The sequence below is a fragment of the Pseudonaja textilis genome, chromosome Z (genome assembly GCF_049901715.1).
Source record: "Pseudonaja textilis isolate UNSWEBS1 chromosome Z, rPseTex1.2, whole genome shotgun sequence".
Classification (NCBI taxonomy): Eukaryota; Metazoa; Chordata; class Lepidosauria; order Squamata; family Elapidae; genus Pseudonaja; species Pseudonaja textilis.
Genome location: NC_142008.1, coordinates 72352354 through 72640711, shown reverse-complemented (window position 1 = coordinate 72640711; position 288358 = coordinate 72352354). Strand labels below are relative to the sequence as shown.

Below are 288358 nucleotides of genomic sequence, written 5' to 3'. Positions count from 1 at the left end.
TACAGTTGTTCAGCTTTTACATTCAACCTAAACCACTGCAAATTACTTGCTGATGATAGATATATTTCCAATAAGAAGTTATTTGGGGGAGAGATGTAATTTCCATTTCAAGGTTAGCAAATAGGTTGAGCTTTAGCAACAACTTAAATAATTTGGCTATAACTGATTGTTTCAGTGACAAATAGTAGAACATAACTTGGAAGTATATTTGATGTTATTTAAATATAAGAATGAATTAAAGATGCATTCAATCTAAATGTATTCAATCTTACAAAGACAAAAGGAAAATAGGAATATAAAAACAAAAAAAATGGCTAGTATAATTCTTGGTCAGAAAGCTCAAGTAGATTAAAACAGAATGTCTTTTCCTTATTTGGTAAAAAAAACAAAGCTCCTCAGCTATTCCATCCCTTTCAAGAAAATGTCAGGCAGATCATGCTGCACAAACATCAACAGAACCAGTTTATTATGCTAGTTTCTCCTACCTCCTCCTGTTTTGTAGCTAAACATATATATATGTATGTATGTATGTATGTATGTATGTATGTATATATGTATGTATGTTTGTTTGTTTTCTTAAGTTTTTGCAGGTACTTACATGTACGGTATTCAGCTTTGCTCGGGTATTTTCCCACGTCATTGTAGTTGTGCTTTTAAAGTTGTAGCAACGCTTCGGCAGAATCTCATCTGCCATCAACAGGCTTCTGTATTGTGTTCGTCTGTGAGTCAGACTTTTACAGTTGTTTCAGTTTTAAATTTGGGGCTAGCCTACTGCTGTGCCAGAATGGTTTTTTCTTCATCCTGATTGGTTGGGAGTCTTGGTCTGTGTTTATTGGTCTTGGAGTTTGCTGTGTTCTGCTTGATTGGTGTTTCTAATATCTTCTGTCTGTTTTGTGGCTTTTTTTTTTTGATTGGCTGGCAACATTGTGTTCCTATATTGGAGGCTTTTAGTGCAGCTTGGCTCCGAGTAAATGGACGGCTATCATTTGTTAGGAAGCTAGGTTTCATCTGGGTGCCTGGTTGGGGTGTGTCTGAACTGCAGGTATCGGGAGGGGGGGTCTGTTTGTGCCCAGGTGTTTGCCTGGCTTGTGGTGTGGAGATTTGTTTGTTTGTGAGTGCAGGCTTCCAAATAATTGACAGTCTGGTGGAATCATCTCTTCTATTCATGCTTTCAGGTCTTTTTTCAATCTCTATGGCTTCTCTGATAATTCTGTAGCTGGGGTTTTCTATAGTGGCTAGGGTTTTGGTGCCATTGAAGTCGATGCTATGACCTGTGGCTTTCATGTGTTGGACTAGTGAGGAAGTGTGTTCCAGCTTTTTGACTGCATTTTTGTGTTCATCCAGGCGGGTACTAATTCTTCTATAGGTCTGTCCAATGTATGTGGCCAGGCATGATGCACAGGGGACTTCGTATATGCCTTGATTTTCCAGGTCAGTTTTATCTTTGGGGTTTCTAAGGATGGCTGCTATTTTTCTGTCCGTTTTGAAGGCAGTCTTGATGTGATGCCTGTGTAGTATCTTACTGATTTTGTCTGTAGTACCTCTTATATAGGGCAGGACAGCAGAACTAAAAGCAATGGATAGGAAGACCAGAAAAATAATGACAATGAATCATGCCCTTCATTTTCACAGTAACATTGACAGATTCTACCTACCAAGGCAAATAGGTGGGCTAGAATGTTGCAAGTACATCAGATGGTTGAAGAGGAAAAAAGGGGCTTTGGATAATATCTGAAGGACAATAAAGAAGATGCAATGAAGTTAGTATACCAGGAAGCCTTAGTGACTACTGGAGAGACCAAACTAGTCTACAAGAAAGATCAAATGAAGAACAGAATGGAGGCATGGGAAGACAAAGTACTACAAAGCCAGTACATTTAAAAAAAAATAGTAGGGAAAGCAGATAACAAGAAAACCTGGCAATGGCTAAGAGCAGGAAAGTTAAAGAAAGATAGAAAGATATCAGGGACTAATTCTGGCTGTGCAAGACCAAGCCTTAAGGACAAATGCAAATCAAGCCAGAATTGAGAAAACAGAATTGAGAAAAGACAGTAAGACAGTAAGTACTGTCTATGCAAAGAAGCTAAAGAAACAGTAATTATAACTGAAGAGCTACAGTGTATTGAAGAACTATATTGAATTCTACTGTATAGTAATACTAATGCAGTATCAGGGGTTTTCAATTCAAATGTATGTTTTTCGAATGTTTTTCGAATGTGTGTTTTTGTTTTATTTTTATAGTTTTCTTATGTATGATGTACACTGAAGATGGCATTTAATTTCATTGTACAAAGTGCAATGACAATAAAGTAAAGTAAACTAAACAGTGGATCACCTAGTAAGCTGCTGCAAGAAGATCACAAAAATTGACTATAAGCAGCAGAACAACAAAGTAGCAACAATGGTGCATTGGCAGACCTGCAAGAATTATCATTTGCCTGCAAGAACTGGTGGGACCATAAAATAGAGAAAGTCATAGGAAACAAAGAAGTAAAATTGCCTAGGGACTTCAGAATTCAGACACAGGAACATTATCGATAAGAAAGACAAAAAGTCTGGATAGTGGATGTGGTGATGCCTGGAAACACCAGAATAGAAGAGAAAGAACTGGAGAAAATTTACAAAATACAAAGACCTGCAAATAGAAATAGAACGACTGTGGCAAATGCAAGCAAAGGCAGTACTAATACTAATAGGTGTCTGGGGTACAATCCAACTGGAGCACCATTTGAAGACCGTTGGCATCAGTCAATTGCAAAAGGAGACGTTGCTGGAAAAAAATTCCATCCTGCAATGATATCTATAACACTGTCAATCATCCAGATCTGCCTATTCCAGATCCTTGGTAAGGACTTGATAAATAGACAAAAATGCCAAATCAAGTATGAACATCTGGCTGACTGTGTGATTAATAATAATAATAATTACAACAACAACAATAATAATAATAACAACAACAAAGTCTGGAGAGTGGATGTGGCAGTAACTGGAGACAGTTGAAGAGAAGACAAAAAACTGTAGAAGATAACAAAATACAAAGACCTACAGATAAAAATAGAATGACTATGGTAAAGGCAAACAAGGGTATTACCAATAGTAATAGGCGCCTTGGGTGCTGTCCCAAAACACAGCTTTACTTGGAACATCTTCCATCCTGCAGCGATATCTGTAACACCATCAAACATCCAGATTTGCCTATCCCGGGTCCTTGGTAAGGGCTCGATAGGTAGGCAGAAATGCCGAACCCAGTCTGAACATCTGGCTGATTATGCTATTACTACTACTACTACTACTACTACTACTACTATTATTATTATACACAAAAATGACAGCATACACAGCAAACAAGATAACTATGCTGGGTTTCGTATCATAAATCACTAGTCGAACACTTCCCAAGTGTTTAGGACTGCGTGATGTGTCGGCAGATTATGTGAGCAGATCCCAGTGAGGTGGCCTTCTGCAGCTGACCAATGGTCATCTTATCAGCACCAATTGTTTTAAAGTGCTTACCTAGGTCTTTAGGCACAGCACCCAGTATGCTGAGTACCACTGGAACCACCTGCACTGGTTTATGCCAGAATCTCTGCAGTTCGATTCTCAAGTCCTGATATCTGGTGACTTTTTCAAGTTGTTTCTGCTGTCACCAGGTATGGCAATGTCGATGATCCACATATTATTATTATTATTATTATTATTATTATTATTATTATTATTATTATTATTATTATTATTATTAAATTGGTTAGGGCTTGAGCTGGACTGGAAAACATGTAAACTATTGAATAAGTACCATGCTTTACACCCATGAAGTTACATTGACAGAGTATACCTGCCAAGAAGAATAGGGGACAGAGGGCTATTGCAAATCCATCAAACTGTAGAAGAAGAAGGAAATTTGAATGACTATGTGAACTAAAGCACAGAAAAACAGCTGCAGGCTCTGAAAACAGAGAACATTATAAAGACAACAGAAACAAAGGCAGAATATAAGGAAAAACAGCTGGATGACAGATTAAATGGATGGAAAACAAAGCCTTACATGGACAGCATTTGAAAAACATTGAAGGAAAATGTGATAACAACTTGACATGGGCATGGATAAGATAGGAACCATCAAGAAAGAAATGGAAAGTTCAAAAATACTTGTTGCTCAAGAACAACCACTATAAATTAATGCCATGAAAGCGAAGATACAAAAGTTAACTGACAAATTGCCAACTTTGCAATTAAAAAGTCATAACACAAGAGCAAACAATAGATACAAACTCAAGGTTAATTGCACAAAACTTGATCGCAGGAAATACGACTTCAGCAACAGAGTGGTCAATATCTGGAATACTCTACCTGACTCTGTGATTTCTTCCCCAAACCCCAAAAACTTTAACCTTAGACTGTCTACTATTGACCTCACTCCCTTCCTAAGAGATCTGTAGGGGGCATGCATAAGCGCACCAATCATGCCTACCATCCCTGTCCTATTGTTTCTTTTATTTTTCTTATATATTCAAAACTATGTTTTTACTTATACCTATTATCTTGTAAGTAATTGACAAACCAAATAAAATAAATAAAAATAACAGGATTTAGTTGCTCTGGTCCTTCTCACCTGTCATTCCTTGCTCCCAAATTCCTATCATGTACACACAAAGCTTTACTGCCCTTTCATCTTTCCCCCCTTCTTCACCCTTTCAACCTGCCCCTTCTTTTTATGGCAAGATGCCATAAAAAGGATGCCTTGTGAGGCCCCCATACCAAGCCAGGCAGATTTGGCTGTTCTTCCCAAGAATGTTTATTTCAGCAGTCAAACTCTCCCTTTTAAAGCAGCAAGATGTTTATATCATACAACAATCTGAGAAATCTGACCAGCATTAACTTTAGTACACTGCAGTGCAATTCCCACAGCAGGGTCAATACAAAAAAATATCATATGACCTGAGTCTGTGCCCTTGTGGTCAAGGGGCTATTGAAATTATAGCTCACATCCTGTTATACTGCATTTTCTGTTAGGACTCATGGATTCAATTTGTAACACCTTATCTAACAAAATATCTAGATATCTCTTGGCCAAGCCTTTGTTTCAGTACTCTTGAACATGAATCTGTGAGTGGTATAGAGAGAAATATGGCTTGATATATTATATTTGGAATATCAATAATATCAATCTGAAATATATCTTTGTCTTCAAATATAAGCATTGATATTAAAAGTCATTCCATCCCACTTCCTAATTAGGTTACCCATTCAAATATGCTATTATATATGGAAAAGAAATTAAATGCAGCATTTTAATTCTGCAACTGGACTATAATTCTAACTCTACCTATGTTAATTTTAATGAAGGCCACAGTTTAGTTTCACTGGAAATTGCTATAGTATTTTTTATTTTGTTCCTTGAAAGAAAAAAACTTTTGAGTATATTGGAAAAGTACAATACCTAAACCTTTTAACATCTGTTTGGACTGAGCAACTTTGGCTTATAGACCACAATAAGAGCATTTCAAGTAAATTAAAACACTATGCACATTATTTTACTTTATCCTCAGTAGATACTGTTGAAACTTACTGTAAGTTCTCACAGAGATACATTGTTAGACTGACTGGAACATTCTGAGCTTGCAACATTATGAATTCAAAACACAGTGCATACCTCTAGTATGTTCTGAAAAAGAAGAAAGGAACAAAAGTGAGGAACATTTTCAGGGAAGCTTTGAGGGATTAGCAAATGGTATTTTGTTGAATATATTCAGGTTATGTTCCCCTCGCTGACATTTGATGAATGAATAAGACCTCCGTACCTATTTTACCATAGACCTACAGTAAATTTTCAAAATTTCTGAAGTGTTCTTTGATTGAAAAAAGGTTAAGGAAGCCTTTGGCAAAAATAAAAAATGCTATTGTTTGTAACGGACTATCATCAGGGATGGAATTCCACGGGTATAAATACTGGTTCAGTGATTTTGCTCTTTGCACATGCATGCAACACTCTGCTCCCGCTCCACATTTTAAAAAGCTCTAATACTTACCTTCTACTGCAATCCCTGTGAATAAAACAGCTGAGGCATGGCAAACTGCTCTGCCACGTGAATCAACTGTGCTCTAAACAAAGGAAATAAAGCACAGGAAAGAGCAGGGGCGGGTGGGCTCACATGCTCGTCGCAGCGAACAGGTTTGCTACCAGCTGATCTTAGGGGCAAGAGGTTCACCCAAACTGGTCCAAATCAGTAGAATCTTACCCCTGACTATCATTCATCATCTTCATTGTTATTGTTTTAAATAGGAAAAGTGTGCTTAGTTTTCTTTGGTGGGTTTTTTCATACTTGTTTTTCATCTTTTTGTTCATTATAGGTGAAGGATCTCCATTAATTTCCTCTGGTTTTAAGAGACAAAGAACACTTTAGGAACAAAACCAAAATAAATGACATAGGAAATACATGTTACATAAACAGATGTTGCAGGAAATAGGGAACATGTATCTTTAGAGTATTGCAATAATATTTTTATATGCTATTTCATGGTTATGAAAGATGCAAATTAAAAGGGTTCAAGACCACAGAAGGTTTTAAGAGCTGGAATCTGGTAGCAGAAGCAAATTTGGAAAGCCCATATAAGGATTTAAGAAAATGTCTGACTTCCGGTTGCAGCTTCGGTGACAGCAGGGATTCGCCTTCTCTGTGATCCCTGCTGTGCTGCTCGCCGCCTGGTGCCTCCGATCCTGGACGGATTTGGAGGCTAAGGCTGCCCTGTTGGGGCAGCTGAAGATAGAGGGGATCCGAACGGGGGTGAGGGGTGTCGCAACCCCCCAGCCGGCAATAACCCCCTTCTCTCAAGACGGTGCAGCGGTGGTCTTTTATGGCCACCATAAAGAAGCCGGCAATTGGATAAAGAATGTGCAGGAGGGAGAAGGAGTTTTCTTTTTTTTTAAAGAAAGTTTTTTCTTGGTCGAACTGGGACCTTAAGGATATATTTAACACCTGGGAAAGTAATGACTTGGAAGCTATAATGTTCCCGATTGGTGTTTTCAGCTGCGAAGAAAAGTGACGAAAAGGGGAAGTTACTCTCCCTCCCTTATGGAATTAACAAATGGACAAGGGAACCTAAACTCCTTTGTTATAAGTGGGAAGGGAGAGGCTTGGGAAAACAAATTTTTACTCTAAGACTTTGCTGGAGGAGATGCCTTGAAGATAAAGAGAATAGAAATTAATTATAAGAAAGACTTAAAGCACAGATTGGATGTTTTTTCTTTCCCTAATTTGACTTCACCCCTAGAAGAGAAATTGTAAAAAGAAGCTTGTACTCTGCCTGGACTGTTTGATGACTGTGGGACTTTGGGACTTTTGGGAACTGTTTTAAGTTTGGAAATAACTGGTTTAAGAAGAGGATACAGAAAGAGAAGAAGAAACAGTTTAAAATGGCTCTATCTCTTGATGAACTAAAAAAACAATATTTAAAAATAAAGAAAGAAGGCAAAGATGTTATGGGAGAAGCCCTTTGTTTCCTAGATATGGCGCTTGTCATGTGTCAGCAAATTAAACAACAGCTGAAAGAAGCCGAGGAAGAAGAAGCCATTTTTAATGAACTAAACAGTGTGACTAAGAAAGAAAGGAGAAAGAGAGGAGCGAAAAGGAAGGACTTAAGAAATAAAAAAATGTTTATGAAAGACAAAAAGAAGATGCAAAAACAACAGAATGCTAGAAAGCAAAAGGAAAGAGGAATGCAACAGAAAGGGGAAACCAAGAAGACAGAGGTTTGGAGAGGAGGGGGTAAAAAGTTTAGGCGGGCTAAGAAGGAAAGGGAAAAGGGAAAAAAAGTTACAAAAGATATAAGACAAGATGGAGATAAGGAAACATTTTCAGGGATAATGGGTAATATATGGGTTTTTTAAAAAAAAGGGGGGATTCTGCAAAGTACACATGAGTATTGTAATAGTGGTATTTGTATTATAAGTAGATAATCAGAACTTTTAAAGATCTAATAAAAGACTAAAATATCAAGGTATAACTTTAAAAGGTTTAATAATGAATGATAATAAGTTTTAATAAAATACTAAAGGGAATGTTTAAAATATTAGTTTGAATATAGAGTTTAATGGATTAATGTGTTGATTGTTATGGATTTATTAATGTAGTATTGGTTTTTGAAATAGTAGAATGTACTAAGCAGAATCTGATTGGGATTTAGGTGTTATTTTAAATTTTAACTTAGGGGAATGATAGAAAGGCATCATACTCGATTAGTGATTCAGGGAAACTATTCTTTCTTAAATTGGAAATGAGACAGATGTATATGGAGAAATGGACAAAAGATATAAAAATATTTTTTTAAAAAGCAAGATTAAATATATAAAACAGAATTAAGATGAGGTAAAAGTGGAGAGGAGTTATATAATAGATATAGAATGGTAAATAAGATGGGTAATGGTATATAAGAAGAGCGTGAATACAATTGAGTCCATACAAAAAGAGGTAATCTGGGGCCAAGTTACTTTCTAGAAGAAAGTTTTATGTTTTTATGTCTATGTTTTATGTGTGTGTGTTTAATTAAGAATTAAATAATAAAATCTCGGAGGAAGACTAGATGAGAATAATTATAAACAAGCCAGAGGAAAATATAAAGTTGATGACTGGATAGCAGATAAATCAGAAAGGAAATATGATTGAATAATGATTAAAGAGAAACAATGTGGAATTTGGTAAAGGGAATTTACGTGTTTATATGGAAATGGGATAAATTATAAGTACGTGATATAAAGCAATATGTTATCTGCCTTGTAAGGATCTACAATGGAAAGAAGTTTTATGTTTTTAATGTTTAATGATGTTGTGTTTTGTTTGTTTGTTTGTAAAATCAATAAAACTTGTTTAAAAAGAAAGAAAGAAAATGTCCTGCATGATTGTTATAGGGTACAAACAATCCTGATAAAACTGGAGAAAAAATATTTTGAAGATATTAACAAAATAGTACTGAAGTATATATGGCAAGGGAAGAAAGCAAGAATTAATATTAAAATGGTACAGGATGCGAGAACTAGAGAAGGGTTAGAATTATCTAATTGGGAAATATACGGTATTAACCTGGATGAAAAAATGGATTACATTAAGAAATAGAAGGTTGTTGACGTTGGAGGGGCGTGATTTGCAACTGGGCATGCATTTCTATACTTTCAGAGACATATGGTTAGGAATGCTTTGCTATTAGCATGGGGAAAAAAACTAGAGAACAACATTATATGAAAATCCCAGTCTGTTTATCGACAATGGAAGCATTTATACATCCAAATATTTGTAAAATGGGAACTACGGCTAGATATAAAGATATATTGGATGAAAAGGGTGAACTCAAAACAAAACAAGAAATGAATGAACAAGGAGTTGAAATGCATTGGTATTCATATATGCAAATACAATCAAGATATGAAAAAGATATTAAAGCTGAAGGTATTTATAAGGAGTTGACAAAATTGGATAAAACATTAAAAGGAACAGAAGATAAGTTGATCAAAAAATTGTATCGCTATTTACTAGGTGTTAAATTAGAAGAAGAGCAAGTAAAGGAAATGATGAAAGATGGGCAAAAAACTTTGCAAATACCATAGAATTAGATAAATGACAGAGGTTATTGGAAAGGAATTATAAATTAACAATATTGACAGCATATAAAGAAAACTTGAATAAGATATTTTATAGATGGCACTATGCACCAGCAAAATTGCCAAAGATGTTCAAAGATAAATCAGCCAAATGTAGGAAGTGCCACCAGACACCTGGAACATATTACCATATGTGGTGGTCTTGTACAGAAGCTAAAAGATATTGGACAAAAATACACACATGGTTGGAAAAAATGATAAAGCAACATATAGATCTGACACCTGAAATATTTTTATTAGGGATGGTACCTGAAGGTTACAGTAAAGAAGAAACATATTTAATTATTCATGTATTAACAGCAGCTAGAATTATATTTGCTCAAAATTGGAAAAGAAATAAGATACTGGCAGAAGGAAAAGTAATTGAGAAAATATTTGAATGTGCAGAGATGAACAGATTAACACTGGCATTTATTTATTTAATTTATATTGCTGCCTATTCACCCATGTGACTTGAGGCAGCTTACACAATGTAAAACCATATTTAAAACAAAAAACAAAAATAAAAAACAATAAAACTAACAAAAAGAATCAAATAAATTAATAAAGTACAATTGAACAAAATCTGGAAAAAATGAAAAAATAAAAAATCACCCCCCAACTCCCACCCCCTGCCTGGCAAAACCAGGTCTTCAGTGCCTTCCAAAAGAGTGCTAGAGTTGGGGGGGCATTCTAATCTCTGGGGGAATGATATTCCAGAGAGAGCCACCGCAGAGAAGGGCCTTCTTCTGGGTCCCACCAGGTGTATCTCCACCAGGGATGGAACCCACAACATTCCTGCCTCCCTGCTCTAATGAGTCAGGTAGATGTGACCAGCAAGAGACATTCCCTCAGATAACCCGATCCCAAGCCATGAAGGGCTTTAAAAGTGACAACCAGCACCTTGAATTGCACCCGGAAGCAAATCGGCAACCAATGCAGCTCCCGCAGGAGAGGTGACACATGTGCATACCAAAGTCTGCACAAAACCATGTGGGCTGCTGCATTTTGTATCAACTGGAGCTTCCAGATGCTCTTCAAGAGAGCCCCATATAGAGTGCATTGCAATAATCAAGATGGGAAGTGACTAGGGCATGAGTGACTCTGAATAGAAATTAAAGAAAAAGAAGTAATGGAGTATTACATGGTATGGGATTTATTTTATCAATGGTTGGAAAATAAAACAAGTTAAAATGGAATAGATGAATATTGTTAAAAATAATAGATATAAGAAATAATGGTTATAAAGAAAATGTGATTATTGTTATATAGGTAAGAAAAGTATTAATTATAATTGTTAGCACAAGACATATGTACCCAGTCTACACACTGTTGAAATGAAAGATGGAATTACTGTAAATATAAAATGAAAATAATAAACCCAACAAGTTGTAGGGTGCATGCAGAAGATAGAATATTGGTACTTTAAAGCATTTTTGTGAACATTTGGTTATTTTACAGACAATATTACAGCAAAGTAAAGCTACAGGGGAAAAAATTACAAGAATTGAAAAGTGGTCTTAATAGCATTTACTTGGCCAGAGTTAGATTTCATGTTGGAATAGGAACATATTTAACTTTTTAGGCCTCCACTATTGTTAAACAATATTGCATCCAAGAAGCTGAGATATACTACTCCAACACAGTCTTCTGCATGTAATGTTTATATATGTGCTTGAATTGTATCCCTCAGGTTTGAAGCTACTTAAATGATTGAGTAATTGAAGTTATTTCATCCATCGATTACCTTTAAAACTATGGCATATATTTCATTGCTTTCATTCATCCTTGTTTATATAGCATAATGCTACAAAGTTTTTTAATCTTTAGGATTGCTATATGAATCTTTATCATTTGTTTTGATTTATGTATTTTGATTTATGTATTTATTTTATTTAGAATATTTATATGTCTGTCTACTTGCTTCCACCAACATTAGGCAAACATGGCTATATTTTGAAGTAAAGCCACAACAATATCACCTGTATCAAAAAAGCTGTTGAATAGTAAAAGTATAGAAGGTGTCACAAGATAAATGGGATGTGGGTGCCTCTGTACATCTACATGAAAAGTCCTTCTACCTGATGTCTGTAGGAATCCAGTTGTGTTCATTTCTGTACATGAGTAGAAAGCAGATTTCAATTTTGGAGAAAGAAAAGAATTTGTCTAAAAAGTCCATTAGTCCCTTTAGTTTAATAAAATAAAAAGTATTTCATTTTATGAGCCACCTAGAATCATTTGGGAGTTGGGTGGTGCCTAAATCTTTAAAAATGATAAAATAAAATACTGAAATACTGAAATACTGTATATGATTATCATTTACAACATTTCCATGCTTTCTCTTTTCCCATCTATGTTTTGTTTCTAATTAAGCATGAATAATATACTATACTAATAATATATCAATTATATCCTAAAAACAGATAAAAAGTGGTATTGGACTTTAAATGGATTGGTTTTTTTTCATGGGGAAAAAGAAATTACTAAGGCCTGAAAAGATTGCACCCCAGCAGTGAATACTCTAGTAATGTATTGACATTCCACAGTTTCTGCCATCTATCCTCCTGATGCTAGGAAAGGAAAAGTGTTTTGTATCAATATCTTTAATTAAGAGTTTATTGTACCCAATATGTTTTGCTTGCATGGTTCAATCTATCACCTCCTTATAAAAAGAATTGTGGAAATATGGGCTGAGAAAGTGATTTTGTTTGACATCTTGGAGATTTCTGTCAGCTAGAGAGGATTGTGACAAGCCACATATCACCGGCATTCTCAATCAGTTTTATATAAAATATAATTTATATAATTCCATTGTGGCTACTGGAAAAAACACATTTCTCTATATAGAAGTAGTTGCCAGAATGAACTAATAAAATATTTGCTGTTAAGTGTACTTCCAAAATAAACAACTGGACCTTCCTCTGCCCTTATAATTTTTAAAAAATGCGATTAGAACTCTGTTGCTCTATTCTTGATGCAGCAGCAGAAAACAGGACATCTGAACACCCCGGTTAAGGACATCAAGCAAACAAGACATAAGTGACATGGTCCAAACTTCTAGTGTTGGACATAAGTCAAAACAGATGTTTTCATTCCTTTTCTTCTGAGTACATTGACATGTTTCCAGGAAATGCGCCTACGTCTATGAACATCTGTGTTTGCATTTAAACACAGGTTAAAAGAAAGTACTTTGTTTACAATCTAACAGTTTATACCTAGTGCCTCAGACCAAGTAAATAATACACCAGGGACAATTTGTGCTCATTTGTCATTTCTTGGAAGTCTGGATTTAAGCTAATCTCCAAAATTTAAGTTTACTCTATGAAAGAGATGAGGAACAGGACTGCACTACAAATGAAGAGAAAGTGTGAAAATTTAATTTGAATAGCAAGAGGACAATAATGCCTTATGATTTCAATACAATATATTGTTGCGTAAGTTTCTGACCTACAACCACTAGTTAATTCCACTCAACCAAGTGATAGTGGAAGCTTTCAAAATACCATGTGGCCAGGTACCAATAGTGAATAACCCAACTAGTCAAATGGTAATATACCACTGCTGAAAAAAAAGAAGGGAAATAAACAGAGGTTGTGGAGATATAAAAAGTAACAAGAGGAGAAGCAAACAGAGAAGCATGAGAAATGATATCTAGTTTGGAAAGTGTATGCTTCCTAACAGAAATGGTATTAGTGTGAATCCTAATGCTTCAATCTATTTTTCCCCCATGACTATGTTTTACTATGTTCCAGGCTAAGTATTGGAATATATTTTGTCATTGCTATTTGCTTTTTTTCTCAAGGCTCAGTGCCAGTATAGGAATAACCATACCAGCAATGCTACAATACAGACAGGCATCTCCTCTGGGCAAGGAGTCATATTGTAATAGACAATGATACAAAGTGAACAGCACTGTGTTATGTATGGCAAGGAAAGAATTTAAAAATAACTTTCTGAGGTGAATAAGGTTTTTGGAAGCTAGATACAATTTATGCAAGAGTTTTCTTTTAGTTTTTATGTAATTCTACTTAAAAATGGCAGGAAAGACAGTTGTTCATTTTCAGCAGAAGTGATGAAGGGTTCACGGAGGGCATCAAGATAACATGAGAAACTTTTCAAAGTGCATGTCTACTTCTTCCAGACAGTGATGAACCTATTGGAGTCTTGTTTAATCTTAACCTTGAATTGGTGCTGTTTATGAGATATATCATTTCAGAGTACTGAAATGACCTCAAAGGTTTAATAATAATAATAATAGTTTGGATTTGAGTATAGTAACAACTATTGGGAACATTAGGTTGAGAAGGTTCTGGAGAATGAAAAAGTCAAGATCTTGTGGGACTTCAGAATTCAGATGGACAGGCACTTGGCCCACAACACACCTGACATAACAATAGTTGAAAAGAAAAAGGGTTGGTTCATTGACATTGCAATACCTGGTGATGCATGAATTGTAGACACACAAGAAAAAAATCACAAAGTATCGGGCCTTACAAATTGAAGTTGAGCGACTTTGGAAAAAGAAATCATGTGTTATCCCAATTGTAACTGGAGCCCTTGGAGCAATACCTAAAGGGCTGCCTCGCTATTTGGAAAATCTGAATTTATCAGACTTAAATACCAACTCGAAGCATTTGCAGGAGAAAAAACTGAAGGACAGCAAGATCAAGAAACATCTGATAAAAAATATGGGCTCAGCATAAGAAAAATTGACAAAGCATTGGAAATTGTGAAACAGCAGATAACAGCAACAGCAAGAAAAACTGAAAGATACCAAGCCAGAGTCATCCAGTACAAACAAAATCAGTTGTTCCAATCAGACCAAAGATGGTTCTATCAGAGTCTGAATCAGATGGGGGATACGAAAATTGAAAAACCTGAGAAAATGGCAATGACTCAGTTTTGGAAAGACCTGTGTAAGACTGAGAAATGTTACAACAAAAATGCTGGGTGGACCAGAGACTTTGAGATAAAATTCTCCAGGAACAAAATGGACCAACTGGAAATAACTACTGAAATGATAAGCAACAGAGTGAAAAAGTCAAGAACTGGACATCACCTGGCAATGATCAACTGCATAGCTTTTGGCTCAAATACCTGACCAGCCTGCATGGAAAAATGGCCGAACAATTCAATGAAATGCTGTAGACAGGAAACATCAGTGAATGATTAACAGCTAGGAACCCTACTTGATACAGAAGAATCCAGCAAAAGGAGCAACACCTGCAAATTACAGGCCAATAACGTGTCTGCCAACTATGTTCAAACTGCTGACCAGCATCATAGCTGACAGGATCCAGGACTACCTAGAAGCAAATAACATCTTGCCAGTAGAGCAGAAAGGAAACAAACAAGGAAGCAGAGGCACAAAAGATCAGCTCCTGATTGACAAAATGATTCTAGAGAACTGCAAAAGCTGAAAAACAAATCTGCATACAACTTGGATTGACTACAAGAAAACATTTGATTCACTATCTCACAGCTGGATCATCAAGTGCCTGGATGTCATCGGAATATGCAAATACATTGGCACTTTCACTGCAAATGCGATGAAGCACTGGAAAACAGAACTGTTTACTAGAAGTGAAAGCTACAGACTGGTCAACATCAAAAGAGGGATTTTCCAGGATGATTCTTTGTCACCTCTGCTGTTCATCATCACCATGATCTCCCTGTCAATAATTTTACAGAAAACAAACCTGGGTTATCAGACTACTAAAAATTCACAGAAAATTTCTCACCTGCTATACATGGATGATCAGAAGTTATATGGAAAATCAGAAATCGAAATCCAGTCACTACAGTTTGAATTTTCAGCACTGACATCAGCATGGAGTTCGGCCTTGACAAATGTGCGACAGTGGCACTAAGGAAAGGAAAAATCATAGACGGTGATAGAAACGAAATGCCCAATGGACAAACCATCAAGTGCCACCAACCTGAAGCCTACAAATACTTGGGCATACTGCAGCTGGACAATGTCAAGCATGGGCAAGTGAAAAATGTGGCCAACAAAGAATACAGGGTCAGAAAACTTCTAAAAAGCAAACTGGCTATAAATACCTGGGCCATACCCATAATCAGATATACTGCTGGGATTGTAAACTGGACACAGGCAGTGCTGGACAGCCTAGATAGGAAAAAAAGAAAACTGATGACCATACACTATGTGCTGCACCCGTGTAGTTACCCAGAAAACTACCTGTGTAGTTATCCAGAAAACTACCCGTGTAGTTTGCCCAGAAAAGTAGATGGCAGATGACTTTTGCAAGTGAATCAGACACTCGAAGAAGAGAAGCATGGTCTGCCAGATTATGTGAAAGACAATGCTGAATCAGCTTTGATGGAGGTCAACAATAGAAAGTATTTGTATAAGATGTTTTACAGGTGGCACCTACCCCCGACGAGAATTGCAAGAATGTTTAAGAACAAATCGGATAAATGTTGGACATGTCATCAGATACCTGGTTCATATTACCACATGTGGTGGACATGCTCGGATGCAAAAAGATATTGGACTAAAATCCACACATGGTTGAAAAAAATGATAAAACAACACATAGAATTTAAACCAGAGATCTTTTTATTGGGAATTATACTGGAAATATACAATAAAGAGCTGAAATATTTGATTGTTAATTCTTAACAGCAGCTAGAATGAAAAAATACCTTTGCAGGAGGAAGTTAAGAAAATTATGGACTGTGCTGAAATGAGTAAATTGACATTTGAAATTAGAGAGCAAGAAGATAATCAATTTTATATGATATGGGATTTGTTTTATAAATGGTTGGACAAAAAGATATGGTAATGTAATAGATTAGATATTTTTGTAATAGAAGTTCAATAGATTGATATAAAACACAATATAGATATATATAACCATTGGATGAAAGTACAATATAAATTTTAAAATAAAATTTGAAATATCTCGTATAAAATGATGGAATAAATAGTTCAGTCATGGATGATTAAGAACTGATAAATATATAAGCATATGTTACTTTGACAAGGTGAAAAATTATATAAATTGAGTAATGACTATGAAAGGATAGCACAAAAAATTTGTAACCACCTGACACACAGTATGTATATAAAATGGAAGATGGTTCTATGTTTTTATGTTTTGTTTGTATATGTTTGTCTTAAAAAACAAAAACTTTTATTTAAAAAAAAAGAAAAAAACACAAAAAATAGGAAGTATTAGTCCTCATTGGAAACTGTAGAAACTCTGCTAATAAACGTTATTCACGTTTTTTTGTGGAAAGACTTGTTTATTATAATTCATTTCCTCCAACTAGGCAACAATAGCAATCCCAAGTTAAGCCAGTGCTGAAAGCAACTGCCTTTCAGCGCCATTTATTAACCAGTCCCTCCCTTTTCATCTAAGCTAACATCCACCCTCCTTATTAACCCCTCATGCCTCCACCCCGCAGTGCTAATCGCAACTACTTCTAACAGTTGTTCACACTCACAAACCACCCTTGCCCACCGCTGGTTGCTCTCCCCACCTGTCCTCCTGGCGTGTGCCCTAATTGCAGGAAATCAGCAGCAGCCTCAAGGCGGAGCCTCCGAACAGCCAAATAACCCAAACCTCCCTGAGCCTCTCTACACCTCGCTCCGCACATCATGTGACTGCATGATTATGGATCACTGCAACAAAGCCATGGTCCAGAACAGTTCTCCGTTGCACTGGGCAACTGATGCCATGTTGGGAATGGATGACAGGTCAGGAACAGCAGGAGTGAGAAAACAGCAGGAGCAATAACCCCCCCAACCAAGTCCCTGTCGGGCGGTTGACTTGGTTTGCAATGTGTTGGGCTTCACACCATGTGACAAACAGGCAAGATAGTTGAAGTCCAACAGGTGGCCCCCTCTACCATGGTTCTGTCTGTAACAGAGAGAATATGATTACCATTATGTATAAATCCCACTTCATCCCTCCCACCCACTTCTGTGGGGTGTTTTATATGGAACTGTCACCATAAGCGAGGAGCGGATACATCACTATGCAGTATCCATGATGCGTCTGTTATTGGATAGCCTTTCCAGCAACGAAATATTGTAGTATTCCACGTCTACAACTGGAATCCAATATTTCATCAATCTCATAATTGTCATCATGAACCAGACCTGGAGTTTTTAACCTAGGTTCTTGTCTGTTCATATCAGCAGGTTTAAGAAGACTGATGTGAAACACAGGATGAACTCTCTTAAAACAGGAATGTTGTCGAAGACTGACAATGACAGGATTTATTACTCATACCACTATAAATGGCCCAATATATTTCGGTCCCAGTTTTTTACTAGTTAGACCTAAGTGTATGTGTGTCTCCCACATTATGTTGAATTTGTGCAGATCTTTTTTTTAATGAGCTTGGATTTTATATTCTGCTTTTCAATGCAAGTTGGACCACTTCCCATTGTTTCTGTGTATTATCTGCCCATGTGGTAGCAGTACCTAACTCTTGTTTCTTATGAGGCCATTCAGGTATTGGTACGAATTCCATACCACTAACTATATGAAATGAGAAATACTCGGTATTGCTATGCACCATATTGTTATTTCAGCATACAGGAGCAGGTCTACCCAGTTACTCTGTTGATAATTAATGTAACATTGCAAGTACTGCTCAATGGAGGCTTTAGCCTTTTTAGCCACCCTGTTAGTACATGGATGATAGGCTGTACTCAGCCCTTGTGTTGACCCAATCAGATGTACAAATTCTCACCAGTATTTTGCAGTGAACTGTACTCCCCTATCTGATATGATTCTGCAAGGCATGCCATGTAATCTGTATATATGTTTTATAAACAAATCTGCTAATTTTCTAGCCAAAGGTAATCCTTTACAGGGAATGAAATGTGCCTGCTTGGAAAACAAATCAATCACAGTCCATATAACAGTGTACCCATGATTATCCAGTAATTCAACTATGAAATCCATACCAATGTCTTGCCAGGGTTTCATTGGCTCAGATATGGTTTGCAGTAAACCTGCCAGTTTTCCAATTTTTGTTTTAATTACTATACAAGTGGGACATGATTTCACATAACTCTCTATATTTGTTCTCATACCTGGCCACCAAAATTGTTGCTTCACTAAATGTAAGGTTTTTAAAAACCCATAATGCCCTGCTTGTTTAACTTCATGACAACATTTTAACACTATCGATCTCAGATGGTCAGGCACATATATCTTATCTCCTCACCACGTGATACCATTTCTCATATCTATCTGGCTCTTATTGTTGAACAACCACTGATCTTCTGCCAATATTGTAGGCAAATCAGTTGCAAGTATAGTGGTTCATAACGAGTCAGCCCGATCAGCACATGGTATGAGTGATTGAACTATATTATCTCACTGACTCTTATACTGAGGAACTCATGATAAGGCATCTGCCATAAAGTTCTTTCCCAACAGAACGTATTTTAATATGAAATAAAACTGTTTGAAATATAACGCCCATTGAACCTGCTTTGGTGACAACTGGTGTGGATTCTGAAGTTTTTATGATCAGTCCATACGTCAAAGGGCTGTGGACCCCCCCCCCCACCTCCAGTAGATGTCTCCAGGTAAGTAAAGACCAGCAAATGGCAAAAGCTTCTTTCTTCCAAATTGCCCAATTACATTCAGCTGGACTAAATTTTCAAGAGGTATAAGCACACGGTTGTAACACTCCCTCCACATTCTTTTGTAACAAAACAGCTCCCATCGCTACATCACTGGCATCTGCTTGACTGACAAATGGTAGATTTGAATCTGGGTGTTTCAATACTGGCTCTTGAGCAAACAGACTCTTTAAATTATCAAAAGCTATTTGACATTTTGCTGTCCATGGTAAAATAGTATCCAGTTTTGGTTTTTCAATACCAGTAGATTTGATCCACAGTAGATCAGTCAATGGCAGAGCAATATCAGCAAAGCGTGGTATAAATTGTCTATAAAAGTTTGCAAACCCCAAGAAACTTTGCAATTGTTTCCTGGTAGTCGGAGCCTGCCATTTTAACACAGCTTCCACCTTCTTGGGGTTCATTTCAATGCCCTGTTCAGAGATAAGATAACCAAGATAGTCCAGCTGTTGAGTATGAAATTCACATTTTGATAATTTTACAAAGAGCTGGGCATCTAATAATTTCTTGAGCACCTGCCTTACTAATTGAATATGCTCTTGTAATTCTTTTGCCCAGTTTAGCTCATTGCAGAGATAAAATCACTTGGGGATCCTTCATCACTGTCAATGGTGATACAGGACATTCCATAGCCCAATGTCCAGGTCTATCACACCAAAAACACCTAAATGTCTCTCTGCCACTTTATCTCAGGGTCAGTCTGGTCATGGGCTTTGTAACCAAACACATAGTCCTACATGGTGGTGTAAGTCCTTCAAGCCTCAGATTCAAGCGACACAATCCATCATCTAATTCAATAGCCACCTGATATCAATCTGTTAATGTTGTATGCAAACCTCGATATAAGCAAGCCTGGTTCAATTTAGGATCTAATCCTTCTTTAAATAAATGGATCCACAAACTCTCTGGTAAGGAAGGAGTTTACTAACCACTCGCCAGAATTCATTTACATACTCTCGGGTTGTACGACCCTTTCGTTTGACAACCAACAGGTCCTGCTCCATTTGTTTATCTGCTGTCTTGTCTTTGAAATGGGTTCTCAATGCAGCCAGAAACTGGCCAATATCCCCAAATTCATCTGCCCTATGGCGATACAAATCAGCTCCCCACTCAGGAGCTTCTCCTACCAATATCCCTGTAATGACAACTACCATAGGCCAATGTGAGGGATAACATTGGCCATATAAGTCAAAATGATTTAGTATTTAACCCCAAAATATAGCAACTTTATTTGCAGTACCATCAAAAGTTGCAGTTAAGGGACGGCCCCCCCACCTCCCTTATGTTGGCCCTTCCCAATGAGCTCCATAACCCATATCCTGTCACTCTAATGAACGGGGTCTTGTTAAATATTGTTTTTCCTCACTACCCTGCATGTCATCCAATCTTCTAGAAGGTAAATCTGACCAGTCCAATCTTCTCCCAACCTTGAACTCTTGGAGCCCCAATGGACTGGACATAAATAAAGGGTCTCTCCTGGAATGTAATGCTTGCTTCCATTCTGAAGTACCCCTGTCAGTTGTCTCTTTTAAAGTCACCTCTCCAAACTGAGCCCTTAACATCTCTAGCGTCTCAGTTCCTGGTACTGCCCACTGGCTTTCCTCAGATCCAGGCCAATGCTTAACCCTCCAGTCCAGCATTCATTCCTGTTGCTGATGTTTCTTTTCCTTGTTCTCCTTTTGAATGTGGCTGGGTTCACTTAACTGCACTTCTCTTTGTTCCTTCTCTCCAGCAGCCTGCAGCTCCTGTCCATTCTTCCCACTTCCTCAGCCACCTCAGTGCCTTCCTCCACCATCCATTCTGGATCAGTACCTTCAGCCATAACCATCAAATGAACCCTATTGCACTGTCTTAGACTTCTACTCCAAAAGGAAAAATATGGAGCAGCACTGGCTTTCTGTTAGTCCTCGTTGGAAACTGTTGCAAGACAATTGCTCAGACTGACTACAAACAACATCACAACATAGTCGCTCAGATGGTCCACTGGAACTTGTCTGCCTGTAGCAAAGAACTGGTGGGATCATAAGCCTGAGAAAGTGGTCGGAAATGAGCATGCAAAACTACTGTGGGACTTCTGAATACAGACTGAAAAGTTTTGGAACACAATACCCCATTTCAACTAAAATGATACTCCTTTGGTCTTTTTAGTTGCCAGAAAAAGGGAGTGGGGGAAAAAAAGGCATTCTTGAAATGCCTAGATAATCACTACGGCAGCCCAAAGTTGTTGGAGCATAAGAAGGTTATTGGCGAGCATAATGGATGACTCTTGGAGGTGGTTGTGTCCCATTGGAGAAGTCACATCCAGGGGGTGGGGGAAAGATCAGAGTCAAGGTGGAAATGTATGATGTGATTTAGTAACGGCTGCACCTAGCCATGCACCAACACGGCAAATTCTAATAAACCAATTTACTTTTCTCTGAGATGCGGCTAGAGACTTTTGATTTGAATGAGGGTGGATTTGTGGAGAAAGTGTGGATCATCAACATTGCCATACCTGGTGACAGCAGAATCAACAAGAAACAACTTGAAAAAATCACCAGATATCAGGATTTGAAAATCGAACTGCAGAGACTCCGGCATAAACCAGTGCAGGTGGTTCCAGCGGTACTTGGCACACTGGGTGCTCTGCCTAAAGACCTAGGCAAGCACTTAAAAACAATTGGTGCTGATAAGATCACCATTGGTCAGCTGCAGAAGGCCACCTTATTGGGATCTGCCCGCATAATCTGCTGCTACATCACCTAAATGCTTGGGAAGTGTTCAATTAGTGATTTGTGATACGAAACCCAGTATAGTTATTCATTTTCTGTGTACGTTGTTATTTTTTGTGTATTATAATAATAATTACATCAGCAGCAGCAGCAGCAATACATTGAAAAATTGAGAAATCATCAAATATTACTACCAGGCAAAAGCAAGAATCAGGGGATTTCAAAAAAGAATGATGCAACTGTGAAAGGAAAAACATCCAGAAAGTGACATAACTGAACAAAGATTAATAAATCAAATGTGTTTCATCATCTGTAATAAAGTTTTCACAGATGTGGAAATGAAACATCTAGAAATATTGGCTAAAAAAACAACAAATAATGATGAACAAGCTGAAGAAACTACTCCAACACCTGAACAAACTGACTAGCCAGTGGAAGAAACCAACATACAGGATGAAGATCATCTTGTGCAATAACTCAAAAGTGTAGAGCTAAGTGATCTAGCAAAAATGCTGAAAAAAAAGATTGAAAACCACATCAAAGAAAACATACAAAAAAAAGACTACCTACCATTTGCAAAGTGCACAGCAAAAGAGTGAAAGATCTGTTAACTGCCATGTACAACATTTTAACTTCCATCCCATCCAGGATGCTATATGAAACCAACCAACTAATATAGAGCACAGCTACCATTATACCTGCAGGACTGGGTTATAAAATGCCAAAAAAGAACCCACTGGAACAACAAAATGGAAAATTCAACTTGAAAATAAAACTACGAGGGGATATCAGCAATTTGAAGTACTTGAAAGAAGGAAACTAAAGAACAAAAAGCTGAAAAATAGTTTATACAAAAAATACAACCTGGAGGAAAAAACAATATGGAAATCATGGAAGAACTAAAATAATGTGTAATAGCAACAGCAAAGAAAATTGAAATATACAAAGGACAAATAAAACAATATTGTGAAAATATCCAGTTCAGAAGAAACCAACATCTCTTCTACCAGTCCCTTGATGATAATCGGGTCCAAACTAATGTTCACCAATGTAAAGAAAAAACTTTGAACTTTTGAAAAAAAAACTGTGAGAAAACCCAGTGGAATACAACAAAATTGAACCCTGGATCAAATATATTCAACAACAAACAACACAAAACAAAATGGAAAATATTGTAATAACAACTGACATGGTTGCAAAACAAGCACAGAAGGTTGAGTACTGGAGTGCACCTGGCCTGGACGAACTGCATGGTTAAAACACTTGACCAGCCTCCATCATCGCATGGCCACTCAATTTGATGAAATGCTTCAAAATGCAACAAGCAAAGAATAGTTAACAACTGGCCGAACATACTTGATAATGAAAGATCCAGAAAAGGGCACAGAACCAAACAACTATCGTCCAATTACTTGTCTGCAAACAATGTTCAAACTTTTTACAATAATACTAGCAAATTCAGTATACAATGATCTGATAGAAAACAGTTTGTATCTGTTAGAACAAAATGGAAAATATAAAAAATCGAGAGGAACAAAAGAACAACTGCTCATTGACAAAATGGTACTAAAAAAATGCAAGATGAAGAAAAACAAATTTGAATATGGCATGGATCGATTTGTCAAGAGGGCATTTGACATGGTTGCAAAACAAGCACAGAAGGTCGAGTACTGGAGTGCACCTGGCCTGGACGAACTGCATGGTTAAAACACTTGACCAGCCTCCATCATCGCATGGCCACTCAATTTGATGAAATGCTTCAAAATGCAACAAGCAAAGAATAGTTAACAACTGGCCGAACATACTTGATAATGAAAGATCCAGAAAAGGGCACAGAACCAAACAACTATCGTCCAATTACTTGTCTGCAAACAATGTTCAAACTTTTTACAATAATACTAGCAAATTCAGTATACAATGATCTGATAGAAAACAGTTTGTATCTGTTAGAACAAAATGGAAAATATAAAAAATCGAGAGGAACAAAAGATCAACTGCTCATTGACAAAATGGTACTAAAAATGCAAGATGAAGAAAAACAAATTTGAATATGGCATGGATCGATTACAAGAGGGCATTTGTCTCAGTACCCCACAGTGGATTAACACCTGTCTGGAAAACTTTGGAATCAGCAAAAATATTTATACATTTTTGAAAGCAAACATGCAAAAATGGAAAACAATTGTAACAGCAAATAGGGAGAACATTGGTGAAATCAACATCAGACGAGAAATCTTCCAAGGGGACTCACTTTCGCCACTACTGTACAACATTGCATTAATTCCACTGCCAATAATCCTATGAAACACAAAACTGGGATACCAAATCTCAAGCCAACATTGCAAGATAAACCATCTATTATACATGGATGACTTAAAACTGTATGTGAAACATCCCACAGAACTTGAGCCAATACTCAACAAACACAGTCCAACTGCACAGTGAGGAAAAATAGAAAAAAATAGAAGGAATAGAACTGGGAAATGGAAGCATTGTGAAAGCATTCGCAAAGGATAGTTACAAATTCCTATTAGTATTTTAAGAAAATACTTGGTTGATACCTAGGATGCTAACAGCAATCCGTTTCAACCATCAGTGCCAGTTAATAATATTTGTGATACATTTTTAAATGTTCAGTTGACTGAGTCTCATGTTTAACGAACAAAAGAGATAATAATAATACAATTTTAATTTTTAAATGTTTTAGTAGACATCTGTAGCCTGCTAATTGCTCAATCCTAGTATATAATGTGCATGGCCAATCCAGCACAATGAAATATTACATATGAATCCAATTAGTTGATTAATAACTAATTCTTTTTTTTTTTTTTTAAATTTAAAACTTGTTTTACTCTATTCGCGATAATTGAGGTAAATAATTTATAATCGGCATTTAATAACTAATTCAAGTGTAAGAAGAGTTTTCCAAGTTTTCTGCACGAAGTAGTGAAGCAACCTTTTCCTGGTAAATGAATAGTAAGAAAAAATATCACCACCTTCTTTCCTTTAATTCATTGGTCTTGACTCCTAACCTCAAAACAGCCCACAGAATTAATTAATCTCTACTATTCTCAGAATTCCAAAGCCAGTGTTCTAAATGAATTTGAAGAAATGAATGTGTGTTGTTTAGTGAGCATGCAAGGACATTTTGGCTTATTTTATTGATTTGATTTTCCTTGGTATTTAATGTTTGGTTCAATTTCAGTTATTTTTTGACCAATATATTAATGCATACTTGGTAAACTATGATACATATTTCAGGTTTTTTAATCAATATATTAATGCATAGTTTACCAAGTATGCATTAATATATTGGTCAAAAATAACTGAAATATGTATCATCTATCTTAAAGAACTTCACTAGTGCAGGCTTTTCCTTCTTTGTGGTTCCTAGTCTTTCTCAAGGTTTCACATATTTTAAATATAGCAAAGAGCCAAATCTGGTTTTCCTTTGAGAGAAAAAAAATGTGTATTGAACTTAGAATCCCTTGGGTTTTTTCCCCCATCCTGAAAGTAAGGAGGAGGGGAAAAGGATGACACATTCCTATCTCACCATTTGCTAACATTTAAAGGGAGATAGCAATACTTAGATAATGAATGACTTTTTTTTGCAGAGGAAAGTAGTACCAAAACATTTCTATACAGTAATACAGCCAGAAAACCTGCATGAATACATCTATAAAGTCATCCAGAAATCTTTTCATTGTGTATCATTCTCATAATATTTGCAGAATGCTGCTCAGTGACTGAAATAAAGTCATGGTGTCCTTTTTCAAATACAATCTTCCGTTTGTCTTTCTGGTGTAACAATCAAATATTAGTAGACATGTTGTGAAAAAAGGAAGCAGGAACATGGTATTTCAAAATGTTGGGGATATTGTCTCTGTTATTTGCTTGTGTGCTGCCAATTCTAAGAGCAAAGATGTACCTGCCAACAGTGGTGTCCCTCAAGGCAGTGTTTTAGGACCAACTCTCTTCATACTCTGCATAAATGACCTCTGTGATCATATTAAGAGCAACTGTGTTCTCTTCGCTGATGATGTAAAGCTATTCAACACTACAGACATTACTGTTACCCTTCAAAAAGACCTCGACTATGTATCAGAATGGTCAAACAAATGGCAACTTCAAATCTCAACAAATAAATGCTCTGTCTTACATATTGGCAAAAAAATCAGAAAATAAAATACAAGCTGAATAGTCAAGACCTTGTTGAGGATCCAAACTCTGTCAAGGATCTTGGAGTATCCCTAATGATCTAAGTGCTAGAGCCCACTGTAACTACATAGCCAAAAAGGCATTAAGAGTTGTTAACCTAATCCTACGTAGCTTTTTCTCCGGTAATATCACACAACTAACTAGAGCATACAAAACATTTGCTAGACCAATACTCAAATACAGCTCATCAGTCTGGCAACCACATTACGTAATATTAACACAGTTGATAAAGTCCAGAAATATTTCACAAGAGTTCTCCACCCCTCTACTCGCTGCAGAATACCTTATGCCACCAGACTTGAAATTCTAGACCTAGAAAACCTAGAACTATGCTGCCTTAGGTCTGATCTAAGTATAGTATATAAAATCATACATTGCAATGTCCTACCTGTCAACAAATACTTCAGCTTCAACCATAACAATACAAGAGCATACAATAGATACAAACCCAAGATTAACCACTCCAAACTTGATTGCAGAAACTATGACTTCAGCAACACAGTGGTCAATGTTTGGAATACTCTACCTGAATCTGTGGTTTCTTCCCCAAACCCCAAAAACTTTAACCTTAGACTGTCTACTATTGACCTCACCCCCTTCCTAAGAGGCCTGTAGGGGCATGCATAAGCCCACCAATCGTACCTACTGTCCCTGTCCTATTGTTTCTTTTTATTTTTCTTATACGTATCCATCTCATGTATTCAAAACAATGTTTATACTTATACCTGTTATCTTGTAAGCAATTGACAAATCAAATAAATAAATAAAGATATTTGACTAAGTTAATAGCTGATTTGGTCATTACAACAGACCTTATTGAACTTTAAAAAAGAATACTTTGTTTAAAAATCTAATTTTATTAAAATCACTGAGGGGCCATTTGTGTAATTATTATGAGAAGTTATAAGATAAAAAGCACTGATGTTATTCTAAAATTAATAGAAGTAAATGATATCATTTAACACTGGAATTGCAGTAAATAATAAATACAACTCTAAACGTTAAATCTAATTGACTTATAGGATTATTTAAAATTATATAAAAATAATCATGTTTTATTATTTATTTGTAGGATTGTAAAATTTCTTTGTGAAAAAATAAAATGCTTATGTAGTAAATGCCAAGCAAGCATGGGCATATATGTATATAGATTTTATTTAGGCCAGTGACTGATAAAATACAACAGAGAGCTAAAATAAACATAAAAGACAAATTTTGAAATGAATGTCATATTAATAGTTTCCTAAAAGTTAATGAAGTAGTTTTTTTGTAGAAAGCAATAGCAGTTGAAAGAAATTAGCAAATTCTCCTAGAAATGTTAGGGCTTCCGTCCAATAGTAAGGTGCAAATGAAATTATTATCTATCTCATATCTGGGGAGACTACTGTTAGTAGGCAAAATTTATGGTCTGAGTGCAAGTTGCTAAAGAAATAACATTTAAGAAATATATAGCTTGAGTTTCAGGTTCCTCCAAATCTCTGGAGCAAGTTCTCTTCATGCTGTTCTATATTCCCTCCAAAATTTAAAAACAGAGAATTTAAAGTGGGCTAAAGAAATGGCCTGCCGTGTATTGAGCAAATAATATTGGATAATAATTGACTGGTTTAAATTATCAGTTTTATAAATGTTACTGTTAGCAGCCTAATTCTCCCTGCTTTACTGAAACAGTGCTGTACCAAAAGCCCTGTTGTTGTATCACAGTTGTAAGTAATTTCAAGAAGGCTGCACTTGAAAAGCCACACTGGTACAAACTCACTGTAACTTTTTGCTTTCCAGAAAGAGGAAAATGGATCAAGAAAGAAAACTGATGAGGCAGAGACTTGTTAATAAAGTGGAGTTTAAGCCAAAAGTAAAACCAACATATGTGATCCCTCAATTCCAGTAAAATCATTTCCATTTCTAAACAAAGTGCTGAATTCAAGAAGAAGCAAAGTAGAAATAGCACACTTAGGAATTTGGACTTAATTATATGTAAGGGTGGTATGTGATATATGCACACACCTTAGAAGTCATGTAACATCTGGGAAATATATTTAATTTAAAGAGATGCGTGACTCCATATATGTTCTTGATTTCTTTTATATAACTTGAGTGTAGAAGTTAAAGCTCTAATGCCTCAGCCATTAAAGTGAACTGGCTTTGAGCTAGTTACTGTTTCTCAACCCAATCCACCTCATAGAGTAGTTGTGAAGAAAAACAAGAGGAGGAAAGTCTGTTGTATATGTTTGCCAGCTTGAATTATTGTATAAATAATAAAGGCAGGATACAAATAAATAAGTAAATAATAAAGCCCAATATCACCTTAGCATTGTTGTTAGCGTTATTGAAAATAGATTTCATTTGTTCATGACAGGTTTCAAAGAATTAAATATAAAATATTGGAAGAATGGAATCTGGTTTGAGAGATTATTTTTAACTCTAGCATCTCAATTTGTTTGGGAAGATCTTCTTTTAAAAACATTTTATTTTGAAAGGCTGAAACACTGTGGGATACAAATAAAAAACAGCTTCGATCTTGAAAATAATGGAATATTAAATTCAAAGATTTTCTTAATCTTTGACATCTATTAATTGTAATTAACATTCATTATTTTGTTTACCAGAGATTACAAAAGCTAAAGTAAAACTAGTACAAGTAGTCTTTGACTAAGTGAACAATTCATTTGGTGACTTTTCAAAGTTACAACAGCACTGAAAAAGTGACTTATGACCATTATTCCCCCTTTCGACTGTTGTTGCATCCCTGTGGTCATGTGATCAAAATTCAGATACTTGGCAACTAACTCATATTTATGACTGTTGCACTGTCACGTGATCACCTTTTCCCACCTTCTGACAAGCAAAATCAATGGGGAAACCAGATTCACTCAACAACCTTGTTACTAACTTAACAATTCCAGTAATCCACTTATCAACTATAGCAAGAAAGGTCATAAAATGAGGAAAAATTCATTAAACAAATGTTTTGCTTAGCAACAAAAATTGGGGGCCCAACTGAGGTCAAGACTGCATGTAAAAAGAAATGAAAATACATTAAACATTTGATTTGATGTCCTTGTGATAAAAATAGAATGAAATTATAATGGCAGCAATTCACCAAACTGCAATAGAGTCAGACCATGTTTCTATAACTGTAGGAATCTGAATTGATAAGATTCCTTAAAAACACCTAGTCTTGTATATTAATTCATTCACATTTCCATCATCAGATTCATCTGATTTGCCATTGGTGAGGGAACTGCATATATTTCAATATTCTTCAATCAGAATTAGGGTAATTTAAGTATCAATAGATTATACCAAATATATACATCTCTCAATTTACTAGGAATTCAGCAAGTAAAATAAATGAACTTGAACCCATATGCTACTAATATTTCCTTTGTGTTTGTAAAGAGACACGACAGAGCAACAATTTTGAACCAAATCTCATTTTATTTTTTATTTTATTTATTTATTTTTGTCAATTGTTTACAAGATAATAGGTATAAGTAAAAACATAGTTATGAATACATGGATACATACAAGAAAAAAAGAAAAGAAAAGAAATGATAGGACAGGGATGGTAGGCACGTTGGTGCGCTTATGCATGCCCTCTACAGATCTCTTAGGAAAGGGGTGAGATCAATAGTAGACAGTCTAAGGTTAAAATTTTTGGGGTTTGGAGAAGAAATCACAGAGTCAGGTAGAGTATTCCAGACATTGACCACTCTGTTGCTCAAGTCGTATTTCCTGCAATCAAGTTTGGTGCGATTAACCTTGAGTTTGTATCTATTGTTTGCTTTTGTGTTGTTATGGTTGAAGCTGAAGTATTCATTGACAGGTAGGACATTGCAATGTATGATTTTATATACTATACTTAGATTAGACCGAAGACGGCATAGTTCTAGATTTTCTAGGTCTAGAATTTCAAGTCTGGTGGCATAAGGTATTCTCCAATGAGTAGAGGAGTGCAGAACTCTACTTGTGAAATATTTCTGGACTTTCTCAATCGTGTTAATATCAGATACGTAAGTGGGTTCCAGACTGATGAGCTGTATTTGAGTATTGGTCTAGCAAATGTTTTGTATGCTCTAGTTATTACTGTAATATTACCAGAATAATATTATCATTATTCCAGTGTAACTGAAATTGCAAGGATCTTCACATATATGCAAAGTTGTGCCCATTGAGAGTCGCCACAATTAGCTCAGATCACTAGATCACGATTTCCAATCCCACTTCCCAGAAACCCATAGATTGTATGGTACAAGGAAAGATGGAAGGGCCTCACCCACTTCCTGCCTCCTTCTGGAGGGGAAACAGCACCAACTTATATTATTTGTAGAAGGAAGGATGAAAGTCATGGGTTATCTAATGAATAATTAGAATTGCTCTGAACCAGAATTTTAGAAGAGCAACTTACTTACTTTTATTTTGAACTTTTAAATAAAACAGCCTCCACAACTGTCAAAATATTTCAAATTGGCTCTTCTGATGGAAGGAATTCAGCATGTCTTCAATAGTCTGGAACATTTAGAATATTCTGGCCAACAATAGAAACTTAGAATTCATTTCTGTTCCCTTTCTTCACTTCTAAACCACAAGCGTGGGTGGAATAGTAAGCCATGCTGAGTGTTATCTACCATTGAAACTATTAAAAATTGGCCAAATTAATTATTTCTAAAACATTTTTGAAAAACAAATTTAATGAATTCCTACAGGAAACAGGAGGAATATAATTCTATTTTCACACTGCATGGGAAAAGAAATTAGAATCTATTGCTGAAAAATTTCTCTCACACATAGGCACCTCTTTCTAAACAGAGAAAACAAAGGCATTTTCTATTTTTTTTACATGAACTCTCTGAATAGTTCAATCCACACAGTACAGGAAAAAATAGCTGTTTTTTATTAATTTATTGAATTTATATCCCACATTTATTTTGTGCAATTTTAGGTAACTGCTTCTATTTTCCCGACAAAACAACTCTATCAGGCATGTTAGAATCAGAGAATGTGTGGTCCAAAGTCACACAGTCAGCTTCTTAAGGGAGGACTAGTATTCATGGTCTCCCAAATTCGACTCAAACACCTTAACCACTACACCAAACTGTCTCGGTAGTTTCCCATTATTTTGTAAGGAGACTCTGCACAGAGCATACATATCAAACCTCAACAATTCCAGTGAAACCACAAAGGAAGCCTGAAGCTCAACATCCACAGATCACTACAGCATACACAGAATTCACAGACACAAAAACTTAAGAGACACTGTATTTATATTTTCTACTAGAAAATATAATACCAGAGGTGGGATTCAGCCAGTTTGGAATATAAATTTAACTTTAAATAAACTCATCTCTTTTTCCCATTACAACTAGCCTTGGAAAAGCCCGCCCTCACAATTGCATGTCTGCAGCCAGAGCTGGGCTTACAGCATCAGCAACAGTTTGGAGCTTGTTAAGGAGGACCACTCCTCTTCCCAACCATGCATTTTCCAGCATGGGCTGCTTGGAGTGAAAAGCATACAATATGCTGCTGCTAAGCTCACTGGGTTCCTCATATGAGTGCTAAAAGGGAGTCCAATTGTGAGGGCAGGCAAGGCTAGTCGTAGAGAAACAGTGAGTGTGCTTTGTCTCCATGCAGCTCTATTTCTTTAACATTTTGGGTGATTGCACACATAGGGTGCTGGGGGAATCGGTGCCTGCAGTGAGAAAGGAGTGCAGGCTGACTGGGTGGGGAAGGAGTACAAGACTTCCAGCACTTGTGCAGGAAACACAGACTTGGAGTGAAAAGCATTCAATATGCTGACTGTCCCTGGGTTCCTCTCATGAGCACTGAAAGAAAATTGGCTGATGGTGTTCTGTATTAACATACTCGAAAAGGTAAATTCTGATTGGTCCGCACGGACTGCACTCTGATTGGCCAACTCAACAACTGTGATTGGTTTGCCTAGAATCAACTGTGATTGGCTGAGATGATCGCGGCAGATTCAAAGCACTGTCATAGGCTGGCAAGCCGCGAGCAATCCCTATATGAAGGGCTGCTGCGGCTCCAAGATCCTGAACGGGTCTATACATCTAAATAAAGAGCTTTGAAGTACACTGGTCTCGCATCTCTTAATGGAACTGATCTACCTGATCTAACAGATGGTCTGCTGCAGCCAGAGCTGGACTTGGAGCAGCAGCAGCTGGACTTCAGGACACATAAATCTACTCCTCAAGCTCCCAATGCCCAAACTGGCGAGCTAGAAGAGAGATTCTCCATTGTGCTGGTGAGTACATAGGGATCAGGTGGGCTTTTTGCTCCCCCCCACCTTCCCATCCCAATCCCAATCCAGCATGGTGCAGACAGCCCATTGGAGGAGGAAATTGGGATGATTCCATCGGTCCTTCTTTTTTTTTTCTCCCTAGCCTCCTTTTGCCAGCATGCGGCAGGCAGTTGTGATCTTTAGATGGACTTTTATTTTTTCAGTCCAAGGGGGAGGGAAGGGGCTCTCTGCAGCATGGGTTTGCCTGCACCGCCCTAACTTGCCGTGAGTGACATCACTCAGTCCCATGACACCGCCCAAGCCACACCCACCCAATCAGTCACTAGGAGAACCAGTTGTTAAATTACTTGAATCCCACCACTGACTAATATCTGGTATATATGAAGCACCATAATGCTATTATGGATACACAACTATGCCTTACCTACCTATAAATTTATGCTACCAGATAAAGACTGAATGCACCAATTATCACATTAAACAGGAGGAAAACCTTCTATGCAGCAATTCCACCTGTGCTTTCTACAATTTTGTAAACAACAAACTAAAAGACTCAAGGTCCATCCCACCCCTGAAAGGACCTAATGGTAAAGACTGCAACAATGACACCATTAAAGCCAACACATTCTTTGGCTCAGTATTTGTAAACAGCAATGGATCATGCCCAGTATTTCCTAGTTGAACCACAGACAACTACAATGATCTCATACATATCAATTTTACAGAAGACAATGTTGAAAAAGCACTACGCAATCTAAAACCATCTCTATCTATTGGACCGGACGGAATACGTGCCTATTTCTTAAAAAAGCTATCCACTGCCATAGCCAAACCTGTAAGAATAATCTTTGAAAAATCTTTCAGGACCAGCTCCTTGCCAAAACTATGGTCACAAGCCACAGTCATCCCCATCTTCAAAAAGGGAGACCCCAGCCTAGTTGAAAATTACAGACCAATCTCTTTATGCTGCATCACCTGTAAAGTCATGGAATCAATTATTAACCAATCCATTATCCTCCACTTAGAGACAAACAATCTACTCTCTAATAAATAATTTGGTTTCAGAAAAAAACTACCCTGTAATCTTCAACTCTTACACTGCAAAAACATATGGACTACACAACTCAATCAGGACAAAGAAATAGACGTAGTCTACACAGACTTCTGTAAAGCCTTTGATTCAGTGGTACACGACAAACTACTACTAAAACTAAAATCTTATGGTATCTCTGGACACTTGCATAACTGGATAGAAGTATTCCTGTCAAACCGACAGCAAATGGTCAAAATTGGGAGCGTCCTATCAAATCCTGTACCTGTCAACAGTGGTGTCCCCCAAGGCAGTGTTCTAGGACCAACTCTCTTCATACTCTACATAAATGATCTCTGTGGTCATATTAAGAGCAACTGTGTTCTCTTCACTGATGACGTAAAGCTATTCAACACCACAGACAATACTGCTACCCTTCAAAAAGACCATGACTATGTATCAGAATGGTCAATGAAATAGCAACTTCAAATCTCAACAAATAAATGCTCTGTTTTACATATTGGCAAAAAAAATCAGAAAATAAAATACAAGCTGAATAGTCAAGACCTTGTTGAGGATCCAAACTCTGTCAAGGATCTTGGAGTACTCATCTCAAATGATCTAAGTGCTAGAGCCCACTGTAACTACATAGCCAAAAAGTCATTAAGAGTTGTTAACCTAATCCTACGTAGCTTTTTTTCTGGTAATATCATACAACTAACTAGAGCATACAAAACATTTGCTAGACCAATACTCAAATACAGCTCATCAGTCTGGAACCCGCATTACATATCTGATATTAACACATTAGAGAAAGTCCAGAAATATTTACAAGAATAGTTCTCCACCCTCTATTCATTGCAGAATACCTTATGCCACCAGACTTGAAATTCTAGACCTAAAAACCTAGAACTACACTGCCTTCGGTCTCATCTAAGTATAGTATATAAAATCATACATTGCAATCTCCTGTCAATGAATACTTCAGCTTCAGCCATAACAACACAAGAGCGAACAATAGATACAAACTCAAGGTCAACTGCACCAAACTTGATTGCAGAAAATACGACTTCAGTAACAGAGTGGTCAATGTCTGGAATACTCTACCTGACTCTGTGGTTTCTTCCCCAAACCCCAAAAACTTTAACCGTAGACTGTCTACTATTGACCTCACCCCTTTCCTAAGAGGTCTGTAGGGGTGTACATAAGCGCACCAACGTGCCTACTGTCCCTGTCCTATTGTTTCTTTTTATTTTTCTTATGTGTATCCATTTCATGTATTCATAACTATGTTTATACTTATAATTATTATCTTGTAAGTGATTGACAGATCAAATAAATAAATAAAAATAAAATAATTCAGAGCAAACACTCATGCAATCTTGAATTTCCAGAAGCAATTTCAAAGAAAATTAGGAGGGGAACTCTAAGCTATCTTCTTTTCTCTGACCATATGCTTCACTTCTTCTTTGTCCTCAACACTATACTTATACATCACCCAAACCATCTACAGCAACAGCAGGTGGGCATGACTAATTTCTTCTGCTGTTTTGGGTTGACTAGAAAAAAATATTTCTACAAAGTCACAAAATAGCAGCCCTATCACCCTATACTTGGAATACTTGGAGCAACCCAGCCAGAAACCACCCAGTTTGTGTTGCAGGTGCAAAGCTCTCAAAAACAGCTGTTTGAAATGTCAGTTTTTGTACTTTCTACCCTAGGTTTGCTTGGAAATATCTTTGCCTGATTCATCATTTCAAATATAACAAAATCTTACTTCTAAAGAGCCGCCATTTCTCTACAAAGCAAAAAGCCACACTTCTGACCATTTGTTACACTTTTCTAAATTATGTTGGTAACGCTAATGATTTTGTAACAGCTCTACTGTTACAAACTATTGACTGGCTGAACTCAATTTGCAGCACTATCTCCCTTGTACAAAGAGCCTCTGAAATCTGTAAAGAAATATTGCTAGAAAGACAGCAGACCCATCTAGCCTAAGTGATCTTCCAAGCCTTTGTTATTCTATAGATCCAACATCATAAGGGAGATAAATCATTTACAAGTGCATATTTTACTTTTCATTTATACATTCCTGATGCAGGTAATGACTTTGGTTCATGCAAAAAATAGTGAAGGGAAGGGTTTTTTCTCCTTGTTCCAAACATGTGTAGTCATGCATGAATGAATATATTCTTCTTAGCCAAAAGCACTTAACTGAATAATAAGAGCAGTGACTTCATGGGAAAATTACAGGAGTGTACTAAATTCTTAGGTGGTTGAACAGTGTGGATTTATGGCTCTGAATAAAAGCATTGTTAATGGCATCTCCAGATGTTTCAATCCTGCACAAAATTCTATTTGTTCTTTGTGGAACAATAATAAAAACAATTAAGCTAATATGGGATGTGGTCTCTTTTTTTATTTGAGTGTAGGAGATGACCTGACATGAGATCACATATACAAAATCCTCCTTTTAGAGTTTTTTTTTATTAAATGTATACACACATGTAGTGAATATGGCACTGAAAAAGTGAATGCTCCAATCCCAAAATAAATATCAGAAATAAATGTCCACAGCATTACTTTTCATCACAAACATAAGATAATAATTTATTTGTTTGTTATAATAACTCATATTCTATCTTTAAAAGTAGATGTCCCATTTTGGTTTATAAACAAATGATTAAAGTTGCAAAAATTATAAATTTCTTCTGTGAATTATTCAGTAACAACATATAATATAACAGAATCTTAACATAAGAGTTATAAAAGATTTACATTAATTAGAAGCTATATTCCATAACTTTCAGTGAAACTTATAGTCCATTTTATGCATAGCCAGAATATGTTCCATTGCATTACATAATCCTTTCTATTAAATAAGCGTGGAAAGATTTTTTGGGCAAGCATTTCTAGCAGAAAATTGTTCATGCAACATATTGAAGTAATTCAGACAGAATTGCAAAATAATCTTTTGGATTTTTTTTCCTGAACTAAAAACCCATGCAGAAATGAATGGTAAAATATCTGCTGGGACCATTTTCTGTTTTCTTGGAATTAACATCTTTGCTTTCACTGAACAAATCACTATATTGGCAGTATTGATAAATAATAGGTTTTCTTAAATAAGAATGATGAACTCTCAGAACGTGTTTGGAGCGTATCTACCTGCCAAGAACAATTAAAGTCAAGCTGAAGTAGTGGGGGACACCTAGAAATCTACTAAGTTTGGCAAATGACTTTCCCAAATACTGGATTTTAAAGGTTGTTGAAAGAAATCATATTGTCCACTCATGGCATTCCACCTAAAAGTCTGTTTTTCAATTGCATTCTTATGAAAGAGCAATACTTTCTTAGCAAGCAGATGTCCTATTTGAGTAATTCAAATGCAGTAAAACACTTTTATTATTTGTTTGTCCATCATAGTTCTCATTTCCCATTACAGGTAGTCGTTGACTTACAACAGTTCATTTGGTGACTGTTCAAAGTTACAACATCACTTAAAATAGTGACTTATCACCATTTTTCACACTTATGACCATTGCAGCATCTCTATTGGTCATGGGATCAAAATTCAGACACTTGTCAACTGGTTCATATTTATGACAGTTGCAGTGTCCTGGGTCATGTTATTACTTTTTGCAATCTTTTGACAAGGAAAGTCAATGGGGAAGCCAGAGTCACTTAACAACCATGTTACTAATTTAACAACTGCAATGATTCATTTAACAAGTGGCAGGAAAGGTTTTAAAATGGGGCAAAATTGTCTTGCTTAACAACAACAAAAATTGGGCTCAGTTATGATCATAAATTGAGGACTACCTATATTTCTGTCTGGATTACTAAATTGTTTATGAGGTAATCTTCATTTAACAACCCCTTGTTCAATGACCGTTGTAATTTGTGTTGATTCTTTACAAGTGACAGCAATGACAAGTCCTCAAAGGCCCAGCAAGTGCAACACACCACAGTTACGTAATTTACTTTCTGAGTGTTCAGTAATTGACCTGGATATCCTAGCATTGTGGTGTGTGTTAGGAATATGTCACCTAACAGGTATTTGGGTTAGAAATATATAAACCAGGATAGACATTTTAATACTGTCTCTTTAAGAAAATGTAAAACTGTAATTAGGTGTGGTTTCTCAAATGGCCATAAGATGGAGCCAGAAACCTGGGTTGTTTAGTCTGAGTCTCAGAAGAGAGTGTGAGTGCATCTCTGTTTTCCTTCTGTTGGAAAGTATTGCCGTTGCTCCATTTTTCCTAATTGACTGATATTCCTGGATTTGATGTAAGTCTGATACTGAACTGTTTTTTTGACACTGGAATTTGTTATTGGATTATCCCTGGCTTGAAAAACTGACTGATTTAACTGTGAACAACTTTGGACTGCCTATTTTGAACTTTGCTTAAACCTTTCTGGAAGTAAAAACCTACATTTACTGTACAGTTTATCTGTGTTCTGTATGTGTATTATTCAAACACTACTCTCAAATACATCTCCCTGTATGCGCTCATTCTCCTAATGGGGAATTACTTCAACAGTGTCCCACAGTCACATAATTACAATTTGCAATTCTGAATTTCCACAAGTAAAGTCAATGGAGAAACTGAAAAATTTGTGATTATATGAGGTTCTTGCTTAATGACTGTGTAGCTCTCCCTTAACCATGGTAACCAGATGCTGGAATTGTTGCTAAGCAGCACAGTCATGTGACTTCATGTTTTATGACATTGCTTAGCAATGGAAATGCTTGGTCAGGGAAATATCACGACTGTAATACTGTCATTAATGAAATTATTTTGGAAATCTGAGCACATTAGTCTAAGTTTAGAAGTTAAACCTTTCATCATCAGAGAAAATTTAATAAAATTTTCTGGCAGAGAAAATTTAATAAAATTTCAATTTTAATATATTTTTTACATCTTTGAAACATGAACTCACATTCTACATATTTCAAGTTTTATCAAGACACGTAAAGATCTATCCTCTTAACTTCATTCCTGTGACAAACTGGAGAAAGGTATATTCAATTTTTACTAACAGATAAGAAGTAAAAAATGTTTTTGCAGATGGTAAAACTCATATCTTGCAGATGGTTGAATAATGCAAACGATTGTATATTTTTAATCTTGTATGTCTTATTTTATTTTGTATATTCTGTTTTGTAGTTCTACTCTGTAGTCTTTATTAAGTTTTAATTAAACTGGATTTCTGACCTGTAAATAAGCATTTGAAATATTGACTTTCGGAAACAGATATGTAGCCACAAACATCAAAATCTTACACAGCTAATAAATTTTTTTCCATTTATGGGATTTGAGAATGGGGAAGAAGGAAATAAAATAGACAAGATATAAAAAAAGTGGAGAAGATTAGAAATTATGTGAAAAGAGAAAAAAGCAGGGGAAAATTAATGAAAACAAGTTAAACTTTAGAATTTTATTTGTTTGGCTAATTCAGAAATAATATAATTATTCTACTGCTACAATGGGCAGGTAAGTGTCTGAATCAACTTCATGAAACAATTTTACAATTTTACATCTAGAATGTTCTATTTTTTGTATTAAAATTGTCTATGTATATATTTTAAAAGACACCTTGAGTAATGCAGTGGTCCAATTGTGTGTCTGCCTTTGGATGGATCATCTTTCATATGGGTTGCCTGCAGTGGCTTCTGTAAGAAATTGTGCCAATGACAAAATGGCAACACATATATTATTGTTGTTGTTATGTTATTATTATAAACTTTTATTCATTAAACTTGAAACTCGGTCAACTGAACATTTAAAAGTGTATCACAAATATCATTGAGTGGCTCTGATGGTTGATAGGGGTTGCTGCCAGCATCCTAGGTATCAACCAAGTATTTTCTTAAAATGTATGCTGTTCTGAATAGCACTTTTAAAATTATTTATTTTATTTTATATTTCTTTTTTTGAAAATTTTATTTGGGTTTTCACAAAAACAAAATACAAATAAAACATCATTTTTTGGAAATAGCATGGACCCAGGTTATCACTTCTTCATACAGAGACAAACTCAATTTCATGCTCATTTTTATGTTCTATTCCATATCTTATTACTGTTTTATATTTTCTACATAGTTTTTCCCCTCTTTTAATTTTCTCAACTTTATTTTAACTATCTCATCTCAATTCAAATCATTATACTTATACTTTTGTCTGTCCTGTTGCAATTTCATATTATCTTTTCTCATTAAACAAATTTTCCCCTGTAGTTAATAATTGGAGTATGACACCTTTATATCTTTTAATTTTATCCATTCAAACTCTTATTCAATATAATACATAACTTCCAATCAAATTCTGCTTGGTACATTCTTAAAATACACACTATATTCTTAAAAAGAAAAGATTATATATATATGTAAATAAATCACACATTCTATTCTAATTCAATTCTATCATTAATATTCATTAAAATCTTAACATTTTTAACATTTCTTTTCAATTAAATATCATACTTCCTTGGGAACACTTATAAACTTTCCATAATTAATTCTCTTTTTTCCCATATTTCTCACTTATATTTTTATAAATCATTAATAATAATTAAAATGTTCCCATGCTTTTCTAATTTAATTATCTCATTCACTTTAATTCATTTATTTATTAACAAACATTCCACTACATTACAGTTAATATTTTATCCATCATTTTAGTCATATTTCCTAAAATTATTTCTATTTGTAATATAACAATGCTATCTTATGTACCTTTGCAGAATCCCTTTTACAATTAAATTTTCACCCATTATCTCTAAACAGGCTTATGGTTTCAATCCTTATATCTTTTCTCTGTTTCTCTATATCTTATTTCTGTCTTTTACAACTTCTTTTCCTTGCCTTCTTCCCCCTCTTCTTCTCCCTCCCCTTTTTACCCCCTCGTCTCTCTACTTCTAACTCTCTCATCTACAATCCCCTCTTCTGTTCCTTTCTAATATTATACTTTTCTTTCAAACTCTTCTTCTTTTTGGTTGTTTTTTCTAGTCTTAAACCTTTCAATCTCTTTCCCCCCTTTCCTTCCCCCCCCCATTTAAAATTATTTGATCATTAAAGATGGCTTCTTCTTTGTCCTGATCTTCTTGTTCTGCAAGCATTTCTTCTTGTTTCTCATAGTTCCAGATCTCCATATCTAAGAATTGAAATACGAAGCCAAAAGAACCTCTCCCTTCTTGTGCATCTTCTTTCCATTTTTTAAATTCCATTTTCAGTTCTTCTAAGAGTGATATCATTTTAAACACCTTTAAACAACCACCTGATTAGTTTTAGTCATTTAGATGCAAAAACCAAAAATCACCAAGTAATCCAAATAATCCAAAGCTGTTTCTTCTTGCTTCTTTTTTCCACTTTTTATTCCTGGGGTTCTATTATTTTGTTGCCAAGTTTCAGTTAGGATATATCTTTGGGGAATCTTGTTAAAGTTTCATTGGAAGTTCCTTTTATTTACAGTTCCATTCCTTAGTTCCAGGCAGTCTCCTCCATTTTTCCAGATCCTACCCTTTTATTCTATTTTTTTCCTCCTTTCCTGCTTTTAAAAACTTTTAAATATCCAGAAACCTTTGACTTTTATTTTCAGCTTAAGTGCCTATTAATGTCAAAGTGGATTTTTTTTAAAATTTCTTGCTTAAGTCTCTTAGCTGTCAGTATATGAAAGGAAAGAAAAAAACCCTAATCCTTTCCCTTTTTTCTCTCCTTTGCTGCTTCAAAATCTTCTTTGGGAACAATGGTATTTAGTTTAAATTCCAGGGTATCTTACGTTATTGCTTTTTCAGTTTAACCCGGTCAACCAAAACTTTCTCTTCTTATCTTCCTCCTGCACATTCTTTTCTGGACAAGTTCTTCTTTGAGGTGGCAATTTCTGATCACCGCTGCAACCACCTTCAGGAAAGGGAGTAATGGCCAGCTGAGGAGGAAAGATGCGGCTCTCCTCAACCCTGCTGGCAGTCACCCCACTCTTCACCACCTCTACAGGGTGGCTTAGCCCCAAAACCAGCCTGCTCAGGGCGTCCGGTGGTGAGCACAGATCGAAACTGCACACAATCACGGATTTACGTCTGTTGTCAAAGAGACTGAAACCGGAAGCCTTTTTATTATTTAGTTTGATGATGATGATGATGATGATGATGATGATGATGTGGGTGATGATGATTATGATGTTATTGTGCACAAAACCTTCATGAAATAAAAGTATGTTAGTTGTGTGAATATGCACATCTCATTACTTGTCCCCCTGGGGATGCCTATTGTTGCTTGCTATCTAGACAGTGAGGAACCTATTGGAGTCTTATTTAATCTTAATATTGAATTGGTGCTATTTATGAAATATATCATTTCAGGGTACTGAAATGACCTCAAAGGATTTTTAACAACAACAACAACAACAACAACTGGACTGGACTGAACTGAATAACTGAATAATTGAAGCTAAACTGGAAAACTTGGACCGGAAAACACATAAACTATTGACTATGTACCATGCTTTACACTCCCAAGTTTAATGTAAAGGCCATTCAAGTGCCTAGAAATGATAGGAGTCAATAGAAACATCAGAAGTTTTGTGCAAAGATCGATGACATAATAGAAGACACTGCTGCAGGTCAATGGTGAGAGACTGGTGAAAGAGGAATATTTCAAGGAGATTCACTATCACTACTACTGTTTGTCATTGCACTATTTCCTTTGTCAATAATACTGAATAACTCAGGCCATTGTACCAAACACCAAAAACATTTGCCAGACCATCCCACCTCCTTTACATGGATAATCTGAAGCTTTATGGAAAAACACCCTCTAAAATAGAATTATTGCTCAACACTGTTTATATAGCCAAGATATTGCAATGGAGTTTGGATGGACAAATGTGCCACACTCACTATCAAACAAGGAAAAATAGTGAAAACTGAAGGAGTCAAGATGCCCCATGAAAATAACATTAAGAATCTGGATGAAGATGATTACTACAAATACCTGGGAAATATGGGGAAAATCTATATAAAATGTTTTATAGATGGCATCTTCCTCCTACTCGACTAGCAAAAATGTTCAACCTAAGCCCAGGCTGTTGGAAATGTAAAAAGGAAAAAGATACACATTTTCATATGTAGTGGACCTGCCCAGAGGTCAAGAAATATTGGAATATAATTCAGTTATGGATAGAAGAAATAACAAAACAGAAAATTGATTCCAAATCAGAACTATTTCTATTTTGCATAATAACAGAAAAATATAATAAAAAAGATAAATACATTATACTACATACCTTAACAGCTGCTAGGATTTCCTATGCACAATTTGGGAAGCAGGAAAATGTACCATCAGATGTTGTTATAAAAAAAATTTTTAGACTGTGTAGAGATGGACAATGATTAACAATGAAATTAAGAGACAAAGAAGAATCAATATATTATAATGTCTGGGAGGCCTGGTATGAATGGTTTAAGAATAAAAAGAAATCAAAATGACAGTTAGGTAAAGAATAAGAAACTATATAAATACTTAGATCTATATTCATATCTATATATATTTATTTATATATTAAGTTGAAATAGTACAATGAAAGAAATGTGTATATAGGAAGATGATAAGAAAATGTAAAAGATGTCTTGATGTTGATTAAGAACATTTAGTATATGGATTAAAAGGAATTAACATAATATTGTATATAAATAGGATAGGAATAGTGAGAAAAAGCTTGGTTGAGAGGCAGATAGGTATGTTTGGTGATGGTAGGGATATAGTGAATTGGAAAGGTTTAAATATTTAAAATAAGGAAAACTTGACAAGTTGGAGTAGGTTCTAAAGTAGAAATAAGTAGGAAGGAAAAAAAAGGGATCAATCAAAATAAAACCTTAAAATAGAACATAAAGTGGATGCTATGTCGGCAGAAATAAATAGAAGTTTCAAAAACATGACAAGTGCCATAACATCAACCTTGAAAACGACAAAGAAGACAACACCTAGCCCAGTATTGACAGTCTCATCCCTTGCTGGCCAGGGACGATCGAGGGAATGTTGGGAGCCAAAAAGCAAAGTGCAACGTCTAATAAGCAAACAATACAAGCATCATTGTTGGTAATCCAAGATACCATGATGAAGATGCAGGAGCAGCAGATGAAGATGCAGAAAAATATATCAAGGAACCATGTGGAAATGAAGGGGAACATCAACAAGCTAGAAGATAAAGTAGGCACGATACAACAAACTATTGAGAAGAATGAACAAAAATTACAAAAACAAAAATTACTTGAAGTTCCAGAACATTATGGAGAGCAAAGAGAAGATCTGAGCACTATCATGGCAGAACCAGCTTTACAGAGAGAAAGTCGAGAAATCCTGTTAGAGATTGAGGAAGCCTATAGAATTCAAACCAGCTAAGCAAGACACAATAGACTACCACGAGAAATCCACATTAGGTTTGCTAGGAAGAAAGTACGGGACATAATATATAAAATAATGAGGGATGAACTGTTAATATACAAAGATAAAGAGATACAAACAAATCATGAAGAAAGTACACGAGCACAGAAGAGATTATAAAGTTCTGGCAATGCAACTGATTAAAAGAAATATAGCATTTCAGTGGCTTATCCCAGAAAGGATGTTAGTATCATGGCAGGAAAAGAGGTTGAAAACAGACATTTTGGATAAAGCACAGGATCTGTACAACCAAATAGTAGGAGCGGAAGAAGAAAGTAGCAGCAGGGATGAGCTGAAGACAGGGAGCCAAAAAGACCAATGGAACTAGGAACAGAAATCAGGAGAAATGGAACGAGAAGGAGGAAGTAAAAAGGAAATTGAGCAAGGAGAAAAGGAAGAAATGAGACTAAGAACACACCCACAAAGAGAATTAATAGAAGGAAGATATTAACCCATAGGTAGGATGATGGAAGAGGAAACCAGGCTAATATTATTAAACATTAATGGATTGAACTCACCCATTAAAAGAAAACAAGTACTAGCGAGATTGGCTGAACAAAAAGTAGAAATAATATACAGTATCTGCAAGAAGTACACATTAAAGAACAGTTTCGGAAATGCTTAGAATACCCAAAACTAGGAAGATTATTTACAAATCTGGCGCATCAGAAACAGAGAGGGATAGTTGTATATATCAAACGAGGAATAAAGGCAGTAGAAAAATATGTAGACCTCAATGGAAGAGTGTTGATACTTGAATTAGAGATATGTCAGAAGCAAATATTATTAGTTGTAATTTATGGCCTGAATGAAAACCAAAGTCAATTTTATAGTAATTTACATGATAAAATTTTAGAAATTGGACAAAGAAATATGTGTATAGTGGGTGGCAGACATAAGAAAGGACTAGTACAAAAAAGAAAAAGAAAACCCTGCCAACATCCTTCTTTGAGATGATACAGGAATTGAATTTGGTGGACCAATGGAGGAGATTAAATTCAGGGGGAAAAGAATATACTTTCTACTCCAATCCACCCAAGTCATGGTTGGGATGAGATATGGCATGGATGAATGTAGAATTAGGAAATGAATTGGAATCAGTAGAGGTTATGACAAATGTATGGGCAGACCACAATCCTTTAAAAATAATTTGGAAGGGGGGAAAATTGGGAAGATGGACATTAAACCCCCAGATCATAAAAGAGAAAGAATATGTGTCAAAAATTAAAACAGAAATTGAGTTATTTTTTAAGGAGAATACTGTCCAACAAACATCAATACAGATATTATGGGACACAGCAAAAGCATATCTGAGAGGAATAATAGCCTGCATGGCTAAAAGAAATAAAGAAAGGTGGGGAAAACAAAACAGGTTACAGGAGGAGATTAAAGAGTTAGAAAGCAGACTACAAAAAACACCACAAGATGAGAAAATGAGAAGGGAGATGATTTTAGTTAAGCATAAGTTAAATATTATGAACTAGGAAGAGAAAGTAAAGGAGGTTAAAAGAGCGAAGCAGAATTTTTTTGAGCATGCTAATAAGCCTGGAGGGTGGTTAGCCCATAAGTTAAAAATAGAAAGGGACCAAAGGCTGATGCAGGAGTTGGGAGATGAAAATATCGAATGGCAGACAATATTGAATGGCAGAGAAGAAAAAAATAATGCAAAAATATTTTGAACAATTATATATGGAGGATAAGATGAACAAAGATAATATAGAACAATATTTGAAAGAGAAAGGTCTACCAGAAATAAGAGAAGAACAGAGAGACATACTAAATAAAGAAATAACATCCATAGAATTAGATATGGCAGTTAAAAAACAGAAAAATAATAAGATTCCAGGGCCGGATGGTCTCTTGGAAGAAATTTATAAATGTCTGTATGAGTGTTTTGAACCAGTGATGTTAGATCTGTATAATGATGTATTGGGGCACACCAAGCTACCTAAATCATGGACAGAAGCATATATTTCGTTAATCCCCCAAAAAGACACTGATCACAGCCAAATATTAAAACTATAGGCCAATTTCGTTATTGAATGCAGACTATAAGGTATTTGTAACAACAATGTCTGAAAGGCTGAAAGGTTGAAAGTACTAAATGAACTTATACATCCAGATCAGAACGATTTTCCATCTTCCAGACAATTAAGAAATGACATGAGAATAATGCTTAATGTATTAGAATACTATGAGGCCCACCCAGAAAAGCAGGCACCATTGATTTTCTTGGATGCTCAGAAAGCACTTGATAATCTCTATTGGCAGTTCCTAATTCAACAGGTAGAGAAAATGGGATTTGGAATCAAATTTAGAAAAATGATAAGTACAGTATACTCAAACTAAAAAGCTAAGGTGATTATAAATGGAGAAACTACAGCAAGTTTTAAAATAAGGAAGAGTGTATGGCAGGGATGTCCAATGCCACCTCTACTTTTCATCTTGACTCTGGAAGTGCTATTAACCCAGATCAGACAAAATACGGAAATAAGTGGATTGAGGATTAAAGGAGAAAAATATAAGGCACAGGCATTTGCAGATGACCTGGTGTATTTTTTTATTGAAGAACCAATGGAGACAGGGATAAATTTGTTACAAGAATTGGAGAAATATGGGGCAGTAGCAGGATTAAAAATTAATAAGGAAAAAACCAAAATATTAGCTAAAAATTTGACAGAAAGAGAGAAAAAAATTAGAAGAAAAAATGGGATTGCAGATTGTAAAAAAAACCTAAATATTTGGGAATTTGGTTATCAGGGAGATGTTCCTCTATAAAGGAGGACAATTATAAGAAATTACTCCAACAGATAAAGAACGACCTGACAAATTGGGGAAACTACAATTATCTTTATTATGGAGGATAGTAGCTATTCTGCCTGTCCTGTACAAATACTGTACAAATACTGTATAAAGGCAGATAGATAAACTCCACAAAGCATCCATACAAGGTCTCTTTTATTGGTTCATCAGGCATCCCCATCAATTCACAGTTATGATGAGGTTCTTCTTAATGTCCAATCCTTTGCATAGCTGTCTTTATAGGTAAAAAAGATGGTTATCTCTTTCATCCCATATCGTAGAGGCAGGGAGTAGCTGCTACCACGAGGCTGTGCATTCAGGCAAGAGAGAAGAAACCTCCCCCGACTCAACAAGGGTCAATTCAGTGACCAATCAGAGTTACAGATGTGGCCACATGACATGTACTACATTTCCCAGGATACCTTAACTACATTTACCATGATGCATTCCCTTAAGGGGACAGTTCTCAAATCCTAACTAACTATCCAAATCCCATTAACTCTAAACTGTCTGGACAGCACAGTAGCAATAAAAATGAATATTCTACTGAAATTACTATACTATTTTCAGACAATCCCTATAAAACTGGATAAGAGATTCTTTCAGGAGCTAAACAAGACAGTTATGAAATCCATATGGTTGGGTAAAAAATCATGAATAAGCCTAAAAACGCTATAAGATAGTAGAAGTAGAGGCGGCCTTGGACTCCCAAAATAGGAACTGTATTACTAAGCAGCAGTACTATTATGGGTGAAGGAGTGGATAAATTTGAAAAATAAAAGAATTTAGGCAATTGAGGGCCACGACATTCAAGCAGGTTGGCATGCCTTCTTATGGGACAAAAAAACAAGACTCATTCATACTTCCATAGACATTTGATAAGGGAATCACTACTGCAAAAATGGGTCTCACCAATGGAAGCGATACTATATCCAAATACTAGGGATACAAGAAAAATGGTCAGATATGAAAAAATATTAGATAATCAGGGGAATTTAAAACCGATTGATAAATTAAAAGAACAAGATATAATTATAGATTGATGGTCATACTTACAGATTCAGACAAAACTTAGAAAAGATTTAGAAGAACAAGGGATAGAAAAGGAGTTGCAACAACTGGATCAAATTTTTCCTTTCTCCCACCCGCACCGCCTCGCAGGCCAGGGAATACCTGGGAAGTGCACCAATGCTGTGATCTCCCACGCATATCAGTCCATCCACCACCAGTATCATCCATTGCCCCACCTCCCTGCCAGCCATCTGGTCTTCAGCACAAGGCTCATCGGCCTCCAGACATTAGATTCTTACCACCCAGCACCAGTTCAGAGGTTCCTTTTCCCCCATCCCCACCCCCAGGGACAAAGAAGGGGGAGAGAAAGAGAGAGAAAAAGGAAGAAAGAGGGAGAAAAGGAGAAAGAGGGAGGAGGGAAAGAGAGAGAGATGAGAGATCCCAGTGGTTTGTTTTTTTGTGGGAAACTGACTCTGAGTATTTAAGGTTGCAGAAACAGGTAGCCAAGCTAAGTGCCTGAAGGACCCCATCCCATCAATGGGAGTCCAGGCGCTTCAGCGAGTGGCATGCTGGATACATATTAGTGGTCTGCGGGATTTAAAATTATGAGTTTGGTGGTCCCTGAGGTCCAAAAGGTTGGTGACCCCTATTCCAGAGGAATTACATATTCACAAGAATAAACATACCAATACACATATACACACTTCCCCAAGTGTCACCCTAGATCAGTGATGGCTAACCTTTTTGTTGTCACGTGCCAAAAGTGCGTGCATGTGCATGCGTGCCTGCATCCATAATGCAATGAATGTACAACCCCCCTGCCCCCCTGCGCATGTGCATGTGACCCCCTGTGCTCCCCCTGCCCCCTGTGCATCTGGGCATGGCTCCCCACACTCCCCCACCCCCCTGTGCATGTGTGTACATCTCCCAGATGCACACCACCCCCACACATGCATGGCAGATACCCAAAAATCAGCTGGCTGGTGTGAGGCACGTGCGCGCATGTGCAGTGGAACTGAGCTGAGGCAACGGCTCACATGCTGGCAGAGATGGCTCTGCATGCCACTTCTGGTACGCGTGCTATAGGTCACGGCCCTAGATTAAGCACGTAGACACTTTATCCTGGATAAGCTCCCTCTATAAAAATCTGATGCTGTACTCCATTCATCTGCAGCTTGCTCCTACAGGCAAACTGTTTTGCTTTGAAGAATAAATATTTCTTCTTTCCTCACAGCTATCTGGATCTCATTTTAATTTAATTTTGCACAGCTCCAGCTCAAGTTAGAATTTCAAATTATTCCCATGACAATATGGTGAACTAGATGGGACTCCAGACTAACCTGGCCAGTGGACCTAGCCTGGGTAAATTCATCCAGGTAGCAACAAACAATTTTTGTCTGTGGATATTACTTTTGGGTTCTGCTCGCTTGGCTCTGGTAGTAAAGGGGCTTTGAATTTGAACCAGACAGTTGCTTGAAAAGAAGAATCTTGTAAGTACCTCCAAATTTCTGTTTTTTGTACCCAAGGAGTGATGGACTGAATTGTGTGTGCTAGGTGTGGGGTTTTCTTTTCTTTCCTTTCCATTACTGTTTGATTTTATGCTCTGTGCCTTTTCTAACTACCTCCCCAAACTTTTGTGAGTTTCACATGGCTGTGACCAAGGGACTTTAGATAGCAAGCGGAATTGACATTCCAAGAGGTTGTGAATCACAATAGGTTGCATGTTTGAAAAATAGAGTTTTATCAGGGTAATTGCTAGTGTCGTTTCATATCGAAGCCACATATATAAGATAGGGGAGCTACGTACTTCACTTAGGAGGTCTCCTGGCATACATCCCAAACAATACGGACAGAAATGTCAGATAGGGACAAGGAAAAGAAAACATTGGCTTTGCATGTTTCCCCAACCTCTTCATTAGGATGTTAGATGCCTGGATTTAGGTGGATGGACGCCTGGTTTAAACAGGAATGAAAACACCAAAATGCTCAGGATTTATGTTTAAAATAATAGATTAAAATATGGAATGAGACTAATAATTTAATTAAATTTGGCAAAACAAATATACTTTCAACTGTAATTTTAAAAAAGCCTAATTATTTTCTTGAAATAGTTGTTATTGAATATATGAATGTTTCTATAAGTTTGTTATTGTATATGTATGCATATTGTAATTTTATATTTAAAGAAAGTTTAAAAGGTGGGTTAATTATGCTGTTTTGATAATCTATGAAAATCCACAAAAAGCAATATATTTCTTTGTGTTTCTTCTCTTTACCAGCCTCCAAGTAAAGCCTCCTTTTTGCAACTGCTAAACATTTCTCCCTCTTAATCTCTTTATGAAAACTAAGCTATGAGGAATAATCTTTCCATCCTGGTTTGCAAGGCCAGCAAGGCAATGTGGAGGGAAATCTTTTTCTCCTTTTCTTTCCTTTTCCTATCCCTTCCCCCAAGAAATGGGACAAGAATTCTTGTGCTTGTGTCTTGCTCAAATATAGTTTCCTGTCTGTAATTTGTTTGTCAATGCTGCAAGGACAGTCTGGTAGATAATTTAATCACTCCTAAATTTAGACAGATGATTTATTCTATTAAATCCTGGTTAACTTACAGTTTTTCTTATTTGATACAATAATTAAGAGAAAGAAATTGCAAACCCACAACAAAAGCTTGTTTCCAAAACTCCATTACAAAGTATATGCTAGCCTCATTCTGTCTTTGTAGTTGTAAACTGTACTTAAGAAATGAGTGAAATGTATGGATAAGCAATATAAGCATAGCTGCCATGTTTACAGCTTTGATTTTCAAAAATGTACATGCTTTGCTTGTAAGAAAGTTAATCATTTATAACTGTATGTGGAAAGGAGAGTTTGAGAAAGGAATGTCATGTTTTACAAGAGTAGTCGATAGGATTTTGAAGACTATGAGAAATTTTATATCCAAATATATTTTATTCTTTTATATTGTTTCCCTTAAAATATTAACAGAATCCACAATTATCTGAGAATCAGCGTCTCCACTAGATAATTGACAGTCAAGCTGAACTAAGTTAATCAACTAAAATTAGTAAATAAGGTCTGCAAACACAGAGTTAATTAAATTAGGTCTCCCAGGGGAATTACTTATTTAGGTCTTTTTAAATAGCTAAAACACAGGTACAAGGGGGGGAAATCACATATCTTTAGATTTTTTTCTTACTGGCCCACATGGAATTAACAATGCTGAAATATTCCTGTGATGGGATTATTGAGAGAGGCTGAAGTGCAAATTTGTCTTGGAGGCAGCACAGCAGATTAGGTAACAGTACAGAGATTAGGCAATAACAGTTGGGAAAGCAAAATATGTGTCCTTTTTGCTATGACTAAGACATAATAATTTGCCCAAAGTCATTCAGTCCTGGCTAAAGTAGTACTTGAGCCCACATTCTTTACTTTCTAGGTTGGTGCCTTAAACCAAACAGGCTCTCATCACAAATTTGTTTATCTTCTTTTCCTCGGCTTTGAGAGAAAAGAAAACAAGTTTATCACACATTTAGCAACAACTACTCTCCTCTTTATAATTCCAAATGCATTATTTAGGACACATCAATTAAAATGCAAAAATCGCTTAAATTTTGCTACACAATATATGCTAGTTTTATATTTCCTGAATCTCATTTTTTTAAACTTTCTTATTACTGACCATATTGCTACACAATATATGCTAGTTTTATATTTCCTGAATCTCATTTTTTTCAAACTTTCTTATTACTGACCATATAAAGTATAAATCTTTTCTCCTGCTTCTTCTTCAAAATCCTATCGACTACTCTTGTAAAACATGGCATTCCCTTCTCAAACTCTCCTTTCCACATAGAGTTATAAATGATTAATAGATCACCTAGAACTATAAACAGGAATTATGCCTTCTTAGTTTTTAGATTCCCTGACATTCTTTCCATAACACTGCATATACCTACCTACCGGGGTGGGATTCAAATTTTTTAACAACTGGTTCTGTGGGTGTGGCTTAGTTGGTGGGCATGGCTTGGTGGTCAAGTGACTGGCTGGGTGTGGCCAATTCAACATCACTCACATCGAGGCACGCATCTCCTCGCCTGGCTTCTCAAGACTGTGGGGATGCTGCAACAGTTGTAAGGGTGAAAAATGGTTATAAATCACTTTTTTCAATGCCATTGTAACTTTGAATGGTCACTCCACACAAGCAAAGTACCAGCAAAGGAAGGGAAGAAAACTCCAGAGACGTTCCTGAGACAGGAAGTCTAGTCCTGCCAAGAATGTAATAAGGGTTAATGGAGAGGCAGTTTCTGTAAGCAACACCAGAATGTTTCCTTCCTGCCTTCCTTACAGGATTAGGCCAGTCATTTCTTCTAACAACTGGTTCTCCGAACTGCTTAGAACGTTAACAACCGGTTCTAGCGAATAGGTGCAAACCTATAGAATCCCACCCCTGCTACCTACTTGCTTTTGGCTGTTTCAATTTTTTAAAAATGGATGCGTTTCTACATGTTGTCCAAATTTGATCCGAATTTCTAAGTCTTCATGATATTCTAATAGTTATGTATGATTTTTAATGAGTTTCTTTTTTACCTATTTTCTTAATTTCTACACAGGCTCACTAGAAAACCTGGATATGAATGTTTCAAATATATGTATGAATGTTGCTGAAGGAAATAAAAACAAATCTTTAAATCATGTCTGGTATATTTCCTCTCAGATAATGATAATTAAAACATTATCAGCTTCAAACTGAACTTTGTTCATTGCCCTTTGATTCATAAGAAAGTAGATGCTGCCAGGAGGTTGTAATATTGAATGATCTTACAGTTATAAACCTATCTGTGTAAGATAGTATAACTTTCATAATAAGTTAAAGCCTTGATGGATTAGACCATCTCTCTCATTTGGCATGACTATATCTATCACTACTGCTGCATTTAGGTCCTTGTCTAATACCAGTGTTTGGTTGATTAGCATTTAGGATTCTAGTTCCCACAAAATTCAACCAAGTACTTCTAGAAAGTCCACAAACAGGGCAGAAAATTTAAAAACTCACTTAGTAGTATAATTTTTTTTGCATAAATGTAAAGGCATTTAAGTTAAACTAGTTAGTTAAAGCTATTCAATAATGGCCTTCACCAATATCAATATGAGATTCTCATGATATCTGTTTCATTATGTAACAATTATATTAAATACCTAATACTGCTTAATGTGGGCAAGTGACTTTAAGATTAACTGTTTCGCCAGTTCATGCTATGAACAGTTCATGTATTTAAATATTTTGCACAGTGATACTTTGTGATACTTTTCACTAAACTCTTCTGGTCATTAGACCAAGAGCTCTGATGTTGTTCCTGAGATATGTTAGAGCCACCCTTCCAGTTTAGGACCACCATTGGATTTTGGTGGTAGGGGCTTTGAGTGCCCCTACCACCAATGGCACCACTTTGACCTTTACTTTATTCCTCTCTGGTTTCTCCTTCAGGCCCTGGTATTTCTCTAGTTTCTCATCTTCTTCCTGATATTTCTGTCATTTGGCACAACTATATCTATCACTACTGTTGCATTTAGGTCCTTGTCTAATACCAGTGTCTGGTTGATTAGCTATGTCCATCTAGCCTGTCCATCTAGATCTGGAAGTTCCAAGGGATTTTAGCTCTCTTATTCTCATTTAGTCTTGCATTATGCAGATGTTTCTATACAACAACAGCTTCTTGATTGGGATGTTCAAGACTGATCAAGACTGGACAGGAACACAGCTCTCTGAGAAGAGCACCACAAAGTTTAAGTGCCAATCACTCTGTGATTATTTAAACAGAAAGATTGTTTTCTGTAATAGGAAAGATACAGGTGCAGATTAATAGAGTTGGAAGAGATTTTGTAGGTCATCTAGTCCACCCACGCATCCAAGCAGACCCTTCATCATTTTTGACAGATGGCAGTCCAGTCTCTTCTTTAAAGCTTCCAGTGATGAAGTTTCCACAACTTCTGAACGCAAGCTGTTCCATTGATTGATTATTCTCACTGTCAGAAAATTTCTCATTATGTCCAGGTTGAATCTCTCCTTGTTCAGTTTTCCTTGTCTGGCCTTCAGGTGCTTTGGAAAATAGCTTGACCTCCTCGTCTCTGTGGCAGCCCCTCAAATATTGGAATACTGCTCTCCTGGCCTTTCTCTTCACTAGACTAGCCATGCCCAGTTCCTGCAACCATTCATCATATGTTTTAGCCTCCAATCCCCTAATCATTTTGGTTGCTGTTCTCTGCATTCCTTCTAGACTGAGTCTCAACATCTTTTTTATAGTGTGGTAACCAAAACTGGATGCGGTATTCTAGGTTTGGTCTTACTAAGGCTTTATAGAGTGGGGTTAGTACCTCCCTTGATCTTGATTATATCCCTCTGTTTAGGATTGCATTTTTGACTTCCATTGCAAACTGTTGGCTCATATTTAATTGGTTGTCCACTAAGACTCCAAGATCCCTCTCAAAATTACAGCTATTAACCCTGGTTTCACCTAGTCTATATGTCCTTCTTTCTCATTTGGTGGCCAAAGTATTTGAGTTTCATCTTGAGGATCTGGTCTTCTAAAGAACAATCAGGGTTGATCTCCTTTAGGACTGACCAGTTTGATCACCTTGTAGTCCAAGGGCCTCGCAGGAGTCTTCTCCAGCACTATAGTTCAAAGGCCTCAATTCTTTGGTATTCAGCCTTCCTTATGGTCTAACTTTCACAGCCATACATTGCAAGTGGGAAAACCATAGCCTTGACTATACACACTTTTCTTGGCAGGGTGGTTTGTCTGCTTTTTAGTATGCTGTCTAGATTTGCCATAGCTTTTCTCCCCAGAAGCAAGCATCTTTTAATTTATTGGCTGTAGTCCCCATCTGCAGTGATCTTGGAAGCCCAGGAAAATAAAATCTTTCACTACTTCTATTTCTTCCCCATTTATTTGCCAGGAATTGAGAGGGCCAGATGCCATGGTCTTAGTTTTCTTAATGTTGAGTTTCAAGCCAACTTTTGCACTCTTCTCCTTCACCCACATCAGGAGGCTCTTTAGTTCCTCTTCACGTTCTGTCATTAGAGTGGTATCATCTGCATATCTGAGGTTGTTAATATTTCTCCCAGCAATCTTAATTTCAACTTGTGATTCACCCTACCTTTCTCAAGATGTGCTATGCATATAAGTTAAATAGGCAGGGCAATAGTGTACAGCCTTGCCAAACTCCTTTCTCAATTTTGAACCAATCAGTGGTTCCATGTCCAGTTCTCACTGTTGCTTCCCGCATATAGCTTTCTCAAGAGACAAATAAGGTGGTCTGATACTCCCACCTCTTTAAGAACTTGCCACAATTTATTGTGATCCACACAATCAAAGGCTTTAGCATAGTCAATGAAGCAGAAGTAGATTTTTTTTCTGGAATTCCCTAGCTCTCTCCAGATCCAGCGTATGTTGGTAATTTGATCTCCAGTTCCTCTGCCTCTTCAAAATCCTGCCTGTATTTCTGGTAGTTCTCAGTCCATACACTACTGGAGCCTAGCTTGTAGGATTTTGAGCATAACTTTGCTAGCATGTGAAATGAATGCAATGGTGTGATAGTTTGAATATTTTTGGCATTGCCCTTTTTTGGAATTGGAATGTAAACTGATCTTTTCCAATCCTGTGGCCACTATTGAGTTTTCCAAATTTGCTGGCAAATTGAGTGTAGCATTTTAACTGCATCATCTTTTACGATTTTGAATAGCTTAGCAAGAATACTGTCACCTCCACTAGTTTTGTTGTTGCTCAGATTTCCTAAGGTCCATTTGACTTCACATTCCAGGATGTCTGGCTCGAGGTCAGTGACCACCTCATCGTGGTTATCAGGGATGTTAAGCTCGTTCTTATATAGTTATTCTGTATAATTTTGTCACCTCTTTTTAATCTCTTCTGCCTCTGTTAGGTCCCTACCATTTTGGTCCTTTATCATGCAAAGTTTACATGAAAAGTTCCCTTCATATCTCCAATTTTCTTGAAGAGATCTTTGGTCCTCCCTATTCTATTGTTTTTTTCTATTTCTTTGGACGGTTCATTTAAGAAGGCATTCTTATCTCTTCTAGCTATTCTCTAGAATTCTGCGCTCAACTGGGTCTATCTTTCTCTTTCTCCCATGCCTTTCGCTTCCCTTCTTTCCTCAGCTATTTGTAAAGGTTCCTCAGAAATCTGTTTTGCTTTCTTGCATTTCTTTTTAGTTTTAGTTGCTACCTCTTGTACAATGTTGCAAACCTCCATCCATAGTTCTTTGGGAACTCTGTCTATCAGATCTAATTCCTTAAATCTATTTGTCACCTCTACTGTATATTCATCAGGGATATGATTTAGTTCATACCTGAATGGCCTAGTGCTTTTCCCTACTTTCTTCAATTTAAGCCTAAATTTTTCAATTAGAAGCTCAGGATCTGACCACGGTCAGCTCCTGATCTTGCTTTTACTGACTGTTTAGAGCTTCTCCATCTTTGGCTGCAGAGCAATAGTCAATCTGATTTCTCTGTTGACCGTCTGGTGATGTCCATATGTAGAATCATCTCTTGGATTGTTGAAAAAGAGTGTTTGCTATGACCATCATATTCTCTTGACAAAATTCTAACAACCTATGGATGATAGGATCTATGAAAGTTAGCACCTGTATCATTTTATATTCCAAGGCCAAACTTGCCTGTTAAAGTTATCTTTTGGCTTCCTACTTTAGCATTCCAATCCCCCAGGATGATAACGACATCATTTTTGGGGTGTTAATTCTATAAGGTGCTGAAGGCTTCATAGAACCGGTCAACTTCATCTTCTTCAGCACCAATGGTTGGGGCATAGATTTGGACTACTGTGATATTGAGTGGTTTGCCTTGGATTCAAACTGAGATCATTCTGTCATTTTTGGGATTGCATCCCAGTATTGCTTTTCCTACTCTTTTATTGATTATGAAGGCTACTCCACTTCTTCTGAGGGATTCTTGCCCTCAGTAGTATACCTGATGGTCATCTGAATTAAATTCACCCATTCCTGACCATTTTAGTTTGCTGATTCCTAAGATGTCGATGTTCAGTCTTGTCATCTCTTGTTTGACCATGTCTACCTTGCCTTGATTCATGGATCTTACATTCCAGGTTCCTATGGAATATAGATCTTTACAGCATCAGACTTTCCTTTCACCACCAGATACATACACAGCTGATTGTCCTTTTGGCTTTGACCCAGTTGCTTCATTCTTTCTGGCACTATTAGTACTAGCCCTCTGTTCTTCCCCAGTAGCATATTGCACACCTTCTGACCTGAAGGCTCATCTTCCAGTTATATCTTTTTGCCTTTTGATAATGTCCGTGGGGTTTTCATGGCAAATATATTGGAGTGGGTTTCCATTTCCTTCTCCAGTGGATCACTTTTTGTCAGATCTCTCTGCTATGACATGTCTTTCTTGGGTACCCTGGACGGGATAGCTCATAGCTTCACTGAGCTATGCAAGCCCCTTCACCACGACAAGGCAGTGATCCACAAAGGGGGTCATGATCAATGGTTGGATTCAAATAATATAACAACTGATTTTCTGCCCTAATGATCAGGTGGGTGTGGCTGGGTGGGCATGGACTTCCAACTTTTTTTGGTACAGATATAAATAAAAAAAATAAAATCAAACTCTTACCTTAAGATTAACATTTATCTACATTATTTCCATAATCTCTTATTTAATCATCAAAGCCCAGATCAACTTTTAATTTCAGTTTCTCACACAAAATCCAGTGATGGTTCATATCACTTTAATCACTATTTGTTAACCAAACCACAACTAATTTATTTAATTGCACCAAACTCTAAATAAAACAGGAATGGAAAATCTTAAGTTCTAGTGTAGACCCATGCTTCTCAACTTTAGCAACTTTGAGGTGCATGGACTTCAATTCCCAGAATTTCCCAGGCAGCATGAAATTTGCCCATTTTAAACTTGCCAAGACTGAAAAACACTGATCCACAGATAGGGGTTTTTCCATTCCTCTTTTACTGGTTCCTACTTACTTATGAGCAGTCATAATACAATATAATCCTCCATGTCTACAAGCCTTTCTAATCCTGACCAGCTCTGCCTAGACTGGCTTGGCCCTTCCACAGTTTCCTCCAAAGCTAACGGAGCCACCCTCTCAATCTTTGTCAGCTCTTATTCCAGCTCATCTTCCCCCACAGATTCAGCCTCTGACAGGGGCATGATACAAATCAATCTGATGGTGATGCTTTCTATCCCACTTTTTTCTAGCTTACCAAGAAGTAGGTTGTATCAACTTTGTCGAATGCCTTGGTGAAGTCTAAGTATATTATATTTTTTATTTACTTATTTATTTATTTTTGTCAATTGCTTACAAGATAACAGGTATAAGTAAAAAAAGCATAGTTATGAATACATGGATACATATAAGAAAAGTAAAAAAATATAAAAAAAACAATAGGACAGGGACAATAGACACGTTGGTGCGCTTATGCATGCCCCCTACAGACCTCTTAGGAAAGTGGTGGGGTCAATAGTAGACAGTCTAAGGTTAGAGTTTTTAGGGTTTGGGGAAGAAACCACAGAGTCAGGTAGAGTATTCCAGACATTGACCACTCTGTTGCTGAAGTCGTGTTTCCTGCAAGCAAGTTTGGTGCGATTAACCTTGAGTTTGTATCTATTGTTTGCTCTTGTGTTGTTATGGTTGAAGCTGAAGTATTCATTGACAGGTAGTACATTGCAATGTATGATTTTATATACTAACCTTAGATCGGATATCCACATTATATTTCACTGGTCTACTAATTTAGTCACTATGTTGAAGAATGAAATAAGGTTGATTTGGCATGATCTGTTTTTAACAAACCCATGTTGACTTCTATTTATTACTTTACTCATTTCTAGATGTTGGCAGATCTGTTTTTTAATTATCTTTTCCAGTCCTTCCTGGGTATTGATGTTAGGCTGATTGGTCTGTAATTTCCTGGGTCTGTTTTTTTGTTTTTGGAAGATGGGAACCACATCAGCTCTTTTCCAGTCCTTTGGTAGTTCCCCAGTACTCCAGGATTTTTGGGAGATATGGTACCATGATTCTGAGATGACATCTGCCAGCTCCTTTAGAACTCTGGGATGTAATCCATTAGGTCCCGATGATTTGTATTCATCAAGAACAGACAGATTAACAATTTTTTTGCTTATTTTAACTTTTATTTCTAGTCTGCCTTTTACAGTTATGTTTTTGGTAGGTTGGACTATTGTTTTTTTTTTTGCATGCAGACAATGCAAAGAATGAATTAAGCAGTACTGCTTTCTCTCTGCTTCCTATTACTTCTTTGTCATCTTCTCTCTTTAGGGGAATGATTGTTTCCTTGATTTTTTTTCTTGTTATTTATATGTTAGAAGAAACTTTTATTATCTTTAACTTTTCTTGCACATCTTTGTTCATTCTCAGGTTTTGCTTTCCTGACTTCATCTTTGCAAATGCTGGCTATCTGATGATATTCTGCTTAGTTATGTGTCCTTCTTTCCACTTTTGTACTTGTCCTTTTTGTTTTTCAATTTGTCTGAGAGATCTTTGTGCAGCCATGCTGGTTTCTTCATGGATTTCTTGTTTTCCCCCCAGCAATATTGTGCTGGACTTTAATCATAATATTTTTCAGAGTTTCCCAAGCTTCTTGAGTTGTTTTTCTCTTAAGGATTTTCATCCAAGGAATCTTTCCCAAGTTCTCTCTTAGCTTGTTACAATCAGCTCTTTTAAAGTCTAGGACTCTGGTATCATTGAGTTCTATTGCTTGTGTTTGAATTATGTTGAACTCTAATGACATGGTCACTCTTACCCAAGGTTCCTGCATTTTCAACTCCCTCTATCACTTTTTCTCTGTTTGTAAGAATTAAGTCCAGTATGGCTGTCCCTCTTCTATGTTTTGGACAAAAAAGTTGTCAGCTACGTTGGTCAGGAACCTATTCAATTTCTCATTTGGTGTAGAATTAGTCTTCCAATTGATGTCAGGGTAATTGAAGTCCCCCATTACTAGTATGTTTCCCACATATATTTGTTAGTTGGTTGGCAAAAAGTACATCTTGTCAGCTTTGGAAGTCATATTAGTACCAGAAGCTTCCATGCTGCCACATTCCTGTGCCTAGGAAAGTAGGAGGGGGGATTTTAGAGTGTTGGTAGTTAGAGATAATAACATTCTTCTTTTTGGTCAAAGTTATATTATTGCTGCACCTGGAGGAGGAGTGGTTGAAGGATGTCTCAAGTTGGGACAGTTAGTGATTGGACCATGTGATGGACTGATGGGTGCAGGGGTTGGGTTTTGACTTTTGAATTACTAAGGGAAAACGCGGAACTCTCAGATTCAGGTTTTCCCAAATATGCCAGTATAACTACTCTAATAAAAGGAAACTTTGAGAAAATGCCTGTCTCGGAGTTTTTAATTGGAGTTGGGTTTTTCTGGAACTCTGACACATCTATTTTTTCAGATCAGCATAAAATTTCTACAATCTTGGGTGGAAATAAGATAATGCCCATCATCTTAGGACAATTGACATTCTGGTGCCAGTCTAAACAGTAAATGAGAAGCAGAACAAATGGTAGTTTACCACAGTGTACATGTAACCACTTAGTAAACAGGCTTATCTCTGTTAAATCAAAATTGTATAAAATAAGCAATATTTCATGTACCCTTACAAACCACAAGAGGTTTCTTATAATCTATCTCAAGTTAATCAAAGGATCCATAAGTTTCAGTTGGATTTAATGTGATTAACACTAGTTGTATCATACCTTTTGGGTGTGCCAAATGGGATGGTTGACACTAGAGCCAAATGTGAAGATTGTTTTTTGAATATGCAACTGTTATAGAGGGTATTTTGGAAGGAGTGGTGCAGTGGTCTAGAGGTGAAGCTCTTGCCTCACAATCAAGAGGCTGCGAGTTCAATCCTAGGTAGAGGAAGATATTTCTGTCTATATCTGCTGAAAAAAACTCTGCATTGGTGACAGGAAGGGCATCTGGCCAGTAAACACTGCTAGCTCCATTCAGTTGCCTAGACTCTACCCTGCAAGGGATTATGGGGGTCGTTGGAAGAAGATGTAGAGAGGCTCTTGGAGGGCAGATGGAAAGTCAATTGGCAGAAAAAAAAATCATGGAAGAAATTAGTTAAGATCTCATACCCTACAGTTAATGCAACAGAATAATAAATTCAATGTGCACTTTTTGTGGGAAAATGGACATTTTACTTTCTTCTAAAAAAAATAATCAAAAAAAATCTGTGCTCAGCAGCAGCACCACAGTTAATGCTTCCTAACACAACTGCCAGAACTACTTCAAGCAATTGTCACCTGGTCACCATCTTTGGTTTGTTACAAAAATATTTCTAGAGATGAAAACGTACCACTCTGAACTTTGGAAAAGAAGATATTCTAACAATTTTAAGTCTCACAACTGAGAGAAAAATGAACAGTGTGAAATAGACTCATTCAGGAATTGGGGCAATGGACAGAGTTCAATCAGCAATGGGGATAAGTAGAGTTGTACTTTCTACAGGTAGTCCACTAATCATTTATTTAGTGGTGGTTTGAAATTACAATGGCACAGAAAAAGTGACAAATGACTGTTTTTAACACTTATGACCATGACAGTATCCCTATGGTCACATTGTCAAAATTTGGGCACTTGTCAGTTGGCATGTATTTATGATGGTTGCACTGTCCCATGGTCATGTGATCACTTTTTGCTACCTTCTGATAGGCAAGGTCAATGGGGAAACCAGATTCACTTAACAATTGAGTTACTAACTTAGCAACTGCAATGATTCACTTAACAAGTAAGGTAAGAAAAGTCATAAAATTTAGCAAAACTCACTCAACAAGTATCTTACTTAGCAATGGAAATTTTGGTCTCAATTGTGATAAGTTGAAGACAATCTGTATAGGAGACCTATGAACACAGAATATATATCCATTCAACTCCTTTGTGAGATCTGTTTCTTCTAGGAAAGAGATGAAGCCATAAGGAAATATAATCCATTCTAAAATCCATGTTAAATAATTGACAAAATTATAATTTGAAGTTTGGGGATACTGGGCTACTTCATTCTCTTAATTCCTACAAATTCTGGAATTGAATTCTTGCTTTTTTTATTTGGCCTTAAACATTATTTATCTGTACATGTCACTGAATACTTTATTTTCAGAAAATATTGGAATTATATGAAGAAGAAAATAAAGTTTTTTAAAGGTAGCCTATTCAATTTAATGACAGCAATTCTTCCTATCCAAGGTAAATCTAATATTTGTCCTTTAAGAAATAAGTTGTTGTTATATTTTCCAAGTTAATACATAATTATTTTTAAATAAATAAATAAATGCATTCTGATATCTCAAAGTGACACAGGAATTAGGTGTGGACAATTCTAATTTCTGAACTTTGAGGATAGTGTCTGTGACATTCTTCAAACTGGAAAAAATTAATATGCTCCTTTAAAAATTAAAATAATGTTATTTGACAAGTAATGCCCTTTTCAGTTTTGGACTTAACAAATGTTCAAATTTATATTCTCCTCTTGACAGAAACATAGAATAAATGAACTGTGCTGGAACATATGAAAGTTATATTTTTGCTGGAGAACAATCCATACATATAAGCTGTAAAAAGAGAGGTTACTGTAGGGAGTTTTCTACATCCTCTTAAGTTGACAAAGCCAGTTAACTTTTAACATTTCTCAAATGCTGTAGAACTAGTTATTCATAAATAAAAAGTTTTTTTCTTTTCAGACTTTGCTAATTTTAGCCAATGTTGGTAGTTACAATACAAACTTAAATGATCAGTCAATTGGCAGTAATTGGCAATAGTTAGAAAGAGAGCTGCTAAAAGGAAAAAAATGCATTATTATTACTCATTCCTGTTTGACTAGAAGTAGAAGATAAGCAAATAAATATATATATTTGTAATAGAATGCATAGTGATCTTGAGAAAAGGGGGGAAGAGATGCAGTCTAGGAACAAAATTAGACAAGAGGGACAAAACCCATAGTCATTTTAGGGTTTGAAAAAGAACTAAGAAAGGATCTCCCTAATGGACCAAGCAATTAAAAGTAGAGGAAAGAAAGTTTGTATTTTCAGATTGGTAAGATTCTCTTAATGCATTCTCTTAAAATAAAGTAGATTAAACTTCATCCAGTTGAGTTTCCTGCCTGGTTTACAGGGAAGGTCAATAGTACAGTGGGAAAGGAAGATGATTTTAAATAATTTTGATACCCTAATAAGATAATAACCAAGCTGAACAATGCTACAACTAACAAATATAAGGACTCCACTTTGTTTGTGAGAATTATAGCCATCTTTTTGTAGTAGAAAACCCAACTGAAACAAAAGAATATGATTCCCCCCGAATTATTTTTATTTTTGTTCTAATTATGGATATTCTTAATCCATTAGATGAAATCATTCTTCAGAACATTTAAATAGATCCAATTTATGATGCTTATGTATACATTGGAGTATTTAGGCAAGTAACAGGAATCTAGAATAAAATAGAATGAACTGGAAGGGACCTTGGAGGTCTTCTAGTCTAACCCCTTGCTCAAGCAGGAGAATCTATATACCATTTAGAAAAGTGACTGTCTAGACCTGGGGAGTCACACACAAGGCCTGCAGGCTGCATCCTGGAAAATGTAAGAGGCCAGCCCGCATTGCTTCAGCCTGGCCTACCCAGTGCGAGGAGGAAACATGCCAGAAGTTTGGGGAATGGTGTCAAGCTGGCCACACCTACCCAGTTGGCTATACCCACCCAGTTGACCATGCCCATTGAGTGGTGTTAAGCTGGCTATACCCACCCAGTTGGCCACACCCACCCAGTTGGTCATGCCCCCTTGCCTCCTCCAAGGTCAGCCACAGTCCTGATGCAGCCCTCAATGAAATTGAGTTTGACACCCCTGGTCTAGATTCTTCTTTAAAATATCCAGCCCATGATTTCTGCAGGCAAGCTGTTTCACTGGTTAATTGTCCTCAGTGGAAGTTTCTCCTTAATTCCAGGTTGCTTACCTTTTATTATGCATGAATTCATCTTTTTATGATTCCATTGCTGTATGTTTAGTTTATGATGAGCTATGATGACTTATTACCATGGTTTGGGCAAATACAGGCATAAATTCATTGAGGAGCCACAGTGGCGCAGTACTGGAAGCTACTTCTGCTGATCACAGGGTGCCAGCAGTTTGGCAGATCGAATATCACCACGCTCAGGGTTGACTCAGCCTTTCATCCTTCCGAGGTTGATAAAATGAGGATCCAGATTGTTGAGGGCAATATGCTGACTCTGTGAACCACTTAGAAAGGGCTGTAAAGCACTATGAAGTGGTATATAAGTCTACATGCTATTGCTAACAAGTTAAAATTTAATAATTGGTACACATGGAGCTGAATTCCAAATGCCATCTCACAATAGTTGCATGAAATTTCACAAAATTCAGTTCAATTAAATTAAACTATTAAATATGGCAGCAATTATCTCATGTTATGAAAATTACATAATTATTATTATTTAAATAAATACAATGATACTTTGTCACAGAAAACCCTATGACTGATTATTTGACTTGATAAACATGGAAACAGACATCCTGAAGAAACAAACAATGCATAAATAAAAAACACCTTTAAAAAAGAGGTATCAAAAATACCAAAACTGTAATTTCCTCAAGCCATTTCTTTACTTTAATTCAATATTTCCTAGCTTCTGTACACGTCCACCACATGTGAAAGAATGTTCCTTGTTTACGCTTGCATCTCCAGCATTCCACCGATCTGTTTGGGTATATTTTTGTTAATCTTGCTGAAGGTAGATGCCAGCAATAAAACATTTTATACTGGTTTTCTTTCATGTTGCCGACATTGTTAGCTTATAATTTTGCTCCCACAATTTTTCCCAGTATTCTAGTTCAGTATTGTAGCCAAAAACTTTTGCCCAAATTATCATAGTTTCTTTGATAGTTTCTTCTTCCAATTTGAATCTCAAAAAATAATTATATGCTTTGGTTATCATTTTTTCCTTCATTCCTTGTAGTATTTTATCAAGCTCTTGTTGATCTGTATAGAAACTATTGTTCCAAATCTTTTTTATATCTCGCCTGTATTTGAATGCATGGCCACCAATCTATCTCTATTCCTTGAGAGTTTAGTTCTTGTTTTGACTTTAGTTTCCCTTGGTCATCTAGTAACTCTTTGTATCTTACCATCTTATTTAGATCTAATAGGTTGTGGTATATCACTGCCTCCATAGTGGACAGCCAAGTTGGTATTTTAATATAATGGGTTCTCTTAATTTCCCCCCACATGTGCAATGGAACATCTCTGACTAGATGTCTGGATCTACTGGAAGTATGTATGAGATTTATTTTTCCCTTAACAGATAAATGCGTGCCAGCCTAATTGTAACACATGGCCCTCTAAAAAATATTCTTTTATTTTTTTAGCTCTACCCAGTTTTTTATCCAGGTTATGGCTACTGCTTGATAATATAATTTCCAAACTGGGAGCCCAAAATCTTCCTTATGGAATAAAAAATTGAGTTGAAACCAGAATTATTTTTATTTGGCATAATAAAAGGCAAATTAAGTAAAAAAGCAATATATCATACTTCACATAATAATAGCAGCTAGGATCGTCTTTGCACAAAATTGGAAACAGGACACATTCCCACAGAAGAGATGGTGATAAAAAAGGTGCTTCAATGCACGGAGATGGACAGATTAACCATGGAGTTAAAAGATAAGGAAGAAACAGAATATTACATGATTTGGGGTATGTTGTATGAGTATGAGAGAATAGATGTAAAGACTATAGCTAAACGTGACTTAAGAGCGATAGGAATTATATATATGTAGATATTTACGAAAAAGCAAAATATATATGTAAGAAAATTACACTGCTCAAAAACATAAAGGGAACACAAAAATAAGACATCCTAGATCTGAATGAATGAAATATTCTTATTAAATACTTTGTTCATTATATAGTTGAATGTGCTGACAACAAAATCACACAAAAATTATCAATGGAAATCAAATTTAGCAACCCACAGAGGTCTGGATTTGGAGTTACACTCAAAATTAAAGTGGAAAAAAACACTACAGGCTGATCCAACTTTGATGTAATGTCCTTAAAACAAGTCAAAATGAGGCTCAGTAGTGTGTGTAGCCTCCACATGCCTATATGACCTCCCTACGATGCCTGGGCATGCTCCTGATGAGGTGGTGGATGGTTTCCTGAGGGATCTCCTCCCACACCTGGACTAAAGTATCCCCCAACTCCTGGACAGTCTGTGGTGCAATGTGGCATTGGTGGATGGAGCGAGACATGATGTCCCAGATCTGCTCAATTGGATTCAGATCTGGGGAACGGGTGGGCCAGTCCATAGCATCAATGCTTTCTTCTTGCAGGAGCAGCTGACACACTCCAGCCACATGAGGTCTAGCATTGTCATGCATTAGGAGGAACCCAGGGCCAACCGCATCAGCATATGGTCTCACAAGGGGTCTGAGGATCTCATCTTGGTACCTAATGGCAATCAGGTTACCTCTGGCGAGCACATGGAGGGCTATGCAGCCCTCTAAAGAAATGCCACCCCACACCATTACTGACCCACTGCCAAACCAGTCGTGCTGGAGGATGTTGCAGGCAGCAGAACGTTCTCCATGGCGTCTCCAGACCCTGTCACATCTGTCACATTTGCTCAGTGTGAACCTGCTTTCATTTGTGAAGAGCACAGAGTGCCAGTGGCAAATTTGCCAATCTTGGTGTTCTCTGGCAAATGCCAAACATTCTGCACGGTGTTGGGCTGTAAGCACAACCCCCACCTGTGGACATCAGGCCCTCATACCACTCATGGAGTCTGTTTCTGACCATTTCAGCAGCCACATGCACATTTGTGGCCTGCTAGAGGTCATTTTGCAGGGCTCTGGCAGTGCTCCTCCTGTCCCTCCTTGCACAAAGGCAGAGGTAGTGGTCTTGATGCTGGGTTGTTGCCCTCCTAAGGCCTCCATGTCTCCTGCTATACTGGCCTGTCTCCTGGTAGCGCTTTCATGCTCTGGACACTACACTGACAGACATAGCAAACCTTCTTGCCACAGCTTGCATTGATGGGCCATCCTGACTGAGCTGCACTACCTGAGCCACTTGTGTGGCTTGTAGACTCCATCTCATGCTACCACTAGAGTGAAAGCACCACCAGCATTCAAAAGTGACCAAACCATCAGCCAGAAAGCATAGGAACTGAGAAGTGGTCTGTGGTCACCACCTGCAGAACCACTCCTTTATTGGGGATGTCTTGCTAACTGCCTATGCTTTCCACCTATTGTCTATTCCATTTGCACAACAGTATGTGAAATTGATTGTTAATCAATGTTGCTACCTAAGTGGACAGAAGTGTGATTGACTTGGAGTTATGTTGTGTTGTTTAAGTGTTCCGTTTCTTTCTTTGAGCAGTGTATAAGAATAGTATATAAGAGGAAAGGAAGAAAAATGAAAATAGTAATAAGTAACTATGAGTGATACCGATACTGAAACACTTTAAAGATTGGAAATGTAGTGTAAATGTTGGAAAATGTACAATAAAAATATTTTTTTAAAAAAATACCAACATCACCAGATCTAACATCGTAAGAGTTTCAACAAAAGTAGGAATTCTTCTAGAAACACCTGGTGACCTGACCACATAGAAGAATCTTCTTTTCCATGCTGGCATAAGAATAGGAGAATAGCATTGTCTATTTGCTAAAATATATGACCAGAGACAGTCCAGGATCATATTGGATACTGTTTCTATTTCCACCAAAAAATAAATTCCTCTGGGATATATTATTGAATCTTCCATCTTGTCATAATAAAGTTAGCTAAGCACTATGGTAGTGAAGGTACAACAGAGGTGGTATTCAGCAGGTTCTCACCAGTTCTGGAGAACCGGTAGCAGAAATTTTGCGTAGTTTGGAGAACTGGAAAATACCACCTCTGACTGGAGATTTTACAGTATCCTTCCTCTGCCACATCCACCAAGCTACGCCCACAGAACTGGTAGTAAAAAAAAATAAATGAATCCCACAAGGTGTTTCATGTTGGTACAATAAATGTTTTCGAAATAGTTGGCAGGGGAGAATAGTGTCCCAAACTGGTCTGCACATGTAAATGTTGAAATTTTGCTTAAGATTGTGCTTGAATATTGGTATCAACAGTGTTTCGTTTCAGTTCTTAGGATCAAAGAACAATGTTTTACATCTATGCTAATACCTGTCTTCCTATGAAGACATAAAGTTGACTTTCAAGGTCAAGGTATTTAGAATGCTGCCTAAAAAATAATAATTTAGTCCAGTATTTTAAGCTGCAAAACCAGATAAGTCTTCATTGAAATTAGGCCTCATTTCCATTTCAGGAGGGATTTTTGATGCACCATGAAAAATATATAAATATAGATTGAACTGTCCTTATAGAGCTTAGCTGTAGAAATAGTAAATCTTATATCATATAGTAGAGGCTCATGATCCTATTTCTGAAAATTGTCATTGTACCACAGAGTTATTTCCATAACAAGCAGCGAAGTACCAATTGCGCTTGACAGTATATTGGCTTTGGTAGTAACATGTCTTCGCTACTGTTTCCACTTCTTCATGCTGGAAATCAGGGCAGTCTCTGAATATGCCAAATTTATACTCCCCACAATAATAGATAAGCTGGCCTGCCCAATTCATCAAAATAAATGGATCACTTTCCTAAATTACAAATCCTTGTGGGCCACAACTAAGTACCTGGACTGCTGATCAGTTGTTCTACTGCCAGTGGAGTAATTGATGTGCCACAGCAAAACTTAAAAGATGCTTAGCAATATATCTTTTGAGGAGTGGAATATCTCTACATGTGTTCCTTAAAAAAAAGATTGGTGGGTTGCATACAATCCACCTAACTAGTATTGTACAGGTCTGGGATTTAGGACAGAGGCTCTGTTTCAAGGGTTAGAGAGTATATTGCATCAGCATTTAAAAGAACACTAAAAGAACAATGGTTTCCTGATGAGGAGAGGGAAGTGAAATAGGTTCTCTCAAAATTTGAGCCAGCAAATTGATTTGAGGAAGGGTGCTAAATTGTTTCACTCTTTTGTGAAATCATCACAAATATAAGCAATTTTAGTAATTAATCACTTTCTCTTAAAATAAAATGATCTGTTCTTCACATATCCCATCCCTTATTTATAAGCAAACCCATAAAGCATAGTAATTTCACTCCTGATATTAGAGTTTACCAGAGATAACGTATCTCTTTTACTCTTGATCAAATAAATCAACTTTGTATGCATTCCTTTTACTTCTAATAATCTTGATCTTTTGTCACTTCAAACAATGCCCTAAAATTTGATATCTTTTCACTTCTTCTTTGCTCCTTCTTACAAGATCCTTCAAGTCTTTAACAAGCTTATTTTGGAAATTTAAGAAAATTATCCAGATCACTTTCTTGGTTTGTAATTTGTATATCCCTTTAATAATTAAGATATGATCCAGTTTATTTTGTACCAATTTGTTTAGTATGTTCACTATAGAATATTTTCCATTCTTGTAATTTGTCATTTTAAATTCATTTTAAAATAATCTCAGTCTTGCCAGGGAAAACTTCCCAGTCACTTATTTGGGCAGTTATATAAATTAGATAAATAGCACTTATTCCTAATCTATATACAAAAAAGCAAAATTCCACTCAGGCATTATCACAAAATCTCCAGAACCATAAAGCCTACAAATTTGAAATTTGGCAAGTATGTTCCCCTGGGCTTCTAGGTACTGACTAAGGAAGTGGTTTTTGAAATGACCATCAGAGCATTAATATTTCGTATTTTATTATTAACACGCGCTCATGCTAAGGAGTTCTATTCCCCCTCCCCACCTGAAAAGAAATCTATTCCAAATGCAAAACACAAGCAGAAGAGAGGAGTTGCAGTTTCAGTTTTATAGCACCAAGCAGCTTTAGTACAGAACAGTTAAGCTAAGCCATGCCCAGGCTCCTTGCTGTCTCCTTCTGACAGGATGCTAGACAGATGAATACCGATGGATGCTGGTAGGCAGAGGCAGAATTCCCCACCCCTTATTTTCCTCCCACAAAACTAAGCCCAACCACATAGTTTTGGAGTGAAGCACAGGTATCAAGTTAGTTCATAATATCTTTGAAACACAACCTGTCTCTAGAGACAAATACTTTTGAATGCAGATTGTGGTGAACAGCCTAGGAGACATTTTGTTCGCTAATCCATCCTTATTTACTTCTGTTTGCTGATAATCTGTCAGAACAATGCACAGTGGAAAAAGCCTACAAAAAGAATAATCTTGCTGGATATCCTAATAAAAAGTTTCCTGAGTATGATAAAGGTACACAGGCAACTCTCATATCCAAATGAAAAGCATGAAAGGTAGCAAATTCTATGCTACATATACCCTCCTCAATTGATGAACTGGATAAGTGTTAAAATATGATTTCAAGCAAATCAAGAACTGGATCATGAATCTGATGCTGCCATTTTTATTAGTCATTAATAACCATTTTAAGGCTGAGCAAACAATATATTTGGACATAGTGAAAACATTATGAAATATAAATATATTTATATATATAAATATACCATATAAAATATGGTAAGATAACACAAAAACAGGGTTTCCTAGCTTCTCTAGTTCAGTCTTCTTCAATAAACAATGGGTTTGGAAAAGCAGTATGTATCTCTCTCTGTGTGTGTATTGAAACTTTGGTAATGAGATTCAGAAACAGGCATATAATAATAGCATGGTGAGATGTAATTTACCTACCAGATTAGTCATGGTCCTTGATCAATAAGGATTGTATTAGTGTTGCACTATATGGAAACCTGGTGATAAATGGGTCACACAACTCAGGAGTGCTGGTTGAGGAGCTAGGGTCAGCAGCTGCAGAGCTACTGGAAGAAAAGTTGCTTATCCATTGCAAATATACAAAGATTGAAAAAAATTGATCTGTTTTACAAATCAAGTCCAATGAAATGATATCTGAAAAGAATGCAAGAATGGGTCAGAAAAATGATTACACAGATAAAATCTGATCCACTTTGTCATCAGTTCTATTGATTACCCATCTCGTTAGCTACACTTTTCCTTTGGTTAATGGGCATTAACTTCCTGACCCTTCTATCTTGGGAGTCATGATAATCTCTGGTCTTTTCAAGATAAATAGTCCTCCCCTCAACATGTTAGTTCTCTTAATCAATCCAGAGTGTTAAATTAGTCTCAACATCACATATCAATGGTGGCAAAGGTGGGACTTCCTGAAGCATGAGAGGGCTTTCTCTCTGTCTCTTCGTGACACAGCCTTGTCATATCTGCCAGCTTTTGTTAGGGCTGCTTTTAATTGTAGATGCTCTGGTGTCCTAGACTACTTGGAATGTCAAATAATATTTTAGGCTCTTTTTGAATGTTCTAGTAGACTGGCAGAATGGGAGAAAAATAATTTTCAGGGGTAATCCAACAAATCTCAGTCCTTTGGCCTCCATACATTAATAACACCAGTACAATTTGCTGGTATTCTGTCTGTAATAAAATAGGGATTGCCAAACAAATTTGCATCACTGTAATTTTCTGCTAGTTCAAGAACAAAGCAATTGAAAGACCTCTAAGTCTTTGAGATCTAACAAGATTTTATTTTTATACAAAGGAATGGCTTCAAAAGTTCACTGGAATCCAGTAAAAGGCCAAGGAGTTGCACAAGCTGCTCTGGACAGTAAACTTGTTTCCTGACTTCCCTTCACTTAGCTACAGCTTTCCTCCAAGGTACAGATTGCGTAAGGACATGTTGGCTCCCCCCCGCCCCCCAGCACAGATTTAATCTCATTTCTTGGAACAGCGGGAAAGCTGCAGCCGCAGGTAAATCAGTAGCGCCGTCCCTGTGACACCAGCAGATAAACCAAACCATGGGCGGTGGCCCCCTAAAAGTGCACGGGAAAGCGCACATGCGTATTCCTCAGCTCAGCCAGCTGGACAGGAATTTCTGGCCCTTCCCATCACCGGCACTGGACAGGTACAAAACCACCTGAAGGCAACGCAGATAGAGCCTCTCTCCCCCACACCCAGTGTTTTTTTCTTTCTTATAGTTCCGCCTCTTATTTTTCATTGGTTTGTCCCACTGCTCAAGAGGAAGTGTATGCGATGTGCGTTAGGAGGAAAAAGTTTTGTTTGTAAGCTTAGCAAAGAAGAGGGGGAGGATTGATGGAACGCGGATATCTTCGTGTCGTGCGTGCGGCTCGGTTGGGAGTTCCTCGCACGGTGTTTACTGTATTGTTAGCCCCTCCTGCAAAAGGGCGCGAGCTTCTTTGCCCCTTGCGCGAACGCGGAGCGGGGCCAGCTTCCCGAGGATCGTTCACTCCTTTGCTCAGTCAGCGAGTGAGTGCGCGGCAGCCGCAGCCAGCAACTACTGTAAAAAGAGCCTCCTTTCGCTCCTCCTCCTTTTCTCCCCGCTCCCCAATCTTGGAATTGCCTCAGTCTTTCGGCATGGGTAGAGGTTGAGAGACTGGAAGCAAAAAGAGAAAGGTATTGCTGAGCAGAGTTAGCGAGGAAGCGACCGAGAAAAAACCCAGCTAATAGACTCACGCTCTGGGACCACAGTCTAGCTTTGCCGAGCGCGCTCGCTCCGGATTGTTGCCGCATACACTCAGGATGGGGCACGGGAATCACCGATCTCCGGGAGTTTCAGCTACTGGCGAGGAATCTTTCGGGGCGAGACGGGTCCCTACCGCTGCTGTCCTCTTCGCTTTGCTGTTGAGCACCTTTAGCTCCGCTATAGACCAAAAGAAAGGTAAGTGAGGAGAGAAGAAGCAACTCACCCACTTTGCACATGTGAATTTGGCCAAGAAAGGGACTGGGCTGAAGCCTGGAATCTGTTTTCTGGATGTATGGCGAAAGAGCTGTAATTCAGGAGCACACTTTGCACATGTTTGGTTATGTTCAGGCGAGTATAATTTCCTGCCATCTCTGTATTTCATACGTGATTAAAGGGATTCATTGACTTTACCACTATAAAGTTACTCTGGTCACACTGTAAATGGTGAGTTAATATAATAATATCTTTTCTTCAGAGGATATTTTGAGATTTTCTTTTGTGCATTAAGTGCTTCGTTGCTGTATCTGATCCTGGTTATCAAACATGTAAGCTTCAGGAATAACTCTTGATACTTATTAAATGCTGAATGATGGAAGAGGCCCAAATAGAACAAATACTCCTCTTACCCCTTCCCATTTTAGTGACTTCAGGCTTTGGAAGGTGAGCTTAACACTCTAATGAAGGTGACAAGTCAACAGAAGAAGCACAAAGTCAATCTTGACAAAGTCAATCTTCCCATTGTTTTCAGTTTTTTGGCTAGCACAATCACAGAAAATTATTAGGAAGCAAGAACAGCTTTTTTTTTAATTTTAAAGACTCACATTTAATTGAATGGTGAGGTATATGTGTGTCATGTGTCCTAAACTCAAAATTTGTTCTAGGCTTCATAAATATTTTTTATACTTCATTGGATTATAATTTTTTGTAATTATATTGCTGCAAGTAGTCTATTAAAGTTTAGATGCAAGATTCTCCTGGTTATTATTCTGAAGATATAACCAAAAGCTTCAAGGCACTCCTCCTTTTTAAAAGAGTAAATCTCAAGTCCTTGAAAATTCAACAGGTATTAGAACTTGGCAGAAGAGACTGACCCTTTGTTTATATGACCCCTGTAAAAGGCTGATGTGTGAGTTTCACAAGAGTGTACATACTCTGTACAGAAGTATTGCTGAAAAATTATCGTGCTCTTCCTGTAACTTGGAGAAAACCACCAGTGATTCATAGGAATGTCTGACCCCAAGAATAGAATTCTGTACAGTCTTGAAATTATAACTGCAAAATGTGTTTTTTGATTGATTTTTAAAATAAACCTTTCACTACTAGGTGCTTTTTATTTTTCTAAAATGTAGTTAAATGCAAAGTAGTGAAATAAATAGTTATATCATGGTCTGGGAAGGGAAGGGAAGGGAAGGAAAAAAGAAAATGTTGTTCCCAGCCAAAATAATTTTTCAGATTAACTTGGTTGAGAGCCATTTTTATCTTCTGCTGAATTTGGCTTGATGTGTTTTCAGGCAATACTTTCTTCTCCCTTCACCTAGCCTACAGTTAAGTCTGTGAAGAAAGTTTTTTTTTTTTTGGTTGCTGCTGTTGTTAAAGAAGTTAAAGTATCAGGGAAGTAGTTGAAAGGATTCCTGTAATTTATATGTTGGCCTCTCGATGGTTTTCTGTCTGCTTTTTAATTTCTTTCACTTTTATGAAGTTTTGAGAACAAGCAACCAGTTTGGGTTCCAGGCAAATCATCTTTATTTTGGAAGTTTTCTAATGGAGTTTTTCCTTTTTTTTCCCTTTTCGTTGCCTCTTTTCTGAGTGAGGGAAAAAAGTTGTAGCTTAGAAAATATGCTATGTGAACTAAACAATTTAAATATTTAAATAGCGATTGAAATATTTCATGACTTGAGTAAATAAAACCATCTTGATAAAGAAAAACACCTCTCTGAATAGGTGATTGCTCAATCTTAAAATCAAGAAGCTTCATTTGATCAACTCTGAAGAGCAAGTTTATACCTGCCAGTGATGTAATTGGGGCAGGGTTGGGTTTTCTTCCTTTATGCAATGCACATAGGTGTGAGTTGAATTGAGATGGATAAGTGACTTGAATTGAGAACTTGGGAGGAAAAAATGAAAGGAAAAGAAACATTTAGAATAGAATTTACAATATTGTGAAGCGGTAATCACAATGTTATCTCTGTTAACTGCTTGGTCTCGGAAATATAACCAAACATAACAAATATTTTAAACAACTGTCATTATTCATGGGATCATGGAAATGTAAATTTGCCATCAATTTGGCGACCTGGTTCATTTTGTAGCATTTTGAAAGAGCAGTATTCTTCATAAAACTTTGCATAGCTTGACCCTTTAAGAAAAGCCTTGAACTCTTGGCTCATTCAATAGAGTGATTTGTATCTTCACTTGTGATTCTGATTTGAACTGATTTATTGGTAATTATTGTGTTGTTTTCTTGATATGGATTCTTAATGCTGTGCTATTATTTTTCTGTTTCTGTGTTGTATTCATTTATTATATGTCAGGTAGAGTTGAGAATTACTAAATAAATAAATATTTGCTTTTCTTTAGTTTTGGTTTTGTATTAATGTTTATTATACATTGTATAATACTCCTGAAGACTGAAACCTGCACATCATATTTTATAAATAACATTAAAAATAGCACAAGTCTTTGCTGCAAGGAGCTTATAATCAAAACTTACCACTTCAAGTAAAAAAAAAGGACAATAAAAACATAAGCGAATAAGGAGAGTTAAACAATAAGCTTCATGGAAAGCTAATTAATAATGATTAGGGAACTGCAATTCAATGAAATGCATAATGGAATCTTCTCCTCAAATCTATACCTGCTTCCTTTCCTAAGGAAGAGACAAAAAATGATAGATTATAGCTGTATTTGTTTCTACGGCTACTAAAATGATAAAAGGTTTTTAAGTATCTGATTATGGGGTAAGTGTTTCTATGCTACAGTAAACGTTCCAATCTTATTTGCTTGAAATGTTTAATTTTGATAAAATGATTGATCAATATAATATTAAATATAATAAGACCAACAGGAGATATGAATATAGAGAAGTATTCAATAAGGTTGAAATATATAATGTTTTCTCTTTTTTCAGTTTTTGAGTTGTCCAGTATCAGTATCAGCACAAATGAAAAGCAATACTTCATGGATGAATCATTGATTTAACTTTCTTCAGATATACTGGGACTGTAGGGGAAGACTGTAGTATCGCAAAATTTATGATGATACAGTGTCTGTTAATTTAGAGCAGCTCATCAATCCCCTTATAAAGCTTCAGTTTGAACATTAACTCTCCAACATTTAGTGTATGAAAATAATGTAATAAATACCACTTTAACTAATACCTATGTTCCAATTATTACTATTAATAATAATTGGAAAATATTTGTTAGGTCGATAAAAATGCCACATCCAATCTAAACATCTGGCTGACTGCATCCAATCACATAACAAGAATAATTAATAGTTCCATCTTCCCTGGGTCATCATAATGACCACTTTGGAAAATCTTGGTTTAGAAGTTGTTAAGAGGTCAGGTGAATATGCCATGAATATGTCATGTTTTTATGTATCATATTTCAACTTTTGATATTTTTGATCAGTTAATACTCTTAATTCTTGGTTGGTTGATACTGAATCCATTGAATCCAATGCCGGTGGATAAAGTGAACAGTAATACTCTTATCTTTCCTGAGCAACTCCAGTGGACATTCAGATCTACAGAGGGGACTTACTGGAACATACTGGGAGATTTTCTAGAAAAGAAAATGATTCATCAGATTTCTACTGGGATAAATGTAAGATCAGTTGTAGAATTTGGATTTTACTTAGAAATCTGTTGAATGCAAAACTTCAAATTGTTTTACAAAGGGATTTTATATTATGGGTAAAATGCACATTAAATATAAATGAACTATATATCATAAATGCCAGCTATATCAAACATCTTCAAATTATACAGCAAGAGGCTTGCTCTCTTGAAAATGCTGATCTCAGTAGCAAAATTTAATACAATAGTTCAAACTCTATTAAAAATCAAAACTGCAAGTACACTATTTTTCTCAATTCAATGTATTATAAGAGATGCGTATATACATCAACTTCCATTTCTCCAACAATAAACAAACAAACCTTTGCTTGCATTCTTGGGGGAAGTGGGAGAGAAAGGCAAAAAGGTTAAAAATGTGTATGCATCACCCTTTCATAAATATATCATTTGAGCTTAAGTATTCTTATCAAATTTTACTTCAAAGTAAAATTTTAAATTACATAATACTTCTTTGAAAAAGTACAAATAAGCAGTCTTTAAATCTGTAATTTTACGTATTGTGTTCAAACTTTTTTTTTTCACTAGAGAATGTAATCACAAAGAATTCCACTAATATAATCAAATTATGATCATAGAGAGAGATGAAAATACAAAGGGAGATTAACTCAAAATATGTAGCATTGTTGGATTTTCCACCACCCAATTAAAGTATAATTAAGAGAATCACTTAAAGAGGGCAAGGTATTTTTCTTTGTGTTTCAAACTATAAGGGAAATATTTTTTCTTACAATTCAATATTGATCATATGCAAAACAAACTTTTTAATTTTGCTGTAGATTTCTAATGCATATACAAAAACACACAATCTTAAAGGTAATAATTTTAGAAGAAATTCATATTTAATCCAATTTTGCACTTTGTGAATGCAAAATATATACAGTGGATACCCAGAGAGCGCTGAATTTCACTTTTGATTTCATTTCAGGACCTACTCTACAAAAGTAATGTGAAGTTTATTTAATTTTAATTCTACTTAAATTTAATTTAATTTTAATACAATTAATACAATTTATTTTGAGTCATGTGTTAAATAATCTTTCCCCTTTGTTATATTAAAAATTAAACGTTAACATTTTTAGAAATCCTTAGGGGCTGGACCTAAGGTTTTTATTGACTGACTAGGTTTCATCTAGGGAATTTATGAAGTGTTGAGTTCCATTCCTTTAATTTGAGTAGTCAATATTGGTGAGTTGACCCTCCAAAGTGATTTGTGTATATCAATGTCCTACAACATAGAAAAATAGATCCCCATTACAAATCTCAAGGTTTATTAAAATAATATGGCTAGCAGGACTTGAAAATCTTAACCTGAACTACTATATTAAACACTGCCTTTATGAAGAAATATGTTTAAGATTTTGCTGAAGCTTTGATAAATCTTGGTTTCAGTAAACTCAATAAAAATAGGGAAGGTATCATTTTTGCTGTAAAACAGCAAATTGAAATAGAACATAATTTCAAAATCTGAAACTTTCTTTCAACATTTGTGCATCCCTTTTATTGGAACTTATTTTCTGCATTCTGCTCATTTTTTCCTTTAATTTAGATACTCTAGATAACAGTATATAAAAACCAAAAATATATAGTGATAAGCTATGCTTTTAAAAAATTATCTGATGGGATATTGTAACCCCCTCTCCAATCCATAGCTATGCAAGGTTTGATTTATTTGCTCATTTAAATTTTTCAATATTAAACTAAAAGCTTAATTTGAACTGATAAACCTATCAATAAGCAACAATAAAGCAGATAATATAAAAGTTAAAACAGACATCAGTATACAAATCAATAAGATTCAGGAAGTGAACATCAGCTTCTAAAATAGGTCTTCTGTAATAGTTAAAAATAACCAAATAGTAAACACTATACATTAATGGAAAGGGAATTCTACAGCACTGGACTTGCTGCAGAGAAACCTCTGGTCCTTTTTGACGTCAGTTGGTCTTTCTTGGCAATACTCTCAGAATGCCCTTAGTTAATAAGTAGCATTCTCAGTTGCATAACTTGTTTTAATCAAGTTCATTAGAATGTTAAAATAAAATCTGATAGGATCCTTAATCATCATCATCTTTTCCTCCTCCTCCTCCTCCTCCTCCTCCTCTCTCCCCCCGCCACCTCCTCCTCCTGGATCTAGATCAAACTTTAAACTGCCAAACATCAGCCGGTCTTTCTTGGCAATATTTTCAGAATATTGGTTAATATTCAGGATATTGGTTAATAAGTAGCATTCTCAGTCACATAACTTGTTTTAATCAAGTTCATCAGAATGTGAAAATAAACTCTGACAGGATCCATAATCATCATCTTCTCCTTCTCCCTTTTCCTCCTTCTTCCTCCTTCTTCTTCCTCCTCCTCCTCCTGGATCTAGATCAAACTGCCAGACATCAGCTGGTCTTTCTTGGTAATACTCTCAGAATGCCCTTGGTTAATAAGTAGCATTCTCAGTCGCATAACTTGTTTTAATCAAGTTCATTAGAATGTTAAAATAAACTCTGATAGGATGCATATTCATCATCATCTTCCTTCTTTCTCTTCCTCCCATATCTAGGTCAAACTTTAAACTGTTGGAACAAATTCATTGCTTGATTATCTTTTTCAGAATCTTCTGATAGGTCTGTAGTTTCCTGGATCCATTTTTCCCCCTTTTTTGAAGATGGGAACTACATCAGCCCTTTTCCAGTTATCTGGTAGTTCCCCAGGATCTTTGAAAGATATGGTTCAGTGGTTCTGAAATCAGATCTGCTAATTCCTTCAGAACCTTGGGGTATAATCCATTTGGTTCCGGTGATTTGAACTCATCACAGTGGATATGTGTTCTCTTACTATTTTCTTGCTTATTTTGACTTACATTCCTAATCTGCATTTTACAGGATTTGTTTGATAGTCTGGATTTTTTTTTACTTTTGTGTAAACACAGATGAAAAAATTAATTAAGCAGGTCTACTTTCTTCCTGTTGCTTATCAGGGTTTTTTTTTCCTTTCCCCCATTAATGAACTAATCATGTCCTTGACTTTTCTTTTTTTTATATATATATGTTGAAAGAAAGCTGGGGGGTTGGTTGGTTATTTTTTACTTTTGTCATAAGCCTTAGTTCATTTTGAATCTTAACTTTCCTGACTTCATCTTCACAGGTTCAGGTTATTTGCTGATACTTTGCCTTAGTTACGTGCCCCTCTTTCCACTTTTTATATTGTCCTTTTTGTCTTCCAATTTATCAGAGAATTTTTTGTGCAAAAACTAGACTTCTGCTGGTTTCTTTTAAGATCTCTTATTTTTCTTCTTTATTGGAATTGTGCCAGACTGGGCTTTTATAATCTCACTTTTCAAAATTTCCCAAGCTTCTTGGTTTGTTTTCCCCTTGAGAATTTTCATCTATGGAATCTTTTCCAAGCTCTCTCTAAGTTTATTGAAATCAGCTCTCTTAAATCTTAGACTCTAATTTGACTTTGTTCTATTGCTTGTGCTTGCATAACATTGAATTCCAATACTGTATGATCATTCATCCTAAGGTTCCTATAACTTCAATGCCTTCTATCATTTCATCTCTGTTAATGAAAATTAAGTCCAGTGTGGCTGACCGTCTAGTTTTCTTTTCCACCTTTCAGGAGAATTGTCTGTTAGGTTTGTCAGGTATCTGTTCCATTGGGTGCAGAATTTGTCTCCCAGTTGATGTCAGGTTAGTTAAAGTCCCCTATTATTATGGTGGTGTACTTTGCACACATAGCAAAAGATTCATCTATTTCCTTTGTTTGGTTAGATGGCCTGTAATATACACATATAGCAATGTCATGATTTTTCCTTTTATATTGACCCAAATGCAATTAAGATGGTTTTTATCATTGTTTTGCTGTATTTCTGTAGAGATGGGCCATTCAGTTACCCTAATTCTAACCCGAATAAAAGGATTAAAGGGTTGTAAAAAGAAAATACTAATACTTTATGCATTGGTGTATCATCATTTGAGTCCTTTTTGACTGACTTGTGTTTGTTTTCTACATAACCTGTTTTGTGTCTGAGTTCCCTTTCATCCTTATAACCTGTTTGATTAGTGCATGTGGTATGGCACACACAATCAAAAGCTTGGTTTTTCTTAACGGCAATCTTAATATTCTTAACAGCAATCTTAATATTCTTAACCTCTATGTTAGATAGACACTGAAAGATTTTAGATTGCTAGTGACATAAATGTTCTCTATCAATTAACTCTCTGTCCCCATTATTCAGTTTTAATGTTTCTCCAAAAAACTCCTGGATTTAGTACTAAGTAACTCAGTCCCTTTCTGTGATGGTTGTAAACCATCTCTTAGCATAGCTTTTCATCAGACCAACTGCAAACATCACAAATAACATAGCCAAACCTTCTACTTTACACCACTCCTTTAGCTACACATTGAATTCCACTATATGCTGACCTTTCCCTTTTTATTCCTTATATACAGGTGAAACTTCTTAAAAGATAAGACTATAACCTATCCTGTTAAGTTCCTTCCCAAGCTGTGGAAATCATTCTGCACAGAAAATACCTACATCTTTTTCAGATAGGTTGTTAGTGTCAAGATGCAAAAAACATCATCATCATCACTGTACCTTACTAGCACTCTTGACTATCTTAACAACACACCCCTTTCTCTGCTGGCAGTAACATAAGGCAGACATCTCACCTTTTTTCAAGACCTCCACATTGTTTCCTAAATTGACACTTCTTATAATTGAGTCACCAATCAAAAGGTGACTTCTCTTTTTAGATATCTTAGACAGCTCACATGATTGATTTGCAGTACCTGATTCACATGTTCCCTTATCCAAAACAACTTCTTCCCCTAATCATCACCATCATTATAGACAACTGAACCTGCCACCTTAGTATTTATATAAAATTCAGCAAGGGCACTATATCTATTATTGAGAGACACACTAAAAGTTTTGTGTTTATGGTCCACAGTTCTCTCTTTGCCAAATCCAATAGGTGTTCATTCAATCCCTCTCTTGCAATGACTTTGTAATAAGGGCATCTAATAGCAGGGCAGTTCAATAGAACACACTGCCTGAGTTTTATTTTTTTCAGCTTTTAGCTGAATACTCTTAACTTTCCAAATGAATCCAGTAATCATAACCTATATATAGTTCATGCAATCATGTCATAAGGTACCAGCTTTTGTTTACAATAAAAATCTATATTATATCACATTATATATGAAAATTAGTATTATTATGTTTAAGAAATCAATGTTGCAAGTTGAAACATGGAAGAAGTCTGTTCAGATCTGATCTTCTATGTCTTTTTCTTTGCAAGAAAATGAAAAGAAAAATTGTGTTCTCAAATAAGCACATATTCATATTTTTATCAATCTAATTGTCAATTTGCATACAGAGTTTTAAATTCTTATGATATGGCATAACTTTGTTCATCTTACAGTGTACTTTTTTACTCTTATTAAGTTCTTAATACAATAAAATTAAAATATGCTTTTAAATGTGATAAAATTTCTATCAATTAATTGAAGACAAATTTTGTCTAGATTTGCACACAATAATATACTTACTTCTGTTACTTCTCTTATAAAATGCTTATACCTTGTTATTTTATGTAGTGTTTTGAGCTTTTGCTTTACAAAAACCAAAGTGGTTTATAAATCTGAGTTAAAGGTAAACACTTGTGAATATCAGAATATCTTGTGGACATCTGGAAGCACTACAAAATGGTGGCTTTGGCATTCTTGACCATTGTTATTATCTGAGAAACTTATCACATATTTTAGTTGAGTATTTAAATTTAGCTTACTTCTTCCTAATAAGTCTTTGTTTATAGACTTGAAATTTTTTTGCCATTATGTAAGATACTTTCTCTCAAACAACCTTATCTTGCAACTAGTTTGATGTTTCTATGTAGTGTCCTGGGTAAACAATAGGGAATGGTTTAATAATTGCCTTTTTCCAGGATGTTTTTTTCCTATTTCCCAATCTAATCAATAGCTACATCATTTTCTGATGGTCTCCTAACCACATATTTTAAAAAATCTAATCCTGTTTATCTTTTTCAGAATAAACCAACTGCCTACTGTAACATTTCTGTAGAACCTTGTAGAAATCAAATGTGAACACCATTTTTAAATTGGAAAATACAAACTTGTATTGCATTGGAAAATATAAACTAATCCAACTGTATAGCAAAATAAGCAGAAGTTTATTTGCAGAAGTTTATTTGTGTTTGATAATAACATGGTCTTTCAAACTGGAGTTACAACATGGCAGTGTCTTCCACAATCAATAGACTTTGTTCTACTTAGATCTGAAAAATAAGCTTTAATGTCAGAGTGTGCACAGGGTTTCTCATATATTACAATGATACAACCCAGGAGCAAATACAGTAAGCAGGTTTATATTTACATATAATGGTTTTATACCTACAAAAACATATATACATCCAAGTACTTTGAGACAGGCCTTGAACAAACAGCAACCAGTAATTTACAGCACGGAAGCACACATGGAAAGAGAGATATGCCCTCACAGGGTCTCTCTTATATTTCAGCCTCTTAAAGCGGTAGTGGTTAAATAACCCTGCTGACTCATTGCTACCATTGCATCATCATTATATCATTACGGTATTACAGCATTACAGCAGCTGTTCAGCTATTAAATCATCATTACCCTGACACCATAACTTTTATTCGTTGTTGTAATTCCTATCATAAGAACTTAAAATGTCAGTTACCGTATTTATCTATAATTTTAGTCTTGTATCATATGTCTTCTTTATAAGAATCAAAATATGATGAAGAAGAATTATAATATTTATCAATTTGTTAGAATGTTTAGAACATTACAAATAAGCAAAAAAAAAAAAATCTTCCTCCTGAAATCTCTGTGATATGAGAATGATTTTTTTTCAACCTTTTTGTTGTCCAGGGGGAAATCTTATATTGCAAATTCCTGTGAGGCAGCTTCACTGCTCATTTAAATTCCTGGAAACTTGGCTTTCTATATGACTTTGAGGATTGTAGCGCTTTCAGTATTCAATTGCTTAATTTTTTTTTCAATTGCCTTAGCAAACTAGTAAGGCTGTAACTGTAAATGTAAGTAGTAATTAAAACAGTGATAGGCAATTTGAGCAAAGTCAGGAACTAAAATAAATATCTCTTTACTTAGTAAACCACATTCCATGATTTACTATATGATGCTAATAACAGACTTTTTTTAAAAAAAAGACACTTTTCCCTTTCTAATTTCATACCAATATTATATTATTAGAAATGGATCAGACATGTTGATAGCTGATATTTCTCATTATTAGAGTACATAAAGTTCAATTCAGATGTATAAAGTGACTAGAAGTTATAATTATATGTCAGAGTAATAAGCCTTGAGCAGGCTCTCTTCCTCCTGTTATATCTTTCATTTGAGGGAACAGACGTGAGCACTTTTTTTTTTGCAACGTCCTTTGAAAATGGCAAATAATACTTAAATTCAGGCCAATGACCTCTGCATTTATTTGATCTGTCTTTTATACTTCTTCAATAATGTTATGAAAGGTGTTGTACCAGGGATTTATTGATTAAGCAAAGATCTGATTGATCTCAAGAAAGTTGCTGTAATTGCTTGCATGTACATAGGTATCTTTCATTTGGCTATAGAAATGCCTAATATAATTTAATTGCAGAAAAGAAACATGACAAGGAAAAGTATTAAATGGCCAGTACATTAAAAAAAAATAGCAGGGAAAATGGATAATATCAAGACCTGGTAAAATGGCTAAAAGCAGGAAAGTTGAAAAAAGAGACAGAAGAGCTAATTCTGGCTGTACAAGATTAAGCCTTAAGAACAAATGCATATAAAACCAGAAATGAGAATAGAAAGCAAGTGCTGCCTCTGCAAAGAAGCTGAAGAAACAGTGGACCATTAATTGGCTGCTGCAAGAAGGTCATACAGACTGATTGCAAATAACAGCCTGATAAAGTAGCAACAATGGTATGTTGTATCTGCAAGATATATATTTTCTTGAAAACAAGACATGGTGGGATAATAAAATAGAGAAAGTAATAGAAACTGAAAAAGCTAAAGTGCTTTGGGACTTTACAATCCAAACAAACAGTTCCAGCCCAAGTGAAACTTAACAATTAAAAAAATCTGGATAGTACCTGGAGACAGCAGAATAGAAAAGAAAGCACTAGAGAAAAATCACAAAATACAAAGACTGCAAATAGAAGCAGACTATTGCAAAGGAAAGGAAAGGCAGTACCAATAGTAATAGGAATCTTTGGAGTGGAATCTTAAAATATCAGGAGCACCACTTAGCACTGATACCATTGGCACTGATAAATATAGGTGGACGATAGGTGGATAAAAATGCCAAATCCAGTCTAAACACCTGGCTGATTATGTGACCAACAATAAGAATAAGACTCCATGAGAAAAACAGGACTAGTTTACTACATGTAATATGAAGACTTGCACACAAACTGTTACAGTCTCCAAAGAGACTTGTTTATGGGACATATTTTAGAAAAGCAGAACAGTATAATAAGCCTGCTCTGTGATATGCACAGTCAGAATGGAAGGTGCAGTGTGGTCCCATAAGAACAGGGGTAAGGATTAAAAATTTCATAACAACCGGTTCTGTGGGCATGGGCATGACCTAATTTGTGGGCGTGGTTTGACGCTCATATGTCTGGGCAGGCGTGGCTTGCTGACTCGGTGTGGCTTGGTGGTCATGTGACTAGTTGGGCATGGCTTGTATGTAAATATTGTAAATATTTATGTAAATATTGATTTTTTTTTATAAAAAAAGAGCAACTTTTACCCAAAATCAGGCAAAGCAGGCAGGCAGATTGAGTTGCTCACAGAATCATAGATTTACTTAGAGATCTACCATTCTGCAGTCTGCTTCCTGAGTCTGCACTGAAAAATAGAAGCTTCAATCCTAAGGAAGGTTCAGCTCTGCTTTTAGATTAGCTAGAAAGGAAGAAATCCAATGATTTCCTGCTTTCTAGCTAATTTAAATCTCCTGGCACAGCAGAACAACTGATGGTCGGGAAAAAAGGAAAAATAGCAACTTACCAAATGCAGGCAAGTTTGATGGCGCGCATACCAAGGAGTGAGTGGGCAGGAAGGGAGAGGCAGGGCCAGCCAGTGGTGCAGTTGCCGGTTCTCCAAACTGGGCAGGATCATAACAACTGGTTCTATAGATCTAGACAGACCAGGTAGAATCCCACCCCTGCATAAGAACCACTTCTCACTAATATAGCTGCACTGGATGAGATTAAGTATTGTTTATGTGATATACTGTATTGTGGGTGTGTCTTTTGCATAATTTGTACAGGATGACCTAGCACTGAATGGGACAACTTGCCACAGCCAACTCGCCATGGCTGCAGTTGGTTTTTGAAAATGCCTGTATATTTCTATATCCTTGTAGATAAACACATTGATGGAGACCACTGAATTTTTAATTAAAAAAAGAATTAAAAATATCATCCATGGATAAGCCAATCATGAAAAAATAACATAATGAAAAATTTGAGAGTTGGCTTATTCACAAATATATTATATGCAGATATATATATCGTACTAGTAATTATATGCTAGACTGCAAAATATAGGAATCATGCATGTATTCTAAACTTGTTTCAGAAAAAAAATTAAGATGGACAAAAACCCAGTGCAGGAGATGAAATGCAAGAAAAATCCAGTACCACAAATGCCATGAAATACCCTCCATATAGCAGTACAATGAATTTGGATTATTAGCTGAGATTTTCTTTAGTAAGGCTTGAAGGTTTTCAAACATAAACTAAATAAAAATGTGAAGAAATATTACTTCTACAATAGAAAAAGTATGAGAATCCAGAATACAATATCTACCACCAGATTAAGAAACAATTACTGTCATAACTACACTATTATACTTTTTAATTCAGGATCATTCAATTAAACCAGAAGGGATTTCAGTATACTAAACCTTTATTTGTGTGTGTGCATGCATACTGTCACTCTTTATATAGTGTCACTCTCCAGTGCAACTGAAATGTTTCTTCCCTCCCTCCTTCTCCTTTTCTCTCTCTCTCCTCTAAATAAAAACATGGAAACAAAAGATGGAGGAAGAGTTATGATAAATAACTTGTTTTAGTGGTTTGGCCAGATATTTCAACATTGCCTTCGGCAAAGACATAAGAGATTGCGTAAATTAGTAACTGGTTTCTTGAGATCTGAAACAAATTCTAACCCCATGAAATGGGTCTATGGCTGGTAATAAAAAAAACTTTGCAGATAGACTAATAAATCGCAGACAATCTGGTATTCCAAAACCTCTCTCTTTGCTTTTAAGATTTATTTTGTCTAGAATATTAAGACTGTGATCTTTTTTAAAACTGTTATAAGACAAGAGAAGAACAGAATGTTTTGAAAAAAAAGTTCAGATATGATAATCATTTGTATCAGCATGGTGCTAATCTACTCTAAACATAGCCTGCTAATTTAACCTTGATTCCTTCCCGTGAGTGAATAATAAAAACAGATTTCCAGTTGTTCTTGACCTGTGAACCAGAATAAAGTGAATCTGAGATTTTCTTAGTTAAGCTAGATAATATTTATTATTTGTTCTGTACTGTTCATTCTTCCTCTGCAAATTGTCCTGATAAATATAAGTGAAATGCTAATATTTGTATGTATAGTGTGATTGTAATGAGGAGCTTTTATGCACATAAAAGTTTCCATGTGAATCTGAATATTGATAATAGAAACCTATATGAGAACATAAAGTTTCAATGTTGTTTCCAACTCTGATTTGTATAGGAAGAGCTATCTGTTGTAATGTATGCGTTTGAACAGGGTTCCTACAGTGAGGAATTTTGAACAGATTATTGATTCTCCATAGAGCTGCTACGAGCATCCAGAATGGGAGGTGCTCCAGTCTCGGCTCTCACAGGCTGAGCTTGAATTGAGGAACGCTCCTCCCCATCACGTGGTCCCTCGTAGCGTTCCCCAGTTTTAGCTCAGCCTCGTGACAGTCAGGCTGTGTTTTTCTCAAGCTCTTGGCCGATTCAGGTTTCTCTGTAGGACTTCAACACCAGGTTGGGCCTTGATTTCATTATTTAAGCGCAGTTGCCCTGGGGTCTATAGCTTCCTATGGGAGTTTTCCCCCATCCTGGGGGGAGGAGAAGTTTTAATCTTTTCCTTCTGGGCAGAATTACAGCGCTTCATGTTGCTGGCGCCCCCCCAGCCCCCCCTCGCCTACCGCTTCGTTTTGCTCTACCGCTGAGTGCCGTTTCGTTCCTGCCTCGATCAGTTGTTTCCCCCCACTGAACGCCCGTAACCAGGGAGATACATCTACCCCCCGTTCCTCCCGTTTTGGGCCCTCATAGGCCTCTTCAATGCCGGGAGAGTGACCGCCGCTGATAGCCCCTCTCGCAACTCGCGGCCGCCATTTTGGGTGCCGCGTGGCGTCCACCATTTTGGGGGCCTTGTCTAACAGTGCAACCAGGCTGCGTGGATGAACTATCTCACTAAGCAGATCCCCAGGGACTGCTTAAAGCCATCGCTCGTTCCCTCAGGGTCTTTCGAGGGGTTCCGAGCCTCCTCAAGGTCCATTGGCTCCGCAGCCGTTCTCAGCTGGCAAGGTAGCAGCACTCTAACTCCCCCCACCCCCAGTTTTCATCTGGGGGATAGCTGCTGTAGGCCATCATACTTCACAGGCCTGGTGTTCTTTCGGCTAATTGGACTGGCACGTACAACTGCTGCTCCCTTCGGAGCAATTTAAACTGCTCCAATAAGAGTGACAATGAAACTGAACGGGCAATAGGCCTAGCTTCTTTATATATATTCCAATTCAGTCCGTTTTTCAAAAAAAGAAGGAAAGCGAAATAAGGAGAATCATTAAGGATTAATGATTGATTCAGTGGAATATTAAAAAAAAAAATTTTTTTTTCACTAAAAGGGGGGCGTGAAACAACCATTGTGATACCCGGCCTTGGTGTAGGTTGCACTCAGATGAGCCAACCGTCTCATACTAACTTAAATAATTTTTTTTCCAGCTTCTTTCTAGATGGCAGATGACAATTCTTCACGTGGCCCTTCTCTGAAGGCCAAATCCAAAACGCATTACCTGCGCAAACAGGCACAGGAGACCTCCAAAGCCTCACAGAAAGATGCCCTCAGACGCCACAAGGCATTAGAGAGGGAAATAGACAGGCGGTCTAGAGAGTCAAGCTCCGTGCCTCTGGCCCTTCCTCCCGCCACACCCTCAACCTCCTCCCAGCCCCCTCCTCCTTCCTCGCCTGCTCAATCTTTGGCCTCGGTGCCTAGACAAGCTCCTGAAGCTACTTTCACCCCCACTGCTGCTGGCTTGCGCCAGGAGGAACCAGAGGAAGATTCCATGGCTGAAATCCCTGAGAAAATGAGATCCTGGATGGAGTTTGCCATCCGCCAGGGAATCGCGCAAGGTCTCCAGCAAATGGCTGGCCCAGCCCCTCAGCTTGTGGCCTCTGAAATCCAGGCTCCATCCGTCAGATTGCTTTCCAGGTCGGATACTTCACATGGTCAGGTACTCTCCCAGAGGGAACTGCCTCTCTCTCATGGGGTAGAGGAGGAGGAGCAGGAACACGATCAAGGGGACCCGACCCATTTCGGGGAAGAGGAGGACCTTGATTTGGGGTCCATAATCTATAGCGAACCCCTCTCGGGGGCAGACCCAATGGAGGGGGAGATGTCAGAGGACGAAGGCCTCACCCCGGACCAGCCCACCTTTGTGGGGTTGTTTAAACCACACCTGTTTAGGTCCATCCTTTTCAAGGCCAAAAATATTTCAGGCCTGATCTCCCAAACCCCCCCTGAGCCTGCGGCCTCGGGGGGACCCCACAACTCCATCTTTAGTCAGCCAGTGGTAGAGACTGAAGTCATTCCGGTCCCACCTATCTTTTCTGATCTGGTTTCCAAACAACTGGCCTCTACAGGGGCGCCTCCTGCCCCCTCCAGTCAGGACAAATGTTTTTTCAACCTTGACCCTGATTTCTCTCTCCTGCTAGACCCCACTTCTGTTGATGAACCCATTGTGTGTTTGGCTTCTTCCTCAACCCCTAGCGATGCCTTAGAGGCCCTGAAACCAGAGGACAAGTGAGCCGAGCTGGCCTTACACCGGGCCCACCAATCCGACGCCTGGGCCATTAGATCGACCACGGCCACATCTTTCTTCACCAGATCCTCAATCAGATGGCTCCGCCAGCTAAAGCAACATGTCCCCGCATCCAATCTCAGGGCGCATCAGGACATGGCAAAGCTCATGGCCGCGGCCGAGTTCTCGGCTGATGCCACTTATCAGGCGGTGAAATTCTCCACCCGAGCCATATCCTCACAGGTCACGGCTCGCCGCTTGCCTTGGCTCCGTCACTGGCAAGCGGACATTAAAAACAAGGTGAAATTGGCATCGGCTCCCATTTCGGGAGGCAAATTATTCGGTCCGGTCCTTGATCCCTTGCTGGTTGAGAGCCGTGACAAGCGCAAATACCTCCCCTCTCTTTTTCGGAGGTCCGACTCCAGAGCCCCCCCTCCTTTCGACGAGGATCCTTTCGTTCTTCCTTCCAGACCTCTTTTCCCCCCAGATACCAGCGATCCCCCTCCTACAGGCCGCCCCCATCGCAAGATCGGGCCGAATCAGCTGAGAGGTCCAGAAGGGGTGGCTCCTATAAAAGGCCCTTCCGGGGATCCGGGAGCAGGCCCTTCTGCCGCTCCAGATAACTCAACCCTCTCTCTCCCCATCGGTGGCCGTCTCAGGTACTTCGCCAATCGATGGGAGGCCTCTACTACTGATGTATGGGTCAGGGACACGGTCCGTTTTGGCCTTGCCCTTGAGTTCCAGTCCCCTCCTCCTGATTTCTTCATGTCCTCCCCCCTTTCCAAAGACCCTACCAAGCGGGCCCTCATGGACGCCGCCATCAGTCATCTCCTCGATATAAAAGCTATCCAACCCGTCCCCGCTGCTCAACGGGGACGAGGTTTTTATTCCCATCTGTAGTGCCCAAACACTCGGGGGGTTGGAGGGCTATCTTAGACTTAAAAAGGCTGAATCGTTTTCTAGCCCCCCGTAAATTCAATCAACGTTACAATCAATACTCCTGGGAACCCGACGAGGGGATTGGCTCACTTCATTTGACCTCTCAGAGGCGTACTTGCACATTGCAATTCGGCCCTCTCACGACAAGTTTCTACGCTTCTCCTATAATAAACAACACTTCCAGTATGTCGCACTTCCCTTTGGTCTGTCTTCCGCTCCCAGGGCCTTCACCAAGGTCTTGGCGGCCCTGGCCACCCACCTTAGATCCCTCCCGGTCCGTCTCCACTGCTACCTGGATGACATCCTCATCCAGTCCTCCTCAAAAGATCAGGCAGAAAGAGACACCAAACTCACCCTTGCTGCCCTTCAGGATCACGGGTTTCTGATAAATTGGAAAAAAAGTCACCTTTCCCCTTCTACCCGGCTAACCCATTTGGGGGCGGTGATTGACACTGTCCAGGAGCTAGTCTTCCTGTCCCCGGAAAGGCTCCTTAGCATTCAACAATCCATTAAGCTCATTAGGCGTGCAAAAAAAGTGTCTCTGTTAGACTTGTCAAAATTGTTGGGCAAGTTGGTTTCATGTATCTCTGTTATTCCTTGGGCCCGTTTTCACACCAGATCCCTTCAATGGTTCCTGCTTCCGCATCAGCGATCAGGAAGGAGCAACTCAAGGCTCCCTCCAAGAGTCCTCACGTCCCTCCTTTGGTGGACCAGACCGGCCATCAACAAGGGCCACTACTTCAAAGAGCCCAACCAGCTGACCCTCACCACAGACGCGAGCCTCTTCGGATGGGGCGCTCACGTCCTCTCTCTCTCGTCCCAGGGCAGATGGTCGACAACAGAACGACTCTGCAGCATAAATTGGTTCGAGCTCCACGCCGTTTACCTGGCACTTTGCAGTTTCCTACCTCAGGTACGCGGGCGCCACATCCTGGTCCTTACAGACGTCACAGCAAAAGCCCATATCAACAGGCAAGGGGGCACCCAATCGACACAGCTCATGAGAGAGGCCGAACGCCTTTGCCGATGGGCGGAAGCAAACCTGTCATCCATCAAGGCAGACCATATCTCGGGGGCTCTAAACATCCAAGCAGATTGTCTCAGCAGAGCCACCCTAGACCAATCTGAATGGCGTCTCCAACCATCCCTATTCAGGAGGCAGCTTCAATTTTGGGCCTTCCCAAGGTGGACCTCTTTGCATCCCCCTCAGCGCCCAGTTACCAAGGTTCTTCTCCAGGTACCCCTCCCACGGGCGGAGAACCACAACGCCTCACGTTGCTCTTGGCCCCCAGGGCTTCTTTATGCCTTCCCTCCCCTGACCCTTATCCCCAGGGTCATCCACAAACTGATCCTGGAGCAGGTGGAAATTCTTCTGGTGGCCCCTTATTGGCCCAGACGTCTGTGGTTTGCGGACCTCCGCAACCTCTCGGTGGCCCCCCTGGAGGATCCCACCCGACAAGATTTCCCTGTCCCAGGGCCCTCTTACACATCCAAAACCCAATGACTCCAATTAGCCGTCTGGAGGTTGAGCGGGACCGCTTAAGGAGAGAGAAGTTCTCCAACCAGGTCATAGACACTATCCTGGCAGCCAGACGGCCCTCGACCACATGAATATACAACACCACGTGGGTCGCCTTTCGTAATTGGTCTCACAAACTCCAGATCAATCCCCTCTCTCCCTCCATTGCACAGGTCCTGGATTTTCTTCAAGAGGGCCTCAATAAGGGTCTATCCACTAACACCCTAAGACGGCAGGTCGCGGCCCTGGCAACCATTATTCCCACCGGTAGTGGGGGTTCCCTCTCTCATCACCCCGTATCCGGGCCTTCCTTAAGGGAGCTTCCAATCTGCGCCCCCCAACTGTACACCGCTATCCCACCTGGGATCTCAATAGGGTTCTCGTTTCCCTTACCAAGCCTCCCTTCGAACCCATCAGGGAGGCCTCCCTCCAGTTCCTGACACTCAAAACTGTTTTTCTTGTGGCTATCACATCTGCTCGCCGGATCTCAGAGATAGCAGCCCTCTCCATCAGAAAGGATTTATGTGTGTTCCATTCGGATAGGGTTGTTCTCTGACCTGACCCCACCTTCCTACCCAAGATTAACTCAGCTTTTCACAGAGCTCAGGAGCTCATCCTCCCGAACTTCTGCCCCAGACCTTCTCAGGAGAGGGAGAGACAGTGGCACACTCTTGATGTGCGGCGCGCCCTAAGGTCTACATCAGACGCACCCAGCCCTTCCGGAAGTCAGAGGCATTATTTCTGTCCTTCCAACCCAAGTCGCTCGGTCACAAAGTGTCACCTACCACTGTTGGCCATTGGATTAGGGCCGCCATTTCTAAGGCATACCAGGCACAGGCTCTACCTGTTCCCCCTGGCATAACTGCGCACTCCACCAGGAGTGCGGCTATCTCGGCCGCATGGGCCACGCAAGCTTCAATAACTGATATCTGCCGGGCTGCCACCTGGGCATCCCCGTCCCCTTTATCAGGCATTACAAAATCGATGTGTTCGCCGGCTGAGGCCTCTTTTGGCAGGCGGGTCCTTCAACGGGTCCTTGAGGTTCCAGAGGAGATTCCGAACCAGGCGGGATCCCGCCCGTGGGACTCGCCAAGCTTTGGTATGTCCCATTCTGGATGCTCGTAGCAGCTCTATGGAGAAGAGGCGTTGGTTCTTACCTGATACACTTCTTCTCGTAGAGCTGCGTAGAGCATCCAGCCCCACCCCTTAGTCCGTCTGGTGGGGAATCTTGTTTCGGCCAATGGATTAGCTATTAGTTAGGATGAGAATAAGGCCTTTTCCTTCTCGTCTTCGCAAAACTGGGGAACGCTACGAGGGACCACGTGATGGGGAGGAGAGTTCCTCAATTCAAGCTCAGCCTGTGAGAGCCGAGACTGGAGCACCTCCCATTCTGGATGCTCTACGCAGCTCTACGAGAAGAAGCGTATCAGGTAAGAACCAACGCCCCTTCTTAGTTTGAGAATATTGTTCTTTCAGCACTTCTGGACCAAGGGGAACATCTGTGTGGCACAATAAGCTCTAGATGGCTATGCATTGTGATTACTTCCTTATCAATTTGAAACGTTTACTTATAGATAATATCATTATAGTGCGGATTGTGAAGCTTCACAATTTTTGCGTTTAAAGAAAGGCATTTGGAAAATCAGATGTGAAAACTGAAGTTGTGTATTATATCGAAATAAATCTAAGCACTTATTCCCTAGTCTAAACAGGAAAAAGTTAGAACTTGTTTTCTGGATGACAAATCTTATTAAAAGGCATGTGCATTCATCAGCTGAAGCTCATTAATTGGATGCAGTCTTTCTTTTTGGTGTGTGTGGGGAGAGCACATTAATTAACATGGTTGTCCTCCTATATAAAGGGGACTCTAAGCAGTCATTTCTGTGGAATGGAATGGAACGGAACAGAACAGAACAAAACAGAACACTTTATTGGCCAAGTGTGATTGGACACACAAGGAATTTGTCTTGGTGCATATGCTCTCAGTGTTCATAAAAGAAAGATACATTCATCATGAGTCAAGAATCATAAGGTACAACACTTAATTGCCATAGGGTGCAATAAGCAATCAAATCATACTAGGAAACAGTCAGTATAAATCATAAGGATACAAGCAACAAAGTTACAGACATATAGTCATAAGTGGGAGGAGATGGGTGAATGGAAGGATGGAAGGATTAATAATAATAGTAATAGCAATGCTGACTTAGTAAATAGTTTGACAATGTTGAGGGAATTATTTGTTTAGCAGAGTGGTGGCATTTGGGAAAAAAACTGTTCTTTTGTCTAGTTGTTCTGGTGTGCAGTGCTCGTTTTAAGGATAGGAGTTGAAAGAATTTATGTCCAGGATATGAGGTGTCTGTAAATATTTTTACAGCCCTCTTTTTGACTCGTGCAGTATACAGGTCCTCAATGGAAGGCAGGTTGGTAGTAATCATTTTTTTAAATTGTTTAAAATCAGAAATTCAAATTTTAAGTGATTTCATTTTGTTCTTTCCACTGTTTCATTTAACATAATCCTATGTTGAATTTGTAATATTTTCTCCTCAAAAATCTCCGTAATTTTATCAAGTAATTCTTTGATCAAAATCATTTCAGTAGGGCATGTGTCAGCAACATGCAGCTCTTTTGAGTCCTCTGCTGTGGCTCCCTGTCCCATCACTGGCTGGCTGACCCCTTGCCCTCCCTCACCTGGCCTTAGAAGGGCAACAGGAGATGGAGAAGTGGCCGGGGCTTACTCTCTGGTGCCTCACTCTTGCTGCTTGTTGGTGCTGGGCATACCTTCTGGCCCTTGTTGGTGCTGGGTGTGCCTCACAAGTGACTCTGGCCTCACTAATATGAAGGCTGGCAGGGTGGGAGTGGGATCCGGGAGGATGGGAGGTTGGAAAGGGTGACAGGCCCGCAATGCCCAGCCACAGCTTTAAGAAGTTCAGGGCAGAAGAATAAGGGGGCTGGCCCCACCAAACCTGTCTCTGCATCTCTTCTCTCCCTCAGAAAGCTATGCCTGGCCCAAGCCAGCAAGCTCTCTTTGGAGCTCTTGGCTAGTCCTTTTATTTTTTCTTTCTGGAAATCCAGGCTAGCTGATCATCATCCGTGGGCAGAGGCTTCTCTTTGGGTGACTATCCTCCTCTCCCCCTTCTTCTCTCGTGATCCCCTGGCCAGCTGTGGCAGGGCTGGGAGGGTGTGCATGCATGGGGAGACCCCCCCCTTAAATGAGCCCTGTGTGCCCCTTTGCTGTGCTTTGTCTGAGCCAAAGAGGGAAGCCTCTGCAGCAGCTGGTGATCGTTCCTCAGCCAGTCTGGATTTCAAAAAAGAAGAAATAAAAGGAATAGCCAGGCGGTGGGTCACCAGAACCTTAGTCCAGGAAAGAACCCACGTCCTGTTAAGGCCCTCAAGCGAGTGGCTGGCCGCCCTGCATACAAAGAATATTTGTATAAGATGTTTTATAGATGGCATTTTGCTCTGGCAAGGACGTTTAAAGATAAATCAGCTAAATGTTGGAAATGCCATCAGACACCTGGATCATACTAGCATATGTGGTGGCCATGTGCAGAAGCCAAAAGATATTGGACAAAAATGCATATGTGGTTGGAAAAGATGAAACAGCAACACATTGATTTAAAACCTGAAATATTTTTGTTGGGGATTATACCTGAAATTTTTAATAAAAAGAAGGTACATTTAATTATTCATGTATTAACTACAGCTAGAATTCTATTTGCAAAAAAAATCAAAAAGTGAACAGATTCTGACAGATGAGAATGTGATCAGGAAAATATTTGAATGTGCAGAAATGAATAGGCTAACACTTGCGATTAAAGAGAAGGAACAAACTGAATATTATATAATACAGGAATTATTTTATCAATGGCTGGAGAATAAATATGGAAGTTAGAAAATAAAGAAGGCTAGCGAGAAATAGTAAGCATGTGAATAGAATCAAATATGTTAAGATGAGGATTGTCATAATAATTAAATATATTTATTATGTGTATCAGTATTAAGTAAGAATAGAGTATCAAAGCTAAACTAATGAATATGTATAAACTGTAATTGTTATTACACAAGATATTTGTACCCAGATGACACACTGTTTAAATGGAAGATGGATTATTTGCATAAAATAAAATTTAAAATAAATTTTGTTTAAAGGAATATAATCCATTACAGTAAAAGAAATATTAATAGAAGCTTTGAAGTAATTACAACCAAGAAGAAGAAAAATATACAATTACAATCCAAAGTGGAGTTTGTAAGTTATACTAGCACCCAGTGGTGGGATTCAAAACTTTTTACTATCGGTTCTGTGGTGGGCATGGTGGACATGGCTAGGTGGGTGTAGCCATGTGAGTGGGTGGGGGTGGCTGGCTAGGTGGGTGTGGCCATGTGACTGGTTGGGCATGGTATTTTTGTTTTGCTTTGTTGCAGCCACCGCCCACCCTTTTTTGGGACTACTGGGCCTCAGGCAAGCCTCCATGGGGGGCAGTTTTTGTTCCCAGGAAGCTCCCCTGGGGCTCAAGAAGAAAAAATGGAGCCTGGAGGGGGCGCACAGCACCTTCCTTGCTCCATTTTGGGGCCTTCTGGGCCTCGGGAGCCTCCCGGGGGGCATTTTATTCCCAGAAGGCTCCCCTGTGGCTCAGGAAGAAAAAAATGGAGCTTGGAGGAGATGTGCAGCACCCCCCTCACTCTGTTTTGGGCCTTCTGGGCCTCGGGGGCCTCCTGGGGGGCATTTTTGCTCCCAGAAGGCTTCCCTGGGGTCAGGAAGGGAAATATGAAGCCTGGAGGGGACATGCAGCATTCTCCTTTGCTCCATTTTGGGGCCTTCTGGCCTTGGGAGCCTCCTGGGGGAGCATTTTTGCTCCCAGAAGGCTCCCCTGGGGCTCAGGAAGGCAAAAAATAAAGAGAGGGGACTATACCACTCCTTCCATTTTTGCCTTCCTAGGCCTCAGGGAATCATCCTGGGTGAAGCAGTAAGACAAGCTAGGGAAATCCCAGCACAGCTGATCGTATGAACAGCTGATTGTTGGGAGGCAAAAAAAATACTTAAGGGGCAAGTGTCAGGTGGGCGGGGTGAGCGAGCAACAGGCAGGTGGGGCAAGGGAGCCAGCGGCGACCCAGTGATCGGGTTGGGGGTGGTGGCCAGCCATAACTTACTATCAGTTCAGCAATCAAATCCTTGCTACTGGTTCACGTGAACCAGTGCAAACCGGCTGAATACCACCACTGCTAGCATTCCTCACTTTTATTTATTATCTATATATCATTGATGGAGAGCCAATGATTTAGATGAAATTTCATTTTAAAATAATCACATTCACTAAATGTGCACACGTGCACATGCACACACACAGAGATAGTAGTTATGTGTTCATTTTCAGGTAGGAAATTTTAGCAATTAAATATAGTCCCCTCTCAAATTGTGTAAGACAGTTTGATTAAAAGGATAACAATCCCAATTGTATCAGCATTATCCCCTTTAATAATTTTATTCAAAGCAGTGACAAAATAGTTTTCCTATCTGTTTCTGTCCCCTGCTTCTCACCTTGCTTTGGCTTTCACCATAATCATCTCTTCCTCTTCTTTACAGTCATGCCTGTTCTTTTTCCTAATGCCTTACCACCATCTATTGTGGCTTCCGTTTTGTCCCTTGCCCAACTCTCCTAGTCTCCATCTTTCTTTCACAACTTGTTTCTCTTTCCTCATTTTCCCCTTTCTCCTTCACTCTTGCTTTCTCCTCCTCTTCTTCATTGTACAATCTTCTCCCTTGCCATCACCTCTTCTATTCATTATCTCTTATTTTTCTAGACATCATATACCAAACTTATATGATTTTTTTTTCCTAATTAACTTGCTGTCTAGAAGTTGCAGGTCTGTTATTTCTCTCCTGCAGCACAAGGAAGAGGTTGGCTGGCTAATCTATTGAAACTGCAGCCACACTCTATTAATATTTTAAATTAACTTTAATCTTAACAGTGAGCTTAATTAGTCATGTATTGTTTTTGTAGTTGTGTCTTGGAGAACATTGAGACGGTGAAAAGTACCCTTGAGGTAGTTGGAGAACTCACTGCTTATGGTTAAAAAAAAGATACTGTGCTGTGCTTTTAAATGCAATTTCAATTGGCTGTCTGAGCAGTGACATTCCTAGTACTATAGGGCAACCTCTTGTCTATTTGTCTTGGTGCCTCCCTGTGGTCTAACTCTAATGGTACTTTTCTGTGTATGACTGAACAGAGAAAAAAACATACCCTAAAGTATTATACTTCTGGCAAATATGATTTTATAAAGTAAAATTAATTTCTATAAGAATAACATCTTTTAAATTTATGTTGAAAAGGCACTTTTAAACTCAGCTAAGAATGCACATAAGAGGTAAATGTCTGTTTCCAAACTTTAGTTAACTCATGGCCTCAAACGATTCTTATTTTTAGTATGTCCTATTCATATTCTTTCTTGTATTCTTAGACAGCAAGTAGATTTCCAGTTTGAACTAGCTTAGTGGCCTTACAGAAGCCATGCATTAAGGTTTCAGAGATAGATACAGGACAGAAAAAAGCTGAAGATAGCAACATACTAAGTATTTAAAATTGGATTTAAAGCATGGGATACCATTCTACCAAGGAATTACCAATGTTAGTGACATAGTAGTTTTATTTCTGGTATCTATAACAACTGCTTCAGACATTGAGCAGAATGAGTACTGTCCTACTTTCAGCCTGTTCAATAGTTACAAAAATCCATCATAACTGTGTGTTTCCTTTCCTGACCTCTTTGCTTATGTTTTCCTTTGTACTGTGCAAAATAAAACTCAATTTCAGATACTTGTACTTCTTTATATGGTGTCAGTGGCACTTATTAACAGCAAATAATGTTGAGTCTAGGTCAAAGATCTGCTTGGGTTTTTCAGTGCCAAATTATCAACAAAGAATTATGTATTAGAAGTAACTCTCCTATTTTTTTTTATTAATGTGTGCTCTGTTTACATTGGGAATGAACATGCAGTTCTGCATTATTATGCTGACATACTGACATAAATAAACTCATTTTTTGCCTGATGCATTGCAATAATAATATCAAAATAAATAAAGTACTGTTGGAAGTGGGTTCTATTCCAAGTGGGGAAGAAAGACACTGGAAACATGGTGACTGCTTGGAAAGATGGTTTAATGGTGGACAGGACCACATGGCTTAGAGATCCTGGGTGAAAAAGGGAAGAGGTGCTGAGAGTCCCTGGGTTTTATGTCTTCTGTTGGGCTTTGAATTTGAGCTTGTGTTCTGATTTGTTGTCAGACTCCCATGGGGCCATGCAGGGTTAATTTTGTAGGTTGTCTTTTGAGTCCCAGGCTTGTTGACTCTTGTGGGTGAAAGGGCTTTGAGCAATTCCTATGATGACTCTGTCTGAAGGAGGTAGATCTTTGTTGTATAGAATAGATTGGTCCAGGCCTTAATAGCCCATTAACAAGGGGGGCGGGGCGGGCTGAGTTTCTGCCTCTCTGAGTTTCTACTTCTCTTTTAGGATAAATATTCTGCCTTTTTAATATATCATAAAATATTTCATTTTTCTAGGAGGGGGTGGGTTTTAACTTCCAACAGTACTGAGCAACTTAAATTTAATTACTGAATATTGTGAGCAATAGTAATGTTCTGGCATGTAGAAATGCTGAAAAGCTACAAGATTGTCAGTTCAATTAAAAGTAAACATATTGGTTAATCAGCTAATTAATTTTTCCTTCAATCTAAAAATATTGTAGCCAAATTATTGTAAAGGTAATATGTATATTTTCAAGCATTTTGGTTTTTCATTGTGAATTTTGTCAGAGTTTGCAGTAATCCAAACAGCACACAAGGAAATAATTAAGAAATGATTCATTTATAAAAGAAACTTCTTTATATACAATAATATAAAGTATGATGGATGTATACAATACCCATGCAGCAGAAGCCAGAACCAGAGCTCAGAATCCAGAAGTCATATTCACAGAAGCACTGATTTTAAGGACAAACAAATTCTTACATACAGATCAGTCAAGCTAAGCCATGCCCACACTCTGAGCTGTCTGACATGACTCACAACAGATCCTGTTTCTTAGTCATCAAACAGTTCCCATTGGCTGACCTATTGTTATAGCTATCCAAGCTCATAATTTTTTACACACTGACACTCCTCCCTTTATGACTGGAATAGACATAAAACCGAACAACTTAATATTCTTCCCATGGTGCACCAATGGCTTGGTCGTTATATCTGCAAGATTGTCCTCTGAAGAACAGTGAATTAACCTAATTAATTTATATTTGATGGCTTCTCCTACATTACAATATTTAATATCCACATGCTTGCTTCTATTCTTTATTCTGTCATTGCCATTTTTATGCAAGCAGCATTATCCTCAAACATCTTTACAGCTTCATTTACATTTAAATTATTTAACAGCTGTACGTACCAAGTTACCTCTGAACAGATAGAGCGATAAATTCTGCCTCTGCCGTAGAAAGTTGTTTGTTTTCTGGTCTTTCAACTAATTAAAGCCCCTCCAAACAATACCACAATCCCAGAATTGGACTTTCTAATTTTTTACATCATTGGCATAATCACTGTCAATATAACTGTGATGACCCGGGGCATGGCACAAAGGCAACACAGTCACATAAGTAAGAGAAGTCCCCTTAATACCTCCAACTTTGCCCCCAATGTCCAGTTACCTTTGGCTGGAGAAAAAACTCTCCCAAAAACAGTCTTTAAGGGAGGAAATTCAGTCCAGCAGTTTTACTGCTTGTTCTGTGGGCATGGCCAGGTGACCATGTGACTGGGTGGCGTGGCCATGTGACTGGGTGGGTATGGCCAGGTGGCCATATGACTGAGTGGGTGTGGCCAACTCGACATCATTTCTTTGCTCTAATATTGTTTTAACTTTTAAGTATAAAAAAAGATATATCAAAGGTAGTTGATTTTATGCATTTAATACTTAAATAATAAGAGGTACACAAAGCTAGATTTTGTTACAAGTTTGACAATATGAATTAAAAGCAAGTTTGACAATATGAGTAAAAGCTATTTGTATAAATAAATAGCTTTTACTCATATTGTCAAACTTGCTTTTTAATTCATATTGTCAAACTTGTAACAAAATCTAGCTTTGTGTATCTCTTATTATTTAAGTATTAAATGCTATACAAAACTACATAAGAGTTTGACAATATGAATGAAAACTATACAAAGCTATATACAAGTTTTGCAATATGAATAAAAGCTATTTGTACAAAACTACACAAGAGTTTGACAGTATGAATTAAAAACTATTAAATAATACCTGACAAAAAATAAAACTTATGTTAGATATCTCCAAATTGCTGCTTGCTGCTCACATTCAGTTTTATTCAAGTATCATCAGCTGTGTGATTTATTTATAACCATTTTTTCACTATAGGAATAAGGTCCCAGTTCTTTTACAAGTAGGCCAATTAAATTGTCATTATGTTTGCTATATTGGAAACAGTGAGGTGGTTTTCCTTCTCAGAACATATGGAATTCATTTTTGAAAAACCCCTTTCTGCTTCTGCTGAACTTACAGCAATTGTTCTGACAATATTTTTAGCTTTTTGAATACTGTCAGGCATTGCATATTTATTGGAATATTTTAAAACATTTTTTACAAAATCCTGATAATCGTTCATATTAATTTCATTATTAAAAATGTCACTAAATTCAAGCAAAGTTCTTCAGCTGCTTTCCATGGAACACTTTTCCAATATTCCAGTAATCTGGCTCTAAAAAATTGAGAAATTGTAGTTTGTTCCTATCTTGAAATTGGCTACCTGTTTTTAAATGTTCACAATCCATTAGTCTTTTATTCAAATTTGTTATGATGCTTTCCAAAAGTCTTTCCTGAGGAAGTTCAAAAACTTTATGATTTTCTACAAATTCTATATTTTTGAAGGTTTCTGAAATAATTAATCCATCAACTTTTTTTCTATACACCCTTTTCCTTTCTAAGCGTTTCAAATGCCTTAACACATCACAAGTTTTTCAGCCTTTTTATGTCTATATTTCTTGCTTGCAATGCATTGGAAAGAAGAGAAATTTCATTTAGAATGTCAATCATCAATGCCAAATCAGTAAAAAAAATCTATTTTCAAGATGGGCAGTCATTCTTAAGTACTTTTCATTTGAATGAAAATACTGATGTAGCACTGGATAAGCACACCACACAGCTAGGGTTGACCATAAACTACAGACAGTCCATCTTGGTCCCAAAATGTTATCAATCTTTATAATTTCAATTCCAAGTTGTTCAGATATTTTGGTAAGTTCAATCTGATTCTTATTGGATTTATGAAAAATAGTATATATCTTATCAATAAATATTTGAAAATTATTTACTTTCTTTAATTCCTTTATCAAATCATCTAAAACAAGTTGGAGGTCACGGTGCCATAATATGTTTGAAAACTGTTTTGCTATCCTAGTGCTGACTCCCGATTTTCTCCCAAGCATAATGCTGGCACCATTGGAGCAAAATCCTATTAATTTTTTCCCCAACATTATTTAAACTTTCCATAACTGAAGAAAATATTGTCTCTGCATCTTGTTTTTCTAATTCAACTAGCTCAACAAAAATTGTTGGTGAGGTAACTGAATCCTCAATTTTTAAGAAAAGTATAACAACTGGTTTGCAAGGTATCATTGAGGCTTCGTCAATAATCAAAAATATTTTCAGATACTATTCAATAATTTTAATAAATATTTCTTTTTTAATTTATTTTGCAATGAAATCTACTATTTTACTGCAGTTTTATGTGAACGTAATCCTGTTCCCATATCTAATCCATTTTTATTTTGCAATTCTATCTCATCTTCTATGTCTGAAAATGGTTTACATCTTTGTGCCAGACTGTAAACTGTATTAAATACTCTACAAGTAGTAGATAAATATTTTTCAGTCATCTTACCTACTGCTTTTGTTATAACATCCTGCTCCCCTTGTTTTAAATTCTCTCTGCAAACGATGAGTTTTTGATGAAAAATGTTCTTTCATTTTTTTCCTTAGAGACGCTTGTGGCACTTCTTTATTTTTCCCTGCAGATTCAATGTGGAAATGTTTCCATTCTTTGGACACATGAACACCTTTCTCTTTGAGAAGTCATGTTTTGCACAATACCCACAACCTAACTTTTTGTTAGAAACTACCAGTCTATCATATTTTTCTTTAAAATTGTTGTATTGTAACACTGTCCAGCATTCAGGAAGGTTATTTTCAATTTTGGAACTATCTGTTTCAATTGACCTGCTGCTATCTCCAAGTTGGAGTGATTTTGCTTGTGACAGTTTGGTATCATCCAAGGCCAATTCTGATACAACTTGTTCCAATCTTGGTTTCTTGCTGAAGAAATCTGTAAAATTCTATTGCCTTTTCATCCTAAAGCCTACTGCAAAAACATTTTTTTAAATGTTTTAATTTGGTCTCAATTGTGGTTGTAAGTTGAGGACTAACTTTACATGTGAGACAACAACTTTCCAAAAAATGGTGGGCACAATCTTAGTTCTCCCTATGTGGATTCCCCTATCTGGACCTTTTGCAATCCCCCAAAGGGTCAAAGGAAACCAGATTCCATACAGCTTTGAACCCTTAAGGCAAACCAAATACAAGTGGTCCTCGCTTAATGGCCAGTTGCGTAGCAAGTGTTCTAATTTACAACTGACTTCCCCAGACCTACTTGACTTGTTTTTGAAGTTTTGGATGGTTTTCATTTACTTTGTATTTTGTTGTTAGCTGCCTGTGTTTTGGAAGTGAATAGATTGCAAATACTGTTAACCAAGCAAATGAATACAGTTTCTTATACAGTATCTCTTTCTTCATTCTATCGATCTATATTTCTATTAGGTGGATGAGTTGGGGAGGTGTGTGTGTGTTTTGTGTGTGTGTGTGTGTGTGTGTGTGTGTGTGTGCTTTATTTTTTAAAATTCTTGATTTTCTTTACCGTTTAAAAACCCTGGTAACTTCCTTCATTTATGCCATTTTTAACAGATTCATAGCATATTATGAAGGTTAGGCATGTGATGAATAACACAATTATCCCAAGGGGGTGGGGTGGGGGAGAACATTAGTTTGTTGAGGCTCAGTGATGACTAGAAACAATATATAGGAACTTGAAGACTTAATTTCCTGTTCCTGTCATGCAGCTTTTGCATGGATGAAATTTCTGCTCCTGTTGCCTAGGAGATGTGTTGGGGCTGTGGAAACTGGAAAGGAGCATGTTGTTTCTGGAATACTAATGGTGCTATAGCTTTCTCTTTCTTTCTCCTTCTCTGAGCAGTGGCATCAGTGTCTCAGGAGAAAAGTCATGTGTCCCCCCCAATGTTCCTCTCGCCATGAGCAGCCTCATGCAGTGCTATGTTTAAAGGTGCTGTGCAGGCTGCTCATGGCAAGGCTGCTTGCGGTGAGAGGAATATGGGGGTGGAGATGAGTGACTTTTCTCCCATGATTGATGCTACTGCACTCTGTCGCCTCAATGGCGAGAGCAGTGGCATAAGTCACTCATCTCCACATCCATATTTCTCTCGTCACGAGCAGCCTCACGCTACGCAGCACCTTTAAACTTAGCACGCTTCATAAATGAGGTGAGATCGCCAGTGCTGCTGGCATCTCCTCATTTGAGAAGCGCATTAAGTTTAAAGGAGGTGTGCAAGGGGTAGGATGCAGGGCGAGGCTGCAGCCAGCAGTTGATCACCCTTCCCAGCCCCATTTCCCCAAGGGGGCACCCAGCTGTGCTTACCTGCTGAAAGTGACCGAGACAAGCAGGAGGCGGACGCAGATCTATCGGTGGTAGGTCAAGGCAGTCAGTCAGCCGGGTGGAAGCAGAAGCAGGCCCATGACGTGAGGCTGAGGTGATCAGATGGTGGGAGCCCACGCTGCTCAGGAAGGAGGCAAGCACAGGCCTATGATTTGATTCAAGGCCGAAGCGATCAGATGGGGGGAGGCTGCAGTGCCTGGGGGGAGATGGGCACAGGCCTATGACTTGAGGCTGTGGTGATTGGATGGGGGAGGCTGTGGCTGGCCACAGGTCAACCGTCGTTCCCAGCCCTGCCTCCCTGAGGGGTCACCTGGCTGTGCTTACCTGGCTGTTCTGCTGCTGGAGCGGTCGGGAGCAGGCCAAGTCAGATGAGCAGGAGGCCATCACACCATAGGCCATGACAAACACAGGCAAGAAGGCTGGGCCCATGTGGTTGAGGCAAGGGAGCCAAAATGCAGCTGCAACTATGCCACAGTATGATATTAAGGCACCAGCCAAGGTGTGTGAGGGTTGCCATTTCTTCCTCCAGTGGATCATGTTTTGTCAGAGCTTTCTGCTATGACCTGTCCATCATAGTACAGTGATTTTGCAAAAAAAAAAAAAAAGAATGAGGTATAGGTTTTGCAAGATTGGTAGAGTGCAAGGTGACTGAGGCAGCTGGATCTTTGCATTTGGCATTGGAACAGCTGGCTGCCGCATGGGACTTGAGGCTGTACTCCTTGGCAGAGGAGCCTTGTCAGTGGCATTGCTGCTCAGGTAGAGGCCTGGAGCAGCAGCACTTGGCTGAGACTACTGAAGGCCCAGAGCTTTACTTCAGCCCCAAAATTGAAGTGTATAAGTAATCATTCACTTATGACTACAGTTGCAACCAATATTTCCTTCACTAAGCAAAGTGTTTGTTAAATGAGTCATGTTTGCTTTTACTACCTTTCAGCTATATCATTAAGTGAATCTGGGTTTCTCCATTGACTTTGCTTGTCCAAAGCCCCCATTTATTTAGTGACTATTTGAAATTATGACGGCACTGAAGAAAGCTGACGTGACCGAACCTTGCACTCTCTGCATTTAAATGAGCTTCTGTGGCGCAGTGGTTAGAGTGCGCTACTACAAGCTACTTCTACAACCAGCTGCCTACAATTTGGCAGTTCAAATTCCACCAGGCTCAAGGTTGATTCAGCCTTCCATCCTTCCGAGGTCGGTAAAATGAGGACCCAAATTGTTGGGGGCAATATGCTGACTCTGTAAACCACTTAGGGGCTATAAAGCACTATAAAGTGGTATATAAGTCCAAGTGCTATTGCTATTGCTACATGATCAATGGTGATCATGTGACCCAGTATTCTGCAACCATTATAAATATATGCTAGTTGCCAAGTGCCCAAACTTTGATCATGTAACCGTGGAGGGTCCAAGGCTCAGTCATGTCAGCTTTTTTCAGTTTTGACATAATTTCAAATAGTCACCCATATAAACAGTCATAAGTTAACAACCATCTTTCACTAAGCCTTATAAATTTCCAAAAACTAGATTACAATTAGAAATTAGAAACTCATCAGATTTCTAAACATCTTCATTGAAAGACTAATGTGTACTATTAACTGAAGAGATGAATGGCACAGAAGCTGAATTCTGAAAAATATACTATAATCTCTATTTTTCTACAAAAATGTTTGTGATATGCTATGATTTTTTTTCCTCCTCAACTTTACTTTCCTGGGAGAATTGGATGCTTGCAGCTGTGCAAATTGGCATGTTGCTTCTTCTTCAACAGATGGTTCTTACTGAAGTGCTCAATAATACAGTTGTATTCTGGCCAGATATTGGAGCATCTTCAAACTTATGAAAACAATGCTTTTTTATAATCCTGTTCAATTCTTTGTAAATTCTATTTAATTTTATACTTTTATTGAAATATTGCACATTTCAACTTGAAATGTTGCACATCTGAATTAGCAACATATCTCTTTACTTCCTTCCTTTATATTCTAGCCTTAGAAATGCAGTTGTAGATATTGAGGTGGTGATCTCCCAGACTTGACCTTAGTTATGGTAATTTTTTCCAATTCATCAATGAGGATATAGTACTCTTTTCATGGATTTCCTATCAGGACCAATACTGGATCTGCTAAATTTTCTTAAGTTTCTGGTTGATATACCAATATATATCAGCCCTTAGATTGACAATATTAATTCTAATAAAAGAGAATATTTGTAGTTCATGGTTGACACGAAGGGTCCTTGGTGCTCTCTCTGAGCTTGCTTGTTTTCTCGCAGATGTTTCATTACTCAAACCAGGTAACATCACAAGGACCCCTAATATTAATTCTAGAGTATGGCTTCTTTTCTAGGATTAATCTGATAAACAAGAATTACTGAATTACTGGGTTAGATTTTTATAAATAACGATTCCCTGAGAAATAGGATTGATCAGTTAATTTAGCAAAGTATTTTCCAAACCAACTATTTATAGTGTAGCTTACATGGAAAGCCTGACAGTAGAGTTTGAAGAAAGTATAAAAAGTAGAAAAGTACGTGTCAAATTCAAGGCCTGCAGGCCAGATTCAGCCTGCAGGATGATTAGATCTGGCCTGTGGGGCTGCCTTGGAAATGGCGAAGGACCGGCCTGCCACAGCCTTCCCGAGCTCCATTTTTGCTGGCAGTGGATGTCAGGAAGCAGTCACAGCTGACAGTGGAGCTTGGGAGCCCATTTTTGCTGGCAGGCTCAGGCCACCATAGATGCTCTTGACACAAGTGATGTCAAGCTGGTCATGCCCACCCTGGCCCACCAAGATCAAACACAACCCTGATGCTGTCCTCAATGAAATCGAGTTTAACACCCCTGCCCTTGAGCATCCACTTCCAATTCTGGAGAATTGATTTCTGGAAATCAGATAGACTACTCCCAAATGGCAAAATTGGGATTGGCACAGAGGAAGGATGGAATGTTCATGGGAGTTCTGGAATGATCAAATTCTGGAGAATGGATTATGTTACACAAACCTAATATATTTCTGATTCAGGGTACAGTTAACATTGTCTTGCCTTTATACACACTGAATCATTTTTGCAAATTAGTAAATAGTTGGCAACAATTTTGGAAAGTGACTATTATTTTTTCTTTATAAAATGGTGAGAGTTTCAATAAAGTATAACATTGCTTAGGATAATAAACATAATAATTGCTTATAGTACTTAGTTATATACAATATAACTCTCCAACTTCTGTTCTTTACCATCTTTCCTATCTAATAAGATCAAGAGTAGCTCATCTTTCTCCTAATTATTGACTAGAGTTATATTTGCTTAGATTGATGATCATGCATAAGTGTTTAGGAAGGCACGTTCACCATTTAATCATTTAATGGATAGACAAGATACATAGATAATCCTTGACTTATGACCCAATTGAACCCAACATTTCTATTGCTAAGCAAAACAGTTGTTAAGTGAATTTTGCCCCATTTTATGACCTTACTTATCACAGTTGTTAAGTGTATCACTGCAGTTGTTAAGTTAATAACACAGTTATTAATTGAATCTGGCTTCCCCATTGATTTTGCTGGTTAGAAGAGTGATCACTTAACCCCAGGACACCGTCATAAATAGGAGTCAATTGCCAAATGTCTGAGTTTTGATCACATGACTATGGGGATGTTACCATGATCGTAAATGTGAAAATGGTCATAAGTCACTTATTTGAGGGCTGTTGTAATTTTGAATGGTCACTAAATGAACTATTGTAAGTTGAGGACTACCTTTACAAGAATTGCCCACAATATCAAAATATTTGTATAGGTCCTCCCAACACTAATGCTTATTTTAAAATTCAATTTATAAAGTATGACTTTTCTGAACTCATGATATCTGCTTAACTTAGGTCTATTTAAATGCATATATTTACATTACCTGTATTTTTATCCTGAAAATGGGGGATAATACTGACATTGTCACAAGTAAATAAAAAAAATTGAAGTCATAATTGACAGGAGATTCTCAATATATATGCATGTTTATATAAACTAACAGGTTTCTCCCTATACCAGGGTTTGTTTGTTTTATTTATTTCTTTACTATTTATTTAGCATAAGGCATAACATTCATGGACTCACAATACAAATGAATATTTCGACTAGATTAGTACAATTCAATAAAATATGAACATCAAAAAGATCTATGTTCAAATATCAATGTCTAGCCTATCTAACCATTGAAGCGCGTAGCATTGCTTAAATTTAAAACAAAAAGCAGATTTTGGACTGGTATATGCCCTCAGTTTAGTCAGTCACAACGTGATCTACAGTTTGACATGGGACCTCACAGTGAGGGGAGGATAATATGCCCCAATTATATAGAGAGTCCAGGGAGACACCAGGTGTGGTGCGAATCTTATTCAAGATTATCCACTGTTGATGTAGTACAAAGCCTGGCACCTTTTTGAGGAGTTATTTGTATCCCTTCCTATAACTGGGCATTCAGCGAGCCATTTTGCTTTCCATTGGGAATTGATGTTAAGTAGTTGGGCAGATTTTGTATGGGAGCTTTCTGGATTTGATTCTTCCTGCTGATAAATGAGGAATCAGGTACCAGTAGGAGTGAGTTGTTCATAATTTTTCTATATTTTTTCCCTATTACATCTTTCTTTCATAAAGTTGGCAGTGCTGTATGGCTTAGAATAGAAAGCCGGCAAGTTGGAGTGGTTTTCATACATACGTTTATAATCCTCGTGGTGTATTAAATCTGGTGTCTAACTTACTCTAGGCTTGATGACCTGAAAGTGGCAGCTGAGGCTCCCCATTTACATAATTTCTGGAGTAATGTTGTACTTAGTATTGATTTCTGCCATCGTATTCTCTAGGTATTTCTTGTAGGAGAGAGTCCAGTCCAATGTTACTCTAAGATACTTTGGATGAAGATTATAGAGGAGTAAGTTGTTGTTTAAGTAAACCTTTGGGGCTTCATATACTAGTTTATTGTTAAAGTGGAAGCACATAATTACTGTTTCGCTATTGCTAGGAGTGAGCCTCCAGTCAGTGGAAAATTTTCTCAAGATTTTAGGATATTTGGACAGGAGGCTATTAGCCACCTCCATGTATTTTTCTTGTACTTCTATGGCCAAATAATCAGCATATCCAAATTTGTGTCCCCTGTCACTGGCATTTCTGGTACGTATAAGCTGAATAGTGTAGATGCCATTACAAAGCCTTGTAGGAAGCCGTTGTTTAATCTTCTCCTATGAGCTGCTCAGAGCATCCAGTAGTGGGAGGTGCTTCAGTCTCTGCATTCATAGGCTGAGCTTGAATTGAATTCCTCCTCCTCCACATGACTCCTCCACAGCGTTCCCCAGTTTTTGCTCAGCCTCGTGCAAGACAGGCAGTGCTTTGCATATCTCCTTGGCCGAACAGGATTTTTTCGATTCTCATAGAGTTATTACAGGTTTGAATGGTTCCCTTTCTCTCTAGCCTCTGCGCAATTGCTTAACTTGACAGCCTTGCCACTAAGGGGAAGTGCAGTTGCACCCCCAAGGGAGGCAAAGGGAGGGTCAGTAGCGACTTCGCACTACCTCCCATAGCCAGAAAATCCCTCACTCTGCCTTCTTCTGTTTGCCGCTTTATTTTCCTTCGTTGTTACCCAGCAGCTCGCTTTTTTGAAGATCTGCTCCGTTTGAGTCGTATTGTGTTCCTTCCCACCCCCACCTTCGAACGCCATCGTTTTCTTCAGCAGGAGAAAGACTAATCTCTCCTTCCCTGGCCGCCTCTGTAGACAGAGCCTCGGCTTCATCCTTCCAGGTGGGTAAACACCGCTGAGAGGCGCGATGCACTAACGGCCGCCATTATGGAACTCTCCTCGTGGCATGCGCCATTTTGTTTCTTCTAATTTCGGTGCTGTGAGGGGAAGTTTATTCAAAGTAACAGGTCCCTGCCTGGCTTTTCACAGCTATTAATTCTCATTTTACCATTGTACTGGTGTTCAAATTTTAAGCCTCGTTGGCTCAACCCCACAGCTCAATTCCAGCGGCGCAGCAGCTGCACCCAGGCCTCATGTCCGCCTGTGCAGAGAGGCTGCTGAAGGCCCTAATTTTAATTTCTATCCGGGCCCAGGCATTTCGAAATTTGGCTGATTGGCTTGTTTGTCTTCCATTCAAATATCCCAGGAGCAGGGATATATTTGCAACAGCCATCCTATATTCATTACAGGCATAATATTGATATCATATTCTTGGCAGTATAATATTTTAATCCACAAAATATTATCATTGAGGTATGACTCATTTGTTTTCTATACATTTACATATATATATTTATATTCATATATATATTTAAAAAAAAGAAAGAAAACAAAAAAATATATAACAAAAAGGGGGACGTGAAATATTGATCAGGGCAACCGTGCTTGCCTCAGACGGGCCCTGGGCATGCCAGCCGCCTCATATTGATTCTAACCTATTACTGTAATATGTAATTAATTGAAATGGCAGATGGTAATACCTCTAGAGCAGGGGTGGGCAAACTTTTTGGCTCGGGGGCCTCATTGACTTTTAAAATTTGACAGACGGGCCGCCACCTGGTGTCGAAATGCCTGTCATTACAAGTCAAAATCAAATGAATGCAATCATTCAATCATTCATATCAAACCTTAATTCTATGCTAATCTTCGGTGGGCCGGATTAAAAAGACCAACAGGCTGAAAGTGGCCCGCGGGCCGTAGTTTGCCCACCCCTGCTCTAGAGGATCTTCATTGAAGGCAAAAGCCAAAACTCATCATTTGTGCAAGCAGGCTAAAGAGACCTCTGAAGCTGCCCAGAGGGACACCTTAAGGCGCCACAAGGCCCTGCAAAAAGAAATTGACAAATGATCTAAGGAAGCACTCAGGGTGCCTCAGGTTCTCCCATCCTCCAGTCCTACCTCTCCTCAATCTCCCCCTCCCCTAGATATTTCCCTCTCATCTAGGCGCAGCTTACCCTCACAGGAACAACAGGCTCAGGTTCCTGGACCATCGTCTAGAAGGGCTCCAGAAGCCACCTTCACCCCAACAGCTGCTGGCCTCTGTCAAGAGGAGTCTCTCATTGAGGAGGTTCCAGAAAGAATAAGATCCTGGATGGAGTTAGCTATTCGCCAAGGGATTGCAGCCAGCATCCAACAAGCTACCAGGCCTATTCAGTATCCAGTGGCTTCTGACCAGGAATCTCACTCAGTAAGATCCCTGCCCAGGTTGAACCAACATCAGGTTCAGGTACCCTTGTCAAGGGAGACCCCCCTTCAAGAGCGGGAGGAGGAGGAGGAAGAGGGGGAGGAGGAATTTGATCAATTCATGGAACCAGACGTGTTTGATTTGGGGTCTATGCACTACAGCGAGCCTCTATCAGAGGCTGACCCTCTAGAAGGTAAAATGTCCAAGGACGAGGGGCTCATCCCTGACCAGCCCACCTTCGCGGGCCTATTCCAACCACACCTATTTAAATCCTTATTATTCAAGGCCAAGAACATTCCAGGCCTAAGCAAGCATTCTCCAACAGATCTCCCCACTCCTTCAATGGAGGGGCCAGAGGATCTCATTTTTAACCAGCCCGTGGTAGAGGCCGAGGTTATCCCAGCCCCACCTATCTTTGCAGATCTGATGCAAAAGCAACTGGCCTCTACAGCGGTGCCCCCAGCCCTCTCCGGTCACGACAAAAAATACTTTAATTTGGATCCGGAATTCTCAAATTTATTAAACACCCCTGAGGTAGACGAGCCCATAGTGGGCTTGACATCCTCCTCTACTCCGACTGACTCTCTGGAGGCCCTTAAGCCAGAGGAAAAGCGGGCCAAGCTGGCCCTGCGCAGGGCCCATCAGTCAGATGCATGGGCCATCAGATCGGCTATAGCCGCATCTTTTTTCACAAGGTCATCCATTCGATGGCTTCGTCAGCTCAAGCAACATGTCCCTACATCCAACATCAGGGTGCACCAGGACATTGCCAAGCTCACTGCTGCAGCCGAGTTCTCTGCTGATGCCACATATCATGCAGTTAAATTTTCAGCAAGGGCAATCACATCTCATGTCACAGCCCGCCGTCTACTCTGGCTCAGACACTGGCAAGCAGACTTTAAGAACAAAACCAAGCTGGCTTCCTCCCCATAGTAGGAGACAAGTTGTTTGGCCCTTCCCTGGACCTTCCCTGATGGAGACCCACAGTAAGAAAAAATTCCTTCCTTCCCTTACTCGAAGGTCAGACTTCAGAACTTCCCAGCCCTTTTGGAGGGGTTCCTTTTGGCCCTTCTATCAGGCTCCCTTCTCCCCCAGGTATCAGAGGCCCCCATCGTTCAGGTCAGGACAACTCCAGGATAGAGCCGATTCTGGAGACAGGAGCCGGAGGGGCAGTCAATATAAAAGGCCCTTTCGGGGAGCCGGAAGCAGGCCCTTCCGACGTCCGAGATAGGTTAAGGGACACTCTCCCCATTGGCGGACGTCTTAAGTCATTCACAAGTCAATGGGACTCTTCTACCTCTGACTCTTGGGTCAGGGACACCATTAGATTTGGGCTTGCCCTTGAGTTTCAATCCACTCCCCCAAATTTCTTTATGTCATCCCCCCTTTCCAGAGACCCAGTCAAGCATAATCTAATGGATTCCGCTATCCAGAATCTCCTAAACATAAAAGCCATCCAACCAGTACCGTCCAAGCAACGAGGGCAGGGCTTTTACTCTCACCTCTTTGTTGTACCAAAACACTTGGTGGGGTGGAGAGCGATCTTAGATCTAAAATGACTCAACTGCTTCCTAACATACCACAAATTCAAAATGCGTACCCTACAATCGATACTGCTGGGCATCAGGCAAGGGGATGTGCTCACGTCCATAGACCTGACGGAAGCGTATTTACTTATTGCCATTAGGCCTTCCCATTACAAATTCTTAAGGTTCTGCTACAATAATCACCACTTTGAATACGTGGCCCTTTCCTTTGGACTGGCCTCTGCCCCCAGGACCTTCAGTAAGGTCCTCGCAGCGCTAGCTGCCCATCTTAGGAACATTCCCATTTGTCTCCAATGTTACCTGGACGACATTTTAATCCTGTCCCCCTCTACCCATCAAGCAGCGAGGGATACCCAGGCCACTTTAACATCTCTCCAAGAACATGGTTTTCTCATAAATTGGAAAAAGAGCCAATTATCCCCATCTACTTGAATAACTCATCTAGGGGCAGTCATCGATACGGTGGAAGACAAGGTCTACCTGTCTTCAGATAGACTACTTAGTATTCAGAAATTGGTTAGGGAGATCAGGCGCCGTAGGAGGGTAGCCTTACTGGATTTGTCAAAATTATTGGGAAAAAATGATATCATGCATTTCTATTGTTCCCTGGGCCCGTCTTCACACCAGATCCCTCCAGTGGTTCCTGCTCCCGTACCAGAGATCCGGCACAAGCATTTCCAAACTCACGGTCAGGGTACCTCTCAAGGTCCTCACGTCCCTTCTCTGGTGGGCCAAACCGGGCATCAACAAAGGCTGCTTCTTCAAGGAGCCTCAAAGGCTGACTATCACCACAGATGCCAGTCTATATGGATGGGGCGCCCACGTCCAGTCACTCACATCCCAGGGCATATGGTCTACAATAGAACAGGCGTGCAGCATCAACTGGCTGGAGATTCGCGCCGTGTACCTGGCCCTGCACAGCTTCCTCCCCCAGGTACGCGGGCCACACATTCTCATTCTAACAGACAACGTGACAGCCAAATCACATATCAACAAACAGGGGGGCACACAATCAATACAATTAATCAGGAAAGCTGACCGCCTGTGTTGCTGGGTGGAGAACAATCTTCTGTCCATCAAGGCAGAGCACATATCGGGCCTATCAAATACTCAAGCAGACTGGTTAAGCAGGGCCACCATAGACCAGTCAGAGTGGCACCTCCACCCACCCCTATTCAGAGAAGCAACAAGGATATTTGGACAACCGGTGGTAGACCTATTTGCCTCCCCCCTCAATGCCCAGCTCCCGAGATTCTTCTCAAGGTACCCATCCCAAGGAGCGGAGAATTATAATGCGCTCCGCTGCCCATGGCCCACGGGGCTCCTGTACGCATTCCCCTCTCTTACTCTGGTACCCAGTGTTATTCAGAAGTTGCTTCACGAGAAGGCGGAATTACTACTAGTGGCACCTCACTGGCCCAGACGGCCATGGTTTGCAGACCTCTGTACCCTCTTGGTGGCCCCTCCCTGGAGGATTCCACCAGACAGGATCTCTCTATCTCAGGGGCCCCTCCTACACCCAGACCCCCTGTGGTTTCAACTGACCGTCTGGAGGTTAAGCGGAGCAGCTTGAGGAGCAAAATGCTCTCCAACAAGGTCATTAACACCATCCTAGCTGCCAGACAGCCCTCAACCATTCGAATTTACAACACCACATGGGCCATTTTCTGTAGATGGTGTAGCAAGTTTCAAATTAACCCCGTTTCCCCGTCTGTCGCACAGATTTTAGAATTCCTTCAGGAGGGATTTGACAAAGGGCTGTCTCCTAATACACTGAGACGACATCAGTTCTTTCTTGTGAGGGTTTCAGTTCCCTCTCTCATCACACACGTATACGGGCTTTCCTTAGAGGGGCCACAACTTACGCCCTCCAGCAGTGCACCGTTACCCCACCTGGGACCTTAACAAACTCCTTCTCTCTCTCACCAAAGAACGTTTCGAACCTTTGAGGGAGTCAAGCCTCCAATTTTTGACATATAATGTAGTTTTCCTTGTAGCCATTACATCCGCCCGGCATATCGGAATATATCGGAAATAGCAGCCTTGTCAGTCTTTCATGCCGATCGGGTGATCCTCCATCCCAATCCCACATTTTTGCCCAAGGTCAATTCAGCCTTCCATAGAGCCCAAGAGCTCATCCTTCCGAATTTTTGTCCCAGACCATCACAGGAAAGGGAAAGGCAATGCAACAACCTTGATGTAAGGCGTGCCTTGCGAATCTATATCAAGTGCACTGAGTCCTTCGGAAAATCGGAGGCCTTATTACTTTCCTTTCAGCCCAAAACACAAGGTCACAGGGTGTCACCATCCACTATAGGCCGCTGGATCAGGGCGGCTATAGCTAAATCTTATCAGTCCCAGGCCCTGCAGGTGCCCAGAGGCATAACTGCACATTCCACTAGGAGTGCGGAAACTTCGGCAGCCTGGTCTACCCAGGCACCAATAATCAAAATCTGCCGGGCGGCAACTTGGGCTTCCCCTTCTCCTTTCATCAGGCACTATAAAATTGATGTGTTTGCATCTGTGGAGGCTTCATTTGGCAGGCGGGTTCTGCAACGGGTTCTTAAGGACCCTGAGGAGATTCTGAACCAGACGAAGTCCCTCCCGTAGGACAGGCCAAGCTTTGGTATGTCCCACTACTGGATGCTCGGAGCAGCTCATAGGAGAAAGGGCGTTGGTGCTTACCTAATACGCCCGTTCTCTTTGAGCTGCAAAGAGCATCAAGCCCCACCCTTTTTTTCCGTCTGGTGGGACCTCATTTTCAGCCAAGGAACCTTTTTTAGGTAGTAGGGATGAGAGCACCTTTTTTTCCTCTCGTCTTCGCAAAACTGGGGAATGCTGTGGAGGAGTCACATGGAGGAGGAGGAGCATTCCTCAATTCAAGCTCAGCCTATGAATGCAGAGACTGAAGCACCTCCCACTACTGGATGCTCTTCGCAGCTCAAAGAGAACAGGCGTATCAGGTAAGCACCAAGCGCCCTTTTTCTTTCTTTCCCTTTTCTCTTTTCTTCCTTCTCTCTTTCTGTCTCTCTTTCTTTTCTCTCTCTTTCCCTCTCTCAGGCTCACCCCATTGACTTGGTGCACCACTCTGCACGGACTTGCTTGGGCAGGTCCCTCTGGTGCAGCGGGCTCAATGGGATGGAGCTGAGGTGCTGGCACTTAGAACGTGCAGTGGTGACACATTTGAAAAGTAGAGCAAAGCCAGAGGTCGGTAATTTTTTCTGCAAAGAATGACAAAAGCTTCTGGGTTGTGCACAAGAAGGGACACATATGTCAGTGCAATTCAGCAACATAAAATAAAGAAATACAAATAAAAAAATCAACAAGAATTGGTAAAGCAAATCAATCCATATGCCTATAAAAATCCATTATCTCTTCATCCAGAGCTCTTATATCTCTTCTATCCTGTGCTGTCCAGACAGTTTAGAGTTAATGGGATTTGGGATAGTTAGTTAGGATTTGAGAGCTGTCCCCTTAAGGGAATGCATCATGGTAAATGTAGTTAAGGCATCGTGGGAAATGTCCATGTGATGTGGTCGTATCTGTAATCCTGATTGGTCATTAAATTGACCCTTGTTGGGTTGGGAGAGGCTTCCTCACTCTAGCCTGAATCCTTTACCATGCAGTTGCTTCAATCATCATCATGGGGATGAGAGTTTATTAACTTTCTACACCACAATTCAGATATGCAAAGGATTGGACATTAAGAAGAACCTCGTCATAAATGTGAGTTGACAGGATGCCTGATGAACCAATAAAAAAGACTTTGTATGGATGTTTTGTGGAGTTGATCTGTCTGCTTTATGCCATCCAAATAAGCAGAACATATCCTATTTTCACAGTCTCTTATCAGCTATCTTTTACTGTCCGACACTCCCCCTCCTTTTCGCCGCATCTCCTGGAGCAGATTTCTTGCCCCACTTCTGGCGCCTCACTATCTCGCTTTACTACTTTAAAAAAAAAATCGACTCTTTTGCTGTCATCTATTTCCGGACCACAAATTTTCTCACCATGTCTAAAGTGTTGACTTTTATTTTCTCTTCCTGCTGCCTCTTTGGCTGCGACGGTTCCGGATCTGCCATTGCTGGCCAATTTCTTTCCTGCTGGAGTTCAGAGGTTTTTCTCATCCATCAGGGAGATCGCCTTCTCCCTGCCTTCTCTGCCTTCCCTTTCTCTTGCTGATCCCTCCAGGATTCAAGCCGCCCTTTAAGAGCCTCCACATAGGAAAATTTGGGCCATCGGAATGGAGCTCATTCCTTTGAGCCGATTCACCATGACGTTACCACCAGACTTCTTATCAACAAAAAGTTCTACCGGAGGAACTTTAGGAACTGGAAGTAGAATTACAGAATGACCCCCAAAAAGGTAAAGTTAAAAAGAAAATGAAACTTATAAGACACAGACTGAATTTGATAGTACAGAAAGAAATGGCACAAAAAGTTAAAAGGGTGAAACAAACAATTTTTGAGCATGAGAATAAGTCAGGAAGATATCTATCAAGAAAAGAAAAGGAGAGAGAATAATACATCAATTGCAAGAAGACATAGGGAATATATGTCATACAACATAAGAAAAAAAATTATTGAAGATATTTTTTAGGAATCTATACAGTCAGGAAAATATAATGGAAAAGAATATCAAAGAATATTTGGATAAGAAAGAATTAAGCAAAATTGAAGAGATAAAAATAATGATGTTAAATGGAAAAATAACGATGACCGAAATGCAGAGGTGGTAAAAAAACAAAAGAACAATAAACTCTGGGCCCAGATGGAATACTTGTAGAACTTTATAAAATGATACAAAAGCCATTAGAGACAACAATGATAGAAGTACATAACAAAGCATTGGCAGAAGTGAAATTACCCAAAAGCAAAGGCTTTTGACAATTCAAATTGGCAATTTATTATAATACAATTAGAAATTATGAATTTGGGGGAGCAATTTATAAGGATGGTACAAGCAATATATTTCACAGAAATGGCAAAAGTTAACTGAGCAATTCCAAATATCGAAGGGAGTAAGGTAAGGATGTCCGCTATCACCATTGTTATTTATCCTGACTTTAGAAGTGTTACTTGCACAGATTAGAAGGGAACGAAAAATAAAAGGGCTCAAAATAAAAAAAAGAGGAATATAAAGTCCGAGCTTTTGTGGACGATTTGGTATTTGTGCTGGTGGAACCATTAAAATCGGGACCCAAGTTAATTTGGAAAATCGAAGAATTTTGAAAAGTGGCAGGACAAAGATTATAACAAAAAAATCTTACTAACAAACAGAACAAAGAACTGGAAGAAACATTGGAAATGCAAATTGACAAAAAAGTTAAATATTTAGGAATATGGTTAACAGCAAAAAGTATATCTATTAAAAAAGATAATTATACAAAATTGATAACACAAATTAAGACCGATTTGGATAATAGGAAGAAATTACAACTCTCGCTTATAGAATGAATTGCCACAATAAAAATGAACATATTGCCAAAAATTCTGTTTCTGTTCCAAGTGACACCGATAAAGTTAGGAAAGAAGTTTTTTGAAGATTTAAACAAATTAATATCAAAGTTTATTTGGCAGGGGGAAAAAACTGTGCATAAAGTTAAAATTGTTACAGGACAGTAGAAGGAGAGGGGTTTTTGCTATGCAAGATTGGGAATTATATTATACAGCAGCAGTCCATACATGGGTTAAAGATTGGGTATCATTGAAAAATAAAAGAATATTGACAATTGAAGGACATGGCTAACAATTAGGGTGGTGCACATTTTTATGGGATGGGTAAAATAAGATGCACAGTTATTTCCAAAGACACCAAATAAGAAATGCATTGCTATTAATTTGGGAAAAGATTAAAAGGAATCATTATGACAAAATTATGATCTTGTTATCAACCATTGAGGCATAAATATATCCCAATGTGTTAGATCTAAATAAGATAGTAAGCTATAGGGATATCCTAACTGAGCAAGGGATATAAAAAAAACAAGAATTAAAAGAACAAGGAGTCAAGGTAAAGTGGTGGTTGTATATGCAAATACAAACAAGATTCAAAAAAGATATAAAGGGACATGGGATACATAGAGAACTATCACAATTAGATAAACTACAAGATCCTAAGGAGAAATTGATTAAAAAATTATATAATTATTTGTTGGAATATAAGATGGAGGAGGAGAGGGTTAAAGAAACAATGATAGTTTGGGCGACAAATTTTGGCTACATGATAGAATTGGAGAAATGGGGGAAAATGTGGGAAAGAATTATAAATTGATGATGTTGGCATCATATAGAGAAATTTGTAGAAAATGTTCTACAGATGGTACCTACCCCATGCTAGATTAGCAAAAATGTTCCCAAATAAATCATCTGAATGTTGGAAATGCAAACAAAAGCAAGGAACATATTACCATGTGTGATGTTCATGCAAGAAAATATTGGATAAGGACAAAAAATGGGTAGAAGAAATAATTAAACAGCAAATTGAATTAAGACCAGAGACTTTTCTATTAGGTATAACAACAGGAAAATATGATAAGAAAACAGAATATCTAATGCTACATTTATTAACAGCAGCAAGAATAACTTACGCACAGAATTGGAAAAAATGATAGTATGCCTCCAGAGGAAAATGTGATAAAAAAGATTATGTGCCGAGATGGATAAGTTGACCATGGAGATAAAGGAAAAGAGAAGAAATGGATTATTATTTGACATGGGATGTACTGTATGATTGGCTAAATAATAAATATAGAGATGAATAGATAAGACGACAATAGGATAATAAGGTAAAAGTTATAGTGTTCAAAGATAAATAAGGAATATAGATAAATGTATAGATAGTTAAGATTTATGTAACAGTATCGGTATCGTCACGGAAGCGTTGCAGTGAATGGAAATGATGTTGTATATTGTTTAATAAAAATTAATTAAAAATAATAATAATTAGGTGGGGGGGGACTGCATTTTTCCTTTCCAGCAAGCTACAGTAATCCAGTCATTATAGTCATGACATTTATGAAGATATAGAAAAATTATCAATTAACCCACAACTTAAATAAAGGTAATTACCCATTGTTATAATTAAAGCAGCTTCCAAATAGAATATCATAGCTAGAGAAATAACAGTAGTCATTATAACAGCAAATTTCTCCTCCTGCATTCAAATATCCTAGGACTATTACCAAAAGCATTACTATTCCTGAAAAAGACATGTAAAAATGAAGCATATATACATGCATCAAAACTGGTGAAGAGGGCCAGTTGCTCCTTCCAAGTAACTATATCCAAGATGCTCAACTTTTATTTGAAAATTCATTTTAGAATTGGAGGAGGTGGGGCAAAATATTACTGTAGCCATTAACAGTAGGAAAGGCCTATTTCTTCTTTCTAATGTGTTAAGTCAACAAGGATTTCCCCAGGAGAGGCATGGCTGCAATAATATAAAGCCCATCTACATTACTGATATATCGCTTCAGGAATGGCTTAAAGATGCTGTATGAAATTAGTCATAGGTATGATTTATCTACTTCGACTTGAAAAAGAATACTTTCAAAAAGTCCTGTTAAAACTATTGCCTTTTCTAACACTGCTCTCTTTCCAAAAAAATACATCTTTAAATCCTTGCAAAGCCTATATATATTTCTCTCCATCCTTATTGCAAAAAGCAACACTGAAGTTGAGTGGTAGACCATCTGTTTGGATAAAGACAATCCCAGGTTTAATTCCTGGCCTTTTCAGGTACTATTAGGGAAAACCCCAGACATAGTGTAACTATGTCATTCTACAGGACGTTGTACTTAAAGGAAAAGATAGAAGTTGACATGCAATACATTGAAGGTTATCAGATAAATAATGTGCTACAATCTCTCAGTTGAAAAGGATCTATTATAATTGGATTGGGAAATCTCTCTACCTGAGTTTCATGAAAGCCAGTCATACCTACTCTAGGCAAAAGATCATCAGCCAAGCAGCTGTTAATAACTTTGTCTATTATAAAACTATTGAGTGTAATTTATTACAGTCAATTATGTTTTATGTTTTATGGAATGAAACTGTTAATGAAGGTTCATTATGCAAAAAGTTTGAGTTTATATGAAAAAGTAATCTGGAAAGACTAGTCCAGATACACCTCTTAAATTAAAGTCTAAACTATTGCAAATAGATGATTTGCTGTGATTGTTTTTTCTTGGTGATTATTAACATCACTAGTAACTTGGCCATCATCGTCTGTAAAGTTTTATTTAATTACAGACATTTAGCACTTTGAACTGTTTAAACAAATTATTGTGGACATAGTACACTTAGATTTCAGTAAAGCAGTTGAGAAAGTAGACCACAACCTACTTCTTGGTAAGCTAGAACAATGTGGAATAGACATTACCACCAGATGTATTTGTAGCTGGCTGACAAATCATACTCAACAAGCAGTCTTTAATGTAGTCTTTAACTACATCCACATGGACAGAAGTAAATAGTGTGTTACCACAAGACTCCGCCTTAGGCCCAATACTCTTCAATATATTCATAAATGATTTAGATAAGGGAATAGAAGAGGAACTCATCAAATTTGTAGATGACACTAAACTGGCAGAAATTGCCAACACTCCAGAAGACAAGCTCAGGATCCAAAAAGATTTTGATAAACTTGAACAATGGGCCATATCCAACAAAATGAATTTTAATATAGAGAAAAGCAAAGTTTTACATTTAGGCAGGAAAAATCAACAATATAAGTACAGATTAGGTGAGACCTGGCTCAAAAACAGTAACTGTGAGAAGGACCTTGGAGTCCTAGTGGATGATCACTTAATATGAGCCAGCTGTGTGCAGCAGCAGCCAGAAAAGCTAATACAATCCTGTGTTGTATAAACAGAGTCATTGAATCAAGATCATGTGAAATATTAGCACCACTTTATAAAACTCTAGTAAGACCACACCTGAACGACTGCAACCAATGTTAGTCACCACAATACAAAAAAAAGTTGAGACATTGGAAAAAGTTCAGAGAAGAGCAACTAAAATGATCAAAGGCTTGATACTAAAACATATGAAGAATAGCTGTAAGATTTGGATTTGGCTAATTTAAAGAAAAGAAAAAATAGGGGTGACATGATAGCAGTATTCCAGTATTTGAGGGGCTGCCACAAAGAAGAGAGGGTCAAATTATTTTCCAACCAGAGGGCAGGACAGGAAACAATGGTTGGAAACTAATCAATGAGAGAAGCAACCTGGAATTAAGGAGATACTTCCTAACAGTGAGGACAATTAACCAGTTAAACAGCTTTCCTGCAGAAATTGTAGGTGCTTCATCACTGGATGCTTTTAACAAGAGTGACTGGATGTTTTAACAAGAGTCTAGACCAGTGGTGGCTAACCTTTTTCAGCTCCCATGCCAATAATTGCGTGCACTTGCTTGCGTGCACTCGTGTGCCAGCACTCAGAAGGCAATGCGTACTGGGGGCCCCCATTGTGCATGTGTGCGTGATCCCCCCTCATGTGCTTCATGTCTGCGCATATGTGCCCAATTCCCTCACGCCGTGCATCTGCGCATGCATGCACATTCCCCCCTCGTGCACCTGTGTCGTTGCACATGCATGTGCAACTCCCTCCTTGTGCACCACACATATGCACATGCACATGCAATTCCACCCTTGCACACTGCATGTCTCTGCACATGCATGCACAATCCCCTCATGCGCAGTGCATCTCTGCAAATGTGCATGTATCTCCCATGCACCCTCTCCACCCCCTGCACATGCGCGGCAGATACCGACAATCAGCTGTCGAGCGGCAGTGCGCGTGTGTTGGGTATATGGATACACCAACTAGGTTTGGGTGACTAAATATATGAACCTAGGTTTAAGTGTTTGTAACTTTAAGCACCAAACTGCAATGTAATTAGATAATTTAAGGGTGCGGTTACAAGCAGCAATAAAAGGCAGTTTACTTGGTGAGCTGATATCCTGTGCATACTCAGCGTTGTCTTCGAGAGAAAGGTATCGGAAGGAGAAGATTTACAAGCAGATAAAGACATTGTACTGACTAGTTAATGGACTAGGTTACTGGATGGATATATTGGATAATGACATATGGACTGAATGACACTGCTTAAACTCTGTGTGAATTAAATAACTATTTAAAAACTACAAACAGTGTTTTTGTCTCCAGTGTGTGTATACTCTTGGGCCCAGCCTCTCTCTCATTTGGCTGCCTGGCTTGACTGCTGCTGTGCACTCTGCTTGGGGGTTTGTCCCCAAACACTAACAGCGTGCATGCGCAGTGGAGCTCTTCCAAGCGACCTCTTACGTGCCAGGGAAAATGGCTCTGTGTGCCACTTCTGGCACGTGTGGCATAGGTTCTCCAACACAGGTCTAAAATGGTATAGCTTCTGCTTGATCAGGGGGCTGGACTAGAAGACTCCAAGGTCCCTTCAAGCTCCTTCTATTAGATATATAGAGAATATCTAATTTATTGAAATCATGAATATCAACATTGTGTTAATATTCATTTTGGCAATGAGGGCATTTACATTACTAAAGAGAAAATAGCATTTGACAGAGCTGTTCTTCACTGTTTTCACTTAACTATATGTATACTTTTTGTATGGATTATTACTGTGTTTTGTTCATTTCAGTAATAATTTCTAACACATAGGGCAAATTGGAAAACTTATGAGAATGTAAAGAAAATTCTGACTGTGACACTGTTCAGTACAAACTGCAATGAGCAGAAAATGTTGAAAAGTGTATTGCAGTATCATAACACCAGTCTTTAGTGCATCGATCCTGATACTAGGCAGAATTATATAAGTCACATAATTTATGTTATGGTGTCATATAACATCTTTTGTCATTTGGCTCTCTTCTCAGGCAGATGCCTATGGCTGTTTTCTTCTCTATAAAGCATTCTCTTTCCAATACAGCCTAACCTTGATTTCATCTGGAATATCATTGTACTACTTTGAGGTTTTGGAATTAATCTTTTTCATGAACTGTTCTGAAAAGTTTGTAATGGTACTTAAATTATTATTCATCCTCCTACTCTGCAGTTTTAAACTTTTACGAGAATATTATTTTTGCTTAAACAGCAGGATAGAAGCTATAGTCAAAAGTGATTTTAAAAACAAATGGCATAAACTTCACCTGAATAAATATCAAAAGTTATACCAAAGAGAAAAAAGTGAGATTCTTGTTATGTTCATTTCCATTTCTCCCACTTTATTTTTTAAAAGTAGTATGCATGCTGATTCTTTTGAAAATCTTAAATGAGTGTGCGTGCTTTGAGATTCACTATAAAAAACAGATGCACTATTGAATGGCCCTTTGAATGTGAACATGTATGAAAAGCCTATCTTTGAAAATGAAAAAAAAACCATATAATTAAAATAGGAAGGATAAAAAATCGTGCATAGGTGTTTTATCAAATAATTAAGCATTTATTATGCAACTCCAAGCAACCTCTTAGGAGTGGGATATTCTTCGTTCTATCAAATGAAAATTGGAAAGGAAGCTTTTATATTACAAAATGTATTGATCTTTCTATTTTATCAGAATAATTAGCACAGGAATTGTACCAAATGACACCCTGGAAATCACTCTGGTTATTGGAGAAAGATCAGTTAATCTTTCTTAGTTTCCATTTTCCATTACATCATTTCTCCATTTTTATAAAAGAAAGCCCTTTGTTCACTTGTCTCCCCTGTAATTGAGTTAGGATAGATGGAGATATAAATTTGCAGCAGTATGCAGTGATAGCAGAATTAATCCACACTTTCACAAAACTTGGGTTAAGAAATATGTGCCATTGTGGGAATATTATCAGTAGTATATATTAGATTTATTTATTTATTTATTTGGTTTGTCAATTGCTTACAAGATTATAGGTATAAGTAAAAACATAGTTATGAATACATGGATACATATAAGAAAAATAAAAAATAAAAGAAACAATAGGACAGGGACAGGGTGGTGCGCTTATGCACACCCCCTACAGACCTCTTAGGAAAGGGGTGAGGTCAATAGTAGACAGTCTAAGGTTAAAGCTTTTGAAGTTTGGGGAAGAAACCTGTTTCTGACTTTTTTGTAGGTTTGGATTTAGTTGCATTGGATTTAATTCTGCCCAAAATTGTTTTGACTATACATTTGATTTATGTATAAATGAATGAATGTATAAATACAGGGACAGACCAGAATTCTTTTTGTTTCCCCCCGCCCCCAAACATTATAAATAGATCTGTCCTAGAAAAGAACAGATTGCACAAACACAAGAGTGGAAATGTAACCAGATTTTCTACATCTCTTTGTGACATCAGTTGTAATTCACATATTCAGCTTTCATAAACAAAGGATTTGTAAGTGAAAAGCTCGTTGTAGGGTAGATGATCTAATTTGTCACCTGCTGTGTTTAAACTGTTAGCATATATTATAAACTACATAGGAGTAAATAAAATAGGTAGCATGCGTATGATTTAATGTTTAAAATTTAAATTTCTTCATACCTTTAATAGAGAAACTCCTATTAGCATCATTTTCATAAAGATAGTTCTTGGAAGTATAGTGGTACAATACAACAAATTGATAATATTAGATTTGTACTCCACCACATTTGTTTCTGGAGTACACATTTGTACTCCAGAAATTTACATATATTAGATGAAATAATCTAACATTTCTAACGAAACATCCAATAAAAGTATATAAGAAACAAACAATAAATTAAAAATTAAAAATCACCCAATAATCAGTTAATAATCAGTTGTTCCTGCCAGCTTATTTCAAAAATCTTTCCGAAGAAAACTTGCAGAAAGCCAAAAGTTGCAGAAAGCCAAAAGAATGGAGGAAATTTTTTTTTTTGAGGAGAAACTGTTTTAAAGTGTATACAGACCCACAAAAACTAGAAGTCTACCTTGGTTCATTGACAAGTGATGATGATGGAATCACTTATGAGTAAGAATTGTTTTACTGTAAACAGGACAGCACCTGGTGCTTGGCAAAAGTTCCCCTCTCAGAGAAATAGCTCTGAGTCCTCCACGATATAATACACCTAATTCAGGGAGCAACAGCTTTGTCTCACTAGGGTTTAACTTCAGACAATTTCCCCTCTCCAAAGGCGCACAGACTCCAGAAACAGGCTCTCCTTTACAGCTTGGGTAACATTGAATAGATGGCTGCCATAAATATATTGCTACCATACACCAAAACAACAATGTTCCATCTATACTTAAAAAATATAGGAAAGAAAAGATTGAACCCTTGAATACCTGCAAGCAAGCTGATTGATATCTTCCCACTACTGTCACCTGAGTCAACTGGAATTGCCCACTAAGAAAAAAACAGAATTATTGTAAACCATACTTCCAATCCCCAATCCTTGCAATTGACTGTTCAGAGATCTAAGGAATCAGAATAGAAGAACTAGCCACCTTTGAATAATCCACAGGAGCTATAAATGCTGTGACCTCACTATATCCAGACTGAAAAGAGTCCATATATTCTACTTCCTTTTGGATACTCTTCAATTGTACATTGACCATAGTAATCTAGAAACGATATGTTAGTTTGGCTGATACATGTTAAATATAAACAGATCCAGCAAAACGCTCTCAATAAATACACAATCAGCCTTGTCAAAACTGCCGGCACTGCTATTGTATCTCAAGGCAAGGGATTGTCCACCTCCTGATCCATTTGTCATGCTTCTCTGGATCTCCAAAGAGCTAATATTTCAAATATCAAACATACAGATGATGGAGAATAAACATTGGAATATCTGGTTCAGTTCATAGACCAGAGGCCAAAGAATCCAGATAACATGGCAATTTGGGATCTGGTTACCTCATTGGACTTTGCTTATAAAAACTAGGACTATGCTAATTAGTCACCACAGCCAGTGAAATATCTTATTTGTTCTAAAAAAGAATTGTCTATACTAAATAGCATACAGAATGACAGCCCACCAACAAAGTAAAAGAGGATAAATAACAATGCTTCTTTTTCTTTATTGCTTTACCGACTTGAACCTGAACTCCTACTGATTTTGGTCAGCTTCATTATTCATTCTCATCAGCACTCCAGATGTTTATCTTGCTGATTCCTTTCCTTGAAGCCTTTCCAATGAACTAATTGGGTATATTTGACAGAGAAAGGCTGTTCAGGCTATCTTGTCAAGCACATCTTGTTACTAGGGCAACCAAGACTCAACAGAATACTTGCAGAATCACTGAAAAACAAATTTCCACAAGTATCTGCAAGAAATTATCAGATCCATAAAGTGCATGAGGCAGACCATTCTAATTAGTTCTTTTTTACCATGAAGATGTGGGTGGCCATCTGTCTTATTGGGACCAGAAAGTGATCATAACTAAGGGCAGATGAGAATGTCTTTCTTGTTCAGATCAACACCCATTTGTTATAATGAAAAAGAACTAGCTCAAAAGTTTGATCTCCTTTATGTATTATGTATGTACTGAAATTGCTTGAGACATATCCTTTATCCTCATCAATGTCATAAACTTCCAAGCTTTGTTCAAACCAGTCCTGAAATTATGTAAATTAAAGTCACCCAACATCGAAAGTCTAAAGACTTCCAATGCCAGTTATAGAACTAGATTAAATAGTTTAGGAAGGGAATTTATTAGATAGCGGAACAGCAGAATTCTAGTGCAAAATAGTTTGTACTATGTCTATTTTATATCGCTCTTATCATTTAAGGCTTGTTCTTTTATTAAAGAATGCATGTTTTTCTTTTAAAACAAACATTTAAACAGGGTAGAGATAAAGTGCCACCTTATTTGTGTTAATCATTCTTAAACATCCTAGAATTTGCACTAAATGATAGCAAAAGAAGCAAGACAACAAGACACAAGAGCATACCTTATCTTTTAAACCCAGGTAGTGAAATTATATCTAGCTATTCTATGGGTCTACTACAACCATGAAAATAATACTACTATTGTTTAATATGATCTATTATTTTATTAATTAATTATATTAAACTAACAGATAATTGCTAATTTTCTGTTGTTAAAATAAAAATTAGCATTTCCAAAAAAAGCTAAGATAAAAATCCATGATGTATCTATCCTTTTGTTAATTCCCCTCCGCCACTTATGAATTTTAACTAATTTATTGAGGATGAAAGAACCAAAGACTCATCTGGGGAGCCTATTGTGTAATAATTAATAAATTTAAATAATAAATGTTAATCTATATACTCTTTTGAAAAAAATCTTCACACTCATTGCAGTATGTGTCAGGCTTTTAGAGATGAGAACAATATTTTTATTACAATGACACATTCAAGAATATATGTTTAATTCTGAAGAACTGCAGAGTTTTTCATAGTTCCATGGCAACCTGAATGAAAAGATTAAACATGCCATTCAAGTTGCGTAGGGCAGGTAAAATCTGTGCCAAAAAACAAGAGAAAGAGAGCAGGAAACAAGAATGGAGTTTAACGAATTGGAAGGATTAACAGCAAGCGTAAGTATTGAGCAAACCAGGAATTTGGCTGGGTTGTAGATTTTCCATTCACTATATTTTGCAGAGTGCTTACTTCTTTTTCCTTTTCTTTATTTCTCAAAGCCAAAAGAACATTTATAGAGACCTTCAAATGACAAATTAAATTATAGGCCAAAATGAAGCTCAAGTTCAGGCTTTTATTGTATGTAACTATATGAAGAAATTGAACTTGCATCTTGTAATGCTTCTGTTTTGTGTTCAGTACACTTTGTTGCCTTTTTAATATGTTGGAGCTAATCAAGAATTTGTGGTAATATGTGAAAATGGCTGAATAGCCATAATACAGGATTGCAACAGGTTTTTTTTTAAAAAAAATTCAGACACACTTCAATTCATTTATGACTTTTTATATAGGTGTATCTGATGCAGACTAACACTGAAAAACAGTATAGATTTTGTAGACTATTTTATGTGTCTCTTTGTAGATTTGTATAAATACAGTTGAAAATTAGTTTGGTGTATTGGTTAATACATTGAGCCAGTCACTTTCTCTTGGCCTTAGGAAGGAGGCAGTGGCAAACCACTTTTGAAAATCTTGCCAAGAAAACTGCAGAAACTTGTTCAGGCAGTCTCCATGAATCAGACAGAGTTGAATAGAAGAAAAAATGAATACAGTTACAGCTATCTAGGTATTTAGAGCCAATGCTATATAGCAGCAGTCAGGGGCGCCGAGAGGATTATTAAGTGCTGGAACAAGACTAATATGGGCCCCCTTACCTACACATTAAGTTAACATGACCATGAGGGCTCCCCTCCCCCTCCCCACCACCTTGTGAGAGGCTTGTTAAAAGGTGGGGGGGCTGCCAGGGCAGTGAAGCAGATTGGGAAGCAGGGGGGAGGTGAATACAAAGTTCGGAGAATGGTGTTGGAATCCATGCAGCCCACAAGTATATTTTTTTTCCTACTGGGAGAATAATGATTTATTTTAGTCTATATTAATGAAAGAAAACTGATGCTTCCCTCGCCCACCCCCCTTCTCCTCCGGTTTATTCTCCTGCATTTTAAAGCCACCTCTTACAAATTACCCTTTGGCATGGCTGGCATACTAGATCCTTTGACTAAGCTAACAGTGATGCCTCCTTCCTTTTGCCATGAAGGATTTCAACAGGGTGAGAAATGGAAGCTCATTCTTCAAAAACTGGGGAGAAAGAGAGAGGTGGAGGTGGATGGCGGGATGATCATTGCTGCCACTGCTGCATGGGAAGGACATACCTTCCTTCCTTCTTTCCTTGCTGTTTGCCATCCAATGAGTTGACTTGGAGTTTTTGCCGTGAGCCACCCCACTGTCCCCCACCCCCACCCCTGTCGAGGTGCATCCAGGTTGACACACCGTCCCGCTGTTGTTGTTTTTTAAAATTTGGTTTTGTAAAAAAAAATTTTTTAAATTTTCCCTTCATGGGGTCCCTTTGAGTTCCATGGGCCCTGGAACAATGTACCGGCTGAATTCTCCTCTCCACAGGCCTGGCGGCAGTGTGCAATACAAGAGTAGGAAATGCTCATTCATTTATGGGCATTTGGGTGGCCTTGAGACTGAAATTGCCTGGGTTCAATCATTGCACTACGTCATACAAACTTTTGTTTTCATTTTGTATAACACTACATATGAATGGAGATATTATGCCTTTTTAAACCATGGTATATTATAGAATTGGTTTAATAAAATATGTGAACACAGATACTGTTGCTGAATTATCTACTTCACAGACTTGTAAAAATAAAATAGGTGAAAATAGTTTGTAACTGTTTATATTGGTATATATTATTTGGAAGACTTGTGAGATATCAATGGACAAATGAATAAAATTAATAACTCTCTAAAATGTAATATGAATTCAGTTCTGTAGCCTTAGCTTGATTTCAACAGGACAGAGCTCCTATTGCAACTCTATATCAGTCACCATATTCTTTAGCCCTCTCTGTCTTGTATCATCAATCCACACTATAACTTTATTTTTATTGTACTCTTTCTATAATTTATTTTTCCCAAAAGACATTATACATTTTTACATTAATACAATTAGCTTCTCAATGTCTTTTTCAATATTTTGTAACCAACTTCTTCCATGCTTCATGACTTTACAGGTTCCATCTTGAGATCTAAGTCAGTCCTGTTTTTCTGTTCCCATTTCCTTACTAGCTCTACCTGTCAGCTTTTTGATAATTTACCTCTATTAATGAGAGCCAGTTGGTATAGTGGTTAAGACATCAGAGACTCTGAATTCTATTTTAGGCACAAAACCATTTGAGGGATCTTGGACCAGTCACTCATTGCTAGGAAGAGAAGGGTTAGGTTAGCAATAGCAAGTTACTTCTGAAAATTGCAGAGACTTGTCCAGGCAGTTGGTAGGAATTGGTAGTTATTTGAAGGCAGATGCACATTCTGCCTATTAATGTTGGTTTTTTTTCTTTATTTCATTGTTTGGCTAAATATCTCAGCCTGTCAAAGTAGAAATATTACTATCCCATTTTTCTATCCTTGTCATGCCCCTGTCAGAATCTGATTCGGAGTGGGAGGCCAAATAGCTGACAGGGAGTGGGAGTGTGGCTCCGTTGGCTGTGGAAGGGCAAAGTCCTGCTGGGCCAAGCGGGGAGAGGTAGAACAAGGGAGAGGAAATTCAGAAGAAGACCCAGGCCCACCCCCTCTTTATCATTGGGCATGCAGGGAGGAACAGAGAAGGAAGTAACATGAGTTGCATGGCTTATGGGGGAGGAAAGGGCCTTAATTAGGTCATTAGCTGCAGCTAGGAACACGATGTTTAAAAAGGGAAGCTTCACACAGCACTGTTGGGAGCAAATTGTGAGTTTATCTGGTCTCGTCGTGGCTTATCTGTGTTCCTGGCATCTTCTCAACTGTGTGAGTTTTGCCATGCTTTCAAGTTTGAAAATCCTTCTCCTGCCCTGTTAAGTTAATTACTGCAGCTTCGTTTGTTTACATTTTTAGTTACAGTCTGTATGTATTTTGTTTTGGACTGAATTTTCTCCAGCCTAAGGTAACCTGGACAAGGGGGCAAAGTTGCTTATTCTTCTTGCTTATTTGACTGTTGTGATGTGTTGCCTTTGTGCCACGCTCCGGGTCATCACAAGCCTATATTGGATTCTTTTATAAAAACATAAACATCAATGTTTTATATTTACATTTGGTTTCTGTGGTTCCCCCCAAAACAGAAGTACTAAAATATCTTTCCTTTATCCTGTAATTAGAATGTTATTCTAATTTGTTTTGCTTTGTCCTGTAATTAGAATGTTATTTTAAAAAATTATTGTCATTTTTGTAGGGGAACCTTATTAGCCTTCTAATAACTTTGACTGCCCTTTTCTCCGCCATTTCCACATCTACAGTAAAATGTACCTTGTAAGGTGGGATGACTAAATTATAGACAATATGATTTCACCATAGATTGTTTGTATACATTTTCAATTAAAATGCCATTCACATCTTTCAATGCAAATCTTTCTGAACTTTTCAGATTCTTGATTTTATATTCTGAATGAGTATCAAAAGCAAACCTTACTTCTAGACTGATCCACCACAGCTTTTAGTTCAAGTTAATAAGTATTAATAGCATTGTTCTCAACCCTAATCCTGTACCCAGTGAGAAAATCAGTATTGTTCCCTGCTGTCTACTTCACTTAAAATCTGCAAGAATATCTGTTCTTTTATAGTATGGCTGATGGTGAAGGATTTGTCAAAAGCCTTCTAAAAGTCCAAGCAATTGCATCATGATTGTCTATATATTAGCTTTAGAATAGGCTTTTGAGAGAAGAGATAACTTTGCAATTAGAACTCCTGTATATCCTTGTTTATTTTATTATTTATTTAATAATATCTTCCATCATTTCATTCAGAAAAGATATGCAGATGAACTGGCCTGAAATTTCTTCTTTTTCACATACATTTTGTTTTCAAGTTACTAGAAGTAGATGCTGCATTGTTTTGCTAGCAAGTAGACAAATTTACATTGGAATTCCTCTGCCTGCATTAGGAATTTATTACTTTTTTCCTTTCAGTTTTGTCTCCTAAACTTTACATAGTTATATAGTTGCAGACTAGTTGTAGACCAAACAACTTTGCTGGAACATACATGAGGAAAAGGAATTTTAAAAAAGCAAATAAGTTTTATCCCACCTTAGGCATGAAGTGCAGAGTGATTTTAGTTTATTTATTTATTTATTTTTATTTGTTAATTGCTTACAAGATAATAGATATAAGTAAAACATAGTTATGAATACATGGATACATATAAGAAAAATAAAAAAAATATATATAAAAGAAACAATAGGACAGGGACGGTAGGCACATTGGTGTGCTTATGCACGCCCCCTACAGACCTCTTAGGAAAGGGGTGAGGCCAATAGTAGACAGTCTAAGGTTAAAGTTTTTGGGGTTTGGGGAAATAAACCACAGAGTCAGGTAGAGTATTCCAGACATTGATCACTCAGTTGCTGAAGTTATATTTCCCGCAATCAAGTTTGGTGCAATTAATCTTGAGTTTCTATTTATTGTTTGCTCTAGTGTTGTTATGGTTGAAGCTGAAGTATTCATTGACAGGTAGGACATTGCAATGTATGATTTTATATACTATACTTAGATTGGACCGAAGGCGGCATAGTTCTAGGTTTTCTACATCTAGAATTTCGAGTCTGGTGGAATCAGGTATTCTGCAATGAGTAGAGGAATGGAGAACGCTTCTTGTGAAATATTTCTGGACTTTCTCAACTGTGTTAATATCAGATACATAATGTAGATTGCGTCTATTGCTTTGCCCTGATCAGGTTGTGTAGTCCATATGTTTTTGCAGTGTAAGAGTTGCAGATTACATGATAGTTTTTTTCCTAATACCAAATTGTTTATTAGAGAGTAGGTTGTTTGTCTCTAAGTGGAGGATGATGGGTTGGTTAATAATTGATTCCATGACTTTACAGGTGACACAGCATAAAGAGATTGGTCTGTAATTTTCAACTAGGCTGGGGTCTCCCTTTTTTAAGATGGGGATGACTGTGGCTTGTGACCATAGTTTTGGCAAGGAGTTGGTTCTGAAAGATTTTTCAAAGTTTATGCTTAGAATGGGTAGTGGCAGTGGGTAGCTTTTTAAAGAAGTAGGCACATATTCTGTCTGGTCCAATAGATAGAGATGGTTTTAGATTGCGCAGTGCTTTTTCAACAGTGTCTTCTGTAAAATCAATATTTATTAGATCATTGTAGTTGTCTGTGGTTCGACTAGGAAATACTGGGCATGATTCATTGCTGTTTACAAATACTGAACCAAAGAATGTGTTAAAGAGGTTGGCTTTAATAGTGTCGTCGTTGCAGTCTTTACCATTAGGTCCTTTCAGGGGTGGGATGGACCTCGAGACTTTTAGTTTGTTGTTTATAAAATTGTAAAAAGCGCAGGTGGAATTGCTGCATACAAGGTTTTCTTCTTGTTTAATGTGATAATTGGTCCATTCAGTTTTTATCTGGTGGCATAAATTTTTGTATCGGCTTTTGAAGTTGGCAATGAGACCAGATTTGTTTTTCCGCCAAAGTGATTTCTTTCTGGATTGAAGCTTCCTTATTGTTTTGGGTAATTTGTTTTTTTCTGGTTTGGGGAGTTGTTAATGGTACATATAGTTTGATGACTCTTTTGACTTCAAGTAAAAATACATTGTAATGGTCTTCAACAGTATTGCATCCAGTATTGTATCCAGATCAACAGTATTGCATCCAGAGAATAGAAATTGCTAATCAGCGGATGAGAGATTGTTGTTTATAAGATCATAGTTGCCTTTTTTGAAGTTATAATTGGGGATTCCATCATTGTGATGATTTTTGTGTGGACGGATGTTGAGACAAAAGTCAATCGTGTTGTGGTCACTGTTGGAAAAGGGTTCTTTAATTTGTATTCCGTAAATTGAATTCAAACTATTGCAGAAGATGAGATTGAGGCAGTTGTTAAGTCTAGTGTTGTTGGTTACTAGTTGTTCTAGTCCCAGATTTGTTACTGCATTGTAGAAGGTTGCATGTGTGGGTTCAGTTGTACATTTGTTAAGGATCCAGTTAATATGAGGTAGATTGAAGTCACCAAGAAAGATAAAAGCGTGTGGGCAGGATGCTGCCCATGTTAGTAGAGTATTTAGCTTGTTTACATATTCGATGTCATAACCAGGGGCTCTGTAACATAGTAAGAACCGAAATGTGATATTTAAGGACAGTTCACAGACGATGGTCTCAGGAATAGCAAGCTCCTAGGTAACTTGGATGTATTTTAGATGTAGGGACTTTTTATAGAAGATAGCAACACCACCTCCTCTACGAATTTCACGATCTGATCGGTAAACATGATAGTCTCTTACTGTGTTAATGGAGTCAGGGCGGGATGCATTCAGCCACGGTTCACAGACAAATATAATGTTGAATTTAGTAAGAGGAGGAATTCAGGTGTTTTATTTACAAGGCTTCTTGCGTTAAGTAGCCTGCATTTAAGGCCAGTTAGTCATTTTTTCTCAGCCCAACCCACCTCACAAAGTTGTTATTGAGAGGAAAACAGGAGGAGGAAAGAGTAATATGTTTTCACTACCTTGAGTTATTTAAAAACAATAAAGATGGGATAAAAGTCAAATAAATAAAAATATTCTCAAGCCCGTTAATCATGATAAGATTCATGGTCCATACACAGTCCATACACAAGGAAAATTAAGGAGCACAGATTTTAGCTTTGTTTCAAAATATATAGTGAATCATTATAATAAAAGAAAATACATTCATAATTAATGTGAAATAATAATTAGGCTGGATAACATAAAAATATAGGTGGGAACAAGACAAGTTAATAGTTGTGGTTTAAGAGTAACATTTATTTACCAGTATACATAGCAATGGAGAGAATTATTTGATTAGTGAATGAATTAGTAAAAGATACCAGGGCAATGAGTAGGAAGCAACTATATAGATTATGTTATCCTCAATTTATGGCCATTCAGTGACTTCAAAATTATGATGACACTATACAACAGGACTTATATACCTGAAATTACAAGCCCTGCAGCAAGGATACAGACGCACAAATAAAATTCTTATGCTTGGCAATCCACCCACTCTTACAACAACCACAGGTGGTATTCATCAGGTTCTGACCCAGTTCTGTAGAACTGGTAGCGGAAATGTTGAGTAGTTCAGGGAATCAGAAAATACCATCTCTGACTGGATATTTTACAGTATCCTTTCCCTGCCACACCCACCAAACTGGTACAAAACCAGTATTAAAAAAATTTGAATCCCACCACTACATCCCACCCCACCCACAGACTTTGGGCCTGATTCCCACTCCATTAGGCCCCACATCCTCCTCCTCCCCATCATGTCTCACTTTACTTAACTTTTTGAAAGATGGCCATTAGGAAGGAGAACTGCTTGGCCATATATGGAGATTGTGCATGTCATGCCAGAAACGAGAGTCATTGTAGAAGCAGCTGCGAATCTCAGAGATTGCTTCTGGAGAAACCACCAGCTGATCTGACACATATATAGAGGCCACTTCAAGGTATCCCAGAATTGCAATGGCACACTCCCTGTTGCTTCCAAAATGGTGCCTTCACTACTTCTGTGACATTGCATGGTCTCTGTATCGCAAGGCTGCTGGGCAGATTGGTTGCCACTCCTTCCTCAGGGTGATCCTCAGAAAAGGAAAGTGGACCAAAGTATCATGGGTGGGAGACCCAGTAGAGTCAGAAGCAAAGCATGAGATGCCTCAGAGGATGGAGAAGTCCTGGTGCAGAACAAGCCATGAATGCCTTCTCAGCCCCTGAGGCACCCTGTGCTCCCATTAATGATGGGGAGAGCAAGAATTGTGATCTTTAAACAAGGTGATCACTTGGGCATCACACATAATGTCTGCCCAAACTTGCAATATAATTTTGGCTCAATTGTGATCATACTTGCAATATAATTTTGGCTCAATTGTGATCATATGTTGAGAACTATCTGTAATGCCATTTGAAGGGTTCTTTTGGTCCTGAGCTTTTACTGGAATATAATTGACAAGATGGAAAAGCTGGAAAATCAGACTGTCAATCTCAGGCAAAGCTCCTATTTTTGTATTAATATTTTTGGCTGGAATTTTCAGTATTTTCCAGTGCATTTAGGATCAACTAAAAGACAGAATTTGATAAATTTCTCATGATTTATCTTGGCTTTGGAAAATAATTTAGAACAGAGGAGAGAGAACAGATAGTTTAATTAGAACTAATGAACTGCATTTTGGATTCCTATATGTTGCTAGTTCCAGTGGTGGACTTTAAAACTCTTTTATTTTTACTACTTTCATTTCTGTATTTTTCACCACTGCTGGCATAAACAAAAAAATGGTGACATCATATAAATCCACACAGTGTGGGAGCCTACTAAATGACTTCCAGGTGGACAGGATTGATTTCACCTTTTTTATGAAGCATATTATTCTTCTATTTCCATTTAATGTGCAAAATCCCTATTGTGTTTAAGTGATGTCTTTCTGAAGCTGCCTAGATACATGTCTAAAATCCTTTTATTTGCAAACTGTGTAAAGTTTACTGTCTATATGAAGAATCATATTCTTCTCCTAACTTAGAGATTATGCACCCCAAAGACTGTATGTTTTGCTTGTTAGCTACATGAGTGGAAAGAATTTCTCATCTTTATTGTTTTTGGCATAGCTATATCACCTTCCAACTGCCAAGTTCTAGTCCTATGCATACATATTGGATGATATTTCCTATAGCCCAATTTATTCCTTATTTTTCCAGGTTCTATGTCTTATATATGTTGTTCATTATAATTGAATGAATGAATGAGGCATTGGTCCTACCTGAATGCATCTTCTCAGAGTACTGCTAGAGAGGCCAAGCAAGGGTTAACTCCTTCTCCAAGCTTGCAGGCTGAGTCTGTCAAAACTGTTAAGACCTGCCTCCATTGCTAGGCAACCCCAGCTTCAGTGAAGTCAATGAGACAGACTCCATACCCTGGAAAATAAGACAACAATTAAGGACAAGGCAAGAAAAAACACCAACAAATTCCCCCCTTTGCAAGACCAGATAGTTCACAGGATGGGACTGGACTCTAGTAGCGCTCTGGGAAGATGTGTTCAGGTAGGACCAATATGAGAGTCCAGGCAAGAGATATATCAAAGCATCTTGTCCTATGGACGGGCAGCTGTCTGGTCCTGCGATACACATCTGAAGCAAAAGAGTTCAATCTATAATGCTTTATAAAAGGAGAGGGAGAGAACCAAGGGGCCACTCTGCAGACCTCTTCAAGTGAGGCCTGCATGGCCCAGGCCACAGTTGTAGTAGCAGTCCTGGTACGGTGTGCCATGATATTACGTGGCCGGGGAAGAGTTTTAGATTCATAGCTCTGGCTATACAGGACTGAATCCATCTATCCACAATAGCCGGAGAGATCTTGTAGTAGTCGACAGTTGAAAAGTGACAAAGAGTGACACCAACTTCTGGAACAAGGCAATCCACTTAATATATATCTGAAGCACTCTTCTCACGTCCAGACTATGCCATGTCCTTTCCAACGTAAGTTTTGATTAGGACAAAATCAGGCAACGCAACCTCCTGGGCCCTTTGGAACCAGAGTTTATCTTAGGTAGAAATGCAGCATCGCGTCTAAGGACCACCTTGTTTGGGTGGAAAATACATAGGTCCTTTTGAACTGACAGAGCAGACAGTTCTGAAATAGGCCTTGCTGAAGTGATGACCACTAGAAACAAAACTTTGAAAGAAAGAAAACTCAAACTGGCAGACCTAAGAGGTTCATAAGGTGCCTCAGTCAGGGATAATAAAACTTTGGCCAGGTCCCAGGTGGGGTTCCTGTGGACTATAAATGGATGCAGATTAGCAGCTCCTTTGAGAAATCTGAGCACCATGGGTTGCTGTGCCAGGGAGTCTATCTTACCACAGGACAGAACTGAAGAAAGAGCTGCCACATGACGAGAGATGGTGTTGACTGCAAGACCATTGTCTAGTCCATCCTGGGGGAACTCCAGAGCTATAGTAGCTAATGAGGGGTCAATCCCAAAGGACCAGTCACAAAAAGCCTGCCAGGTGGCATCGTAGATGTGGTTTGTGGAGGGTCATCTGGAGGCTTGAATAGTTTGGATGACCCTGGAGGAGAGCTGTTCTGCCCAGAGGCCCAGTTTCTTGGCTTCTCTTATGAGAGACCTGGAGTGAGTCCCCCCAACCAACATTTTATGTAGGCTTTGGCTGCAACATTGTCCGTGAATATAAGGACATGAGCCCTTCTACACTGTTCTGGGATTGTTTGCATGCCAGGAACACTGCCTTCAACTCTAGCCAGTTGATGTTCTGGCCTCTGTCTTCATGAGTCCACTGACCTTGAGCCATTTCTGAAAGAAGGTGAGGCCCCCGCCCCCAACCAAATAAACTGGCATCGGTTGTTACAGTTAGGCAATAGGGCTCTTGGAACAAACACCCCTGGGGGATAATCACCAACTCAGAGACTCAGTGATCACTTGGGGAGGGACCCTGACCCTGACTAAGGAATGGCTCCTGTCTGCCTTCTGATATGGTAGAAGGAACCACTGCAGGGTCCTGGAATGGAGCCGAGCCCAGGGAACTACGTATGTCAAGGCATGACACCGTCTTCCCCAAGAGCCTTGACAAGAGAGCCAAGGTCACTGTCATCTCCTTATCTGTTTTGCCACAGCCTGTAGGCTCCTCAGGTGGTCCTGGAAAAGGAAAACCAGCTCCAGCAGCAGAGCAGCCAGGTAAGCACAGCCAGGTGCTCCCTCTGCAAGAAAGGGTTCTATTACTGCCCCCAGATAAAATAGCCAGTTGGATGGGACAAACTGGCTCTTTTTGATGTTTATGGAAAACCCATGGGCCTGCAGAACCCTGAATGGTGAGCTGCAGGTCCTCCCTGGCCTGGGATTCCAACGATGACTGGACTAAAGTAACATTGCACTCTCACCAGGAGTGACTGAAGGAAGGCTGCCAGGACTGCCAAATGTTGGTGAAGACCCTTGCTGCTGATGAGAGTCCAAAGGGAAGGGTTCTATATTGATAATGCTGACCCTTGTAATAAAACCAAAGGAACCGACAGTGAGGGGCCCAAATGGGCATGTGAAGGTAAACTTCTGTCAAATCCATAGATGTGAAGAAGTTGCCCTCCCGAACGCTCTGAAGGGTGGAACACAGTGACTGCATCTTGAACTTCCTATATGCTACAAATGTGTTCAGATGTTTAAGATCCAAGATGGCTCTCCAGCCACCTGAGGCCTTGGGTATGACAAAGAGATGGGAGTGAAAGCCCTGCCCCCCCCCGGAACCACCTCAATTGGACGGATGTCTATGAGATGGCATATGGAGGATTCCATTAGGCTTGTTGTCCTGAGAGACCAGACAAGGCACAAAAACCTTGGGGGCATGGAGTGGAGCTTCAGTGTAAGATCAGATCTTATGGTCTGTAGCACCCAGGAGTCTGTAGTGATCCCCTTCCATCAATCAGCAAAGTGGATTAGCCAGCCTCCGATGGGAAGGGAAGTTGAGCAGTCACTTACATCAGTGGTCACCAACCAGTGGGCCAGGGATTACTGGTAGTCCACAAGAAAATTTTGGTGGTCCACAGAGAAATGTCCCCCCCCCCCAAAGCACACACACCCAAAGCACTTAAACCAGGCTGCGCAGAAACACAAAGCTACACCACCCACATGGCCCGCCCACGCACTGGCCCCCACCCTTCAGCCAAGCGCAAACCTTACCTTGAGTAGAGCCACGTGAGCTGGAATTGGAAGGTAAGAACAATGATGGGGGAGGGAAATCAACCCCAGGTTGGCTTGCTGACGTTGGTGGGAAAGTCGGTCCCTTTGGTCATCCTGGAGCAGCTGCTCCTCCACCTGGGTGCACTGGCCTGCCATGGACTGGAAAAGCAGCTGCTCTGGTATGACCAAAGGGCCAGTCCTTTGACTACTGCAGCTCTAGAATATGGGACCGACTTTCCTACCAATGTCAGCAAGTCACCGTCAGTCAAAATTCATATTAGTGGTCAGCGGGATTTAAAATTATGAGTTTGGTGCCCTGAGGTCCAAAAAGTTGGCAATCCCTGACTTAGGGCATCAGTATGGATGACCTCTTCCTCCTTGAAAGGGCCATTTATTTGGAAAAGGTTGTCTGTTCCAGCCTGCTTGATCAGACTGCTGATCCTGTTGAGCTCCGTAAGGTTTTTGTGTACAGTGGAATTGCTGGCCAGAGTCATTGGATCAAAATGACAGACATCTGAAATATGGAGCGTGTTGAAATTCACTATAGGGAATGGACCGATATATTTTGGACCAAACTTCCTACCCGGTAATCCCAAATTTAAATATTTGGTAGAAAGATATACCAGAGCCCCAATTTTGAAAGATTTGGTTTCAACCCACTTTTTATCTGCCTGTTGCTTATATGCAAGAAAAGCCTCATGCAAGGATTTTTGCACTGTTCCCCATGTCTCTTTTATTTTTTCAGACCATTTAATAGTCATTACAGGCTCTTGACTGTTATGTGGCCATTCCGGAATAGGTACAAAGTCCATTCCATGTACTCTTGAACAGGGTCTGTCCTGTACTATTATGGGCAGTATTGTTATACGCCGCCACAGCATATGGCAGTAGTTCAGCCCAATCATTTTGCTGATATGACAGATAGCTATGCAAATATCTCTCAATTGCTGCATTTATCTGTTCAGCAACCCCGTTTGTACTTGGGTGGTAAGCAGTGTTTAAACCCTGGGATGAACCTAGCAATTGGATGAACTCCAAAAACCGAACAGTAAACTGCACCCCTCGATCTGATATGATTTTTCTCAGCACTCTGTGTAATCGATATATGGGTTTAAGAAAGAGGGTGGCCAACCTCCGGGCAGATGGAAGTCCAGCACATGGAATAAAATGTCCCTGTTTTGAGAAGAGGTCAATGACAGTCCAAATCACAGTATAGCTGTGAATACATATGGGGTTTTGGTAGCTTCACCCCAGGAATTAACTCTATAGCACAATCTGTAGGTCTGTGGGGCGGTAGTTGGTTACTTCCAGTCTTGTTAAACACATCAGCTAAATCTGTATACTCTTTAGGATAGGCGGGACTGGAATCATTAAGCACCAGGCCGGGGACTGTCAACCCAGCAACATCCTCAAGGGGTGGATCTGGGCCTATAACCAACCACATCTTTCGAAACCCACCTTCCCAACTAATTGTAGGATGCCATTTATCCAGCCATGCCAATCCAAGAATAACAGACTCCGTCATATGTTTTACAACTACGAAAGAAACCTTCTCCCAGTGTTCTCCCATATGTATTATCACTGGCTCTGTTCGATGGGTTGTGGGTTGTCCTCCCAAGACAGAACCATCTACTTGCTCAAACCTAATGGGAATGGTTAATGGTATTAATCACAGTCCTAATTTGTTCACTATTGTGTGTGTGGTTAAGCACCATGTGCACCCCAAATCTATCAAAGCACCGATCTCCATAGTTTGATTTGTTCCCAGGCTAGTAAGCTTGATTGGTATTATAAAAGGAGGGATAGGCTTACTTACCATTGGATTATCCATGCCACTTCCTTCCCCATCGTCGTCCTGGTTAACTGGCTTTTTGGCAGTGGGTATCACCTCCTTTACTGACTGGTCAGGTTCTATACTGGCCTCCAATTGTCCCACCATTCAGGAGCATTCTGGAGACTGTCTAGAATGTCCAACAGATCCACTGAAGCCACAGCCCATTGGTCCTCATGGAGGTTTGTTAGTGTTTGGGGACAAACCCCCAAGCAGAGTGTGCAGCAGCAGTCAAGCCAGGCAGCCAAATGAGAGAGGCTGGGCCCAAGAGTATACACACACTGGAGACAAAAACTGTTTGTAGTTTTAAATAGTTGTTTAATCCATTCAGAGTTTAAGCATTGTCAATCAGTCCATATGTCATTCACAAATATATCCATCCAGTAACTTAGTCCATTAACTAGTCAGTACTATGTCCTTATCTGCTTGTTGAGATATCTTCTCCTCCCGATACCTTTCTCTTGAAGACAACGCTGAGTATTCACAGGATATCAGCTCACCAAGGAAATAGTCCTTTTGTTCAGCAGAAACGGTATCCAGCACAGTTGCCAACAAACAGTATCAAGCAGACGTCTCAAACAGGAGTAAGCAGCAGGCAGGCAGAGAGGCAGAGAGACCAGCAGTGTTACGTTTCTCTTACTGCCTTTTATTGCTGCTTGCAACCGCACCCTTAATTAGCTAATTACATTGCAGTTTGGTGCTTAAAGCTACAAACACTTAAACCTAGGTTTATATATTTATTCACCCAAACCTAGTTGGTGTATCAATATACCCAACAAGGTTGTTTCTTTGCCCGTAATGGAGGTATTAGACATTCAGCTGCATGATGTCCTGGCTGGTTGCAATGATAACACCTGAACATAGCACCCCTCCCTGGCGATTCTTGGGTAATCGGAGGTCTGGCTAATTGGTTGGTTCGAGTAATGGACTCTCTAGGCTGCCCAGCATAGAATAGTGGGTAGTTAAGTAGTTTGCATTTAAGATATGAAGTAGTGGGACTGGAGGAAGTAAGGGACATGCATCCCTAACGTTGGATGTTTGGGTGATGGATTTTGTGATGTGGTTTGAGGTTCTTGCTTTTGATACAGTCAGCATGGTAATCAATGTATAGATTTGTATTACCTAATTCATGTAATCTTTTGAGCTCAAAATGTAGCTCCCGGGATCGTACACATTGCTGTAAGGTTAGATCAGGGTGAGAACAAAGGTTTTTATGGCTGTTATTGTTCTTTGTGAGTGAATTTATTGAGAAAATGAATTTGCGTTTGCTTGTTTTGTTTTTGCAAACAATCCTGCAGAGGCATGGGATCATCAAGCCGTCTTTGTTTTTAAGCTCAGGACCGACACGGGAAATATCAAGTGGAGGGGAAATGGTTCAGGGGAGATGGTTGATGCTTGATTTTCTCTTGATTTTCTCTGATGATGTTTCGAACATTAGAAATGTCATCATTGTCATTGACCTCTAGACCAAATAAGATGGCATTTGGTCACTTCCATTCACGCTCAACAGCTTCTTTGATGAGGATGGGGATATCAATATTTGTAGGATTGTTGTTTTTGTGTTAACCCTTGCCTGGACTCTTGAAACAGCACTATGGAGAAGAATGAATTCTTTATTGGCCAAGTGTGATTAGACACACAAGGAATTTGTATTGGTGCATATGCTGTCAGGGTACATAAAAAGAAAAGTTACATTCATTAAGAATCATAAGGTACAACACTTAATATATTGGATCTGCCTTGGAATACTTTGCCTGCATTCCTTAGCATCTTCTTTTATTATTTCCTATCAAAAGATTTGTGTTTGGCTGTAGCTAATGTAATTTGAACCCTGGGTTTATCTGGTTTTTTTTTTTCAGAAAGAAAAAACATTTTCTCTTTGGTCCTAATTAGTTAACTTAAATCATAAAATTTAAAATGGTGTTACATCATCTGGTATATACAGACACAAATAAGTACATTAATTTGCAACACATCTACAAAGAGCATATTTGATTTGAAAATTTCTGAATATAAAGAATGTATAAAGAATAATTATGAAAAAATGTGTTTTTACTGAATACCCTAAGCGTTTTTGTTTGTTTTGTTTCCTTTAAATCATGTCTGATTCTTAGAGACTGCTTAGAAAAGTCCCTGCAGTTTTCTTGGCAGATTTTCAGAATTGCTTTGCCATTGCCTTCTTCCTAGGACTGAAAGAAAATGACTGGTTCAAGGTTATCCAGCTGGCTTTATGCCAAAGGCAGGACTAGCATTTATGCTATCTTGCTTTCTAGTCTGATGCCTTAACCACCACACCAAACTGGCCTTAGGCTACTTCTCAATTTTAATGTGATTGAAGAAAAAATTACCAAAATAAACTCTTTTAGGAGATGGTATATTATGAAATTGTACCTTTCAAAAAAATAAATATTAAAAAGGAAGAGATTATAATCAAATTATTATTTTAAAATATTTGGGTTTTTTAAATTAATTATGTATGTGTCCATGTACATACGCACAAACAAATAATTAGAAACTGGAAGAATAGGTAGTTTCCCCTCGACTTTTCTCATAATACATTATTTGATAAATACATTATTTGTCTTGATTTTAGACAAAACCTAGAATGGTACTTCTTCATACGATGCGACTTTTTGCTATAGGATTTGATGCAAATTTTGTATCACTGTGTGGAAAACATTTTTTCTCAGTCTTATAAGAACCTTAGATGAAAACATACAGGTAGTCGATGATGGACCTTCCCAGGGATATTTATAATTTAGTTCCAAGGTTTTGAGAACCTGCCTGTCATGCTCACACCTATATGGAGATTTGTAGTGTCCTGCAGTTACATGATTATGTTATGATATTTTTTTTGTCAAAAACTAACATTTACATCCAGTTTTCAGCAAAACTAGCCTATTGTGAACAATGGGTTTTCTTAATGACTGCAAGTAGCTGCTTTACAACTGTAGCACCCACTTAACAATCACTGCAAAAAAAGTGGTAAAATCAAGTTTGTCACATGGGTGATCTGCTTTTGAAATGTTTGTTTGTTTGGCTCCTTTTTTATATCAAATATAGTAAGAAGTAGCATTGAAACATGATTTCTGCTTTTATCCTAAAGGAAACATAGATAGTTCTCAGTTAACAACAATAATTGCAGCAGACATTTCTGCTGTAAGTATACATTTGCAAAGTGAAGAAAATCATGTGATTTACAACAGCAGTTCCAACAGTTCCAGTTGTAATTATTAAGTGAATCATGTATGGTCTTTAAGCACATGACTGCAACTTATTACTTCCGGCTGGTTTCTCCATTAACTTTACTAATCAGAAGCCACTGTGCAGATCACACATTGTGTTCAGGACTCTGCAACATCATAAAATGTTTGCCAGTTGCTGAGGCCCTAAAGCATGATCGTGTGACCATAAGGATGCTGCAGTGGCTACAACCTTGTGGATCGATGGTTATAAGTTTCTTTCTGAAGTGTTGTTACAACTTTGAACAATCATTGAATGTGTGGTTGTTAAGCAAGGACTATCTTAAGTCCTTAAGAAGCTTGCAAACCTTAGTTTCTTGTGAAATATGGTACAAATACTGATTTTACAATATTTGTGAAAATCCCAGTTACATACACACACACACAATTATTGTGAATTCTACAATCCCATTATAAGATTAAGATTATGAGGCATTAAAATAATGTTGTAGGAGTGTTGTTTTCTTATTAGAATTTAAATAAAAAGCAACAATATAGAAACATTTTCCCAACACAACTATTTCTCTTTTAGCTCTGTGTTTCTGGAATACCAATAAATGTGTATGAACAATTACTATTTCTGGCATGAAACAGTTTCTGAATTCTGAGCAAAATGTAGCCATGATATAAGTAATCTGTTACATTCATTTCATGTCTTGAAGGGAGTGTGGGAAAACAGATGGAATGCAGCTTTATAAAATCCATTTTAAAAGCATGCCTGCATAGTAATGTACGCATTATTAGTGAGCATTATTTTAAATTCCTTCTTGCTATAGTAGTTAACCACACATTTTAAATAATATCCAATTTAATATTGATCATTTGAAAAAGGAAATGACTACAGAAAGAATAATTTTATAGCATTATATTGTTTGTTAATTATTACTGTATAGAAATGTATACAAACATTTATATCTTAAATATATATGTATTTCATAGTATAGTTATATGTACAAGTACTTATTTTTGATATCAGTTAAAATTTTAAAAAAGTACTTTTATTTGTGTTTTTGGATAAACAGCATTTTGTACTTGTGCTGTTCTTTTCTCACTTGGCATCGTGGAATATTGAGTAAATAAGTATAGGCATTGCTCATTTTTGAAAAGTGAATATTAGCTATTACAACAAACTGCTTTGCATCCACATTTCCATATTACATATCAATGGCTCCATTGGTAGTCCTTGACTTAAAAGTAATGACTGTTCAAAGTTACAATGGCACTGAAAAAAGTGACTTATGACTGTTCTTCACAGTTATCACATTTCCAGCATCCCCATGATTATGATTATGATCAAAATTCAGATGCTTGGCAACTGATTCATACTTATGAATATTGCTTATGATGTCCAAAGATCACAAGCAAAGTCAACAGAAAAGCCAGGTTCACTTAACAACTGGGGTTATTAACTTATCAACTGCAGTAATTCACTTAACAACTGAGGCAAGAAAGGTCATAAAATGGGGCAAAACTCACTTAACAATTGTCTCACTTAGGAACATAAATTTTGGGCTCAATTGTGGTCATAAGTTGTGGACTACCTGTACAATGGATCTCTGTGATACTACTGAGGAGGTGCAAAGGTTTCAGGAGAAGGTCATGGGGGAAGCGGGCAGGGATAGGGGGACAAAGGGTTAAAGGGAGGGGGAGTGAATGGTTGAAAGAAAGAAAAGGAAGGAAGGAGGGAGGGAAAGAAAGAAAGAAAGAAAGAAAGAAAGAAAGTAAGTCCTCACGCCATGTTCAGAAAATGCGATTACAATCTCAGGTATTCAGGGAATCGGGTCAGAAGATAGGGCAGGGGTTGCCAACCTTTTGGACCTCAGGGACCACCAAACTCATAATTCTAGATCCCAGGGACCACTAACTGGTTTTGTGGGCATGGCCTAATTTGTGGGTGTGGTTTGGTAGTCATGTGACTGGCTGGGCATGGCTTGTATGTAAATATTGAATTTTTTATAAAAAAGAGCAACTTTATCCAAAATCAGGCAATGCAGGCAAATTGAGTTGCTCACAGAATCACAGATTTATTCAGAAATCTATCTATCTGCCATTGTCACAGCTCAGTCTGTCACATAAAATTTGCTTGCAAGCAAACTCATAAAATTAACTCATAACACACCTTGCATGTAAATATTGAATTTTTTATTTTTTAAAAAGAGCAACTTTTACCCAAAATCAGGCAAAGCAGGCAGATCGAGTTGCTCACAGAATCACAGATTCGTTCAGAGATCTATCTATCTGCCATGGTCACAGCTCAGACTGTCACATAAAATTTGCTTGCAAGCAAACTCATAAAATTCGCTAGCAAGCAAACTCACAAAATTAACTCACAACACACTATGCATGTAAATATTGAATTTTTTTATTTAAAAAAAGAGCAACTTTTACCCACAATCAGGCAAAGCAGGCAGGCAGATTGAGTTGTTCACAGAATCACAGATTCATTCAGAGATCTATCTATCTGCCATCAGCTAGCTCAGTCTCTCAAATTTGCTTGCCGTGAGTCTGCACTGAATTTGCTTGCAAGCAAACCTTCAGTCCTAAGGGAGGTTTGGCTGTGCTGAATCGAAGATCTAAAGACTAGCTAGAAAGCAACAAATCCAACCATTTCCTGCTTCTTAGCTAATCTAAATCTCCTGGCACAGCAGAACAGATGATGGTCGGAAAAAGGAAAAATAGCAATTTAGCAGGCAAGTTTACTGGGTAAGGAGTGAGTGGGCGGGGAGGGTTCCGGCAGGCCATGTGGGCGGCACAGCCTTGTGCTTCTGCACAGTCTGGATTAATTGCTTTGTGGGGGTGCTCTGGGGGTGAGATTTCTCTGCGGCCCACCAGAATTTTCTCATGGCCCACCAGTGCGCCACGGCCTACCAGTTGGCAACCGCTGGGATTGGGTGTAAGTTTGGAGAGCTTTGGGGTTTTTTCTAGGCCAGAGTGATTGTAAAGGTCTTAAGGCGTTGGGTGATTAAAGGCACAGAATTGTGACGTAGCTTGTTGAATAAATAGTTGAATAAAGCTTAGACTGGAGTGGAGAAACTCTTATTTACCTTAAGTCTGGTGAGCTAGTTTACTACTAGTAACTATTTCCTACTATTATTACACTAACACAGTGGATGATGCCGGTGTACACATTTAGCTTTATGTTTAAAAGAGGTCCTGCTAAAAAAAAATGCCCAAACTATGCTAAACTGTTAATATAATATTGATTCCACAGAGCTCATGGTTTGCCTGATCTAAGAATTAGATTTGTTACAGGATTTTACTCATTATTTGCTGCTGTAACTACCATCCAAAATGTTTAATTGGAATCGCAACTTAGTTGGAACCACAACAATACAGATGTAGCAATTGATCCCTCAGCAGTGGTGGGATTCAAATTTTTTTACTACAGGTTCTGTGGTGGTCATGGCAGGGGAAGGATACTGTAAAATCTCCAGTCAGAGGTGGAATTTGCCAGTTCCCCATACGACTCAAAATTTCCGCTACCAGTTCTCCAGAATTGGTCAGAATCTATTGAATAATACTCTGTCCCTCAGAGTAAAATGCAGTAATTCTCCATAGAGCTGCTACGAGCATCCAGAATGGGAGGTGCTCCAGTCTCGGCTCTCACAGGCTGAGCTTGAATTGAGGAACACTCCTCCCCATCATGTGGTCCCTCGTAGCGTTCCCCAGTTTTAGCTCAGCCTCGTGACAGTCAGGCTGTGTTTTTCTCAAGCTCTTGGACGATTCAGGTTTTCTCTGTAGGATTTCAACACCAGGTTGGACCTTTGATTTCATTATTTATGCGCAGTTGCCCTGGGGTCTATAGCTCCCTATGGGAGTTTCCCCCATCCTGGGGGGGGGGAGGGGGAGTTTTTAATCTTTTCCCTTTGGGCAGAATTCCAGCGCTTCGCGTTGCTGGCGCCCCCCCACCCCTCGCCTACCGCTTCATTCGCTCTACCGCTGAGTGCCGTTTCGTTCCTGCCTCGATCGGTTGTTTCCCCCCCACTGAACACCCGTAACCAGGGGAGATACATCTACCCCCTGTTCTTCCCGTTTTGGGCCCTCATAGGCCTCTTCAACGCCAGGAGAGTGACCGCTGCTGATAGCCCCTCTCGCAACTCACGGCTGCCATTTTGGGCGCCGCGTGGCATCCACCATTTTGGGCGCGGCCTCGTGGCCGGCCGCCATTTTGGGGCCTTGTCTAACAGTGCATCCAGGCTGCGTTGATATAAAATTTCTCACTAGGCAGATTCCCGAGGACTGCTTAAAGCTGTAGCTCGTTCCCTCAAGGTTCTTTTCGAGGGTTTCCGAGCCTCCACAAGGTCCATTGGCTCCGCAGCCGTTCTCAGCTGGCGAAGTAGCAGCACTTCCAACCCTCCCTCCCGGTTTTCATCTGGGGGATAGCTGCTGTAGGCCATCATACTTTTCACAGGCCTGGCATTCTTTCGGCTAATTGGACCACCTGCACGTACAACTGCTGCTCCCTTCGGAGCAATTTAAACCACTCTAATAAGATTAGTAATGAAACTGAACGGGCAATAGGCCCAGCTTCTTTATATATTCCAATTCAGTCCGTTTTCCAAAAAAAAAAAAAAAAAGAAGGAAAGCGAAATAAGGAGAATCATTAATGATTAATGATTGATTCAATGGAATATTTAAATAATAATAATAATAAATAATAAAAAATAAATAAAAATTTTTCACTAAAAGGGGGGCGTGTAAGGCGGCCTTGGTGTAGGTCGCACTCAGACGAGCCAATCGTCTCATACTAACTTAAATAATTTTTTACAGCTTCTTTCTAGATGGCAGATGACAATTCTTCACGTGGCCCTTCTCTGAAGGCCAAATCCAAAACGCATTACCTGCGCAAAACAGGCACAGGAGACCTCCAAAGTCTCACAGAAGGATGCCCTCAGACGCCACAAGGCATTAGAGAGGGAAATAGGCGGCCTAGAGAGTCAAGCTCTGTGCCTCTGGCCCTTCCTCCTGCCACACCCTCAACCTCCTCCCAGCCCCCTCCTCCTTCCTCGCCTGCTCAATCTTTGGCCTCGGTGCCTAGACAAGCTCCTGAAGCTACTTTCACCCCCACTACTGCTGGCTTGCGCCAGGAGGAACCAGAGGAAGATTCCATGGCCGAATTCCTGAGAAAATGAGATCCTGGATGGAGTTTGCCATCCGCCAGGGAATCGCGCAAGGTCTCCAGCAGATGGCCGGTCCGGCCCCTCGGCCTGCGGCCTCTGAAATCCAGGCTCCATCCATCAGATCGCTTTCCAGGTCGGATGCTTCACATCAATCAGGTACACTCCCAGAGGAACTGCCTCTCTCATGGGGTAGAGGAGGAGGAGCAGGAACACGATCAAGGGGACCCGACCCATTTCGGGGAAGAGGAGGACCTTGATTTGGGGTCCATGATCTATAGAGAACCCCTCTCGGGGGCAGACCCAATGGAGGGGGAGATGTCAGAGGACGAAGGCCTCACCCCGGACCAGCCCACCTTTTTGGGGTTGTTTAAACCACACCTGTTTAGGTCCATCCTTTTCAAGGCCAAAAATATCTCAGGCCTGATCTCCCAAACCCCCCCCCCGAGCCTGCAGCCTCGGGGGGACCCCATGACTCCATCTTTAGTCAGCCAGTGGTAGAGACCAAAGTCATTCCGGTCCCACCTATCTTTTTGATCTGGTTTCCAAACAACTGGCCTCTACGGGGGTTCCTCCTGCCCCCTCCAGTCAGGACAAACGTTTTTTCAACCTTGACCCTGACTTCTCTCTCCTGCTAGACCCCCCCTCTGTTGACGAACCCATCGTGGATTTGGCTTCTTCCTTGACCCCCAGTGATGCCTTAGAGGCCCTGAAACCAGAGGACAAGCGAGCCGAGCTGGCCTTACGCCGGGCTCACCAATCCGATGCCTGGGCCATTAGATCGCCACGGCCGCATCTTTCTTCACCAGATCCTCGATCAGATGGCTCCGCCAGCTAAAGCAACATGTCCCCGCGTCCAATCTCAGGGCGCATCAGGACATGGCAAAGCTCATGGCCGCGGCCGAGTTCTCGGCCGACGCCACTTATCAGGCTGTGAAATTCTCCATCAGAGCCATATCCTCACAGGTCACAGCTCGCCGCTTGCTTTGGCTCCGTCACTGGCAAGCAGGCATTAAAAACAAGGTGAAATTGGCATCTGCTCCCATTTCGGGAGATAAATTATTCGGTCCGGTCCTTGATCCCTTGCTGGTTGAGAGCCGTAACAAGCGCAAATACCTCCCCTCTCTTTTTCGGAGGTCCAACTCCAGACCTCCTTTCCCCCCAGATACCAGCGATCTCCCTCCTACAGGCCGCCCCCATCGCAAGATCGGGCTGAATCAGCTGAGAGGTCCAGAAGGGGTGGCTCCTATAAAAGGCCCTTCTGGGGATCTGGGAGCAGGCCCTTCCGGCACTCCAGATAACTCAACCCTCTCTCTCCCCATTGGTGGCCGTCTCAGATACTTTGCCAACTGATGGGAGGCCTCTACTACTAATGCATGGGTCAGGGCCACGGTCCATTTTGGCCTTGCCCTTGAGTTCCAGTCCCCCCCCTCCTGATTTCTTCATGTCCTCCCCCCTCTCCAAAGACCCTGCCAAGCGGGCCCTCATGGACGCCGCCATCAGTCATCTCAATATAAAAGCTATCCAACCCGTCCCCGTCGCTCAACGAGGACGAGGTTTTTATTCCCATCTGTTTGTAGTGCCCAAACACTTGGGGGGTTGGAGGGCTATCTTAGACCTAAAACGACTGAATCGTTTTCTAGCCCCCCGCAAATTCAAAATGCACACGTTACAATCAATACTCTTGGGAACCCGACGAGGGGACTGGCTCACTTCAATTGACCTCTCAGAGGCGTATTTGCACATCGCAATTCGGCCCTCTCACTACAAGTTTCTATGCTTCTCCTATAATAAACAACAGTTCCAGTATGTCGCACTTCCCTTTGGTCTGTCTTCCGCTCCCAGGGCCTTCACCAAGGTCTTGGCGGCCCTGGCCGCCCACCTTAGATCCCTCCCGGTCCGTCTCCACTGCTACCTGGATGACATCCTCATCCAGTCCTCCTCAAAAGATCAGGCAGAGAGAGACACCAAACTCACCCTTGCTGCCCTTCAGGATCACGGGTTTCTGATAAATTGGAAAAAAAGTCACCTTTCCCCTTCTACCCGGCTAACCCATCTGGGGGCGGTGATTGACACTGTCTAGGAACTAGTCTTCCTGTCCCCGGAAAGGCTCCTTAGCATTCAACAATCCATTAAGCTCATTAGGCATGCAAAAAAAAGTGTCTCTGTTAGACTTGTCAAAATTGTTGGGCAAGTTGGTTTCATGTATCTCTGTTATTCCTTGGGCCCGTTTTCACACCAGATCCCTTCAATGGTTCCTGCTTCGGCATCAGCGATCAGGAAGGAGCAACTCAAGGCTCCTGGTCAGAGTCCCTCCAAGAGTCCTCACATCCCTCCTTTGGTGGACCAGACCGGCCATCAACTAGGGCCACTACTTCAAAGAGCCCAATCGGCTGACCCTCACCACAGACGCGAGCCTCTTCGGATGGGGTGCTCACGTCCACTCTCTCAACAGAACGACTCTGCAGCATAAATTGGTTGGAGCTCCACGCTGTTTACCTGGCTCTTCGCAGTTTCCTACCTCAGGTACGCGGGCGCCACATCCTGGTGCTTACAGACAACGTCACGGCAAAAGCCCATATCAACAGGCAAGGGGGCACCCAATCGATATGGCTCATGAGAGAGGCCGAACGCCTTTGCCGATGGGCGGAAGCAAACCTGTCATCCATCAAGGCAGACCATATCTCGGGGGCTCTAAACATCCAAGCCGATTGGCTCAGCAGAGCCACCCTAGACCAAGCGGAATGGCGTCTCCACCCATCCCTATTCAGGGAGGCAGCCTCAATCTTCGGCCTTCCCAAGGTGGACCTCTTTGCATCTCCCCTCAACGCCCAGCTACCAAGGTTTTTCTCCAGGTACCCCTCTCACGGGGCAGAGAACCACAACGCCCTGCATTGCTCTTGGCCCCCAGGGCTTCTTTATGCCTTCCCCCCCTGACTCTTATCCCCAGGGTCATCCACAAACTGATCCTGGAGCAGGTGGAAATTCTTCTGGTGGCCCCTTATTGGCCCAGACGTCCATGGTTTGCGGACCTCCGCAACCTCTCAGTGCCCCCCCCCGGAGGATCCCACCCGACAAGATTGTCCCAGGGCCCTCTTACACATCCGAAACCCCAATGGCTCCAATTAGCCGTCTGGAGGTTGAGCGGGACCGCTTAAGGAGAGAGAAGTTCTCCAACCAGGTCATAGACACTATCCTGGCAGCCAGACGGCCCTCGACCACATGAATATACAACACCACGTGGGTCGCCTTTTGTAATTGGTCTCACAAACTCCAGATCAATCCCCTCTCTCCCTCCATTGCACAGGTCCTGGATTTTCTTCAAGAGGGCCTCAATAAGGGTCTATCCACTAACACCCTAAGACGGCAGGTCGCGGCCCTGGCAACCATTATTCCCACCGGTAGTGGGGGTTCCCTCTCTCATCACCCCTGTATCCGGGCCTTCCTTAAGGGAGCTTCCAATCTGCGCCCCCAACTGTACACCGCTATCCCACCTGGGATCTCAATAGGGTTCTCGTTTCCCTTACCAAGCCTCCCTTCGAACCCATCAGGAGGCCTCCTCTCCAGTTCCTGACACTCAAAACTGTTTTTCTTGTGGCTATCACATCTGCTCGCCGGATCTCGGAGATAGCAGCCCTCTCCATCAGAAAGGATTTATGTGTGTTCCATTCGGATAGGGTTGTTCTCTGACCTGACCCCACCTTCCTACCCAAGATTAACTCAGCTTTTCACAGAGCTCAGGAGCTCATCCTCCCGAACTTCTGCCCCAGACCTTCTCAGGAGAGGGAGAGACAGTGGCACACTCTTGATGTGCGGCGCGCCCTAAGGATCTACATCAGACGCACCCAGCCCTTCCAGAAGTCAGAGGCATTATTTCTGTCCTTCCAACCCAAGTCGCTCGGTCACAAAGTGTCACCTACCACTGTTGGCCGTTGGATTAGGGCCGCCATTTCTAAGGCATACCAGGCACAGGCTCTACCTGTTCCCCCTGGCATAACTGCGCACTCCACCAGGAGCGCGGCTACCTCGGCTGCATGGGCCACGCAAGCTTCAATAACTGATATCTGTCGGGCTGCCACCTGGGCATCCCCGTCCCCTTTTATCAGGCATTACAAAATCGATGTGTTCGCCTCGGCTGAGGCCTCTTTTGGCAGGCGGGTCCTTCAACGGGTCCTTGAGGTTCCAGAGGAGATTCCGAACCAGACGGGATCCCGCCCGTAGGACTCGCCAAGCTTTGGTATGTCCCATTCTGGATGCTCGTAGCAGCGCTATGGAGAAGAGGCGTTGGTTCTTACCTGATACGCTTCTTCTCGTAGAGCTGCGTAGAGCATCCAGCCTCCCCCCTTAGTCCGTCTGGTGGGGAATCTTGTTTCGGCCAATGGATTAGCTATTAGTTAGGATGAGAATAAGGCCTTTTCCTTCTCGTCTTCGCAAAACTGGGGAACACTACGAGGGACCACGTGATGGGGAGGAGCGTTCCTCAATTCAAGCTCAGCCTGTGAGAGCCGAGACTGGAGCACCTCCCATTCTGGATGCTCTACGCAGCTCTACGAGAAGAAGCGTATCAGGTAAGAACCAATGCCCCTTATCTCTTTGCACTTGCAGGGATGAATACCCCTAGGCAGAAAGAGAAAATCCTTGATGGAAAATCTTACTGAAGTGTGTGTGCCTATGTGCTGATCTGTAAAATGTGGAACGTTATCAAAATTGCTTATCTGCAGATGCTTTTTTCAAAAAATTACCAAAGAATTATAATAAATTGCTAATATAAACTGCACCATAAATGATATACTATAACTTTTCCACCAAGCTGCCAGGGTTACTTGTTTCATACTACAAAAGAACTCTTCCCTTCTCCTGTGGTTATTAATACTGTATATACTTGGTTTGACATCTGCTACTTGGGGAGAAAATTATGACTGATCTAGACAAAACTTTAAAGTATTACATTATGTTACATTACATTACAGTGACAACAAAGTCACATATTGTATAGACCATGATTATCCTAGTTGTAATATTTGCCTGTGAAATATTAAGAAAGAAACATGATGTTTAAATGGATGGGTGGGTGGGCCAGCAAGCAGGCAGGCAGATAATAGATATAAAATCAGAAAAATCACTGGAAGAACTTGAAACGAAAGCTTACATATTTTAGATGCCTATTATGAAGGTAAGGCTCATTAAAGAACATTCTGATGATCCAAAGCAATAGAATAAAATACCAAAAGAAGACAAGTTTGCTAGTTATTACCACTGATTAAAATACTAAGCTTATAAGAACTCAAAGCAGATATTTTGAGACATTTCTAGGAAAATTATGTTCATCAAATCATAAAGAGTTGTAAATAATTGAACCATAACAAAAGGTTACAGTTTCTCAAAATTCTGATTTGAAAGCCACGTGCTGTTAAAAATGAGGTCATACCACAATTTTGTATTCTCAAGACATAATATTTAAGTCTCCTCTAGGGAGAGGTAATTTTTCCTAATGAAAATATTCAAATCTGATGTGCAGACATATTTTTCCTGTTCTCCAGGATAAGGCATGAATAAATGTTATCATAACAGTTTCTATTTTGTGATGTCTGAATATTTATATCAGTTAGCATATATACCACTTAACATATATACCTCACAAATGAATGTATTCAATAACTGCACTTTTAGTTTTAAATATACAGGAATGCAAAGTGTTTGAACAAATTTATGTTACTTATTGATCACATTAATACTAAATGCTATCCCGAAGGCAGATAACATGTATTTCTGAGATGCCAATTGCCTGCAAGATATTCTATTCCTATAGAATCCAACCTGCACTTTTAATTATTCAATGGAATGATTCCAGCTACAATGAGTTTAATTTACAAATAAGTGAAACAGATTTAACATCAACAGCTAATTTTCCTATTATGGAATTTTTAATGTAGAATAAATGGCAATGGATTTAAGCCTGAATCCTGATAATATGTTACAATTTATAGTAGGGAATTGAAAATTTCACTCTTCACTTAGAACTTTTTAGAGTTTTAATTTTTAAAAAGTCTATGGAAATTCTCAGCCATACTGTCATTTATGTCCCAAATATACTTTTTCAAAAGGCAACTGGAGTTCTAAAGAAGATTTTTGGATGAAAAGCTAAACATCTTCAAGGAAAACACAAAGCCCAGTTGCCTTTTGAAAAAGCATCTTTGGGACACATTTAATTTATCTCCTGGAATGGGTAGCATATAAACAGAACAAAAATATTCCGAGATCCAGAGCACTAGAACCTATATACTCATTACTTTTTCACAACCGTTTAGCATTTTTTCATAAGATACTAGCTAAGCTAAGATGTATGATGAAAAAGAAAAGATATGGCTAAATCTTGAAGGTACCATCAAAATAGGATAAAGATTTTAGTGTTGAGACTTTTGTTTAGTTAACAATATTTGTTGCTGGGACATTATTTGTTTCCCCCACACAAACAGTACAAGCAGAAAGACTTCTACCCAGCCATTGGCTTACATGTTACTTCTGATTTTTTGTCCTTTAGAAGGCGTACTAAGGTGTGACTGGCTGGCTTTTCTTATATAGCATCACTGATTGTGCTGCTCAGTGTCATTAGTGGAATGCCCCTAGGGAATGTTGAAAGCAGCTGGTAACTGACTGATCCATGAAATATGTGAGCTTCATCAGGCCCACAAATATCCTTGACTTTTTCACCCTTTGCTTCAGCTACACAAAAATCATCCTTTTTAAAAAAATGCACTTACTAAAATAACATAGTCCAAGGTCTTAACAGCCTACAAATTTAGCCCTCTGTCTCTGTTTTCCTAAATTGTCCAGGAAGTTGTACACTGCAAAAATAATATTGCTATCTAAGTCTATAGCAATACTGCTATAAAAGATCATAGTTTACTCAGGCTTTTGCTATTTCCAGGGTCTAAAAGTACAACTAAGATCATTCTCACTTTTATTGAATCAGGTTAGAATTGACAAATGGGGATCTATTAAAAATGATAGTGTGGTATACACATCTGTATATTATTGTGGCTCCTTTATATGTAGGCAGAGATTACATAAAAAAATAAAAGTTGATTCTGAATGCAAGTATCCCTATTTTAACAATGGAGTTGAAATGTGGGTCAATACAGTTATTAGGAACATAGTAATGAATGAAGCCATTTAAAGCTTGACTACAAATATTTAATTTTCAGGCTTTTAATATCCACTATTTACAAAGAGGGAAAAGGGGGCTCTCTTTGATTTCAAATTTCCATTATTTTCTCACTAAAGAAGTGAAAAATGGTTCCTCTGAAATGGTGTCTATTAATAATAACATTACAATATTCTACATTTCTACAATAGAGCCAGTTTAGTGGCAATTTAAACCCTAGAACAACCGGCAGTCAGCAGAATTAGCCTGCAATACTCCATTCTAACCACTGCACCACCACAGCTCAGAAAAAGCTATAAGTAAATATATAGCTTTTTTCATATTTGCTCATTAATTTTGATTTTCTTTAGGAAAATCAAATAAGTGTATTTAACATATATTTAACATGATAAATAAAAAATAGGATACCATAATTTATTATAGGGAAATCTTTAATATAAAACTTAAACACTGAAAATCTGAGAGGCCTAAGGGAAATATATCTGAAGATGTACCACAGACTAGATGGATCTAATGAACGGAATCTATGTGTTTGGTCTCTTATGCCCAGGGATGGGTTGCTGGGGGCTCGCATAGGCTTGAGCGATCCCCTAGCTAAGACACTGCAGGGCTCTGCGAGCCCCCACTCCTGGCTGGCCCCATCCCACCCCAGTCACTGGAGCCTTAGTGCAGGAATGACGTGGCCCTGTAGGTGCCTTCATGCTACATTTGACTCAAGGCAGCACTCGCCTTCCACCGCACAAGAGGGGAGGAGAGAGATGAGAGAGAGAAAAGGGAATTATCCCCTTTTTCTCTCTCATCTCTCTCTTTCGTGTGTGTATACACACACATATGCGCAGCTCCTTCTACTTCCTGAGCCGACACGAAGGGGACCATGGCTGGTGCTGAGTGGCCCGCAAAAGAAATTCCAGAGACTTCCTTCCTTTGGTCTCCTTAGCTTTCCCGTCTTGTTGCTCTGATTGGCAGGGTGGGCATCTGATGAGTCCAAGGAGGGAAGGGGGATTCATTGGAGGTGTGTGGATTGCTTTTTTTGAAAGTGACTTGTTGAGACAGTCGGCTAACCAAACCATAGAGATGCAAATGAAATCTCATTTTCCCTCACTTCCACTCTCTTTTTTAATTACTTGATTGGGACATTAATTAAATCAGTGGGTTTTTTTTTGCTCTTCGGTATTCTTTTTTCTTTCTCCCTGCTTTTAAAAAAAATGGCGAAAGGCTTTAGTTCCACTAAAAAAAAAAAAAATTAAATTGGAAGTAGCCAATAATGTTATTTTCTAGCATTTTCTGGGATTCACCTCTGAGTCACTCCAGAAATAAAAGCTGGCCATTTCTAAATCCTTTTCTGTTTGTAGTTCATAAATCACTCCAAAGTCAGTATCTTAATCTTTTCCAAGACTGGCTGGTTGCAAGTGATAAACCCAGGATTAAAGGCACATTGGCCATCTAATTTGTCAACCACCCAATTTGACCTTCCTTCCTTCCTTTCTTCTTCTCTTCCTCCCTTCCTCCCTTCCTCCCTCCTTCCCTCCCTTCTCTCTTTTTTCTCCCTCCCTCCCTCCAGCTTATTCCTAGAAAAAAAGCAGAATGGGAAAAAATAGATTCAGGAATTAAAGAACGAGAGGAAGGGAGGGAGAAAGAGAAGGCGTGGCTGGACGGGGGTGGGAGTGGTGTTGAGTTGCCACACTCAGTCACATGACCATCTAGCCCCCCCCACCCAATCATATGACCATCCAATCACATGCCCACTGAGCCACATGAACACCTAGCCATGCCCATCCAGGCAATCATTAGGGCAGAGAACCCCTTGCTAAAAAAATTGAAACCCTGCTTATGCCTGTTATGGTTCAAGTACATTTAACAAATATCTGGGATTTTGTATAATGTTTTCTGTTCTATTTATTGCTTTTTGTTACTGTTATTGAAACAAGTGCTTCTGAGGTTCAAATCAAAGATAAAAGTACTCTAACTTTAATAAATAATAATACATCAGTTCTAGAGTTTTCAATTAGTGTTTATATTTGCATTTAAATTAATTTAGTTCAAATTTAAAGTCATATATTAAAATCTAATTAAAGGAAAGAAGGCTTGTGAGAGGATGGTTAACTTATTTTTGTTATCCTAAATCATAATCTAAATGTAACATAAACCCTTCTTCCTTGAAGGTGTAAGATTTGAAAATCATTCCACTACGAAAGCATATGAAATGTTTGTTACTGTTTCCATCAGGTTTTTAGTGTTATTTTTATGACTCTTTCTTGAACAATAGAGCTTCTTACAACAATATAGGATGAATATATTTATCCAAAGACAGCAAAATTGTTTACTGTTTAAATGTGGTATGCTAATGAATATGTTTTTCACATTAATAAGAAAGAACATTCTGTTTACTGAGCTATTTTCCATATTATTAAATAAAACCTCATGTCTAATATATGTCCCACAGGATAACATCTGGTGATAACATTTATTCCTTTGGAACTGTGATTTCAACTGGCAACATAGAAAAGTAAAACATGCATACACCACTCATTTTGGGACAGTATCAACTAAATGCTCGCCCACCTCTTTAACTCCCTCATCCTTAGCTCATATTTTATATCAGAGAAGTTTCCTGTAAGACAGACTGCTGTCAAGGGAGACTTACGATTATTACAATTAAAACAGATGCCCAAAGATGTTACTATAAAAATTGTATCATTCTTACTTTAGTTACAGCTTTACTAATTAGATTTCTTGGGTGTATGTTTAAGTATGAGTTCCTAACTTACTATTTAGAGACAATAGGACTACATTTTGAAATAAACAATAGCTTTTTGTACCAGCTAACATCCATTTTATGTTGTTTTAAAAGGTCAGTTTGCAACCCAGTCTCTTCTAACATGTTTAATAAAAGAAGGTTGGTCAGCCAGTTATAAATCCACCTGTGGTGGTGATGCTGTCTAACCTATATTTTTCTGTCTTACCTAGTAGTAGGTTGTGGTCAGGGCTGGGATTCTCCCAGTTTGGACCAGGTCGGGCGAACCCCTAGCTCCAATGATCAGCTGGCAGCAAATTGGTTTGCTCCAACAACTATGTGGGCCCACCCGCCCACTCCTGTACTGGACTTACCTATAATCTCTCAGCTGATTCGTGCTGCTCCTCAGCTGTGTTACTCCCTGGTAGTAACATAGCAAGTAAGGTTTTTTTTAGTATTTTTTTTTTAGAATTTATTTGATTTGTCAATCGTTTACAAGATACAGGTATAAGAATAAATATAGTTTTGAATACATGAGATAGATACTTATAAGAAAAAAAACAAAACAATAGGACAGGGATGGTAGGCACAATTGGTGCGCTTATGCACGCCTCCTACAGGCCTCTTAGGAAGGGGGTGAGGTCAATAGTAGACAGTCTAAGGTTAAAGTTTTAGGGGTTTGAGGAAGAAACCACAGAGTCAGGTAGAGTATTCCAAACATTGACCACTCTGTTGCTGAAGTTGTATTTTCTGCAGTCAAGTTTGGTGCGATTAACCTTGAGTTTGTATCCATTGTGTGTTCTTGTATTGTTATGATTGAAGCTGAAGTATTCATTTGCAGGTAGGACATTGCAATGTATGATTTTATATACTATTTTTAGATCGGACCGGAGGTGGTGTAGTTCTAGGTTTTCTAGGTCTAGAATTTCAAGTCGGGGGGCATAAAGTATTCTGCAATGAGTAGAGAAGTGGAGAACTCTTCTTGTGAAATATTTCTGGACTTTTTCAATTGTGTTAACATCAGATACATGATATGAGTTCCAGACTGATGAGCTGTATTCAAGTATAGGTCTAGCAAATGTTTTGTATGCTCTAGTTAGAAGTGTGATATTACCAGGGAAGAAGAAGCAGGATTAGATTAACAACTCTTAATGTCTTTTTGGCTATGTAGTTACAGTGGGCTCTAGCACTTAGATCATTTGAGATGAATACTCCAAGGTCCTTGACAAAGTTTGGATCCTCAACAAGGTCTTGATTATTCAGCTTGTATTTTATTTTCTTATTTTTTTCTGCCAATATATAAGACAGAGCATTTATTTGTTGAGATTTGAAGTTGCCATTTGATTGACCATTCTGATACATAGTCAAGGTCTTTTTGGAGGGTAGTAGTATTGTCTGTGGTGTTGAATAGCTTTACATGCAGTTGCTCTTAATATGATTACAGAGCTCATTTATGTAGAGTATGAAGAGAATTGGTCCTAAAACACTGCCCTGGGGGACACCACTGTTGACAGGTACAGAATTTGATAGGATGCTCCCAATTTTGACCATTTGTTGTCTGTTTGACAGGAATGCTTCTATACAGTTATGTAGGTGTCCAGAGATACCATAAGATTTTAGTTTTAGTAGTAGTTTGTCGTGTACCACTGAATCAAAGGCTTTAGAGAAGTCTATGTAAATTGCATCTATTGCTTTGCCCTAATCAAGTTGTGTAGTCCATATGTTTTTGCAGTGTAAGAGTTGCAGATTACAGGATAGTTTTTTTCTGAAACCAAATTGCTTATTAGAAAGCAGATTGTTTGTCTCTAAGTGGAGAATAATGGATTGGTTAATAATTGATTCCATGACTTTATAGGTGATGCAGCATAAGGAGATTGGTCTGTAATTTTCCGGAAAGCTGTTCACAAAGCACAACAAGCACGTGCTCGCACAAAGCATGTGATTACCAAACTTGTTGTTACACTGTCAGCATCCCACCACTGGTTATGGTCTACTGTATCATTTCGTTTTATTAATGAAAGAGCATATGACCATGACTTGCAGTTTTACTGCTGATTTCTCCATTGACTCTGCTTATCAGAAGCAGGCTATAAAACACCGAATGGTGATAAATGTACATGCCCACTGCTTCCAAAGGTCTGAATATTGACCATATAATTTCACGATTCTTTTTTTTAAAGTTTTATTTGGTTTTTATAAAACATAATAACAAATAAAACATCTTTTTTTGAGAACAGCATGATTCCAGGTTATCACATCACAGCAATGGATCATGCCCAGTATTTCCTAGTCGAACCACTCACAACTACAGTGATCTAATACATATCAATTTTACAGAAGGCAATGTTGAAAATGCACTATGCAATCTAAAACTGCCTCTATCTATTGGACTGGACGGAATATGTGCTTACTTCTTAAAAAAAGCTATCCACTGCCATAGCCAAACCTCTAAGCATAATCTTTGAAAAATTCTTCAGGACCAGCTCTTTGCCAAACCTATGGTCACTGGCCATGGTTATCCCCATCTTCAAAAAGGGAGACCCCAGCCTAGTTGAAAATTACAGACCAATCTCTTCATGCTGCGTCACCTGTAAAGTCATGGAATCAATTATTAACCAATCCATCATCCTCCACTTAGAGACAAACAACCTACTCTCTAATATACAATTTGTTTTCAGAAAAAAACTATTCTGTAATCTGCAACTCTTATACTGCAAAAACATATGGACTACACAACTCAATCAGGGCAAAGCAATAGACTCAATTTACATAGACTTCTGTAAAGCCTTTGATTCAGTGGTATACGACAAACTACTACTAAAACTAAAATCTTATGGTATCTCTGTATACCTGCATAACTGGATAGAGGCATTCCAGGCAACAAATGGTCAAAATTGGGAGTATCTTATCAAATTCTGTACCTATCAACAATGGTGTCCCCCAAGGCAGTGTTCTAGGACCAACTCTCTTCATACTCTACACAAATGACTTCTGTGATTGTGTTAAGAGCAACTGCATTCTTTTCGCTGATGATGTAAAGCTATTCAACACCACCGACAATACTGGTACCCTTCAAAAAGACCTCAACTATGTATCAGAATGGTCAAACAAATGGCAACTTTAAATCTCAACAAATAAATACTCTGTCTTACATATTGGCCCCAAAAAATCAGAAAATGTCAGCAGAATTATTGACTGAATGTATGATAGATTGAAATAGAAACAAGCACTTGGGCAGATCATAATCCAGTGTCAGTTATTTGGAAAGGATACAAGAGGAGATCTTGATGGACTTTAAATAATATGATATTAAAAGAAAAAGACTTTAAACAGAAAATAGAGAAAGAACTTGTTTTCTTCTTTAAAGAAAGTAGAAAAGAGGATACATCTTTACAGAATCTCTGGGACACGATGAAGGCCTACACAAGAGGCTTGATAATAGATTATACCAGGAGAAGAAACAGAAAACAGAAAAAGACATTTAAGACATTAGAGGATGACTATAAAAGATTAGAAAAAGACTTACAGAAGTCCCCACAAAAAAAGATATTAAAAATAAAATGGATATAATTAAACATAAAATGGAAAAAGAAGAATTAGCAAAAAAAAATTAAAAATGCCAAACAGAATTACTTTGAAGATGCAAATAAACCAGGCAGATGGCTAGCTTATAAACTGAGAAAGGAAAGAGAAGCAAGAAGGATTAATCAATTAATAAATAAAGGACAGAGAATTAATAAAACCTTGGAGGAATGTCAGATGAGAATAATTGTTAAGAAGTCAGAGGGAAATATAAATATGATGACTATATAACAGATAAATATAGAAAAGAAATGTAATTGAATAAGAGTAAAGAGAAATAATGAGAAATTTGTTAAAAGATATTTATGTGTCCATATGGAAATGGGGTAAATTAGAATTATGTGGTATAAAATAATGTTTTATCTGCCTTGTAAAGATTTACAATGGAAAGAGGTTTTATGTTTTCAATGTTTAATGATGTTTTGTTTGTCTTTAAAATTAATAAAATTTGTTTCAAAAAAAAAAAAGGACAGGTTTGCTATGGAAATGAGAAGAAAAAAATTATACAAGACTACTATGGAAAACTGTACTTTCAAGAGAATATTCAAGAAGAAAAAATTAAGCAATATCTACAGAAAGCGAACCTACCTCAGATGCCTAAAAATATTGAAACAATGTTAGAAGGAAATATAACAGTGATGGAATTAACAGAAGCCTTAAAAAAACAGAATGTTGGGAAAGCACCAGGTCCAGATGGTTTGCCAGCAGAATTTTACAAGACTTTTCAGGAAATGTTGAATCTTCATCTTTTAGAAGTTATGAATGAAGTTATGTTGAAGAAAAGAATACCAAAAACATGGTCAGAAGCATACATTACACTTATACCAAAGGAAGGTACAGACCTGCAGCAAGTTAAAAATTATAGACCTATATCTCTATTGAACTCAGACTATAAAATCTTTGCTTCAATTTTGGCAGAAAGACTAAATAGATACTTAAATAATGTTATTCATACTGATCAAAATGATTTCTGCCAAAGAGACAAATCAAAGACAATGTGAGAATTATTTTGGATACTCTGGAATATTATGAAGCACACTCTGAGAAACAAATGGCCTTGATGTTTCTAGATGCACAAAAAGCCTCTGACAATGTGAGTTGGCGATTTATTTTACTGCAATTGATACAAATGGACTTTGGTAAAAAATTTATCCAAGCCATTGAAACAATATACCATGAACAAACTGCAATGGTGATGGTGAATGGAGAATTATCAGAATCTATAGATATAAGAAAAGGGACAAGACAAGGTTGCCCACTGTCGCCTCTGCTGTTTGTGTTAACATTGGAAGTGTTGAACAGGAATATTAGAGAAGAAAGAGAAATAAAAGGAATGAAAATTAAAAAGGAGGAATATAAATTGCAAGCTTTTGCAGATGACCTGGTATTTATATTAGAAGACCTATTGGAAACGCCACCCAAATTAATAGAAAAAATAGAAGAATATGGAAAAGTAGCAGGTTTGAGAATAAATAAAGATAAAACAAAGATATTAACAAAGAATATGTTAGCAAGACGAAAGAAAGAGTTGGAAGAAATTTTAAAAATACAGGTCACGAACAAGGTTAAATATTTAGGGATACATATTACACCAAGATATAGTACACTGAAGGAAGATAATTATGTTAAACTCAAACAGCAGATTGCGACAGATTTGATAAAATGGGAAAAACTGCAACTATCATTGATTGGGAGAATATCTACAATTAAGATGAATATATTGCCTAGAGTTTTATATTTATCCCAGACAATTCCTATTCGACTAGGGAAAGAGTTTTTTTGAAGATTTAAATAGAATTGTGTTGAAATATATTTGCCAGAATAAAAAAACAAGAATAAAATTAAAACTGTTACAAGATGCAAGAATAAGAGGAGGATTTGCCTTGCCCAATTGGGAGCTATATTACCAAGCGTCAAGTTTGATGTGTGTAAAGGAACGGATAACACTAAGGAACAGTAGATTACTGACTTTAGAAGACCATGACTTGCTGTTGGGATGACATGCCTTTATCTGGTATAAGGGAACTAAAACACAGGAGTATTTTAGAAGACATTATATTCAAGAGGCATTGTTTTTGAACTTGGGGAAGATAAAAAGACAATATTACTTAAAAATTCCAACATGGATATCAACTATTGAAGCTTTTTCTTATCCAATAATATATAAAAAGGAACAAACAGTTAGATATGGTGAGATATTGAATGAAAAGGGTGAACTTAAATCTATGCAAGCATTGGAAAAACAAGGTGTAAAAATGAATTGGTTTTCTTATTTGCAAATACAATCTAGGTTTGATAAAGACTCCAAGGCAGTAGGTATTTATGATAAGTTGACTGACTTAGATAAATTTTGATGGGTACTGATGAAAAGGTAATTAAAAAACTTTATGGACATCTATTAGAATTTAAATTGGAGGAGGAACAAGTTAAAGAAACAATGACTTCTTGGGGGGGGAAATTTTGGATATGAGATTGATTTAGAAAAATGGCAAAAATTGTGGTCTCAAAATTATAAAATGACAATGTCAGCTGCATATAAAGAAAATTTGTATAAGATGTTTTACAGGTGGCGAGACTTGCAAGAATGTTTAAGAATAAATCAGATAAATGCTGGAAATGTCATCAGATACCTGGTTCCTATTACCATATGTGGCGGACATGTTCGGATGCAAAAAAATATTGGACTAAAATCCACACATGGTTGGAAAAAATGATAAAGCAACTTATAGACTTTAAATCAGAGAACTTTTTATTGGGGAGTCATACTGGACATATACAATAAAGAATTGAAATATTTGATTGTAAATGTTTTAACAGCGGCTAGAATTGTATTTGGGAACAACTGGAAAAATGACAAAATACCTATGCAGGAGGAAGTTATTTAAAAAATTATGGACTGTGCTGAAATGAGTAAATTAACATTTGAAATTAGAGAACAAGAAGACCAGCAATTTTATATGATATGGGATTTGTTTTATCAATGGTTGGATAAAAATACATGGTAAGATAATAGAATAGATAATTTGTTATAGAAGTTTAATAGACTGATACAAAATATAATGTAGACGTATATAACTATTGGATGATAGCATAATATAATATTGATGAAATAAATAGCAGGATAATTAATAATTGATAAATAGGTAAGCATATGTTAGTTTGACAATGTGAGATTGATATAAATTGTGAACAATGATTATGAAAGGATCAGACAAAAGATTCTAAACCAACTGACACACTGTATGTACAAAATGGAAGATGGTTTTATGTTTTGTTTATGAATTGTCTGTGTCTTAAAATAAAAAAAATATATAAAAGAAATCAGAAAATAGAATACAAGCTGAATAGTCAAGACCTTGTTGATGATCCAGACTCTGTCAAGCACCTTGGAGTACTCATCTCTAATGATCTAAGTGCTAGAGCCCACTGTAACTACGTAGCCAAAAAGGCATTAAGAGTTGTTAACCTAATCCTGCGTAGCTTTTTCTCTGGTAATATCACACTACTAACTCGAGCATACAAAACTTTTGCTAGACCAATACTTGAATACAGCTCATCAGTCTGGAACCCGCATTACGTATCTGATATTAGCACAGTTGAGAAAGTCCAGAAATATTTCACAAGAAGAGTTCTCCACTCCTCTACTCGTTGCAGAATACCATATGCCACCAGACTTGAAATTCTAGACCTAAAAACCTAGAACTACGCCGCCTTCAGTCCAATCTAAGTATACTACATAAAATTATATATTGCAATGTCCTACCTGTCAATGAAGACTTCAGCTTCAACCGTATATTCTTTTCCATCATCATCCTGAAAGAGAGAGGGAAAAACATATTTCCCTCCCCTTCCAGGCATTAAAAAGCAAGATCCCAACTATAATTTCCAAATAGAGCGTGGCACCTTTAAATCTTATAATTATTGTCATTCAAATCTCAAATTAAACATTTAATTATACAATTATAACATTCAGTTTCTAATATCTATTTTATATCATATAGCTCTCATCAACCAAATTCCGCTTGGGACTTTCCCTTAGAAATATACACAAGATTCCAAAAAATAGAGAACAATATATATAAAAATAGTAAACCAAATAGTTATTCTATTCAAATTCATCCTAACAACTGGTATCAATTTCATTATAAATCTTCACATTTCTTTTCAATTTTGTTTTATAAGTCTTTAAGAACAATTAAAATATTTCCATTCCTTCTTATTTCAGCTTCTTTTAACTTTATTCCCTTTCTCTCATTATTACATTTAATTATTACTTTTAATTTGATTTAACCTCCTCCCCTATACCCAGAAAGAAACTTTGGAATCCCTATTAAAAGCTGCCACACTGATATGGAGGATGGAAGGGAGGGCTTGTTGGTATTTGAGTAATTTTTAGTAGACATAACAAATATGTAAGACTGTCAAGGTCAATCTTTATGGCGCAGCAAAAATTGTAGTTGAAGCGTGATTGGTTCATGTGATTGATGATGTGGGAGAAAATGGGCGGGTGTTGATTGAATATTGTGGGAGGTCTGGGAGGAAACTTTAGTTTAGAAATCTCACAGACGTGCCAAGTTTTTTGTTTTAATAAAGCACTTTGAGAATATGCCTGTCTCGGAGATACTGATTAAACCAAACAATTTCTGGAACCCTGACATCTCTGTGTCTTTTAAATAAGCTAATACTGTTAATCCTTGTACATTTCCCCTGTTTCTTTATTTCCTGTTTTTGTCCCTTATAATTTCTTTTCCTTTTTATCTTTCCCCCTTTTTTCTCATCCCCCACTTTTCATCCCCCCTCTCTCTAATTCTCCCTCTCTTTTCTGCTTTTCCTTACTGTTGTGCTTATTTTTCAAACTGTTCTTTTTTTTTAGTTGTTTCCTCAAATCTTAATTTTTTAACTCTTTTCCCCTCTTTTTTATATTTTACCCCACATTGCATTATTTGATCATTAAAGATGGCTTCTTCTTTGTCCAACCCTTCTTCTCTTCAAGCGTTTCTCGTTGTTTTTCATAGTTCAAAATCTCCATTTCTAAGAATTGAAATTCGAAGCCAAAAGATCCTCCTCCCTCTTGTGCCTCTTCTTTCATTTTTTAAGTTCTATTTTTAATTCCTCAAGCAATACTGCCATTTTAAACACTTTTAAACAACCACCCGATTGACTTTAATTAAAAATCCAACACCCAAAATTCTAAAAATCACCAAGTAATCCAAAACTGTTTCTTCTTACTTTTTCTTTCCGGGGGTTCTGTTATATTTTAATGAAGTTTCAGTTACAATGTATCCTTTAGAAGTCTTTTTAAAGTTTCACTGATAATCCCTTTTATTTCCAGGTGGCGCACTCTGATTCTTTCCAAGTTCCACCCTTTTTCCTTCACTCTTCTCCTTTTAAGGGTTTTAGAATATCCAGAAAGTCTTTGTTTTCCTTTTGGCACTTTAATTTCAGCTTAAAATTGCCTGTTAATATCAAAACAAATTATCACAAATTTCTTACTTAGATTTCTTCTTTTTACCATTCAAAGCCGATTGTAACTGTCTATATAAGAAAGAGAAAGAAGGATTTTCCTCCTCCTTTTCTCTATTCTCTGCCGCTTTAAAAAATCTTCTTTTAGGGATAACACTCTTAATACTTTTAATTCCAGGGTACCTTGCTTAGATGTTGTCTCTGCTTAGCCCAGTCTGTCAAGCTCTCCCTTTTGTCTTCCTCCTGCTCAATCTTGTCCAGTTGGGTTCTTCTTTGAGGTGTCATTTCTGACCACCACTGCAACCGCCTTTGGAAAAGGGAGTAATGGCTAGCCAAGGAGGAGAGATGCGGCTCTCCTCAACTCAGGTAGCAGTCTTCCCCCTCTTTGCCACCTCTTCAGCTTCAGCCCCGAATCCAAAGGATCGGGGCACTCAGCAGCAAGCACGGATCAAAACCGCACACGATCACAGATTTTGGTCTGTCGCCAAAGAAGCCCAAACCGGAAGCCTAATTTCACAGATTCTGTAACTGTTATAAGTGTGAGAGCCAGTTGTAAAGTTACTTTTTCAGCTGTGATAACTTTGAACTGACAAACACAGTGTTTTTTAAACAAGATCTGCCTATAATTCAAAGTGGGAAGAAAGTAACAATTTCCTATGTAGGAAATATCTCCTATATTTCCTAATGCTGTTAATTCTGTTTCTTCCCTGGCAAAACTTTCTTCCCTTGTATTATTCAGACAGAGGAGAGCTCACTATTAATTATTTCCAAACTATGATTTTCCTAATACTAAGCTGAAATAATTTTTTCACTGCAATTTCCATTCAGAATAATAGAGAATGATTAAACTTCATAATCTGTACAGTGATAGAATTGCCTTGCTGGTCCGCTGAACTCATATACTAGAAACAGAATCCATTAGGGATTTTGAGAACATGCGTTTCTCCTAATTCCAAAATGGCTGCAATGGTGGAAACAATCAGGACAACTGAAAGCAATGGTATTTTGTTACAGGATGATAGTTTCCTTTGAGTCCAATAAGCTCCCTGTTTTTTTTTTTCTTAAAAGACTCTTTAAAGGTCAGCTTGGATATGGAAGCTTTTTTTTTCAAACCAGAGACTTTTTAGGGTTTCTTTGTACTGTAAATGGTGATGCCAAGATATGATACTTTTGTGTGTGAAAATGTATCTATCTGTAGCTTTCCAAGGAAAAAGAAAATGGTTGATTCAAATGTGATCCTGATTATATTTATCTATTATCAAAATGGAACAAATATTTATTTTTAAAATTGCAATTTTTCCAAACTTCATTGTTCATTTTTATTTTAAATAAACACACAAGTGCACACTCATACACACAGTTTGTGAAACATGACAACCCAAACTATAGGGTGATTCATCAGGAAAATAATGAGCTATTGGATATCATTATGCTTCCAGAAATCAGTTGGATTCAGGTGAACTGCAGCCTGGCTAGGAAATGACCAGAAGTTATAAGGTTTTTTGTGCAACAATTTCACTTAAATAAAACACAATCATTGTTTGAGCAACTATGCTCCCATGTTTGTTGGCTTGTTTTTTGGAGATATAGAGCGGTAGAAAATGTGCAAGGAGATAAAATCATTTTTATGCCAATGGTTTTGCACAAGGAATTAAATGCATCTTTTTTCCTATTTGGTGTACTTGGTACAAAATGTCCAATATATTTAAGCTATATAGTTTTATGGATAAACAAATGTTCTCTTGTAACATAAGCATAAGTGATTGCTTCTGGTGCAATTGTTACTCCTAGGGTATGTAATTTAAATGGCATTTAAAGAAACAAATATGGTATTATGTGAATTTGTTTGCATAAGTATTTCAAAACAACAAGTTATATAATAGTATCCCAGTTCTAGTTCATTTTTAATTAAAGCCTGTGAACTTGGAAGAAGAATTATATGCAATAGCTGATTTTAGCCATTTGTAGAGTGTTTACTAATATATAACAGACCCTAAAGACCAGGGGTCCCCAATGACCAGGCCATGACCCACTACCAGACCATGAGCTGTTCAAAACTGGGTCTCCCAAAGCAGTGGATGAGTACGTGCGCATCTCCCCTTGTGAGAAGAGCAAGCAAGTATAAGCACACACGCTTTGCTGTGCCAGCAGCAGGCTTGCTTGCCTGCCACTCGCACAAATGGAGCTGTATACACACACACACACACACACACACACACACACACACACGTTTGCTCACCACTTGCTCGGAACCATCCTTTCTCCCCCCTCCCCCACACCTGTCTACAATGCTGAAAAAGTTGGGGAACTTGCTATAGACCAATTGAGCAAGTGAGATTCAACTGGAAATGCGAAGAAATTTTGAATTTCACAAACAAGCTGTAAACATGGATTATTGGTATTGATTCAGAAAGTTTATTTGGCATTCTGACTATGTGGATTTTGTAATCTGCTTAACCTATCATTCTGAAGGAACTAATAGGTACCTCAGAACCTGGACATACACTCAATGCACAAACATATGTATATCATGGTTATATAATGGTTTTGCACTGACATTTGAAACATTTGTAAATTGTAGCAGTTGTCCATTAAATAATATTTTCTCAATACTCAGTTTTATAATATAGCAGAATTTGCATGTCATGTTCATCTGAAAACCTGAATTCCACTGACCAGTTCTTCAAGCAATCAGGCTTTATGAGCACACCTGACAAATTGAATTGGATTCTGACTTAGCTAGAAAAAAAAACCCTCAAATTCATAATTTATTTTACTGATGGAACTAAAGAAAGAAATTTTCCCTTTAGGAATATATAGCATAGAAACTCAACAGTAAAGATACCCAGTTGAATAAATCAATATCCCCTTAACATGAATCACATCAACACAAAGGTATTAAAAGAATAATAAAGCATTTAATGTTGACTATGGCAGAGTTACCCAACCTTTCCGGCTTTGCAGACCAGCTGGGGTGGAGGGGATAGTTCTCCATGTGCTTCCTAATGCTCATGCAAGAGGGAATGCTCATTCAGGCTTGCCCACCATTTCCACAGCCTGGTTCAATGGGCTCAAGGCCTGATAGTAAGCCGTGACTGAAGGGTTCGCGACCCCTAGGCTAAGGTACCAAAGTTCCTGCCTTTCTCAATGTGGAAAAGGTTCTCCTTCTCTATACAACTCCTGTTTTACATGAAGAAAGTACCATGGGAGTTTGACCCAGATGGAAGTTCTGTTCCTTAACCACAAATAGCCATTTACATTTTAGCTGGTGTAATCCCACAACCTTTTACCCCAGAGAGCAATACTTTAATACTGCCACACAAAAAGTCTCTGAGAGGATTCATTCTTTTATTCAGAGATAAAAGAATAAACAGGACCTTGTGCCTCTTGCCTTTCTTCCAAGGGTATGTGTCCCCTTCTGCTCTAGCAACTTTCCTAAGTCCAACTAAAATCAAAGGGCAACGTTTACTTCCATCCCCGGAAGCAAAAAATAGCATTAAAAATGGATAGTTCATCTGTCAGACAACTGTTACTTCTATTTTGTAAGCAACATTGCTTTCCAGTACAGCATAGTATTTGCCATAGAAGGGATTAAAAGATGTCATTCTGCTCATAGGCACTTACTGATGGCAAGAACATTCCTGTTTTAGATATGTACACAGAGGAATTTTGCTGCTTATAGAATTACAGTATTCTGTAAAACGTCATAGGTACATGCATTATATGAATTCATAGTTGTTTAATGATAGATTGTTGAATGCCATACACGTGACTAGGCACACTAAATTTAATCTAAACAAACTATATTATGGTACAGTGTTCATACACACAAATATACATATGTGTGTATGTGTGTGTGTATATGTATGTATGTATATAGTGTGTGTGTATATGTGTGTGTGTGTGTGTGTATTACCTGAGTTACTGATGCAAAGCAAGATGGCTTTTAAACCTTCCTTTAGCTACATGAAGTATATGAATAAAAATTTCTATGAAATCACAGACCATAGAAGAAATTTCCTTTTTACCTTTTCTCTAGTTTCACTAAGCACCTATTTGCAATAGGTTTGCTAAACCATGTTTTGTTTTACTTTCTGATAAATATCAAGTTCACCAGATTAACCGTAATTAATTATTATCTAACTATGGTTGGGAAGCAGAGACTGAAAAGCAATATTTGCAGAGTTGAGCATTTATGAGATATTGAACTCATAATTATGTTTCTACGTGTAATTCACAGAATAGTCTATGACTCAAGGATGGTTGGTCAGTAGTCTTATTATATTTGTACTTGGAACTGACTGAGTTTTAAGAGGATAAACACCCATAGCTGTACACAAGGGTGTGATCAGGAGATGGTTCAACAGGTAAAGGCAGAGAGTAACCTGATTCTGAACTGGAGCAAAGGAAATGAATCATTGAATCAGAATCATTCTTGTTTCACTACTTTTACTCCCTCCCAAAGTGCATATTTTTAAGTCTAGATTATTTCAGAAAAAGTGTATAATTTCCATTACTTTATTACAGATTGGGGTGACACCTATTATTAATTAAACAGGCTTTACCTAAAAGTATTTGATTCAGTTTTGTTCTTTATCATATAGCAAGAAAAAACATGGAATAATTTTTATTTGTCAATCTGTATTACAACAAAATTGTAATAGATTTTCAACAGGAAATTAATATAGCTTAAAAAATTAAGATCTAATTATATTTTTGTTCCACAATATTGTATGTTCCCATCTTCCTTGCCTATTATGGCATATGAAGGTCTTCCGTATTCATATTCATTTGTGTGTGTGTGTGTGTGTGAGAGAGAGAGAGAGTATATATAAATATATAAATTATATCACACATATTTATATTTATTATTGCAAAGCTTGAATACCATTAAAAGAAAATTGCACTGTGGAAAGACACATTTTATTTTAGTTCATACATTGAAACAATAAGAACATGACATTCATATAGAAAATAACATTTCTCTATTTTAGATTAGAGAGAATACTAGCCATGTGCAACACTAACTTTCCAAACCAAAATGAATTGGACCAGTTAACTTCCAAAAAGTTTTTGGAGCACAATCAATATGCCAATAAAATTGTCAATTAAACCTCTCGGGGTCCAAATCAGGAAGGGTAGAGAATATGAGACTGTATACTCTAACACAGGTGTGTCAAATTCAAGATCCGTGGGCCAAATCTGGCTGCAGTGTGCTTAGATCTAGCCTGGGGGCTGCCGTGGAGATGGCAAGGGAATGGCCCCACCCAACCCAACCCGGCTAGTTGCTCCCCCTGGGCAGCTGCAGCTCATTGGTCCCTTGATTGCTCACTGGCCATCAGCCTCCAAGCTGGGCTGCAGGGATCAAGGCTGTGGCCAGTTCTGCATCTCTTCCTTCCCAGAACAAGTCGGGACTCCATTCCAAAAGGCTGCGGGTACCCCACCCAAGGAGACCAGTTGGGAAGTCAAAGAGGGCAGGCAGGGCGAGTAGCCTGTCCCAGGATCTGCCAGGGGAGAAGTGTCTAGGCAGGCAGGCTGCCATGGGGCTTAAGCCAATGCAGGAGCTCTGGTGAAGCCTTGCTCAGCGCCACCTTGTGGGATGCAGCCAGCCAGCCCAGATTGGGTGGCAGAAACAGAGTTGGAAGATGGCATGGAAGTTGTTCTTGGGAGGAATGGATCCCCCCACCCACTGGAAGGAAGCCTTGTGGATTTATCTTCCTTCTATGTTGCAATGTAGTCTGGGGAGAAACAGCGCTTGGCTCCAAGCTTTACTGCCAGCATTTTGGGGGAGGGGGGAAGTTGAGGAGCATTGGCAGCACCAAGTTGGAAGAGGAAGCAAATGTCCTCTGTCAAACCTCCCTTTCAACTTCCCCTTCCCACAATCTCAAAGGAAGCCCTGGCTTTCCTTATTCCCCCATAAGTCACTCCCCCATTTTTTTTCCAACCCGGCACACTAAGGGCTTTGTCTGCCCTGAGGGAAAATATAAGTGACAAGCCCTCTCCAGACCCAAGTGGGCCAAAACCTCCCTATCGTTCGAGTTGAGGTAAAGATGTTCCTCTCCATCCTGTTCTTCAAAGCCTCCAGTTTCTTTGTGAATGAAATCATTGAGTGACATCATTTGGTAGAACAGGATGCAATACCAGAACACTTGATCCTTGTTTCATAGTATGAGGGAACAGGAAGACACCAATCCCTGGGACACCTACATACTGTTCTCTATTACCATGCCTTGTCAGTCAGGCAATGCCATTCAGGCGATCACCCAGGGCCCAGAGCCTATGAGGGTCCAGATGGAGAGAAAGAAGTTCCCCATCACTTGGAAGGCTAGGAACAGGATGGGGTCAGAATACTTACAGGATCCACTGTCTCTCTGAGGACACCTACCTGTCTCTCCAAGCCATATAGGGGAGATGCCTCCAGGTTCTCTCCTTCCAATATTGTCATCCTGGGAGATCAAGCTGCTCCCTCCTTCCCATAGCACTCCCACTGCTTTGAAAAAGTTCCACCATGAGATTCAGCAGCCCCTGAATCTCTTACTGGGAGATCTGGGCCCTTTACCTTTCCCTGCATTTGCTTTCTTTTGTAAGTACAAGTAATTGAATAAGAATCACCAGGTGTTTCATCACTTGTGGTTTTAAAGAAAAAAATGGACAGCCACATACAGTATGTCAGTGTTCCAAAAAATAGCTCCATTGCAAGCAAGACTTAAGGCCATTAAGGTCCTCAAACATTGTTTTATGGGAAATACCTTATTGGCACATATCTGGTGAAAACTGACTCTAAAATTCCTGCAATTTTCACCTCATTAAAAGTAAAAGGTTTTCTACTTTCTCAAAACAATCAGCCACATGGTTGAATCATTGTATAGTCCGACAACCAGGTAGCATCACTCTGCCTTCTTTCTTCCTGGTGTGAGAATGTCCTTGGTTCCAAGAGAAAGTATTTTTTTTTTGGCTACAAAAATCCCTCTTTCTCAAATCCCCCCTCCCTGACCCTCAGCTCCAGTGTGGATACAAAATGGCTTCAGTCAGGACAGTTTCAAGGTTGACAATCTATCTGAAATTGAATTAACAGATTTCTGGAGAGGAGGAGGGCGTGGCAGGGGAGCTTCATGAGGGAAGGCTACCCCAACAAGTCAGTATCCTTACCACACACTGGAAATGGAAAGTCCCTTTGGAGTACCAGACAGGGAAACACCAACAATTTTTGGGATTGGGAGAAGAATGTCTCCTTTGGCATGCTGTGCATGTGTGTGTGTGTGGGGGGGGCAGACAGACTGACTGACTGACCATTCCAAGCTTGGAAATTTTTATCCACATTTGAGCTTACAAACTGTGAATCATGCCTGGGCTTGGGGAGACTTCCTCTTCAGAAATCCCCAAACTTTGGAATGTGGTATGTGTGTATGTGTGTGCATGCGTGTGCGTGCACACACACACATGCTTGGCTGCCAGCAGTTTGGGGAAGCAAGGAGCTTGTGGGGCACCGAATTGTCTGCACATCGAGTTACCTGATGCGACTTGTTCCATCCTGATCCAGTTGTCTCGAGTCAGTCATACCAGATGAGTAACATCAAGACGGCCACACCTACCAGGCCATCATGCAGCCTAGTCATGGTACCTGGCTATTGCCCCTTTGAGGAAAACCATAATGCTGATGCGGCCCTCAATGAAATTGAGTTTGTCATCCTTGCTCTGGCAGATATGCAATAATCTCTAAATAACTGTGTAGAGAATAGAAGGAATAATTTAAATACCTATACATAATTAAGGAAATATCATTTTAACCAATATTCAAATTTAAGGTGTCATGAGCCTAAGACTTTTAATTAAAATGAACAATATAATTTTACTAGTATTATATAGTCCCCATCAATACTCATGCAATATATTGTGTCTTATTTTTTCTTTTTTTTTATCTTATGCTAGACTTTGTGTATTGAATTACGTATCAATTTTTAAAAATCATACATTTGGAAGACATTAAAAGATAGGGGAAGGCAATACAAATATGGAGGTAGGACCTTTCTAGCTCCTTCAGAGTAACCTATAAAAATCACTGAAAAAAGCTTTGTAATCATGTTTTTATGACTTCACTTCTTTCTCTGATTTTTCACAAGCCATTTTCACTCAGAACTTTAAAATGAAACTAGAGCAAATAGTTAATGTATCCTTAATTTAAAAGCAAAATTGGCATGCAAGGTCTGGCTTCCCAAAGCCTAGCAAGAGCCAGGAGAAATTTGCAGTTTCCTGTCAGCCAGCTGATCAGCAGTCAAATGATCAGGGCAGAAAGCTCTGAAAGGCTAGGGAACAAGTTCATTTTTTTGCCCCAGAAAGCCAGATAAATAATGTTTTAAGGTAGATAAATGAGAGTTCTGGGTTTTGATTACAACTGTTATTGTTTACATATGTTTATACTTTAACAGTAAATCAGATAAGCAGTGTAGCTGTATTTGGATCATATTAAAAAGATACGTGGTTTCAAAATACTTATACAATATTTAATTTTTTAAATATACAATTATTCATTTTATTACCACAAATAATATAAAAATTAAATGTTTTATTACACACTATAGGGAACTAGTAAACAAAGCTATATGGAATCATAAAACCCACATAGATAATTAGATAATACACATAGAATTATACTTCGGTATTCTAATGGGAATTTTACATATTTAATTATACTTGTATATACAATACAAAGAGATGGGTTTTATGATTTCAACTAATTAAAGAATTTTTAAAAAGTAAAGAACACACATAGAATTAGGGGAATTCTTTCCAACTTTTTTGTTAACAGTGACTACAGAAAGTGGTCTGTATTCTGTATTTTTTGGGATAAAACAGTTACATGTTCCATTTGTTTATAAGTTTCTGCTTTCTTTCCTGTAGTGACACATGGTGGAGCTGCATAAGATCCATTCGGGTTGTCATAACTGAAAAAGTAGAATGCTACCAACCACTGACTTTTTGTCCTGTCCCTTAAGAGGGAAAGGGGGACCCTTCGTGTAAAACTTTTTCTCATGGTCCCAACCCATTATCAAATTATTTTGCTAGCTTCCATTAAGACTCATGCCAATCCAGTTGGCCCTAAACATTCAGATGACTCTTCCCACCTAGCTTTAAGAAAGTTTGTGAAAACATAGTTCAGGCCTCAGGAATTAGTGTATTGTGTCTACTATCTAAATATAGTATATAAAATCATACATTGCAATGTCCTACCTACAAATGAATACTTCAGCTTCAATCATAACAATACAAGAGCACACAATAGATACAAACTCAAGGTTAACCGCACCAAACTTGATTACAGAAAATACGACTTGGTCAATGTTTGGAATACTCTACCTAACTCTGTGGTTTCTTTTCCCAAACCCCCAAAACTTTAACCTTAGACTGTCTACTATTGACCTCACCCCTTTTCCTAAGAGGTCTGTAGGGGGCATGCATAAACGCACCAATCAGGCCTACTGTCCCTGTCCAATTGTTTCTTTTTTCTTTTTTCTTTCTTCTTACCTCATACAATAGGGAACCATGCTTACTTTGGGGGTGTGGATTAGGATATAAGTTGTTGTATTCACAAGTATTTTGTTTTACATAATGTTTTTTCCTATGAATCTGTGGATTGTTTTTTTTTTCATTATTTACTTTAAGCTTTTATTTTGTGCTGAGTTTGTGGTAGCAGTTACAATAATTTTAATTTTTCTTTATCCCAATAAAGTAATTAGCAAGTAAAGGATACATACAAAATATTTTTAATATAAATTTCTCCTGAGATAACAGTGCATCATTAAATCAGGTATTTTGAAATATAATGGAACAAGTTGAAATATTTGAATATTGAGTATTGGGATTTCTAATATCCCTCAGATTTGCATTGCTTTTTATTAATTCATCAGTACAAAATTTTGAAAGATTTAATAATTTAATGAAATTGTATAAACAATTTCAGCACTAGTGAGTATGATAAGTAGTTTCTTATTTGTGCAACTTGTTGAAGCAAGCAGCCAAGGTCTAACTCTGCATTGCCTGGTCCCTGCCACTAACATTGCAAGTACTTGCTACCTTCCAGGTCATGAGACATCAGAAGTAAATAAGTTGGCAAGACTTAAAATTGGATTTTTAACAATATATTTGGTATTCTTTTTTATTATTACTCATGATGCCATGGGATTTACTTTATTTCTAATATGCCTGTATTATTTTTATAAATATTTCAATATATCCAACACACCTTCTATTTTCCTCACAACAGCCCTGGGAGATAGGTTGGGCTGGGAGAAGTGACTAACCCACATTCACCCAACTGGTTTTCATGGTCAGTCATATTTAAAATTGTGCATATATATATATATATATATATATATATATATATATACATATACATATGAATGATGTTGTTGATGGTTTTACATATTTATATATTTATATATATATATTATATATATAGATACATATATATATATATATGTTTTTCTGAGGTTCTCGGGTATTTGTATGTGGATCTTTGGTTGTTCGGGTTTTCTCGCGTAAGATTCGAAGTATCTAGGCAACGTTTCGATGAAGTCTCATTCATCATCTTCAGGCTTCTGTCTCCGGCTCTGTACTTCTCAGAGTAATGTGAGATTGCAGCTGCTTCCTCCTTTTAACTGCCAGTGGGGTGGGACTTGATTGGGTGGGGGCTTGGCTGTGTTCTGATTGGGTGGGGGTGTGTTCTCATTGGTAGGGGTTTGGCTGTGTTCTGATTGGTTGGGGGTTAGCCGTGTTCTGATTGGTTGGAGCGTGTTCTGTTCAGGTGGGGCTTGGTTGTGCTCAGGTTAGTCTTAGTTGCTGGGGGATTTGAGCTGGTGAGTTGTGATCTTGCTGTTTGGCTTCTAGTTCATGGTCCTGCTGCATCTTCATAGTGGGTGTCGGTTTGCTTCATGTATGGCTCAGAGGGGTTTGAAGTGGGTAGTGATGCAGCTGCAGTGCAGCTTCTGGTCCATGGTCGTGTCTCATTTTCTGAATGGGTGGGAGTCTGTTTTCTATATGGAAGTGTGGTGGTGGCATCTTGTGTGGCTCTCATGGGTGTGGGTCTGGTGTCCTTCTTCATGTTAGGTACTCGTCTGTTCATGAGGGCGGGTTTCCAAATGGCTGGAAGGCGGGAGGTGTCATCTCGTTTGTTCATGCTGTGTGGGCGTTTTTCTATCGGAGTTTTTCTATCGTTTTTCTATGCGGAGTTGAAACCAGCCTGACCAAAACCAACCCTGATGATGCTAACAAAATCAGACTCGAAATCACCAACATCCTCTGCACTAGCAAACCACCCAAAAGCAACTTATCCAAAGAAGAACAAACTGCACTACTTAACCTGAAAGAAGACACCAGCATAATAATCCTACCAGCAGACAAGGGCAACATGACAGTGGTTATGAACACATCTGACTACCAAACCAAGCTAACCAACCTACTCCAAGACCCCACATACAAACCCCTAAAGACAGACCCCACCACCTACCTAGAAAAAACTACCAAATCCAAAATAAAAGCCTCCCCCATCAGTGAAGAAATCCAGCAAGGAATCATACCCAGAGAAAAATCATCCAGATGCCCCAAGCTTTATGGTCTCCCAAAATACACAAAGAAGGAACCCCACTCAGACCAATAGTCAGCTCCATAGGCTCACCTCTACAAAACCTGGCCAAATTCCTCGCCAAACAACTACAACCCTATGCAGAATCCATCAACTCACACGTAAGAAACTCATTCCAGTTCATCGAGATCATAAAGAAACAAAACTTACAACCTAGCGACATACTAGTAAGCTTCGATGTCATATCCTCTTCACCCAAGTGCCAATAAAAGAAGCCTTGACAGCCATCCAAAACAAATACAACCCCCAAGCACATCCTAGATCTAACCAACCACTGCCTATCCAATACATACTTCACCTACAATGGACAAAAATACAAACAAATAGAAGGAGCACCCATGGGATCACCCCTCTCACCTGTCATGCAAACCTCTACATGGAACACTTTGAAACACAAGCTCTAGAAAAATACGACCACAAACCCAAACTCTGGCTCAGATACGTAGATGACACCTTCATAATCTGGCCACACGGAAAGAAAAAACTGAACAACTTCCTCACATACCTCAACAGCCTACACCCCAAAATACAATTCACCATGGAAACAGAAGCCAACAATCAACTTCCCTTCCTAGATGTCTTGGTATACAAAAGATCAATGGCTCCCTAGGACACACCATCTACCAGAAGAAAACACATACTAACCGCTATCTACATGCACTCTCACACCACCACCCAGCACAGATCAATTCCGTAGCCAAGACACTCATCTCCAGAACAAAATGCTTAGCCGATGAACAACACCAAAAACCGAACTACACACTCTCACCAACGTACTTACAGCCAATGGATTCCAAAGAAAGAAGATTACCCACCTAATCCAAAAAGAAACCCAACCAAAATCCAAGACAGAGAACAAGAAAAGCGGCAAAGCCCTCCTCCCATATATAAAAGGCACTACAGACAAAATTAGCAAGATCCTCCAAAAACACAACATCAAAACAGCATTCTGCACAAACAGAAAAATATCCACCATCCTAAGAAACCCCAAAGACAAAATCGAATTAGAAAACCAAGGAGTATACGAAATCCCCTGCACTGCCTGCCCTACCACATACATTGGACAAACTAACAGAAGAATAAGTGCACGCATTGAAGAACATAAGAACTCAATCAAAAAAGAAGAAACGACCTCTTCCCTGGTCCAACACCTCAAAGCCACAGGACATGAAATTGATTTTAAAAATACCAGAACTATCGCCAAAACCGAACACTTCAACAGCAGAATAATCAGAGAAGCCATAGAGATAGAAAAACGCCCACACAGCATGAACAAACGAGATGACACCTCCCGCCTTCCAGCCATTTGGAAACCCGCCCTCATGAACAGACAGTACCTAACATGAAGAAGGACACCAGACCCACACCCATGAGAGCCACACAAGATGCCACCACCACACTTCCATATAGAAAACAGACTCCCACCCATTCAGAAAATGAGACACGACCATGGACCAGAAGCTGCACTGCAGCTGCATCACTACCCACTTCAAACCCCTCTGAGCCATACATGAAGCAAACCGACACCCACTATGAAGATGCAGCAGGACCACGAACTAGAAGCCAAACAGCAAGATCACAACTCACCAGCTCAAATCCCCAGCAACTAAGACTAACCTGAGCACAACCAAGCCCCCACCTGAACAGAACACGCCTCCAACCAATCAGAACACGGCTAACCCCCAACCAATCAGAACACAGCCAAACCCCCTACCAATGAGAACACACCCCCACCCAATCAGAACACAGCCAAGCCCCCACCCAATCAAGTCCCACCCCACTGGCAGTTAAAAGGAGGAAGCAGCTGCAATCTCACATTACTCTGAGAAGTACAGAGCCGGAGACAGAAGCCTGAAGATGATGAATGAGACTTCATCGAAACGTTGCCTAGATACTTGAATCTTACGCGGGAGAAAACCCGAACAACCAAAGATCGATCTATATATATATATATATATATATATATATATATATATATATATATATATATATATATATATATATATATACACATACATACATACATACACACACATACATACATACATACATACATACATACATACATATATATATGTTTTCTGAGGTTCTCATGGGTATTTGTATGTGGATCTTTGGTTGTTCGGGTTTTCTCCGCGTAAGATTCGAAGTATCTAGGCAACGCTTTCAATGAAGTCTCATTCATCATCTTCAGGCTTCTGTCTTGGCTCTGTGCTTCTCAGAGTGAGTCACTCTGAGAAGCACAGAGCCAAAGACAGAAGCCTGAAGATGATGAATGAGACTTCATCAAAAGATACTTGAATCTTACGCGGGAGAAAACCCGAACAACCAAAGATAGATAGATAGATAGATAGATAGATAGATAGATAGATAGATAGATAAAGTTTTTGCAGGTATTTACATGTATGGCATTCAGCTTTGTTCGGGTATTTTCCCACGTCATTGTAGTTGTGCTTTTGAAGTCGTAGCAACGTTTCGGCAGAATCTCATCTGCCATCATCAGGCTTCTGTATAGTGTTCATCTGTGAGTCAGGCTTTTACAGTGGTTTCAGATTTAAATTTGGGGCAGCCTATTGCTGTGCCAGAATGGTTTTGTCTTCACCCTGATTGGTTGGGAGTCTTGGTCTGTGTTTATTGGTCTTGGAGTTTGCTGTGTTCTGCTTGATTGGTGTTTCTAATATCTTCTGTCTGTTTTTTGGCTCTTTTTGTATCTTGATTGGCTGGCAACATTGTGTTACTTTATTGGAGGCCTTTAGTGCAGTTTGGCTCCAGGTAAATGGACGGCTATCATTAGTTAGGAAGCTAGGTTTCATCTGGGTGCCTGGTTGGGGTGTGTTTGAGCTAGAGGTATCAGATCCCCAATCAAGATACAAAAAGAGCCATTCTGGCACAGCAATAGGCTGCCCCAAATTTAAATCTGAAACCACTGTAAAAGCCTGACTCACAGATGAACACTCTACAGAAGCCTGATGATGGCAGATGAGATTCTGCCGAAACGTTGCTATGACTTCAAAAGCACAACTACAATGACGTGGGAAAATACCCGGACAAAGCTGAATGCCATACATACATACATACATACATACATACATACATACATACAGTATTCAGCTTTGTTCGGGTATTTTCCCACATCATTATAGTTGTGCTTTTAAAGTTGTAGCAACATTCTGGCAGAATCTCATCTGCCATCATCAGGCTTCTGTATTGTGTTTGTACAGAAGCCTGATGATAGCAGATGAGATTCTGCCGAAACGTTGCTACAACTTTAAAAGCACAACTATAATGACATGGGAAAATACCCGAACAAAGCTGAATACCATACATGTAAGTACCTGCGAAAACTTAAGAAAACACACACACACACATATGTGTGTGTGTGTGTGTGTGTGTGTGCGTGTTTTCATAGATTTTCACGGGTACAGGTGCGTTTGGGTCTTTTCCCGTGTAAGATTAAGAGTATCTTGGGTTTTTTGTAAATTAGGATGTCCAGGAAGGGAAGTTGGTTGTTGGTTTCTGTTTCCATGGTGAATTGTATTTTGGGATGTAGGTTGTTAAGATGTGTAAGGAAGTTGTCCAGTTTTTCTTTCCTGTGTGGCCAAATTATGAAAGTATCATCTACATATCTGAGCCAGAGTTTGGGTTTGTGTTTGGATTTCTCTAGAGCGTTGGTTTCAAAGTGTTCCATGTATAGGTTTGTGATGATGGGTGAGAGGGGTGATCCCATGGGTGCTCCTTCTATCTGTTTGTATCTTGGTCCATTGTGGATGAAGTATGTGTTGGTTAGGCAGTGGTTGGTCAGATCTAGGATGTGTTTGGGGGGGTTGTATTTGTTTTGGATAGCTGTCATGGCTTCTTTGATGGGCTCTTGGGTGAAGAGGGATATGACATTGAAGCTCACGAGTAGGTCGCTGGGTTGTAGATTTTGTTTCTTTATTATTTCAATAAAGCAGATCTTTCTGTTCCACGTGTAGATCTTTGATCATTTCCAAGAGGTGGTATGAGTTTTGTAGATGTGAAGCTGCTGCTTCAGCATGGGGCTGTAGCTGCTTTGCTAGGTATTTGGCTAGGTTTTGTGTACTGACAGCCAACGGCTTCCACAAAAGCAAAATCACTGGCTTGATCCACAAAAACAGACTGAGACATAATGGAGACCTAGAAGACGAACAGACCTATGGAACAGCTGTCCTGCCCTATATAAGAGGTACTACAGACAAAATTAGTAAGATACTAGACAGGCATCACATCAAGACTGCCTTCAAAACAGACAGAAAAATAGCAGCCATCCTAAGAAAACCCAAAGATAAAATTGACCTGGAAAACCAAGACATATATGAAATTCCCTGTGCATCATGTCCTGCCACATACATTGGACAGACCAATAGAAGAATAAGTACCCCCCTAGATGAACACAAAAATGCAGTAAAAAAGCTGGAACACACTTCCTCACTAGTCCAACACATGAAAGCCACAGGTCATAGCATCAACTTCAATGGCACCAAAACCCTAGCCACTATAGAAAACCCCAGCTACAGAATTATCAGAGAAGCCATAGAGATTGAAAAAAGACCTGAAAGCTTGAATAGAAGAGATGACTCCACCAGACTGGAAGCCTGCACTCTCACACAAAAAAATCTCCACACCACAAGCCAGGCAAACACCTGGGCACAAACAGACTCCCCCTCCAGCTCAAAAACACCCCAACCAGGCACCCAGATGAAACCTAGCTTCCTAATAAATGATAGCCGTCCATTTACTCGGAGCCAAGCCACACTAAAAGCCTCCAATACAGGAAACAATGTTGCCAGCCAGTTAAGACAAAAAAAGCTACAAAACAGACAGAAGATATTAGAAACACCAATCAAGCAGAACACAGCAAACTCCAAAACCAATAAACACAGACCAAGACTCCCAACCAATCAGGATGAAGAAAAAAACATTCTGGCATAGCATAGGCTAGCACCAAATTTAAAACAGAAACGGCTGTGAAAGTCTGACTCACAGACGAACACGATACAGAAGCCTGATGATGGCAGATGAGATTCTGCCGAAACGTTGCTACAACTTTAAAAGCACAACTATAACGACGTGGGAAAATACCTGAACAAATCTGAATACCATATATGGTATATGGAATGATGTGGTTAATGGTAATATTTTTTCTATAATAAATGCTTTAAAAGGAATTATATTATTTCATGTGATTGAATAATTCTTCTTTCATATATCAGAAATAGATGCATTCATCTCTATCAGTTTGCCAGATAGGTAACAATGGAGAGTAAGACACACAGTAATTTCTTTTCTTTACTGAGCACTAAGCCTGAATAACTTTAATGTTCTTCATGTACAGCTATTAATCTTCCTTCATGAAAATGCATAATTAGGTCTTTCAAAGTGCTTCCTAGTGTCATTGTGCCAGCCCCAATATATGAGCCATTCTACATTTTATGTTAGTTGTTGATATATTAACTCTGCAAGTTATAATTCACTAGAGATAAGGAATGTCTATTTTTGTATTCCTCAGTTTTGATTTGCTATTACCTGCAGTTTCCTCACAAAAATCTTTCTTAATTTTAATGGTGTTTAGTTTATTTGCTGGTTTATTGATACTGATACTTATTTACATTTAAATCCATTTTATATATTAAAGGATCTTGTTTTTGTTTTGTTTATCTTTGTTACTCTTACCCTATAATTTAAATATCTATTTATCATTTAAAATATTTTACATTAAATCATAATTTCCTACAATTGAAGGAATGGTATTGGTTGAAATGTGTTTACAGTCACATTTGCTTTCCAAGTACTATTAAATGCATGTCTTCAGAATGATTGTTTGAATAATAATCATACTATTGTAATTTCTATAATGCTTATATACATTTTAAAATATATAAATTAAAACTAAGTACACATTTTATAAAAATAAAAAAATATTAAAATGCCTTCATTATTTCTATAACATTCCTGTTTCAGTTGAAGTTAGATGTAATTTTAAATTTTATGTTCCAATCCCAAATGATGGGAATAATTTCAGTGAGAAATTTTACTTGACACAATTTGGAAAAGCCATATTCTGCACATAGTTTATCTGTTTTGCATGCAAATTTTCATGTTTATTGTAAGTTTATTCTTTTTTCAGTTTGTCAAGGAACAAGCAATAAGCTAACTCAACTTGCAAGCGTGGATGACCACTATAACAACCTTAAAAGGATGTATGAGAACTGTGAAGTAGTGCTTGGCAACCTGGAAATCACTTATGTGGATTACAATTATAACCTTACCTTTCTAAAGGTTTGTAAAATGAATTAAGTTGTTCTAATCTGAATGGGAAATGGAGAGAATGTCTTTACCTACCTTTGAAAAGAGCAAGTCCTATTTTCCACTCCTAACATATCATTCTGTTACATTCCAATATTCTACATGCAGTTTGTCTGCACCCTCATTAAATCTTGAAGCTAACTATGGGAGCTCTAGGGAATACAACATGAGGAAGATATTACAATCAATCAGAAATATGCATTTCAAAGAAGCTCTTACTTTAATTGTATGGTTTCCTATCATTGGTTGTTTTTGTTCAGTCAGTAAACTGTGTGTGACACTTCGTAATCCTATGGTCCATAATATGCCAGGCCTCTCTGTCCTCCACTGTCTCCTGGAATTTGCCCAAATAAACATTCATTGCATCAAGGGCATTATCTAATCATCTCATCCTCTACAATCCCCTTCTCCTTTTCCCTTCAATCTTTCCCAACATTAGGATCTTTTCCAATGAGTCCTTCTCATTTGATGGCCAAAGTTTATTTGGTGGCCAAAACATTCGAGGTTCAGCCTCAATATCTGCCCTTCCAAAGAACAGTTGGATTTCATTTAGGATTGACTCATTGGTCAATATGAATTTGTAAGAAGTCACTTGGACTTCTTAGAAGACATTTAGAATGCAATAATGCAGGCAATTAAGAGCATATCTCAGTGTGTCGACATAATTCTGCTACTTTGCAAACTTCACTGGCTTTTCAGAAGCAATTCATGGAACTAGTCTTGAAACCAATAAAAAGTTGGTCATTTGCAGTGCATCTATTTCCAATTATCTCTGCCTTTTTGATAAATTGGCATTCTTACGGTCCCATAACTTAATGCCCTTTGGCGGCACCAAGGAGATATGGAATGGAATGCCATTCCCCCTTTCAATTTCATTGCTCCAGATGGACCCAACATGGCTTGCTCTTTTTTAGATGTTCAAGATGAGCTTTTCTTCCAGGAATTGGAACAGGATACACTTTGAGCTTATCTGGTTTAATACATTTTGGTTATTAAAATGTAGATCTCTCAAATTTATATCTTTAATTGCATTTTATTTTTGTAAGATTATTTGTTGTTTTAACTTTATTATATCTTGAGTCCCAGCTATATAAACAGAATAGATAAACATTATCTTATATTTCTGGAATTTATCCTTGTGAGCCTTAACATTTTGAATTTATAAATGCTATATGGAAGTTACTTAATTTGCATCTTATTTAAAAGAGGTGTTTCTCCTAAATATACTTAGCAAGTATAAGGTCAAGAAAAGACTTTGCTTTAGTCTCTGTCCCTATATTTTGCATAACTTTGTCTTCCATACCTTCCAGACTATACAAGAAGTGGCTGGCTATGTGGTTATAGCAATGAATGCAGTGAAAACTATCCCTTTGGAGAATCTCCAGATAATACGAGGAAACACACTTTATGAAAATGCTGCACTAGCAATTTTATTAAATCACAATGGTACAAGGGGACTTAAAGAGCTGCCATTAAGACGGTTGGCAGGTGAGAAATTTAGAAGGAAAAGAATAAAAATTTAACAAATGCTTATATTATAAATAATTTTTTTTTGAATTGTTAGTAAGCATAATACTGCAATAAATACTCTTGAAAGAATGGTTTTGATTCAGCATATAACATTTAAGAGTTGCCTTATGACAAAATGGACCACTAAATAAATAAATAAATATAAATAAATATAAAATAAATATAAAATAAAATAAATAAATAAATATGCATTACTTTTTTTATAAGAAATGGAAGGATCCACAAATCCTTAGTATCAGCACAATCAAATAAGGAACTTTTTCAGTAGCTGAATTTGTTTATTGTTATTATCATTAGAATATTTGTGAAAACCCTCAAAGTGATTTTCAGTAGTTTAAATAGCTTCTCAGCCTTGTGGCTAAGTGTAGTAATTTAAATAGTCAATTGAGAAGACAGTGAAGGGACACTAATCACTGGAGAAAGCCACAATAAGTAAATAAAAGAATAGAAACATGCCATATTAAAGCCTGATATATATTGTAAGGTGGTCATTCCACTGGATTGGTGACAATGAAATGGTATTGCCAAGAACTAGATTTATAAAGAAACTGTACTTTTAGAAGTAGCTGTTGTGATTGGAGAGGTTTGTCACAGATATTCACATTTTTTTAAAAAAAGTATAGTCAGACCAAAAATTTCAATCATGCTTGGTAGAAGCTTGAAAATCAGGATTGAATGGATATGAAACAGGCATAGTAAGTCAACTTCAGTCATTAACTTACTTGTAACTTCTGATCCAGGACTCTCTTAAGGCATGCATTCCATTATATAAATACATTCTGCAAGCTACCAGTCTGTGAATTATACAGCCAAGCTATTTATTAAATAGCACTTTGGTTTCTGGAAAATATTCTATACTCAGAAAGTCAGTAAGTTTAAACAACTGTAAAGAACATGTAGTTTAATTTGGGTAATCCTCAATTTACAACCACAATTGAGCCTAAAATTTCTGTTGTTAAGTGAAACATTTGTTAAGTGACTTTTGCCCCATTGTATGACCTTTCTTGCCACAGTTGTTAAGTGAATCACTGCAACTGATAAGTTAGTAACTTAGTTGCTAAGTGAACATGGCTTCCCACTGTTTTTGCTTGTTGGAAGGTTGCAAAAGGATCACATTACCTTTATGGCTAGTTTCCTTGGAATCTCCTCAAATACTCAGTTCAAGCATCGAGAGAGTCCAGTAAGGTGCCCCAATATGTTATTCTAGCATTGACAAAAACAAAATAAAACAAGGTGTGAGCAACATTGTGTAGTCATGGTGATAAGCAGTAAAAAGTATACATTTTTCAAGCGCAGGGCAACTGTGTGAGACTAGGCTTCCAAATATTTGTAAAAAGGAATAAGGGCTGTTCAATCACATCCTAATATTTATAAGACTCATTCTCTTTTCCCCTCAATACCAGCCTAATCTGGCCAATTTTTAATTAAAATAATATTAAAACTGGAAATTTCAGAAATTAGAAATTAAAATGGCCATTCTTTCATTTGTGGTGGTCATGTAATAAAATTATACTCTTTAGGTATAAAATTTGGAGAGAGATAAATACTAAACAAAATATTCAGTACTCTCTAGCACTAGAGTTATTGCATTTATTTATAGGCCTGAACCAGGGGTGGAATTCTACCAGTTCTGACCAGTTCTATAGAACCTCTTGTTAACTTTCTAAGCAGTTTGGAGAAGCAGTAGTTAGAAGAAATCTCCTTTTGTTTTTTCCACCCTTATTACATTCTTGGCAGCATGCCTAGAATTACTGTCTCTGAAGGAAGTTTTTTTTTTTTCCTGATACTTTCTAAAAGAGGAAGAGTTTTTAAGCTTTTTACACTGCTGTTGGGAGGAAATACTCCCCTGGAAATACTTCTTCTAGGCTAGCTAGAAAGATTGACATTCAAACGTGAGTTTACATATCCTTTCTGAGTTTTGGTCTAAAACTGGTTTTTGGGTGAAGTTTAATTCTGTGCTTGGTGACGTTTAATCCTGTGTTTATTGATGGGATAGTTTTCCCTATTCAGCTTTGTTTGTAAGGAAAAAGATTAATATCTGTTCCTGAAAAGAAACTGGTTTGAGAAATCTCTCTAGTTCCTGTGTCTATTTGTTCTGGTAATAGGTTTAATAAGCAACAGCTACTGTTGTGATTTAATTATTTGTATTGTGTTTGAATTTTTTCCTGTCTCATGGTTTCTTTTTCTATCTGGGAGGGGGTCTTTCTTCACTGCTTTAGTGGTATCTGGCACTGTGCTTTTGGGGTGTACTTCTAAGAGGCAGGATGCAAGCTTGGTACTGATTTTTTTACTGCCTTTCTGGGAGGCATGTGACCTTTCCTTAAATCTGGATAATTTCCTTAGGATATCTTGAGAGATGAGTGAGACCATCTGGTATCTTTAAGTGGTGCAAATGGATCTAAGGATTGCTTCTCATGGGTGTGCTCTTTCTGGAGAGCTTAAATGACCTCTCTGCTAAAGGGTTTCACTTTATGAGCAGAATTGGCTGCTGATAGTTATCATTGCATTTTAATTATTTTAATTCCTCAAGGTGCTCTGGCACCTGCCTGATTTGTAACTCTGGCTTGCAAGTCTTTTTAATCTAATGATTGGTATTTAGGGCAGCTTTTTGCAAGCAAAGAAGCTTTTTGTATTTTTGTACAGGTAATCCTTGACTTACAACAGTTCATTTAGTGACCATTCAAAGTTGCAATGGCACTGAAAAAAGTGACTTATGACCATTTCTCACACTTACAATCATTGCAGCATCCTCACTGTCATGAGAGACCAGGCAAGGAGAAGCTCCCCTTGACGTGAATGATGTTGAGTTGGCCACAGCCACCCAGTCACATGACCACCAAGCCACACCCACCAACTAAGCCACACCCACAGAACCAGTTGTTAAAAAATTTGAATCCCACCGCTGGCCTGAATTTTAAGTTTAAAAACAGGGAACTCATCTGTCCCAAAGGTGCATTTTCAAAAGGCAAATGGGCTTTGTTTTTCCTTAAGAAAACAAAGAAAAACAAAGTCCACTTGCCTTTTGAAAAAACACCTTTGGGACAACCATGACCTGGATGACTGAGAATCTCTATAGACAGGAAACTCATCTATTTAATTTTTGTAGCTAAAATCATAATTAACCAACATTGTCTAACTGACATAATAACTGACATTTGAATTAACTGGTACATTGGGAAAAAAAATACATACAGATATGGTTAAAATAATGAAACATCAGAGAAAGGAACTATAATTCTATCACATTTGAATGATTTTATATTTTATCTCAAATAATAATACACAGAGGCATTTTATATATATGGTAAATTTTTATATGTATAGTAGCTATCTGTTTGCTTACTTTTAGTAATTTTTTGTATTTTCTATATTTTTATATGTGTCAGATATGTGTTATTTACTTCAATTCTGTTAACTCATGAATGATACTTCATCAAAATAAGTAGGAATGATTATAATTGTGTAATTTTTTAAATATAAAAATTAAACCAAGTGTATTAATTCTAATTTCTTTTGGCAGAAATTCTAAATGGAGGAGTAAAGTTCAGGAGTAACCCTTACCTCTGCAACATGGAAAATGTTCTGTGGGATGACATTTTTGATAAAAATAATGTTCGGAGTTTTGTACAGTTTGACACCAACGAAAAAACAAAGGGGTTAACAGAATCTCACATATCCTGTAAGTGTGCACAGGAGACATACAATTCATGAATTTTACTAAACTAATTCTAAAGAAACAGTGGAGGGTTTACTTCATGTAACTTTATAATAAGAATAGGTGTTTGACCAATAGAAAAATAAACTCTTTTTAAAGAGTTATTTATTTAGTGATTTATTTGCCTTCTGAAATTATATTTAGTATGTATCTTGCAAACTTTTTAGGATATGAAAGAACTAATTTACATCTTTATTGTACTGTAAAATAAAATGTATTTGAGTACAGAAATATATACATACGTATTGTTTGAGATTTACAGTAAAATTGTTTATTTTCTTTCATTATATTTGATAGCTAACCTTAATAGTAGGATATTAATCCTTTGTAATTTTCAGCAATAAAATTGTAAGTTAAACTTTAACTTACATGAAGCATAAAGTTGTTATTTAGATCAATTTAAGCTGTTGTCAACCTGTATCCCCGATGGTTTTATAAAGGGCAAGAAAATTGAGGAAGAATAAGCATTTAAAACATATTTTATGTTGTTTATTGGTATAAAGACATACATTTACATAGAAAAGTGACTTCCTGTGGTGCTGCTAGGGCACAGGTGAGATGTGCTTACACAGGTAAATTGGGTATGTGTGTGACTGATTCAGCTTCTCTAATTTATAATAAAATTTCTGCATAAGATTATGTATTTTGGAGAGGGAAACATTTTAGGGTTCGGCCATTTTTTCACACAGAACTCTGGGCTATCTAATGTACAAATAACTTAAGGATTAGCTTTTTTTAGGTAACAATTTTGCAGTACCTAAATAGTTCCATTACATCACAGTCTTCATTTAGTCTGTGGAAATGTGGAGACAACTCCAGTTATACCTTTGCAATCTTCCACAAAAAATTATGGTAGCAGACCAATGATGGGATTCAAATTTTTTTTACTACTACTTCTGTGGGTATGGCTTAGTGGGCGTGGCAGGGGAAGGATACTGTAAAATCTCCAATCAGAGGTGGTATTTGCCAGTTCTCCAAACTACTCAAAATTTCCGCTAACGGTTCTCCAGAACTGGTCAGAATCTGCTCAATACCACCTCTGTAGCAGACTCTTCTACTCTGTTGATTTTCTTTTTAAGAAAAATAGTTCTTAAATGTATTGAATACTGTCAATACAATTACAACATGAACTGTATATAAACAGAATTCCTGGATGAATTTCTGTCTAAGACAAGCCTTATTGTGAGAAGGATGTTGCATCAGGTGGTTCTTGAATAATATTTGGCAGCCCTTTAAGTTGTGGGTATTTGTTGTTATATGTTGTAAACAGCTAGTTTCTTAACAATAGAACAAAATTATAAATACTTCCTAAACAGTTTTTGGAATAGTTAATACAGAATTAGCATTAAATTTGGTAACCTTGCCTTTTTAAAATATTTCCCTCCCTCTCTCTCTCCCCCCTCTTCCCCCCCTCTCTGGGGGTGGGTGTGTTTGTGAGTGTGTATGCATGCACATATGTATGTTTGTACATATAATACTATTTGTGGCAACGTTTGGCAGCATTTGAGCAGGGATTCAAATTAATGAATAATTAATGAATATTTATTAATTATTATCATTACTATATTAAACACAGAATGGGAGAATTAAACATGCATATGATTTATTCATGCATTGTTTCTATTTCACCAATCTTTTTTTCAAATCAGAACTGTACGTTTTGACAAATTATCAAATTCTATTTTTTTTTTCTTCATTTTGTTGGGATAGAGATACAGGTCAAAAATTGACATGAACTTCATATCATGACCTAAAATGTTAGGTATTTTAAAACATACTGTATAGAGTCTATTATTTATTTTCTTCTCTGTACTAAATGTTTGCAAAACAATATTTTTCCCATGTATTACCATTTAAAAAAATAACAACTATTCCAATTCTTTGTGTTAAATATTGAAACCTTCACAATTCCTTTTTGTGCCATTAAAATTTTTACTATTGCTACTGGAATTTTTCACCTCTCATTGTTTGGGCTATGCTACTTCTTCTTAAATTATCTTTTGTGATTTAAGAAATGGCAAAGCATAGAAGACTAAGGCTTTTCATGATTCTCACAATAGACTTTTATACTATCATTTGTATGTGGTATTTGTACCACAGTTCTGGCTAAAACATCCTAGGGTGCTGATGCTAGCACTCTCTGGACAGCAACCTTGGCTTTGGTTTATTTCACAGCTGAATATTATGCCACATATGGCTTAAGAGCACCCACTTCCAAATGGTTGATGTTCACTAGACAATGTGTATCGTTTGTGGCATATTGCATCCCATTCTTGAATGCCTGGAGAGTACCCCACATTTCAACCCTGAGCTATATATATTTTCCTTAATTGACAATAGTGATTCTTCTACCAAACCACCTGGTTTTGACCTGCTTCGTTCTGTTTGGATGAAATTGAACAGGATTGGGTATGATACTGGAAGAAGTTGCTTTGCTCTGTATCAATAGGGATGGAAAGATTCTCTTATTGGATTGTGGTGTTGATATGCAAACTATTAAGCAAATTGTGCAAGATTGTCCATGAGACATATTCTCTGGTTCGCTAGAAGATCTGCATGAAGAAATGCTAGAGATAATCACCTGCATAACTGAATTGGACATCTAGTTATGAGGCCACTACCCTAACCCCATAGGAGTTTTATATGTAATTACGTTGACTGTGCATATACAGTATGTTTATTTCTCTTCTGTCATGTTCTCTTCATACACTAAATAATAAAAAATAAAACCACAGTTCTCATTTTTGCTCATTAGCAACTTTGCATATCTTCATTGTTTGCTGTTCTGTAGAAATAGTGAATCAGAAAGTTAAAGTTATTTTTATGGAATAATTCATGAAATACAATTGCTAGCTATCCAAAATTGTATTGAGATTACCACTCCCAGAATTCCCAGCAGCATAACACTAAAATGATTTGATTTCTTTATAAAGAAATGTAATTATATCTTAAATTTTGAAGGAAAAATCCTCCCAAAATGTATTTTTTTCCTTGACATAAGGTTTCATTTATTTTGCTGATACTGATTCCTACCCTTAGGAATTAATATTCAACTTTATTGCAGAGCATATATAAATAATATTAAATAAATAGTGTTGGTAAGTAAATGATTTTATTTAAAGGGCCCAGTTTTCAGCTATTAGTAAATCTGACATCACTGATTATTTGGATGCAAGTGATAAAACACATGAAAGCTAAGTATGAAAGATTTGGCAATTGGTAAAATAGTGGGTTTGGGATTCATAATGCCAAGAATGTGATTTCAAAACTGACAACAGTTATTGACTAAAATTGGAGCTTTCCATAAAAACATGCATGAATACATTTATAATATTCAGAGACATTCTGTATCTCCCCCCCCCCCCTCCTTAGGTTCTCCTTGTCACCCGAATTGCACAAGAGGGCATTGCTGGGATGCTGGTGAAGAGAATTGCCAAATATGTAAGAACATACATTTATTTTTTCCCCTTCTGTTGAAATAGGATAGGATGGGACGGGATGGGATAGGATAGGATAGGGACTTAATGTGTAAGTAAATTAAGTAGACTTTTTATATCTTCTGTCCTGTTCACTTATAATAATCAGCTGATTATGCCTCATTTTGCAAACTGAAAAATGGTTTAAGATTGGTTTAAGGTTCCTAGTCCTTAGAAAGAAACAGTTCTCAACTTATGACCTCAGTTGAGTCCAAAATGTATGTTGTTAAATTAGACAGTTAAGTGAATTTTGCCCCATTTTACAACTTATCGCAGTGTTAAGTGAATCACTGCAGTTGTTTAGTAAAACAGTTGTTAAATAAATCTGGCTTCCCCATTGACTTTGTTTGTCAAAAACATAGTTAGACGGAAGTCTCCTAATCTAACCTCCTGCTCAAACAGAAGATCCTACATTGCTTCACACAAATGGCTTTTCCTGTCTCTTCTTAAAACCCTCCAGTACTAGAGCACCCACAAATCCTGAAGACAAGCTGTTTCACTGGTTGATTATTGTCGCTGCCAGAAAATTTCTCCTTAGTACTAGGTTGCTTCTCCTTTCCAACCATTGCTTGCCTTCTATCCTTTGGAAAATAAGTTGATCCTCTCTTCTTTGTGGCAGCCCCTTGGATATTGGAACACTGCTATCATATCACCCTTAGTCCTTCTTTTCACTAAACTAGACATAGCTAATTCCTGCAACTGTTCTTCATAAATTTTAGCCTGCAGCCTCCGAAGCAACTTTGTTGCTCTTCTTTGCACTCTTTTTTTAAAACTTTTTTATATTGTAGTGACCAAAACTGGATGCAGCATTATAAATGTGGTTTTACCAAGGCCTTATTAACACTTAATGTGATCTTGATTCTATCTCTTATAATACAGCTAGAAATGTATTAGCAGTTTTGGTGGCTGCAACACACTGCTGGTTCATATTTAAGTGATTGTCTATTCAGACTCCCAAGATTCTTTTTGAAGTTACTGCTATTGAACAACGTTTAATTTAATCTGTATCTGTACATTAGTTTTTTGTTGCCCAAGTATAAAACCTGGCTTTTGTCTATATTGAATTTCACTTTATTTGATAGGGTCCAATTTTCTAATCTCTAATCTGGATCTTGAGTCTATCTTCTGTAGAGTTGGCTATTCCCTCCAGCTTGGTGTCCTCTACAATTTGATGAGTTCCCCTTCTATTTCATCATGTAAATAGTTTATGAAGAAATTGAAGAGTACTGGGCAAAAGGTGGCCAAAGTTTATGACCCTGAGACACTACAACCATCATAAATATGAGTTACTTGCCAAGCATTTTAAGTTTTGATCACATGACCATGGGGATTCTTAAATGATCATAAATTGAAAAATGCTCATAAATCATTTTTTTCAATGCCATTGTAGCATCAAATGATCACTAAATGAACTGTTGCAAGTTGAGGACTACCTATAACTAAACTGTGACTCAATCAAATAATATTTGTGTTTTCTGAAAGGAGTTCAAGGTATTACATTTTTTAAATTTGTAAAATATGATGTAGTTTAACTTGTGGTATTTTTAACTTTCAGTAACTAAGATTGACTGTGCAGCACAGTGCTCAGGTCGATGCAAGGGAAGATTGCCAAGTGACTGCTGTCATACTCAGTGCGCAGCAGGATGTACAGGTCCTAAAGAAAGTGACTGCTTGGTAAGGAAGCTATAGAAACTTACATAGCATTTTAGCAATATAAAAAAGGAAATAAAAATCAGATTAGATTTCTTTGTCAAATATTAACTACAATAAATAGAGAACAAAGCAATAAAAAGTAATATAACAAAAATAATGAAATAAAAATTAAACTTTGTGCTTTAATCTCATTCTTAAAGTATTCCAAGAAATTCAGTAAGGTTGTATTTAAACAGTGTAACTGACTACCATTTCTTTTAGTTATAATTATCCTAGCTATTATTAGTTAGTCCCATATTATATTTACATTTTTTTATTTGGCCTCCCCACATCTGTCCTGGAGGAGAAATATAGGAAAATCCCATATGAATCCCATTATTGCTTTTGTAAAATGAATGCTACAGAAACACACCCATGTTCTTCTATATTGCCAATTCTACAAGAATATTCATAATCAGTTGATTATTCCTCTTTTACTTAAATTTCTGGAACACTGATAGCTTTTATTTGCAATAAACTTATTTCTCTGAAAGTAGTATTACATATAAACTTTGCCTACAATAATTCTTGTTGTTAACAGGTAATGTTTTATTGATTACTTAATGTCTGTTTACACTAATGCTTGGATGGATGGAATATTGAATTCTCTGAATTTTAATCTTACCTAATTGTTTAAAATCCACTGCTGTCATTTCCCATCATTGTTAAAACAAAAGATGGCTCTTTTTGTATATTATTTGAATTATCTTTTTATAGGCATGTCGTAAGTTTTGGGATGATGCAACTTGCAAGGAGTCTTGTCCATCTTTACAAATATACAATCCCTATACTTATCAGTTGGAAGATAACCCAGAAGGAAAGTACAGTTTTGGAGCAACTTGTGTAAAAAACTGTCCACGTAAGTTAAATAAATATTATTATTTATGTTAAATACTATTTAACAAAGCTAGTTAAGTTTCTTTCTACCTTTGATATGGGATGCTTCATATTAACTCCAAATTTGTACCTCAAGAAGTTATTCTTATATGCTCATCTATCCATTGTAAAATGAAGAATCAGAAGTATAGGCATGCAGTGCTAAACTTGTGAAAAATAAATGAAATACTGGAATGCGTTTTGAAGGAATTTATTTATAAACATATACATCCATAAGAATTTACTCTTGAGATTCTTTCTATATGCTGTTTTTCAGTTAGAAAATGTGAGTATTGACAGAGATTTCAATGTAATGAAAAAGTAGATCCAATATCTCAGGGGCTGTCACAAAGAAGAAGGAGTCAAGCTATTCTCCAAAGCACCTGAGGGCAGGACAAGAAGAAATGGGTAGAAATTAATGAAGGAGAGAAGCAACTTAGAACTAAGGAGAAAATTCCTAACAGTTAGAACAATTAATCAGTGGAACAACTTGCCTTCAGAAGTTGTGAATGTTCCAACACTGGAAGTTTTTAAAAAGATGTTGGATAACCATTTGTCTGAAGTGGTGTAGGGTTTCCTGCCTAGACAGGAGGTTGGACTAGAAGACCTCCAAAATTACTTCCAACTCTGTTACTCTATTCTAGATTCTCAGTTACCTCTAGAATTAGAACACTTTTGAAAAATTGCAAAACTGATTTCAATATTACATCCATCTAGAATGTTCAGGTTCCAAATTTACCTTATTCAATCTATCTTAATTTATGAATAGGTGATTATCCTGAACTTTGTCTCAGTCAGACCAGATCATGAAATTGCTCATGATGTATTGTTACTAACACTAATTACTAATTAGTATTACTAATAAGAACATTTAGTGAATTTTGAGCCCTTGCATTTTTTGCTCTTAAACTGACTTCCTTTCAAGAAACCACATTTAATGTGTTTTCAAAAAAACCTGGTTCAGATTTCTGAAGTTTCATTCTAGAGCAGGGGTCAAACTCAATTTCATGAAATCCACATCAGGATTGTGACTGTGGAGGATTGGGGGGGGGGTGTCTGGGGTGGGTGTGGACAGCTCAACATCACTCATGTCAGAGGGGTGCCTATGGTGGCCCAGGTGGGACTTGGGTGATCCATTGTGTCTTCAGCAAAGGAAGAAGAGACCAGAGTGAGTGCCAAAGTCTTCTCCACCACAGGAGTCTCACCGTCCCTCTCAGGCCACATGGAAGACCCCCGGATGGTGTTGCAGGCTGCTCGGAGCCCTGGGCAATGGAAGGCAAGTGCCCAGCCTGGCTCTTGAGCTCCCAGGGCACTGAGACCCCACAGCCCAATCCAACTTGCTTACCCAAGGGAGCACCCAGCTGCGCTAACCTTCTTCTCAAGGCTGCTGCTGTTGTGCTTGCTCTCCTTGGCCAGGTTGCTCATGGTGTATACGAGAGGGCAAAATGTGTATGCTTCCTTCTCCATGCAAGGAGACCCAGCTTTTGTAACCAAAGCATCCTTAGCGATAAAATGGGAGACCACCAGGAGTAGTCAGGAGGAGGGGACAAGGGGGTGGCAAAAGGACAGCAGGGCTGCTGGTGGCCAATGCTAAGGCAAGATTTCCCTCAGACCTTCCCTGTCTCTCATTATAATCTCTTTCTCTCCCATCTTCCTTTCTTTCCTTTTCCCTTTTTCTTTTTCCTTCCATCTTTATTTTCCTTCCTTCCTTTTTTCCTTCTTTTTTCCTTCCTTGCTCTCTTCCCCTCTTTCTTTCTTTTTTTTTGTCTCTCCTCTCCTCTTCTTGTTCCTTCTTCTCTCCTTCCTCCCCCCTCCTTCCTCCCCTGCTTTTTTTTTTTTTTGAAGTTGTCAGATAGGATCCAATCAGAACTGGCAACAGACAGGCAGTGATGGGCATAGGCTTCCCATTTTGACCCCTCCTCCCTGTTGTTGCCCCTGTGCGGGTGCGCATGTGCATGCGTGTGAGACATGTGTCTCACCCTTTGCAGCCCTGAATCCTCAATGGCAGGCTACAAATTAAAGAATGCTGGTTTTTTTTATTTGGTTTTTTTTTTTTTGAAATGCTGGTTTTTCTTTCTCGCCTGTTAGAATAGATCAGGCATCCAGCCCTTGCTTATCAATGGAGACCGAGTGGAACAAATGGCCAGTGTTAAGTTTCTGGGTGTTATTATAAAAAAGAATCTGACCTGGGGTGCTCACATTGCTGCACTGGTCAAAAGGGCCCAGCAGAGATTATACGATCTGAGACTTCTCAGGAAACATCAACTGAACTGCTGGTGACCACTGCACTATAGAGAGTATTTTAACTTACTGCACTTGTGTATGGTTTACCAATTGCACAATGGCAGATAGGACAGTGCTCCAGAGGATTAACATCATTGCCCAGAGGATCATTGATTGCCTTGTCCCCTCTTTGGAAAAGCTTTATAGCTTCTGCTGCCTATAATAAAAATAATAAAAAAATAATAAAAAAACAAAGACAAATAGGCTAAAAAACAGCTTCTATCCCAGAGTAGTAATTATATTGAATTCTACTGTGTAGTGCAATATTAATGCAATATCAGGGATTTTCAATTCAAATGTATCGAATGAGAAGAGTGTGTATTTGTTTTTTATTTTTATACTTATAATGTACACTGAAGATGGCATTTTGTTGTACAAGGTGCCATGGCAATAAAGCAAACTAAACTATTATCATTCAATGGTGTGCTCACATTCCTGTGGACTGCACATTCCCCAACCTCCACCAATCGCATTGTGCCCTGTCCCCCCCAGCTCCTGCCCCCAGCCCCAGAGAAGGCTACAAGAAGCTGCCATCTCAGCTTCTCTTATCTCTCCAGTTCTTTCTCTCCCCAATGTCACAGGATAGGCATAGAGGCAACAACAGGGGCAAGGAGTCAAAATGGAAAACCTCTGCCCGGAGCCCCTCCAGCTTAAAAAAAACCCTACAGAGCAGTAGCTTCCCTTTTTGTCCACCCTTCCCTCTGTTGCCTCCTGGACTGACTCTGTGGCTGATGCTGAAAGGGAAATTCTACTCCCCTTCTCTAGCAATGCCAAAAACCGCATGTCATTGCCATTCAGCTGCTGCATTCCTCCTACAGCCCCTGCAATGACCTATCACCCATTGCATGCTGGCAGATAGAAGCACTATGGTCCCAAAGGTCGCATTCCATTTCATTCCCATCTCCTTCTTTCCACCATGTTCAGGAAGGGATGAGGGGAGGACGAGAGATTGGCAGCGCTGCCAGTAGCTGTGCTGCCACCAGTTTTGGCTTTCCCACATAGGGGCGGAGTGGTCTAGGTGAAAGCGGGCTGTGAGGCTAAGCCAGCAAGCAGGGCATGGAGGCACTGGTGTGGGTGCAATGCTGATCTACAACTTGGTGCAGCCATCTAGGCCAGAATATGGTTAGCCTTAGATCCAACCAGCATGGCCACCCTGGAGCAAGTGAGACACTCCTCCATCACCTGGGCCCCACCCCTGAACAAATGCATAGGAGGTGGCGAGCATGTGGAGGCTGGCGTCCTCAGTGAAAGGGAAGCACTTAGAATGCAGTCAGCCTACAAGGGGTGCCAGCCCCGTATGCACTGGCCAGCTTCTCTACGTGCCCCCAGGAGGAAGAATGGGGGTGGCACCTCGCTGGCTTTAAGGTGGCCCCCCAAACATATGGCTGACCACATTGTGGCCATATGGCTGCCATCAAGTTATAGATCAGCACCTGGCCAACCTGGGCCAGTGCTGAGGCACCAGTGGCTGGTCCTTCACTGTCTCCATGGACTCCATGGGCCAGTTCTAGCTACACTGATTTTGATATCCCTGTTCTAGAGAAAAGAGGGTTTTGTTTTTTTTCCACAAATGACCTGGTGTGAAGACTCTAATGAACTTTTAATGTACACATTCAATTCACTGAAATGTTTCAAATGTCTGCTATGGAGAAGCTACTCCTATGAAATATACTCATAGCAATGTTCTTTTGTACATTGGTCCATTCTGAAATTTAAATTTGATCTGCCACTTTTTTCAATATGCTTAAATTGCATACCATTTATAATAATTAGTATAGTTGATTTGGAGAGTATGTTTGTATATTTTTTTGGTAGGATATGTGTTTTGGTCAGAAATGAAAACTATATCAATCAAGGAAATACCACAAATTCTGTAACAAGTCTCCTTTTTTTCTCTTATGTCTGTCTGTTGTTTTCCTTCTGTCTTCTTAATTTTTTCTAGATAACTATGTAGTAACAGATCATGGCTCATGCGTCCGATCATGTAGTGCAGACTCTACAGAAGTGGAGCAGAATGGCATTCGAAAGTGTAAAAAATGTGATGGTCCTTGTAGCAAAGGTATGATGGATAGAGAATGAAATTATGCATCAACTCAAAGGATTATCACTAACAATAGGCACTCTACATATTAATATGATGCCAGATAAAGAAGCTTTAATCGTTTCACTAGATTTATAATGTTAACTGCAGCTGTTTTTTATTTTATTTTATTGATCTAACATTTTTATTGAATTATAAGATAAAATAAGATACAAAATATGAAAGTAATTAGGAAAATGGGGAGGAAGAGGGGAAAACAGAGTGAGGAAGGATCAACTTTTTGTTTTTTCATAATAATACAAACTAGTCATTTCTATAAGGATCTATCAGTAAAATCCAAAATTAAAATTTCATTCTTTTCCACTTCAAGCACAAAGATTAGAAGCAATCTCCATGTGGAAACAAAAGTACTTATATTAGTTTCTTTAATCAAAATAGCTATTGATTATACTACATATTAACATGCAAATTGATGTTAAGTCCATATCATGGAATCATTGATTTGGATGATCTATTTGGCAGCTAAACCCATCTCTCTGGCCAGTAGAATATCAGTTTATTATGTTTTCTTTTTGTAAGGCCATCCAACTCAAGCTTAATTTGGACAGAATACAATAAAAATAAATTTTAAAAAATCTGATAAAAGAAACAGCCATTTTAAAGTAATACAGTATATAAGATTCATTATTCAAGGTTATGGAACAGCCAGGTTTTCAAGCACTTTTAAACACGATGGATGCAGGGGTGGGATTCCACTGGTATAACAACCGGTTCGGTGATTGCATGCTCTACATTTAGAAAAGCTCTAATACTTACCTTCTACAGCAATCCCTGTGAATAAAGCAGCTGAGGCATGGTAAACCACTCTGCCATGTGAATCAGCTGTGCACTAAACAAAGGAAATAAAGCACAGGAAAGAGCAGAGGATGGTGGGCAGGCCCACATCAGTGGTGGTATTCAACCAGTTCGCACCGGATCAGGCAAACTGATAGCAAGAATTTGGCGTGGGTCGCCAAACTGGTACTAAGTTCTGGCTGGCCACACCCCCGATCCAGTCACCCTCCCGCCCAATGCTCGCTTACCCACTGCCTGACATTCGCCTAAGGTATTTGTTTTTTTTCCCTCCTGACAATCAGCTGTGCATAGATCAGCTGTGCTGGGATTCCCCTTGCAGACCCAGGAAGGCAAAAAATTGAGGGAGGAGCTCAGCCCCCCCTCCATTTTTTGCCTTCCAGAGCCCCAGAGGAGACTTAGGGGAGCAAAAACGCCCCCCAGAGGCTCCTTTGAGGCTAGAAAGCTCCCAAAACGGAGCTTGGAGGAGTGCTGCACGCCCCTACCTTGCTCTGTTTTTTTCCTTTCTGAACCTCAGCAGAGCTTTAGGGGAGCAAAAACACCCCCCCCCCCAGAGGTTCCTCTGAGGCTAAGAAGCTCCCCAAAATGGGTGGGGGCGGCAAAAAAGCAAAAATAGCCATACCCACCCAATCACATGGCCATGCCCACCAAGCCACGCCCACAGAACTAGTAGTAAAAAACAGAGAATCTAACGTCAGGGATTCCTGAGGGATGACTATTAACTGCCCATTTGAAGATAGGAAAGGAGAGCCTTCCCACAACTGATTTCACAATCAAATTGTTCCTAAGGTAGTCCTTGTTGAACAATTAGTCATTAAGTGACTATTCAAACTTATGATAGTGCTTAATGAAGAGTAGTTGTGTCTGTCACAATATCTCCGGGGTCACATGATTGCAACTCAGATGCTTGGCAATAATAACATTGCAGTGTCCTACAAGTGGCTACCATTTGTGACCTTCATTGCTGGCTTCCAACAAATTCAGGAAAGATACAGGTGGAAATGATGATCACATGACTAAGGGATGTGATCATGTGGAATTTGCTTAACAACAGCAGCTGGGACTGCTGGAATTGCTGTTCTCAATCATGATGTCATGTTATTGCACTGAGTTGCAATAGTAATTCCAGCAGTCTCCACTGCTGTCATTAGCCAAATCCCACATGGTCACATCCCTCAATCATGCCTTATGTTGCCAGCCAATCAAGACAAAAAAAACCTGCTACAAAACAGACAGAAGATATTAGAAACACCTATCAAGCAGAACACAGCAAACTCCAAGACCAATAAACACAGACCAAGACTCCCAACCAATCGGATGAAGAAAAAAACCATTCTAACACAGCAGTAGGCTAGCACCAAATTTAAAACAGAAACGTTTGTGAAAGTCTGACTCACAGACAAACACAATACACAAGCCTGATGATGGCAGATGAGATTCTGCCGAAACGTCACTACAACTTTAAAAGAACAACTATAATGACGTGGGAAAATACCCGAACTGAGCTGAATACCATACATACATACATACATACATACATACATACATACATACACACACACACACACACACACACACACACACACTTACATTTTATGGGGATTTATTAGTTGTAAAGATTTGATTGATGAATTAAAACATAATAAGGAAGATATCCTGTGATAAAATTATTTTCTTACTAATGCTGTTTATTCCTGTTTTTTCTTGGTTTAAATCCAATTAATTGTGTGTCTTGATGCTGCTTTGTACTTAGGCGTGATTCTAATCCTTAATCCAACATGAAATACCTTGAAAGTATTTCTAATATTGTATGTTTCCTTTTTCTCAGTGTGCAGTGGAATTGGAATAGGTGAACTGAAAGGTGTTCTTGCAGTAAATGAATCCAATATAGATTATTTCAAGAACTGTACCACAATCAATGGTGATCTCACATTTCTGCATGCATCCTTTTTTGGGTAAGTTGCTGATTGGTCAAATGTGGAACATAAAATGTACTAAAAATCTGTTACATCATTAATCAAGTATTCAATTATTCTTTTATAGTGATGAATATACAAAAACACCCCCTTTGGGTATAAGAAAATTGGATATTTTTAAAACTGTTAAAGAAATCACAGGTTAGTAAGATGTTTTACATTTATTTATATGAATATTGTAGATGGTCCTTTACATGCTCAGTTATTTCTATTCATTTATTTAAGGCTGCCCAACTACTGCACATCTTAAGTAGTTTAAAATGTAATTTAAAAAAATTAAAAGGACACAGCATGACCATGAAAACAGAACAAAAGTTCCGGTGGCAGGACAGGGACGTCCAGAGGTGGAGAAGCCCAGCTCTGGCTTTCGAACACCTCTTCTCGTGTTTGGAGGGATCCCCAGTGGATACACAAAACCCGTAGAGCTTTGTGTCTGAATAGAGGACCCCCAGGTTGCTGTTTGGGGGAAGGCAACTCCCCAGCAACGAAGGAAGAGCCTCTGAGACCAGCGCAATTGAGCCAGCTGCCAGCTAATGGCGGCTCCAAAGTCCGGTCTGTCACTGAACTGACGAAGCAAAAAGTGACAGCCTGAAGGATCTGAGCAGAAAAGGGCAGAAGGACTACAAAAGCCATGAGAGAGATCGGTCTGACTCTCCCTGTTTCATTGTGAGTAACAGTGGGGGAAGCTGGAGACAAGCGGCTAGAAAAGCAGTTTGAAAAGTGAAAGGGGGATAAATGTGGATAGAGTGGCTCGACACTTAAAGTGAAAGTGTGGATTGGAGAGTTTGGAAGAAGATTGTCGAGGAGAGAAAAAGGCGGTGGGAAATTTAAGAAGCTCACGAGTGGATTGCCATCTGGGATCAGCGCCTGAGAAGGCTAGAAGACTAGGAGAGGATTATAGCTGCGAAGGAGGGCAGAGCGAGCGGTAGAGAGCCAGATAGCGACGCACTGACTTTTATATGCAAGGTCCTTTCCTTTTAGCATCATTGCCTACAAAACTGATTTCTAAAGTGATCGATCTGAGGTGGACGCCCAAAGTGACTGTGGACTGACAATTGCTGGCAGAAGGAAAGAAGAAGAGGGAAGAAGAAGAAGGAAGAGACAGACGGAAGCCTGACAAAGACTGATCGCTGAGCGCTGACAGCAATTAGTCAGCACTTCCTCCCCCTGCTCCCTTGGTGCGCCCAGGAGGAAAGACAATAAGACTAAAACGCCAGCCCCAACTCAGACTTGTTTTTCTATGGAACTAATCCCACAGATACGTGCCTAGTGATTCCCTAAAATTGAAAAGACCCTTTTCCTCCTGCACTCTTTCTCTCTCTCCCTTTCTCTTTGGTCTTTCCTTTTTTTCTATAATAGTTATAAATACAAGTATAAAGGCAAACTGCTTGTTATAGTTATTAGGGTTTACTGATTAGACTCTCTTGGATATAGAAAAATTTTAAGGTCTGTTAAATAGGGTTGTCTCAGATGAATTGGAACCTTAAATATTAATATACATTATAGGACAAAGGTATATATAGAGTGAGTAATTCTAGAGTTGGTTTTTTGCTTTAAACAAGTTTGATTTGATATGGTAATGATTTATTAGGGATAAAATACAATTAACTCTGGTATATGAACTTAATATAGAGAATAATACATAATACATAATATTTGATTACATTCTATTGTATAGCATCTACTGTATAGTATTGTATAGTATCTGATAACACTCTATTGAACTGGAATTTATCTTGCCTAAATGACAGATTGGGCCGAAGAAAGAGATCTAAAATAACTTGGTGTGTAAGTTTAGCAAATAGACTTGTAATCACACTTAAAGGGTTATTACATTGAATGGTGATTTGGGATAATATTCTTAACATTGTCCAATTGCAAAAACAAATCTTATCAGAGATGACTTCCACAACAACCACGGCCCTGAAAACGGGAAGGAAGAACACCCAGACCTTGATGACAACTCTGGCAACTGCCTCCCCAACAACGCAGAAAACTATAGAAGAGACCTTGACAGGAGAAAAACAACCGACTGTCACTAATGCCAATCTACAAGTGACATTATTATCCCTGCAAGAATCAATGTCTAGAATGCAGGAGATTATGATTAGGAATCACAATGAGACCAGAGCTGATATTAGCGAACTGAAGGAAGAAATGGGTAAATTAAAAGAGGAGATGAGAGCAGATATACAGAGAGTTGAAGATAAGGTTGGGACAATGCAATTGGCCATGGAAAGAACTGAATTAAAAATAAAAGAAATAGAGAGGAGGACAGAACAAGCGGAGAGGAACTAGAAAGGACTGAGGAAGACTTTAAAAATGTTAATAAAGAAATGGAAGATTCCTTGGTCCAACTTGAGATGGACAGAGCAGCTGCATACCTAAGGTTCCAAAATGTGGAGGAATCCAAAAATGAAGAACTAGAACAATTAATGGCAGGTTTGTTGGCTGAACTAGTTGAAAAAGAGAAAGATGACTTACTCAAAGAATTCAATGAAATCTATAGGGTGAACACCAGTTATGCAAGGCGTCACAATTGCCCAAGGGAGATCCATATCCGCTTTTCAAGAAGATGCGTGAGAGACCTAATACTTAGAAAAGCCAGAGATGAGAGAATATTATATAAGGGCAAAGAGATCATAATTCTTAAGCAGATTCCAAGAAAAGTGAGGCCATAAGGCAAGAATATAAATTTTTAGCCAATTACTTAAATAAAAACGAAATCTCATTCAAATGGCTAATCCCAGAAGGGATGCTAATATCGTGGAAGGGAAGAAAAATTAAAATAGATTCAATAGAACAAGCACAAGACTTCCTAGAACAGCTAACAACCACGGAGGATCAACACACTAGAGAGGAAACCCAAAGGAATATGCAGGAAGATCGTAACCGCCATAGGAACAAAGAAGAAAGATCTGTCCAAACTCAAGGGAAAGACAACTTACAACGAGAAAGAGAAGAAACAACCCCATATCAACCACAAGATGAGAGCCGTATAGTTACGAGACAAGAAGCGAGGCAGACTTAAGTAAATGGACGAAGGAAGGAAAATTCTTTCCATCAATATAAACGGCCTAAATTCAAGAGCTAAAAGGAAAAGGATTCTAACCAAACTAATAAAACAAAATGTTGATATAATTTGCATACAAGAAACACACATTAGGGAAAGTGAGGAGAAATTCCTAGATTGTCCGAAACTGGGAAAATTATTTACAGCACCAGCAGATAAACACAAAAGAAAGGTATTGCAATCTATGTGAGAGATGACTTAAAAGCGGAGTTAATCTGGGCGGACCCTGAAGGAAGAACTCTGGTGGTACAAATCTCAATTAATGGCATTACATTTTTACTGGTAGTAATCTATGCCCCAAATGATGATCAAGGTAAAATTTTTAAACATCTCCACCAAAAAATAATAGATTTTGAAAATGGCAATATTTTCCTGTGGCGATTTTAACTCTATTGCTGACTACCAGAAGGATCATAGTAACAGGAGTAAGAACAAAAAAGGAAAAAGAGAATTCTCTAAGCCATGTAAGGATATGATGAATGAAATGAATCTGGTAGATATCTGGAGAAAATTAAATCCCAAAAAAGAACAGTTTACTTATTATTCTAACCCACACAAAATTTGGACAAGAATAGATATGGCTTGGATAAATGGTGAATTAATTAATGAAATCAAAGATAGCGAAATCTTACCAAATGACTGGGCTGACCACAACCCAATTCAAATAACCTGGAGAGGTAGAAGAAAACCAAAGAAAAGATGGACTTTTAACACTCATTTAATAAAAGAAGAAGAATATACTAACAAACTGAAAGAAGAACTGAACTTCTTCTTAAAGGAAAATAATAATGATCTAACTTCGAAACAAAATATATGGGACACATTAAAGGCATTTGTAAGAGGAATAACAATCTCTTACAATGCTATGAGAAATAAAAGAAAGTATGCCCAACAAAGTAACCTACAACAAGAAATTAAGGATTTAGAAACCCAACTACAGAAGAACCCCAAAAACCAAAGAATACAGAACCAGTTAACTAAACACAAACTAAATTTACTGGAACAAGAAAAATTGGAGATTAGTCTGAAAATGACTAAACAAATCTACTTTGAGCATGCAAACAAGCCAGGGAGATGGTTAGCCCACAAACTTAAGAAAACGAAAGAAAAAAGATTGATACACCAATTAATGGACGAGGGGGGCAATATGCAAGAGGAGATAGAGAAGAAAAAAGAGATCACTTTTAAATACTTTGGGAAATTATACAAAAAAGAAGAAGTCTGTGAGGATAAAATAATGAAATACCTGGAGGAAGCGAATGATAAAGCAATTGGAGAGGAAGAGATAGATAGAATTATTAAACCAAAATATAACATGGTCCGAACTGAAGTCAGCAATAGAGAAGCAAAGTAACAATAAAGCACCAGGACCGGACGGGATACCGGTAGAACTTTACAAAACAATCATAGAACAAATTGGACCACTGATGCTGGGTGTATTTAATGAGGTACTCTTAGCAGCCAAGATGCCGGACTCGTGGAGGGGAGCCTTAATTTCGCTGATCCCGAAGGAGGACCTAGACCACAGACTTATTAATAATTATAGACCAGTTTCGCTCCTGAATGCAGATTACAAACTATTCTCTTCTATAATAGCCAATAGATTAAAACAGGTTTTAAACACTTATATCCATGAAGATCAAAATGGATTTCTCCCATTTCGACAAATTAAGAATAATTTAAGAACAGTGATAGACTTTTCAGAATACTATGAAGCCCATCCGGAAAAACAATTTGCATTTATGTTTTTGGATGCTGAAAAAGCATTTGACAATTTAAATTGGCATTTCTTAATTCAAAAAATATATAATATGAACCTTGGCACCAGATTCGAAAATGTCATCACTACAATTTACCACACTCAACAGGCAAATATTCTAATAAATGGGGAACAAACTGGCCCGATAAAAATAGAAAAAGGGGTAAGACAGGGTTGCCCTCTCTCCCCTCTGCTTTTCATATTAGCCTAGAATCTCTTCTGACGTACATTAGGCAAAATTTGAGAATTAGAGGACTGAGGATCAAATCAGAAGAGTATAAAGTACAGGCTTTCGCTGATGATTTGGTTTTTTTTCTGGAGGAGCCCATAGAAAAAGGACACAACTTATTAGAAGAACTAGAACGATTTGGAGAAGTCGCAGGATTTAAAATAAACAGGGGGAAAACGAAATTAATGACTAAAAATTTAACAGGAGACCAGAATAAAGAGCTAGAGACAACAATGGGAATACAGGTGACAAAAAAAATTAAATACTTAGGAATTTGGCTAACTCCACAAAGCAAATCGTTAAAAGAAGACAACTATGACAAACTTCTCCAACAATCTAAGAAAGACTTAGATTCCTGGAGTAATTTACAATTTTCCTTATTGGGCAGGATTGCTTTGATTAAGATGAATATTCTGCCAAATTTCTATATTTATTCCAGACAATTCCAATCAAATTAAATAAAAAATTTTTTATGGAACTAAACAAGATAACGTTGAAATTTATTTGGCAGGGGAAAAAAGCTAGGATTAACGTAAAAGCCCTACAAGATTCGAAAAGCAGAGGAGGGTTAGCCCTGCCAAACTGGGAAATATATCATACGGCAGCCACCCTACTATGGATAAAGGATTGGGTGAATCTAACCAACAAAAGAACACTAGTATTAGAAGGCCACGATATGCAGAAAGGATGGCATGCCTTTCTGTGGGAAACTGGGAAACCCAGGCAATCATATTTCCATAGGCATCTTATCAGGGACTCTTTATTAACTAATTGGAAAAAAGTACGTAAAAACTTTATCTAAAAAATACCGATTTGGCTATCTCCAATGGAAGCGATAGTACACCCTAATAATTTGGACATAACCAAAATGATTAAGTACGAAAATTTATTAGACCCACAAGGAAAGCTGAAAACACGACAAGAATTACAAGAGCGAGGATTTATAATTGATCAATGGGTGTATCTTCAAATTCATAGTAGATACAAACAAGACATCAAGGAATTTGGAATCTACAATAAATTACAGACTCTAGACAAAATTCTATTAGGACCGAGTAAAAAAAATATATCTAAATTTTACAAACATTTCTTAGAAACAGAACTAGAACAAGAAATTGTCAAAGGAAATATGATTGCATGGAGCAGAAACGTGGGTCGGAGCATTACCCTAGCAGAATGGGAAAAGATCTGGAACAGGAACATTAAGATCACGAAATCAGCAGCTTATAAAGAAAACTTATATAAAATGTTTTATAGATGGCACCTGCCCCCTTCGAGATTGGCGAAGATGCACCCCAACACGAGCCCCAAATGTTGGAAATGTCAAAACATAGAAGGTACCTTCTTCCACATGTGGCGGTCATGCAAGGAAACCCAGAAGTACTGGCAAAAAATTAGGCACTGGCTAGAGGAAATAACCAAGGAACAAATTGAGTACAAACCAGAGTCCTTCTGCCAGATACCATTTCAACTGAACACAAGGACTGTTTGCCTAGTGAGCTGAGGATTCAGCGTTGTCTTTGAGAGAAAGGTATCAGGAGGAGAAGATTTACAAGTAGATAAAGACATTGTATTTACTGTTAATGGACTTTGTAACTGGATGGATATACTGGATAATAACATATGGACTGAATGACACTTCTTAATCTCTGTGTGAATTAAATAACTATTTTAAAACCACAAACAGTGTTTTTGTCTCCAGTGTGTGTATACTCTTGGGCCCACTCTCTCTCTCATTTGCCTGCCTGGCTTGACTGCTGCTGCATACTCTGCTTGGGGGTTTATCCCCAAACACTAACATTGGTTATGGGCCCAGCAGTGTGCACAGTCTAACTAACCAGGATATAGCAGTGAGAGCTGGTGGGAGTTGCACATTACTGTAAATACAAACTGTTTGTTAAATAGTTATTTTTCACAAGAGCAATGGCACAAGTAAATTTGCCACATCTGTCCATGATATCCAGACTAGATGAAACAAACTATGTTTCATGGTCAATGAAATGTAGTTTACTTCTACGAAGAGAAGGTTTGTGGGACATAATAACAAACCCACCAGATGTATCCAACTTAAATCCTAATGATGAAGAGGATTATAAACTGATACAGGACTATGAACGAAAGAATGAACAGGCTTTGTGCATCATAGGTCTCACTCTGTCTGACCAGCAACTCATTCATATCCGTGGAGTGGAAAATGCTGCAGACTGCTGGGATAATCTCAAAAGGATTTATGTTCGAGACAGTGTAGGAGCTCATATCAATCTTACACGGAAGCTGTTTAGAACACATCTTGAGATAAATGGAGACATGTTAACTCATTTAAACTGTATGAAAAGCATTTTTCAAGAATTACAAGAAAAAGAGCTTATATTTAATGAGTTGCAACAAGTATACATCATACTGTCTTCTTTGGATCGAAGCTATGATGATTTTGTGACTGCATTAGAGGTGTTGCCAAAAGACAGTTTATCAGTAACTGAGATTACTGGCAGGCTATTAGAAGAAGCCAGAAGAAGGTTTGAACGTGACCAGCTGAGAGAAGATAAGCCTAATAAAGAAGAGAAATTATCTGCAAGGCTGGAAAGAAACCAGCTGTGTAAAGTAAAGCACCCGGAAGAAGAGAATTTATCTTCGACGGCATACACAATTAAAAAGTGTTTTAATTGTGGAGGCAGAGGACATTTGGCAAGATTCTGCAGAAAAGAAAAAAGCCAGAATGTAAAGAAGCCAAAGAAATCCTTTGAACTGGCCATGCTTGGCAATTGTGATATGAAGAATGATTTATGGGTGGTGGACAGTGGTGCATCCCACTGCATCACGAGAGATAAGACAAAGTTTATAAAAATGTCTACAAGTTCTCAACGTATATCACTCGCCAATGGTTGGCACCTCAAGGCCAAGGGTGAAGGTATTGCTTATTGTCCATGTTTAAAACCAGAATATAAAAATGTTATATGTACCACAGTTAAAGATGAACTTACTTTCTGTAAGAGTATTAGATAAACTAGGATATGTAGTTACATTTAAGAATAATAAGTGCATACTGGAAAGAGACGGCAAAAGGGTAACTGCAGCTTTAAATGGAGCATTATATGTCTTACATGATAGTAAGAAAGGGGAGGCACAGACTGTATTTAATAATATCAAGCCTCATGATGAATGTATCCATTTATTGCATAGGCGTTTGGGGCATGTGAATTTTAAAATGCTAAAACGTACAGTAGAGTTATCTGAAGGAATAAGGTTAAAACCCTGTGATAAGTATTTGCGTTGTAATGTCTGTTGTGAAGATAAGAGTAAAATATTGCCTGCAAATAGGCTAAATGGTTTCAAAACTACAGAACCTTTAGAAGTAGTATTTGCAGACATTATAGGTCCAAAGAAACCCAGTATGGAGGTGCTCGATATATACTGAGCATTATGGACCATTACTCAAGATATGGGTTTTGCTACCTAATGAAAAGCAAAACTGAAACATATCAACATTTCTTCAATTGGTTAAAGTTTGCTGAAAGAAAAACCAAACGGCAAATTATAACCCTGGTGACAGATAACGGCACGGAATTTGTTAATAGCAAATTCCAGAATAGGTTAAAGGCAGCTGGAATAGCTCATAAGACATCTGCACCATACAGACCACAGCACAATGCATATGTTGAAAGGCGAGGCCAAACTCTGCAGGCAATGACCCGTACCATGTTAACTGATTCTGGGTTACCTGATTCTATGTGGCGGGAGGCCACAATGTGTGCTAATCATTTATTAAATAATGTGGTTAACTCAACCACTGGTGAAATACCATTCACCATGTGGCATGGCAGGAAGCCTGATTTGAGTTACCTGCACACATTTGGTGCACCAGCATGGGTGCATATCCCTACACAACTCAGGCGTAAAGGGCAACATAGAGCTAAACAATTATTCTTCGTTGGTTACCAAGCTAACCATAGGGCATATAGATTTTGGGAGAAAGGCACATCTAAGGTGTTATGTAGTGCCAATGCCCAATTTCTAGAGCACGTAGGATGGGATAAGTTAGAACAGGATAACAATAACGAGGTGATTATTGAATCATACAGAAATCCCATTAAGTATCCCTGTAACTTTAAAAATAATGTAAAGGAAGAAGTACAGGAAGAAGTACAGCCCCTAGAGGAAGAAATAGCTGAGGATGAGGAACAGGTAGTAACTCAACCAAGCCCAGTAATACCCAGAAGGACTACACGTATTTCTAGACCGCCTGATAGATACCAGGCTAATACAGTGTGCCAGGAAAATAGAATCCCAAATACTGTGGATGAGATTAAAAGATATCCTTCTAAAGAGAAAGAAAATTGGTATGCAGCTATCAATAAGGAATTACAATCCTTGAAGGATATGAAAGTGTATGAAAACGTGAGATTACCTAGTAATGAAAAACCCATTGGCTGCAGATGGATTTTTAAAATAAAGACTGATAAGGATGGAAACACAATCCATAAGGCAAGGTTAGTAGCCCAAGGCTTTAGACAAAGTGCAAAAGACTATGATGAAGTATTTGCACCTAGTCTGAAAGCAGCAACTTTAAGGGCAGCATTAGTGTGGGCAGCAAGCAAGCAATATATAGTTAACCATTTAGATGTGGAAACTGCTTACTTGCATGCTCCACTAAGACATACTGTTTATATGAAAAGGCCTAATGGAGTTAAAGGAGACAATGATAATGATTGTTGGTTATTAAAGAAGAGCCTCTATGGTCTTAAACAATCGGGCTATGAATGGAACCAGTATATTGTAAAGGAACTGAACAATATAGGGTTTAAAGCTGGTTTAGCTGACCCATGTCTATTTAAGAGAGAAAAGAATGGGAAAATATCATTATTATTGTTGTTTACTGATGATATTGCTCTGATAACTAAAACTAATGATGAAGCAAATGAAATAATAACATCATTAGCCAAGAAAATAAAAATCAAGCAATTAGGGGAGATAAAGAGATATCTAGGATTGAATATATTGAGAACACAGAAAGGTTTTAAGATATCTCAGGAAGATAAGATATCTAAATTGCTAATAGATTATAAGATGGAACTTTGTAAGCCTGCAAAGACTCCAATGAGTCAGGATATTTGCAAAATGGATACACAAAGTCCCAAATGTGATAAGGCATTATATCAATCTTTGATTGGTAGCTTATCATATATTAGCAATTGGTCAAGGCCAGATATTGCTTTTAGTATTAATCAGCTGGCACGACACAATAATGATCCGCTTCAATGTCACTGGATAGCATTGAGAAGAATCCTAAGATATCTTAAAGGAACATTACACCATGCACTGTATTTAGAACCAAAAGGTGATCTCATATTGAGTGCTTATGCAGATGCTAGTTTTGCAGCAGAAAGAGATACTAGAAAGTCGACTTCAGGAACAGCCATAATGCTGGGTAAGACATTAATTGGCTGGAAGTCTATAAGGCAACAGCATATAAGTTTGTCTACTATGGAGGCAGAATTCTCCTGTTTATCTTTATTGTGTACTGAGTTGATTATGTACAAACAAATGTTGAAGGATATGGGTATAACTGTAACTTACCCCATAGTTGTACATGAAGATAATCAGGCAGCAATTCAAATGGCCACTAATATTGCAGTTAAAACGAGAAGTAAACATACAGATTTGAGGTATCTTAATGTAAGACAATCTGTACAGAGTAAATTGATTCAGCTGGAGTACTGCATGTCGGAGGACAATGTAGCTGATCATTTTACTAAAGCCCAAGGTGCCATTAAGCATCTAGAGAGTTGTGAAAAATATGGGTTTAGAATGTAAAGGCATTACATATTTATGTCACCCAAAAGGGGAGAATGTTGGGTATATGGATACACCAACCAGGTTTGGGTTGAATAAATATGTAAACCTAGGATTAAGTGTTTTGTAGCTTTAAGCACAAGAAACTGCAATGTCATTGTGGGTGCGGTTGCAGGCAGTAATATAGGTAGGAAGGGAAACGTAATAGACCCGGCTTCTGGATGCACCTGGTTCTGTTCCTGGTCTGCTGCCTGCTGTTCTGGAACGTCTATCTGCTTACTTTTGGAGGCTACTGTGCCAGATACCATTTCAACTGAACACAAGGACTGTTTGCTTAGTGAGCTGAGGATTCAGCGTTGTCTTTGAGAGAAAGGTATCAGGAGGAGAAGATTTACAAGCAGATAAAGACATTGTATTTACTGTTAATGGACTTTGTAACTGGATGGATATACTGGATAATAACATATGGACTGAATGACACTTCTTAATCTCTGTGTGAATTAAATAACTATTTTAAAACCACAAACAGTGTTTTTGTCTCCAGTGTGTGTATACTCTTGGGCCCACTCTCTCTCTCATTTGCCTGCCTGGCTTGACTGCTGCTGCATACTCTGCTTGGGGGTTTATCCCCAAATACTAACACCTTCCTTCTAGGAATTTTTGATAAACAAATATCCAAAAAATCGAAGTATATTACAATCCATATCTTAACCGCAGCCAGACTGGCATTTGCCCAGTGCTGGAAACTACCCTCTATCCCCACTGAACTTATGGTTATTCAGAAAATTTTACAATGCGCCGAAATGGACAAACTAACCCAAGCATTAAAAAATAAAGAATCCTCAACCTATTATAGCAATTGGAATCCTTTGTATATTTGGCTAAACCAAAGATAGATCACCTCTAAGAAAATTAAGGCCGAGGCCTCCGAAGCAGAGATAAAGAAAAGCACCGCCGACGATAGTTTTGAAGAAGAAAGGACCTTACAGACAGTCACAAAAATATGGTTTTATTATAATTGTTTTCCCTACTCTTTCCCCCCCTTCCCTTACCTTTCCCTCTTTCCTCTCTCAAGCCTTCCTCTCTTTCCCTCTTGGCCTATGCCAAGACCTGTTTGTCTTTTTGTTGTATATAATTTGTAGCTGTGTTGTTGTTTTTTTAAAAGTAAAATTAATAAAGTTTTTTTCTAAAAAAAAAAAAAGAAAACAGAACAAAAAACCCCAAGGAGTACAATCCCCATCCTAGTTTTAGGTCAGACCTTTAACCATTTTTGGAAAGGTAAAAGGATGGGAGAAGCATGAATTTTCAGGTGCAGTATAATAAATCATTCCACAGGCAAAAAGTCATCTGAGAAGGCACACTTCCTCAGTCCTATGAAGACACTGCTTAATCAACAGGTGTTAATTAACAGGACCCACTATAGCTGATCACACTAGTCAGACAGAATCATATGGAGAAGACACAAATAATCTGTACTATGGATCAGGGGTCACCAACCTTTTGGACCTCAGGGACCACCAAACTCATAATTTTAGATCCCAGGGACCGCTAACCGGTTCTGTGGGTGTGGCTTAATTTGTGGGTGTGGCTTGGTGGTCATGTGACTGGCTGGCAATGGCTTGTATGTAAATATTATAAATATTTATATAAATATTGAATTTTTTATTTTTTAAAAGAGCAATTTTTACCCAAAATGAGGCAAAGCAGAATTGAGTTGATCACAGAAGCACAGATTCATTCAGAGATCTATCTGTCTGCCATTGGCTAGCTCAGTCTGTCACATAAAATTTGCTTGTCGTGAGTCTGCACTGAATAGAACATTCAATCCTAAGGGAGGTTCGGCTGTGCTTAAAAGCAGAGCCGAAGTTCTAAAGACTAGCTCTCTGGAATAGTACAATTGCATTAGTCAAACATTCATGTATGTTCATGGTGAGAAATTTGGTTAAACTTTCTAAATTTAACCATTCTACTCAACTGTGCAAATCACTTAGTTAATACTGTACTGAGATACATTAACATTTCTGTATTTCGGTGTTTTTTGTATTTAAAATGTGCATTTGAAACATCTGTTTATAGTTTCATCCATTTCATTTCATCCATTTCATTTCATTTCATTTCATCCATTTCAGGGTCTGGATAGTATACTTCTATAGCCAAGTTTTTGGGGGCAATAGTCTTTTAACTTGTTCCTCATAGACTGATGGACAAGAAATATACATGTTTCTTGATAGCTTAGGAAAAATTGAAGAAATAAAGGAAACATTTGTCCTTTGTCCATTTAAGATTCTTTCCAAAATATTAGGCTCTTATAATCATCCATTTTATACATTTCTGAAAAGGACTTATCTAGTAAAAAAAATAAGGATCAGTATATTCTACAAAATGATCAAATTTCCATGGTGAGTTGCTAAGGAGAACTGGCTTTTCTGTAGTGGCTCGGTCAGCTAAGTCCACAGCCCAGTCTTCACACTATTTAACTGACTTGGTTGCCTGCATGTAAACTGTTTACAAAGTAAGGTTTAAAATAACTCTCTGCTGAAGCTTCCTGAAATGTCATGATTCATTTTGATATTCACATAAAAATTGAAGAGAAAAGACATTCTTCTTTGTCAGAAATACTTTGTAAATGTTGTTTGTTTGTTTTAGGGTTTCTATTGATCCAGGTTTGGCCTGAAAATGTCACTGATTTGAGTAGCTTTGAAAATCTGGAAGTAATACGAGGTAGAACAAAACAATTGTAAGTACAACAGCATGCCAAGAAACTTGTACTCATGTAGAGTTGTGATTTTTTTAAAAGACCAGATCATTATTCTTCCATAAATCAGTTGCTAGTTTGCAGTTGAATTGAAAGTAAAGTAGAATGCATCAGCACTACTGCCACTATTTCTTCTTTTTTCTAAGATGGTTTGAAATGTTTAATTTATTCTTTCTTCTGATTTATCAAAGTTACTGTTTAGAAAAGTGTCTCTCAGATTCAATAATCCACAGGACTCAAGGATCCCATTTTATTTTTCTCCTAAGTTTAAGTTGTTTATTCTTAAAAGGAGATAGTGAGAAAAATGTTGCCTACAATATGGTACACACACAAACTTTTAAAACGTTCTTCCTTTTTTCGGGGCTGAAACCTGCATTTGAAATTGCTTAAATTAATTGCAAGGTGTGGGAGGAGTTGATACACATTATGATCATTCTGGGAATAGAATGTTAAAGCAATTTCCAAACAAAATAATCTATATTGGGTTCTGTATGCTAATTCTGTTTTACTGAGTGAAAATACCTTCAGAAATATTTTCACTTAAGTACATTTTAAATAAATAGGTGAACTGAAAAATTTGGGTTGTTTTTCCTAACTCATAGTAGACAGGATTCCAGAAATTTTTACTATGTGGCTAGTTATTTTTGCTCTATCTGTAGTTTTATGTGAAAGTTGGAGAACACCAGTGAAATAAACTGCTTTCTGATCAGACTTGAAAGTATATAATGTAAGATTGATTTCTGGATTGTCATTACAGACTGGGAAACAAGAAGGAATGGCTTTGAAGTCTAAAAGTACCAGGAGATCCAAGTTCTTTGCCAATTCTTACCTCAGCTTTTACTATTACTTTTAGAATAGAATGGAGTGGAATGGAATGGAATAGAATAGAATAGAATAGAATAGAATAGAATAGAATAGAATAGAATAGAATAGAATAGAATAGAATAGAGTTCTTTATTGGCCAAGTATGATTGGACAAACAAAGAATTTATCTTGGTGCAAATGCTTTCAGCGTACATAAAAGAAAAGATACATAAGATACAACACTTAATAATAGTCATAGGTACAATAAGCAATCAAATCATACTAGGAAACAGTCAATATAAATTGTTAGGATGCAAGCAACATTACAGTCATACAGTCATAAGTGGGTGGGAATGGGTGATAAGGAGTGATGAGAAGATTATTAGTAATAGTAGTGCAGACTTTGTAAATAGTTGGACAGTGTTGAGGGAATTATTTGTTTAGCAGAGTGATGGCGTTCGGGAAAAAAATTGTTCTTGTGTCTAGTGGTTCTGGTGTGCAGTGCTCTATAGCATTGTTATGAGGATAGGAGTTGAAACAGTTTATGTCCGGGATGTGAGGGGTTTGTAAATATTTTCACAGCCCTCTTTTTGACTCATGCAGTATACAGGTCCTCAATGGAAAGCAGGTTGGTAGTAATTGTTTTTTCTGCAGTCTTAACTATCCTCTGAAGTCTGTGTGTCTTGTTGGGTTGCAGAACCAAATCACAGTTATAGAGGTGAAGATGACAGACTCAATAATTCCTCTGTAGAATTGTATCAGCAGCTCCATGGGCAGTTTGAGCTCTCTGAGTTGGCACAGAAAGAACATTCTTTGTTGTGCTTTTTCTTTTGATGACGTTTTTGATGTTAGGTGTCCATTTTAGGTCTTGTGATATGATAGAACCTAGAAATTTGAAGGTCTCTACTGTTGATACTGTGTTGTCTAGTATTGTAAGAAGTGGTAGTATGGGAGAGTTTCTCCTAAAGTCTACCACCATTTTTTTGGTTTTGAGTATGTTCAGTTTCAGATTGTTCTGGTTACACCACGAGGCAAGTTGTACAACCTCCTATCTGTATGCAGATTTGTCTCAGATGAGACTAATCACTGTTGTGTCATCTGCAAATTTCAGTTTTTTAACTGATGGATCGTTCAAGATGCAGTCTTTGGTATAGAGGGAGAAGAGAAGTAGAGAAAGCACACAGCCTTGGGGAGGGGCTCTGCTAATTGTAATTGATTCTGCCTAGCTTCACCTGCTGCTTCCTGTCTGTTTTAACTTACAAAGCTCTGTTGAAACAGACCAAATATTGTCATTAGACTTGTACACTGCCCACTTACAGAGTTAAGTATCATTCTGAACCTAATGAATAAATTGTTTGATATGTTTTCTTAATCTTTCTGCCTTAGAGGTCAATATGCTCTTGCAGTAATCAACCTGAATATCAGATCTTTGGGACTACGGTCTCTCAAAGAAATAAGTGATGGAGATGTAGCCATTTTGAGAAACAGCCACCTTTGCTATGGCAATACATTGGATTGGAAGAAACTTTTTGTAACACCAAAACAGAAAATAAAAATAAGCAAAAATGGAAATGAAAGTGAATGTGGTAAGTGTATATGGTTCATGTATGAATGGCATATATTTCTGAAAATTAGTTTATATTCTTAAAATTAATTAGATCACATGGTTCATCATATTAGTGTATGCATTTATCTATACCGTTGAGCTGTGCAAACATTCTTCCCTCAAGGCCTCTGCTGGCTTTTAGTGCATGCATGCACATGTGCAGAATCTAGGTCTGCCAGCATTTTCATATCATTTTGCTAATGTTATGACAGAGGTTTCTTATATGAATCTACAGACATGCTGGTAAAACTGGGAAAGTACTTATCCTGTGAGCAATTAGCTATGTATAAGTGTAAATGGTATAAATGTGGGCTTGTATTCTAGCTCCCAAATTGTTGCTATTGCTTTTTCATATATTAGTTAGAAACCTGTACATGGATTAGAGAATAATCAAAAATATATGTTGCCATCAAAAAAATAAAAGAATTGAAATGGGAATGGCTGGTCACTTAGCAAGAAGAACTGATAGCAGGTCTTAGAATGGGTTCCACTTGAAAAACATCCACAAAAGAGACCTAAATCAAAATGGAGAGATGACATCAGCAAATATTGTGGACCCAACTGGCAAAGGAAAGTTCAAAAGTGTTGGAAACATGCAGAAGAGGCCTTCATCCTGCAGTGGATAGACAATGGCTAAAATGTTGATGATGATGAATATGTGGTCTACAACAGCAGTTGCCAACCAGTAGGCCGTGGCCCACTGGTGGGCTGCAAAAAAAATTGGTGGGCCGCAGAGCACATCCCCAGAGCACATACATCCCCGAGCAATTAATCCAGGCTCCACAGAAACTCAAAGCTGTGCCGCCTACATGGCCCGTGGGAACTCTCCCCACCTACTCACTCCTTACCTGGCAAACTTGCCTTCTAAATTGCTATTTTTCCAACCATCAGCTGTTCTGCTGTGCTGGGAGATTTAGATTAGCTAGGAAGCAGGAAATTGTTGGATTTCTTGCTTTCTAGCTAGTCTTTAGATCTTCGGCTCTGCTTTTAAGCACAGCCAAACCTCCCTTATGACTGAAGGTTCTATTATTCAGTGCAGACTCACGGTAAGCAAATTTTATGTGACAGACTGAGCTAGCCGATGGCAGATAGATAGATCACTGGATGATTCTGTGAGCAGCTATATCTGCCTGCCTGCTTTGCCTGCTTTTGGGTAAAAATTGCTCTTTTTTATATAAAAAATTCAATATATTGAATTTTTTATTGTGTATTGTGAGTTACTTTTGTGAGTTATTTTTGCTTGCTAGTAAATTTTATGAGTTTGCTTGCAAGCAAATTTTATGTGACAGACTGAGCTAGCCGATGACAGATAGATAGATCTCTGAATGAATCTGTGTTTCTGTGAGCAACTCAATCCTGTTTTCCCTTATTTTGGGTAAAAGTTGTTGTTCTTTTAAATAAAAAATTCAATATTTATATAAATATTTATAATATTTACATACAGGCCAGTCACAAGACCACTAAGCCACACCCACAAATTAAGCCACACCCACAGAACCAGTTAGCAGTCCCTGGGATTTAAAATTATGAGTTTGGTGGTCCCTAAGGTCCAAAAGGTTGGTGAGCCCTGGTCTACAATACATGCAATCAAATTTTTTGATAAGACTAGATTTTTTTAAAAATGAGGATGTCTGAGACTTTGAAAAGCAATATAAGTTTCTTGCATGAATTCCAAAACCATTTAGTTCAAAATGTTTACAGATGTCATATACAGTAGGATAACAGCATTACCCCAAGGAGCCTTCATGGTACATAGTCAAAGTGCAATATTGCTGGCAAACTACCCATAGCCTGAACTGTGATCCTGATGGAGCTCAAGGTTCCATTTTTTCAAGTTCAGTAAAATGAGGAGCCAGATTGTTGAGGGCAATATGCTGACATTGTAAACCACCCAGAGAGTACTCAAAAGCACCAGAGTAAGGTATGTAAGTCTAAGTGCAGGGGTGGGGTTCTATCAGTTTGGACTGATTCAGGTGAACCAGATGTTAAAGTTACATCTGGTTCGCCGAACCAATATTACAACCAACTGGCTGGCCCTGCCCACTCTGCCCCTCCCCTCCCATGAGTCTCCACATAGCCCATTTTCGATGGAGGTAAGTGCAGGGTCTGTGCAGAGGCTTTGGGAGGGGGCAAAATGGGCCTTCCGGAAGTCTGGAAACAGGCCTGTTTCCAGCTTTGGAGGGCCTCCAGAGCCCAGGAGAGGTTGTTTTCACCCTTCCAGAGGCCCAGGGGATGCCTCTGGACCCTTGAGAGGGCAAAAAATGGTCCTCCCAGAAAAATCAGAAGTCATGAAACTGGCCTGTTTCCGGCTTCCAGTGGGCCTCCAGAGCCTGGGGGAGGATGTTTTCACCTCCCCAGAGGCCCAAGGGAGGTCTCCAGACCCTTGGGAGGGTGAAAACAGCCTTCCTCAGGCTCTGGAGGCCCACCAGAAACAGGAAGTTCCAGTAGGCAACACTCACCATGGCCACACCCACCCAGCAACCGGGCAGCGAACCAGTTGCTGGGATTTTTGAATCCCACCTTTGTCAGTGCTATTGCTATGTATTAACCCAGGTATTGATGCAAAGCAAGATGGGTTTTGAACCTGAAATGTATGAATAAAAATTACTATGAAATCTCAGAACATGAAAGAAATAGCATTTTCTCTTTACCTTTTCTCTAGTTTCACAAAGCAGCTATTTACATTAGGTTTGCTAACCCATGTTTAGTTTCACTTTCTGATAAATACCAAGTTCATTAGTTTTAACTGATTAATTACCTAACTATGGCAGGGAAGTAGAGACTAAAAAGCAATAGCAATTGCAATAGCACATAGAGTTATATACTATTCCATAGTACTTTACAGTACTCTCTGAATATTTACAATCAGCATTTTTCCCCTCATTTTATATGTCTTCATTTTTACCAACCTCAGGAGGATGGAAGGCTGAGTCAGCCTTGAATCCATTACTAAAAACCCTGCCTTTATAGCACTGCTCCAAAAGCAATATTTTTAAAGTTAAGCATTTATGAACTCATAATTAAGTTTCTACATGTGGCTCACAGAATGAAGCTATGATGCAAGGATGATTGGTCAGTAGTCTTATTGTAATTGTACTGGGAACTGACTGAGTTTTAAGAGGACAGACGAGTTGTAAAAAAAAAAAAAAGCCTCCGAAGATCAGCTGAGAGGAAGAAAAAAAGCCTCAGACAATCAGCTGAGAGGAGAAAGAAGAGAAAAGTGCAGGATCAGCCCTCCCATCCACCCCTGCGCTTTTCTCTTCTTTATCCTCTCAGCTGATTGGTGCTGCAGGCCTCATCTGATGTGAGGAAAGCTGCACACATGTGTTAGGTGCACATGTGTTAGGTGCGCGTGCACGCACACGTGATCACTGAACCGGTAGTGGAACAGGTAGGATCCCACTGCTGGGACAGGCACCTTCCACCCTTCTGAGATTGGTAAAATGAGGATCCAGATTTTTAGAGGGAATGTTCAAATAATACTGACATTGTAAACTATCCAGAGAGTGCTGTAAAGCACTATGGGGTGATATACAAACCTAGATGCTATTGCTATGCTAATGCTATTATAATTGTTTCCTGGATGGGTGATTTTTCTGGATTTTGGCAACTGCTTGGATTTTAACAGTTCAGAAATTGTAATTGCTTAAATAAATTTAAACTATGCCATGCACATTTCTCTTTTCTGGTATAATGATAAACACTTGGTTCTGTCTTTTAGCTGCCACAGGACAAGTTTGCCATCCACTCTGCTCAAATATAGGCTGCTGGGGCCCAGGACCCTTCCAGTGCTTTTCTTGCCGTTATTTTATCCGCCAACAGGAATGTGTAAAACATTGTAATATTTATCAAGGGTAAGAGTTTCAAACATCCCATATAATAAAAAAGTGAAATCTTTTCAATTCTACAATAATGCTTATGTGAGAAAATGCTTAGTAAGATTTTGAAATCTTAAGTACTCTTCCTAAATAAAACATCTCAATAAATTCAAATGAAATTTCATCTCAGTAAACATGATTAGGTTTGCATAACAAAGTCGTTTTGGAGCATAATGTAATAGACTGTGATCCTTTTTATATTATATTTTCTGCAACAGTGGTCATCAAGAGAACATTCTTCAAAATATAATGCAATCTAAGATCTTTTTTGTGTGATCTAGCATCAGAGACCTCTGAATACCATCCTTCAATTTCAGAAGGAACTTCTACTGTTAGTGTTATCTCTCCCTCAAAAAAATCCTACTAGCCAAGTTATGCAGATCTTTGAGTTCAAGTTAATAACTATGATAAAGATTCTGAAAATGAATTACTATAATGTCAAGCATGCAGTGCTAAAAATTTAACATAATTGGTTCATATAAAATATTTTTCTTCATTTTTCTGCTGCTATAGGTTTTCAAAGTTAAGTAAAAATTGAGGAAAAACCAAATGAACACACAGTATGAAACTTTTAAAATGACTTTATTTAAAGGCACTTTAAGGTATCTGTGTGTTAGCTTTCACACACAAAAAAGTTTTCTACATATATTGTGCTAACCTAAATAGCAAATTTTGCATCAAATTATAGGTTCAGTATAATCAGTAACGAATAATAAAGTTTATAGTTATTTAAGCCATCTCTTTCAGTTTTCACATTTTAATCATTCATTAAATGGTTTCAAAAATGAGGTAGATTTCATCTCTAACAGATAGAACCTGTTAATTCATTTCCATGTGTATTTAGGCCACAGTCACTACATGAACCTAATTTATAAAAAAAAATATATGGAATCCAAAGTAGTTTTAGCATAATTGTGTTATTCATATCCTATAAAATGTATATGTATTATGAGCTCACTCACTCCTTGAATTATGTGTTGTCTGTTTGTCAAAACCCTTAATGTAAATTATACCATATCATCGGAATTCTCTTTGAATAAAAATTTATATTAGTCATTATTCACAGGATTACCTAAATGAAACCATAAAGTGTTCAGCAATGTACAGTGAACACAGTAAAAATATCTATGGGTATTTCTAACATTGCAAACTTATCTGGAAGTGCATCTCTGATATTTCCCTACAATGAAAATATATATTTTTATAATATTCTTTCTTTTTAATAATTATGACATGGTCAGAAATTTCTTGCCTGTCTAAATTTGAATAATATGCTTTCTTACTGGTTGACATATTGGAAGATGATATGGATTGTCAGTGTGGTAAAACCTTATCAGGATACTTTAAATTGACCCACCATGACACAAGGAAAAAAATCTCAAATATAATTTTTAAGGAACTTAATTAACAATCAAAATATTTTAATGTAGTTTGTAATGGTTAAATTTATCATGCCAAAGCTCTGTCCTTACCTAAAGACAAGTAATAACTTATGATAAAAAAAGTTTTGAATTTTAAGAAAGCAAAAATTATATTGGAAGTCCGAAAAAGTAAAAGGATTGGTTTAATTTATACACGTTGCTGTTTCTTTAAAATTTTCTTGTGTTTTAAGTAAACATTTTAGAAAATGCTTTTGTAAAAATGTCTTTAAAAGTATGAGACATATATGTATGTATGTATGTATGTATGTATGTATGTATGTATGTATGTATGTATGGTATTCAGCTTTAAAAAAACAAATTATATATATATATATATATATATATATATATATATATATATATATATATATATACACATACATACATATACATACACACACACACACATACATACATACATACATACATACACATACACATATGACATTTCTTTTTATATTTCTTTTAGAATGCCTCGAGAATATGAACAAAATTCGGAGTGCTTTCAGTGCCATTCAGAATGCCTTGTGCAAAATGCAACTGAACCATATTTATCTTGCACAGGACCTGTAAGTGCACTTACTTTGACAGTTTATTAGAATTTTTGTGTATATTATATTGTTGTCCCATGCAGATATCAATGTGCTCACAAATAAAAGATTAGTATTCAAAAGATGCACATAATTTTACTGTAGGGACCTAAAATTATCCAATCCTAAACTGTTTTTCTCAGCCTATATGATAATTTATTTGCCTGTATAGGCTTCCTTATTCATTTCATCAAAACTATAACAGGGAAAGCAGAGCAGATTTAGAACATACTTATCTTTTGTAGCTATAATTTCAAATATTAGTTATCAATAGTATTTTTAAAATACTACATATAAATATTAAATATTATAAATATTAAATATTGTTTTAAAATATTTTAATTGTAGTGGCTTTAAGTCTGGGATTTAAATTATGCTGCTTTGTCTTAAAATATTGCATTAAATTACAATTCTTGTGTAATCCCAATTGCTACAAACTGCGAATAACATAATAAGAATGCCATAAAACTAACCAGACAGGTTTCAAGAGAATTAGGAACAGCAATCACCAACTAAGAAAGGTTCTAGAACCTACAGGAACTGATCTCAAAAATCTAAGCAGGTTTGCAACTGATTAGATGCAGGAATCACAGTATAATCTCAGTGGAACATTTGATTGGGAAGTAAAAACAAAACACCCATATATGTCTCAGTGTTGTCACTATTAGCTGAATTCAAATAACATGTTTTTCAGGGAGATCAGAAAAAAGAAGGAAATTTGTTTAATGCAGAATGGAGCAGAGAAGTTGTTCTGGACAATGCATACAAAACTGCTGAAAAATATTTTGAAGAGTTTTACAACCAATGATGTCTCTGCTCATTTGGTTTCAGCCAAATATCATGCTTGCTGCAAAGTGCATGGAATTTGCACACAGGCTGCATTCTGAAATGAAAAAGAATAAACTCAGATTGCCACGAGGCAAGGGTGTCACCTACTGGGGAAGGGCATTTTTCCCAGTAGAGATATTTTCCTCAGGTAACATTGGAGGGGAAAATTAAAAGGGAGATGGTAAAAAAGTTAACATCTGCTGAAGATGTTACCTAGCTTGGTAATGAAACATTCAAAAACCAACCCAAAAACTCAAGGAATAAACCTTCACCCTCATCCTACACACAAGCTACAGATATTTTCCATTATTGCAAATGTACATGGGCGTGCAGAGCTCAGACTTTCCCGCCACTGGGAGAGTTTTGCTATGAGATGATTGCCAATATTCGAACAGCTACACTTCTTCCACAAATTTCTCTGCAAACAAACAACCCCCAAAAACTATGGAGCTCTGATCAACTACCCATAAACATAGAAACTAGTCTTCCAAAACAGATGCAAAATGCTTTGATTCATGATCACTGAGGCCCACAACTGCCAACACATCATTGATGAACAAAAAAACCACATTCCTTCAACTCCATCAGAATTGACCTGACAAACACCTTAGAATGCATGATCCACAGGAATGCTAACAAAACACAAATGCAAAAATGCAGTTCATTACAGGAGAAACTCAATACCATCACCCCAAAACCATGAAAACAACTCAGAGCTATGAATCAAAAGTCTATCCAGCAGACCTCCCCATCAGATGACAAGAAAGACCATTCTCATATATGGCTTCATGAAATCAGAAGTGGTTTCCATGTGGAAACAAAAGTACTTATGTTCTTTTCTTTAATCAAAGTAGTCAATTTTGCCATTTCAGCCAACTCCCATCAACTTCTGCAACAATTCTTACATAGTAGGAATCAAAGTCCTTTCATTTTCATGCATACAATAGTCTTGATGCTGTCAACATATATAATAACAAAGTTCCATTTTTTTTCTCCAGTTCTTTTTCCATTAGACCCAAGAAGAAGAAAAATCTGGTTTCATTTTTATCTCCAATTTCAGGATTTTCTGTATTAAAATATGAATCATAGTCTAAATTTTTTTTGCTTTGTCACATGTCCACCATAGATGGTAAAAAGTCCCTTCTTTGTTTTTAACACTTCCAACATACATTTTACATATCTTTATACGGCTTAGATAAATTATCTGGTGTTAAGTACCAATGATACATCATCTTATAGAAATTATTTTAAATTATAATTTAATGTAAACTTTAGACCCTTCGTCCACATATTTTCCCATTGTTTGAGCATCACCTTATATCCAAAAGTCCTTGCCCACTAAATTATACAATGTTTTACATGTTCATTTCCAAATTCAATTTCAATTTTATAAATTTTAGCAATAATATGTTCACTGTTACTACATAATGAAATTTCCAATTCATTCTTTACAAAGTCAAATCTATAACACTTTTTATTCATTTTGAACCTTTCTTTCAGTTGATGATAAGTAAATCAATGACAAACGTAACCTTCTGATTCAAGTTCCTCGGCTTTAGTATACATCGTGCTTGATATGGAAAAGAATGAAAAATTGATTTTGAGTTTTACAGATTAGTTTGATAGATTTTCATAGAAATGACTTGTTCATATTATTATGGAAAAGCAAAAAGTTGTGATCTGTTGTTAATGCCTTATTCTACTGTAACAGAGAGAATCAGAAGTCAATGCTTTTTCTTTCCTTACCTTTCTTCACTTTTCTTCCCCTCTCCCCTTCCCCCTCATTGTCCTCATTTGTATTTTGTATTTTACAATAATTCATAATTTAATAAAATATAAATGTAAAAATTCAATCCCATTGAATTCCTAACCAACCTCAGATCCATTCTAAAAACAAACCACATGGACCAAGAAACACAAGAAGACCTTAGGCAAAGAATTAACCCCAATATACAATGCAACAAAACAAAACACTCAACCAAAAAGAGAAAAGAGCACTAAAGAAATTGAAACAAGATAAAATCATCGTCATTCCACCAGCAGATGACTGTGGTCATGGAAAAACTGATTATAAGCTGAAAACCATTTAAATGGTGTTGACACCTACCAAATAATCCACTGTGAACCAACAAAATACATAGAGTACAAAATAGAGAGCCCTAAGGAAAATGGAAAAAGAAAAATAGCTAACCTTATTAGAGAGGAAACACATGCAACCACAAGATTCCTCCACACCCAAATTCTATGGACTCCCCAAAATAAACAAGAATGGGATCTCCTTATGCCCAGTTATGCTCTACCCAGAACACTGATGTACAAATTAGTAAAAACTCTGCAGAGGAAACTCAAACACCTGGTTAATGATTCAACTCACTCAATAAACTCCCTAGAACAATTTCTTCAACTCATTAAGTACATAAAGATCAACAAGGAAGAAATCATGGTCTCCTTTGATGTCACTGCACATTTCATCTCAATTGACATTGACTTGGTTAAACAAACCATATATCACCTATTCATCAAAACCATACCTACAAAGGTGACTTCACAGAAACACTCCATGTCCATAGAAACCATCATGAAACTTCTGGATCGATACATGCTTCAAATTCAATGGGAAAATCTGTAAGCAAGACCAAGGCACTCTTGTCATGCCCCCGTCCGAGTCTGAATCTAGGGGGAAGATGAACTGTAACAGGAACTGCCAGACATTGAGGGGGCAGCTCCATTGCCTTGGAGGAAACTGGGGAAGGCAGAATCAGTCCAGGCAAGCGTTTTCTGAAGTAGTAAGGCCTGAAGGCGGGGTGAACAGAGGCAGAAGGAACATGAGAGACGGAGCTCAAGCGAGAAGCCAGGACCATTCCCTCCTGAACTGAGGGCTCAGAGAGTGGAGAGGAGGCGTGATCAGTGCAGATGAAGCATCTACAGGTGATGAGAATGCCCCGCCCATCTTCAAAAGGCATACCAGGGGAATGAGACTTAAGGAGACACTGTGGGGAGGGACATTTGTTGGGAACAAATGCTTTTTCTTAAGTATAATGTTTTTTTTTCTTGTTTTTTACAAACATATTGTTGTGTGAACAGTGTGGCACCGGAGTGTCCTACATTTTAAAACAAATATGACAATATTCTTCATATTTAATACAGTTGACAATCTTATAAAATTTAATATTAATACACATATTTTATTAAATTGTACTTTCATTCTTTGATTATCATTCAGTATATTATTTTTGTGTCAATTCCATATTCTAAACAGCCCTCTTTTTACTACAAATAAAATATTATTAATCATATTTGTAGTGTTTAACAGACTTATGTAATTCTAATAATAATTCACAAATTTATATTGAGTTATAATCTTCCATTATTTATCCCCTTTCTGATTTTTAATTATGCCACTATTATGTTTAAAAAATGTTCCCTTTCTAATCACATTTTACAACTTATTTAATACAAATAAAATAATATTGTGTTAGGTTACTGCCACTTTAAAGATAGTTCTGAGTCTCTCTTTTTCTGAATCTTCTTTTTCGGGGTTGCACTTTAAATAAAAAGGATTCTTCTCACTCAGTTCCAGACACTGTTCACTGACTCTGCTCCAGCACTCTTCTTGGCTGTCTCTTCTCCTTACCATGGCATAGAAAGCCCTGGGGTTCTACAGAGGAGTTGCATTCTCCCCTGGAACCTCGCAGGATGCCCCTCCTTTGCTTACTGCCCCTCCAAGGCAGCTTTGGCCCCTCTGGAGCTCATGAATAAGGAGAAGCCACCTCAGGGATGGAGAGCTCCATTCCCTTGAGACTGGTATTGCCATGATGTCACTTCCTCCTCTGAACAAATGCTGAGTTTCTGAAGTGTGCATGCCAATGCTTGAACTGGCCAAGAGTCCTTGCATTCCAGTGGGCATTTTGGACTAATTACCTGGATCTTTTGTTCCTTGAACTTCTTGATTTCCCAATACCTTTGGATTTATTGCTGAGCAGCCTTGGTACAGACAGCGCTGGGCTGGATTAATTTCAGACAGAAGTTGCTTGAGGTTTATGTGGGGTTTTCTTATCATTCTGCTCAAGACTTGCTAGAAATGTGCAAGCATTTGGGGAACTTTGAAGCAATAAAGGGTGGTTTGAACTGCCAGCTGTTTGTGTGATCTTGTACTGTGCCCTGGGTCATCACAACCCTGATGGAATCATCCATATCAGGCCTAATAGCAGAAGCAGTCATGCAACGACTCAAATTCATAGCCTTATTTACCATCTAACCAAAATTTGGGACATGCTACATTGGCAATAATTTCATCATCATCAAATGTTACCAAATTGAAGAAAAACACTACCTACTCAATAATATATTCCCCGGAATCAAATTCATATGCTAAAAGGAAACAGACAAAAGAATCCCATTCCTTGACTTTGACATAAGAAGACTAGACCAGTGGTCGCCAATTGTGAGAAAATTTTGGTGGTCCACAGAGAAATGCAAAGCACCTCCAAAGCACCCCCCAAAGCAATTAATCCAGGCTGCTTGGGAACACAAGCCTTCACCATCCATATGGCCCATGGGAACGCAAGGCTTGCATTGCTTACATTGTGAACAACACAAGGTAGTGAGGGGAGAGGGAAAGGGTGGAGGGGGGAACTTGCCCCACTCACCCCAAGCATCTCGCCTGGCCACTGGGCTGCTTCTTTCCACTTTCTTCTTCTTCTGCTTTTGGCTGCATGCAAGGAAAGCAGGAAAGGTCTTTCTTTCTCTCCCCAAACTCAACCAGAAATGAGTCTTTGGGATCCTGCAAGGCATCCTGCTCCAAGAGGCTGCACCAGCGTGTCAAGTCTCACAAAGACTCATTTCTGGTGGAGTTTGGGGAAGAGAATGAAAGACTTCTGCTGCTTCTGCTGTTTTCCTTGCATGAAGCCAAAAGTCTCTCTCACACACACTCTCTCTCTTTCTCACACACACTCTCTCTCCCCCTGAAAACAGAGCTGGAGATGGTATCCTGCAATCCCAAATAAAGAATTATTGATCGGTAGGAAAATGGGGTGGGGAATTTTCCTGCAGACTTTTTGGGGGATTTTCCCAGAGGTTTTGGTCTGCGGGATTTCAAATTATGAGTTTGGTGGTCCCTGAGGTCCAAAAGGTTGGCGATCCCTGGACTAGACAGCGGAGAACTGGAAACCCATGTCTATCACAAATCAACTCACATGGACCAGATCCTCGGCTCTGCAAGCAACTACCTCACTGCACACAAAAGAAGTTGCATCCTGACCTTCTTCGCCATCTTTCTCTGCAATGGCTATCTGAAAAATTTTGTATTCTGAAACACAGCCCCAAACTACAACACACCACAGAGCCAACCATCCCACAAAAACATCCTGCCATACACAAAAGGGGTATCAGAAATGATGATCAGAATTTTCCAACCTCTAGGAATAACAATAGCCCACAAACCCACAGCCATACTCCACCAGTAATTATCCAGAAACAAAGACAAGTTGCAGAAGGATGAAAGAAACGATATAATTTACAAAATTAACTTTAACAATTGCAAACAATTCTACGTGGGATAAACATGTCAATTGAAAATCATAAACACCAGCTGACAGTCAATTGATGTGTTCCCAAATCCCTATTTGATATCCACACTGACATCAAATGCACCAATTCAGTTGGAGCTATACAAGAATCATCAGCCTCACTATTACCTGCCATGTTTGTGAGTTTATTGAAGCCAAGCACTCCACAAGCAATTCCATCAACACATGGACCTACAACCAGCCTATGAACGCTTGAGAATTCAAATCAGCCACACAACCAACAAGCAACAACACCAACCTTCGGCCAATCCACACAACCCCCCAAACAGCATTTCTCCTCCCAATCACCCTCACCTGATGTGATCTACCCATCACAAGACCCTTACTTGGTGTGACTCTCTCATCAGAACCCCTACTGAGCACACAAAGTCCTTAGTAGCAGAAGAACATCAGCACTGATGTTCCCTATATTCCACTGAAGATGATACATAGCCTGTAGAAACCAAAAACCACAAGCTTAGAGGATGAACCTCTAACCTCAAATCAAAAAGGTTTTGGGAAATTGGTAAGATTATGAGGAAATTAATTTATATTGTAAACTTCAGATTGGCACAAAATCAAATATTTTGTATGTTTATTTATAGTACTGAAATTGTAGAAAATTGTACTCAGTATTCAGATGTCCCTCAGTATTATAATGCTAATAATAACTATTCACTAGTAATTTCTAGCATCATGAAAACATTCCCTAATATCTTTCTAATCACTTTTAGATGCTGCTACAAAATGTTAAGCACGAATAAATTCCTTCTTTTTCCTTTAAATTCTTCTGAGAAATTGAAAAGGTAGAGTAGGGCACAGTTGGAGATCTGCAATCACTGTTTTATTTACAAATAATTCATCTAAGCACTTTGTGTCTATTTTTCATTGCAACTAATCAGGAAGGGTATCAAGCAAATTGGATTTGATTCATTTTCCTTGGAAGGGAGAGAAGACATTATATATTTAAATGTCTTGATTAGCCCATTAGAAAAATATCAGTCTGAATTATCTTTATAATTGTAATTAGATGAAGCAGATGGCCCTGGCTTTTTGTACAAAATAAATATATTATTAGTATTTTCTTTAAAATCTCTAGTACAAAATATTTAGCATAAGGTGTAGAAAAATAAAAATAATAATAGAATTTTTGAAAATAATTGTGTTTCAAAAATCATTATGATACTGAAGTAATAAAAGATACATACATTTTATCTTCTGACCTGCAGATATTTCAGATTTTAAAATCCATCATTGTCACCCTGCAAGATTTTTTTGTCAATTTTTGAAGTTTCACACATGTGACAAAGCCCGATCACTTATTTATTAATGTACACGCAAATGTATTTCATATCCACAAAAAATGCTGTGCTTGTTGTCCAGGGTCCTGGCAACTGCCTGAGGTGTGCTCATGTAAAAGATGGTCCACATTGTGTTAAATCATGTCCTGCTGGCATTTTGGGAGAAAATGATACCTTAGTCTGGAAATACCCAGATGAAAATTTAATATGTCAGTTATGCCATCCGAATTGTGTTCGTGGGTAAGTAATTTTTTTTTAAATTGAAACTTAATGGAAAGGATAACATAAAATTACAATGTATAAAAAAATTCAATTTATGAACAAAATGGAACCTTAACTTAATCAATGCACAATCAAACATAAATACAACTGATCCTATAATTTATCTCTTTATATTTTTATGGTTTAAAATATTTTTAGTTTGGTATATAGTCAGTTTTATTCCAGAGAACAAACATCAACTTTAATGAGGAAATTTAATCAATACATGAGTAAAAGCATTATTGTAATGTTGCCCAATATTGCCATTCTCTTCTGATTTAAGCCTTCTTCTCATAGCTATACTGATACTTTTTAGAAGTCCATAAGATATTGTGATTATTCTCTTTAGCTATTTATGTTCTTCATTTTATAAAGGCCTATAACTGGTGTTGGCAACCCATGGCTCTAGAGCTGTATGTGGCTCTTTAGGCCCTCTGCTCAGTTCCCTGTCCCATCACTGGCTGGTCCTGACCCTGACCCTCCCCTCCCCTCCCTCACCTGGCCTGAGAAGATAAGGGTGATGATGGGAGATGGAGAAGCAGCCAGGGCTGATTCTCTGGTGCCTCACTCTTGCTGGAGCTTCTTCTGGCCTTTGTTGGTGCTGGGTCTGCCTCTGTCACTTGGGGAAATGGACAACCTGCTCTCGCCCCGAGACACTGGTCCAACTGGCTGCGACCAATGCTGGCCTCACTAACACGAGGCCTGGCAGGATGAGAATGGGATCCAGGAGGAGGGGACATCGGAATGGGCCTGCAGCGCCCAGCCATGGCTTTAAGAAGCTCAGGGCAGCAGGAAAAGGGGGCTGGCCCCACTGAACCTCACTCACCCACCCCGGGGGTCAGGCATGGAGAAAGCCAGAACAGCCTCACCAAAGATGCTCACCCATCATCCTGTTTTCCCCCACTCTCTATGTCTGTATCTGTCTCTCTGTGTGTGTATCTGTCTGCTTCTCTCTGTGTGTGTGTGTGTGTCTTTCTCTCTCTGTGTGTGTCTCTCTCCCTCCCTCTGTCTCATAAAGCTGAGGCTGGGCCAAGCCAGCAAGCTCTCCTTGGGGCTCTTCGCTACTCCTTTTATTTCTTTTTTTGGGAAATCCTGGCTGGCTGAGGAATGAGCACCAGCCACAGCAGAGACTTCCCTGACTGGCTATAGTGGGGCCAGGAGGGTGTGCACACGCGGGGAGAAACTTAAGCGAGTCTCTGGGGTCTCCCAAAGTGTAGCAAAGGCATGTGCAGGGTGGGCAGCCACTCACATAAGGACGGTCTCTCCACATGTGTGCACTCTCCCAGGCCCACCACAGCCATCCAGGGGATCGCAAGAAAAGGAAGGGGAAAGGAAGAGAAGGAGGGTCGCCCAAAGGGAAACCTTCACCATGGATGGCGCTCATTCCTCAACTACCCCACAGCCAGTCTACAGGGATTAAATCCTATTGATTTTATACTGGTAATTCTAATTTGGTATCAGTAATGACAGTATTCCACAAGAAAAAATCCTAGTTTTTCCTTAAATGTCATTTAAGCTACTGAAAACTCTCAGTTTAATCAATCTTAACTTAGTGGATTTCAAATACAAGGGACAAATTATTCATTCACATTTAGTGGATAAATGTCCATTAAATTACAGTTTTATGGTAAATGGTGCCACTGATTTCAATTGTGGAATAACAAATTGGTACAAAAGCATATGTTCAGATTTAGTGAACTCTGCATGATTTGATTTATTGAAGTTGTACAGCATTCCATAGATACTGTTTTATGGAACTGTGATATTTTGAAGGAGCAGACAAGTATATAAAATGAAATATATCATAGCCACATGTGCTGAATTTATAATTTATAATATACTGATTACCACATTTCATCCAGAATAAAACAGCAAATTATAGGTCAGTTATAAAATCACATACTGTATTTTTCAGAATATAAGATGCTGCCTCCCAGCAATTTGCCTCCTTGAAGTAAACAGTCTGATCAGCTTCAACACAGCCTGATTTAGCAGAAGCAGCTGATTATCGGTTGGATATACCTCCCAACGATCAGCTGTTTCAGGCTGCAGGGATTGCCATCATCTGTGTACTCCATTTTTGGCCTCTACATCCCATTTTTGGCCTCTGTGCACCCTGTTTTTGGCCTCTACGTGCCCCAGGTGGGAGGGATCAGAACGAGCCAAAAATGAGGCACGTGAAAGCCAAAAACAGGGTGCACAGAGGCCGAAAATGGGATGTGGAGGTCAAAAATTGGGCTCACGAAAGTGGCAATAGGAAATAGCGATCCTTGCAGGCTGAAAGAGCTGATTGTTAGGAGGCAATCAACTACTTGTGCTAAATCAGGCTGTCCTGAAGTTGATCTGGCTTGCTGCAAGGAGGCAAATTGCTAGGAGGCAGAGGCCAAAGGGTAGAGAGCTGTGGGTGGCCTGGACTTTGGCAACATTCACTGTGTAAGACGCACAGAAATTTCTACTCACTTGTGGGAAGAGTGCGTCTTATACACTGAAAAATGGGGTAAGCTATATCCTCTTTGATATCAAGTATGTCTTTAAATTGAGTGAGTTCTTGGTCAGTGTAATTAATAGTCCTGCCAACATATACCCAACAATGTATTATTCCTGAGAAATCCTTATGTGAAAACAAACATGACTTCCTTGAAACATTACACTAGTCATATAGGATTTTGTGTGTGTGTGAACATTAACCATACATGATCTAAGTAGACATAATCACAAGGATCCTGGTTATCAGAACAATGTGCTCCTAGGAATATTCTCTAGGAATGTTATACAGATTTGGACCCCTACACGTATAAACATGCCACACACATGGAAATTATTTCTTCAAAAATGACAGTCATGTGGTTAGGATATCATGAATGAAAACATCTTGATGTAATTACATGTATTGCCATATTTTTAAAAGCAATGTAATCACATAAGATAACACAAAATAGGTTCATGTTCTAAAGTTATAGTTCTAAGAGTGATCCTCAATGAAATATGATTGAATAAACTGATGGAAAACTTGGAATGCAGAGATTATTAAAGTAATTCAATTTATAAAGATTAATTCAAAATTCAATATATAGAATATTTTACTTAGGATAATTTGATCACTCTTCAAGATGATGGTGTAGCTATTATTTTCCAATATAAAATGACCATTGGTTAATAGTTTTGATGGGTCGCTTTGTCATAATGATGCTGCAATGTATTAGGTAGTACAATTGTTCCTTTTTTATCATTGCAGTTGCCAGTAATAAGCCAGAGAGAGATAACGTTACACTTAACATCGATTATTATATGTATACTGATAGGGATTTGCCACAGAGATAGGAAAGCTTGAAGATAGACTAGGACTGTTGTCTAGACTGGAAAGTAAAAAAACATTTCAGAAAAGGGAGCAGCAAACTATTTTGTACTATTGCCAAAACAAAACAAAACACAAAGATGTGTCCACAATCCCCAGGAATAAAGTTTGAACTAAAAGACAGTATTACTTTGCTTGTTTGGGGGCATAAGCTAGCCAGTCTGTGGCTGTTTAGGTGGACAGCATATCAGATATACCATTGTGTCCTGCCATTCTATTGGGGGTGGCGAAGGCTTGCTGGCATTTTTTGCACGGTCCCAAGCTGGTCCCTCAGGAAAGCAAAATTCTTGGCTCCATTGAGTTGAATCAAAACAACTTTTACTGTGACAAAGTGGTTGCAGTAAAGCCAGATGAAATCTGAAGATCCCACACAAAGCACAAACAATCCTTCCATTTCTCCAAACCCGACCCGCCTGACCAGTCCACTGGCAACCAATGTGATGCCACACTGATGTTTTCAGAATGCTGAAGTGCTAGGCAGGTAACAGGTCACTCACAGGGCATGACTGCCTTGCAACCAGGCTGTAACTGGCTGGGAGGGTCTGCTTTGTCTCCAAAGACAATCCCCCTCCCTAATTCCCAAGAGGTTTCAGCAAAAGAGAAACCATGCAAAAAATGCCAGCAAGTTTTCCCACCCCACCCCAATAGAATGGCAGGACACAATGGTATATCTGATATGCTGTCCACCTAAATAGCCACATTAGCCCTGTATAACAAAACAAAATAAAAAGAGAGAGAAGGTTAAAACAGAAAAAAATATTTAGGATATTATCAGCATATTGATTATGAAAGCACTTTACACATTTAGGATCCCTAACATGGTGCTAGTCAAACCATTCAATTTGGGCTTCTGCGAAATCCTTCCAAGCTACTAAATGTTGAAGGTTCCCCCTAAGTTTACAGGAATCTAAAATATCTCTTTTATGACTGGCTTAGGTGGTGGTGGAAGCTTAGATCTGTAGGGGAAGGTGACTTCAGAGGGGGAGCTTATTAAGATGATGCTTCCCCGTGCTGGACCTCTTCAAATGGAGAGAGGAAATCAGGAGCCTGGGAGACTGATCAAGACCCAGGTAGTACATAGGTGTCAGAAAGATAGAAGACTGGGAAGGAAGAACCAAAAGGATAACTCTCCCCTAAGGCAGCTGTGGAGGCCGAGATGGGAACAACAGCCAGAACAGGAAAAGCTCAAGGGAAACTGAAGAATTGTTTTGTGCTTTGCATGGGACCTTCAGATTTCACATAATGTAAGGACCTGGCCCAGCTTGTCCCTCAGGAAAGCACAACTCTTGATTCCATTGAGTTGAATTGAAAGAACTTTTACTGATAGAAAGTGGTTACAATAAAGTCACATGGAATCTGAAGGTCCCATGCAAAGCACAAAGCAATTCTTCTGTTTCCCCAAACCCAGCCCTCAATCAGTCTACCAGGCAGCCAATGTGATGCTGCAAGGATGTTTTGAGAACACTGGTGCTAGGCAGATAACAGGTCACTCTCAGGGCAAGACGACCTTGGAACCAGGCTAGAACTGGCTGGGAGGGAATCTGCTCCATCTCCAAAGACAATCCCCATCCTAATTCCCAAGCAGTTATAGCAAAAGAGAAAACATGCAAAAAATGCCAGCAGCCAGCCAGCCTTTCCCTCCCTTTCCAACAGAACAGCGGGACACAATGGTGTATCTGACACAATCATTTAGAATCACATCATCAAGCTTTGTTTCAGAGTTACATTTGTGGTTTGTAAAAAGCATTTTTACAAAATTAATTTGATTGATAAATGTGAAATAATGCTTAAGATCATTTTGAGTTGTATACCACTATGATCACCATAAAAGATGGTGTTTTAATTGGTTTATTCTTAATCATCTGGGGATATAATTTAAAGTTGTATAAATATTGATAATAAACAAAATTTCTTGGTCTCACCTACCTACTTCCATTGACAGAATAAAGATAGAACTTTAAATATTTCTTACGGAATTATTTAAATGATTGCTTAGGTCTTGATTGTGAAGTTGTTAGAGAAAAAAGACAGAATATCTATTATTGTTTCTTATTAAATAGTAACAGCAAGTCAATAAATTCATTTATTTATTTATTCATTCATTTATCAAACTTCTTTGCTGAAGAAGGCCTTCAGCTTGGTAATGTAGGGTTCTGATAACTCCCATTTTGTGCTCTCATTTTGTGCTCCCATTTGGTTCTCACCAAAAGAATCAAAATGTAAATATTGATCTGTGTGTGATCCACCCTCTGGAGCACAAAATAAAAGTTATCAGAACCCTAATCACTGAGCTGAAGGCCTGCCTACCAGCAAAAATGGGAAAGAAAAAGAAATAAAACACACCAAGGAAGTCCTCAGAACATATGCTATCCCAAGTTGGCCTTCATCTGTCCATTTGCATCTTGAAAAAGCAACTTGGGATAGGATGTTGCAGGTTAGTCAAATTCAGAGCTTTGGCTTAAGCAGAACCTCCCTTGAATAAAAACATGTGGTACAAGATTCCTGATAACTGCCAAAGTACTTTATTTATTAATAATCACATGTTCTTACAAAATAATTACAGATGTTCACAGGGCAAAAAGTTAAATGTTAAATTAAAATATCTCTCTTTTTAATTCTATTGCTAATCATTTTTATTTTCCTTGCATTTGTAGATGCAAAGGACCTGGACCCGAAGGCTGTCCTAATGGGTAATTGTTGTTAACTAATGTAAAATCAGATGTCCATTTATAGCTGTGTCCTATTAAGCCAAGAATATTGTGGCAAAACAAAGCAGTTTTTAATAAAATGGATTCTTGTAACAAAGTTTGTTTCTTTAGTTGTAGCTTTAGAAAAGATACCCAGATCCACTATTAGTTTATATCAGTTTACACAGATTTTAATATGAATGGTCAATAAGGAAGAGGTAATGTATTCACTGTATTCAAATCATAGCACAAAAATATTAGACAATAGGAAAAAGATCATTAATCTAATCATATTTTAAAAATCAATTAATGGATATAAACTTTCCACTATGCTAGAGTTGCATCTTAGGTTCTAACCACATAATCATATATTTGTTTTGTACAACATTAATTTTCCTAATGTCTATTTTTATAATTATAGCTAATTTTCTAATTATAGAAAATTCCATAATAATATATGAGATGAGCATATTTTTGTTTCCCTTCATGGAAATATAAGTGTTGGTATATTTATAGAGAATTACTATCTTAGTAGCTGTATTGATAGATACAGATGATATAACTTTATTTTTATGTTTGGCAAATATGAAGATGCATATCAAATTATAGTTTGATAGTCATAATTTTACAGAAATGCCATTGAATTTCACAAATCATACATGTTCTTCATTCAGTAGTCTACACCAGGAAACTAAAACCAATAATATTAATATTACCTTTATTATTTATGGTTACAGCAACAAAATCGTGCTGACAGTGCTTCCTCTTTCCTGTACCATTATGTTCCAGAGAGCTAAGGAGGGTCAATTCTGAAGTGTTTTCTCTTCTCCTATTCCTGCTTTGGACTCAGATTTCTCTTATCAGACTTTTGTCAAAGCTACAAGCCTTCTTCCTGTTCTTCAAGGGTTTTCTCACAGTCCATTGCAACTTCATTGCTTTAGACTGCATTGGGGGAACCCACTGCCTGAATATTTTGTCATATCAAATTATATTTTATTCCCTTTCCTTTTAAGAATAATGCTCTAAATCAGTGGTATAAAACTTGCATCATTACAGTGTCATCATATGATGTATTGGGACTTTCCCTCCCCCTCGCTAAACTGGGTGCGGGTGGGACCAGCATGTGATGCATCTAGCCCGTGGGTCACAAGTTTGACACCCCTGCTCTAACTGCTCACGTATGACAATGAACTGGCTTTATCAATAACATTGAAGCAATAATAACTGTTTCTGTTTTGTAGATCTAAAATCCCATCCATTGCAGCTGGAGTTGTTGGGAGCATTCTTTGCTTAGTTGTTATAGCCCTGGGTATTGGTCTTTTTGTGCGTAGACGACGGATTGTTAGAAAACGTACTTTGCGCAGACTGCTGCAAGAAAGAGAGGTAAATATAACTAATTCTTTTTGTTAGTTTTTATTGTTTTTTATTGTTATTGTTATTTTTTGTTTTAAACATGTTTTACATTGTGTAAGCCGCCTCAAGTCACCATGGGCGAATAGGCAGCAATATAAATTAAATAAATAAATTATTATTATTATCGATGATGATGATGATGATGATGATGATGATGATGATTCAGAAGAGAACTAACTAGTATGGACTCACAATGCACTAGCATCTCAGACACTTTCTAAGTTGTCTGTTATTCCATATTTGTTTTAATAGGAATCATGAGCTTTCTCTCTGGGATGAAACCACATATTTCTAAATATTAGTTCCTAATATAATTAGAAGTATTATAATATAAATAAGATCATGATGGTATTTCTAATGATGAGGAAGCTGATCTTTTGTTTCTCAGCCAAGTAGTTTGTTATGGATTTATAATATAGCACAAATAGGTTTTGAATAGTTTTACATTTTTCAAAAACCAGCCTGCCTTGTACACTATTATGGTTAAAAAGAAATTGTCTCTTCTTAAACCATGCCCTTTTTTATTCAATAGCTTGTTGAACCTTTGACACCAAGTGGGGAAGCACCAAACCAAGCACTTCTAAGAATCTTAAAAGAAACAGAATTTAAAAAAGTAAAAGTACTTGGCTCTGGAGCTTTTGGTACTGTCTATCAGGTAAATTATAACCTTTTCTAAATATGTGTGTATTTGTGTCTGTATATAAGTAAAAAACCAGTTCTTTATAAACTTATTTGGAATTAACTCCCATTGACAACATAAATGTACATAGAATCATGCTGTTGCACACTCAAATATTTGTACATTTTAAAATATATGGTATCTTTATATCTACTGTCATAATTTATCTAGAAACCATGTAATTTATATGGATGTATTGAAGTCTGTTCATAATCTATTTTATTTCCTAATTGTCTTAATTTATTTTAAGTTTACCCATTTTGATCTTTTTAACAGGGTCTCTGGATCCCAGAAGGAGAAAAAGTTAAAATTCCTGTAGCCATTAAGGAATTAAGAGAGGCTACATCACCCAAAGCTAACAAAGAAATTCTTGATGTAAGCTTTCTTTTTCTTTGTTTTCTGAAGTTTTAAAATATCAGCTGTAGGGACTTCATAGCATGTAGATAAATATTAAGGCATTGTTGGTGAAGGCAAAATATTTTTGTCATGGTAGTATTTTTTGCAACTGATTTTTATTCTCAATGGGATTAATGGCAGAGAGACTGTGTTTAGACATCTTCAAATGACATTAGGTAGTCCTTGACATATGCCCATAATTGACGCTGGAATTACAGTCCTAAGTCATAAATTGAGGCATGACATGATGAAAACTAATTTTTTGACATTTTTTGCATCAGCCATTTGCAAATAGGGTAGTCATTAATTGAATTAATTTTCCCCAATGGGCATTTTTTACTGGAAACCAGGAGTAAACACTAAAAAACAACAAAAATATTGCAGTTGTGCTCATAAGATCCTGGGATGCTGCAAATGGCCATAAAAATGTGCCAATTGTTAAGTGCCCCAAAGTGACCCATTGCAGCTATTTTAACTTTGAATAGGTCATAACTTTTGGGATGGTTTGTTATAACTTCAAATAGTATTTAATGTTTCACTGTAAATTTTTGACAAATCTTATGTAGATGAATTGAAATTTACAAAAACGAAGTAAAGGCACATTTAGGTGGCCTTAAAAAAGATTAATTTGTTTCAAGTAATTACTTTGTAGTGCGTAAGAAATGTTCTCCTTCCTTTATCTTATCTTCATAATTATAAAATGTTACTATTATGAACATAACACATACGTAGACAGCATGCTGTCCCTTTTCAGAACGAGCAAAGTTATGCAAAGTTAGAGATTCCAAACTATAATAACAAAAACTTCAGTCTATTTTTTCAAAGTATTTTAAAAGTGCATGGTGGCACAATGGCTTCAGCATTCTTTCTTAAAGGAGTTGAAAACTTTTTATATTATCAAATTTAATAGGCATTTTCAAATACTAAAACAGTTTCACATTCTGATGGCTGATAGGTAGTACAGCCAATGTAGACCAAATTTCTATTTGGCAGAATTCAAGTTAATGTTTATAAAGATTTGGAATTTTCAGTCAATTCATGGAAATAGGTTAAAAACATTTAAAAATAATTAATGAAATACAGGTCTGTAAAAGAGGAAGCAAAGAAAGATATGTTTATGATACTAGATTTATTACAGTGGAATAAAAACATGCAGACTAAAAAAAAACCTGTTAGATCTGGGAGGATGGTTCAAGAACGGAGGCAAGACTTAGATAACAACAACAGCTCTTTATTAGTGACTTCAGATCTGAGCAAAGAATCCCAGCTGCAGCAGCCCCTTATATAGGACTGGCTGCGGCTAGGCAGCCAATGAAGGCGATTTGAGTTTGCTGCTCTTGGCTGGGCCAATCGCGGCAGCCCGTTTACTAGCCAATCGCATCAGTCTGTGGCGACCAATCACGATCTGCTATTCGTGGGCCAATCAAAGTTGCAGGCTTTCGAGCCTGCTAGTCCAGAACACCCCTCCCCTCTCGGTTCTATTTAAGGGGTGGAGTTATATAGTCTCGCAGGTAGGCAGGCCTTCGTACCTGTCTACCCGACTTACGCAATTCCAATTGTCCATGTTCAAATTCGGGTTCAGATGGACTGTTAGCTGGATCTAGCTGGAACGGTGAACCGGTGCCATGGTTGGGACTCTCCTCTGATGCCCCTGGGGTGTTTGAGTCCTCAGCTTCGTTGCTACCGCTATGGCTCCCCGGGCTCGCTGAACCTGTTTGGCTGCTGTTTCTTGGTGAAATGTTCGTCTGCCCAGGTTCAACTACAGCTGGTGAGTATTGAAAGCCATGGTGTGGCGATCTTGGGGTTGGTTCTGAATGAACAGGTGTTGGTTCTATTTCCGGGCTCATGGCTTCCCCTCCCCCCTGATGTCGAGGATGGGGTCAGGGATGGAAGTTGTGGTCAGTCTAGAGCGTAGCTGGTCAATATGGCATTTCCACGCTCTGCCATCAGTGGTCAGTAGACGGTAGGAGCGGGGACCCGTGACTTGAGTTATTTGAGCAGGAATCCAGAGGGGATCCCCAGAAAAAAAATTTGCGAATACAAGGTCTTCTACCTTAAAGGCGCGATGCTTGCTGATGGAACCCAGGGGCTTTTCCGGGGTGTAGGCAGGGTGCAAGCGGTCTAGAGGCGATCTGAGTTTCCTGGCCATCAGGAGTTCAGCTGGGCTCTTGTTAGTCGTGCTGTTAGGTGTAATGTGTTGAAGAAGCAGCATTCTAGTGACTTTATCATGGATATTACCTTGTTCCATTTTCTGTAGGGTTTTCTTTGTGAACTGAACCATTCGTTCAGCCCTACCATTCGCCGCTGGATAAGCCGGCGATGTGAGTGCGTGTCGGATGCCCCGTTCAGCTAGGTTTTGTTCAAAGGCTAAGGCAGTAAATTGGGGCCCATTGTCAGAAACCAGGACATCAGGTAGGCCGTGTGTGGCAAAGAGTCTGTTTAATTTCTTGATGACTGCGTCTGTAGTGGTTGTTTTCATTTTATTGACCTCGAGCCAGTTAGAATACGCATCTACAGTTATTAGGAAAGTGTGGCCTCTAGTAGGTCCCACAAAGTCAATATGAATGCATGACCATGGACCCCTGGGTGTTTCCCATTCTGCTGGTGGAGCTTTTGGTGGGGCTGAGTGGTTTTCCTGGCATCTGTTACAAGAGGCGACCCAGGATTCAATTTGTTTGTCCATACCTGGCCACCAGGCGTAACTCCTTGCCAGCACTTTCATTCGCACGATGCCCAGGTGTCCATCGTGTAGCATTTGTAGGACTTTTTTTTGTAGTTTAGTTGGTATGACGACTCGGTCTCCCCATAAAACACACCCTCTTTGTCTGTTTTTGAATGGCTTAAAGGTTTCCTTGGGTTCGTATTCTGGCCATCCCCTCTCCACCCAGCCAAGAACTCGTGCCAAAAAAGAGTCTCTTTTGGTTTCAAAGGCAATGTCCTGGGCCATTAGTGGAGGTGAGGGAATTGTCTTGATCTGTAGTACTGGGAGAGTGGGAGCTGGGTCTTCCTGTGGCTCGGGTAGTGGTGAGCGGCTCAAGGCATCAGTGTGAGGAATAGATTTCCCCGGGCGATATTTTAGTTGATAGTCGTAGGCAGCTAGGAATTCCGACCATCGCGTCATTCTGGGGGAGAGAATGTGTGGGGTAGGTTTGTCGCCCGCCAGAATGCCAAGTAATGGCTTATGATCTGTGATAATAGAAAATGGTCTCCCATATACATATTCATGAAACCTTTTAATCGCAGAGACAATACCAAGGGCTTCCTTATCTAGGTGGCTATAGTTTCTTTCTGTTTTTGACAGAGTTCTTGAAAAAAATGCAATTGGTGCCTCTGAGTCATTTGGTAAGACGTGGCTCAGGATGGCCCCCACCCCAAACAGTGAGGCATCACAAGTAACAGTTAAGGGGAGTGTCTCATTATATTGAATTAGCACTGCATCAGAGGTAAGGAGGTCTTTTACTTGCTGGAAGGCATGTTCCTCCCGACATCCCCAAATCCAGGAGGCCCTTTTATCAAGTAGTCTATGAAGGGGCTCAGCAACAGTCACCTTCTGGGGTAGGAAAATGTTATAAAAGTTGATAAGTCCCAGGAAGGCTTGGAGGTCAGTTTTGTTTTTGGGTCTTGGGGCATTTTTGATAGCTGCCAATTTCTTTTCTGTAGGGTGGATTCCTTGTTTGTCAAGAAGGTAGCCAAGAACTCCACCCTTTCTGTGCATAGCTGGCACTTTTCCTTCTTAACCTTGAGGCCAGCATCTTTGAACCTTTGTAGGACTGTTCTGAGGCGTTTCTCTAATTGGCTCTTTGTTAGGGCTGCTATTAGTACGTCATCAAAATAGGGCACGACCCCTTTTATGCCTTGTAATAGTCTCTCCATCAGGCTTTGAAAGATGCCTGGGGCCACGCTTATTGCAAACTGGAGCCTGTTGCATTTGAATGCACCACGATGTGTGACTATAGTTTGGGCTTCTGCAGTTTTGGAATCAACTGGCAGCTGTTGATACGCTTGGGCCAGATCTAATTTTGCAAATATTCTGCCCCCAAGTGAATGCAGGAGATGCTGAACGACTGGTACTGGATAGGCACTCTGCTGTAGCACGTGATTGAGGGTGGCCTTGTAGTCACCACAGATTCTCAAGGACCCGTCAGGCTTTATGGGGGTGACAATTGGTGTCTCCCATCGGGCGTGGTCAATGGGTTCTAACACGCCTTGTGCAATTAATTTGTCCAGTTGCTCATCAATTTTGGATTTAAGAGCAAAGGGAACTCGGTGTGGCTTTAGGCGAATGGGCGCAATGTCGGGGCAAAGATTAAACGAAATAGGGGACCCCTTGTACTTGCCTAAGTTTTCGCTGAACACTTCTCAGAAATCGTGGACGAGGGCTGCCTCCCAGTCATCGTCTTCAGTACGATGGATGCCAGCCATTCCGATTCCTAATGGCGCAAACCACTGAAGGCCCAATAGACTTGGCCGGTCTCTGTCTACAATGGTGAGTGGTAGAATTGTATTATGTCCCTTGAAAGAGACCTGGAAATGGCGGTTACCTGCGACTGGAATCCGGTTGCCTTGATAATCTTTCAGTATGAGTCTTTGACTGCTGAGGTCTTGGCGTCGGATGTTGGGAAACAGTTGCTTGAGCGTTTTCCAGGATACCATGGATAGTGAGGACCCAGAGTCAACTTCCATGATGCAAGGTTTATTTTCGATGGTGACCTTTACACGGATTTTTTTAGCATCTAGCGATGAAGCGTGGCCGATGGTGATGGTTTGATGAGCCTCTTCTCGTCTGGGTGTGCCATTAAACTTTTGGGGTCTGCTGTACTGGTTCCACTGGTGGCCAGGGCAGTCCCTCTGTGTGGTGGAGTTGCCATCATTCCTCCCTCTCCGTCTGGGGCTGGAATTTCCTTTGTTTCTGCATACTTTCGCAATATGCCCTCGTTTTTCGCAAAAAAGACACATGGCGTCTAAGAATCTGCATTCGGATTGAGGATGGTTTCCCCCGCATCCGGCACATTGGTAGTTGGGTTTACGGCCCCGCTGGTCCTGTTGCTCACGTTCTGTCCGGAGTCTGTGGACTTCTTCCTCCTCGCTGTCTGAGTATGACTCGACATCTTCATGATGGGTGGTCGATGTGTACTTGTCTGAAGGTTTCCCAGCATCGTTGGTGGGTTGGCGGTTGGTTCCGCTGGTTCGGCGCATTTGTGCTGCTGATTTACGAGTGGCTTCAGCTGCGGTGGTGTCTGCTATGGAATCTGCAAGTGAGATGTCTCCCTTGGCCATGATCTTGCTCTGGACAGTTGGATCTCTAAGGCCAAGGACGATTCGGTCTCTCATGGCTTCTTCGAGATTGGCGAAGCCACATAAACCGCCCAGGTTCCTCAGGTCTGCCATGAAATCCCCAACGCTCTCACCTTCACGCTGGTCCCTCTGATAGAACTCGTGTCTGCGAATGAGCGTTGGTACTGCTGGGGCATAATGGTTGCGCAGGATGGGAGCAAGGGTGTCCCAATCCATCATTTTAACTTCAGCTGGTTTCGCTAATGCTTTAGCCATCTTAAAAACGGCTGGGCCACAATGGGTTAGAAAAATGGCCTGTTTCTTGCTGGGCGTGGCATCTTTTAGGTTGTTGGACTCTAGGAACATTTGAAATCTGTCCATATATGAGTCCCAGTCCTCGCTAGCTGGATCGAATGGGGTGGGTGGTATAGCGCTGCTGGCCATGTCGCCGTCGTTGCGCTCTGTCAGCCATGTGCTCCTTCAGCTAGTTCAAAATCAGTAGACTTCGTTGCCTCCGCATCCCATCCTCGTCGCCAGCGTTAGATCTGGGAGGATGGTTCAAGAACGGAGGCAAGACTCAGATAACAACAACAGCTCTTTATTAGTGACTTCAGATCTGAGCAAAGAATCCCAGCCACAGCAGCCCCTTATATAGGGCTGGCGGCGGCTAGGCAGCCAATGAAGGCGATTTGAGTTTGCCGCTCTTGGCTGGGCCAATCGTGGCAGCCCGTTTACTAGCCAGTCGCATCAGTCTGCAGTGACCAATCACGATCTGCTATTCGCGGGCCAATCAGAGTTGCAGGCTTTCAAGCCTGCTAGTCCAGAACAAAAACTATTTAAAAAATCTTTATAGAAACATTTATAGTATATAGTATATTTGATCCAGGCATATAATACATTCCATTTTTTAAATAGTTTATTAAAAAACAATAGGTGAAGCTTGGATAGTGAGATGCTTCATGAGCTGGTCACCAGACATTGAGGGGGAGTGGGGAGGATTGGAGTGTGAAGAAAGGGTAGAATGGAAGTCCAGCTGAGCCATGTGAGAAGCTGCAACCAGCCAAGATCATTAATGATATGCAGAGCTAAGAACTGAGCACTTGTTTCCTGAACAATATACAAGCTCTTGATTGGACATTTGATGATAATTGGGGGATAGTCAATGGAGAAAGAGGGAACTTTCCTAGTGTTGTTTGTGAAAATCTCAGATTCAGTTTATACTACTTCTGTAACTATTTAAGCTTCAGTAAAATATACACTTGGCAAAATAAATAGGGAGGAGTCTTTCTAGATGACTAAGTGAGACTGATGACAGAAAAGCACAATTATATGATTATGAGTGATTCCATATATTATGTTTAAGATATTATTTGATTGGGCTTTCAGAGAAAAAAGAACTAGAGCAGATGAAATCAAAAGAAAAAATTGACGTGTCCTTAGTTTAGGTGTTGGCCTCAAGGTGCAACTGAACATACAAGTTTCTTTCCTCTTCATCCAATTTAAAGCTTTGCTATGATACTTTTGAGAAGATGTGAAATTTTATTTATTGGGACTAATTGTTGTTATGGTTTCTCTTAACATGATCTTCATTAAATAATGACAATTGCCATAATGTAAGTGTGAAAATATATGTTTTCTCTTTTCTGGTCTATGACCATATCGTTGATTTCATATATATTTTCTGTTTTCCTTCCCATTCTCCATTTTTTATTTGTACAATGCCTATTAAGATCTTTATAATCTAATTTACAGATTTGGAAAATCTAGTGGCAAATTACTTTCTTATGATTTATGTAGTATACATTTATTTATTAATTGTCAGGAATCCTAGCAGATTACTGCAGTGAATGGACAGAGAAGCATCATTATATGTGTTGGAGTGATTAATTAAAAACTATATTGTTATTTAAATAAACTGATTAAATTGTTATAACAGATAATGGTTTTTGTTTTATTTTTATTGAACATTACTACAATTAAGCTACCTTGTTTTTATTGCAGTATTCAGCCAAAGATGGTAATTTGCAGTTTACAATTATACAGTTAAAAGTTGTCGTTTGGATATGTGGATATACTGTACCTATTTAGATCATGTATATTAAAGAAGAGAAAAAAACACTGACTTCTTCCTACTGGACTTCTATCCTGATGCAATTACCATTTAAATGAGAGAAAATTTTAAAATATAATTGTCCTATGTTGAAGTATAACAGGTATCAATTCTAGCCTTCAGATTAATTCTCATTCCACATATAATTTAGCATGATTCAGATTAATTCTGTTGATTAATTAATTGTAGTAATTTATAAACTACTTATTTATTTATTTATTTTTATTTCTCAAATTTATTTGCTGCCCATCTCATAGTTTAGGTGACTCTGAATGGCTTGCATCAAGATAAAACCAACATTCAATTATAAATAAGGGTCTTGAGAGGAGAGGTAGGCTGCCTTCTCTGTTAGTGCCTCCATCCAGCAGCTTCTCCTTTAGAACCCCATGCCAGACAGCACAGCCAGGTCTTAAGGTTTTTCCTGAAATCTGAAAGAGAGGGGGCAGATCTTACCTTCTGAGACAAGATGCTATATCCTAATATTGTAATTTCTTATAGAGTAGGTAATTTCTCTTTCTCTTGATTAGGAAGCATACGTGATGGCAAGTGTTGATAATCCCCATGTGTGCCGTTTGCTGGGAATTTGCCTCACATCAACTGTCCAGCTCATCACCCAGCTTATGCCCTATGGCTGCCTTCTTGACTATGTTAGAGAACACAAAGATAACATTGGATCCCAGTACCTTCTCAACTGGTGTGTGCAGATTGCAAAGGTATATTAACAACAAACTCCATCTAGTTCTCCAAAAATGTCTAGAACATTGACCTAAATTTAGGTTTGTCACTCTGATCTAGCTGATGCCTACAAGTAGTTCTTGGTTTTCAGTTTCCACATGCTAAAATAAAAGTTCCCTTACAATTTTGGATGTGTTTTAAAATGCAGGTAGTCCTCAACTAAAAGCCAATTATTTAATGTCCATTGAAAGTTACAACAGATTCAGAGAGGGTGTTTTATGGCCCATATAGCACTTCCAGTCATTATAAAATGTCACACTTTCACCCTTTGCAGTGAAATGATCACAATCTGGGTATTTGCAATCTGTTCATACTTATGACCAGTAGCAAAAAGCCCTGCAATCATTTGATCATGACTTGCAATCTTCTCTTCCAGTCAATGAAAAAATCAGCAGGGAAGATTGCAAGCTGTTGCTTCCTGTTGAGAAGATGCCCTCTTGTCTCCTACCAAGAGGTAGGAGCATCCTCCAAAGGGAGCTGAATTCCCTTTGGTTAAATGAAGAAATGGAATTCAGATCCCAAAGATCCGAGTTCTGTTTCTGAAACTCACTGGATCATTTCTCTTACACATGCAGAAGGAAGCTGAAATACTCTAGCAGAATCAGACATCTGGAATATCCCTGCTCCACTCCTGTAGTGTGTTGGAACAGTCGTTTTCTATGAATGGAAGGAAACTGAGCTCCTCCAGCAGGGTGCAGAAATGGAGCTCAAACTCTCAAGTATTTGCTTTGGCAAGCTGCAGAAATGTATCTTAACTCAAATACATTCCTGTAGCTTGCTAGAGTTATTTCTTCTCTACACTGTGGGAAACTGAATTTGACAAGCAGATCTTTTGCTCCATGCCCAACCCAGGAGATTGCTTAACCACAACCAGGAGTACCAGGAATGTGTTTTTAATTAATATATATTAAAATATTCTTGCTCTGCACATGCACTCATTTTTCCATACTTCTGAAAAAGCAACTGCTTTATTGTGACTGCCTCAATATTCTGTAAGTACAAAATTCATTTTCTTAATATTTTCTGTAATGTGGCTATAGATATTATGTGGTACAGTAACATGCTTTAACTGTTAACCTGTTTAGGGAATGAATTACTTAGAGGAACGTCGTTTGGTACACCGTGATTTGGCTGCTAGAAATGTCCTTGTTAAGACTCCCCAGCATGTAAAGATCACAGACTTTGGTTTGGCCAAATTACTTGGTGCAGAAGAGAAGGAGTATCATGCTGAAGGAGGCAAAGTAAGAGCATCAACTTATTTCTCCCTTCTGGTTTTTTTAATACAATGTTGAGTTTTCAGATACTGAAGTTCAGTTTTCAGTGACTTTGGAGTGTGTGTGTGTGTGTGTGTGTGTGTGTGTGTGTATGTGTAAAACTATCTGTAATAGGTCAAGCTTAGAAATATAGACGTTATATTTTATTTGTTTGTTTGCTTGTTTGTTTAGTTTGCTGGTTGGTTTACATAACCTGTCATTTCAAAGAGACTGATTCTAGGCAGCTTTCAACAAATAAAAAATGACTTACAACATAAAGGCAGGATTCAAATAAATAAATATAGCCAAGGAGCCAAACCAATTAAATGATACGGACCCTAACAAGCCTAGGAACCCCAATCCTAGGAACATATGCATATCTTGAGGGTCTTCCAAAAGTCAGTAAGATTTATGCCAATCTACTCTCCAGGGGAAAGTCATGTTCCAGAAGGCAGGCACAGCAAGCAGAAAAACCTTGCTTCCTGAGTCCCACAATATTTTTTTTACTGACTTTTTGATCTAGTAAGAAGAGGCGGCCATCCCACAAATTGCTATGCCATGAACAGCTTTATAGGTGACAACCAGTACCTCCAAAATTGCACCCAGAAGAACACTAGAAGTCATTGAACCATACTGAATAGAGATGTAACATGAGTACAGCAAGTTGCACTTTGAATGCTGAGAAAGACATTACTTCTTCCTGAGGATAAGTCAAAAACTATGCAGGAATTTTAAATTGAGAAATATGCCATCATCTGTGACCATCTCTATCAAAACAGTTTTACAATTCTCAATTGTAGAACTATTTATTTATAAATAGTTCATGGCTATCACTCAACTCACACATAGGTGACAGCAGGTGGCTTACAACATTAAAAATTCACAACATAAAAAGCACATCCCATCCCCTATATTTTGTAAAAATACATATGAGCATTTTTTTCTGGCAATGCTTCTTTCAACTTTTCATATTTTGAGCAGTAGTTTTAAGTTATATAAGTATGATACTTATGTATACTATAACCAGTTGCAAGCATTACCACATACTGTCATATTTAAAAAAATAATGAACTTTATTGTTCTAATCTGCTTACAATGGTTCTAACCTCTTTCTAGGTTCCAATTAAATGGATGGCTTTGGAGTCAATTTTGCATCGCATTTATACCCACCAGAGTGATGTTTGGAGTTTTGGTATGTGTAAAAATGTGGTGGGCTGATTCTAAATTGGTCACTGAGCTGATTTGCAAGCCTTGCTCTATAATATTTCTTCTTGTAGAGACAGAGGGATAATTTTATGGAATTGCACCTCTCCAAAGAGCACAACATTAATATAATGGATGGTTTTTAATGGAAGCAAATTTTGGATCATTCTGTCAAACTTCTTTTGTTCAGTATGTGTGGAAGGAGATTGTGGTTTGGATTTGGCTTTTTTTTTTTTTTTTTTGCATAAAGAAGCATTCAGTTATGTGTTTTTAAATATTCCCCATGCATAGATATATTATCTGAAGAAGGACAAAGTTTCACTGTGTTTGTCCAAACAATTTGGAGTAGGCAGTAAATAACATGCAAACAGTATAAGCCATTGGGATTCTAAATTATGCCAGGAAAGGAAGAAAGTTCAACAGTTAATCAACAATCATGGTTTTGTTATGTACCTCTCTAAGCAAAAGCATAAATAGTATAAAATAGTAAGATGAAACTATGGATCTACCGACATATCTGTGTTTCTTCAAAAGAAATATTATGGCAGGGAGTGCATCTTTGATTGAAAGTCATGTATGTAGTAATTAAAATGTTGGACTGGGATCCAGGTTTAACTCACAATCCAAATTATACTGCTCAGTAAGTGATTTCAGACCTATCATTTGAAACTTGGATGGCAAGTTCAATGATCAGATAAATAAATACTATTGAAAATACAGGCTTAACAATCTGAAGTTGAGTTTCTTAGTGAAACAAGCCCTAAATGCCATCAGCTTTTCAGTAATTTTTATGTGGATATTTCCCCCCGCAAAGTTTCTGATTATTGAAAATCCAGGACTGTTTCTTGCAGCCCATTATACTGCTAGTGATCATCTCCAAATTTATACACAGCAGCCTATGTTATAAATTCCATATATTACAAAAAGAAAAAAAAGAAATTTGGCTGCGTGTGCCAGTTCAAAATACTGTCAAACTGTTATTGGTTCATTAAATTAAAACAAAACCAGTTCAAAAACTGTGTTAAGACTATTTTTGAGAAAATTTAAGACAAAAATTTAAGACAAACTTGATTTCAGAAAGTACGACTTCAGCAATAGAGTGGTCAATGCCTGGAATGCACTACCTGACTCTGTTGTTACATCCTCTAACCCCCATTCCTTTAACCTTAAACTATCCACTATTGACCTCACCCCATTCCTAAGAGGTCTGTAAGGGCCGTGCATAAGTGCACAATCGTGCCTACCATCCCTATCCTATTGTCCCCATTTATTCGTACCTATTTCCTGTATTCTTACTCATGTTTATACTTATTCCTATTATCTTATAAGCGATTGACAAATCAAATAAATAAATAAAATAAAAAGTATTTTTGTCTAAGACTATGATTTTTCTACCTAAATTTACCCTAAAAAGAAGAATGTATTGGGTACAGATTATAAAGTGATGCTTTAGAGAATTTGAATAGTGTTGAAAGCAGTTTTACTTTTGTGAAATGTAACATTAGAAAATAATTTCATTCTTTGTAAAAATACTTTTCCTCCATGTTGATTGGAAAACAAATAGTAATGAGCCCTTAATGCTTGAAATCATTAATAATGTCTTCAATTCACTGAAACTTGTCCCTTGAGCAAATAATAAAGTTATTACATGCTATTAGTATTTGCCTTTCTAGTTTACTGGATGAGCCTTTCAACTTTCTACATTTCAGGTGTCACTGTTTGGGAATTAATGACATTTGGATCTAAACCATATGATGGTATTCCAGCCAGTGAAATTTCCTCTGTCTTGGAGAAAGGAGAGCGATTGCCTCAGCCCCCCATATGTACAATTGATGTGTATATGATCATGGTCAAATGTAAGTCATTCTTATCTAACAAGCCAAATTACTTTGACTTGTTTGCTTTAAATAGAATATTGATTCTTCTAATACAGCTAACTTTGCCCATAGTTACAATTTACATATTGTAATCTTTCTGGCATAATCCTGTCTTCTGCTTCTGTACAAAGAAATGTATAGTTTTAGGTGGATTAATCTTATTCATATTCTTCCATATTCTCTATATACAATGCTATCAAATTGAAGGCTGATGGTTCTTATGAACAATTGATTATTCATTCATCAACCACTTCCATTAATAAAGAACTCCCCCCCCCCAAAAAAAAAGTAGCTTGAAAAGGAAAATAATTGATTTATCCAATTGCAAAGATACACAATATGCGTAGTAATGAAAATTTGGATTAGAACAAGAGGACCCAAATTTAAGTCCCTATCAAACTACAATGTACATTGACTGCTTTGAGGTGTGTTATTACTCAGTATTACAAAATTGTTAATTACAGTGATACAAAATTGTTCTGGAGGATCCAGTGGTAAAATTGTTCAATAAGAATAATTTTAAAAAATAATCAGTAATAATTCAGTATCTATCATAATAATTCAGTATCTATCATAATGAGAGAATTAAGAAATCTACAGTATTTCTGTAGTAGGAAATGCAGAATAGCCGAAGTATGAAAAATAACTGTACACATCACTGTAATATTGGTTTCTTTAGAAACTAGTAACTAAATTGTAAAAACACAGAATGTATCAAAAAGACCTGTAAATTATTATCTCAGTTGGAAGGACAGAGAAAAAGCAATCCTTCAGATACCGAGACCAAAGACAGGCTTGATATATATAGAAAATCAGTCTGAATTATGATTGGAAATAATTTGGAAACCAGTTGAGTTCCTTTAACACTGAAGAACATGCTGATGTTGTTCATCAGTGGATATGAGATATCAGCCACAACCAATCAGATATGTTCAATTCACCTAACTGAAATGTTCAAGCAGAGAAATACAAAAGTTGTATTTTTCTTTTCTTCTAAACATTTTATTTGGGTTTTTTAAAAAACATATTAAAAAATAAAACATCTTTTTTAGAGAACAAGGTTTCCAGGTCGTCACATCTCTATACAGATATAATCTTAATTATATACTCATCTTTCTATATTCAATTTCATATCTTATCACTACTATATAGATTTCATTAATTTTTTCTTCATTTACTTTCCTCTGCTTTATTTTACAACTTCTCATTCCTTTCTAATTTTATTACATATCCTTTTCCAAATTTCCATATTTTCATAGTAATTATACTTGTACTTTTATCTGTTTACCATTTCATTGTATATTCTTTTTTTCCATCATCATTCCGGAAAGAGAAAGAAAAAAAAGCAAGGTTTCCTCTACAATTACCCAATAGAGTATGTCACCTTTATATCTTATAATTATTACCCTTTCAAATTCCATTAAACATTTGATTTATACAGTATCCCCTTAATCAATTATAACATTCAACTTCTAATAACTATTTTATATCATATATCTCTTTCCAAACAGATTCCGCTTGGTACTTTCTCTTTAAATTCCTCCAATACACTTTAGATTTCAAAAAGAAGGGAAAAAAATGCAAACACTAGATAACATAGTTAATCTATTCAGATTCCTCCTAAAAACTGATATTGATTTCATTACAGATCTTTCACAATTCATTTCAATTATATTATGTAGATCATTAAACATAGTTAATATAGTCTTTTACAATAATCCTCATAATTTATTTCAATAAAATACCCTTAATTGCTATTTTCTTCTTATTTTCTCTTCTTTCACTTTTATTCCATTTATCTCTTTATTTAATTTAAATATTAGTAAATATTCCATTCCTTAACAATACCAGTTTCATGTTTCACTTTGATCACCTATATTTTCTATTTTTTACCTTATTATCTCTGATATAACTACACTACCTCTTGTATCCTTGCAGAATCCTCTCTTTTAGTTTATCTTATTAACCATTATCTCTGTGTCTTTTAAATAAACGAATACCTTTTATTCTTGTTCGTTTCCCCTGTTTCTGTCTCTTATAACTTCTTTTCCCATTTATCTTCCCCCTCTTTTTCTCATCACAGTTTTTGTCCCCCTCCTCTAATTCTCCCTTCTGCAATCCTCCCTTCTGCTTCTTCCTAGTATCTTGTTTGCTTTTCAAACTCTTCTTTTTCTTAATTGCTTCCTCTAATCTCAAGTTTTTAATTCCCTTTTCCCCATTTTTCCATTTTAACCTATGTTGCACCATTTGTTCATTAAAAATGGTAAATCTTCACAAGGAATTAAAGAGAATAAATTGGGGGAATGTATAAGGCAAAGCGGTGGCAAACTTGAATTGACAATTAAAAGGGACAACTTTTGGATTATTAGAATTAGGATGGAAAAAAGTGCAAATGTGACAGATAAAAGTATATATATGTAATTAATATAGAAATGAAGTAAAAATTTTAGATAATATTGCAAAAAAATATGAGAATATTTAAAGAAAAAATGAAATAAGTTATGATATGAATTGGATAAAATAAGTGTAATGAATATAAGAATATTTGAGAATATTTAAAGGAACATGGAATGAGTAATAATATGAAATGGAATGGAATACAAAAGATGAATATGTAATTATAGTCATGTTTGTATTGAAATGTAAAAACCTGGAACAACCAAAAGAGATGTTTTTTAAAATATAAAAATAAAAAATTTATTGGAAAAAAAAGAATTTTTGTATATGAATTTTACTAGGATTCTGACTAGCTGTAATAATTTTTTCTAGACAGTTAAAAATATTTACAAATAGCCCACAAGGTGGCACAAAAACACTTCATTCTGAATTTTGGACAATTTAGTCTGCTGATACTTTCAAAGCTGAACCAATAAATAAATACATTTTGGAAATTCAAATGAAGATTGTTAGTTCTTTGCAAAACTTTAGTCTAAAAAAATAGATACTAATATTGTCAATAAACTATTAAAGCTTTTGGGTGGACAGGATTTATGCTGTTTAAACATTTTATTATATTATACAATAAAATATAAAATACAAAAGCAAATAAGAAGACACAGTGGGGGGGAGGAGAAGGGGAAATAGAAGTGAGGGCAGACGGGAGAAAGAAAAAAAAGTGTTGACTTCCTTCTCCTGTTTCAGGAAAAAATAAAGCATTAATATCAAACAACACATGTGGCAACAAAAGTACTTATATTCTTTTCTTTAATCAAAACGGTCAAATTAGTCATTTCTGCAGCCTCATCAGCTTCTGTAGCCATTTATCCATGGTGGGAATCGAAAAGCCCTTCCATGTTTGTGCATACAGTAGTCTTGCTGCTGTCAACATACATAAGATCAAACTTCCAAATTTTTTCTCCAAGTCTTTTTCCATTAAATCCAAAAGAAAAGTTTCTTGTTTCATCTTTAAGAATTTTCTGTATTAAAATATGAACCTTACCAGTGATGGGATTCAAATTTTTTTACTACTGGTTCTGTGGGCATGGCTTGGTGGGCATAGCAGGGGAAGAATACTGTAAAATTTCTAGTCAGAGGTGGTATCTGCTGGTTCTCCGAACTACTCAAAATTTCCGCTACCGGTTTCCTGAACTGTCAGAACCTGCTGAATACCACTTCTTACTCCAAAATTTCTTTGCTTTATCACATGTCTACCATAAATGACACTTCCAACATTTATTTGAAATACCTTTATTCATTCTAGATAACTTATTAGCTGTTAAATACCAATAATACATCATCTTATAGAAATGTTATTTTAAATTATAGTTTACTGTAAATTTTAAATCTTTTGTCCACATATTTTTCCATTGTTCAAACATCACATTATATCCAAAATTCCTTGCCCACTGAATCATACAATGTTTTACATGTTCACTTTTCAAATTTAATTTCAGTAACATTTTAAAAATCATAGCAATAATATGTTCATCACTATCACACAGTAAGATTTCCAATTCAGTGTTAACAAAATCATACTCATAACTCTTTTTATATAATTTAAATCTTTCAGTTGTTGATGTGTAAACCAATGGGTAGATAGGACTTATGAATGTTGATGATATGCTTGAAATTACAGCTAGTCCATTGACTACATCAAAGCACAAAGCTTCATTTCTAGGTTACCTTTTTGTATTATTTTTGTTTTAAATGTATGCATAGCAGCATACATACTTTATCAAATCATGGTGCTACAGATTTTGTTCTAACTTGTTTTATTGTCTTTTCAATTTGTCATTTTGAAAATCTCTAAAATCCTTAAATAGTTATTCAGGAAATTTCCAAAAGTGATTAGAAAGTGAGCTTAATGTCATTTAAAAGGCTCTGCCATGCTATAATTCCTTTTGTCTCCCAGCACTCAAACCATGTGAAAGAACTGTTTGTAGGAGTAGCCATCAAGAGCACAAATGGGCAATCTCCCATACTTCCTTTATCCAGGGAACTTCCCTGGGTCCACCTTCTGGTTGTTCAGTGTTTGCTGTGGTCATAATCTCTGCTCATTCCAAGACATCTTAGTTCAGCATTGCTCTCCTGGAGGAATATATAGCCACAGCTTACAAAATCTACGGAAACAATAAAAATAATTTTGATTTGTGTTTGCCACTGGAGCACCCTGATCCTTTGGATTTGGGGCTGAAGCCACCCCCTAGAGGTGGTGAAGTGGGGGGAGATTGCTAGCTGAGTGGAGTGGAGCCGCATCTCTCCTCAGCTGGTCTAAACTCCCCCGAAGGCGGTTGCAGTGGTGGTCAGAAATGGCCACCTCAAAGAAGAACCTGACTGGATAAGATTGTGCAGGAGGAAGAAAAAGAGGAAAGCAGGACAGACCGGGCTAAACAACAGAGAACATCTAAGCAAAGTACCCTGAATCTAAGCGGCGAAGGAGAGAGAAAAGGAGGTTAAAAACCCTTTTTTTACCTTTATATTGACAATTACAAATGGTATGGAAAGAAATTTATATTAATGTATTTTGACACTAAAAGGCAACCTTAAGCTGAAATCTAAGTGTCAAAAGGAGAATAAAGATTTTTTCTTGGTCATTTTAAAGCCTTAAAAAGGAGAAGAGTGGAGGCAAAAGGGTAGGACTTGGAAAAATGGAGTGCCGCCTGGAAAAATAAAGAGGATTAACAGTGAAACTTTGAAAAGACTCCCAAGGATACATTGTAACTGAAATCTTATTAAACGATACAGTAACACAGAGAAAGGAAAAGTAAAGGAAAGAAACAAGAAGGAAAGAAACAAGTCTGGGATCATTTGGTGATTTAAAAAAATGTTTTTGGCATTGGTTTTTTCTTTCTTTTTCTGTTTTTACTTAAAGTCAATCGGGCGGTTGTTCAAAAGTGTTTAAAATGCCATCACTCCCGGAGGAATTGAAGATGAGTCTTAAAAAACAGAAAGAAGATGCAGAAAGGGGAGGAAGATCCTTTTGAATTTTTTGAAATGGAGATCCTGAACTATGAAAAGCAAAAGAAAAAGCTTCAAGAGCAAGAAGAAGGGCGGGACAAAGAAGAAGCCATTTTCAATGATCAAATAATGCAAAGTGTGGTAATAAGGGGAAAAAGGGGGAAAGGAGTTAAAAGTTTGAGATTAAAGGGAACAGCCAAAAAGAAAAATAGTCTGAAAAAGAAGTATAACAGCAAGGAGAAGCAGAAAAGAAAACTACCGAAGGGAAAATTAGAGAGAGAAGGGTACAAAAAAGGGATGAGAAAAAGGCGGGAAAGATAGAAAGGGAAAGAACTTATGAGGGACAAAAACAGGAAATGAAGAAAAAGGGGAAACGTACTAGGATTAAAGGTATTTGTTCAGCTAGAAAACACAAACAATGGTTAAATTAAGTTAAAAGTCAGGATTCTGCAAAGGTACAAAAGATAGTGTTGTGACAGTAGAATACTGTAATGTGTTAGAAATGAAATAAGTAAATAATCTATGAGATAAAACTGTATTGTTATGTAATGATATGTTTTTTTATAATTAATGCAATAATAAAGAAGAGAGGGAAACATTGCAATTGTTTCTAAAGATTGATAAAATATTGAAAAGAAACGTGAAAGATTTATACCAGTTATTAGAATGAATTTGAATAATTATTTTGCTTACTAATAGTAAATAATTTATAAGATAAAACTGTATAACTATCCAGTAGTATGCTTATTAACAGTTAAGTAATAATGAAGAAGGGAGGAAAACATTTCAATTGTTCTCAAAGATTGATAGATATTGAAAAGAAACATGAAAGATTTACAAGGTTCATACCAGTACTAGAATGATTTTGAATAACTATTTTGTTTACTAATGTGTGTGTGTGTGTGTGGGGGTGGGTGTATTGTTCTTGCTATGTTTTTAGAATTTTTCTTTTTACATTTTCAAGGGGGAAGTACCAAGCAGAGTCTGAATGATGAGATCTACATGATATAAAATAGATATTAGAAATTTGAATGTTATAATTTTAGAATGCACAAATTCAATGTTTAATGAGATTTCATATGATAATAACAATAAGATTTAAAGGTGTTGCACTTCGATTGGCAATTGGGAATTTTGCTTCTTAAGATTGTTGGAAGAGAACATATGAAATTTGTAAACAAGACAGACGAAAGTATAAGTACAATGAATAAAAAGATACAGAAATTTAGGTAAAAGAAATACAATTGAATAAGAAGAAAATGAGATAACCATAAAAGAAAATTAAGAGAATTAAAGGGAGAAATAGTGAGAAGTTGGAAAAAGAGTAATAAGATATGAAGTTGAATACATAAGATGAATATGCATATGAAATTGTGTCTGTATGGAAATGTGATAACCCGGAACTATGCTGTACTCAAATAAGATATTTTATTTGTTTTGTTAAAACTCAATAAAACTTTATTAAAAAAAATAAGACAGCATCCCAGAGAAAAAGTGCCATAATAGTAACAGCAGCAGAAGGTCCTCTGAACACATAATTCTGGACCCAGATCCAAATCTTAAGGGCCATCAGGAACCCAAAGAAAGTAGGCACTGTTCATATCTCTATTTTTTCTCTCTTGATTTTCTCTGCCATGTCTTGCACTGTAACCTGAAATGGGAAAAAGCAAAGATTATTCCAACTCTTCAAGATATTTGAAATATCTTCAAGATATTTCAATTTTTCCAATTTTTTCATGGTATTCATGAAGGGGAAATCTAAATACAAAGACACTGTAATATGCCATCAGATTTTCATTCAACACTTGTAATTTTATTATATAGAGTATTTATAATGATAGTTTCAGAATCAGTGTTATGATACATAATTTACAGTCTTTTTTATAATTTACCTGTTTCCTGGCAAATGATTCTGTCCTTTAACATTTTATGGCCATTTCCCCGATAACTTGTTTGTGTTGTTCCTATTATCACAGGTTGGATGATTGATGCAGAGAGTCGTCCTAAATTCAGGGAGTTAATAGCAGAATTCTCCAAAATGGCTCGAGATCCACAACGCTATCTCGTCATACAGGTGCTGAGCATGAATATAACATGGTGTTCACTTTTTCAAGCAAAATGATACAATGTGCTCCAATTTTTTAAAAATTAAATGGACAAGTTGTATCAAACTGTTTTGAAATTTTAAGTAGGTCAGTAAAATCAGTAAAATAATAGTCATTTCTAAATCTAAAAGCAAAGATACAAATATGTCAGTTTCATTTTAAACAATATTTTGTATTCAATACACTTGGACTGATTCTGACTATCTAAATCAGCACTTTGTAATCCCAACTTAAACTTAAAGAATACTTTGAAAGAAATATATTATAATGGCATATATTGATCTAAAAAGCTGCATACCAATGCTCTTGGGTCACAGATTACGTTCAATCCAGATACGTAATAAATACAAAGAAAATTATAATTTCAAATTTATGGAAAAAGAGTTTTATTTTAAAACTAAGAATGAGAGAAAAATGTTCCATTTTAACCTATTTTCATACAGAAAGAGACATTGAATAAGCTGAATAAATCTCCCTAAGCACCTCTCAATTCCCTACAGAATTTTATTACCAAAGAAATAAGACAAAAACAACTTTAGGTAGAAAATTCAGGATTTTCTGCTTTGGCTAAATATCTGAATAATGTATATGGAATCAAAACATTTCAGGTGGGTTCCATATTTTCTCTGGAGTCATTGTCTAAGGGTTTTTCTTCTCAGATAATGGTGAACAAATGGATAAAGTACCTTATATGTTTAGAGTAATTTATAGTATTTCCCAAGAATATAGAACCATTCTTCATCTCAGTCTAAATTTATATTTTATTGTTGGTTGGTGAATATTTTAGAGTAATATTTTAACACTCAAGTTGTAATAAAACTTAATGTTATAGAAGGTTCAGTTATTCATCCTAATTGGAATTTGTTTCTGAGTAGGGAGATGAAAGAATGCACCTGCCCAGCCCAACAGATTCCAAATTTTACCGGAGTCTAATGGAAGAAGAAGACATGGAAGATATTGTGGATGCAGATGAATATCTAATTCCCCATCAAGGATTTTTCAGCAACCCATCAAATTCACGAACACCTCTCTTAAGCTCATTGGTATGAGACTGTTTCTAAAGTTCTTTTTGAATGAAGATACTCCAAGTAAGCAACTAATCTGTTGCATTAACGTCCAATGTCTTGGTCTCAGCGGACCACAGGACATGGTTCCACAAATCTATGTTCTAAGTCTGCTTGTCTGCAGCAAACTGTTTGTGGGCTTTCTTATGTATCATCTTTCGAAGAGGCTTTCTTCTGAGACAACCAATTTGATGCAGCATGTGGCGTATAGTCTGAGCACTGACAGGCTGACTCCTCACCCCTTCAACCTCTGCAGCAATGCTGGCAGCACTCACATGTCTATTTCCCAAAGCCAACCTCTGGATATGATGCTGAGCACGGGCACTCAACTTCTTTGGTCAACCATGCGAGGCCTGTTCTGAGTGGAACCAGTCCTGTTAAACTGCTATATGGTCTTGGCCATCATGCAGCAGCTCAAGTTTCAAGGTTTTGGCAATCTTAGATAGCCAAAATAGCCTAGGCTATCTTTATGTAGAGCAACAATTCATTTTTTCAGATGCTCAGAGAGTTCATTGCCATGAGGTGCCATGTTGAACTTCCAGTGACCAGTATGAGTGAGTGAGAGCGATAACACCATATTTAACATACCTGCTTCCCCTTCACACCTAAGACCCTGTAACACTATGGAGTCACATGACACCAGGGAGGGAAAACGGCTACTTGGGCCCCATTTGGACATTATCACTTAGGGGTATACTCGCTTTTGTTGCCAGGGGTTTAAACATTAATGGCTGTGTGTTGCATTATTTTGAGGAGACAGCACATTTACACTGTTATACAAGTTATATACTCACTACTTTAAATTGTAGCCAAGTGTCATTTCTTCAGTGTTGTCACATGAAAAGATATACTTAAATATTTACAAAATGTGACGGGGGTACTCACTTCTGTGAGATACTCTATGTATTTGTGTATACATATACATATGTATATATATGTGTGTGTATGTGTGTGTGTGTATGTATGTATGTATGTATACACACACACACACACACACATATATATATATACACACACATACAGTATGTATGTATGTATGTATGTATGTATATATATATATATATATATATACACACACACACACAGTATGTGTGTGTGTGTGTGTGTGTGTGTGTGTGTGTGTGTATACATACATACATATAAATAAACAGAAACGGCTGCAAAAGCCTGACACACAGACGAACCCAATACACAAGCCTGAAGATGGCAGATGAGATTCTGCCAAAACGTTCCTACAACTTTAAAAGCACAAGTATATTGACGTGGGAAAATACCCAAACAAAGCTGAATACCATACATGTGTATGTGTGTGTATACGTAGATGCATTAGAATAAAATAAATAAGCAAGCCATTATTTGGAATTAGAATGCCTTTTTGTGTCAACAATACTGAATCTTCTTATTAATCTGAACTTTATTACAATTAACAGGGCCATCCAGTGAGAGAAGACAGCTTTGTCCAGAGATACAGTTCAGATCCAACTGGAGTTTTCCTAGATGACAGTCTGGACGATGGTTTTCTGCCTGCTCCAGGTAAGTACACAGACTCTATTGAACATATGTGTTCCTCTGTGATAACATTAATCAAAGGAAGATTAAGTTTTTGAATTTGATCCCATGGAAAGAAATAAAGCACCTTTAAAAATGAGACAGGTTTATTATGTCAATCACATAAATTTCATTTAGAAGAAGGTACATATTAAAACTTACAAAATAAATGCAGATAAAAATAAACAATAGTGTTTATTTATCCACAAATAATGTGATTGGTTATAATGGGTTTTACAAATAATAAAGCAATGTAGCCACATTCAAACACAGAGATGGCTAACAACTGTACTAAATAATCAAAAAAATTACTGAGGGCTACAAAAGATAGCAATCTATATAAAGTGGACTATATATAAGGGATTTTCCTGAACTTACCTTCAAGAATGGTTGTTAGAAGTAAGTTAAAACTACCTGAGGCTAATAGTATCCTAAATGTGGGAGTGAATATTTGCTGGTCTAAATTCTTGGCTGGTCTGAAATAGTGTGATTGGCTACTGAAAAACATATCCAAGTAGAGCCAGCAAAATCTAATTATTTTTCTCTTCCTATAATACTTTATTTAAGGCTTGATACTTGTAAAGTTGTGGGAGATTGAAGAAACAGGAGCCAGATCTTCAGGAACAACAGCTCTTTATTTAATAAGACAACAAAGGCTGTCTGATAGCTCCCTCTTTTATAGGGGCTGTCAGAGGGCTCAATCACAGCTCTCCATTTTCCCACCACTACACTGGACCTGAGTGAAGCCTATGCTTCACTTGCAATATCTAACAACACTGACATTTGACATTAGTAATATGTCCTATAAAACCCATAATCCTGAAATAATTTGTCTTGCTTAAGTCAATTTAAAATTATCAGCCAGGATCAAGGAGATTAGGTTCACTTGAAATAATACTTTCAGCCAGAAGTAAAATAAACATAGCTACATGCTGGTTTCTGCTTTAATCATATCAGTTTTATGAGCATTAGATACACTTCACACCATTTGGAAAATAATCCTTAGAAAATTACTTGGTAGTTTCAAGCATATTTGTAGCAAAAGTTTATGCCCAGTAATTATTTAATGATTTAGGTCTAGATAGGTATTTTGCTCACTCTTTTGCTACAAGTACTTTTAAAACAGCTGGTACAAATAATGTCCTGCTAGAACAGAGATGTCAAACTCAATTTCATTGAGGACCACATCAGGATTGGGTTTGACCTTGGAGGCCCGGTGGCGGCATGACCATGGTGGGCAAGACACAGGAGTATATCTCCGCTGGCATGGTTTTATAAACTTATAAAAATAGGGAGGCATATATTTCTGTGATTTTGTTTTTTTAAATACTTGATCTACTTGATCACCTTATGAGAGAGAGAGAGAGACCAGATCAAGAAACTGATTCCATAGGAAGACTAGAACTACAAAATAGTTGACATAGGCTAAAGTAGCAGAGCCTGAAAGGTAAAATATTTTACTTTTCCTCCCTTTTATAACCTTCTGAGTCAATGGTGGCCTTCTGGACCACTTGGGGGGGTGGGATTTTAGGCCTCAAAGGCCTCCTAGACCTCTCCAGAGGCCCCATTTTGGGCCTAGAAGGCCTCCTGGACCACTCTAGAGGCTCTGTTGGACCACTCTGGGAGCCTGTTTTGGGCATGGAAGGCCTCATTGCAACACTCTGGAGGCCCCTATTTGGGCTTGGAAGGTCTCCTGAAGCACTGGGGGGGGGGGGCTTTTTAGGCCTGGAAGTTTCCTGCAGCACTCCAGAGGCTCCGTTTTGAGCCTGGAAGCTTCCTGCAGTACTCCAGAGGCTGCCATTTTGGGCCTGGGAAGTCTCCTGGACCACTCTGGGTGGGGCTGTTTTGGGCCTGTAAGGCCTCCTGCAGTACTCTGGAGGCTCCATTTTAGGCCTGGAAGGCCTCCTGGACCACTCTGGGGGGGCGTATTGGGTTAGGGTTTATAAGTCTTTATTGTCTTCTCCTTCTATATATTCTGACGAAGGCTTCCTGAGACCGTAACTAAGCACATGCTTAGTCCAAACAGCTCTTATTTTATTTCATTGCTGGGAATTATGTTCATTCCCAGCCCGTAATGTGTTCCAAACAATCCCTCGAGATAAGCACCCAGCTTTATCTCCTTTGAATTGCTGCCAACAACTAAAGTGCCAAATTAACTGTAAAAAACCAACCAAAGTACAAAGTCCACACAGAGCTTCAATGTTTAATCTGAACAGAGCGAACAACTTTGCTTCCTGTAAAGGTTTCTCTACCCTTGCATTTCCTATATACCTTAGGGGAGGGGCAATCACCTCCAAGCCTCCCAAGTCACTCCTTTTATCTTAGCTGCTCTTTTCTCTTAGCTGCTCTCACACACACGCACTGGGAACAGGCTCCCCTTGTTCCTCTGCCTCGCTGCTGCCAGACTCTGGAGGCTCCGGAGTCAGCACACAACTCCCAGATGGTTCTAGACCCATCTCTGCATCTCCCCAGACTCCTGGACTAGTCCTCGTTCTTCCCCACTTTCCAATTCCGCTGTTGTCTGCACAGGCTGCCAGCAAACCACAACACTATTCTGGTTTGTCTTGTTGCTTTATCTGGTCTGTTTTTTTTTTTCTGGTCTTTCTATTATTTCCTCTGTTTCCTGTGTTTTCTGATCTTTATTTATTATCCCTTGTTGAACATGTTCTGATTTCCCCAGAATGCCCTGCATTAAGTCTTTTATCTCCCTGTGATTCTTTGTCAATGTATCATAAATACATTTCTTTTTGAAATTGAGTCATCTCCCCCTGGTGCAACATCTTGTCTTTTAATAGCTCCAAATATTGCTCAGTAGCCTGTCAGTAGTCTGCCACCACCCCAGAGTCTCACTTATCTATAACCCCCGAGAGCCAGCTTAAAAACCGTTTGCTCAGTCCTTTGCTCCTCAGGGTGATGCAATGGTTATAATTCTTTGTATCCCACAATTAGTTAATTAGTTCCATTTAAATGATCCAGGAAGATTTCCAAATCTCTCCTTAAGTCCATTCTGTAAGTTCAGTCATAGATCCTAATATTTAAAAATCACTTGCTTTAAATGTCTTTCATAATCTCACAATTAAACCTCCAATAGCCATAAAGTAAAAATATAGCACAGTAAATAACACAGCAGACCTCCAGGTGTTATTTAATTCCACTTCTGTATCCTTGTTTTATCAGCAGTTCCCAAGGTTGTAGGAGTTTAGAATATATTTCATTCACCAGGAGATGGCGTCTTCAGCTTAGATTTCAACATTGCACAAAATCTGACCAATCTTTATTTCCATTTTTTGCAAATAGTCAGTATTCAAGCAAGTGATTCCAGAATTTTAAAATGCCTAACCAAAATATTGCCAATAAAATTTAAAAATCCAATCTTTCTGTATTTTAAGGATTTTGCCTTCTTCCTTTAGTTCCTTTTCCTCCCTGGGTCTGTAGTTTTTCTCTCTGTAATTAATTGCCGCTTTGACAAGCATTTCAAAGAGTCTCTTTTCCAGGGTTTATTTTCTTTGAAGTTAGGTTCTAAGCAAAAAATAAATAAATCACCTCACCCAGTTCCAGTCACTGTTCTTCTACACTGCTCCAGCACTTTCCATGTTTCTTTGGCTGCCCCAGCTTCATGGCAGCCATAATGGCTGCCTCTCCTTTTTGTTATTGGATGGGAGGGAATCCTTGGGTCCAGCTGGAGAGCCACCATTCTCTGCAACCTGCAGTCGCCATTCTCTGCAACCTCCTTTATTTGCCATGCCTACAGGGTGACTTTAGCACTCTGGGGCCCTCCAATGAGGAGGATTTGGTGCAGGTTTACAGAGGTCCACTCCTTCATCCAGTCCTGCTGCGATGTAAAACTAAAAGCCCCTTTTTTAGTTTGTTTTGATAGCCTTCTGGCAGAGAAAATGGAGCCAGGAGATTGTGCATACTTCCCATGGCTCATTTTGGCCTCCTTCAGCCCTTTTCCAGAAAAAACGGCCCTCTGTTAGCCCCATTTTTGCTGACAGAGGGCTCAGGAGGCCCCCACACCCCTTTTCAGCTGCGATGGCCTCCTGCAGCCCTGTGCCAGTGAAAACAGCCCTCTGCCAGCCCCTGTATTTTTGCTGGCAGAGGCACTGTGAGCCAGTCCTTTGCTGTTTCCAGGCCGGCCCTGAGGGCCACATCTAAGCACCAGATCTGGCCTATGAGCCTTGAGTTTGACACCCTTGACTGTTTGCCAAATATATTTTGGAATAATTTTTTCCCAATGCTTCTTCTGTACAATATTGTACCCTATGACTATCATTAAATGTTGTACCTTATGATTCTTGACAAATGTATCTTTTCTTTTATGTATACTGAGAACATTTGCACCAAGACAAATTCCTCATGTGTCCAATCACACTTAGCCAATAAAGAATTCTATTCTATCTATCTGTACAATAATCAGCCAAAATATGCAAAGCTGGTTAGTAACTAACTGGTACATATTAACAGCACTATATGCTCTGCATATAAACAGACCTCATTGTTTTATAAATGTGTTTTGGAGGATATATGAAGTTATTTAACTTAGTCACAAAATAATTGCTAAGTAGATTACCATAAATAGCAAGAATATCATGATACAGCTCTGCCTAACATGGACAGGAATTTTTCTGGAGTAATGTCCTTTTTACATTCCTTGAGATTTTTAATTTAGAATTTTCATAAACTTTTGCATATTGAATTCAGCAAACATCGGTCTATAATATAATTTTTAAGTTAGTACCACATTCTAGATGTATATCTAAATGCAAACCTAAAATCAATAAGGACAGCATACAACCAGGTTTTGCTTTAGCAATATTATTTTCCACTAGATGTTATGTATGATTAAATCATGATCCATAATCTAGCTTTGTGTTCTAAAACCTATCTACTCATCAGCCAACATATGAACAAAATACAACCCAATATATAAGATTTTTTATAAATATATTGGGCATAAAGTTTGCCATTTAATGTATATTTAAAGAGGGATGCATATTTAAATTGGCAGGCAAATTTGAATTTCTTTTTTTACAAATAGACATTATAATAGATAAGATGCACTCCATTGAAATCAGAGCAATATGATCCATGAAGGTAAACTCTGGATAGTTGGATGGCATATAAATTTAATAAGTAAATAAACGTCTATCATTCCAGATTATTAAATATCTATATACCACTAAAACTCTCATTCCTATAACCTTTAATTGGGCACAAGTATTCTAGTATACTACTAAAATTCTCATTCCTGGCTAGAACAATTTTTGAACTACCTCAGATGAGGTACCTCAGATGAGGTACCTCAGATGAGCTAACTTATAGAATCTGTCCAAGATTTGGAACCCATGATTGCAGAGAGAATAAATGTGGGGAAGTTAGGGCTGTTTCAGTACTGCTGGGCTACTACTGTTGTCACATGATGCTCATTTTAAATGTTCTGCAACAGTTTTGCAGCTATTCTCTCAATGCCTTTTTCCCTCACTAGACATACTTGCCCGCTGACCTTGGAGTTGCAATTTTCTGCTGGCTTTCTCACTAACTTTCTCCCTGCAAGCTTACCACAAGTAAAGTAAACAGAAAAACCGAAAAACCGCAAGGAATTAAAAAGATGGGTGGGGAGGGAGGGAGGGAAGGAAGGAAGAAAGGAAGGAAGGTTGGTTTTCAATGTTCCTTGTCAGTTCCCTCCTTTCCCTGCCAATAGGGAAGCCAGAAGAAGTTGGAAGTCACTCCCATAGCTTTTTGCCCATCCATAGTAATTCTGTTGCTCTGTTTAAGTAAGGAAATACCTCAAAATGATGACCCAATGGGCATAAGTTGTTTAGCCACTTATAATTTCAGCAGTGATAAATCATTGCCTGGAGATTTGAGTTAATCACAATCTCCAATTTTCTCTTTAGGAAAATTGAATAAGGAGAGGAAACATAAATCTATTTTTTTGATGATAACTGAATTTACCAAACCGAATCTGGTCATTTGTTCCCAGTATTGCATTAAAATCACCAGTAAATGTTATTTTAAAAAGAAAAATAATACATTTCTTAAATACATCTTTATGTTGGGGCAATAGTGCTAATGTAAGAAAGATCACCTATAGTCAGCACTGTTATGTTATCTTTATCCCACAGCACTTCATGAAGCCTTGTTACAAAATGTACAGGGGTGGAATTCTACCGGTTCAGACCAGTTCGGGTGAACCAGATGTTAAATTTGTATCTGGTTTGCTGAACTGGTATTTGAACTGACTAGCTGGCCCCCGACTACCCCACCCCGCCCCTCCCAGAAGTTTCCACGCAGCCCATTTTCAATGCAGGTAAGTGCAGGGTCCGTGCAGAGGTTCTAGGAGTGGGGAAAATGGACCTTCCAGAATTACTGCAAGTCCGGAAACAGGCCTGTTTCTATTTTCTGGGAGGCTTTCAGAGGCCCGAGGGAAGCCTCTGGACCCTTGGGAAGGCAAAAAACAGCCCTCCCCAGTTCCAGTAGGCCATGCCCACCAGGGCCACACCCATCCAGCAACTGGGCAGTGAACCAGTTGCTGGAATTTTTGAATCCCACCCCTGAATATATTATTCATTTTGTTTTTCAATGTCTTTTAGACTTTTGTTTTCCTAACTGCTGTCCTATCTGCCTGAGATTTTTACTAATTGTCCCTTCCAATCTGTATAATAAATTGTCCATGTTGTACCTGGATTCTATTTGTTCATAGGAAGTTTAATATTGAAATGTGTCCTGGCTTCATTAACAACAGTCCTGAAAATGAATGTTATACATAAAGTTTCATATGAACAAATAGAGCCACAGAAGAAGCACTAGAGAAGCAGAAAAAATGAGAGTTCAAAAACAAACTCATAAAATCCCAAGGGAAGATTTTTGCAACTAGGAAATGTGTTGTGACTCCTCAGAGCACTATTTCTTCAGTAACCTTTCATAGACTTGCCAGGTGCAGCTGCATCAAACACTGCTATAATGCTTTTCTTTTGCTAGTCTCTCATCAGATGCCAAGGCTATGTGAAGGAGGCTCCATTGATTTTAAAGAAGATGCATCTTTACCGATGGATAAAATTAATTGCAGATTGTGGTGCTTGTAATATATAAATTTGATTTTTAAAATGCTTTAATTGCATAAGTTGTGATTTCTGTCTACAGAAGGCTGTATCAATTGAATAGTTGATGAACAATGCCACAGTTATATAAAAAATTAACATTTATATTATTTGCAATTAAGTAAAGGCAAAATGTTGAGTGATATATACAGTTCTTAACATGTTTTGTCTTTCTAAAATCATTTCAGAATATGTAAATCAGCAAGTGACCCCAAATGCATCTGCTTCTATGGTACAAAATCCAGTCTACAATACTTTCTCCCTTCCCATTGATCCAAAGCCTATGAATGATTCAAATCATCAAAAGCTGCATAACACAGCACTGGATAACCCAGAATATCTCAACACAAGCCTCTCGCCTTCGGCTAACACAGTTTATGATAGCTCTTCCTATTGGGACCAGACAGCCAACTACCAAATCAGTCTGGACAATCCAGACTATCAGCAAGACTTCATGCCCAGAGACAACAAGCCTAATGGCATTGTTAAACTTCCTCCAGCTGAGAATCCAGAATACCTAAGGGTAGCAGTACCAAAAAATGAATACATTGAAGCCTCAGCGTGACCGTGGTAAAGACTTTATATAGTCTCAACAATGCAGGAAAGAAACACAGATGAAAGAGTTGTTTGCTATATAGAAACAGATTATGGTTAGATTAAAAATCATAATTACATTTTGTAGTACACTTTTATCTTCCAAGTGTCTGTATTGTTTCAGCAAGTTTGCCTAGAACTTCATTTATTTCTGTGTTTACAAAAGATGCAACAAAGAACCAAGAAATACCAACCAGCAAGCAATGTTTTTTTCTTAAGCTATATACAAGCCCAACCTTTTCCTGAATATTAACTATTGTAATAAGCATCCGTCTTAAGCCCTTTTGATACCATATCTTTTATAGGTCATTTGTAGTACTTCTTTTAAAAAGCCTTTATGACAGTAAGTGACAAGGTTATGCAATATGGATCATAGTGAGAGGAACACAGGGTAAGTGGGGGGACTTAAAGACTCAGATCATTTTATTTGCAATAACAATAGTACTTTTTAAAATGTGGAAATTCTGCTTAATATAACCTTTGATTACATTGGGAGAAAGAATGCTTATTCTTTATACAACATACACTGCCACTACTACTGCTGGGAAGTTCTGCAAGTTTCAATTCAAGAATGTTGATAAAATTCAAAAAGTTAAGACAGTCAGGAATGATCATCAGGTACTCTGTCACGTGTTTCTGTAATACTCACTGTAGGAATGAGCAGCATTGTTGTCTGTGAGGTTTTGTGCTTATATCTTAGTTTCATGATTTTTAGAGATATGAAAAATGAACAAACATCTGTAAATGGAAAACATTGATTCTTGTTTTGCACATAAAAACATTCCACTTCACTGCCTTGCTGCATTTGAACATGGTGTGTGTGTGTGTGTGTGTATATAATTCCACACGGGGAATTATTACATACATAACTGCATGTACTAAGGATGGGTCTTGGGGAAATCTATTGCAAAAGCTTTAAAAAATTATGCTGTGACTGAACATCCATTTATCATTATGCAGAAATTATTGGTAGAGAAAATATTAATCTTCGAAATAATTGCATTGAGGCAAAATATTTCTGTACCAAGATTCAGCATTACATGATAAATAAAATCAGTTAATCTGCATATGAAGCATAATTCAGAAACTTCATTTAAACAGGTAAATTAACTTATTCTCCCAAAATATCCCATCAATGTAGGATGATTTTCAGGCCAACCTGATCATTATATATTAAACTGATGTTCTAATACAGTGCTTATACCTATTTTACTCAGAACTAAGTCCAACTGAATTCAATACAGTTGTCTCTCTAATAGTATATAGGATTGCAATCTACTAGTGTGATCCAGTAAAGGCCTAATTTTAAAATAAGATCTATTAAATTTAGTGAGATTTATTTCTGTACTAGTATGCATAATATTGTAGCTTGACTAAGCATGGTTCCATTGACTCTCCGTGGCATACTGTCTAATACTGTTATCCCTGTTAGTTTGAGTTTATGACTTTGATATAAAGCCACTATATAACAATTTCCATATTGTTCAAATAATGCTGAATCCCTGCCTTAATTACAAATGAAAAATCATTGAACAATAACTATTCCTCTTTTTAATGATACTATAAATTCTGCTAGTAAAATACATGTGAAAATAGTCCTGGGTATAATTTATTATGTTGGATTGTGGCATTTCATATCCCAGGAAATATAAGGTAAAAATAATCACATAGTGGGGAAAAACCAAATCACACACATGAATGTATCATCAAAAAATTGGTGATGTTCTAAATAGTTCGCTATGAAGCACCAAATCATTATGAATATCTATTCTTTACAATGTTATTAACTTGGCTCTGGGTAATGGAAACTAAAGACTGTGTAAACTATAAATATATCTTGAAACTCTGAATTGGAGAAAACAAATCCAGTAATTTATTCTGAACGTATTGGAAATATTTTACATATTAATTGCATAGAAGAGACCAAAATTCCTTTCCAGACTTAACTGTGCCTGCATATATGCTGATGATGGAGGCTATCTGTTTGATTGTGTCAAATTTTCATCAATTCTATGAACCATCTCTCTCCACATTGTATGACTTCTTTTACTTGTATTATGGTCTGGCAGTGTTGGCTTTGATTATATCTAGCAACCATGTTTTTATAGTGGCCTCATTTCCTTTTACGAATGATTCCAAACTTAACTACCTTTTCCAGTGAGTTTAATTGTATGACATCGCCAAAATATATAAGGCGAAATGATTCCAGCTCTGTTTAGTTTTATATACCCAATATTTGCTTGTTTGTCACATTTGCTGTATAAGGAATGTGCAAGAGCCTTCTCCAACACCACATCATGAACAAGTCAATTTTCTTCCTGGTCAGTTTTTTTCAGAGTCCAACTTTTGCAGCTATAGGTAACTATGAGAAATATGATAGTGTGAGCTAATTCTTGTTTAGTTGCCAGAAGGTATATGTACTACATACATGCAATGAGCTGTATATATATTTCCTGCTCTAATTTGCAAGAATTAGCCACAATTCTGTACCATTTTTATGCATTCTATATGCATGATGTCAAGTAAATAATTTATCTTGCTTATATAACAGGAGGTATACAATGTAAAACCACTTTGGATTGCTACAAGTAATGATTTTTTCCTTTGAAAATAGATACTGATTCCCAAGCGAAAGATTTGTGTAAATCGTGATTATGTATGAAGCCACTCTAAGTGCAAAATATTTTACATTTCTGAACAATGATTTCATTTTGGGGACTTGGTTAATAAAAGAAGAACTATTACCTACCTCTTCAATGTCAATGGTAATTAACATGCTCTAATTTTCTATGATTTATATTTCTCTGTGAGAAAATGTGTTAGAAAAGGTGAGAATTGGTTTTATTTTTTGTTCTTCTCAGCCATGTTTAAATTGTGTATCAATAGTGTGATCTATATATCATGCTACAAAGGGACAACCCTGTAGATGTAGAATTTTCAGTTGCTGTTAAGTATATTTCTTTTTAAGATTCATATTATCTTTTCATATTCCTTATAATCCAATTTTTATCTGGTATCAGACTTTTAAAATAAGTCTTTTTAGAAAAAACAATCATATAGCTACTGTATATTAAAATATATATTTCTTTTTACATAAAAATGGATATTTGAATGTTAGAACTGAAGATATTGTCAAGATACTAAAATAAGAAGACATTCTTGTTTTAAATTCATAAATAGAAAAATAGGTATCACCACTTTCATAAGTTCTCATTATTAATGTAAGATTGTGATTGGCTATGACCATACTAGACTTCTACTTTAAATACAGAAGTGTGTAGAGCAACATCAGTCAGTGAATGGCAAAAATTGCTCATCTCTTTTTAAGATAGACTTCAATTGAAAGTTCAGTATTAATATGGGTCCAGGAGAATGGTAATATGACAGCCATTTTTATTGACAGTGTTTAAGAGGCTGGACTGCTACCAGAGAGACCCAATCTATCTTTAGCCATAAAGGCTTCCTGGGTAACCTTTAGCTCAAACTAGTTCAAAAGTTGCTTGGAGAAAATGAGAGGAAGGAATTATTCTATAAGCTATATCATTCTTCCAAAGAAAAGGCAATATATAAAGATAATTTTAAAAGTACAGTACTGTACTATATAAAGATAAAGGGAATTGTATTCGTTTGATAAAATTTATATAATTCTAATGAAAAAATATATCAATAGACTCTGTAGTTGAACTGTAGAGTCTTTGATGCTCTCTGTGCTTGCAGATGTTTGATTTCCCAACTAGGCAACATCATCAGCATTTGGCAACATCAATAGCACTGTAATGCACTATTTAGAAAAAGAAAGACAACTTCTGTGACCAGATTCACTAAGGAAAACTCTGTACACAACATGTAGGGGTATATGTGGGTAGCTATTTACTGTATAACAATTTAATTTGCTAGCTAAGAACGGGGTGCATATTCTGGCCCAGAGCTCATCAGTGTTTCACCAGGAATTAGAAATTGAATTCAAAAAGATCCTGTGGAGTTACTGTGAGATCACTGAAATGTATTAGCTTTATGTGCAGATTAAAATAGGTCTATAAAGTATTTGTAGTGTTTGTTTAGTTTTCAAACCACTGACCTGCATTTCTGTCCTAAGTGGACGTTATGCAGGAATAATATCAGTTATACAGGAATAAACAGTATGCGTATCAGTAGCTTGAACATTGTAAATACAATCATTTATGAAAGCAGTTTGTATATCATTTGAGGAATTGTAATCCAATTAATTGGAGCAATAGACTAAGAAATAATACAAATAAATGCCACATTTCATATTGATATTTTAGAGTTAATCTGTGTATATCAAGTGATGAAAAATACTTGTATAATTCTTTTCCATCTTAATATATGGAATTTATTGTAATATAGCAAATTACATTTGTTGTATGGTAAAGGACAGCCTTCTGGCATTATTGATACTGAAAGGTCTGCTTTTGTTTATTTGGTTTTTTTTAATTTGATACTTGAAATTATGTCAACATGCAGAATGATACAGAAATTAAGAGAATTGTTATTATTGCCTCAATGTATTCATATAGAATCATATTCCAGCAAAATTAATGGAAATTGCTCCTTTAAAATGTTGGGGTAACAATAGTATAACAGTTATTTATAGCATTTATTGACCTTTGACCTATTTCTGCTGCCTTTCCAATAATCAACAATAACCGTACAAACAAGATAGGACATTTATTTGAGACAATCTGGAGAATTTTTTTATTTCCAATGTGTTACTTTTGAATACATTAATATTTCAGCTATTCCAGAACATTATCTTCACAGTGTTGAAAATACAACAATTCAGAGACATCAGCAGGAAGGAATTAAAATGAGAGATCATGTTGACAGACAGACAGACACTGTGTCTATACCACAAAATTCCACTGTTCTGTATTATGTGAATGAATTTGTGTCTCTCTAAATAATATTGTTTGATAAAATGCTGGACATTTGAACTTCGTCTGCTTTAATTTTTTACAATTCCTAAATTTCCAGGAAAAGAATAAATGTGATATTTTTCTATATGCTCTGCATTATAAGTGTAAATGTTCTTTTCTTCATAATCTTAATGGGCAATGAAAGATGCTGAATTTGGGAGAGAGACAGAGAGAGACTACTATACAGAAAAGAGAAAGTAGAAATAGCTTTATGAAATGGCAGTACTGTATTGGTAATTCCCTATTAGATTAAACCTAAAGAAATGCATTTTATAACACTTTTCAAAAGAAGCACTTTGTAAAAAAGAAACAAAAGGCCATTTTAATATTTTGTGCTTTTTTCTTATAGCCCATTCTGGAAGTGGAAGTGGCATATGCTACAAATATTTTTAATGCAAAATACTTTGTAATTATAAATTTCACATTCCTTGTTTTCAAAAATAACTGTAATTTGTTTTTAAAGCATGGATGTTTATATCTCAATAAAGCCTATGAAACAATCCTCTTTCTACTTGGTATTATTTAAAGATGTAGGTTTAGGCAATCACCTTTTAGTTAGCTTGCAAGAGAAAAAATCTGGCACTGGGGACACCCTACTATCTGTCAGCCACTTTATGATGGTAAAAAAATTCAGAACCAAAATTTCATTATTTTCAGGCATATAGAAGATGTTCAGGTCACTTTTTTCTACATCTGGAAAGAATTGCTATGCTTTAAAAGTAATGTAAACTAGTGGAATGAATTCAATGATAAATAGATGGATTTCAATTCTCAATTGGGAGAGTCATATAATAAATTATTATATTGAAAAACTGCAGGAATATCCTGTAATATACTATAAATCACCACAAGATAGCATTCAACAAATCAATGAAATATACTATATTTTAGTGAATATTATATGACACCCTTCAGTATGATCTCTGTGTGTATTGCATATACATATTCTAAAATTTAATGGGTGAGGGAAATGGAGGGAAACCTCTGTTAAACCTGAAAGTAATTAATGTATATTATCTGACATTTGTTTTTTATTCTTGTAATTAAATATCTAATGTAAATAGCATATGTAGTAAACTTTGATTTAATTGATACATCCTCAATTTAACAGTCAATCTATTAAATAAAAAACAGTTTATTGTTTGTTCGTTGATAATTGTACTTTTTCAGCTGATGTTAATAAGCAATCTCAACACAAGAACTGCAGGATCAGAAATACCACCCTTGTAGCCCTTTGAAAGCTCTAAGACTTTTGACTGTATCCTCAAAGATGTAAGTGGCATTACTAAGAAGACATAGTCAGCTTCTCCTACATTGTACATGACACATTTTGTTTCATACTTTTGGTTTTGCTTCTTTTTATTTTGTTAGTCTGCATTGCTTGTACTAAAAAGGCTTTATGAATAAAAAACCTAAGTACACATGAAATGATAGGACTAGGTGATCTATTAAAGTCCCTGAACCTACTCCCAAATAAGTATCAAAAGACTCCAAATATTCTGTCTTATGATTCACTTGCTGAATATAAAGACAGATAGAATGACTCTACAAATTCTTCCATACAAAGTTTCTTTTATTGGATTATATTAGGTATCCTCAAAGTGATTCATGGTTATGTCGAGATGCATCTAATGTCCAATTCTTTGCATAATTGAAATCGTAGTGTAAATGATATTAATCTTTCTATCCCATAGTCGCAAAGGCAGAGGGTAAAGCTGCCACCATGAGGCTGTATTCAGGCAAGAGTAAGGGAGCCTCCTCCAACCCAACAAGGGTCAATTCAGTAACCAATCAGGATTACAGATGTGACCACATGACATGGACTACATTTCCCAGGATACCTTAACTACATTTATCATGATGCATTCCCTTAAGGGGACAGCTCACAATTCCTAACTAACTATCCCAAATCCCATTAACTCTAAACTGTCTGGACAGCACACCAAAGTTCCATGTAACTTAATCAAGTGACACCACTGAAAAAGCCAGGAAAAACTAGACCAATTTTATGCATTTCTGGCATTATTTAGCCTTCATATTCCTTCCAGCTTTGCAATTTCATGATGCAATTATTCACTTTCTAGTGCAACATTTTTGATAGTATCTTTTAATTTTGATTATTAATCCAATTTCTGCATGACTCTTATCATCATTTCTCAACTTCCCTTCAACCCTTAGGCCTCAATATGTCCAAAGCATTTGTACAAGCCAAATAATGTACGGAGTAGGAATAATGCATGTCACAAAGTTGTCGGTTGATAATTTTTATAAGTTAATGGATGAGTGAGAGATTTTGCTACAAGTATTCAATCTCCTTAGTTGCCATTTTTACAAATACAATATAGCTCGGGAAAAGGATGTATTATCACAAATAGATTATGTCCATATTTATTATTTTGTTTGTTAAAGCAGTTTGTTTAGGCATGACTCGGAACAGCATTAAAAAAAGCATTTTTTTGGAAAACTAAAAAATTGCACAGGAAGCAATTTCAGTCTCAAGCAAATAAAATAATACAGGAACCATATCTGATGTATTGCCTGGAAAAGCCAGGTCTTAAAGCTTTTTGAAATCAAGCAAAATTGGGGTATTCCAAATCTCTTGCTGCTATTCCATGCTGACCCTGCAATTGCCTTATAGACCCTATCAGTGAAAAATCATCATCTGTATTTATTCCTCTAGACATTGGAACACAAAATTTGACCGGAGAGATTGGTTCCTTAGAAAACAAAGAAAGGAACATTTTAGAAGATTCTATATGTTTTGCCTCAGAATAAAACTGGCTGAGTTCAATAACTTTTATTCTTAAGGCAAGTATGTTGTTCTGGAGACTGAGTGCCAGGTTTGTTCAAATATCCCATTATCCCCTGAAAAACTTACATGTTGTATTTCTATTAAATTTCAGTGAGAATTCAGGCAGAATAAAAGGTATATAGAATTGAACATCCTGTTCCTGCGCATTGTATTTTATATGCCCTGCTGTTCTGCAAAGGAATAATATTTCTAAATTTCTCTTGTTACGATTTTTATTCAAGACCTACTGTAGGCTTTGGGCAGTTTTCAGAAGCCCCCTGTTAAATTTTAGGGGATTATCAAAGGCCTTCTTTAAAAATGGCTTAATAAAGTTTAGCACTACAATTATGGAGGATGGTGAAATAAAGTGGAAAAGAGTCCCAAGGAAGGATATGGTCACAAAAAACTTTGACAGTGCTAGTTCTAATGAAAACCTGCTTGTATCTAGACTGCTATTTCATCCTAGGTCAGTGATGTTGGATGGAGAGAGCCCTTGAAGAAGATTTAAGACAGGGCAAGTCCATGCTTTGTAACTAGTGCTATCAATCAATTTCTCTTAAGTTCTAGACAAACAACTGGAAGTTCTAGACAAACAACTGGAAGGAGAAAGCAAGTGAAACAGAATGCCTTGGGTTTTTCTGGACCATCATGCCTTTCCTCCCCCATCGCCTTCTGATAGGAGAGCCCCATGTTAATAAATTGGCAGCACATCCCTGCTTGTATTGTTTACGCTACAGCTGCTATTGGCTTTGGTGTTAGTTTTCCTTAAAATTTTGATAGTTAATATTGTTCTTGCTGACAACAATCAGACAGGAAATAGCTTTGCCCTGAGATTCAGCTAAAATGAGTTGCATTAAGGAGTATGAAAGACTGCTTTGGTGAAGGAGGAACAAACTCTGCTGAATAAACTTTGCATTCTTCTTTTTCTTTATAAACAGCATATACACAGCATTTCTGTGTCATCAACAGAGATCAGTAAGAAAGCCTGAGAGTAATATTAAAAGATGAGTCAGTTTTTATTGGTAAAATGTATAGCAAGAGTGGGCAATTGGAATCTCAGAGTTAATTTTTACAATGCATCATGAAGAATGACTTTTGGGGAATCTGGATAAAATAAAGTAGGCTGAGGCTTAAATTAATGTCTAGCCTCCCAGAATTATCCTGTGGAAAAATAGGTGGCCAATAAATTAATTTAATTTATTAAATTAAAAGCAACTTTGGATGGCTAGATTTCTGGTAAATTGGAGGTGCTGTTTCTTCATAAATTATCTGATAAAATATCAATTCTTGTCCCAGTTGTGGATGGATTCACATGCCTGCTGAAGGAATAGGTCTATGACTCTGTGGTCCTCCTGAACTCACAGCTAATGTTTGATCAACAGGGAGAGCCAAGCTAAAGAAACCTTTGCCCAACCTTGGGTCATGTAATTGCAGTGTAATTCATGCATTTAGAAGAGAAAAGAAAATATCATTTTGGCACCTAACATAGATATCCTAGGAAAACTATAGCATACAAAAGGAAATCAATTTACATTTGTTCAGAATCTGAAGTTAAAAAGAATCAAGATTGTTTTGCACCTTATGATTCTCCACTCCTGATGAATATATCTTTTCTTTTATGTATACTGAGAGTATTTACACCAAGACAAATTCCTTGTGTGTCCAATCACACTTGGCCAATAAAAGTATGCTATGCTATGCTATGCTATGCTATGCTATGCTATGCTATGCTATGCTATATCCAATGAGTACAACTAATTACAAGAGGAGCTCTAGACTGTGCTGTTTGGGAAAGCCCAGTAAATCTTTTTTTGAAATAATGTCTTGAAAGCAGCTTTTTTTGTACATATCTCTGTTGTTTTACTCAATGGAAAATTTCAGTCAGCATTTATTTCAGGAATTAAGGAAGATATACTGCTTATTGGTCAGTAGCACTAACACTAATAAGATAAATCCCCTATTAAGAAAGCATAAGAAGATGCTGATGATGGAGGAGGAGAAGGAGGAGAAGGAAGCAAATCCTGATGTTATCTTGGGAAATGCAAAGCTGGTTTGCTTATACAGCATTATAACATTGTAATTCCATCCTTCTTCCAAAGATTTGTCTAAGAAAAGCATGATGCCTTTTGGTACAGGATTGGTTTCAAAGACACATTGAGCACAAAAACTCATTTGTTGAATGACTAGTATGTGCAGGGTGTGTTTTTAGCCCCAAGGGGCATTTTTATCCAAGGCATCAGCAATAACTGCAGGTCAGAATGGCAGTGCAAATAAGCAGTACCCTGCTACCCTCTGTGTATGATCCACCACACCCAATTTGTAAGAAAAAATGTCACATTCAGAGCTTAAAAATTCTGTCTTAATGATTTTTAAAGCTTTTGAGAAGTCCAAGAGAATCAAGACTGTCTTTGCTGGAGGAAGACAGCCAAGGAAATTTCAGTGGAAAATTCAGAATGGATTTTGATATTAGGAAAGTCTACTTAGTCTCTAGGCGAGAAGATGCTAGCAATAGTTACCAACAATTAAACTTTTCTTTTAGGCATAAAACTTCACGAGCATAAAACAATTGAAAGAAGCAGTTTTGGAAAATGTGGAGAGCACTAGTCCTTACAATTGCCAAGAACTGAACACAATTGAAGGTACGGCTTCTTCTTCATCATCATCATCATTGAACTTTAAAAACAATTATTCTGCCATTAAGCTAAGGCCCAATTCTCAGTCATGGTTTATTAAGTATGGGATATCATGAGTGTTCTTGGTTGCTGGGTTATTTGATATTATTTCTGTTGTTTTGATTTTGATTTTGAGCTGTGTTTTTATTTGGTTTTTAACTTTTAGTCACCCAGAATCATGCATGTTAGGTGGGCAGCCATATAATTTATTATATAAATCAATCAACAATACTATACCCTCTTATAAAGAAGCTAGGTAATTTTCTTTCTGAGAAGTACTGGTTACTTCCCAGTTAGACAAGTCCTCCTTTTTCAATGTAACAAACCACAAGTGTTAAAAAGCATATCCCTAGATTACAATTATCTAACCACCTCTATCTAAAAACCTCTAAAGACAGACTAAAGCAAAAAAAGGTTCCTAAGTTAAAGTGGAGATGAATAATTTTGTGTTTGTTAATCATGAATTTAAGCCTCTACAGATATAGACTGATATAGAAATAGAAATCTGATGCAGCACCTGGAAAGCCTCTAATACTCGCCTACTGTAAGGATGTGAAATAGCAGAAAATTGTGTCTTTATTTGCCATATCTTCATCATCAGATACAGAACAATGTTTATATTAGTCCTGTTCCAAAATTAATTGTTTGCAGATATCCAAGTTTCCAAAGTACAATGCTCAAAAAGATGATTTATAACATGCATAGTTGATAAATCTAAGAACCTCATTGGATTAAATTATTAATAGGCCTATTACTCCTGATAGGAACCTGAAATGCATTATGGTTCAGATAACAAGAAAATGAAAATGTATCACTGATGACACATGAAAAATAATTTGAAACTCATCAAACAGGATTCAGTTTTATTATTTCCTATAAGTGTACATTCATCAAGCCAAGACAATGACAGCAACATTTGATGGCATTGTTTCTTTTTTCTTTCACCAATTGGCATGGGGAGAGCTAATTAGGCTTTCAAGCATCACTAGGCTTTTTGACAGAATATTCATTCTGGATTATGATGAACAATTAAAACCACACTGCAAAAAGTGGACTAGTTACTACAAATAGCATTGTTCTCATAATATACAAGATTTTGCAATTCTTTGGTAATCTTATCATTACCTAGATCTGACTGGAATGTGATATATTGGGCAGAGAACAGACTCAGAACGGGGAGAGACAGGTGTCAGATCATTATCAATTATAACATTAATTTTGATGAGTCATCCTCTCATAGCTCAAGCTTTTAAATCATAAGTCAGAGTCAAAAATCCAATAAATAAATTAAAAAAAATCAATAAAGTGGTTAATCCTGAAGCACCAGTTTGGTATTATTTTTAGACAGGGATATGGCAAAATATTTTTTCAGAATTTTTAATGGAAGATACTTAATGGTTCAAGGCAGCCTATATTACATATACAGCAGGGATCCTTGTAAGAATATAAAGCTGAAACACAAAACACGCCCAATTCCAATCATTTTCCTAAGAACAAAAGATTGGGACAGAGGGTTCCATCAAAGATCCAAAGGCTTTGATTGCAACAAACCAGGTAGTAAACACAATTTAATCTGGCAGAGCAACTGTGTTTAACTACAAAACAGATTTAGACAATAAGGCTCATTAGGCAAATTATTATTTACTACATTACAAAATTCCTTCTATAGTTTAAGCTGCTGTTCTGCTACTTATAAAGTAATCAGCTTTGCTTAAATGTTCTACCAAATTCTACAGCTCTCCTTATTTACAAGCTTTTCATTCAATTCCCCTATGGATGGCTAAATAACCAACAAAAGGGTCATCTGTCTTGCTTGCAAACATTCCCACACTTTATACTTTTAGATACATAGACAGGCTTTGGAATATTTTCTCTTTGTTTCCAAATCAGGACAGACAGACAGAGACAGCTAAACAGATGTTTCTAAATGGCCATGATTGTTGCTTGTGGTTTCATATAATGATTGACAAGAATCTGAATAGGATCCTAATAGTAATAGCCAAATCAGAACCAAAATTTAAGCCCCAATATCTCCAGTTAAAAAGTATAAATAAATACATAAATAAATAAAATTCTGCCTAAAACCTGCTGCCAGTCAGAGATCCTTTTATAATATACTATTATATACTCTATGGAGATAGATCTGGATATTTATGCTGACAGATTTAGAAAAAAAACTGTCTTCAATACAGCAACATTAGGAGTTACGCGGGATTGCAGTGGCAGAGGTGCTGGTAGAAAAATATTGGAAATTTGGATGCAAAATTAAATAAGAATATAAAAGTTGAACTGAAATCTGAGGGTGTGAAGCAATATTCTTACCCTCAACCAATTATTGAGAGACAATTCCTCCAATCACTTGCTCAGGCAGGTGAACTCCAACAGTTTGACAAAGGCTCCCTTCTACTTTTTTTTAAAGGAGTGAAATTATTTTTGCAAAAAATTTACGTATCTTTACATTGAGTAAGTCTGTCAATAGGTAGGATTGCATTTTAAAACTCATTTTGTTACCTTCAACATCCTTTTGTGAAACAAATATGTGTTCTATAGAACTGTATGTGTGTCAGTTAGGAAGGATTGTTTCTGTATACTCTTGACAGCTGTGAAATAAACTGGCTGAGGCCGTCCCACCTTCTGAGTCTATAGGCATTTACGATTGATTTTGTGGTGTTTATTCACTGGCACTACAAGGCAAACACATACTGACTTCACAGCCACAAAAACAAAAGCTGTTGGAAGGCCAATAACCGTCAGTGACTGTTCCACTACCTCCATGATTTTCTTGTCCCCTTCCAGTCATTCATTTGTTGTATTTGTACTAATATTGATCTGATCAGCTGAAGAAGGATTGAGCTCTACCTGCACTTGGGGGACTGTGAATCCCTGTTTGCCAGAATAAAAGAAACACAAAACCAACAAGAGAAAAGGGTACCAAAGCTTCAAAGGGCTGTGGGTTTGGTTTTTGGGGGTCTCCACTCTTCCCTTCTGATGATCCCTGGAGATCAGAGGGTTCGAATGTCCCTGCATAACGAGTTGCTCATCTATTGTCTACTCTTTGGGTTTTCTTGCCCCTTGATGATCTTGATCTAAAATGATTTTGGAGAGTATCATTTTCAGTTGTGGAGAGGCAGGAGCTCAGTATTGCAGCCTCGGAGCTTGTTAAGAAGT

At 37.8% G+C, this 288358-nt stretch overlaps 1 protein-coding gene and 1 pseudogene across 2 annotated transcripts; one reads left to right on the top strand and one right to left on the bottom strand.

Annotated features, from left to right (window-relative positions):
• Positions 1-71690: 71690 nt before the first annotated feature.
• On the top strand, positions 71691-277538 carry EGFR (epidermal growth factor receptor). 2 transcript variants are annotated; one of them, XM_026702290.2, is made up of 27 exons: positions 71691-72585; positions 187519-187670; positions 189008-189185; positions 192748-192906; positions 196315-196383; positions 197974-198092; positions 198828-198969; positions 203212-203328; positions 205991-206117; positions 206206-206279; positions 219636-219726; positions 221935-222134; positions 225876-226008; positions 227923-228022; positions 235822-235979; positions 242010-242045; positions 243284-243425; positions 243988-244110; positions 244411-244509; positions 252442-252627; positions 253735-253890; positions 255019-255094; positions 256815-256961; positions 264356-264453; positions 265360-265527; positions 266979-267081; positions 274385-277538. In XM_026702290.2, the coding sequence occupies exons 1-27, from the start codon at positions 72447-72449 to the stop codon at positions 274759-274761; spliced, it is 3669 nt and encodes a 1222-aa protein (XP_026558075.1). In that variant the 5' UTR covers positions 71691-72446; the 3' UTR covers positions 274762-277538. The 2 variants fall into 2 exon arrangements, with proteins under 2 accessions (XP_026558075.1, XP_087772442.1); XM_087916316.1 differs by having other exon boundaries at positions 266976-267081.
• Positions 101147-103229, bottom strand: LOC148124085 (E3 SUMO-protein ligase KIAA1586 pseudogene; annotated as a pseudogene).
• Positions 277539-288358: the final 10820 nt, after the last annotated feature.

Excerpts from the sequence above, each read along its gene's own strand:
- EGFR (XM_087916316.1), top strand. The coding sequence starts at position 72,447 with ATGGGGCACGGGAATCACCGATCTCCGGGAGTTTCAGCTACTGGCGAG. Across the intron at positions 187,671-189,007 it reads ATAACCTTACCTTTCTAAAG|ACTATACAAGAAGTGGCTGG; the intron begins GTTTGTAAAATG and ends CATACCTTCCAG. Across the intron at positions 235,980-242,009 it reads CATCCGAATTGTGTTCGTGG|ATGCAAAGGACCTGGACCCG; the intron begins GTAAGTAATTTT and ends TTGCATTTGTAG.